The 238936-nt window shown below is 34.6% G+C and overlaps 5 protein-coding genes and 2 long non-coding RNA genes across 18 annotated transcripts; 3 read left to right on the top strand and 4 right to left on the bottom strand.

Moving 5' to 3' along the window:
- Nucleotides 1-19011: 19011 nt before the first annotated feature.
- On the bottom strand, nt 19012-56090 carry LOC111057155 (coiled-coil domain-containing protein 85C). Its single transcript, XM_039428190.1, has 7 exons — nt 55703-56090; nt 51571-51781; nt 33264-33521; nt 25362-25575; nt 24416-24570; nt 23425-23571; nt 19012-20721 (listed from the first exon to the last, which is right to left on the bottom strand). Exons 1-7 carry the CDS (start codon nt 55924-55926, stop codon nt 20677-20679), a joined length of 1254 nt encoding a protein of 417 aa, XP_039284124.1. The 5' UTR covers nt 55927-56090; the 3' UTR covers nt 19012-20676.
- A 16819-nt stretch (nt 56091-72909) lies between these two features.
- Nucleotides 72910-73419, bottom strand: LOC111056289. Its single transcript, XM_022343634.2, has one exon. The coding sequence runs from the start codon at nt 73417-73419 to the stop codon at nt 72910-72912; it is 510 nt and encodes a 169-aa protein (XP_022199326.2).
- A 1713-nt stretch (nt 73420-75132) lies between these two features.
- LOC111056288 lies at nt 75133-82412 on the top strand. The gene is made up of 3 exons (XR_002606431.2): nt 75133-75299; nt 76452-76653; nt 82208-82412. It is a non-coding gene; the product is annotated as an uncharacterized LOC111056288 (long non-coding RNA).
- A 12955-nt stretch (nt 82413-95367) lies between these two features.
- LOC111064262 (peroxisomal membrane protein PMP34) lies at nt 95368-134437 on the top strand. 5 transcript variants are annotated; one of them, XM_039428185.1, is made up of 7 exons: nt 95368-95692; nt 110144-110204; nt 126817-126883; nt 130467-130615; nt 131037-131138; nt 131798-132101; nt 133687-134437. In XM_039428185.1, the coding sequence occupies exons 1-7, from the start codon at nt 95630-95632 to the stop codon at nt 133832-133834; spliced, it is 894 nt and encodes a 297-aa protein (XP_039284119.1). In that variant the 5' UTR covers nt 95368-95629; the 3' UTR covers nt 133835-134437. The 5 variants fall into 5 exon arrangements, with proteins under 5 accessions (XP_039284119.1, XP_039284121.1, XP_039284122.1 ...); XM_039428188.1 differs by having other exon boundaries at nt 95472-95692; nt 126803-126883; XM_039428184.1 differs by lacking the exon at nt 95368-95692 and adding an exon at nt 102155-102196.
- Nucleotides 134438-137418: 2981 nt separating this feature from the next.
- On the bottom strand, nt 137419-173383 carry LOC111064246 (zinc finger protein 235). Of its 5 annotated transcripts, none has more exons than XM_022351947.2 (5): nt 172990-173354; nt 161918-162043; nt 158257-158359; nt 145353-145453; nt 137419-139907 (listed from the first exon to the last, which is right to left on the bottom strand). In XM_022351947.2, exons 2-5 carry the CDS (start codon nt 161957-161959, stop codon nt 139287-139289), a joined length of 867 nt encoding a protein of 288 aa, XP_022207639.2. In that variant the 5' UTR covers nt 161960-162043; nt 172990-173354; the 3' UTR covers nt 137419-139286. The 5 variants fall into 5 exon arrangements, with proteins under 5 accessions (XP_022207639.2, XP_022207637.2, XP_022207638.2 ...); XM_022351945.2 differs by having other exon boundaries at nt 172994-173354; XM_022351946.2 differs by lacking the exon at nt 172990-173354 and adding an exon at nt 170243-170269.
- Nucleotides 173384-180862: 7479 nt separating this feature from the next.
- On the bottom strand, nt 180863-188486 carry LOC111064261. Of its 3 annotated transcripts, none has more exons than XR_005571320.1 (4): nt 188423-188486; nt 184400-184474; nt 182770-182848; nt 180863-181204 (listed from the first exon to the last, which is right to left on the bottom strand). It is a non-coding gene; the product is annotated as an uncharacterized LOC111064261 (long non-coding RNA). The 3 variants fall into 3 exon arrangements; XR_005571321.1 differs by lacking the exon at nt 188423-188486 and adding an exon at nt 188005-188407; XR_005571319.1 differs by lacking the exon at nt 188423-188486 and having other exon boundaries at nt 180867-181204; nt 184400-185529.
- A 9466-nt stretch (nt 188487-197952) lies between these two features.
- LOC111064253 (E3 ubiquitin-protein ligase RNF8-like) lies at nt 197953-229581 on the top strand. 2 transcript variants are annotated; one of them, XM_039428182.1, is made up of 10 exons: nt 197953-198462; nt 204366-204488; nt 206454-206626; nt 207144-207526; nt 208111-208289; nt 211927-212176; nt 212745-212835; nt 222741-222877; nt 224330-224417; nt 225373-229581. In XM_039428182.1, exons 1-9 carry the CDS (start codon nt 198340-198342, stop codon nt 224368-224370), a joined length of 1500 nt encoding a protein of 499 aa, XP_039284116.1. In that variant the 5' UTR covers nt 197953-198339; the 3' UTR covers nt 224371-224417; nt 225373-229581. The 2 variants fall into 2 exon arrangements, with proteins under 2 accessions (XP_039284116.1, XP_039284117.1); XM_039428183.1 differs by having other exon boundaries at nt 197954-198462; nt 225378-229581.
- The last annotated feature ends 9355 nt before the right edge of the window (nt 229582-238936 follow it).

The following is a 238936-nucleotide window of genomic DNA, read 5'->3' as shown; positions in this document are numbered from 1 at the left end:
AGGAAATCAATGGAGTTGAACATGTTATTGCATATGCATCTAGACAACTCAATTCAGCTGAACAAAATTACAGTGTAACAGAGCGAGAGCTATTAGCAGTTGTGTGGGCTGTTAAATATTTTAGATGTTACCTCTATGGTAGATCATTCACTTTATATACTGACCATAGTGCTATCAAGTGGCTTTTATCACTGAAAGATCCATCAAGTAGACTAACCAGATGGACTTTGAAGTTGGCTGAGTACGATTATAAAGTAATTCAGAAGCCTGGTGTTAAACACTCAAATGCAGAGTTATATACAAGAATACAGCTGAGAATCTTCCATTGTTAGAGAGTTAGTGGGGAGGATATTTTTAATATTCTTTCCGAAGAATGGACATTGATATGTCCAAAGCTCCGCCAATTTATGTAGATGCATAACAATATAATTATCTATAGTTATTATATTACAAATTACTTTTTCATATCATATACATTTCAATAATTATTTTCTTAGTCCATATTATGTGAATTCATCTATAATTTTGCTGTATTGTAAGCTATTGTATATAAGTGTATAAGCCAGTATATATTGTAATCTACATAAATAAAGTACTCAATCAATCAATCAATCAATTGTTAGACTTGGAAATCATAAGAGAGAAGCAGAGAGTAGACGAAGAGTGTCAGCGCCTTCGAGAGTATCCTAGTTTCAAATTGAATCCAGAAGGAATCATTCACTTCAAGAAACATGATAAGAAGTTGATTGTTATACCAAGAAGCCTTCGAGAGAAAGTTATTCAACTCCACCATGATCTTCCTTATGCCGGTCATGGGGACATTAAGAAAACAATTGTAAGAATTCAAGAAAAGTTTTATTGGCCTAAAATGAAGAATGACGTAACTAATTTTATAAGAGCGTGTGAAGAATGTAGTAAAAGAACACATTACGGAAAATCGAAAGCACCCTTAGGAGAATTTAAAGAAGTGACCGAGTTTGGATACAGACTGTCATGTGATATTCTAGGTCCACTTCCGTTATCAAAGTCAAGAAACAGATACATCCTGACAGTAATTGATCATTTTACTAGATATGGGGATTTCATCGCCCTACCGGATCAAACTGCTGAGACTATTGCACAAGCACTAATACAGAGAGTGATAACATGAATCGGCGTACCAATGGAATTAATTACTGATCAAGGAACTAATTTTACGTCTGATCTGATGAAATCAATGTGCAAACTTCTAGGAATAAGAAAATTACAAACAACAGCTTATCACCCAATGAGTAATGGTAGAACGGAAAGAGTTCACAGAACTATACCAAAAATGTTGAGTCATTATGTCAACAAAAATCAAGATGACTGGGATGAGTTGCTTTCCCATAGTGAATATGGCATACAATTCGCAAGAGCACGAATCAATTGGATACACACCTTATGAGATGGTATTCGGAAAGAAAATGAGAACACCGCTTGAAGCTGATCTTACATTAACTGAAGATACAGAGATTTATTTGAATTATATAGAAGATCTTAGAAGTCGATTACAAACTATAAAAGAAATGTCAGTTGAGTGCCAAGAGAAGGCAAGGAAAACGCAGAAGAAGCAGTACGACAAAAAGTCTAAAACAAGTGAATATCGTGTAGGACAAAAAGTTTATCTCTATGTACCACAAATTAAAAGAAAGAGAGTGAAGAAATTGTCAAAGCTATGGAGAGGACCGTATCGAATTGTAGAAATTAAATCGAAACTGAATGTAGTATTGAGAGTAAGAGGAAAAAATGTAGTTGTACATGTAAACAGAATAAAACCAGCGTTGTACTATGAGCAAGCTGGAAATGAAGTTCGAGAAGGAAACGATCCAGAAGAAGAAGAGGAAGAAGATGAAGAACAAATAGAAGTCAATCAGGAAAACGAAGAAGAGCAAGACGAAGATGACGACTATAACAATGTATTTGTTAGATTTGTCAGAGTATTGATTAGACAGTTGAGCGAGGCGGTTGTGTTGTTTGTCTCTCTTATCGCTGGCATGATTATAGCGTAGCTTTTACCCAACGGACTACCAAAGGCTTGAGTTTCTAACCTAACTGTGATTGTTACGACAAGTTTTTTTTCACACTAAAATATTAATTTGTGGAATTACAATTACATTGGCATCGTATTTGAACTTTGATTAATATTCTAATAAGGATGAGTGCTTGTGGCAAGTGTGAGCAGCCGGTTGGTCGCTCTGCCGCCGATAAACTGTATTGTAAGGAGTGTAAAACGTATTTTCATAGTGTTTGTCTCAATATCAAACCTCAAGACTTAGATATAATAAAGGGTCCGTCTTGGTCTTGCCCTGACTGTAAACGTGCTTCAAAACTTCAGCAAACTGACTCTACTCCAGTGAAAGGTACTGTGACTCCTGATACCGCTTTGTTAAAAAAACGTTCCGATAGTGTCGTGATGGAGTCATTGGATGAATTAAACAGTGGACAAAAGAAATTGTTTGATAGCATGGATGAACTAAAAAATATTATAAACAAAGGGCAGGATAAGCAGAATGAACTTAGTCAAATTGTGAGCAAACAAAGTGAAATAATCGATCGGCAACAGAAAATTATTGACTCTCTTGAAGGTGAAATTAAATTAATTAAAGCGCGGTTGCGATCCACCGAGGAGCGGCTTGATGAGCAAGAGCAATACTCCAGAAGAAACACGCTGGAAATCCAGGGAATCCCCGAGAAGGATAAAGAGGACGTTCTGGAGACGGTGGCTGAGGTGGGACGGGCCGTGGGCTTCGAGGTGACTCCAGCGATGGTGGATGCCTGTCATCGACTGGAGCCTATTCGCGCTGTGAGGCCTAACGACGGAAAATCGACACCGCCCCCGCCCCCCGCAATCATAGTCAAGTTTGTTAGGCGTCACGACGCCGATGAACTGATGGAACGGAGACGGAAGGCTGGCATCCTTAGGAGGCATCAGATTCAGGGTCTGGAGGGTCCGGCTCCTGTGTACATAAACCGTAGTCTCACTGCTACGAGGAGGAAACTTCTGGGTGCAGCTCGTCAGCTCAAGAAGAGTGGGGCAATCAAGGATGCGTGGATAGACCGAGCTGGGAGGGTTCGAATTCGCAAGGAGGAGAGGGGAGCACAAATTGTTGTTAAAAGTATGGCTGATTTGAACTTTCCCAAGCTCTAGTTATTAGCTACTATGGGATAAGTGGTGATTGATCAATTTTTAATACCGAAGGTTTGCGAGGCCCTAAAAATCAGACTGAACTGTAAGTGATTTATTTTGCTTTCGTTTCTTTCTATTATGAATTATTGTTTGTTTAATCATCATATGTTTTTAATTTTCCAATGAATATACTTTCTATTCTGAATCAATTTCACTATGAATTAAGGCTGAAGGTATAGATCTAATATTGATGTAGATATTGACTACTGATTGATCTTTATTGGTATTTGTTTCTTTTGTTGGAATTTATAATGGATTAGTACCGTGATATAAATAGTTCGAGTTGATAGGCTGCAGTAGTGAGGAAGCTGTGGATATTATTCACTGGGCTATGCAACTTTTGCAATAGAGATAACTCGATGGATTCTGAGCTATCATTTCGTTTCCTCGATCTGTTGATTGCTATCATTGTTGGTGATAGCAAGGTGCTACTGTATCAAGTGATATTCAATCTGTTGATAAGATAGGTACTCAGAGTTCCTTGGGTGGTTGCAGTCGATTGTCGAGTAAATGTTAGGTGAGGCTATAACGAGCATTTTCATTTGAATTGAATTACACTTCTTGTGATTATACACACGAGTAATTTTAAAAATTTTGTTGAGTGATGATTATTGAATTTAAGAGTAGATTTATTAATTGTCGTTAGTGGATTATTTGCATTGTGTAGTGGTTTGAAAAGCTTGAGCTACTTGGTGGTTCTGGGTATGTCTTTTTCTTTTTTATTTTTCTTTCAATTAGATCGTCCCTTACGGGCAAGATGTATTTCTTTATTTTTTGGATGATTGAGTGTGCGTGTGTGAGTATGAATGGTCCATGGAGTTGTTTTTTTTTTGTATGGTTTCTGAATTACAATGGTGTTTTAGGATACGAGATTATTATTTGCATTGAAAATGGGTAATGATTTTAGATTTTATAGCAACATAAATGAAGTGAATAATAGTTTATTAACAGATGTAAATGATTTTATAATTTTTCACCAGAATATTCGAAGTTTACATTGTAATTATGACGTTTTTATGTCCTACTTGAGTTGTTGGAAGTATATGCCGGATATAATTGTATTGTCTGAAGTCTGGTTGCAGTCACCTGAGGAAGCGTCTATGTATTCTTTAGATGGCTATAGCACCTATATAGCCTGTAGCAACTATTCTAGGGCATCTGGAATCTTGGTTTTTGTTAATACAAAAAATGTTAATGTGAAGAGGTTGGATTGCGATATCATGGGGTCAGACACAGTTTTAATTAGGGCTACACTTGGTAACTATTCCTTATCAATACTCTGTTTGTATAGATGGCATGGCTATGACTTTGATTCATTTTTGGATAATCTCAACAATGCTCTAAATTCTCTCCCAGCAGGGGACACAGTTTTGATTGGAGATATAAATATCAATTTGTTGGATAATATTAGTATTAAAACAGATAAATATTTAGAGGTAATGTATAGTTATGGCTTTGAATCTATGGTAAATTTCGAAACAAGAGTTACAAACGAGAGTGCAACTTGTATAGATCATGTCTTTTTGAAGTCATCTGGTACCCATAATGTAAAAAGTGGTGTCTTTGAGACTCATGTCAGCGACCACAGGGCTGTGTCATTATCTATTTCAAGAGTTGCCAGCAAGAATTATGTTAGGACGGGAACCAAGGAAATAATTAATTATGAATATCTTAGAGCTTTATTATTCGATTATGACTGGAGCAGTGTTTTTGCAAGTAACGATGTGGACTTCAAGTTTAAATCATTTATTAACGTACTAAATGTCTCAGTTGATAATGCTAGGACAGTTATAAATTACAAGTATAAAAATCAGAAGTTCAAAAAGCTCAAACCTTGGATGACTGATGGACTATGTGTTGCAATACATGATAGAGACAAATTATACAATAAATTTCGTAGGAACCCACATAATATACAAATTAAAAATCATTTAAAGGTTTACAGTAGTAAAATTAAAAAGTGGATTGAAATAGCTAAGCAAGACTATTATCAAAATATAAATCAGATGCCAGCTAAAAGGCAATGGAAAGTTATAAATGATGTAACAGGTATGTCCTCAGCGAGGAAAAAATCCATAACTTTTATTAAAAGGGATGGCATTGAGTTTAGGGACTTGCCCTCCATTGCTAATATTTTCAATGAATATTTTGTAAATGTACCTAAAGATGTAATTGATGCTATCTGTAATCCCAGTGAAGATGCTACAGCTTTATATTATGATATTTTCAAGAATAACACACCTAGTAAATCCTTCTTCTTTGAGCCCATTCACTACTATGAAGTCTGTTCTTTGATCAATTCCTTAGCTGATCATAAGTCCCCTGGAATAGATAAATTTTCGACACGTCTCATCAAGGAAATATGTGTGCCTATTATTCCAGTTCTAGTCGATATATTTAATTGTAGCATCATGAATGGTAGGTTTCCCTCTGATTTGAAATTTGCAAAGGTTGTACCTATATACAAAAGTGGTGATGAATATGATGTAGGTAACTTTAGACCAGTCTCTCTTCTCTCAGTTTTTTCAAAGATTTTTGAAAAACTGGTAAAGAAACGCCTTATTAGATTTTTCGATAAGACAAAACTTATTCATGAATGTCAGTTTGGATTTCAGGAAGGTTTAAGCACCGAAATGGCATTGAACTGCTTTTTGAAGGGTATTTATACAGGTTTGAATAGTCCAGAAGGCTGCAGGGTCTCAGGCCTTTTCTTGGATATTAGAAAAGCCTTTGACACAGTCTGTCACTCTATATTGCTGGAGAAACTGCGTAGGGCTGGAATTAGAGGAAACATTCTCCAGTGGTTCCATTCTTACCTGAGTGGAAGAAAGCAATGTGTTACAGTGCAAGGAGTAAAAAGTAATACTTTGACTTTGTTGAATTGTGGTGTTCCCCAAGGATCTGTACTGGGCCCGGTTCTATTTCTGGTTTATATTAATGACTTGTTCAACCATAAATTCAAGGGATGTGTTACATCATTTGCTGATGACACAGCCCTGGTTTATGTTGCTAAGGATTCTCATATTTTGTGCAATATGATGCAGAGAGATCTAAATGATCTTAGCTTGTGGTTTGGAATGAACAGGTTGGCTCTGAATTCGAACAAAACTAAGTATATGTGCTTTTCCTTGTCTACCTCGGTTGACCTCCCTACCCCGCTCAGGTATCATGATATGGATTGCTTGATGGGGCAGCGGAATTGTAATTGTGATGTTGTCTGCCGGACTAATTCTATCAAGTACCTAGGGTTAATTTTAGATGATACTCTAACTTGGAGGCTCCATATCAAGAAGCTGAAGCAGGTTCTCTTTCTGATGCTGCGGAAATTCTATCACATAAGGCATCTGTTTCCCGGTAATGTTGTCTCTAATATGTACTATGCATTTGTGCAGTCCAGACTTGAGTATGGTATTTCGTGCTGGGCATCCACTTATATATCTCATTTCTTGCCTTTGATTAGGCTGCAGAAGGCAATTATCCGTGTTATTTGCGGTGAGGGTGGGCGAGTCCACTCATTCCCACTTTTTAAAGCAAGATCCATCCTGCCGTTGAGATATCTGTATGTCTTCAAGGTTCTGGCACTATTTTATAAGAAAAGTGGTAACCATGGACCTGATGTAGGCCTACCCTATTACACTAGGAATGCTGAGAGGGGGTTCATAACATTGCCTCGTTCTCATTGTACTTTGTTTCAGAAGAGCTTCGTTTTTTTGGGCCCGAAATTTTTCAACTGTCTTCCCACTGAAGTCAAAAATGTAGCTAGTATTGCTTCTTTTAAATCTAGATTAAGATTGTGGTTGATGAATCGTTCACCGGGAGAGATTGAGGATCTTTTTGGAATTTTAATCTGAACTTTATTCACTCGTTCTTCTTTTTTTTTTTTTTTTTTTTTTTGTGATACACCATTGGAAGGTGTAAGCTATGATTTAACAAAATCAGCTCCATGTTGTATGAGTGTGTGTGTGTGTGTGTGTGTGTGTGTGTGTGGTTTTAATTATTTATTATATTTACTATTTGGTATCATTCATGTTCATTGTCATTATTATTTTATTCCCATTATTTTCAGTTTATAATATCTCATGTGTGTACGCTAAGCGAATTCCCTATTTTATTTTCAATTGTGAGATATGCTCCTGTTTGCAGACAAAGTTCACTCTTTAGCAAACAGTATTGTATTCTTTGACTGTACACTAAGCATTTTTGTTGAATTCAATATTTGATTATTGTTATTCTGTAATGTACTTGTCATAGAATAAAGATTTATTATTATTATTATTATAATGACGAAGTAAGAGAAGAGGAAGAATATAATGAAAATGAATCAGATAACGATGCAAATTCGAAACACAAGAGAAAAAGGAAAAAACCAAGAAGATATAACGATTATGTAGTGTATTGATTATGTCCATGATTATTGAGATGTAAATATATATTGTATATTAAATGTAAAAGAATGACCCCATACGATAGATTATTTATTTTTTTATTCAATTATAATATTCAGTAGGAAGTTTATATAAGTCGAAGTTTATTTTATTATGGATATTTATTTTGTATTACTTCAAGATGATAACTTTAAATGTTGGTGAGAAAGAATTAAAGCAAGTTTACTTGAGACAGGAACAAAAATAAAGAACTAAAACAAGGTGTGAATGATTAGTATGTTGAGTAAGTATGGAGTGTGAAAGTGATGGCCAGTGAATGTTGATGATTGTGGAAGAATGATTTGTGTGATTGAAACTAATAATAAGAAACTAAACATGTCCATGGAAAAACCAATGAAACTTTGATTCACTAATTTTGTGAATAAAAAACGAAATGCATAATATTCTATTATTGAAGAATTTTCATGTCTTGCTTCAATTCACACCAAAGGAACTATGAAAACTTGTAGTATATTTATACCATATGCTATTAATATAATTATTTTAAAATTAATTTAGGAGATGAAAATAGTTTTGAAAGTAAAATATTATAAGTACCGTATGAAGAAACCTACTGTATTCAATAAAGTCATCAGTATTGACTTTGGATAATCTAATATATTGAAAAATTAGAATAATCTAAGTGTAATAGGAAATTGACAATTTATTACTTTACTTTATTTAGTAATATGTACAATAATTATAAGCTTGATACTGGTCGTAGTTTTGTGTTGTCTCGCAGGAGGGCCTTTTGCGAACGGACAGAGAGGCCAGAGCAACAGAGCCACAGGCACACCACCATCCGAGTTGAAGGAGGCGGTCACCTCGAGAAATAATGCAGGAGACAACATTCGGCAACGACACTGCCTAAGAGTCAACTCAACAGTTTGAAAATCGCTGGGTGTTCAAAAGTGACCAATGTGTGGTGGGGACTATAATGATTAGCAATTTAAAACTTTATGTGGGAGAACTTTATGGTAGCCTAATGTGTTAAGATAGACTCTGCTTTGCTCTGTGCCAATAATTTATTGTTTGTAAAATTAGACTAGATTCATCATTCAAATGTATAACTATGATACTCTCTCTCCTTGAATTTTATGCGATAAATTTTTGAAATGTAATGAATATGAAAATGTATTAACTATATTTAACGATATTGTCAAGATTTAAATTTTATTTGATTTCAACTTAGTTTAAAGATGTGCCAGTAATTGTATATGCCACATCTTTTTCATGCGGAGGGGTGATGTAACAATTCAAACACCCCGCTCTCATAGGATATTAATTATTAGAATAGCGGAGTCATCACTGAGGCCACCAAATTGGACTTTTGAACTGGTGAGTTGAGAGAGTGATGACCGTGTAGAGGCGAATCTAGGGGGAGAACGTTCCGAGACGCGCTAGAGGAAGGTTGTGCGTGAGATAGGAGATGTAGTTTTTAGTAATGTGATTGAAGAGTGATTATGTTTAGAGAATATAGATGTTTGTTATGGGATTTTTTCAATAGAGTGAGATTGTTTTGGTGAATTTGCGTATTTATTTGAATTATCCTATAAAAGTAGCAGGGCCCAGGACCCTAAAAACCTGGTGGTGGCAGCGCTACTGGAGAGCACTGTCATGCTCGCCACAACTGACATGAGTCTCATTCCTGGGAAAACTGCAGGAGCTCCGTAATATTCCTGAGAAGAATGAATTTTGTTAAATTTCTAACACGATTTTCTCAAAAATGACTTGACCGATTTTTCCAAATTCATACCCTGTATAGTTATATATCAGCTCTATTAACTGGCATGAGTCTCCTCCCTGAGAAATTAACAGGGGGTCCACCCTATCCTTGAGAAATTTACTTTTCCTACAGTTACGTTGAAAAGTGGCCATTGCTGCACTGATTACAGAACGCAAAGAATCACTTTTCCGCTCTAGTGCGGGAAAAATTTTTCTGCACTCCAGATTTGCAACATGGCAACGCAAAATACTTAGTAGGTTATATGGAGCAACAGTGCAGCAAAATCAAAATGAAGTTGGTAACAGTGACTGCTGTGGCTGCTATAGTGAGCAGACGTGCAACCAAGCACAACGCGCTAATTATTACTATTAGATATTATAACCAAGGACAACGAGGACTTTAGGATTTTAGGATTAAGGTTTTTATCAATAATAAAATTACACAGAAAAACATTTGATGGATTTCAGGCAATTTTACCCATAATTACCCACTTTTCATATTCAATGGTAACTGTAGGAAAAACTTAATGTGAAATACGTGCGCAAAGTTCCTCTGCTGCACTCAAGAAACCATTCCGCCCTCGCCTACGGCTCGGGCGTAAACGTTTCTTTCGGTGCAGCAAACTGTCACTTTGCGCACTAGTTGCACAAATAACTATTTCCTACAGTTACCTTGAAAAGTGACGATTCCTGCACTGATTACAGAACGCAAAGATTCACTTTTCCGCTCTAGTGCGGGAAAAATCTTTTCTGCACTCCAGATTTGCAACATGGCAACACAAAATAGTTGGTGGGTTAAATGGAGGATTAGTGCACGAAAACAAAAATTAAGTTGGTAACAATGACTGTGGTTAGATTTAGATGAGAATCATTTCAATGGCTACCCTACATTTATGATAAAATCCCAATCTAGAAATTCAAAACAAGAATAATGTTCATCTAAATCATAATTAAATAATCATCATTTACGAATTCTCATCATTTAATAATAAATAATAGTTCTTTTCTATTGATAATAATTATCAATAATAATTATTATTATTTCAACTGCAAGAAATGAGAAAAGTAGCAAATATACATTATAAAATTCGAATTTTGAGGTTAAATGATTACCGTTCGATATTCATATAAATAGAAATAATAAAAAACATAACAATACTACAATAAATATTCACTGTTGTCTATGTTATTTTTATAAATATTTCTCAGTTTACATTGAGCATTTTTCTCGGTAATTTGAGCAAAAGTCTAAATTTCTGAATCGTGTTTCAGTAATTTTTAGCTGGATGAAACAAACTTAGGTACGATTCTTCCCGCTAGGTCGCGCGCTTGTCGGTTCAGCCATCTTGTTGTGTTCAGCCATTTTGCAGCTCGGTTCAGCCAACAAGCTGCTGGCGTGTATGTTGAATGTGAATTTTTTGTTCTATCTGTATTTTTTCTGATTCTTGAATGAATAAAAATGAGAATTTTGGCTGAGAATTTTCAACTTCAATTGGATTATTAATTTTTAAATGAATTAAGATTGTTATTAATAACAGCATCACACACACAAACATTTGATGGATTTCAGCCATCATTTTACCCATAATTATTCATTTTTCATATTCAATGGTAACTGTAGGAAAAGTTTAATGTGAAATACGTGAGCAAAGTTCCTCTGCTGCACTCAAGAAGCCATTCCGCTCTCGCCTACGGCTCGGGCGTAAACGTTTCTTTCGGTGCAGCAAACTGTCACTTTGCGCACTAGTTGCACAAATAACTATTGTAACCTCCTTCACGTGCGTGAGGTAGGTAGGTAGAGCAGTTTATTCAAAAGAACACATGTCTATATTTTATTTGTAGAACAGCTGTTTTGACAACTTTTAAAAAATCCTCAAATTTCATAATTCAAACAAAGGAAAATGTACTCTGAACACAATCACAATAGTATAATCGTAGTTTTAATTATTTAGCCGCCAATCGGCATAATGTTATTCCCTAAATTATCCTCGTTAATGAGGCTTATTATAGATCAATGAGCAAGGAAAGTTGTGTGTGTGTACCACACCAGATTTTTTCGAAAGGACTTCCACTATAAATCACTTCACAGTGACACACTGCAAAACTCCTCATTCATCCAATTTTTATACAAAAAATAAAACACAAACATGATAACAAATATAATTATATATTGAGCTAACAATTTCATATAAAATAACTGTTGATTTTAACATAAATACAATTACAAAAAAGGCAAGAATGATAAAAATGGCAAGAATTAGAGGATAAGAAATAATAATCACTTAATAACAACGAGAAAATACTTCTCAATTTAATGCATTTATATAATATATATTTTTTTAATATTGTTAGAAAAAATATTACTATAGAGTTATTGTTAAAATCATAAAAATAAATTATCATCCATGTTAAAAATTTTCATATTAATACGTACAAGCTAATCAGTCAGAATGAGGAAGTAACACTAGAGTATCAATAGTATTTATTATAATAATTGAACAACTTTTAATTGAAATCGTGTAAAGGCATAGATTTTGATAAAATGCATGATCCAAGACAGCATCATTTTTTTAGTTATGGGATAAAGCCGTTTCAACAGAATTGATTAAGAATTGATCGGATAACAATTTTTTTCCTGAGGACGATGCGCATATTGGCTTCTAAACGCTTGTGCGTGGGAAATGCGAAGGATGATGGCTTTATAGGGTAATGAAGGTTGTGTCGTTGAAATCAATTAAAAATAAACAAAAATGAGTATGTAAATTACGTTTCCTATCCTGAGGGACAGAATAATATCAGTATGATTCAAAAAAAATATTGTCAGATGCATTTGAAGAATGGAAGAGATTATGCTTGCTAATTTTCATTTTTTCAAGACTTTGATTAATCAAGAACCTATAATATAAATTATGCATTAAAAGCAATTTGAATTACGAGAAAACAACAGAAATCTATTCATGAAATGCACTTCATATTAATAAAATAGGGAAGTATTAGTATACAAGAATACATTTTTTTAAAGACTCAAATACTTATTGCTTTGTACAAATATATAATTACAAAAATATTCTTTTTACAAATGCCAAATTTGTACTATTTCATATTCATACTATCTAAGGTAAAACAATATTAGGAAATGAGTAATTATAATATAAAGTATTATTTATTAGTATTGTGTTTTCAGAAATATGTAGATTACTCGTTCACAAGTTATATTTTTAAATCTGTTACTTCTAAACCAATATTGAATCATTAAACGTACTTTTACGTTATAAAATTTGATCTGTAAAAATCATTATTTGTAAATATCTCTATTACCGTAAATAGAATCTCTAAGTTATAATAATTATTGTCATAAAAATATTTTCCTTCTTGCCAATTGATAATTGGGAAACTAGAACTATGATAAACGCTCATAGTTGTAAACATTTCGTATTGAATTCTTGTCCGGTAACCTACAATTTAAAAACTAAGGTACTTATGCAGACAGACATCAAAAGTTACTGTTCGCCGACAGTTTCAAACAAACGTGTACGCTCAAAAATCTCGCCGGAGCCCGAAGAATCCGCTAATAACAGAAAAAACCTACTTCGTCAACACCAATGATGGATAGTGATCTTTTTAAAAAACTTTTTGAGGACTTTGAAACTAGCATGACTGCTAAGTTCGATAAACTCGCACAGGAATTCTCGTTAGTGAAAAGTGTGTTGGACAAAGTGTCTGCAGAAAACGAAAAACTTAGAATCAATTAAACGATCTCACTACCTCTAATAAAATATTGTCAAAACGCGTAGTTGATCTCGAGGATAGGAGCAGAAGGAATAACCTAGTATTCAAGGGACTCAAATATGACATAAAGGCATTGAACTCCGTGTCGGTTGTGAAAAACTTTTGTGTAAACTATCTGGGATCAAGGCCAGATGTGTGGATAAATCGTGCTCATCCTCTCGGGGCATCAAGAGAAGGTGGGCCATTGATAGCGCATTTTCCCGATGATAGTGACGTCGAACACATTCTAAATAATACCAAGAAGCTCCGAGGGACCGGCTTTTATGTGCATAAAGACTTTTCAAAGGAGACAAGAAAAACCAGATCGAGACTTTTTGCGGTAAGGAAGGAGATATTGAAGGTACTTCCTCAAGAGAGAGTTCGAGTTCTTCATGATCGCCTGAGCGTGAGTGGACTATTTTTTGGAATGGATGAGAATGGAAACATTCGGGAACCAGGATGCGGATCAGAAATTGCGGGAGGTGCTGGGAAATCACGCAGAGACGGTACTGCAGGCGACGAGAGAGCAACAGGAGCGAGGCGACGATTCTGCAACGCGTGAGCAACAGTGAGGCGTGGCCGTCAGCCATGATCAGGACATTCACACTATTGAGTTAAGTGTTATGGTCTTCAATGTAGCAGGCTTAAAGGGTAAGCCATATTCCCAATTGTTTAGTTTTTTAATGGGGTTCGATTGTTTTGTTTTGTTGGAAACGCATGTTGAAGAGGGAGACCATATAGTTTATGAAAATTATTTGAAGGATTATGTTTTAAGCTGGGAATTCGCATTAAGAGATGCTCACTTTGGTAGGGCGAAAAAAGGTCAGCTAATCGCAATAAGGAAAATTATGAGAGATTATATATTACAACTAGTATTTTGAACGGTAGACATGTGATCAAATTTGTAAAGCAAGATATTTATGTGGTCCCAGTTTATTTAAGCGGTGGCTTACAAGCGGATTGGGATTTTGATTATTATGCTCTGTATGATTTTTTAAGCTCGTGGAATGATACTAATAATCTTATTGTGATGGGTGATATGAATGGGAGAATTGGTAACTCTCAGAATCTACCTCCAGAGTTGAGTTTAGATAATATCACTGTGAGTCATATCCGTAGTTCCAAAGATAGTGTTATTAATGCAAAAGGTAGAAAGATTATAGATTTCTGCGAAGATTTTAACTTGTTAATATTAAATGGAAGAGTTAGGGGTGATACTGATGGTGATTATACTTTAATAAATGCAAGGGGAGCTTCAGTAATCGATTTATGTTGCGTAGCATTAGATCGTTTAAAAGTAGTTGAGGGATTTAGTGTTTTACCTGCAATGTTTTCAGATCATATGCCTATTGTTTTGAATATGTTTAGTGATAAGTTGGAATTCAATGAAAATTTGCTACCGTTATTACCGAAATTGACATGGGGAAAACTAGATGACAGTGGTTATGCTGAAAGGCTTGCTGGGGAGAGTCGTAAAATAGATTTTCTACCATTATTTGCAGCAAATAATTTATTGACAAAATTGATAGCTGATTCAGCTAGCGGCTCAATATCGCAAAGAGGAAATAAGATTGATGTCAGGAAAAATGCCTGGTTTGATGGAGAATGTGTAAGATACAGAGATCGCGTGTTTGCGCTTCTCAAATTATTTAGAAGAACGAATTCCATGCAAGTGAAGAACGATTACACGTCAAAGCTAAAGGAATATAAGTTGTTATGTAAGAGAAAGAAAGAAGCTATTGGGCCGAAATTAAGGAAAAACTAAAAACAGTAAGGGATTCTAAGAAATTTTGGGAGCTGGCTCGGTTTTTCAGGGAGGGAAAACTTACGCGAAGTGGAAATATTAGTCCAGAACAATGGATACAGCACTTTAGACATTTGTATACACCTGTTAGATGTAGTTCACCGATATCGTGGGTTGAGCCTCTTGTTATCGACGATTCATTAGACAAGCCAATCGAGATAACAGAAATAGATTTAGCTTTGAAAAAAGCTCGAAACAATAAAGCACCAGGTGTTGATAGAATACCGGCTGAGTTTTTTAAAGAAGCGCCAATAGAATTCCGACAGCTATTGTGCATGTTTTTTAACCGTATATTTCGTTTTCTTGATGTACCAGAGTCATTCACAAAGTCTATAATATTTCCATTGTATAAGAAAAATGATCCCAATAATCCTGAGAACTACAGAGCGATTTCATTTACTGATGCAATTTACAAAATATTTGTAAGTGTCTTGTTGACAAGATTGGAGAAGTGGATTTATGGTCGAGAAGTCATAAGTGAGAATCGGACAGGTTTTCGGAAAGGTTACTCCGCAATTGATAACATTTATATTCTTTTCAACGTAATTAAACATTCTCTATCCATGCGTAAAAGATTATACTGTTTCTTCGTCGATTATAAAGCTGCGTTCGATTCAGTGGAGAGACAGGCACTCTTTTATAGACTGGCTGAGATAGGAGTTTCAAATAAATTTGTTAATTTAATAAGAGCACTATATGGGCCGAATACAAAATCATCAATATGGTGCAGGGAGGGGCGTCAAACTGAAGACATAAGTATTGAAAGCTGATTAAGGCAGGGCTGTCTGATGTCTCCACTTTTGTTCTCCGCATTTATTTATGATATTTGCGATATTTTGGGAGGGGGAATCAAGGTAGGAGATATGAAATTGAACGCTCTTCTTTATGCAGATGATCTTGTAATCATTTCCGATAATGTTACTGAAATGCAGAGAATGATCGATAGACTACATACTTATTGTAATCGTTGGAATCTTGTTATTAATATGGAGAAATCAAAGATGTTGGTTTTTAGAAATGGAGGAAAGCTATGTAAAAGGGAGAAGTGGAAGTATGGGGGTGAACCTGTAGAAATTGTGAAGGAGTATAAGTATTTAGGTTTAGTTTTTACATCAACTCTGTCATTAACGGCTCATTTCAGGCAAAAATTAAGTACAGCATAATTTGGAATTCAGAGTGTGTGGAATAAACTGATAGCAAATGACCATGTGACTGTCTCAACAAAATGGCAAGTTTTCAATGCAGTTAGTGGATCAACGGTTACTTATGCAGCACAGGTGTTGGGTTATCAGGAAAGAAACGATCTAGAAATATTCCACAGATTTTTTATTAAGCGTCTTTACTGGTTACCTAGAAATACTCCTAATTATATATTGTATTTGGAGACTGATGTAAAAGAAATGTATCTCCAAACTTTAAGAATGAACAGAGATTATGTTTTGAAAACAATAGCGTTATCAGATAACAGGTTTCCCAAAAAAATTACCATTACGATGGCTCAAAATAAGTTTGGATGGTGCAAGGAGTGGAGAAGGCTGTTTGGTTTGAATGATATTAATTGGGTGGACCCAGAGACTCAGTCTGATGAATGGAAATTGAAAAGTTCGGATGTAATTAATAAGATTGAAGAAAAGTGGACAAAAGATTTATGGAATAGAGCTGAAAATGCACATTATCACTCAATCTATGCTGAACTCAGACTGGAAAATAATCAAATGAATAAAAGTTACATGAATGATAAGAATAAGAGACGGTTCATTAGTAATATATTCAAAACAAGAGGCTCCTTATTGCCATTAAATTTCAGACCGGGTAGAGAGGGGGTTAATATAATTATTAGGGTGGGCCGAAAAAAATAAGTTTTTTTTTCGAAGTTGTAATAGCTCGCAAAAGTGTCTCTTTTGGAAGGGGAACACAATGAAATAAAAAAAATTGAAATCGGTTGACATCTTCCGGTCGCGCATGGGCACTAAAGTTTGTTAAAAATCTAAAAAAACGAAATTTTTCAGAATTTTTTTTTCAACTTGAATTTTATTTTTTTGTGTTGTAATAGGTGAAAAATACTTAAAGTATAGCTTAAAATCATTGTGATTTTTTTTTTCATTTAGGTTAGGCAATATCTACCGGTGGCGCACGGAGCCTAAAATTCGCCAAAATATAGAAAAAATCACATTTTTCACAGAACATAATTTGAGCATTTTCAATCAATGTGGGCTACTTAAAGACAAGTTTGAAGAGCCTGATACAATATGATGGGTGAGTATAGAAAAACGAGCTTGGTACATTGTTTTTTATTCCACAAATTGTAGAATACAAGAAACTTTTGAATGTTATTGGACATTAAAAACTGAAATAGAAAATGAAGCAAAACTAAATTTCAAAACTGTCCAATTCTATGTCAAGAATCAAATTCATATGTTTATAAACTACATTTTTCCTTCAAATGGGACTCTGAAATCTGTTTTGCTTGTGTAATTGGCCATAGACAGAAGATTTGCTCTTATGAAGCCATTTTGGTTGTGAAATTCACAAAGCGTTCTCGAAGCTTCGGTGACAAGTTTAATGCACCATTCTACTGCCTGCGTGTGAACTGGAAACTTTTTAAAAGTAGAGTTCCAGTCAGGGATGGATTTACTGTTGAAGTCAATGTGCGCTTTTAATGCTTTGTCTGTAAAGCCCCTTAACAATGCAGGTGATGGAAGTGTGAGATTGGAGTCAATCCAGTTGATTAATTCAAAGTAGTCTTGTGCACAAAAGTTGATTTTTGGAGGGGTAAATGTTCTTATGGCTTTCCTTCTTTCATCGACCTGCCTTGACTATGGAATTCTCCGGAATCCGGGCTCTCTTATATGTTTCCTGTTATCCTGAGTCATTGCCAATAATATGTGTTCAGGGTGTGCAAAAAAACCGTTTCTCTCGATTACAGGATCAACAATGTCAAGCAGGTCTTTTGGTAAATACCTTGTTGATTTTATGGTTTGGTACACACGTTTTGGACCGTCAGTGAATAGTCTACTTTTTCTATTGCAAAGCACATTGGCATATATGAGCGGTAGCACAAATAGAACGAGTTTTTTTAGTTCAGGTGAGGGGCTTACTTCACTTACATAGAGTCTGAGGGTCCTGTAGGCTTTTGTCAACCACCTAGAATGAGATAAGTGTCCTGGATCTCAAGCAGCCAAATCTTCTTCACAAATATCTGATTCAATTGCACTAGAAACATCAAGTAAATATTGCTGATCCTTACTGAGTACCTACTTGTCTGTCTTTTTCATGGATTTCACAGTCAATGATCTGGAAGGCAACTACTGGGAACTTTTCACAGTTAGATAACTTTTCACCGATTGGCCCTTTAGAGGAAGTAGGCCCCGTTGTTATGCCGTCAAAGTGTTCAAATAAATGACGAAACGGCAACTCATTCAAGTGTATGAGACAAATTTCCCATTGTAGAGGTCTTCTCAAAAATAGCTCTATTCGGCGTATCAAACCAGATTTCAAACCTGTATCGACTGCAGTACCATCGCAGCCAATCACAATCAAGTTTTCAAGAGATATTTCATGTTAAGATAGATAAGAAATAACAGATTTAACGATTTCTTCTGAGCTTCCAGAGTTTGGAGTAACATGACCAATGTAGAGTGAGCTGAGTTCTTGAATAAGGGAGTAGTGCTCTTCTTTTATGACTCTACGATACTGTTTCAAGTGGGCCTGCTCTATCACCAAAGTATCGTCTTTTCTTCCATTTGAAGGAAATATGTAGTTTCTAAACATATGAATTTGATTCTTGACATAAAATTGGACAGTTTTGAAAATTTAGTTTTGCTTCATTTTCTATTTCAGTTTTTATTGTCCAATAACATTCAACAGTTTCTTGTATTCTACAATTTGTGAAATAAAAAACAATGTACCAAGCTCGTTTTTCTATACTCACCCATCATATTGTATCAGGCTCTTCAAACTTGTCTTTAAGTAGCCCACATTGATTGAAAATGCTCAAGTTATGTTCTGTGAAAAATGTGATTTTTTCTATATTTTGGCAAATTTTAGGCTCCGTGCGCCACCGGTAGATATTGCCTAACCTAAATGAATAATACTGCATGTTACTTCATTGGATAAAATGTAAAGTGTTTATTATTCGATGTAATTGTGTATTGAGAACAATGAAATTCTTTTCTATTCTATTCTATTCTATCTGTAAAAATCATTATTTGTAAATATCTTCTGTATACATTACATTACCGTAAATAAAATCTCTAAGTTATAATAATTATTGTCATAAAAATATTTTCCTTCTTGCCAATTGATAATTGGGAAACTAGAACTATGATTAACGCTTATAGTTGTAAACATTTCGTATTGAATTCTTGTCCGGTAACCTACAATTTAAAAACTAAGAGAAATGATTCATAGGTGAAGTGGAATGTGGAAGACATAAAATAATTTATAATAAACTTCTTTTTAGAATATCTAACAAATAAAAAACATATGTTTCTTTGCATTAATAACGAGTGAATTATCTATCGAGGTGGCTCCTATATCACTAAGAACAATACAAACATTTCAGGCATGGCAAGTTTGAAAATCACATAAAATAACGGAAGGGGAAGGGGCGAGGTACAATCAACTACAATAATTTTACTTCTCAACAGCTCACACTACACTTGACCCAGTGATTCGAATTCCACATGAAACTAACACTGATTTATACGATTTAAGCAAGAAGGAAAAACAAGAATTATTTGTTTAAAATAGGAATTCGAAAGTACTTGTAATAGCATGAGTATTTTGGAAATCGTAAGGTGAGTACAGACTTTATGACAGATATGAATTTTACACAAACAGTAACATATATAATATTTAAGTAGTAACAGATATAATATAAGCATAATTTTCTTGTATAAGAGCAAAAAGTATATGCAAAATTACAAAAATGAAGAAGAGTAGAATAAACAGAAGTTTTATTATAATAGGGTGAACTCAACAAGATTTAATCTTCCAGCTTAGATAGAATAAGACCTGACAACTTTTGTTATTGATAACATATCTTTCAGACATTCTGTTTGTACAAAAACGTTGTTTTTTGCCTATTTCAACTTCAACTTATATCAAATATATTCTAAAATCTATCTGTAAATTACTATGAATACTTTCAGCCGTTTGTTGAATCGAGGAACTAGGATGGGATTTGTCGAATGTTTTGGCAACATGAGCAAATTGGTTAGAATGTTCACTTTTCATTATTAGGCTACTTAAACACTCAACAACTATCACGTGAAAGTTTAGACTATACTAACTGTAATGACGGTTAGCTGTCATTGATAAGTAACTTTGTTACTTTGCTAGCTTAATCCGTTGTCAAAATTCTATTTTGAAATAGATGTTAGAAATGTATGTTGATTAGATTTGGGAAATAGATTCTGATAGGATCAAATCACGTTTAAATCGCTTAAAAGTGCATCATATTGCTTCAAATGTCATCTTTAAAAAATTCATTAAGATTAGAAGCAATTTCAAGGAATTGTAACAGCACTTGGTACTTTAATTATTTGATCTAAACAAACAGCTCCATAGATGGATTTAAAAAAATGTATAACTTTTTCACTCTACTTGCATTGATAAACAGATAGTCCGTGTAGTCAGGCCTCGACTGTAATATTGTTGATGAAGTAAACCCTGGTATAATTGGACGATCTTTGGCGACTGAAATAACTATTGATGCAGAAATGAGGATTCAATGGTTTCCACTCTCATCTTCTTGCAGCTGGACCCTCTTCTAACTTTCGCCAAACTACCTGCAAATGATGGACAACATTTACAGAATGAAATGAAGAGTGTATAATGTAAAAAGTGAAATACAGTGAATTTAAATTTAAATTTCAATAGAACGCTCAAAAAATGTAGAATTGCGAAGTCTATACTATACTGAGGGGTACTAAATATACATCTGTGCTTTGTGGACGTTATCATTTATTTTACAAAGGCGACTTTCTAGAAGTATTTTAAGCCTAGATGATGATGATGGGGATGATGATGGGATGAATGATAATACAATGAAGGTAGAGTTATGAATGAATAAAAATTATAGGTTATGTTATCCACTTGAATTGATTTGAGTCCCCTTTTCAGTCCAGAAATTAATAAACTAGAAATTTTGAATTTGATTTGATTAAAAACCGAGTATAATAGAATGATTACATTCAATAAACTCTCAGAAAATATTGAGCTATTAAGAGACATTTTGAACCAAAAATAAAACACAAACTAATTCACTGAAAGCACTGCAGTAAAGGACTGCAGTGGTAAAAGGACTGCAGTAAAAATGCACTATAACTGGGTATACTATATCGATGTTCCACTGTAATTTTTTTCGAGATTAGGTAACCGAATATTTTTTATGTGATACTGAAATTTGCCTTTTTTTACTGAGGTTGATGCAAACTTAGACTAAATGAATCCTTCATTTGAAATGTAATTTTCAAATATGTGAATTCTAGGTCTGCGCTGAAGGCCTTCTCTTTCAACGAAAAAGAATATTATTTATTTTAAGTCATTGAAATAATAATGTAGATACTGTATACAATTATCTCCTATTGGGCAAAGTTTAAAAAATCAATCGTTGGTCTCGAGGGTTATTCAAATGTCGAGTAAGAATAGCTACAAATCTCGAGAAATGCTAACTTTCTCACTTTTGTAGAGAATAAAGGCGAGTGTCCGGTGCCTTTTAAAATAACGGCTAGGGATTTTAGAAGCAACAATCAAAAATAATGTTGCAAGTCGTTACCTGCATTATGTTTCCAGATTGTGTGTGTGCGTGTAAGTGTTTAGGTGTGTGAGTGGAATGATTGTATAGGATGCAAGAGGTATTGCCAGCTGATACAACGGCCTATTGTGTGTGGAGGTGATTCTTTTTAAGACAGCAGAATTCTGTGAATGATGAGGGTGGTTTTATTTCAGTTTTTGAGGCGGAATGTTCATGTGGTGGGGGGTCATATTTAGCCGGACAGCTTGCTTCCCCTACTGGATCCTTCACCGACTCACGGGAGAAGTTATGCGGTTCGGAGTATAGCTTTGATCGTACTTGTCCTAGCGTACTAGTGTACCTAAAACAGTTATACTTGGTATTATTGTAGTTCACCTAAAGTGCGAGATAAATTACTTTTAACATGAAGAGGAGAAACCCATTTCTCCCTCCACAGTTTGTAGCATAGACACAGACGGACATCCTGCGCACAATTGGATGCGCCGTGTCATTTTGCTTCATGTTTTTTTGATGAAAACATCTCTGTAACATACACAAACCAATATACCTGCTGACCAGTACACTACTTGGAACATTGCCAGTGGAGGGGAGTGTTGCCGCGTCGCGTTACAAAGCTCTCTCACTCAGACACAAAAGAAGGAGAATGCTCCTAGGTAGTGGGAGTGATTAGTGGAGGATAGAGCATCGGACCTCTCCGTCTTCGAGAAAGAGCCGTGTTAAAAGTAATTTATCTCGCACTTTAGTAATATTGTTGCCGACTTAAGTTGGGGTATGACTGGGGTAAGCACAATGATTCAACGTCTACGGAAGAATACTTCAAAGAAAGGAATAGATGCTCGTCCATGCAATAGGTTCACACGGGCGTGCACGGCTGTCTCCGGCCGATCAATTTTTCGAACAGAATTGAATGGGATTTTTCGGCTCTATCCGGCCGAACTAACAAGACGAGCTGAGACAACAAAGTGTTCCTAACCTAAAATTGTTTTACAGTCTTGTTTTTTGAAGTTGTTCTGTTTTATAGAGTTGTAACTACGGACAATGAAAAGTTGATAAGTTTGGTTCAAGAGCATGTTCCATTGTGGGATATGCGAGACAAAAGATATCATCGTTGTGTTGTTCAGAGGAATCTGTGAACAAAGATTGCTTGATAATGCATAACTAATTTAGTGGATATTTGTCTTTTCAATTTTCAAAATTTCAAAATAATCATTGTTTATGAAAAATTCTGGTCGTTAGTTCAATAATTGGCAACTAGACTGACGTTAACGGTTCTAATGGACGACCATATTTGGCCGAATTAATGGCCGGCAAATTCGTCCGATCCAACGGCCAAACGGATCGGTTGAATACGGTTCAAGTAGACGGTTACCCTCAGGCTCTCATGAGAGCGTTCACACATTCACAGCCTGCGAGAGTGTGAAAATTCCTATAAGCGTCATAGGTATTCTTCTTCCGTGGTCGTCCAATCATTACGCATAAACGAAGCCTCAACTTTAGTCGGCGACAATATTACTAGGTACACTACAACAATACCAGGTATAACTGATGTTTAAATTACACTAGTTTTGATAGAGAATTTTATATGTTTCCGCTAATTTCAATAGCTGATAACGGAACCCCGAATCAAGGGATTGCTTTTCAATGGCTTCTGCCCAGTCGGACAAAATAGTTATTTGTATAATTATCTAGAGTGAAAAGTGGCATTTTTATTCTTGAAGGAGTGTTGACAACTTACATTGCACATCTCTCTTAGAAGGGCTTTCTCACCGTCGGCCATATCAGGGGCGGTGAGGTCGTTCTCTGAGCCGGGAATACTCCTCTCCAGCTGCTCTCGCACTTCGAGCACCTGCAACGCTTGAACTACTGTCTCCGGGCCCATTTCCTACACAACATTCAAATCTATTTTATTAATAATAAATGTTATAATATCAAGTAGCCTATTACATATTATAAACGATCATCAAAACATCATTAAGAATTTTTCCTTGATCAAGTCAAACAATAAATTGATCCCTAAATCTTGCTCCATAATTTGATTAATTTAACTAATTTAATTGATCCCTAATTTGTTTTATAACTTGAAGGAATGACCTCGTTCTGGGAACATGGTAAATTGTTCCGAGCAGTAAATTGTGACTAACGGTAAAAAAACTCCCATGGAAACCATTTCCAAATGATAAATGTTCCAAAATCCAGTTATCAGCAAATTATTTGTGACCGCGGTGCATTCAGAATGTACTACAATCGAAGAGCTGTCATAAGTCGATAGGATGAACCGTCTGCGCATGCGCTGATAGCTTGTTAGTCTATTTTAGCAAAACCACAGAATACATAATCAACAAAATGTTTTGTTTGATAACCGTCCATTAAATGATTTCTGCTTTATAGAATATTTGAGAGAGATGAAAGTGAAAGAAGTGCACACTTCTCTAGACGGAAAGCAGCATTGTAAAGCATTTGTAAAGCAGCATTGTAAAGCATTTGTAAAGCAGCATTGTAAAGCATTTTTAAGCAGCATTTTTTCATTCACGCAGCTGGTAAACGAAACACAAAACACTCTGGTGGAAATCAACTTCAAAAGTGCGGGCCATATGCTTTAACCAAATATTTTGAAGTGGCGTTCCGTGGGATCAAGTAGTATTGCACGGATTGCACCAGTCACGTGACATGAAACAATTAACCATTTAACCATTTGTTGCCAGAGCGAAGGCAATGAATTTAGTTACCCGTGAATCATTGGCCGAGATGACAGCAGTGGGCGTTCGCTCTGGCCAGGGAGCCTGGATTTGACCCAATTTCTGTTGGAGAGCCCTCTTCTCCTCCTCCAGTTGCTTCACCTTTGATTCAAGCCTTTGAACGTAATCCAGAAGGCTCTGGTCAGCTGAAATTTAAAACAGAGAAAATTTAGAATAATAATAATAATATCACCTGGATTTTTTAGTCAATTTTAACGCCTATGCTTTATACATTATCAATTTATCAATTATGAATGAATTATCAATTAATTTCAATGTTGCCTTATTGATGTTTGCTGTGATTGATATCATCCGATAACAAGTATTGGACAAGAGAAATTTTTCTTGAGAAATTATTTCTTATTGTCAAAAAATATACTTGATTTCAATTGCAACCTCCGGTTTAATTGAGTAACTAAGTAGGGTTTAGTAACTAAACCTCCGGTTTATTAATCTTAAAAAATTAATTAACTCTCACTGTACCCTGAGAATAAAATTATCTATAATATAGGAAAGAATAGGCTTATGCATGTAGGGGATAGGAAATTCACAAATGAGGCATCATCACGTCTGAACTACTGAACTGATTAACTTGAAATTTAGCATATAGATTCTTAATTTACTGAGGATGATTAAATACCTATTTTAAATTCTTCAAGATTTCATAACACCAAGTTATCAGTCGTCAAGTTTTTGATTGGACAATTTCGGAGCACGGGTTACCTGCTAGTATAATATAAATAATAATAACTAATGAATAAATAATAATAAATATATAAATGATAATCAAATACTGTAATTTATAATAAGAATAGAAAACAAAAGAGATAAGGAAAGAGAGGGAAAATAATAAGAAGCAGAAGGTGGATTCTGGAATAACGAAAGATTGAGAAATTATAATTATTGTTGAGCGTCTGCAATTTTGGCAAGAGCCGACCTGTAGTAGCAGTAGGCGATATGAGAGGCGGCGGCCGTGGGTAGAGTTGGGGTGGCAGAGGGGCGGTGGTGGAGGCGGTGGGCGGCAGGGGTGGGGGCGGTGGCTCATCAGCATTGGTGCTCGAACTGCTTCCATCGCCGTCGTCCCGACGCAGCCCCGCTCCGCACGCTCGGCACACACCACTACGCTCCTCATCCAAGTAAAGGCACAATTCCTACACAAAAAGCGTCACAATTAGCTAAACACTTTAAAAGAAGATACAATTCAATTCGAACCTTTCATCCACTCGACCCATTAGGCTATCTTATCACTTTTAATTATTTTTTTTATTCACCAAATATACCAAGAATTATGAATGATTGGAAACAAAAGGGTCAACAGGCTCAGCCCAAAACTAAATTTTCTTCATTATATTATTTGTACTCTTTTACTGTTATCATATTATGTAATAGAAAATTGAGTGTAAGAGAGGACCGAATGCACCCTAACTACATGTACGGGATAGGAAATACACGAATGTCGCATCATCACGTCTGAACTCAGTCGTAATCAGACCTCCGTAGAGTGCAGATCGTAGCGAATAAATTAGTGTAGAGTAGTATTAGTAGTGAAAGTGGAACAAGTTGTGTCAACACCAACAACCAGCAGTCTACTCAGCAGTTTTTCACAGTGAAAACTACTCAACGTTTTTTTCTGAGTGAAAAGTGTGTCACCAAATTTTTCGTTTGAACATTGCTCTCTTTAAAAATCAGGTTCTGTTTCTTTAAAAAACAATTATCAAACTATCAATAAATTATGGTGTTTTGGATCTATCAGCCTTAAGATGATCCATTCGCCAATGAATACGCCAACAAAACTACCACCATCCGCGCAGCTAGAATACGAGGAAGAGGAGGAAAAGGATGAATTGAATATGCCTCCCGAATTGTCACCGAAAAGTAAAAACGATAGCGGAATACGTTTCAAGGTACGTTCTCTTAAAAATATACAAGAGAAATTTCTAAAATGGGGGAGTGAAATTATCATGAAAAAAAAGTATCCAGAGAGGACTATGATTCGTTTTTAAATGTGTGCAATGAACTTAACATAAGTATCGAAAGAATAGACATAACAACGCGGAAATGTTTGGAAAAATTCACACTCTGGAGCAGAGTGTGAATAAACTAGCAAGTGAAGTTGCAAAAAGCCACAACAAGCCGATCTCATTTGCTGAGGCCGTGCAACTGCCAAAGAAGAGGACCGCACCTTCTACATTATCGAGTGCCGCCTCCACTGCTGCAGCCAGGGAGTCTCCGCCCCGGACCAAGAAACTGTCGGCCAAGGAGAATGTGATCATCCTGAAGCCAGCAAAAATAAATGGAACGGAAAAGGAACAAAGCGGAAAAATTCGAGAAACAATAAAGAAGATCATCACCCGTGAACAAAATTTGAACATTAAAAAAGCTGTTGATGTCCGTGGTGGGGGTGTGCTGTTGGTGCTTCACCCAAGGGCCAATAAGGAAAATGTTTTGGGTGATAAGGTCCTGCAATATCCAAACATAAAGGTAAGCGAGCCACAATCCAAATTGCCAAGAATAATTCTGTATCACGTCGCTGCAGAAATAACTGCTGCTGAATTGGCAAACTATGTGTTTGAGAGAAATCTCGAGTCATCGTCATTGAGTAGGGAAAATTTCTTGAAAAACTTTAGGCCGATTTTTAAAATAGGACCGAAAAACAAAAACACCGTGCACTGGGTAGTGGAGTGCACTGGTGAATTAAGAAAAGAATTTATTAACAAATCGCGGATTGGTATTGATTGGAGGGTGTGCCGAGTTGGAGACTATGTTGCCGTCTCTCGTTGCTTCAAGTGCCAAAAAATTGGACATATCAGTAAGCATTGCACTCAAGCACAAAACACCTGTACTCACTGTTCCACTACAGGACATGATGTTAAAGAGTGCCCTAATAGAGACAAAAAGCCCTCATGTTTAAATTGCCGCAATGATAAAAAAGCTTTCGATCACAAAGTAGGTGACAGAGAGTGCGCTTCCTATCAAAAAGCGTTACAACAAATAATTGATAGAAGTGATTATGGAATCTGAAAGAAAAATATTCAATATACTGAGGATAAATAAAAATAATAGTGATAGTAAAATCAAGCAATCAACCCAACACAAAATGATTACTTTAAATTCCATCCTTAACAAAATTGATAGTTTCTACGTAACAACTAATACTGATAAAAGTAAGATAAGTCTGGTTTATAATTTTGGTGAGAGGGTTGATGTTATGATATCTTTTACAAAAATAGGAAATAGGATTAAAACATCCAAAGGACTCTCTCTGCTTAGAAATAAAAAATATTTCTCTCTTGAAGAATGGAATCACCTGAATGTGTTACGAGATTCTAATTGTATAAGAGTTTTGTTTTCTGATAAAAACATTCCTATTTTCATATTAAATGATGGTGAAAATGGGGTACTTATTGATCTTTTGAATAGAATAAATGATTGGAGTAAATTCAATTACCCTTTGATTATAGGAATTGATTATTTTAACAATCTTGGTGAAACTTATTTTGATATTCCTGCCACTGAACTCTTGAGTACTGTCATAGCTGCTAGAGATTTGAAGTTTATTTTTTATTATCGAGGTTATTGTGAAATTAATTTTCTTAATATACCTAAGCTATCTGATAGTCCGGGAGTTGAGTACCCTGTAGGATTTTTTGAAGGTAATAATAAACGTGAAGCATTCATAAACTCTATGATTGAATTACGGACCCTACTTCAAAACACTGATAACGAAAATGCTAAAATATATAGAAATATTCTTCTTAGGATCACGCATAGAAACATGTCAATATCAGGTGATGAACTAATAAGCGTCCTGAATAACAATATGAACATCTATGATAATAATTTGAAAAGATTCCTATTCAAAACAAACTCTAAATACCGAATGGGATATTGCTTAGAGCAGGGTGGAAGTTACGTAGAATTTCAAGAGGATACTTTAAAATTCTCTACTAAAGAACGATATGTTTTAGTCACACGTAATACTACACTTATGCTGAATAGCGAATTAATAAAAACTATAAATAGAATAACTCTTCATGAGTGTAAACTTCCTAAAATAAAGTGGTATGACGGTGTTCCCGGCTGTGGTAAATCTTACTTTATAGTCTCGCATCATGAGCCTGGCAAGGATCTAGTACTCACTCAAACACGGGTAGGTATTAAAGCAATCCGTGAAACTGTCATTGAAAGGTATGGTCGAAAACATTGTAATCGTCTTAAGCTTGATTACAGGACAGTTGGCTCATATATAATAAATCATAATCAGAATAAAACATACGATAGAGTTTTTATTGATGAAGCTCTACTTATGCATGCGGGTTACATCGGTTTTATTGCTAACTTGAGTAAGACCTCAGAAATAATTGTAGTTGGTGACGCAAACCAAATACCCTATATCGAGAGAAGTAATTATGCCACAAGATGGCATAAAATTTCAGAATTCTGCGAACCTTTTACAAAGCAAACGGTAACTCGTAGATGTCCTATCGATGTTTGTTTTATCCTTTCCACTGTCTATGAAAATATTACGACGCTTAATGAAAGAGCTATCTCAATTCTGCCTACTTACAGAAATGGGGAATACCATCTGATACAACCCGACACTTTGATATTAACATTCACCCAAGAGGAAAAACTTATGGTGGGTGATACTATAAGGTAGAGAGAGGATGTTGCACTTCACACAATCCATGAAGCACAAGGGCTAACTCATAAAAATGTTATTCTAATCAGAATTAAGTACAAGGAGAATGAAATTTATAACAGCATGCCCCATGCGATTGTCGCTTTGTCTAGACACACTGAAACTTTCAGGTATTTAACAACCAGTCTAGTAGATGATGCTGTGGACAAACTAATTAAGAAACTTAAATTCATGGATAGTGAGGGGCTTGTTAAATGGAACAAGGAAAAGAGAAGTGGACCTGATGATATAAGTTATGAGTGACACTGAAGAAGTTCTTAATATCTTAGAAACAGAAAATGAAACAGATGTAATCGACGATTATTTGAACTATCACTTTCTCGAGGACAGAAATAAAGATGCTGAGTGTTTCAATATTATGTCTATGAATATACGTAGTTTGAATGCTAATTTCGATCAGTTTATTTGCTGCCTCAATGAATTGAAAACTGATATTCACATTATAATATTAACGGAGACCTGGTTGACTGCAGATATGCCGATATTCAACATTCCTGGATATACGGCAATAAATAAGTACACTAAACAGAATAAATGTGATGGATTATGCATGTACATAAAAGATTGTATAAGATTCAATGAAGTTTCACTCGATATTACTGATGCCAATGTAGTTAGTGCTGACTTAAGAATTGATGATTTTATTGTGAAGGTGATTGGGGTTTATAGATCACCAAGTAATCAAAATATTGATAATTTTCTTAATAGTCTGAGTAATGAAATCAGTAAAATTCCTAATGGAATAAATGTATGTGTGGCGGGAGACATGAATATAAATACACATTCAACTAGTGTTCCTGTTCAAGATTATCTGCATATTTTCAATAGTAATGGCTATAAGTCTTACATAACTGGTGATACCAGAGTAACAACCACAACAAATTCTTGCATTGACCACATTTTTTATAAAAATTCAGGCAACCATTCTATGTCCATTAAAGGAGCTATATTTAGGACAACCATAACTGACCACTACGCGGTTGTACTGAACTTGGTGAAGGTTCCTATCAATAAGGATAATAGAAACATATTGATAAACACATTAACTAGAACCAACTATCATGCACTATTGGAACGCATAAGGAATGGAGATTGGGAAGAAATCTATACCGTGAATGGAAGCATTGACACTATTATGGATAAATTTGTCGATCGTTTGACCAGTCTCATCAATCAATGCAGGAAGGTAAAAGAGATACCTAACAGACTTCGTCCCCTGAAGCCCTGGATATCTGATGCATCATAAGATCAATAATCACGCGGGACAAAATGCATTCTAGACTCAGAAGAGATCCTAATAACAATATCTTAAAGAATGCATATAAAGTTTATCGTAATGGTTTGAATAAGATCATAAATCATGCAAAGGAAGTCTACTATAAAGGGAAACTTGAAAATTGTGATAACAACAGACAGAAGTTGTGGAAGTGCATAAACGAAGTTATAGGTGAGGACAGTATCAATGACAAGAGTACTAAACTTGATGCTCACTCCCTCAACAATTATTTCTCAAATGTGGGTAAAAGCTTTAACTATCAATATCCCTGATAATACTGGTGATCGATTTCCTGCAATACAGATCGACAACATGTTTTTTATGAGACCAACGTGCCCAGTTGAGGTTGAGGCAACTATTAAAAATCTAAAGAACAACTGCAGTCCTGGTATTGATAGTCTAGGTAATATTACGCTGAAGAAAATAGCCAATTTTATATCTCAACCTCTCGCTTTCATTTTTAATAGATGCTTTGAGGAGGGATATTTTCCCGAGCACCTCAAATCAGCCAAAATGAAACATCTATTCAAACAAGGTGACCCGACTAATCCCTGTAATTATAGACCGATTAGTCTTATCAGCAACCTTGCTAAAATAATGGAGAAACTAATAAAGTCAAGAGTTGTTTCTTTCTTGAATCTTAACAAAATAATCAACAAGAACCAATTCGGTTTCCAAAATGGTAAAAGTACATCTGACGCTCTAATAAAATTCGTCAATACTTTATCTGATAAAATAAACTCCAATAAGAAAACTATTGCGGTCTTCCTGGATATACGCAAAGCTTTTGATACAATACCTCATAATACTTTGTTCAATAAACTGGAGTCCTATGGTTTCAGAGGAGTCTCGCTTAAATTGTTCAAAAGCTATCTGAGTAATAGAACCCAGTCCCTAACCATAAATGATCAATCTAGTGTAACTAACTTAACTTCTTATGGTCTTCCTCAAGGTACTGTACTTTCTCCCATCCTTTTCATACTCTATGTAAATGACTTTTTAAATTTAAGACTTCTAAACTCAAATGTGATATCCTTTGCAGATGATACTGCAGCTATTTTTCACGGTAATTCATGGAATGAAGTTCATACCATGGCTGAAAATAATATGATTTAATTAAGAAGTGGTTAGATAAGAATACCTTAAGTTTAAATATTGAAAAAACGAATTACATAACTTTCTCTGCAAATAGAGTAGGGCAGCCCAACGAGAATCAAGATTTGAGACTCCATTCTCAGTGCAATTTAAACTTGGGTAATTGTGATTGTCCCACCATTAAAAAAAGTCAATAATACTAAGTACTTGGGAATCATAATTGATGAAAACCTTAAATGGGATGTTCATATTAAATACATATGTAGAAAAATTAGATATTTATCTTTTAAATTTTACCAATTTAACAAAATTCTTAATAAGAACCACCTGAAAATGATGTATCATGATCTAGTCAAGTCAATTCTGCAGTATGGCATAGTTGTTTGGGGAGGCTGTTTCAACTGTCATATTGCTGAATTATTTGTAGCACAAAAACTGATAATTAAAACTATATTAAGCAAACCCAGGCTCTATCCAACGGATATGGTTTTTAGTGATTTTGAGGTCATGACTATACGTCAATTATACATAAAAACCGTAATTGAGTACTTAATAAAATATAGATCCGATTTTCCTCTCACAATAAACTCTACACTTAATTATTATAATCTAAGGGCCACTGCTAACAAATATGTAACCTATAACACTAATATTGAATGTATAAGGAGGCATTTAATTTACATAGGTACTAAAATAATAAACCTCATTCCAAATCACTTTCTCATGGACAATAAGATCAGCGGAAAAAATTAAACTGGATATAAAAAACTGGAAATACAGTAACTTCTTCTTCCATTTAGATATATGACTCGAGATTTCTGCTCCAGCATTGTTTTTTAATTTTTCCTCTGTTTTCTTCCTTCCCCTCACTTCTCCCTTACCTTTTTCCCTCATTACTTCTCTTCTCTTCTTTGCCTGCCTATTACATGGGAAACCTTAGTTGGCTAGGTATCTTCCTCTCTTTTTTTCTCTTCTCCAACACACCCAACCACAAAGCCCATGGTTTTCTATATTTGTAACATTTTATTGTGTTTTATTTGTTTCATAATTCTTTGTAATTTTGTTTTGTCTTGCTTTGTGTGTTTTTAATTGAATTGAAATTGAACTACTGAACTGATTAGCTTGAAATTTTGCATAAAGATTTTGAATTTACCGAGTATGGACATAGGGTTATTTTCATTGCTATTCTAATTTTATTTAATGATTGAAACAAATTCATTCGATTTGTGATTCAAAGTTTAAGTAACTATAAAAGCCCAAACTAAACAAGGTTTTCTCCAAGTGACTCCGTAGTTTAGTTGGTAGAACGCGCGGTTCATGAATCTGATGTTGCGGGTTCAAGACCTATTAAACTCATTTTTTCTGGAATTTTCAACACTTATTAAGATTATCCATGCAACATTGAACAGAATAATAAATAATTATTCTATTTTTTATGTTTCCTGGACATAAGGAGACACATTTTACAACACCAATTTTTTCCCGGTGCAAAGAACTTGCTAGTCCTTGATAAGTTTATTTTTCATTGTGAGAAATCTTATCACTATGAGTTGGAACATATTATATCCCATTTTTATTTGCTTTCCAACCACGTAAATTACAAATTCTGGTTAATTTGTGATCTGGTCAAATTATTTTATGAACTAAAGATTGGAGAAAAAGTTGTAGGAAGTGAGAAACATAACCGTAATTAGGACCTGATTTGTTATCCACCCTATAGCCTATAGTACCCTATGTTTGTTATTGATAAGAAGTCGGCGATTCACCTTCAATTCGAGATTGTCCTTGATGAGCTCCTGCTGCTTGACGTCGAGCTCCCTGAGCTTGGCCTGGTAGGCGGAGACTTCCTGACGCATGACGCTGGCCGTGTAGCGCCCGAAGCGCTGCCACTCCCTGGCCAGCTTGCGGCCTTTCTGCCGGTCATCGTCCAGGAAGCAGCACAAGTCGCGCAGCTCCTGGTTGTCGTCACTCAGTCGCTCGGCCGTCTCCTTCACAGTGCGCAGTTCTGCCGCTAGGCGACGACCCTACAACAACATAATACCACATAATACAAAAATAAACAGATAAATAAATAAATAGATAAATAATAAAAGCGAAACGGTAATACTTCTCACTTTTCAAAGTAAATAGCAAGGAAATCTGAGCCTAACTCAACCCAACCTACCAAAAATGTATAAAAGAATGCAAACAACTCAGGACTCATACTGTTATCTTTTTGTACTTTTCGTAGACCGTTGCAAAGCACTTCAAATCAAATCGTTTATTGCACAAAAATATACAAGGTGCTAATAGGAACCATATCATAAATCATAGCCATAATACTAGAATAAGAGAACGTTACAATCAAGAAGTACCAAGAATGAATACAGCATTTGGGCAAAGATCACTAGGATATTTAGGGCCTATAATATCTAATAGAAAACCATTAGAAATCAAAGGAGAGGAAAATTTCAATAGCTTCAAAAGAAAAATTAGACATTGGTTATTCAGTATTGGGATACAAAGTAGTGAGGAACTAATAGTAAGTAGGATTTAGATTCAAGTAGTATTCTTTTTAAATAAGGTAATTTATAGGTAGAAAATAGTACCTCGGTTTAGTATCTTTGTACTAGGTGATGCTTAGGGTAATAGATATAAATTTGGATTTTTTGGAATTTTTGTATTATCTGTTGTAGTATAAATTAGTATTAATTTGATGATAACCTCGACACATATATTATATAGTGAGGTATCATTTTGTAAACCTTGAATATTGTTATATTATTGAAAATGTATGAAAAAAATGTAATGTATGAATTTATGAATAAACTCCTCTGGATGTGTCGTCCAACATCCAGAGAAATTATTAAAAAAAAAATTTAAATAACAGAATTGTGCTACACGTCGGCAAAAGAAAACTTGTACGCCGACGTGGAGTCTTAACTTAATATTACTCATTTGTACACATTTTTCAATAATAAACTTTATACACACACATACGATCTACGAAAAGACAATTAAAAGGAAATATTATAATGATCCTTTATCCAACTATGTAAGACTTCAACTTTAGGTTTTTTTAGCCATTCCCGTGAGACTCTATTGTGAATTTCATTTCCTAAAAACGATATACTTCTTCGGAAAAGAGTACTGTTGACTCTTTCAAAATAAGGTTTTGGGTAACCTGTCTGGTTAGCACAGAATCTCTTTGAAAATTTTCAAAATTATTTAGTTGAAACACAGGTTTCTTTAAAGCCTTTAAAATAAACAATTGTCTCAAGCTGCGTTTACACCGGAGTTAATAACACGAGTTATTAACAATGTAGTATATTTCGCACCTAGAGCAGAAAATGAGATTTTTCCAGCTCGAAATCAGTTTTCAAGTCCGAGGCCGTAGGCCGAGGACTAGAAAAGATTGAGAGGTGGAAAAACATTTTTGCCCGTGGTGCGAACAATATTTTTCGCCACACTACAGGTATTGCTGACAAAATAAATGAAGAATACAAAATAAAGAATACTCGTTAAGCTATCGTACCTATCTCTTGATTTTAGTGGTAGAAGATTTGCAGTTAGGATTTCAGATTCTTTTAAAATTTCACTTGGAATACCACAGTCATCTTCAAGCATTTTTGAAAATTCGGAATGCACTAATCAACAATAAATAATTGAATAAAACTGGTTGCGAAGCGAATTAGTTTGATTCGAAACTGGAACTGAAATCATGGCGAATTCAGCTGATGAAAGTGGACACTCGCCCGATCTAGCGGATGATTTATTAACTACTTCCATGAGCGGCTGGAAAGAGACAACTTTCTGGCCTAGACCGGAAAAGAAACCCTTTTCTGACGTCGTCTGCAAACAAGGTCTTTCAGATCTACGTAGGGACTGGAAAACAGCTGCTTTCTGTGGAGTGTGGCGAAAAGTTATTAACTTGAATGAATCGTCAAAAATTTCTCTTGACAAAAGTTAATAACTCATGTTTCTAACAGAAAATTCCTTGTTATTAACAAGATCTTGTTATCAATATAATTGACTTCCATATGATTTCATTTAACGAGACTATTCTTATGATATAACAGCCGGAATAAAAAGCAAAAAATTGTCTTCAAATTTGAATTGAGACGATACTACATTAATGTGCTCTCATAACAATATGTCAGATGTTAAGACAAAGCTATTAGAATGTATACAAGTATCCAAAACCTGGCTTGAAGCGAATAAACTTGTAATTAATGATGATAAGACAGAACTAATATATTTCTCACTGAATAATGAAAATGAAAATCAAGCTGTTAAGTTTCTAGGTCTTTATATTGATAGTAAATTAACATGGAGGGAGCAAGTGAATATGTTGTGCAGAAAACTGTCTAGAGTGACATATCTTATGAGAAAATTGAAATACTGTGTAAGTTCAGATGTACTTTTAACAGCTTATTTTGGTCTATTTCATTCCTTGTTAGCATGTGGAGTTATACTCTGGGGAAATAGTAGCACTGCCACAAAGGTACTCATTCTTCAAAAGAAAGTAATAAGAATTATTGACAATCTTCAGCCAAGAGAATCATGTAGAGACAGTTTTGTAAAATTTCAAATCATGACAGTGCCAACATTATACATCTATAACAATTTAATGCAAGTAAAAAATAATCTCTATAAGTATGACAGTATTGGACACTCATATAACACGAGAAATCGATCAGATCTTGCTATTCCTCAAATTAGATTATCAAAAACTCACAAGAGTCATCTTTATCAGAGACGTCTGATGTTCAATAAGCTTCCTCTATGGGTGCGGAACCTGCCGGAAATAGTATATTTCGCACCTAGAGCAGAAGATGAGATTTTTCCGTCTCGAAATCGGTTTTCAGAAAAGATTGAGAGCCGGAAAAACATTTTTGCCCGTTGTGCGAACGATATTTTTCGCCACACTACAGGTATTGCTGACAAAATAAATAAAGAATACTTGTTATCGTACCTATCTCTTGATTTTAGAGGTAGAAGATTTGCAGTCAAGATTTCAGATTCTTTTTAAATTTCACTTGGAATATCACGGGCGTCGTCATCTTCAAGCATTTTTGAAAATTTGGAATGCCCTAATCAACAATAAATAATTGAATAAAAATGGTTGCGAAGCGAATGCTGAATTAGTTTGATTCGAGACTCGAACTGAAATCATGGCGACTTTGTTGAAGAAAGTGGACACTCGCCCGATCTAGCGGATGACTTATTAACTACGGACTTCCATGTTAGCGGCTAGAAAGAGTACGTTTTCCAGTCTAGGCCGGAAAGAAGCCCTTTTCTGACGTCAGACGAGAGTCGTCTGCAAACAAGGTCTTTCAGATCCACGTAGGGACTGGAAAACAGCTGCTTTCTGTGCAGTGTGGCGAAAAAGCTTTTAAACATGTTTTAAATAGATGGTTAAAGAGCCACCCTTTTTATAATATGAATGAATACCTAGTATCTGATACAAATACAATTCAAAAATAATAATTTCTAATGAATTAGATTGTATTTCATTATAGGTATTATATTATAGTAGTATTATATTATTTATTGTATTATTAAGAATATTTAATTATATGTATACATAGTATATAAAAAAACTGACTGTATTTTGACGTAGCCTATTACAATTAAGTTTGTTTAACGGCAATAAAAATATTCTTATTCTTATTGAAACATGTGTGTGATCATTAAAATAATTATCTTCTTCTGATCTAATGTAAATAAATATTATAATGCGTTTACACCAGAGTTTAAAACAAAAGTTTTCAACATAAGTTAATAACATTTTCTTTTGGCTGCTAGTTTTGTTATCAACATAAGTTAATAACTTTGTCAAAGAATTTTTTGTCGATTCAGTCAAGTTGACAACTTTTTATTAATAACTCATGTTATCAACTCCGGTGTAAACGCAGCTCAACATGATGTTATTAACTTTTGTAATTAACATCAGTTGATAACAAAAGTTAAAAACTTGTGTTATTAACTCCGGTGTAAACGCAGGTTTATAGTTAACAAATTTTGAATTTTCAAACAACGGGGCACTTGGAAAGTCTCTAGGATATTTTATTATGATTTCAATCACTAATTTATGTAAAACGAATAATGGTTTTAGAGTTGAATCAAATGTCTCTTGGTACATATTAGGTATTATATATAAATATCGGGGCACCGAGCTTCTCTCGTTATTTATTTATTGACTTTTGATAAACCGAACACAATTCTTTAAAATGATTGGGGAAGTACTAACAGGCACAGCCCAAAACTGTTTCTTTACCGAATTTTGATTTATCTATCTATCTATATATATAAAAGCGAAATGTCACTCACTCACTGAATGACTCACTCACTCGCAGAACTAAAAATCTACCGGACCAAAAACGTTCAAATTTGGTAGGTATGTTCAGTTGGCCCTTTAGAGGAGCACTAAGAAATCTTTTGGCAATATTTTAACTCTAAGGGTTTGTTTTTAAGGGTTTAAAGTTCGTCTTTTAGCATGTATATTCTTCTCCCAATCTCTTAATTATAATTGAAATTTCCATATCATATGTTACTATAGAACTATAATCTAGATAGAGTACCTCTTCGAAACAGTTGTTAACTGGCAACTAAATTAATAATTTTGTCAGGTTGGCATTAAGTTGAGTTGACTTTGTTAGGTTCAGGGGTGCCCACAAGGGGAGGGCATGGCGCAATTTGCGCCATCAACATTTTTTTGGGGGGGGGGCAAGATTTTTTTATATTAAATTTTCCTTTGCTAATTAAGTTAAATTGTAAAGACATTTTATTCTAATAATTATTTTATTTCGAATGCGTTTCATGATGATATTAATGTCTCTGGAATGGGAATGCAATTATAAAATTTTTATGTCAACATTTTGAATCATGGCTAAAAAATCAAGGTATTAAATAGAGATATCCTAATGTAGTTAATTTTAATTCTTTTTCCCACCTTTACAATGTTATATTTTCCTAAGTGTAACTCAATTTTTCAAACCCAAAATTTCGGACTTTTTTCAAGTTTTCCATTTAATCTCGAGAACCTTTAACTTTTCGAGAAAAAGCATTCCCTAAAATATTAAAGATAATAAAATTTCCAATAAATTGAGTGGTCGCGCAGGACTCTACGATTTTTGATTCCGTAGCTAAGAGTTTTCAAAAAAGGGGTATTTTTTAAGGGGTTTTCAAAACTATGCAAACCTACCAATTCTAGCCTATACAACTAGGATCTTTTTCTAGTCATGATAGAAAATCATGTCCTACAGCCAAAATTCGAATTCTCATTATAATACCTCTTCATGGCCTTCCTAACAAAAAAGAAACATTTCGGCTGAAATCACCTTACGAGGGTTATATTATATGAGAATCTCTCGTTAGATTTCAGTATTTCCTAGTGGGGGGCACACATAGGGATACGTCAAGGATCAAAACTTTAATCACTTATAACTTTTGACTGAATGATCACATCTCCTCGTAATACAGCTCGTTCATATCAGCTCGTCATGGCGGTTGAAAATCATGTATCATATCACTGAAATTTGTTTAAAAAATAGGAAATTCCTCCTATAGTGTATTTCAGCCCATATTTCAATGCATAGAAAAATTACCGATTTCTATATTCAAAACTGTGTGTCTCGGTAACTCAAAATGATACTTGGTCTTGATTTGAAGAAAAGAATCTCCTCTTTCATGTGAGGTGAATGATTTTTGTAAAAATATAATCGTGAAGTAAGATACGTTTGTTTCTAAAAATAAAGAAATTTGCAATATTTTTTTTTCATTTTCACAGTCTCGACAGTTTTTCGATATAAACAGTAATGCAAGATCAATTTAAAGCAACTCAGCTTATAGAGCATGAAATTTCCTCTCATTTAAGACCAATCGCAAGTTTCTATCATGTATTGTACTCATTTTAGAGACTCTTTAGTAACAGTAAAATCGCAAGAAAAATGAGGAAATGGAGATCATTATTCAATTGGCTGTAACTTTTGAACGGTATTGAAAACAGTTAATTATTTCATGGGAGTGAAAAGAGGAGAAAATTCATCACAACCTCGACTACTTTTTGGATTTTTTATCTGAAGTGTTCCACAAGATACGCAACGTTGCATATGCGAGACTGTGAAAATGGGGGAAATATCACAAATTTCTCGCACATGCAAAGTTGCGTATCTTGTGGAACACTTTAGATAAAAATTCCAAAAAGTAGTCCTGCGCGACCACTCAATTCATTGGAAATTTTATTATCCTTAATATTGTATAGAGAATGCTTTTTCTCGAAAAATTCAAGGTTCTCGAGATTAAATGGAAAACTTAAAAAAAGTCCAAGGTTTTGGGGGTGAAGTCGCCCTCTGGCGTTTCAGCAGATTTCAGATTAGAATTCAGCGCCCCAAAATACATATAGAACCATCGAAAAAAAATTCTTTCGGGGCTGTTTCCTGAAAAACGACCATTGACTGGACTATAAGTTGTTATCCTATTATATTAAGCGAGCAATTTCTGTATATCTGTTTATATTTTTATATCTGGCTATCTGGTTATCTTGTTAAATGGTTATTTATGTTCAACGGGTCTCGGGAACAGCTCTTACGATTTTCAAGAAATTCGGAATATAGTAGGTTTATGATATCAAAATTCGATTGCACTAGGTCTCATCCCTGAGAAAACTCCCTGAAGGAAAAACAGATGATGATTTCGTCGTCTGTCGATAACAGAAGATGCGTGTGCCTGTGTGGGAGATCAGCTGTGTAATCAATTAGCTTATCGTATCTCGCGAGAAATCTAGAAATTTTAATTGACTCGATCAAAATACAGTAATCTGATTTGTTGACATGAGATGGTATATGTCATAATATTCAAAGTTAATCATTATTTAACAGTTCTAAGTGATTAGTGAGTGTTATTTTGTCATTCAATTTGGTATGTAAACAATCTAAATTAGAAGTTTCATGTTTTCAAATATTTGGACTAAAAATTTCACTTGAACTCAAGTGTATGAAACATAATCTACTTTTTGGAATATTAAATATTCCAACTATAAATTTTATAGTGCATAAATCAAAATTAGGGGAAGAAACAGTTTTGGGCTGTGCCTATTAGTCCTTCCCCAATCATTTTAAAGAATTGAGTTCTGTTTATCAATGAACAAATAACGAGCAATAACGATATTTGGTATTAATAGATAGAATTTACAAAATGTACTTGTTCAGATGATATCTTTATTCCAAAAACCAAACCATTTGAAGATACATTTTGTTCGACTAGTGTTATTTACTCATGTAAAGTTAAAAAGTAAATACTACCAACAACGCAACATCAGTGACAACCTGTTCCAATTTATTATAAATATCGGGGCACCGAGCTCCGCTCTGGAGTACCTACAAAAGCATATAAAATTATTACGGAAGAGGAAATTATAATAAATATTCATAGCTCATACAGAAAGGTTCTATCTAATCACAGTGGATTGAGATTAATTCCCAGAGGAATGCAAAAAATTTTCTCACAAAAGCATGTTAAATTTTAAACCTGATTAATTTCACGTGAACCAAATCACAGAAGACCATCTCAAACAGATAGCTTATCTGATTGGTTCTACTAGAATTAATCAGGATTAAAATTTAACCGGCTTTTGTACAACTGCCACTAAGTACCTGATTGAATTAGGTACAAAAATTCAACAGCTGAGTCATAATTTTGTCTCACACACATGCACTCGCTCACTCACTTCCATCAGCAACAGACGACGAAATTATCAGCTGTTTTCCCAAGGATGGATAAATTCTTTCAATGTCCTTCAGCGAGTTTCCCCAGGGATGAGACCTAGTGCAATCGAATTTTTATATTATAAAAATCTACTATGTTCTGAATTTCGTGAGAATCGTTAGAGCCGTTTTCGAGATCCGGTGAAAGAGAAACATCTAAACATTTAAACATCTAAACAGAAATTGCTCGTTTAATAGTATAGGATTTAGAATACCTAAACTTGCCGACATTATATATTGTATGAATAAAATCGTTCCAAATTTGTATGAATGTTTGGGTACCAAAATTGCTATGCAATATTCTTTTGCAATAAAGAATTATCAATGATATTATTATTCAACTATTTATAAGTAACCTCAGCATTTAAAAAGCGAAGCCTCCCTTACTTATCTTTTAATATCCTATTGAAATATATTTGTCATGTAGTTTTTCCTGATGTAATGTAGTACTTTCTAGACCTCCCGAACAAGAACGGGTGCACTGCTAGTCTCAAAAATAATATCAAAAAGATACTTCATTTCTATTTTAAAAGAGATAAGACACGATGGTATATATTTTTGCAATATTATGAAAACAGAAAGAATTCCTCACAAGACCAAAGGTAAATAATGTCCTTTGGAAGATTAGATTGTAAGATGTGAATTTTATTGTCATACACTGACTAATGTTGAAAACTGAAGGGTTGGAAATTGGGGTAATTTGGGGGGGGGGCATTACACTTGGATTGGGGGGGCATGCGCCATTGCCCTTGGGGGGGCTGGGCCACCCTGGTTAGGTTGGCACCAAGTTGAAGATTTAAATGCATTTATCGCGGAAAAATTGATTGGGCACTGCTACTTCAATCCTGGGAATATTATATTACTAGCAGTCAGGCTCGCTTCGCTCGCCATATCCGTTTAGCCAGACGTTAAGTCTGGATCCCCGACTGGATCGTCCTAACATATGATAAAAATGCTCAAATGAAAAATGCTGATCTCATTCTTGGACGATCCAGTCGGGGGTCCAGGGGGCGGAGCCCCCTGGCTAGACGGATACGGCGAGCCTGACGGCTAGTCTATATAATATAAAAGCGAAATGGCACTCACTGACTGACTGACTGACTCACTCACTCACTCACTCACTCGCAGAACTAAAAATCTACCGGACCAAAAACGTTCGAATTTGGTAGGTATGTTCAGTTGGCCCTTTAGAGGCGCATTAAGAAATCTTTTGGCGATATTTCAACTCTAAGGGTGGTTTTTAAGGGTTTAAAGTTCGTCTTTTAGCATGTATATTCTTCTTATTCCAAAATCTTAAAATTATAATTGGAATGTCCATACCATATGTTAATATAGAACTATAATCTAGAGAGAGTACCTCTTCGAAACAGTTGTTCTGGTTACTAAATTAAAAATTTTGTCAGGTTGGCATCAAGTTGAGTTGACTTTGTTAGGTTGGCACAAAGTTGAAGATTGAAATGCATTTATCCAGGACCTCCTAAATACCTATTTAGGAGGTCCTGATTTATCTCGAAAAAATTGATTGGGTACTGCTACTTCAATCAGAGCTATTCCTGGGAATATTATATTACTAGCAGTCAGGCTCGCTTCGCTCGCCATATCCGTTTAGCCAGACGTTAAGTCTGGATCCCCGACTGGATCGTCCTAACATATGATAAAAATGCTCAAATGAAAAATGCTGATCTCATTCTTGGACGATCCAGTCGGGGGTCCAGGGGGCGGAGCCCCCTGGCTAGACGGATACGGCGAGCCTGACGGCTAGTCTATATAATATAAAAGCGAAATGGCACTCACTGACTGACTGACTGACTCACTCACTCACTCACTCACTCGCAGAACTAAAAATCTACCGGACCAAAAACGTTCGAATTTGGTAGGTATGTTCAGTTGGCCCTTTAGAGGCGCACTAAGAAATCTTTTGGCGATATTTCAACTCTAAGGGTGGTTTTTAAGGGTTTAAAGTTCGTCTTTTAGCATGTATATTCTTCTTATTCCAAAATCTTAAAATTATAATTGGAATGTCCATACCATATGTTAATATAGAACTATAATCTAGAGAGAGTACCTCTTCGAAACAGTTGTTCTGGTTACTAAATTAAAAATTTTGTCAGGTTGGCATCAAGTTGAGTTGACTTTGTTAGGTTGGCACAAAGTTGAAGATTGAAATGCATTTATCCAGGACCTCCTAAATACCTATTTAGGAGGTCCTGATTTATCTCGAAAAAATTGATTGGGTACTGCTACTTCAATCAGAGCTATTCCTGGGAATATTATATTACTAGCCGTCAGGCTCGCTTCGTTCGCCATATTCGTTTAGCCAGACCTTTAGTCTGGACCCCCGACTGGATCGTCCTAACATATGATAAAAATATGACATAACATTTCAAATTTGTTAGGTGTGTTCAGTTGGCTCTTTAGAGGCGCAATAAGAGCGGATTTGGGAAAAAAATTCCAAAGATACGCCCAAAATCTGCGTTTTTTAGCGTTTTCTCAGCTTTATCGAGAACAAATGAACAGAAAATGTTCAAATTTACTACAGAAGCTCAGCTGGGGTGCAATAATGTTGTGTTAGAAGGAATTTGAAATAACGTCAAAGATACGCCCAAAATTAGCGTTTTCTCAGCTTTTCTGCGTTCCCTCACCTTTTTCAATAATTGATAGAAATATATTTAAAAAAATTCAGTACACAGGTTTAGCTGAGGTGGAAGAATTTTGTTCGCCAAAGATACGCCGATATAGTAACAGGTGTTTTTCGAGATCAAATTGACATGATACGTTCAAATTCGGTACAGAGGTTCCGCTGAGGTCTATATGCAGGGGAGCGAAGCGAGCCCGCTGATATCATTTTTGGACGATCCAGTCGGGGGTCCAGGGGGCGGAGCCCCCTGGCTAGACGGATATGGCGAGCGAAGCGAGCCTGGCGGCTAGTACACTATAAATAGTCCAGAAAGTAGGTTATGTTCCATACACGTGAATTCAGGTTCAATTTTCTGTTCAAACATTTTAAAACAAAAAAATTATAATTTAGATTATATACAAACCAAATTGAATAACAAAATAATACTCACTAATCAAGTGAAATTGTCAAATAATGATCAATTTTAAAAATTATGATATAGGTTTTTTTATTGTCAATACTATAGCTATCTAGTCTGGAGACTAATGAGCTAATTTTTTCTACCCTAGCATACTACTTGAAAATGTTAACAGCGAATATCTCATTAGATATTCTTACTTATATTGATTGTTTAATTAATAGCATGCAGTGATGGAATAAATTCAATTCAATATGTATACTTATGACTGTACTATAGAAGCTAGATTCACTCAATCACTGCTCTGCTCTTTCACTGGACATTAATTGAACAAGCACTACACTAGCTCATACGGTTTCCTCCTTTTGAGCCTCCGCACCAAACCTCCATTGTCTAGCAGCTGGATCGCCTCAACGTTGTCGTGTTGGTGCAGTCGCCCCTCGTGCCTCTCCGCATGCCTCTGGATCTCGGTGGACACCAGGTCAACGTGCAGGTCTCTATGACGATCTCTGTTCCTGACATACCAAGGAGCATCCACAATGTTCCTCAGCACCTTGTTCTGGAACCGTTGTATGACATTGATGTTGCTGTCTTTGGTACACCCCCAAAGTTGTATACCATATGTCCATACTGGCTTTAGTATCTGTTTGTACAGAAGTACTTTGTTTCGGATTTGTAGGTTGGAGTTTTTACCGATCAGCCAATACAGCTTCTTATATTTGATTCCAAGTTCCTCTCTCTTCTTCTTGACATGGGCCTTCCAGTGAAGCTTTGCGTCCAAGGTCATACCTAGATACTTGGCATCATTGGCATATGGTACAACTTGGTTGTTAATTGTTATTGGTATGAGCAGGTCCTTCTTATTGGTGAAGTTGATGTGAATCGACTTTGCTTCATTTAGTTTCATCCTCCACTTTCTAGTCCAATCTTGAATTTTGTTGATGGATCTCTGTAGTTTTTCTGTTGCAATATGAATATTACTGTCTACTGATAATATGGCTGTATCGTCTGCAAATGTTGCTGTAGTATTCTCATCAAGGCTGGGAATATCGCTGGTATAAAGTAGGTAGAGAAATGGTCCTAGAACACTTCCTTGAGGAACTCCTGCTTTTATTTCCTTCAAATCAGAATATGAATTTTCATGCCTGACTCTAAAGTATCTGTCAGTCAGATAGGATTTTAATATATCTGTAAATTGCTTTGGTAGCACTTTTTCCAGTTTGAAAAGAAGACCTTCATGCCACACTTTATCAAAAGCTTGCCCTATATCAAGTAAAGCTGCTGAACAAACTTTTTTCTCTTCTAGGCTCTTCTCTATTACATTCACAATCCTATGCACTTGGTCTATTGTTGAGTGTTTCATTCTGAAGCCAAATTGGTGATTTGGAATTATGTGCTGTCTCTCAATTATTGGTGTTAGCCTACTCAGTAAAATCCTTTCAAACAACTTGGCAAGCACAGGTAGCAATGATATTGGCCTATATGATGATACTTCATGTGGCTCTTTACCTGGCTTGAGTAGCATTTTAACTCTGCTACCATATTCCTGGTACAAATTTGAGTCTGAAAGAGGCATTCAAAATGTGTGTTAATTTTACTATTGCTTTTCTTGGTAGGTGCTTGAGGACTAAGCCAGTTATCATTTCGAATCCAGGGGTCTTTTTGTTATTCAGATTTCTTATTTCTCTTTTCATCTCTTCTACTGTGACACACATTATTTCTTGATTTGGCTGTAAGATGTTCTCCTCTGCTTCTAAAGTGTCTTCTTCAGTTGTGTTGTTTGGTTGAAAAACGTTCACAAGATGATCTGCAAAGGTCTGTGCCTTTTCATCACTACTCCTTGCCCATTGTCTGTTTTGCTTCCTGAGAGGAGGAGATTGATGAATGGGTTTTTTTATTTTTTTAGCTGCCTTCCAGAGTGAGTAGTCTGTACTGCGTTCTGCTGTTAAGTTTATCAAGTAATTATTGATTGATTCATTCTTGATACATTGAATCTCTCTCCTTAGTTCTTGAGTTAGATTGTTTAAAACTCTTTTGTCTTGAGGGGAACGTGATTGCTGCCATCTCCTTCTTGCTCTTCGTTTTTCCACAATCATTTCTCTGATTTCCGCAGGGTAATTATTTCCAGTGGTTCTTCTTCTGAATTGTGGAGTATTACACCATGCTGCCTGTTGGATATCAGTAACAAACTTCTCTAACTCCCGATCAATCTGTTCTTCATTTCTTAATGGCGAGTTCAACTCTATTCTTTCATCCAGCATCTTTTGGAAACCATCCCAATCCGTGTGGCTGTTGACTAGCGCAGGACAAGCATTTTCCTTCTGTAGAATTGAATCACTCAGAGTCAAAATGATGGGTGAATGGTCCGAATTTAGATCGAAACTATCCTCTAAATGCAAATAATTTACCGATATATTCTTTGTCAGAAAAAAATCTATAAGATCTGGGATTCTCCTCGTATCGCTGGGCCAGTAGGTTGGTTTACCAGTTGAAAGAGCTTCGCACCTCATCTCTCTCATTGCTTCATAGAGCTGTCTTCCCTTGTGTGTTGTTAAGCGCGATCCCCAATGCACGTGCTTTGCATTGAAATCTCCACCAAGAATGAATTTGTCTCCTAACATATCAAGCAATGATAAATATTCATATTTTCTGATGGAATATCTGGGAGGACAGTAAATAGCTGCAACAACAAAATGATAATTGACTGCTTTTACTGCTACACCTGTCAATTGTATTCTATCACTTTCGAGTTTCACTTGTTCATGATGTTGTAGATTGTCTCTGATGATGATGGCACTCCCACCCCTTGCGACATTGCTGGGATGTAAAGCATGATAGATCCTATAGCCTTTAAATTTTATAAACGACTGCTTTGTAAAATGAGTCTCAGATATAAGACATATATCTATTTTTTCTATGTTTAGAACTGCTTCCAACTCCTGTTGCCGTTGTAACAATCCATTTGCGTTCCATTCCATTATTTTTAGTGAATGAATCATTTGAATTGCAGTAGTTTACTTTTTTCTAACTTCAGAAATTTAGACTGCAGTGAGGTGATTATTTGTTCTTGTCTATCCAGTTTTGCCAAGATGAGCTGCAAAATATTATTGTTATCTCCTACTTCACTTTTTGGCTCTCCCAATTTTGGTCTATTTTCTTTTGAGACAATCTGGGCGAAAGTTAATTTCTTAACCGCGCTTTCATTGTTTGGATTGTGGGTTTGTGTATTTTCTGTGATTTTTGGTGGAATATTCTTCACTGTGTTCTTCCGTAAATCTGGAATATTTTTTGTTTTATTGGAGTTTATAATCTTTTGCAATTCGATTGCGACAGTGCAGCCTCGATAGCTGGCTGGATGTGCTTCCCCGCAATGAATACATTTTGGTAAAGCATCACTGGGTTTTGTACAGTCTTTTGTTTGATGTTTACCTGCACACTTTACACACCTAGGCTCCTTGTTACAGTATTTTTGTGTGTGACCGTATGCTTGGCATCGTTTGCATTGCGGTATCAGGTTGGCCTTCTTCAGTGCTTCAACTTCCACTTTGCAACCAAGTATATTTTCAAGTTCAAAAACTTTTTTTATATTTTCTTCCGCGCTGAATGAGACTATGAACATATCTAATGGCTCTCTTGTCTTCCACTTTAGCTTATTCACAACTTCTAGAACTTTCAATCCTCGTATTTTCAAATCTTCCAGTATCATGTCCGTACTACAAGAGTGATGAAGTTTTTTAAGCATTATTCTTATTGGTCTCGACTGCTTATCTTCATAGGAATGCCAGTTAAATCCGTCATTAATCAGTTCTCTGGTAACATTCCGATAAGTTTCGGAGTCGACTGCATTTATTTTGAACGTTTCTCTACTCAAGAGTTTTATTCTAAATTTGTCAGCTGGTGACACTTTTTTCAAACTCTTAAGGAGTCCATCTAGATTCTTGATACCATCCACTAAGATTGGGGGTGGTGGCATTTCTTTCTTCTCTCTCTTCTCCACGTCAGTGGTTTTAGAATTCAAGTTCTGTTGAATTCTTTTTGCAGACACATTTTTGACTTCTGGCGATGGAGTACTAAGCTTCCTCTTCTTGGTAGCCCGCTTAGTACGAGTCCTGATCCATTCCGTTTCTTTGGCCAATTCTTCCTCATTTGTTGAGTAGTTCTCGGCTGCTGAGCTGGTAGGCTGTGAGCTGTGAATCTTCTTCTCAATATTCAGAAATCTTGCTTCCAAATCCTGCACTTTTTTTAACAGTTCTAAGTTGCTCCTCTAATTCCTTCCTCTTCTCATCGGTCTCTTTCCAGGCGATGAAAAGTACCTGCTCGGTTGAAGTTTCGAGTTTATTTAATTTGATATATTTATCCGGTGAACACTGGATTTCTGATGTATTTAGCAAGGTGTTGGTGTCCATACTGTCGTTAGTGGCTTCCTGTTCTCCTTGCTCTTCTGTAGGAATACTAGGTGGCTTCACTAAGTTAGACATATTTTGAAAACATACCTTTCAAACAGCCCTCGTATCAACACTCACGCACACGGAAACGCGATCGCGAGCTTTAGAACGGCCGCGAAAAGCAGGTCGCTTTGCTTGCATGAATTCCGCGGTCGACGACCGATATTTGATGCAATATTTTTGTTCCACTTTTGATTGCGAACAAACTGCTGACTCACTACTTCTACACTACACTATTACTACTCCACTATACGTCCGTTCTCTACGAGTTCTAACTTAATACTGATGATATAGGTGAATTATAATTATATACTACTACTCTAGTTTAGGAGGATTATCATGTCATGTCAACAAATCAGATTATGTTGATCAAATCGATTAAATTGTCTAGCTAGATAAAATTTCTCGCTGATTGATTATTATTACACAGCTGGAAATAATTCTGTCTCTCTCCCACACAGGCACACGCATCTTCTGTTAACGAGAGACGACAAAATTATCATCTCTTTTCCAAGGATGAATTATCCTTTTAATGTCGTTCAGCGAGTTTTCCAACGAATGAGACCTAGTGCAATCGAATCTTTATATCATAAACCTACTATGTTCCAAATTTCGTGAAAATCGTTAGAGCCGCTTTCCAGATCCGTAAAACATAAATAACCAGATATAAAAATAGCCAGATATATAAAATACAGAAATTGCTCGCTCAATATAATAGAATTTTTTGTAGTCAGTGTTTGAAGTTCCGCAAAACATTTCATAGTTTTTTGTCAACTATAAGGCGAATCGATACTTTCAAAACATAGTGACCACGTTAGGTGGTCGTGACCACGATCAAACACATAGGTCCACGTTATAATGGCAGTGAAGAAAGATAGGAAAACAGCGTTGCCGATTGTCTGCCTTGCCACTGACTTCTATAGAGGATAGCTGATACTGGTAAATCTGATTTAATATTAACTGTTCAATCTTGTTTAAAATAATCAGTTATATTTTATTCAAGAAAATATATTTTTTAATGATTAATATTTTTTATAATTGAGATGGAACGTATTTCTTGATTGTTAAAAAACGATCTGGCAATATTGCGGAGCTACAAAAAGATAGTTCTATCTGCTTTGTAGAATGATAGACAACTATAGCAGCACCAATGGTAATCAAGTTCTGCCATTCTAAAGTGGACCTCACCATGTCTTGAAGGTTCCGATTTGTCTTATAGTTGACAAAATACTTTGAAGTGCTTCGCAACGGTCTGCGGGAAGTACAAGTTACCGTGCAATTTTTAGAGGATTAGTGGGTATGAAATGATAAAGTAACTTGCCGAGCTGAAAATTAAAACTGCTACCGCATCAATTCTTCTTTCTATCAAAATTGTCAATTGGAAGTAATTTTTTCAAGATTTTATTCATATTTTGTCGAAATCACAAGAATAATAATTATTATAAATAGAAATCTCAGTACCCTTTTAAATTAGGGTTTGTAAATATGCATTATGATTTTTTTTAACATCTTTATTGCCCATAAAAACAAATACAAAATGAAAAACTTACAAAAGAAATATTCTAGATTATAATATTATGCTATTTTACAAATAAATTAAAATTACATGGCACCACCCAGCAAGGGTAAAACCCTGACCGCTGAGTGATTGCCCGAAACATGTTGTGATAAAATAATTTAAAAGGGTACTGAGATTTATATTTCTATTTAAATAATTAAAAGTAGCCCTAGAGAAAAAAAACAATAATAATAATTATTATTAAGGCTGTGCAAAGGCTAAAAATAGATTTCTACTGGTGATATTTTTCAAAGTTTTACGATTTTTATAATATATCATCAATCTATCAAAAAGTTTTCCCAGGAAAAATTTTTTTTCCGATCAATACTTTTTGAGATATGAGCGCCCGAAGTTAAAATTTTTGGGACAGAAAATTTCAAATTCCGTAAGAGATAAATCCATGAGATTTTTAGAGGCTAAATTAATTCTTCATGATATTTTTGATGTAGTAAAATAGAAGTTTTCTGAAAATATAGATTTTTGAGAAAATTATTCAATTTACCAAAAATGACCAAACATAACTCGAATAAAAGTTATTTTTGGTAATTTCTAATAAATTGAATAACTTTCTCAAAAACTGATATTTTCAGAAAATTGCTGTTTTACTAGATCAACAATACCATGAAGAATCTATCCTCTAGATTTCATGGATTTATCTCTTACCGAATTTGAAATGTTCTGTCACAAAAATTTTAACTTTAGGCGCTCATATATCAAAAAAAAAAAGATATTTATCTCGGGCCACTCCCGTGTTTCGGATGGACACGTTAAGCCGTCAGTCCCGGCTGCCTAAAAAGCAGTCGTTAGGTCATGTCAGAGGCCCTGAAATTGATCAGTTGCGACCTGAAAACTCTGACACCAGACCTGAGCCATCCAGGTCACTCTATATTATTATTATTATTATTCTATCTCAAAAAGAATTGATTAAAAAAAATGTTTTCCTGAGAAAACTTTTCCATTTTGATAGCTTGATGATATATACTAATCGAAAATCTTTGAAAAATATCACCAGTAGAAAGTTTATTTTTAGCCTTTGCACAGCCTTAATTGATTTGATTATTAAATTTGAAAATTCTATGAAGTTAGAACCAACGAGCTGAAGGTGATACATACAAAACAGAAAGTAACCGGAGAAAAGTATGTTGGCTAGGCCTGAGGTAAAAATCAGCAACAAATCAAAGCAGCTTCGGTCACTACTAAAACGAATGGATTTTAATAAGAAAGTACAGTTTTACATTTATTTTAAACACCTATCATTATGGAGATATGTGAAAATGTTGTTTGTGTACCTGTTCGGCTAGCCGTTGTGCGTCAGTGTGAGGAGGGCCGTCGGGGGGCTTTCGCACAAACTTGAGCATATCGGTGGCGGGGGGTGGTGGCCCCCCTTGGGTGACAGCTGGTGGCGCGTGGTACTGGGGTGGGGGAGGGGGCTGCTGCTGCTTCAAGTCAGCTATTGGCGCCGACAGTTGCAGCTGTTGTTTGTCGATTGGTTGCTGGTGCCTGCAATTGTATTCAAAATAGCAATTAGATGAATGATAAATCATTGATTTTAAGGGTGAGTTTCACCAAATTAACGTTAACGCTTCGCTTAGTAATCTCCAGCAAACACTAACGAACTTGACTTCAACGAAACATTAAGAAATTTGATTTCACAAACGAAAACTAATGTTACGTTACGAAACGACAGATTAGAGTGGATCAGGGTGGCAGTGAGCCGACATGACACTTGTTCCACGTTGTAAGCATGTAAAACCTAACCTAGAAAATACAACTAGATTCCGAAACCACAAGTATTGTTTACCAAATTGAGAGGAGATTAGCCTACAAATTTTAGTAATTGATAATAATTATAATGCAGTTTTTTTAGTTGTATGATTTATAACATTTAATTTAGGCTGCTGTAGTGTTTTAAAAAATGTTCTATAGATTGTTTTTTTTTTTGTAAATAAGTAAAATTTCATAGGATGTCTTCTAGCCATTCTGTCAATGTTGTGTTGCCTGAAGCTATCAAAAGAAGAAGGGACCCAACATTCATGAACAGTGAAAGAACGCATCTTGTCAATCTTATTGAAAAATAAGTTGATTTTGTCCAAATTATTAAAATTATCAACTCTTTCTCTTATCCATCCAGATCGGCGAACAACATAATCGTCATCACTGTCACTCTCAAATGCCAATTCGTATGCTCTTCTTCTAGCATCATTTGGCCTTTCCATATTGAAACAAATTAATCTAATATAAAATATTCGTAAAAGCCGGGAATAAATAAACATATCCTCAACAAACTACTTTCAACAAGACAGTAAACAGAACGCCGGCATTTTTTTCTTAACAACAGATTACAGATGTTGACTGACCAAATTTGGCCGGTTAACTCTATAACGGCTCTTTAGCTGTAACGGCGTGTGGTGAAACCAGATTTTGTCAGTTAAGGGCTAATTGGAGTTTACGCTTCCTCTAACGACAAGTTTAGTTCCTGGTGAAACCCAGCCCAAGTTACCACTATTGAGTGAGATATTATTTTTTCAACCTATCAACCGCCACAATTTGAAAGTTTGATCTTAGAGTGAAAATCGGATTAATTTTAAAAAATAAAATGAAAGACATAATTTCAAAGATTTATTATAAATAATCTAATTACGAGTATTATATTATATTATTGGTGACCGGATTATTCGAGTTTTACCTTTGAAAATTCAGGAGAGAAGAAGTTATTGGCAGACATGTTGCCCCTTCTCTATTGTAATGAGGTTTATAGTTATTGGATATTTGGGGTAATTTTTATGTATGGTATTGTTGGATATTGTTAGGTTGTGAGATTGAATAACTAATTTGTAAGATTTATAGGATGAGTAATAAGTTGTTAAGTTAACTAATTCATTATGATAATATTTCATAATCCCCCAATATTATCGCTTGGCTTGCGAGAGGTTAAATGATCAAACTCTATAACTCATGAGATAGGAACTATAATTAAAAAAAATAAACCAAACAGATAATAATTTAGAGAACTAAATAATCTACTTAATTAAATTTGAAACTCAAAATAAACTGAAAACTACAATAAAATATTAATGAAAATTTAAAATAACAGTAATAATAAAATAATTGCAGGATTTACCTCAAATAAGATCAATGAATAATAAATAATAGAATAAAATTATAGTACCCTTTAAAATAAATAAAATAATAAAACAAGAATACAAATTGTATTATTTTATTAATTTTAAAGGGATTTTTCAAGTCGATTTGAGAGAGGTTCTTGAAAGTATTGATAGTTCGAGACATTTTAGTTTATTGCACCTACACCTAGACTTTATTGTTTGATATATTCACCTCATCCCTAATTTCATTTTGTCTATTTGTGGTTTGTAATAATTTTAAATAACAGTTCCTTTTGAATTAATTTGAAAAAGGTTTCTGACAGACTCGCTAGTTCGAGATTGTTGAGATCTCTCCATCCATATCTAGACTATATATCTCGAAATATATATGCGTCTACATGATTTTATTCTATTTTATAAATACAAGAAAGTAGCCCCTGAATTCATTAATTTAAAAAAATAATAAATAAATATAATTTTATTGCCGCTCAACATTACAATAGTTATGGACAACGTCAGAAATATATAGTTTAGCAAGCATAGCCAATCTATATTATAACATGAAGGGTTAATGTGTAAAACATATCTTGACTGGTGAAAACACCAGTCAAAATAACATACAAGTAAATTATTACATAGAAGAAATAAACCCAAATACTAGAAAAAATAGTAAAAAATAGTTTATCTTAAAGAATAATATATATTGAAATTCGAAAAATTCTATGACAATATAAGATGGATTTTCAATTAACCAGCTATGTAGCCTTTTTCTAAATAATTGAAATGGAGCTTCTATTCACTCATGTGGAAATTCATTAAGCATTCTCATTCCAACAACATCATAGCTATCCTGCGATTTAGTCAGCCTAGAGAAAGGTATTTCTATATTTCCGTTACCCTTTTTATTATGGGGATGTATATTTCTTCTTAGCTGATTATTAGGCAAGTTATTTTTCGTATATAGAAGACAAGTAAAAATATAAGTTTATTATTGTTGGTATACCTATTTCAGCAAATAACGATTTACAATGAGCCAATCTTTCAGAATTTATGATTATTCGTATAACCTTTATTTCATTATAATTTATTCTCATTAAGTGAACCACTTTGAAGCATCAGACAAACTGTTCTTAGTTTCAGTCTGGAGGATTTCGAATTTAAACATTGAAAAAAGTTGTATCATCCGCATATACAATATCCGATCCTAGCGGCACCCCACTTTTTATCTCATTAATTTGAGATTTTTCCTTTTCTAAGCTAATAATTTGTTTACAGTGACTGAGAAAAGAGGCGAAAATATTATCAAATTTGCTACCAACAATGCCATAATGAACCAGTTTACTGAGAAGCACATCGCGATCCACACAATCGAATCCTTTACTGAGATCACAGAATGTGGCCACAGAGGTAGAGCCGAGCCCGTTTACCTGCTGTAGATATTTCCAGGCCCCGTACTCGTAACCGACTGCACAGAGGCATATATTTTCCAGTCCACTTCTACTTGTCATGAATTTTCCCCGTCGGCGACACTTTTAATTATTAAACAGTGGTACTCTTGAATTGTGAAAATGCATGTCAAATAATCGGCTACATTACACTATCATTATGCCTGTATAGAAAGGCATTCTGTATAAAATTCAAAATAAAGTAGGAAGATGTTTAAGAATGGAAATGTTGTGCTGTCAAATTGAAGCAAACAATTATTTGTGATCCTATTCATGATAAGAATTTTGATACAAAAGTATGGTGTGGTTGGATAGAAATTGGAAGGTTACCGTATTCAAAACAATTTTAAAAAATAATTCACTCACTATTTCGTAAGGGTAACTTACTATATAAATTCGTATGGCAGGAGAGAATCATATTTTTAATAATCGTAAGTGCCGTTAATGAAGCACAAAAAGCATCAATAATTTAAAAATTAGTATCTGCAAAAAGTGCTAATTAAGGAGCTTTGTCATTAAATAATTACATTGAAACTCACATACTAATGAGAATGAATCAATTAAGCATTATTTCTGTTATCATTTTCTACCAATTGTTATCAATGCTCTTGCCAAGCGGTGGACACTTGATATTGGGTTGATACTTCATAATCATAACTAATAATATATTTATAGCTGATATCAATCATGCTTAATAAAATTGGAAAACTCTATTTATTCAACCTAATCATGCGTGATTATAAATAAATAAATGTTTGTTTTGATGCGGATAGCATCAAAACTAGTCTAATATTGACGATACACTGGCTATTGAAAGTTGAGACTGCTATACAATATGAGGATAGGTCTGCTAGTGAGTGGAGCATTGTTACCGTTGGATGTCGGCGGTGGCGGTGAAACGATGACCACCGGTGTCAGTCAGGTGGTGCCGGGCATCCTGGGGTCCTGGAGGCGGCTGCAGACGAGAGAGGGAGGCGGGGTGTGGTGGAGGCGGCGCCTGGTAGCGCGGCACGGGCAGCTTCTTGTGACCTTGGACGGGGGCGGCGGCAGGAGCAACTACTACTGACGATGATTGTTTCTTGATGTTGCTGGACATGTTCAAAACAACTGCGGCGGCGGCGGCGGCGGAGGCGGCAACGGAGTCTATTTGTTGAGGGTGTCTGCCGGACCACTCGGCATCGTCATTCACATCACTGCTGATATTTGATGCAATTTACATCAACTGAGCACACCTGAAATCAACATTTCAACTGCATTTATTTAGCATTGTGCAAATTTCTGCTATCATCAACATATGTCCAAGCGTTTTTCAATTTTTGAATTTCATGGAAATAAAGTGTGGATAATGAGAAGCCATTATTTGGTAGAGTAAATTTAGCTGCATTAATTAAAATTCATTTATTTGCCATAAAATAATACAGATTGATAAAATGAATATTTTAACTTACAAAATGGCACTACCGGCAAAGAAAACTTGTGCGCCGGCAGTGAGTTCGAACAACTAGGTACAGCAAACCATGTCAATAGAAAGAAAAAGAGCTTATTCAAACCACTAGAATGAATAAAATTATGGAAACCAGGTCACATCTCAATACTTAAAAACGATAAGACAAAGTAACAAAATCACAAGCAAATGACAAACTCAAAAAGACAAAGTTTATGAAAAAAAATCTTTTTTTCCAAAATTGCCTGTCAGAGGAGCTTGCAGTTGAAGACAATTTTGTTGTTTACTTACGTATTCAAGGGGCCATCTATATCTAGGTTGATATTTGATCGCAACAACAGAAAGCCTACTATTAATTATGCTTCAATGTTGTTTTTCATCACGAACTGCTTATTATTAAATCACTTTTTTGCTATTAAAAAGAACGACTAGCAGTCAAATTGAAAGTGAAGTAGTTTTGAGTGATAATTGTTTTTAGAATTGATACTATTTCATTGATTTTTTTAGTAGGTATCTGTTTATTTGTGAGGGTATTTTTGATTATTTGAATAATAATTATGGCTTGGATAGGGATATGATGTGTAAAGAGATTTGTTACATAAAAAATGCAAGGGTATTTGACTGCTAGTCGTTCTTTTTTTAATAGCAAAAAAGTGAGCTATAGTTGATTCGATCTTGAGCATCTGCTTCTGTGATGACCTCTTAAATAATGGCCTATCCACTGTGAGGATACATCTTTTTGCTAAGTTTAATGTGCTTGTAACCGCATATTATCATAATTTTTATTTTAGATTCTTACTCCGAAATATTTGCATTTGTGGACTTGTCAACATTCATGCTCGTCTATTTTCAAGTTGCCTAGCCTTTCCCTCTAGTTCCTTATGAAATGTAAAAATCTAGTTTTGGAATAATTTGCAATTAGACACTTTTACTCTGCTTCTCTCATTAACAGTTTGGTACGCGGATTCAGATCCATTGAATTTTCAGCAACAATTGCCATATCATCTACAAAAATTAACACATTAATATTAGATCCAAACTCTACATCCACATATTGCTGTGCTAATTTGTTGTAGTGGTTTGTACTGATCATTATTTGTTGTTTGGCTCTAATGGTTTTGACTGAAAAAAAAAATGTTTTTTGGGTACTTCAAAAGGACTTAATTGCATGTAGTGATGCAGTTGAAAAAGGGCAATAGACGAGGTGGCCAACTGGTTGAAACGTGAATATTTCTTTGATTTTATACTTTGGATATATTTGGCATCCAAAGTCGCCAATCAGATCAAACTAGTTATTAAAAGAGTATCTGGTTAATCTTACCCAGTAAGTTTAAAATTTAATAATAGACTTACACTAATGTAACATGACTTACTATTATTCCATAAATCAACAGTAATTGGTTCAAATGAGTAGGTTTATTACTTTGAAAATAATATTCTGAAAATACTGTATTGAGAATATTAATATTATATCACAGTTTTGGGTTTACAAAGATGTCCGGGAGCGAGTAAGTGAGCGAATCTAGTAGGCCTACATGAAAATGATTCCACAAACCGAAAAACAATTTAATTTAGCTGGTCTAAGAACATGTCTAACAGAGGAGCACTGGGAGGGGGTCCTTGGAAGTAATAACACAGATATGGCTTGCCAGAAATTTATAGACATTTTACAACTCTCTCATAAGTAAAGACCAAAAAATAAAATTAAAATGATCAAACCTTGGATTACGAGAGAGCTATTTACGTTATTTGATTGTGATGATTTGTATCAAATCTGTGGAGAAACATGTTTACTACGTGTCGAATACAAATTTAGAAAGGCCCTAATTTGTAAAAAGTGAGTCAACCAAGATAAAAAAAGAATTGAATGAAAAAGACTAAGAAATTGTCAAAAACCACAGATTTATTGATACTTAGAAAGACCGGTTTCGGTTATTACACAATTGACTATGGTGTATAATGGTGAATAATTACCACAATATCAACTTCTCAACTACACAAAAAAAAGAAGTGCTATTGCGTTATATGCATTGATAATAATTGCTAGGAAACAAAAAAAAAATAAAGTAAACTGAATTGATGAAGAATATTCAAAAATATGATATAACTGGAATAGAAAATGATAATGAGACTATATAAATGAAGATAATAAGGCAAACACAGGTTTAGAATCTGTAAAGCTTGCTGAAGAATTGTGAATATAGATCTATAATGTGCTGTAATGATATTTTTAAACACTTTTTACCAATATTATCATCGAGTTTGAGTAATTTCTAACGATGAATTTATAATTTGGATCGTCTACATCAATAATACTTGAAAAGCAAAGCTCAAATGAATCAACTATACACTAAAGACAACAGTAGGGATTACGCGTAACACCAAGGGATTTTTTCACCCACTTCTGACCGACTTACAGCTTCTAAATCACGTGTGCAGGAAGTTGATGGACTAGTTATAGAATACAAAAATCTCAGATCTACAAGTTTACTACAGCCAAAGTAACAACAGAAAATATAATGGTCTGGGGTTATGCGTAACCCCTTTTGTCTTTCTAGGGTTGGTTATGACAAACAAAAAAGCAACCGTTTTCCAATAAGTGAATTCTTCATGGAAAGTAAAGTTCTCAGCGTCAGACAGTTATATGTATTAGTTTTAGAAATTTATATTAAGAAGAATACAAAATTTACTGATTTAGGTTCCTATAGCTACAACACCAGAATTTTCATCTCGTTCCTAGAATGAACACAGCTTTTGGTCAGAGATCTGTACAATATTTAGGTCCTAGAATTTACAATAAAATCCCGCAGATCGCAAAAGACAAAATAAATAAAATAGATTTAAAAGAACAGTACGAAACTGGTTATACGATACTGAGACATTGACATACTAGACCGAGGAGCTCATTGTAGATATAGGACTAGCAGGAACCCGTGCTTCGCAAGGATCTACTTTCAAACTTGATAATCTGAAAACTTGACGTAATGAAATTTTGAAGAATTGAAAATAGGCCTATTACCATCCTTGGTTAGTTGAGAATCTAGCCTATATGCAAAATTTTAAGTTAATTAGTCCAGTAGTTTAGACGTGATGATGCGTCAAACATAATTTTCCTATCCCGTACGTGTGAGCCAACTCTTTATCTTCTCTATATCTATAAAAGGCTAAGCCCCGACAGACTGAAATCACACCACAGCCCAAACTATTTTCTTCTCTTCTTCTCTATCTCTATATCTATATCTTCTATACTAGTAGTTCTGTGAACAGTAGACCTCACGCAGTATTCTCATCCACAAGTACCTGATTGAAACTATAGGCCTTATGGAAATACAGCAATAGACTTCTCCACACATCTGTGTAATCACTTGTCAGCTGATTTATGATGAATAATTCTATAGTCTGATTTTTTACTCTAAATTAATTATACAATGGAAAAAAATGTTCAAGGGTAACAATATAATGTACAATTCTAACGGCTTATGACTTCAGATTCCCAGCACCGCGATAGTAGACAGAGCAGCAGCACCACAGTGAGTACGGTATTATTAGTAATAGTCAGTCAGTCTATTGTTCAATGTAGTCTGTTGTTTATCATATTTAGGTGTTAACATCTATAATTAGATGTTATGATCGCCTCTGACATGTCTCTTCCCATATATACCAACCACTCGGAAACCTTTCTCTTGAGTACTGCGCGTACCTTTGTATGTTTTACAAGTAAAGAGGAATATTTCTGTAAAGGATTTGTGATAATTATGTAGGATGAATTTGTGACGGAAAAGGTTCTTACGAGTCTGTCTGTTAATATTCTCGATGTATTTGAACTGCGGGTATCATAATTATGAATGTGATGCACAAAGATGTTTCTGAATTCTTAAGAGAGTAGATCAATAATGTTTTTACATAGAGTTGTCTCAAGTTGAATACATTGAATTCATTGAAAAGCGCGTGTGTTGGATATCTACGACCCTTACCAAGAGCTGCTTTGATGATGGAATTCTGGATTACATTGAGTGTAGTGATGTGGATCGGGAATATTCCCAGTGGGAAGGAACTTATGATTTGGCAATATTTCCGAGGCCAAGAAATTTTGGGAATTTATGGGAACTTAAGGGAATTTATAAAATTGTTTTAAAAATGATTGAAATTGATCGATCCCACTCATACTTTACAACAATATAATCAATAAATCATCATTCTATTTGATATTGAACAAGCTCAGCCATATTTTACATTGATAAAATCAATAAATCATCATTCTTTGAGCCTGTTTTTGCTCACTCACTCACTGTCTTTTACTCGTATAGTCCAGTCAATGAAAGATTATAGAGGGAAAATTTTGGAACACAATTTTTGACCCCGTAGCTCTTTTAAGGGTAGTAAGGGGGTAATCATATCAAAAGTCCTCACTCCTATCCCCTGTGCTAAGGTGGTGGGGGTGGTTTGGAAGTGCCATATTTTGTTTTTTGCATATAACTCTAACAATATGCGCCTTTCGGAAATTTTTGTCGAACACAATCATAATAATGAAGTTTATATAATATTCTATTTGTGAAAGCTATTCTATCATGTTTGTGAATGCTCACAAATTATCCTACAAGTTTCATTTCCAACATTTTTCCATATCTCTCATAGTTTTCTAGGTATGAGCTCTCTACGGTATCACATTTTGAAGAAAAACCCTTCCGGCTACGATTTTTTCACCTTTTTGGCCTTATAACTTTTTAACGATTTATTGAAAAAGTCCATGCTCATCATAGGCTTATAGAGCATTATATTCTCTTCAATTTCATCTATGGTCTCATTATTTTACGCATCTCCCAACGATTGTTGCAGCCGTTATAGTGTTGAGTGTGAAATCTTCAGTTTAACAACAATAGATCATTATTGTCAGGGAAGTTGGGAGGGAATGTTTGGAACACAATATTTGACTTCGCAGCTTTGTTTGATCTAGTTAGAAGGTGAACATATCAAAAGTCCTCATCCCTACTCCTTGAGCTCAAGGGATGAGGGTAGTTTAAAAGTTGCATTTTTTCATTTCTGGCTGACACGCATGAAACCGGGAAACAATGCATTTCAGCGACATGGCTGAGTAAAAATGAAGTTAAATAAATTTCCAACAAGTTTTGTACAGTAGATTTTTGTGATATCATCTTTAGTTTTTGAGATATTCACTTTTAAAAGTGTAGAATCTTTGAAAAGACAGTTATTCTTCCAACTTGTTGCACTTCCAGTGCTTATTACTCAACAACAATGCATCGAAAAAATGCAATTTTTCACACAGGGGTTAGGAGTGAGGACTTTTAATATGATTACTCCCTCACTATTCTTAATAGCAGAGCTATGGGGTCAAATATTGTGTTCCAAAATTTTCCTCTATAATATTTCATTGACTGGACTATAGGAGTATTTAAAATACAGTAGTTGTAGAGCATTCAATTATCTTCAATTTGATTTATTATAATAAATGAAATAATTATTTCATCAATTTATGCTTTCCATCAATAATTTTTATAGCAGTTTTAGTGTTGAGTGTGGTAGGAGTGAGGACTTTTTATATGCTTACCCCCTCACTATCCTTAAAATGACTGCGAGGTAAAAAATTGGGTTGTGTTGGTGTTTGAAGAGCAAACGATAATGAAAAATGATTCTAAAAGTCATTTTAAAATAAAAAAAAATTAATAACCCAAGTGGAGTTGTGTTGTTTCTCTAATGAATGGCCTAATATAACGTTGAAAGGTTATATAATATTGTTGCCTATATAATAATGTTGAAAGGTATGAAAAGACATTAGGAAATTAGAGACAATACCACAGAAACTATAATAAAAACCACTTTTTTGTCCTACTGAAAGTAATATTATTTATTTAGACTGATAATAATTGATTATTTAATATTAATATTTTTTCATAAAAGTTCAATCTCATCTGCTTGAGTTGTTGGCCAATCATAAATTTCTGAGTAAAATTCACCAACAATATCTTCTAGTATGTACATTTTCAACCTTCTTAAGATAATTGATTCTTTGAGTATTGATTGAAACACTGCAGTTTTCTGAATAAGCTCTTGTTCTGGTAAATGAGTTCTCTGTTTTTCAAACCAAAAGAATTCTTATTGAGTCCACCAATGAAGCTTTCAGCTTTAACTTGATCTTAATGTTCCTTAGAATTGATACAGCTACAGTTAAGTTGAAATAGCGAATTCGTTCTTGCTTTCCCTTGCGATGCTTCTAGCCGTATTTCCAGTGGACATTCATTTATTGATAAAATAGATGACCCCATGACTTGAAATCTTCCAGTTTTCACTAGTAGAACACTAGTTCTAATTGTAACTTGTCGCGATTACCTGCAGAATGAAGCATGAGCTGTGCATAATGCTTTAGTGTATAAATATCCTATCATCTATTTTTAATTTTCCTCTTAATTACACTGAAGTTACAGTCACAAAAAAGATAGCAATTTCTCCGAATGAGGAAGTAGTGACATTATGCTGTCAAATCTTTCAGCTTCCACAAGGGTAATGAATAGCCTAACGACCACATTATAGTTTGTTATACAACCACACAGCTCTTATACTCTTCTTCTTCACTCGCATTTTTTTTCACAGTTTGTTCCACTTGCATCTTTTTACGATTAAATGGTGCATGATTACCAATGTCAACTCCATAAGAACTCATTCTTACTTCTTAAAAATATGCAGAGAAAGAAGGAGCTGAGTACAGGTATTGGATATTGGCATATGGCTGGACTCTTAAACACAGCTACTGCCAGTTCTGCCAGCCGCAGTCATTTGAGAAACAACACATCTCCAGGAGATGATGTGTTTCTCGAATCAATGAATATTTTAACAGGTGGTATCTCCATATATGAGCTCAGTGGAGTTGAGTTATTTCTAACCCATTAGGTTCGTCTTGCTTTTACGAACAATTCCATATGTCTAAATCAATTTAGATAAGAAATGTAAAACACGTGACTTTCAGAATCTGTTAGATCTCTGAATCTATATCTGACAATCCATCAACCTACTAGAATGGATGCTTGCCTTGACAATGTTGCCTCCAGTCCAAGACTGAATGATAATTTATGGTCAAGTGTGGTGCATTATGAGTTGGTGATCATGAGGCAATCAAGTGTATGGCGATTCCCATCTCCAGGGCAAATAATAGTATAGCAAGTGGGCCTAACCAGTTGTCTGTTTGTACTAAAACAAGATTGATTACAGAGAACAAAGTTAGAATGTTTTGTGATGGACTGAGATATGTGAACTGGCTGATCTCCTTCAGCATGTGGAAGCAGAATCCAACTTCGCAGCATTCTTTGATTGCTTTCTGGGAATGTTCAATCAGTGCTTCCCACTTATTAACTTTAGGAGCAAAAGAAGAAAGACATCACCATGGATAAGTAGCAAACTGATGAATCTTAGGAATATTGTTCTTATTGCTTGTGAGAGATACAGAGTTGATGGCTCCAGGCTTTCAAATTCAATCTATACTGATCTGAGAGATCATTACAGGCTGGAGGCTGAGAGAGCCAAGCTATCATACAATGCTGATCGTATTAGTAGAGCACCAAACAGATGTCTGGCAGCATGGAATGTCATTCGTGATGAGCTGCAGTCTTCTGTGCCAAGGGAAGTTCCGCTCTCTCCAGATGTTCTCAACAACCACTGGATTTGTTCTGTTGAGCAAATAGCAGCAAGGATGACATCACCTGTGATCTTGCCAGCAATAGCAGAATCGCTGACAGCACCATCATTGACACCAGAATCATCATCAACATCAGTGCTGGTGACAGCCTCTTCACCGGCTCCAGCATCTCTGACAACACCATCATCAACTCCAGCATCACTGATGGCACCATCATCATTAACATTGTCGTCGTCGGTGGCATCATTATCATCAACATTGGGACCAGTGACAGCCTCTTTACCGGATCCAGCATTGTTGACAGCACCATCATCAACTCCAGCATCATCATTGGTGACATCCTCATTGACAGCATCATCATCGACATCAGCATCAGTAACAGCCCCTTTGCCAACACCAACATCACCAGTTCAAGGGATGGCTGCATCAGTGGCACTGCCTGTGTGTCATCTTATGCGGGTTCGGCAGCCACCTACAGCTACACTGGTGTGGCACAGTGTCACATGCGAGGATGTCCTGCAGATCAGCATGGGCCTCAAGTGTTCGGCAAGCAAGGACATTTATTGTATGTCAAGTAATTTCTTGAAACGTATTATTAAGTTTATTTTGATCCCTTTGACTCAATGTATAAATGAGTGTCTAGCTCAGAATGTATTCCCAGATGAGTTGAAGTTGGCAAGGGTTGTACCAATTTATAAGAAGGGTTCTCGCCTGGACCCGAACAACTATAGACCAGTCTCAATTTTGCCAGTTCTGTCAAAAATATTTTAGATCATAATAGCTGGCCAATTGTATGAGTTCTGTGAGTTGAATGGTCTATTTGCTGACACTCAGTTTGAGTTCAGGACTGGACGGTCGACAGTGAGCGCTGTTGAATGTATAATTGAACGGATATGTGATAGTTTTGAAGGGGGGAGCCTTGCTGGGCTGACACTATGTGATCTCAGCAAGACTTTTGACACCCTGGATCATGAAATCTTGCTGTCTAAGTTGATTCTCTATGGTGTGGTTGGTGGCCCTTTCCTGCTTCTGCACTCATACTTGGGTGGACGCAGGCAGGCTGTTCAGGCAGGTGGTGGGCTCTCACGGGTTAGAGCCCTGAGTTATGGGGTGCCCCAGGGATCTGTGCTGGGACCCCTTCTGTTTCTGATTATGATCAATGATGTTGCCCTTTCAGATCATAGGATGGTTGTATGCTACGCCAATGACACCTCTATCATGGATGTTGGCAGGAATATGCATGAGGTCCAGGACTTGATGAATGCATCCAGAGGGGCAGCTGCCGACTGGTTTGCTGCTAACCGGTTTGCCTTAAACAGTGAAAAGACACAAACCATTGTCTTCAGCCTTAGGAATGGGATGCAGTATGAGTTCCCTCCTGTAAAGCTCTTGGGCTTCCATCTTGATAGGAAACTTTCTTGGAGGGAGCATATACAGAGTGTCTGCTGCAGGTTGAACAAAGTCCTGTTTCTGCTGAGGAGCCTGAAGAGCTGTGTTCCCGAGGCATATCTCTGTATGAGCTACCATGCGTTCTTCCACAGTGTGATGTCATATGGCATCACACTCTGGGGTGGAGCTGCTGAGGTGGGGACTGTCTTGCTGCTACAAAAAAAGGCTGTGAGAATTCTGTGTGGTGCTGGATACCTAGCCCCTTGTAGGCCACTCTTTGTTAAGCAGCATATTTTGACTGTGGTTGGCCTCTTCATTTTCAGGTCTGTGATTGAGGCAGTTGGGGAGGTGGGTGTCCTGCCTACAAGGGGTGATGTCCATGGGCATTACCTGTAATAAGAATAGGCTCGACCTCCCGTATTGCAGGCTTGGGAGAACGCAGGTTATTTCAGCTTACATGGTGGGAAAGATCATCAACAAGCTACCCATTACAGTGGGGACTGAGGAGAAAGTTGAGGCTGTTCCTTGAGGTTCACCCGTTTTATGCGCTGAATGAGTTTTTCAGTTGTGAAAGTGCTGCTTTGGAGCGGTATTTTACTTGATGCCTGCTCTTGCCTTGAGTGCATGCTTTTTCTTTCATTTTTAATGACTTGTCTATCTGTGACCATCCAATGTGGTTCACATTATGGACAGAAACAAACATAATAATAATAATAACAAATCCACCTTCTGCTAGGATGTTCAAATAATGCTCACCTCTATTGTCTGTATCCAATATATTTATATTTAAATCTCCCACAATCATGTTGGTGGAGTTTTTTGAAAGTGTACTACAGTATTGTTCTAAGTTGTCAAGAAAGGTGTCAATGTCACTATCATGAGTTATGTATAAAGCAAGCAATTTGAATTGTCTACCGTCACACATCCAGTCCAACGTCAGTCTGTAAACATCACCTAATGCAACCTTCTGGGGTTCAACTGACAGCGACTTATTTACAAAAACTATTGTACCATCATTTCTATTCCTTTTCTGATTAGTTGCTTTCAAGTCAAAGCCCTCAAGCGGCGCCATGGTAGTATCATCGCAGTGCATCGTTGTGCCGTCAGCACAACTATATCAAATTTTATATTCATTGCCCCTATGTTAATCAAGAAATCATCGAAATTTTTTGTGTAACTTCTGATATTTTGCTGTAAAATATTTATGTCATTCATTTAAGATGAAAAAACGTTAATCAGTTCAATATTGTATGGAACTTCATTACAATAGACATATTGAAATCTGTCAATATCATCAGTAACCATTAAAGTGAAAAGTTATTATTATGAAAAAAGAGGAAAAAAAGAAGAGAATTATAAAGGGAAAGAACAAAACAATTTGAGGCTCCAAGCCGTGCCTCCCTTAAAAATAAAAAGTTGAGAAAAGTTTTTGCCATATTCTAATAAGAATAATAATTGTAAGAAATGTTTTAGATGAATTACGTTTATTATTTTAGTACGCCAAATGAGCTGTATAGGCTATATATATATATATATATATATATATATATATATATGAACTCTATAGTAAGACGAGCAATCGAACCTCTCATAATATTCTGTTATCTGGTAGCCTATTCTGTTATGAACAATTATTTACATTCACTAGAATGAATAATAATATATCGTAGAATGTATGAATTTACGAATGAATAATATTGAAACCAATTAAAAATTAGTAGAATTGATGGTGATGTTGTGAAATCTCTCCATAATAAGAAAACAAATATATTGTCAAATTTCACTGAAAATTTATTAAAAACTTTAAAACAGAACCATGGTTTCACGTAGTTAACCAACGCATCATCAGCTGTACTGAGGAATGAGGATACAGAAACATTCTTAACCTAATCTTAGAAGTCTAGAGCTCCTAAATAATTGGGTGGCAATAACTAAAGTAATGAAATTAATGAATATTATACATGATATCAAAATATATACACCTTTGTAATTATTTTCTAGGTAAAATTAAATTTACTTTAGAAAAAGGGAATATTATTATTTTTTTTTTTATTTTTTTTTTACCACTCTGTACAGCTGGTCTGTTACTCTGTCTCTGACTTGAGGTATTTGGCTTGACAATCTATAGGCTATTTGAGAAAAAATTTACTTGAAAGGTTATATTTCAAACCTTTAAAAATTACAGCAAAATAAAGTTTAACACAAATTTCACAGATACAGACACAGATAAAAATAAGTTGAATACCAATGTCCTAAAATTCAATATCATATCCAATATCAATATCAATGTCCTATTGAATTTTAGGACATTGGTATTCAACTTATTTTTATCTGTGTCTGTATCTGTGAAATTTGTGTTAAACTTTATTTTGCTGTAATTTTTAAAGGTTTGAAATATAACCTTTCAAGTAAATTTTTTCTCAAATAGCCTATAGATTGTCAAGCCAAATACCTCAAGTCAGAGACAGAGTAACAGACCAGCTGTACAGAGTGGTAAAAAAAAAAAAAAAAAAATAATAATATTCCCTTTTTCTAAAGTAAATTTAATTTTACCTAGAAAATAATTACAAAGGTGTATATATTTTGATATCATGTATAATATTCATTAATTTCATTACTTTAGTTATTGCCACCCAATTATTTAGGAGCTCTAGACTTCTAAGATTAGGTTAAGAATGTTTCTGTATCCTCATTCCTCAGTACAGCTGATGATGCGTTGGTTAACTACGTGAAACCATGGTTCTGTTTTAAAGTTTTTAATAAATTTTCAGTGAAATTTGACAATATCTTTGTTTTCTTATTATGGAGAGATTTCACAACATCACCATCAATTCTACTAATTTTATTAAAGGTGCCTGTCAAGCAGTTCAAGTGAAATTATACCTAAAGCTGAGTGAAAAGTTTGGGATAGCTGAAAGAAACATTTTTTTTAACCAACAGTGTTTAGATAGGGATTTAGTACCTAAGTATGTATCTTTAAAAACAACTAGCAAATCAAAGTCAGCTTCTACAGCAGTGAAAAAAGCAGAGAAAATGTGGATAACTTCAGAGTTGAAACATTGGTACAAGGTTAGGGACAACATTAGTTTTTATCTTTATGAACTTCAATCACAACTAACCAAAAAGCTACATCCTATTGAATGGGACAGTTTGGATTCAAAAGTCAAGGATATTTGTTACAAAAATTTGAGAAAGAAAACTTTACTACAAGAAAAGAAATTATCAAATCTGGAAAGACTTAAAGTTAACAATAGTGAAAGAAGACCATCTAGGGACAATTCCAATAAGTTTCCTTTTTCAAAGAAAGTTGAAAATTTAGCTAGGGTAGATTTTAGTGATGATGAAGTTTCTGTTCTGGGAAGAGGAAAAAAGTTTGCTCTAAAGAAACAACAGAAAAAAGACATTCAACTTCTAGCTGCACATCTTGACAAAAATACTGTCATAAACAAGAATAGGTTATTGTCCAATAAACTTGCTTCAATCCTGGTAAGTAGGAAACCTGAAGATAGGTTAGAACACAAGTACAAAGATAGATTGAACTCCATCATGGCATTGAAATCCATCAATAGTAAAGTAAAAGACAATGATCTAGTTATCACCAAAGCTGATAAAGGAAATACAACTGTTATTCTGGAGAAAAAAGAGTACATAGAAAAGGTTGAAGATTTTTTAAACAAAAACAATTTTGAGCCCACCAGAACCGATCCAACAGTAAAATTCAATTCAACTCTAAAAAGAACTTTGGGGAACACAAAAAGTATATTCAATGACAGAGAAAAGAGATTTTTAACAGAGATGAATCCAAAGATACCAAGGTTATTTGGTTTACCAAAGCTCCACAAAGAAGGAATACCCATCAGGCCAGTGGTTTCTTCCATCAATGCCCCAGCTCACAAGTTATCTTTTAGAATCAATAGTCTGTTCAGAAACTATACTTCCTTCAAACCCAAATACAGTGTGAGAAATTCAACTGAACTAGTGGACAGTTTGCAGAATATCAAAGTTCCAGACAACTGTAAGCTAGTGTCCTTTGATGTATCTAACCTCTTCACAAGTATTCCGGTACAAGAAAGCCTTCAACTAGCTGGGAAAATATTAGATGAGACACAGTTCCAGGATCCAAAGATAAGAGAAGAATTGAAGACTCTATTGAAAGTTTGCACAGAACAAAACTTCTTCAAATTTAACCAGTCAATCTACACACAGAGAGATGGCTTAGCAATGGGATCCCCACTTTCCCCACTACTGGCTGAAATTTTCATGGACAATTTCGAGAGACAGTTCATAGAATCCTCCAAGTTCAAAAACAACATCAAATACTGGTACAGGTATGTGGACGACATACTTTGTTTATGGGAAGGTTCCTATAGGCAATTAGAGACTTTCCACAATGACCTCAACAAAACACATAGTAAAATAAATTTCACAAAAGAGATGGAAGAAAACCGCCAACTCAATTACTTGGACCTCACAATAACCATTCAAGACAACAAACACCACTTCAAGATTTTCAGAAAGCCTACCACTACAGATTCTATCATCCCAATAAACTCCTGCCATCCTTTTCAACATAAATTAGCAGCATTTCATTTCCTACTGGAAAGACTCATTGGAATCCCCATGTCAACAGAAGACTACAAAACTGAACTGGACATCATTCTTCAAATTGCAGTTAACAATGGCTACAACACTCAATTAATATACAAGCTTCTAAACAAAAAGAAGAAAATAGCTGCCATCAGAACAGTATATTCTCAACAATCAACAAAATCATTGGAAGGTTGGATCACTTTACCCTACATAGGGGAGGTTTCACACAGATTAGGGAATGTGATCAAGAAAGAAGGACTGCAAGTATCTTTTAAAACGGCACCTCTACTCAACTCACTGTTGAATTCTTCCAAAGACAACTTCAACGACTGGGAGAAGAGTGGAGTGTATAAGCTGAAATGTAGTGATTGTGACGCCAAATATGTGGGCCAAACAGGTAGATCTTTCCAAACAAGGATTGCAGAACACTTAACTGCTAGGAGGTTAGGTAACAGTAATTCAAAATTTGCAGAACACCTCTTAGACACTGGCCACAACTTCAATCCAGCTAATGATGTAGAGCTCATCCACTTCTGCCAGAAAAGTAAACTACTGGATGTATTAGAGGCCATTGAAATCCACAAATTGGAAAAGGATAACTCAGTCACAAGCCTGAATGAACAAACCGAATTCGTAAATTGTAGCATAAGTAGAATAGTTGAAAACCACCTATAAGTTAGATTTACAATTGCTTAACATTATCCTACAGTTTTTAAATTTGGAGAGCTTTAACTTCAGTTTATCATCCCATTATAGTCAAGAATAATCTTTCACTGATTGGAAGATGATACAATAGTAGTATTTTTGTTCTTTTCAAAAACTAGTTTAGAATAATCATGTTTGAATTTTCCCAATAGTAATTATTAGCCCTGTATAGAGTATAATTATACAGTATTTTGTTCAAGTATAATGAGCACCAACACATTTCAACATCAATCTCATGAGACTTAATTTAGGTTTTGGCTGCAGCCCAACTTTATATTAATTTTCCAATATTTCTGCTCGTTGGAGGTCAGTATGAATAGGCACACATAACCATTAGCCAAAAACTCGATAAAACTTTGAACGATTAGAATAGTCTTGATCAAACAACCTTGTTTTAATGGTATAGGCTACTTCCAATTTTATTCTCAAGTTCCTCATTTTTGTAAGTAATGAGCTATTGTAACCTATATGGCCATTCTGTATATTTTCCATCTTATTTCTCAAGGTTTTCTGGTACATAATATAGTATAACCAATATAGGACTATTGAAGTTTAGGACATTGGTATTCAACTTATTTTTATCTGTGTCTGTATCTGTGAAATTTGTGTTAAACTTTATTTTGCTGTAATTTTTAAAGGTTTGAAATATAACCTTTCAAGCAAATTTTTTCTCAAATAGCCTATAGATTGTCAAGCCAAATACCTCAAGTCAGAGACAGAGTAACAGACCAGCTGTACAGAGTGGTAAAAAAAAAAAAAATAATAATAATAATATTCCCTTTTTCTAAAGTAAATTTAATTTTACCTAGAAAATAATTACAAAGGTGTATATATTTTGATATCATGTATAATATTCATTAATTTCATTACTTTAGTTATTGCCACCCAATTATTTAGGAGCTCTAGACTTCTAAGATTAGGTTAAGAATGTTTCTGTATCCTCATTCCTCAGTACAGCTGATGATGCGTTGGTTAACTACGTGAAACCATGGTTCTGTTTTAAAGTTTTTAATAAATTTTCAGTGAAATTTGACAATATCTTTGTTTTCTTATTACCAAGTAAAAATATTCGTTCAACAATTAAATTCAACTGTTTCCACAAAAAATGAATGAACAGATCAAAAATGTGATAATAGACCAAAGTGAATCAGTCAATCTACCAAATAATTAGTTGATTGATCTTCTCATTCAGCATTAAAAGGAATAATAAAATAAATTAAACCACTTAAAATACAATAGAGGAGATTTCCAGATAAGTATAGAATAGAATAGAATAGAAAAAACGTTTATTGAATAAATAAGCTACCTTAAGTGAACCTCAAAGAGGCTGCTCGACAAGGTACTATTATACACAACATGTAAATTCAAATATAATTATACATATAATTATACATCAGTGAACTTTATTTTTACTTAACAGTTAAATTCACTTATCAGTTTATTACACTGTCAAATTTACTTACAGAGTTTACTTAACTGTTGAAATTATCATTATATTAATTAATTGTTGGCTCAGCTCTCAAAAATCTTAAGTGTTATAATATACAGTCACCCTGAACTTACATACAAAAAATAGAACAGAATGAATTACAACAATACAATACATTATGTTACATCTAAAGTGTAATTATTCAACCAAATCTTCAAATTTCTTTTCAACAGGCGCATATTAACTAACTCAGCACAATTATCGGGTAAATCATTGAAAGTTCTTGGTACAATGTAGATTAAGGTGTTTCTGGCTAAATTATTCTAAGTAAATGGTACAACATACCTCTCATTCCTTAAATCATATCGATTAACCTTCATAACTAAATATTTTTTGCAGAAGTAATTTTCTAAAATCAAAGTAAACAGAAATATACCTTTAATATTCAAAACCTTGCATCTATTCAAAAGGTTCTCATATGAAATATCTCCCTGAGAATTGCTGACCAAACGTAAAATCTTCCTCTGTACCAAAGATATTCTCCTAAGATAAACATTGCTAGCAAAACCCCACCCTTGCAACCCATATCTCATAACAGACTCTCCCAAGGCTATATACATCATCCTCTTCACTTTATTAGGTATTAAATCTTTAATATAATACATTTTGGCCAATACCTGTTTCAGTCTATTACAAACATTTTTTATATGGATATCCCATGTAATAGTATAGCTAGTAGCCATAATAATTTAAATCCATAACATTGGTTATAGAAGGCCAATAATTTTTAATATCCACTAGAAGTGAATGATATAATTGAATATAAAAAAAAATAGAGTCAGTCATATTCCTACATAGAAGGTTTTTAAAAGTCTAGTTACGCTAAAGCAGCAATGAAAGCGTTCAGTTCCGTATCATTATTAATCACTGTGACCCTACCCTTATAAACTGGTCTCACCTTTATATTGCCCGCTTTATCCACCCACACATACTTGAATCCGTGATCCTTTTGCAGCTTCTTTACCTGAGATAATATCTTCCTCCGCATCACAGTCAGCGACAAGTTGATGAAAACAGAGTGTTCCTCACCCTGAACACCAACGGCGCGCGAAGAAAGATTCCTCATTTGTTTTTTCTTGTCGAGGACCATGTGTGCGACATCGCGTCGGACGAACTTGGGTATGATTCCCGGCGAGCGTTGATTTGCTCCCTTGGCAAGGCGGTGACAGCAGTCAATCGCCTCCGGACGCAGCTCGACTCCGACCGCTTTACAGGCAGCCAGCACCAGGTCTCTGGTATTCTCTTCACGCGCAGCAGGAATCCCGTGTATTTCAAGGGTGTTTCTTCGCCCATATTGTTCAAGAGCATCCACCCTTTCATTTAGCATATCCACATTTTTTCAGTTTAGTATTTTCGGATTGCAAGTTCGATATTGTAGCCTGTTGGGTTTTGATTATTTCCTCAAGCCTGACTAAAGTTTCAAAAGTGGAGACAAGCTTCTCCAGAAGCTTTCACTGAAGGGATATTTCTAGCCTTGACTGTCCATCACTGAGATCACTTTAAATCCATCACTGTCCATCACTTTAAATCCGCTATAGTTGTCTTGAAAAGGTCCATAGAAATCGGAACCTGCGCGCCGGAGATGGATGAGGACGCTTTCACAGGTGTCAAGTATATATTTTCATTACGTTGGTTTTTCAACTTGGCCACGAAATGTTTACAAGACCAGGAATTGGCCACTAAAATATCCAATTCGGCTTCACTAATTTTTTTTCCACTAACACATTGTCCGTGAAACAACGATTTACAGCCAGAACACACTAGCTTGTCCTTAGCTTGGCGATTAACTGAGAGTTTACATTCAGCACATACACTCATTTTACTTGATTTAATGGTAACTTGAAAATTAAATAATAGTTCGAAACCAAACAGAAATCAAAAGAAGCACGGCGAGGAACAGGTGAGGACTATCGCATTGGAAGATAAGATAGAAAGCAACTAACCGAACGTCCGCTCACGGCAAGTTCCAATCGACAACTCCATTCCTAATTAACCGATTGACTTGAAATTTTAAACTTAAGGTCCTTATACCATGAGGATCCGACAATAAGAAATTCAATAAAATTCAATTCAAGATGGGGGAAATAGGCGGATAATTACTAAAAAAAACCTGTTTTTCACGTTTTTCTCGAAAACGGCTCTAACGATTTTCTTCAAATTTATACCATTTATAAGCTCTATCAACTGACATGAGTCTCATTTCTGGGAAAATTGCAGGAGCTCCGTAATATTCTTGAGAAAAAGGCAGATAATAATTACTAAAAAACAATGTTTTTCACGATTTTCTCAAAAATGACTTGACCGATTCATTTCAAATTCATACCCTGTACAGTTATTTATCAGATCTATCAACTGGCATAAGCCTTTTTCCTGGGAAACTAATGGGGTCCACCCCATCCTTGAGAAATGGACTTTGTGAACTCCTTCTCGTGCATGAAGTAGGTAGGTAGAGCAGTTTATAAAAAGAACACATAGTCGAGATATTTCATCTGTAGAGCAGCTGTTTTGACGATTAAGAAAAAATCATCGAATTTCACAATTATTTACACAAAGGAAAAAGTACTCTGAAAACAATTATATACACACATATAGCCTACAGTAGTCTGATCATAGTTTCAAATAATTATGTTGCTGCCAATTGTCATTATGTTATTCCCTTAAATTATTCTCGTTTAAGAATGAGGCTTACAGTTCAATGGGCAAGGAAAGCTGTGTGAGTGTACCACACCAGATTTTTGAAAGTAGGTTAGTAGAAAAATTAGGTTAGCACAGAAGAAATTATTAGACACGTTACTTACCAAACTATTAGAAACAATGAATATATCAAATATCAAGGACGAATTCATAAAAATGCAAATACCCATAAATTTAAAGTTATATGAAAATGAAGAATATTTCAAAAGCACTGACAGCTAACCTCTTGACCAAAATTGTGATAGCTTTCTTCTACAAATTTAGAAAGAAATACATGCTAGTCAGTTTCTTTATTAAAATTGTAGATAAATATATAATTTTATTCCAATAAAATCAACATTTACAATATTACTTACCTTGAATTAAAAGTCAAGTTTTTGTTATAATAAACAACATCAATTGCATCTTCAAAAAATAAATAATTTTTGACATAAAAGATGACCCTTATTTTACTCTCTTCGAACAAGATGTTGAAAGTTGAATGTTACAAGTTTACTCATCACACTATAGAAGGTAAGTGAAAACTCTTAGTCCTTATACCTATTACACTATTAATTATATAAATAGTAATCAAGTGGATGATTATATTTTTACAAGAATGAATATTTTGACTGTCTTGTTTGTTCATAGTCAGGGATTATAAAATAGGTGCTTCGGCCTACCTTAGCTACTACCTAGCCTACCATACTTTAAATTATCCTTTTGCTCTATAGGCCTATAAACTATAATATGAAAAAAGCATGCTTATATTATTTCATAATCAAATGTGCTTTTTGTATCTATAGTTTGTGTTGATGTTAACCCATGACTCAGGACTTTAGGATGAACCTTACTTGGATATGATTTTGATAGGATCAATCCAGTTTTTATTGTTGATTATGATGTTTGTGATACTGATATAAAATGTAGCCTTTTCATAAAGAAAGAAAATAAGGAAGGCACTAAGCTGGCTCTTTTTTTGTTTAGTACAGTAGGCTACCTTGGTTCAATGTGGCCTGTGTATTTTATTCTGTACTGCCAAACTGGTAACTTACCCTGAGATATCGATTAAAGCTATTTTTCATTGGTCCCCAGTCTGTATGTGTACAATTTAACAGTCTTTGCAGAGTGAAAATTGACTCTATTACTGGTTCAGACATTTATCATTATGGTACTCAGTCCAGAGGTTTGATTAAAGTAGAACAGCACAGTATTATTCCTTACAAAATTATTTTTGATTTGGAGGAATATGCACCGCAGAGAAATGGTGGGAGATCAGCCAATTACAGTGAAGAATACAGTCATAGGTAGAAGCTCAGTTGCCAATTCCTTAATTAGTCTCAGTCGCCAGAATACTTTCAGACAGGTAACTTTCCATGAGTAGCATGAGCACATAAACAGTCACTAGAAATTAGAGAACACTGGCCGGTTCAGAACGGTAACATCGCGCCTCTGTATTTCCTACCCATCTCTGCTGCGCATGTCCCTCCAAGTCAAAAGTAATTTTGACTATTACTTTAATTAATATTTTATAGTATTATTTTTCTGAATGCATTATATTACGATTGTCTGCAACCTAAAGTATGCATTAATGTTCATGAAAATTAGATAAATAATTTGCTATTATTAGATGATAATAATAATAATTACATCATTTTACTTTCTTTGCTCTTCCTACTATCATAGGTAATGAGAATTTGACCTACCCTACCAGAGGCTGAGCAGAACACAAACTGGCCTTGCCCACCTGTCTGCGAGACTCTTCAACAAGCTGCCAATAGCAGCAAGAGACCTATCGACCAGGTGATTCAAGGGCGCACTGAGGGGATTGCTGGTGTAGAACCCTTTGTATTCCATCAATGAGTTCTTTCTGTTGTACAACAAGCTGGTGAGTTTGTATTTTTTACTTTTTTGTTGATGTGACTAGTTATTATTAGCTTTCTTACTCGTTTTTATTTTTTGACGTGTCCTTGTGGTCTCTATGATCACATTATGAACTTTATAATAGTAAATAGGCTACTAAATCCAATATGAGTGTGAGTTTGAATATTCTAGTAATGATAGTAAAACGGAATTTGCTTCTCTTTAAGGGATGCATATTCAATAAGGTAATGATATCAAGTGTAATTGAAAAATGTTGGGATTCATATTAGAAATTAGTTTTGGTTGGGAGCCTCACATCATAGATTTGTGTAAGAAACTCTACCAAATTGTCTTTATTAAAAGATTTAAACTAAGATTCATTGGTACTTGCATGCTATGGACTTTCTCATTCCTTTATATCTTACGATATATGCCTGTAATGGTGATGATATTGAAATAAATGTTTTATGGGTTCATGGTTTCTTCAATATTAATTTATTGATTTAGTTTATTTGAAAAGTGTAGAATTAGGACTTTTTCAATCAGACTCAGTTGAATTTTGTGTGTGAATATTTATCGTGAGAAATGTATTTTTTATATAATTGAGTCCGGGAAGTAGTCAGTTTTCAATCTTATGCAGGTATTCTCACGGAACTATATTACCGTTAGCGATGGAAAATACAGGAGTATTTGGGAATATTTCAAACTTGCATATCTCTGTTCTCACGGAATTATGATCTGTCTCCACGTGGACCGTCGTCTCGTTGGTGGAAGGGGAACATAATTTGCATGGAAACTGCAGTCCCAATCAAGCCGCGGCCGGAATCACATAAAATCCAGAGGTAGCCTCAGGCCTCGAGGGCCCAGAATTAACGTGTTTTTTTAAATTTGTTAAAATATATCTTTTCTAGCTGTGGATATGTTGAAAAAGTCTATTGATAATTAGGGAAGTGAATGTTTGTTGAAGATTAATATCAGTGAATCATAAAAATAGTGTAGTAACAAGAGTTTCAAATCATAATGGATTAATAGTATTAACAATAATGAGTGCCATTATATTTGTCTTGCTCATGTTTAAATCCCCAAATTGACCGGGTTCCTAATTATTCATTTGGAGTAGAGAAATGAGTAAAGTCCACGCTACCGTCGTAAACAGTTAGGCTTTCAAATCAGAGTTAGCAAAATCTTACAGGCAGTTTTCTTGAGTAATAGAATGTGCAATACGTTGTTACAGATTGTTTGTTGTCAAAATTCTAGTAGTTAGTTCAGTCAATAAAATGTGAAAGCTAGTTAGAGAGCAAAAACTTAGTTATTTATCAAGTCCCATGACTCGCCCTTTAGAATTTAAAGATCTTCTACCTCCCCCCCCCCATCTGGGGAGGTTACATGCCTATGCGGTAATTTTTACCATTCTTCAAAAGTTCTAATATGGCAAAAATGGCAGAGCGGTTGTTTGACAATTTTAAAAACACAGTCATGCAGGGAAAGCTTGAAGACTGAGGATATTGACATACCCTGTAAGGATTGCTTTCATTTCATAATCAATAGCTCTTCTTTATCTGTAGCAGTCTTCCTTTATTTGTTGAAGAGCTACTAATAATGATGTTTAAAGAGTGTTGTTAAGAATAAATCGATTGAGAGGGCTTATTATATTAAATGAAAACTTTCAGTTTTCCATGTAGATGCTGCTATTCCTCTTTTATCTACTCACTTTTGTGTTGTGTATGTTGAATTCTGCATTTTATGAGTATTTGTAGTGTGCATGTGTGAAGATCTTGAATAATAATGTGGACATTATTGCCAACAATGTTTATAATGCGTCGCCCATAGTCTTGTGAGCATTGATTGAAAAATTCGTATTTTAAGAGTTATCAATGCTCGACACAGCGATACCTTCTGCAAGTCGATCAAAGTGAGCTCTCTGTTGATGAGGAGCCTTAGAAATGTTTGTGTTATCGTTGGCCCTACCAATCGGCATTCGACAAAATGCTATTCCCTCACCTGACCGCCTGAGGTTACCATAGTATTCCGCTTCGACTTCTTGCAGATGGCGTAGAAAATGAAGCTAATTAACCAATTACTGTACATGAATCCAGTCAAATGTTGATGACGAAAAAATTATTCACAATATAACACAAGCTAGACTTAAATCTTCCTTAAGCTGCGTTTACACCGGAGTTAATAACACGAGTTTTTAACAAAAAGTTATTAACTTGACTGTATCTAGGTATCTCTAGGACGGTATCTAGTCATCCAGGCTTATTAGAATGCCATTGAACATTCAATTGGTTTATGTCAACCCCCTTGAAACATCTTGGTTTGTCAGCTTTTCCTATTATAAATGGCTCTTCAAATTCATGTTATGTTGGATTTGAAGTTTTTTAACCATCCTGACGATGCTTTAAAATTATCAACACCTAACTGTTGGGCTATTTCTAAAGCTTTTTCACGAATTTATGTGCCAGGATTTGTCCTAGCTCTACAGAACCACTTTTTGGTGTCCGTTATTCCACAAATTTGTCCCTTTCAAGTGTCCGTTAACCGTTATTGAGAGAGTCCGCTATTAAGAGATAATGATGTATATTCCTCTTATGGAGAAATGGCGGGGAATAAAAATTTGTCCGTTATTTGGAGGTGTCCATTAAGAGAGATTTCACTGTATCTCAAAAAGAGTATCAATTTCAGAACAAATTAAGGCTTATTTTGTTTCGAAGTAAATGAATGTACAACATCTTCATCCCTCTTTGTAGAAATGTAATGCTGTATTCTCTAGTTGGCTGAAATTCGACTGCACTGTCTCTGCTCAATAAATATAGTGAGGTCCAAGTTATAATAGTAGTGGAGAAAAATAGGAGAACATCAAAGCCGATTCTCTATCTTGCCACTGCCTTCTATAGAGGATAGCTGATACCGGTATATCAACTGTTCATTCTTGTTAGATGGCTTGTCAGATGAACATTCTTGTTCATTCGTGTTTTATAAATGTATTAATTTTTTACATTATTTTTACACATTGTACTACATATTACTTTCTTAATTTACTCATTCTTCACATTAAATTCTCCTTATATTATTATTATTATTATCCAATAACTGGAGGCCATTAGGCTACAATATCCCAAATCGGTCAATCTGTTAGGGCCCACGTCTGTTTCTTGTGGATCAGTCATCATCATCCAGACAAAAGGTCTGCGTACCAATACCCTATGACATTGTGCTATTAAACACAATCATTATCATCATAGTATTGTAACAACTGTAATTTTTAATATCTAGTATCAATGATTAATCAACACCCCTCACATTTACTGTATTATCTATCCTTAAAAAAGATCTATCCTTATTCACATGAATGTTTTAAATTACAAAAATCTGAATCATTCCTCGGAATCTTCCGAGCATATTGGCAATTCAAAGAACTAGTCTTCTCACACAGACCTCAGGTCCATGTGAAGATCATTCCTGAATGAAAGCACTGTCGGTTCACAATTCTTCCCTCATGAATTCAATCCTGATGAGTTATGAATCTCAATCATGATCAAAACTAGGATTAAGATTTTTTTAGGATCACTTTCTATTGGTTTAATTTCAACTATTTTGTTTGAGTTTTTATTGAAAAAAAAATATTATTCTTATGTATGAGTTCTTGTAAAAGTACGGTACTGACAGCAGATTGTGAATCATATTGTTTTGTTTTTTATGAGGAATAAAGAGCTTTTTGAATTTGTTAAAATAATCATATTTTATTCGACTAAAAAATCTATATTTTAATGATTGAATAATAAATGTTCATAATAGAGATGAAATATTTTTTTAATTAAGTATATTTCTACATCAGTATTAGCTTTGTCGAATGATAGACAATGATAGCAACACCAATGTTAATTAAATGCTGCTGGCATTACAACATGAACCTCACTATAGTCATCAAGTCATTGCTTTTCTTTTCATTCTACCATACACTATAGTTTTTCGAAAAGTAAATTAAAAATTCTAACCTATCGAAAATTCCAGTGTGCACTGGAATTTCGATACCAATTTTTATTATTTTACCATTAGATGTGTACAGACTTACGCTCCAAGAACACGCATTTAACTTTTCGTCTGCTGATGCTTATTATATCATTCTGAATCTTACTGTTTCTGCACAAATACAGATATAACAGGCATCTATATACTTAGAATCAGCTGATTAAAAGTGAAATGTACGTGTTTGTGGCGCGTGAGTCTGTAAGGTGGGTTTTGGTTCGTGAATAAACTGCTGACTTCGACGACGACAGACATTGTTGTCAGATGACATTCATATTTTCTGAATTCCAATTTTGCTAAAACAGCAGATTAAATACCTTTTCTGACTAAATGGACGTATTGCACATCTCTAGCCATCGTTGAATAGATTATCGTTACTCTAACCTAATTTTAGCTATTGTAGATAAATTGTATTGCTGTAATTTTTGTGTACCTTTCTGCTGGTGTCACTTTGAGGGGAAATCTCACTTTGTGGATGAATTATCAATTCGAATATTTTGTACTAAAAATACTTTGTACAGTAATTTCAAGTTGAATGCTAGTTAATCAGAATCATCCGATTCAAAAATGAAAAATTGCTACTGAAAATAATGCTACTCACTGACGATCTGCCACATGTTTGGGTGAGGCCCCTAGAAAGACAACAACTGCGAATGGAAACCTTCCAAAGTGATGTTATTTCTCCGGGGTCTTGCAAATGTGGTCAAATGTCCAGCCGGAATTCTGTTCATCCAGAATTAGATGACCTAACATCAAATTAAGGCAACCATCGAGGGGGGCATTGCACCGCTCTAATGCCATCGGCCATAGAGAATGGTGGCGTGTCGGCGCTGTTAGGGTCATCATTCTGATCACTCCCATCATAACCCTTCAACAGCCTATCACTTGCATTGATTAGAAAAGAAATTCTTCCAGCAAATCAAGTCTCCTTATAAATTATCATCATACGTATTTGAAAAAGGCCGCAAAAATTCCAACTTCTTAATTTAGTCACTTGACTAGGTTGCTTTCTTTCAGCTGTTAATTAGCGAATTTCACAAAATGGGAAAATTAGATCGACATTCACTTGTTTGAACTGTAAAATTTAATATGTAATTCAATAATTTTATAAATCCTTTGTTAACCTTCTTATAGTAATAAATTGATGATATATGACAGCGTAAAATTCCGAACATATGCAGCAAACAGATTTATCCTTATCTCTCACCCATTTTAACGACTTCTTATTTATCAATTGAATTATAATTACATGATTTTATTAATTAATTTAAAAATACTCATCTTGATCAAAATTTTCTAATCACTTACAATTAGCATAATTATGGGGGTTTGATTCATTGAATACATTTGTATTGAGTTGTGAGTATGAGTATCTAATGTGTTGAATGTAGGCTACTTCTAATATGAATCGATGGCTGTAATTGCCAACTCGACAAATCAAGTGAAAAATCAATTGTTAGCAAAACACCCAGCATTCAAATGCTATTAAGACATAATTCATTTTTTATTTGAATTTATTGTTTATTTCATCAATATCATATCTTTTTCAGGTTCTGGAATAAACACCGCTGGAGGCCAAGCTTCAGATAAACGTTTCTGTTCGAAAGATGTAAACATAAACAATTCATGTATATCGAATATAATTATCAGTTGACAATAATTAAAATTCCTTGATATATTATTACCTTTTTTATTGTTATTATTTCAATTTGAATTGTGTTTTTTGCATTGAATTATATCAAAGATTGTAATGTTTTTGAAGATTTATTCTAACTGTCCTTCTCCAATAAATGACCGAACATGGTTTTCAATAATGTGTTACTCATAGTTTGAAATTGTAGTGAGAATCCGCCAACTTCTGCTTCCAAATTGTAGCAATACAATGATTATTCTCATAGAATAGATGCTTTACTGACTTCAGTTAATATTGTATTGAAATTGAATACATAATTAAACACGTGGAGAATTGAAAAAAGTCGAGTGTTTTGAAACTGCCTGCATACAGGAACAATAGTAGCTTCCACTAGACTAGAGCTGTCAAGGGGCCGCGGAATAAGAAATGTCCCGAACTCAAAAAATGAACATTACATTTCCAATCACGCGTTCTTGCCTCAGCTTGTGGAAGCTACCCTTGTCCCTATATACAATTTGATTAGGTATGTTTGATTTTGAAGATGTGCAGAACAAGTTCCAAAATCATACAATTGAATTTAAATTTGTAGTATCAGTGTTATGTAACAGGACTTGTGATGGTATGGTAAAATTCTAATAAATATGTAAACCTGTCACATAATATCATAATTAAATGGAAAATGTTACTGGATTTAGCCTGCAGGTACATTACACGATTTTACCCGTGCGGGAAAATTAAAATGGGCAATAATTTTTAATAAGTGAAGAAGATGACCTTTCACATATATTGTAAACCATATGAAGTGATGGGTCAAGTTTTCTTCCAAAACGACAAAATTTCCCGTCCAGTTTTCCACCTTCCGAATGGAAAAGAGTTTAATTGACTTCATTTCCTATAAATCTGAGAAGCTAATAATTATAATTCTATATAGTAATGGTCGATTTCGATTTTTTCTATCGCTTGGAGTCATCAGTTCAAAAACCCATTAGGTAACGAAAATGTATTTTTCAGGAAACTAGAAAGTTGAGTTATAAAAATTGAAGAATTATAAAAAAGAAAAGGTCCAAGCCTTTTGAAGCATCGTCAAACGAGTCGTTAGGACAGCTCTCTGATTGGCTGATTATCAACTGATTCCCGAACGCCAACCCAATCAGCCAATCGGAGAGTTTCTGCCCTGCCGACTCGTCTGTAAATGTCTGAAAAATCGCTTCGTGTGCCTTGGTCCTAAGAAATTAAATTATGAAGTTAGTACCATATGATTTATTGTTTATTCCTACTCATACTTCAAAACAATTTTCTAGAGGAAATTATGAAGGATCTCAGAGAGTGATATTATGATGTAATATTTTTTCTACGATAAGCACTTTTTAGGTTCTGCAATAAACATTGATATTTGAAGCCAGTTACATATACATCGATTTTTGGACGTACGCTTTTTCATAAATTTTACCACATAAAATGAAACTTGAAATGCACATGATCACATCATACTATGCTTTCCAAGTTATGTTCAATCTATAGCATTTATAAAAATATATATGTGTGTGTAACTACATGTGGTACACTTACAGAGTTGACACTGTGAATAAAATTTTTCAAGGGATGTAAGAGTACTGTAAACTTTTTCTTTCACTCTCGTTCTAGTGCTTTTCATGAAATCTGATTTTACTCACGCAAGTGCCACTTCCTTGAAAAGAAATCCACTTCACGACACAAATTACATTAAGGAGATGTCCTTGCTCAATATTTAACTCGAATTTTTCTTCTAAATTGTATTAGGAGAAGCAGAGAATGTTGATTCGGTACATATGGAAAGTGCAATGTTGAATATTAATGTATTACCGTACATGCATAATGTTGAATTATGGTAAGATGTCTTTTGTGATAGTTAGAAAAAACACCTTTTTTATAAAAAAATTAATAATGGATTCAACATTCCAAGAAGATTTGTTATTGTATTTATGTATTTTAAATAAACAAGTTTAAAAAAAGGGTAGTTTACTATAGAATTATTTTTCAATTAACAAGTCAAGTAGCCATGATAAAATACGTTAATAGAAAATAAATTAATGTAATTTTTTGTCATTGCACTACTTTCACTCCCTATGTTAATGCCTTTTTAGAGCAAGGGAAAATTATCTGTACGATTGAGAAGAACACATCAATTTCACATTCCTTGCCCCCCTACTGAGGCTACTTAAATTGAGAGGGGGAGAATTGCTTTCAATAAGCTTATCAGTTCCTTTGCATAAGCGTTTCTGAAGGAGGGATGAATAAGGTATTTTCTTTCACCACTGTGCCATGTGTTACCATACAAATACAAACTTGCATTTGTAATATTTGAAGAAATGAGAAGAAAGTTACTGGTTTTGGTGGGTGTGATTGATGACAACTGTAGGAGAGGAAAAGTTAGTAAACAATTTATTTTATGTTACGTTCACTGTTGAACAATAATAATTATGCTAATAATTGCACGAACAGACTAACTTTAATTATTATTGAAACTAGAAAAAAACTCGCTATGGCTATACTCATACAAAAACTCGCTATATCAAAATGTGACCTGTTAGCAGTTATAACATTTTTCCTATTCTTTTGAAATCCAAGAATAATGAATCTAGGTTTCAATATGTTCAAAGTTGTCTTAACTGTCCATTGAAGATTGGTAGTTTCAGGTAATTGTGGAAATTCATGCAATTCCCATGACCTGAATGGAATGCTAATTGGTATTTCACTATGTGTTAAACGAGTTTCAGAAAAAGTTGAGTTAGATCCCTTGACAAATGGATTTACTGAAAAAATTATTCTTGTAGCTTTTTGATGAAATTAACGGTTTCTTAGTTGTTCAAAAAATTGGATCCAATTTTTTCCATAAGATCCTTATTCTCTGTTCAATCTTAACAAATAGATTTACTGGAAAAAGTTATCCATGTGAAATTAATGGTTTCTTAGTTATTTAAGAAATTGTATCTACTTTTTCCATAAGATCCTTATTTTCTGTTCAATCTTGACAAATGGGGTGTCAATGGATTCGTAATTAGATTTACTGGAGAAAGTTATTCTTGTAAAATTAATGGTTTCTCAGTTATTCAAGAAATAAAAAAAGCTGGATCTACTTTTCTTATAAGAGTGGGACTGATCCTTATTTTCTGTTCAATTTTAACAAATAGGGTGTCAATGGATTCGTAATTAGATTTACTGGAAAAAGTTATTCTTGTAATTTTTTGTAAAATTAATGGTTTCTTAGTTATTCAAGAAATAAAAAAAGCTGGATCTAGCTTTTTCCAAATAAGTGGGAATGAGGATCTTCATTTAAGATTTATTGTGAGATTAGGAGTATGGCTAGGTTAAGTTAGTTCAGATTACATTGGGTTGGGCAAGGTTAGAACCAAGAATTAGATTTGGGGCAGCCTTGAGCCAGCTTTTCCTCAGTACTCTCACTTTCCCCCTACTGAGCAATACCGGGATCAAAAATAAAGGAATATACTAGATGGGTTTTGTTTTGACTTGGATATTGAGGTGCAGTGAAAGCAGTGCATTTTATCAAAGCAGTGAAAGTTCCAACTAGTGATCTTACTACCGGTTCAACATTGTAGGACAAGGAAATCAGATAGTATTTAGTAGTTGGGTACATAATGTGAACACAAAAACCACAATGACTGTTGTAAAGTGGAATTGAAATAAATACGATGTTTGCAAACTCACTGGCTATTTATCTAACACCATTTAAATAATAAATCAAATACAAAATTGAATTATAAACTGGAGTCGCCTTGACCCAGAGAAGAACAGTAGCCATCTTGAATGTACAATGTACCTACATCTCATCGACACAATGATTGTGTTCATGGGAGGTTGTGGTACATGTACGATTTCGACCAAGGACACGAAAATGCGTTCGGTGGGAGCTTTTGACAGTTCAGGTACCGGTCGCCATCTTGGAACAGAGTGGAGTGGTGCATGCTCACTTGCACCACGTACATGCTCACTTGCACCGCTCGAAAAGTATGTTCCACAAAACCGGTACCGGGATCAACGCTTCTTATTGGTCGAGAGTTAAAGCGTTGGTTGTCTGCTGTTTTGTTAGGTTATGTCTTCACATCCAGAATCTATAGACTAAAAAAGGATGAGGCGTACAAAGTATTTTATTCCATTGATGGAATTAATTACAGGACAGTCGAGAAGTAGGAAATTCATTCATTATTAATTGGCTGGAAAGTTTATTACTTTTTAGCTTCATCGACTATTCTACTAAACTAAGATGTGTTTATGTTATTATCTATTAGTCGGAATACTATAATTATTTTGTTGATTCATTCCTAGGCTAGAATCTATCCAGATAAATGTCTGGATAGTGAACATAAATCAAGAAACTTCAATTACCGTAGGTATTAACATTTTGCTAATATTCCATAAAACGTTTTATTCATTAACACTAATTGCATAGAAAAAGTAGGTAGTCAAATTTTCATTGATGACAGCACGAGCCATCATTAATTATTAAAAAAAAAAATTATAAGGAAAAACATGATTAGCCTAGTGCTTCTATAAGAACTAATCAATACTCCAGCTTTGTTGTGATAAGATAACATAGGTCTGTTGCAACCTACATAAAAGATAATATTGGCTTGGACAAGCTTGTATAATAAATTAAAAATTTCTTTTTCAAATTATAAATTAATTATTATTATTGATTCAATAATATATAATAGCTGAAATGTTCATATTGATAACACCTTTATTATTTTGTCAACACCAATCTGTAAACGATTAATTTCAAAAGTACGCGCCAAAAACGGTGAACCAGAATTCGGTTTTCGTTCGGTGGGAGCAAGTAGTGGTGCACCAGTCACGTGGTTTCTGGTTACTGCTCACTTCGCCGAAGCCGTACATGCACCGCAGCCTCCCATGAACACAATCATAATAACTATCCAATATGACATTATCGATATTAAATATTGGTTGGGGTTCGATACAATCAATACAACACCCCCACACCAAGTTACAAAGTAGTACAGTTGATGTACAATAAAAGTAAATTCAATACAAAATACAAATCAATAAAATTTATCAATAGAAAGAAATTATAAATTCAAACGTTCTGGTGGTTTGATTACTCTCTTAGGTCTAGTCGAATTTATTCCTTGACCTTCACATACTTGCTTTTGATTTTCAATTACATCATCATTTCTTACAATAGGTTCAATTACATCATTGTTTCTTACAATAGGTTCATTCAATAAATCAGTATTTACACAAGTATCCGGTACAATTACAGTTTCATTTCTCATAGTCTCATTCGGTACAATCAAAGATTTATAATCAATACTCTTGTCAACGTTATAGTTAACTACATTTTTTTCTTCAATTTTATCTGTAACATTATCTTGATTGAAATTACAGGCTTTAATCAATTGATCAGCATGTCTACGCCATATTGAACCTTCATTTACAATTTTTACAATGTAGTTTCGGCAACCTACCACTTCTTCAATCTTACATTTTTGCCATACTCGTTTATTTGAATTTCTGTAATCTCGAGCATAAGCTATTTCACCGACATCAAAGTATACCTCCCTACCACTAGGTTTAGAATAGCTAGGCTTACAATCAAGTGTAGATTCTTTCAAACAATTAAATCGATTTCTCACATTCCTACCAAACATTCTGTAAGAAGGAGACTCATTAGTAATCCAATGTGGAGTATTTCTATAAGTGAACAAAAATCTACTTATCAAAGTATCAATGGAACAACCTTTGTTTTTTACATCACTTAATAACTTAGACAAAGAATACTTAAACGTTTTTACAGCATTTTCTGCCGCACCATTGGTTGCAGGATGAAACGGAGCAGATGTTATATGTTTAATCTTATTAGCAGTACAAAATTTTACAAATTCTTGTGAAACAAATTGTCTTCCATTATCACTAACCAACATTTTTGGAATACCAAATTTAGCAAATATTTCTCTCAATTTTCCAATAGTAGCTTCAGAATCAATTCTATTCATTTTATAAACTTCTGGCCATTTAGAAAAACTATCAGTTACAATCAAATATTGCTTATTATTAATTGAACCCAAAAAATCAACATGAATTCTTTCAAATACTTCTTTTGTTTCAGGCCAATTTACTACCTCGCATTTTTGTGGTTTTTGTCTACTAGACATACAAACAACACAACTTTTACAAAATTTTTCAATAGAATCATCCAAATTTGGCCACCAGAAATAACCTCTAGCCAAACTTTTCATTTTCGACATACCCATATGGGTGGAAAGAAGTTCATTTAGCAATTGCAATCTAAATTTTTCAGGCATTACAATTCTGTAACCCCACATAATAGCTCCATTTTCAATGTTCAATTCAGATTTTCTTACAAAATAAGGTTTTAATTCAGGTGAATTACAATTTTCTGACCAACCTAACTGTATACAATGCATACCTTTACTCAGAATTTTGTCGTTTCTAGTAGCAATACAAATCTGGTCGCTATCAATAGGAATACAATCACTTACCAAATTTACATAATCATTGACAAATTTTTCAGTTTCATTATTCAAATCAACATCATTAATAGGTAAACGAGAAAAACAATCAGCAAAATTTTTAGTACCATTTACATATTGAATTTCATAATCATATTCAGACAAATATAGAGCCCATCTCTGTAGACGGTTTGCACCCATCAGCGGTATACCTCTATTCTCACCGAACAATGCTAACAAAGGTCTATGATCAGTTACTAGAATGAATTTTCTACCCAATAAATATTGAGAAAATTTCTGTACAGACCAGTAAATTGCTAATGCTTCTTTGTGTATGACAGAATAATTCTTTTCGGCAGGAGTCAACACTCTAGATACAAAGCATATTGGTTTCTCTTCACCATTGTCAAATACATGGGCTAAAACCCCAGCAATACCTTTACTGCTAGCATCACAAATCAATTTTACAGGTAATTCTGGATTGTAATGAACTAGAACTAAATCTGACGACATTACATTTTTGACTTCAATAAAAGATTGTTCACAATCCTTGGTCCATACAAAATTAACATTCTTTTTCAATAAACTATACAAAGGACTCAAGATTTTTGACAATTGTGGAACAAATTTACCATAGTGGTTACACATACCAATGAAAGAGCGTACCTCTGCTACATCAGAAGGCCTAGGAGCATCCACAATAGAGCTAACCTTACTAGGATCTTTTCTTATTCCTACAGAATCTATGATGTGACCTAAATACGAGATTTCTTTTTCAAAAAACTTGCATTTATCAAAATTCAAACAAAACCCTGCATCTCGCAGCTTAGTAAAAACACATCTTAAATTATGAAAATGCTCTTTGTCATCTTTACCTGTAATAATTACATCATCAAGAAAATTTTTTACACCACTCAACCCTTGTAAAACTCTCTCTAATTCTTTCTGAAATATTGCACAAGCTGGCTTGACACCAAATGGTAAACGATTTGGAACAAATAATCCTTTATGTGTACTCCAAGCAAGCATCATTTTTGTTTCATCACCTAGTTCTAATTGATTGTATGCATTTGAGAAATCCAACTTAGTAAACTTTTCACCACCTTGTAGTGCTTGAAATATTTCGTCAATTCTGGGCATAACATGATTTACATCATCAAGATATTTATTAACAGTAACTTTGTAGTCAGCACATAATCGTATGTCAAAATTAGGTTTAAGAACAGGAACTAGAGGTGTACCCCATTCAGAGTTATCCACCTTGGAAATACAACCTTCACTCTCTAATCTATCTAGTTCTTTTTCAACCTTTTCTTTAAATGAGATTGTTACTTGTCTAGGTTTACAAAATATAGGCTTAACATTTTCTTTCAAATTCAAATTAACTTTCCTCATCTTGTAGTGACCTAACTCTTTCTTTAATAAATCGCCAAATTCATGGATCAAATTATCTTTCTGTTCTTCCAGAGACATATTACAAATTTCAAAACTATTAATCTTGAACAAGGAAATCAAATCTCTACCAAATAATGGCCTAACACCATGTTTCACTACAGTAAGAGTACCTTCTTTTTCAACATCATTGTACCTGATTACACTTTGAAACTTTCCAACAGGAACAATATTGGCACCTACATAAGTTTTCAACTTTACATTAGATGGAAGCAGTTTTATTTTTGAAAACAAAGCATGATAGATATTTTCTGGAATAATAGAAATACCCGAGCCAGTATCTAATTCCATTTCAATAGGAATATTATCAATTACGACCTTCATCATAAGTGGTTTGACATCAGTTATTGAAAATAATTCCACTGTATCACAGTCTGATTGAACAAAATTAGTAGACTTGTTTTCCGACTTGCAAACTTTAGCCAGATGACCAACTTTGCTACATTTCTTACATTTATAAGTTTTATACTTACATTTGACAAAATCATGATTTGTTTCACCACAGGCAAAACATGTTTTTACACTATCACACTTGTTACTAATACAAAGAAATACTTGTTACTCAGATTTCAGTCTGAGAAAGAGCTTTAGAAGCATAGTAGATAGGTTTATTTTCTTGTAGCAAAACACATCCAATGCCATCTTTGCTGGCATCAGTTTGGATTTGTATAGATTTTTGAGGATCAAAGACTTGTAAAACAGGAGCCTGTGTTATTATTCTCTTAAGTTTGTCTACTGTTTGTGTGTGAACATCCAACCAAACAAAAACTGTATCCTTTTTCAGAAGCTGCCTCAAAGGAGCAGTAATTTGAGATAAATCTGGAATGAAAGATCGCAAATAATTGATGAGACCTAGAAATCTTTGTAGTTCAACCTTAGTACTTGGAATGTCATAATCAATAATACCTTTTATTGTATCTTCATCAGGCCTCATAGTCCCATTAGAAAATATGTGACCCAAGTAGTGAACCTCATGAAGCATATACTGGAATTTTTTCAAGTTGAATTTTATATTACATTCTCTAGCCTTATGCAATACTTGAAAAAATATTTTATCAACTGCCTCTTTAGATTCCCCAAAGATCAGAATGTCATCAATGTATATGAATACTCCTTTAATGTCACTAAATATCTCAGACAAATACCTCTGAAGCAATATTTAACCCAAAGGGAAGCCTATTGAATTTGAATGTACCAAACATGGTGGAGAATGTACAATAATTTGCACTCTCTTCATCAAGTGGAATGTGCCAAAATGAATCTTTAAGATCCAAGACACAGAAAAACTTAGCATCTTTTATTTTACTAGAAACCTCCTCTAGTGTGGGAATACCAAAGTGATCTTTAACTATAGCATCATTCAAGTGTTTAGGATCCAAAAAAATTCTAAGATCACCATTTGGCTTTTCAACAGTCACTAGCCTATTCACCCAAGCTGATGGACCAGATGACTTTGATATAATGCCAAGCTTAAGCAATTTGTTAAGTTCTAGTTCTAATTTTTCTTGAATCTTAATTGGAACCCTGTGAGGTGAAATAGATGAGGGTTCACTGCCTGCTTTAAGATAAATTTTGTAAGGTTTGTCTATTTTTCCAATACCTTCAAAAACGTCATTAAATTTACTAATAATGGTTGACTTTGAATAACTTACTGTTGATTCTGCAATCCTTTTGACCAAATTGTACTTAGTACAGCAGTCTCGACTTAAAATTGGAACTGAGAGTTCATTACCAGCAACATAAAATTTTTCTTCTCCTATTTGTCCATTGACTGAAATGTTTAAACAAACTGTAAAGTCCACATCGGTGTGCATGCCATTCCAGCTTTCAAGGCGGGATTCACAAGGTGAAGTTGTTAGAAAGTGACCAAGTTTTTTCTTCAATTCCTTGTAGATTGGATTTGGTAGAATGTTGACATCAGCGCCGGGGTCGAGTTTGAAGTCGATGTCCAATGTATCCTCAACTCTTACAGATTGGAACCATGCCTTAGATTGAATTGATGAAATACTCAGAGAGCCACAGAAGTAGTCAGTGTTTGTATATCATGTGATGTTACTTAATCACATGATAACTGTTTGATAAAATAATAAGTTGTTTACTGAGTTTAGTTTGTTATCTACGTAAATAAAGATGGTTGCTTCAAATGGCTAAGAATTTATTAAGATATTTAAACATGGCGCAGTCAAGGAATTGAACAGAAAAGGAGAATGATAACGACAGGATTGAGTGAGTAATAAGATTGGGTAATTATCGTATTATTATATTTTTTCTTAAAAGACGAACATGGATTTCAACAAGCCAGAACCGTTACTATGCAATGGGGAAAATGTTTCACAAAATTTCGAATTATTCAGGAAAAATATCGTAAATTATTTTATAGCGACTGAGACAAATAAAAAATCCAACCAAATTCAAGTTGCAAGATTTAAAAACTTGTTAGGCAATGAAGCTTTGATTTTATATGAATCGTTACAAGATGTGGATGAGCCAGAAACGGTAGAATCAATATCAAAAATATTAGAGAGCTATTGTTTACCAAAAAAGAATGAGATCATGAATGTATACAATTTTATAGCTTGCAAACAAGAGGAAGGTCAATCATTTAATTCATTCTATGCAACTTTGAAGGGGCTAGTGACAAGATGCGAATTTGGGGAACAAGAGAATAAGTTATTGAAAGCTATGATTGCATTGGGGTTAAGGTCGAAAGAAATGCAACAACGTGTGTTGCGAGACAACGCCTCGTTGGAGGAAATAATTGATTATTGTCGCAGTGTTGAAATTGGTGAAAAATATGAGAAGTCAATAAATGAAGAAAAGTCTCGAAAGGAAGTGCACCCAGTTTCCAGTGTCAGTGTTGTCATCATTTTCTTGTGTGTCAATACAGTGTACTTTGTGTTGTCGATCATTAGGCTTGGTTGTTTTACACATTTTTGCAAAATGATTTTTGCCTTGGCACTTGGCACAAGTCTTATTATAAGCTGGGCAACGTCCACGAGCATGATTATAGCCACATCGATTACAGTTTATCAATGTTTGACCACTATCAGAAGGTTGTTGATAGTTCATTTTCTTGTCATGTACATTACTAGAGTGAATTATTTCGAGGTTAGGTTTAGATAAAATCTGTTCTACTTGCTTGGAAGAGATATCAGCAAGCCTGAAGGTCTGCACCACATCATCCAACTTGGGATTGCCTTCTTTAATCATTTTCGATTTTATTTCATTGTTATTGGAGCCAAAAACTAGCTTATCACGGAGCATCTCGTCGACATTCTCAAATTCACAGTCCTGTATTAATACTTTCACATGAGTGTAAAATGAAGCAAAATCCTCACCGTCTCGTTGTTTTCTTTTACTGAATAGGAATCTAGCATGTAGAATGTTCTTTTTTGGGTTACAATAATTTTTAAATCGATTAAACACATCTTGTAGTTTTTTGTCTTTTTCATCACGAATTGTATTGTAGACGACTAAAGCATCTTCCCCTATCAAGTTCAAAAGTAAGGCAACTTTACGTTCTTCACTTGATCCGTCAAGTCCGGAGGCTAAAAGATAAATTTGAAAGGACTGTTCAAATTTTTTCCAGTTTTCACTTAGGTTGCCATCAAGGCACAACTTAGCTGGGACATTACAAGAAGCCGCCATTGTAGATTGTAGTTGTAAATCCAGTTTACGTATTCACAGCGTAACACAATCAATTCACTAGGAACTCAAAACTAAATACCGACTGCGCCATGTTATGTGTTCACTCAATAAAAAAACATAAGTAATAATTATTAACATGTTTATTTGAATACATTATAAAGTTCAAGAGGATCATACTAGTTTTCTAGACTGCCTAGCGTCTAACCTTGTCTAGCCTGTCTTGCAGTGTAGCCAACTTACTATTACAACTATCAGAATCAATATGATAAATAATAATTTCAACATATAATTATTCTATTATATAACATACATGACTGTCATCTATCATGCTTTTTGATAAATAGTGAGGTCTACGTTATAATGACAGTGTCTGATTAGCAATGGTATTGCTATCCTTGTCTATTATTCAACAAAGCAGATAACGCTATCTCTTTCTCGATTTGCTCTGTTTCCAGATCGTCTTTCAACTATGTAGAATTGATAATTAATCAACAAAATATTCAATCCTAATAATTAAAATTCATTATGAAACAATTGAAAAATATAATTTCTTGTTTAATAAAATTTAATTGATTATTTCAAACAAGAATGAACAGTTGATATATCACACTAATAGACCTGTATCAACCACCATCTATAGAAGGCATTGACTAGACGGTCTGGATTGGCAACGTTGCCCTCCTATCTTTCTCCAATGCCATTATTACTGATTCCTAATGTAGATCTCATTATAGGATTACTTTAGGATGCATGCTTCCCTAAATGATAAAATGTTCATCAAGTCAAAGCTCTGTATTATATAGTAAGGTCCACGTTATAATGACAGTATTTGATCAACTTTGGTTTTGCTATCCTTGTCTATTATTCGACAAAGCCGGTGGTACTATCATTTTCCAGGTCACAACGTTGCCAAGTATGTTTTTGACAGTGTGGAAATATGATTAATTAATGCAGAGAATCGGCATCGCTATAGTGAGGTCCACGTTATAATGGCAGTGGATAAAGATAGAAGAATAGCGATGTCGATTCTCTGTATTAATTAATTATATTTCTACACTGTCAAAAATATAATTGGCATCGTTGTGGACCCAGAAAAGGATATTACCACCGGTTTTGTCAAATGATAGACAAGGATAGCAAAACCAAAGTTGATCGAATACTGTTATTATAACGAGGACCTCACTATATTATTTTTCCTTTATCCACTGCCATTATAACGTGGACCAGTTGCTATAGTGCATAGCAATGCCTTCGATTACGTTCTAAGCCGGTTTAATTTCACAAAGTAGAATTAATTGATCCCCTTTGTTGCCTCTATTAAAGATAAAATGTGTGAAAAAAACTTCTTTCAAATTATGTTAATTTTCATTTTTAAGTAGTCAAATCAATTCATAATAACCTTTGGCTTTAATACTGAATTAATTTTTCCAAATAAATTATTTATCAGTAGTTAAGAGAGGCCTCTTCTACTGGTTAATTTTTGTTTTTAGCTTTGGCAATCATTGATGATTGTGTTCTCAGTCTCAGCTGTTCATTCTCATTTTTATACAGTCATGACGTCTGTTTACTAACCACAAAACCGGTTCATTCATCAATTGAAATTGAATAGATCATGATTAGGTAAAAATTGAAGGACAATGCTCTAAAATGCTAATAACTACCATTGATTAGTTAACTTAGTGAATTTAGCTTGAATTTACGGCAGTAATTCATAGACATCAATTTTTAATTTACAGCAATAATTCATAGACATGTCTCAATCAAAGGAGTTGTTTTCGTACAACACACTTGTCCACGCTATAGCAGGATCAGTAGTAAGTACCCGTATTTAAAACAAATTGTAAATTCGAATATTTTTGTCAGTTTTTCCTTTTTATCAAACTGGTGTGCTTAAGAAATATATTCAAACATTAAAAGCAATTTTAGCTGTAGAATAGCCTCCTAAATGTGCTTATGAATAATAGTTTTGGAATCTGAACAGTTCAAAATCAAAGCTTATCTGTACTCCCATTTAGTGCAGTATATCATTATATGGGCTTTTGTTAGAAATTACGTGCATTCTACAGTCATCAGGGTCTCAATGCATCCACAGGATCTTACTTGTTTTGATCCTACTGAAAGCCTTTTCAGTCGTGGTCTTCATGTTGGTCTATTCAGTAATTCAGTATATTCATTCCATGACCGGAACAATCTCAAACTGGTCCACAAGTCTACTGGTCTCATCATCTCTTAGTGAGTGAAGAGGGTAGTTGATGAGTTTCTTAAGTACCAGACCACAAAACTTTCCATACTCCAGAACAAGAACACAAATCGGCAGTCTGTTAAAAAATTTGGCGTCCGTAAGGGGTAGCATTCATGTGCTTTTGATAGTCTGGAGTAGAGCAGGTCAATGTTGCCCCGTCTCCTGGCATTGTGTTGGTGCAGCTGGCCCCTCCCCTGGTAGGCATGAACCTCACTCCTTAGGAGCCGTAGAGAGCTATACATGTACAGACTATAAACACAGTTTTTAGCCAGTTTATCTTTGCTTCCCTGGTTGGTATTAGGAATGCCAATCTGTCAGTGAATTTGAGGGGGTTGCAGAGTACCTACTCACTTCGAAATGCTCTCGACGTCAATGTTCCTCGATGTAGGCTAAGTACCCTTAGGGAACGTTTATGTCGGAGCTGTGATAAACGATCCTAGCAACGATGAGAGAAGCGATGCTAGTAGGGAGTAGCGCTCAGCTTCTATCGACTGTTCATGCCGACAGTCGTGCTTAAAGCTTGATTCGTGAGTTCATGTATTGAAAAACCAATTTGTGTATGCTATAATGAGTGATTCTTATGAAGATTTTATTTTTACAGTAAAGCATTACTTACTAGGTTGTAGATGTAGAGGACGTGAATATTATGCACATCCTATCAATGTGGAGAGGAATGTATTTGGGGAGTATCATCATTTGTATAAAGATTTAAGACAGCATCCAAAATTTTTTTTAACTATATGAGAATGGAAATAGAAACTTTCGACTACATTTTGACGAGAGTTTCCAATAATCTCCAAAAGGATTGGAATAATTATCACATAAGTCCTATCATGGCAGAGGAGCGATTAATGCTAACATTAAGGTAAGTAGGTTTATAAAAAAAAGTTATATTCTTTGATAAAATAGAAGCAATTGAATTTATTCTTGAAATGCATACATCAAGGTCTATATTATGTTTCATTATTATCATTGACAATAAGATAGAATTTTGTAATTGAATAAGAAATAGTTTAATAAAGTAAAGAAAATGTCACTTGCTTACGAAACTCCACATATAAATCAACCCAAATCATGAAAAAATATTGGTCCATGTTTGTACTTTGTATTCTACAACTCGATACTAGCTTCGAAAATGAAGCGAGCCATTATCGATGGTCAGGTCCCAAGATCGATTTTCATCGCAGCTCAGACATAAACAGGCCTATTAGAAAGCACGTTGGTATTATCTACGCGTTGCTAGAATCGCAGCTTTTATCTTTTCCGACAGCAATAGAAAATAAAACTGTTGCCAATGTCTCTACTGCTCTTATCCCTACACCTGATCATTCAAAAGATAAAAATGAAACCTGGGCTACTGTAGTTGAAAAATCAAATAAGCATAAAAAAAGTAATGATTCTTCACACATCCAATTACAATCTTTGGTTAATTCCAAATCGCAGGTGAGTGATAAGAAGAGGTTTAAGCATAATAGCGTTATTCATGGTTCCATGAAAGCTAAAGATGGTTTTCCTGTACCTTCAAAAGCTGCTACAAAAATGTTCTGGTTGTTTTTATCTGGGTGTGACTCGTCAGTTAGTACAGACAATGTAGTGTCCTATCTAAAAGGTCTCAAAGATTCAACTGTTTATGTTTGTGAACGAATCAATTCCAAATATAGCACTTATAGCTCTTTTAAGGTTGGTATACCTCTTGAACTGGCCGATGAACTGATGCATCCCAATCTATGGCCACAAGGATGTGTTGTAGGTAAATATAGAGCACCAAGAAACAAAACTGTGCCAGAAAACCGTTTTTTACAACCAAGTCAAGAACGGCAATTACTGACTTGAATTTAAAATCAGTTTCTGAAAAAACTGTGCAAGCTGTTGGGAAATGTTTGTGTATATTTAGTGTGAATGTACAATCGCTCCGTAATAAAATACATGAACTGGAGATTATTTTAAGTGAAACACCAGCTAATGTAATTTGTGTTAACGAGCATTGGCTCCTAGAGGATGAGATTTCTTTGTATGTTCCTGAAGATTTTGTATTAGCTAGTTGCTACTGTAGACAATCACCGTATGGAGGCTCTGCAATATACGTGGCTAAAAGTATGCTGTTTGAACAGCTAGATGTTGAAAGGTACTGCATTGAAGCTGCTTTTGAAGTTTCAGCTATTAAGATGTCTAAATCTAAGGTGATAATATTATGCATATACCGTCCTCCTAGTTCTAATTTTAACCAGTTCATTTTAAATCTTGAAAAAATTTTATCTGATTTGACAAACGGACCTAAACATTTTAAACATAGTTATTACAGGAGACCTAAATGTAGATATCTTAAAAGAAAATGCTAGTGCTGGTATTGAATTGTTAAATCTACTAAGATCATTTGATATCTACTGTGTTCATAAATGTCCTACCAGATTCAATTCTTGTCTTGACATTGTAGCATCAAATATTTCAGCCAACAGTGTGGAGTTAAAGTTTCTAGAACAGGACATGATCTCTGATCATGCAGGTATCTGGTCTACTTTCTATTTGGATCCTACATCAGAGGTTGAAAATGATGACGCATGTAGTAGAACATACATTAAGAAGCGTTTTATTACTCAAGATAATCTAAACTATTTCAGACAGTTATTGACTACCGCAGACTGGTCTGATATTTATACCAAAGATGTAAATAGTGTTGTTAGGAACTTATTATATATTTTTACAAAGTATTTCAATGTAAGCTGTCCATACATAATTGTTAGAAATATAAATGGTAAGAAGAAAGCATCTGTGATAAACTGGTTTACTCCTGAACTTGATAGTATGCGTAAACTACTTCTTGTGATATATAACAAATGGAAGAGCACTAATAACCTTGAGTATAAAATTATGTTCAAGAATTTAAAGATAAAATACAAGAAAGAGATTTCTAGGGCAAAACTTGTAGCTAATGGTAAATTTATAGCTGAGGCTAAAAATCAATGCAAGGCAGCCTGGCAAATTGTCAAAAATGAAGGTAATCTGGTAAATTCAACAAAACAGGTCATTCCAATCTCTCCTGAGCAGTTTAATATTTTTTTTGTTAATGTGTCATGTGCTACTGGTAATATTCAAACAAATAGTAATAGTACAAATGATGTAGACTTCTCTGATCTTTTAAATAATAGTATCAATAGTAATCTGAATAACCAAAATTTTAAATTTAAGAAGGTTGATGAAACAATCATTAGTCTTATTATAAATAGAATGAGTCACTCAAAATCTGAGGATGTGTATTGTATGTCAAATTATTTGTTGAAAAATGTAGTTGATGTTTTTATATCTGAACTGACTTATATTGTAAATTATATACTGAGTGAAGGAGTTTTTCCTGATTTTCTAAAAGTTACCAAAGTTACACCTGTTTATAAGAAGGGGGATCCTAATGAACCCCAGAACTATAGACCAATTGCAATTGTACCTATACTAAGTAAAATCATTGAGACATGTATTGTAATTCAACTTAATGAATATTTTGTTAACAACCAGCTGTTCTATCCTTCTCAGTATGGCTTTAGACCGAATCATAGTACTATTGATGCAATTGAAAAACTTGTTGAATATGTTTTGAATGGTTTTGAACTCAAGCAACCAGTTGGATCTTTACTATTGGACTTAAGCAAGGCATTCGACTGTGTCTCTCACTCTATACTCTGCAAAAAACTTGAAAAGTATGGTATTAAAGATAAGGAGCTCATGCTGATCAAGAGTTATTTGAAAAATAGAAAAAAAATGGTTAGCTTGAATAGTGCAAACTCAAATTTCCTTGATGTAACCATGGGGGTTCCTCAAGGATCAGTCCTTGGCCCTTTTCTGTTTCTGGTCTTTGTAAATGATTTTAGTACAAATGTTTCTGTCTTTTCAATATTATATGCAGATGATACCACTCTGGTACATAAGGACGTTGATATAAAAACTGTTCAGGATACGCTTGGAAGGGCTATGGATGAGTCTAAGGTATGGTTCAATGCCAACTTACTTAAGGTAAATGAGAGCAAAACAGAACAAATAATATTTTCTCTCAACAATGTAAGTACTGGTAACCTGAATCTGAATGATGATGTTTTCAAGCCTGTAAAGTTCCTAGGAATGTACTTAGATAGTAAACTCAGCTGGGAGTATCACCTAGTGAATTTATGTAAAAAGCTTTCTAGAGTAACATTTCTCTTACGAAGACTGAAATATTGTGTAAACCTTGATGTAATTAAAATGATTTACTTTGGTCTCTTCCATTCACACTTGATTTATGGAGTAAAACTGTGGGGCAACTCATCTTCTTCAAAAAAAGCATTTATATGGCAAAAGAAAGCACTTGGAGTTATATTTGGTATGAAATACAATGAATCTTGTAGAGGAATTTTTGTAGAACACAAAATTATGACCTTGCCTTGTCTGTATATATATTATAATTTAATCTCAGTAAAGAAAAATCTGTCTGATTTTGATAAAAATATTTCTATACATTCACATTATACTAGACATAGGGACGATATAACTAGACCTACAGTTAGATTGACTAAAACTCTAAAAAGTCATAAGTACCTACAAATTCGCATGTTTAATTTACTACCAGATAATGTTAAGAAGTTACCATTGAAAACGTTTTGTATTTCTGTTGATAAATGGCTCAAGTCTGAAGCTTTCTATTCTGTCAATGAGTACCTGGAATATTTCAATGTATATGTGTAATTTTGTTCGTTTCTATAGTCCAACTCGTGTTATTTTACTACACTATTTCAATGTGTATTTGTAAATTTGTTCATTTTATAGTCCAACTTGTGATATTTTACTTATTATTGACGAAGCCTATTGCTTACATTTTTGTAATGTTGTTTTATGGCCAATAAAATTCTTGATATCACTAATTGCAGCTCCGACATAAACGTACCCTTAGGCTCAAAACTGTTATCCGAATATCGCTATTAAAATGTTTAATATGCTACCTCCATCTGTGCGTCATTAGAGTGACAGTGAGTTTAAGAGGAGACTCAAGTCCTGGCTGTGTGCCAGACCATACTACTCCTTGAGTGAATTTTTTCTGGAGTCTATAGTTGGCATTTAGCGGCCATCACCGTGTTTAGCCATCCATGCCATTATTTTTTTTATTTATTTATTTATTTTCATTTTATTTATTTATTGTATAAAATACTATAATCATAATACAATTATGACATTGGAGGAAAAACTAGGCTAAGCCTGTACTATTTCTCTCCAAAAATTTTGATAAAATGTTAATGTTGTCCAAAATATAAGGTTGTATAGTCACACACTGCTTCGTCACTTGATTTTCGGTCCAGAAATGATGATTTAAAATTTTGAATTTTGAAGGTTGATTTTATACTCTAAATGAATCACAATTATGTTTTATTTTTTGATGTGACAGTGTTGTCAAAAACTTTTGTGTAAAATTGTATATTGACGTGATGACCTACCCAGCTCATCTGGCTGGTTAATGGTCCTACAAATGAAGATTGAAGATATACACTGTCAGTATTTTCTATGTTCTATTTGGATGTCAGATGTCCTTCCAGAACTCCTTCATGGAATAATATTTTTTCCTGAATAAATTGGTTTTTAAGGATCTCCTGAAGCTCACAGTATATATTTACACACACACACACTGAATACATTTCTGCTTCATCCATTACCCACACTTGTGGGATCGATGGCATCAAAAAATCAAAACACATTCAACAAAAACTGTAACAGTTCAGATGTCAGTGATCCAGTGCTCGCGCTCTCAGTAACAATTCAAGCTATCACCCATAAATTCATTTACACTGTAATATGCCTTGTCACACAGTAGCTTCCGGACGGTTCTCCCGGCGGCCTCATCCAATTGCTTCACACTATTAGGCAGCTTGTTGTAGGATTTCAGGGCTGAAATCCTGTAACTGGCTTGTGATCGGTGGAGGCGTCTCCTGGGGATATCCAACAGCTCACTGCGCCTGGTGTTGTGGCGGTGGATGTCACTACGGGCAGCTAGAGTATGCTCTATCTTCTTGACATACACCAAGCACAGGAGGATGTAATGGCTGAAGACAGTCAGTACACCAAGGCGAGTAAAGATGGGCTTACAATGGGCAAGATGGTTGCTGTCTGTTATAATTCTTAAAGCTCTCTTTTGTAGCCTCAGGACAACAGCAGCCCCTGCCGAATGACCACACAGGAGCAATCCATAAGTGATGTGGCAATGGAAGAGAGCGTGGTACATCATTAACAGATACCTCTCCATCACAAGGTCCCTCATCTTGAGCAGCAGAAAGCAAACAGCGGGAGAGTCAGCTGGTTACCTGCTGTAAATGACTGTTCCAGCTAAGTTTGCAATCCAAGACAAAACCCAGCAGCTTTACTGGATTCTGAGGGTCATGCAGTTCTCGTGGCAAGCTGCAGATGATCCTTTGGGTCTTGTCCTCATTCAGCTGGAATCGATTAGCCAGGAACCAAGAAGTGGCAGATAGAAGATGTTCGATCAAAGACGCATCTCTTCTACGTATTCAATGAATACGGTACGCATATCTCTGTACCTCCGTATTTCCAAGGAAAGCTTGTTGTACACCCTGCTTGCAACGTTTCTAACACTACAAAAGTAATTCAGTATATTCAGTCCATGACCGGTAGTCGCCAGACAGACTTTGTGAAAGTATAAAACAATTAATACACAAATAACTACTAGAGATGGCTGCACTTAGGTCGTTTCATGTGGCTCTGTAGATGGACTGCAATCCTAAATCATGAAACAATCTCAAACTGGTCCACAAGTTCACCGGTTTCATCATCTCTCAGTGAGTACAGAGGGTAGCTGATGAGTTTCTCACATACCAGCCTACAAGGCTTCCCATACTCCAGCTCGCAGAGCAACAATCAAATTTCTGATCTGTGCCAGTCTTTGTGTGTACCAGGATTTGCCATTTAATGATGATGTCATTATTGATTGTCATTGAGTGTGTCCAGAGCAGGATGCCATATTGGATGTGGGTGTTGAACTTTGAATGATGCAACATAAAAAGGTGGCTGAAAAAACACTGAAAAAAAAACTGAATAAAAACACTGATAAAAAAACGCTGAATGATGGAAAATAAAAAGGTGCTGAATGCTAAGCTGATTTTTAATGAGATTATAATACTCTTTATAGCTTCTTGGATGCCCCCTGTAGGTTGGGATTTGGGGGAGCTTTGACTCGAACATCGTACTCAAGAATTTGTTGAAAACCAAAATACACCCACAGTATCCCTGATAGTCATAGGAGGCAACTAAAAGGGACCCCCTTTCCAAAGCCCTTCTTCCAAAACCCTTCTTCTCCTTCTTAATATGCTTAGGAACTTTCCATTTCTAGAATGGCACTTTTTCCATTGACCTCTGTGTAATTCTTTATTTCTTTTTTCTATTTGTTGGCCTTCCTTGGCCATATTCTTATTTCTTCTTAGGCCAACCCAAGGTGTTATGTGGACCGTGCTGATGGGTGGTACTTTTATATGGTGTCTAACGGTGCCTGCAGGATACCAGGCGCCCTCCTGTAGTATTTAGTCTTGCCTTGCTTTATAAGGCATTGAGACAAAAGGCAAACCTCAAAAAGAGTTTGAAGTTTCCAATCTTCAAATCAACAATTCAGTTCTTAGTTGGAATCTAATATTATTATTCTGTGGGAAGAATTTATTAAGCGGGCTCCAGACATGTGTCATTTGGCAGACACTGAGCAGCGACTTGCCAAATCGCGAGTAGTGTGAATGGATGTTTGTCTATTCGGTAAGCAGCAAACATTCGTGCTCGTTGTTTTAGCCAGCTCCAGACATGCGACATTCGGCGAACACCAAGCATACTCGCCCAATCACGAGTGTGGATGGATGTTTGGTATTTGACAAGCAGTGAACATTCGTGCTCGTTGTTTTCCCGGTCAGGGTCGAACATCAAAGTGGACAAATATTTGGCAAAAGGCACATGAAATGCACATACCATATTATTTTAATATAGAACTATAATCTAGTGATACTACCTCTTCGAAACAGATAGTTGAAATTATTAGTAACTAAATTAATAGCCAGTTCAATTTTGTCAGGTTGGCATCAATTTGAGGAAGGTATCCAAACAAGATTTGAGTTCTGTCAATTTATTATGTTAGTACCAAGTTGAAGATCTTATCTATATAATATAGACTATATTATGATAAAGGAAAAAACTGACTTTATACATGAACAGGAAAGGGAAATTATTATTGACGCATCACGCCTAAACTACTGGACTGAAATTAACTTGAAATTTTGCATACAATTAACCAAGGATTAAACGTTTTAAAAATGTTTACAAATATTTATTTATCATCAATTGAAGTTGAAATTCTAGGGCTTTTCATGTCATATACAGTTATTAACCGGGGTACATGGGCTTGGTTTGGTTATAAAAGCAGGATAAGCAAGAAGAGCATCTTCAATATTGAGATCCATGTTTTATTCATTTATTTATACATTGATACATACAATATCATTTTCAATTATGAATGATTGGGAAAAGAACAACAGGCTTAAAGCCCAAAACTGTTCCTTTCCCAAATATAGATAGAAATTGTCCAAAAATAGGTTATGTTTATACTTCATGATTTTTATCTCTTTTCTGTATAGGGCTACTTGTAATATAAATATTGTGGGCTTTCTGAAAATATTAAATCTTGGTTTGTTGTCCTGTTTTGATATGGAGAGGTCCAGAAAGTTTAGGGCATTGTTGGTTTCATATTCTGCAGTAAAATGTATGTTTTTGTGTATTTTGTTCAATTCTGAGAGGAGTTGATCACATTGTCTGGCATTTCCTTTCTAGAGCAGTATTATGTCATCAACATATCTTTTCCAATAAATGATTTTTTCTGCATGTTTATTTTTGAATATTTTTGTTTCTTCCATGTGTTGCAGGAAAATTTCAGCTAGTATACAGGAGATTGGGCTTCCCATTGGAAGGCCCTCTTTTTGACTGAAGTATTTTTGATCATGAGTGAAGTAATTTTGTGATGTTATGATTTTTAATATTTCTATTAGCTCTCTGGTGTGTTCTGGTGGATTGTTCTTGTTGTTCAGGATTTTTTCAATAATAGCTATGGTTTCTTTTACTGGGATGTTGGTGTAGAGGTTCTTGATATCAAATGATGCTAGAGTGGAATTATATGGAATGTGAATGTCTTTAATTTTATTTACAAGGTCCAAGCTGTTTTTTAAATATGCAGGATGCTGGTCTGCTGGTATCAGTTTCCTTAGTTGTGAATCTATTTGTTTAGCTAATTTGTATGCTGGAGCTTTTTTGTAGTCTATGATAGGTCTTACTGGTGTGTTCTCTTTGTGGAGTTTGGGAAGTGCTTGGAGAGTAGGTGCAGAAGGGTGAATTTCTTTTAAATATCTTTTTCATTTTCTTTGAGAATGTGTTTTGTTCTGTTTATAGCTAGTTTAATTTCATTCTGATATCTTGTTGTTGGGTCTTTCTGGATTTGCTTTATATTATTTTCCAGGATAAATTCATCTATTTTTTTTTTGTTCAGATCATCATCGTGGATTATAACCATGCTGTTTCCTTTGTCAGCTTTTGTGAATGTTAAATTGTGAGTTTTTGCCTTTTCTTTTATGGAGAGTAAAGTTTTTTCCTCTGTTAATGTGGGGTAGTGATGATTATGGTTGGGCTTTTTTATGATTTTTAGTTCTTCATGTCTCACTTTATCCTGCTCATCTGAGGTCATTTTTTGGATGTTAGTTTCTACATCTATTGCTTCATTCAGTTTTGATTTTTGATTTTGTTTTTTCATGTTATATTTTAGCCCCTTATTCAATAATTTCATCTCATTGTTGTCAAATGATATTTGTGTCAGGTTTACTGTTCTAGGATGGAATTTTTGTGTTGTGGTGAACAATTTTTCTTTTGGGGTTAGGTTTGCAATTTTTCTATCATGATTTTCCTGAATTTTCTTCAATTTGTGTTCTACCCATGAGTTTGTATGGTTAATAGTTTCTAATACAATGTGCTCTTTGTATTTGTGGGCTATTTCCAGGTGTAACCTATACAGTTTGAGGTTAAGATCATCTTTCTGTTTGTGTTGCTGTTTTATTGATTCTTTTATAAATAGTATTTGAGACTTTGTTTTGGTTATTTGAGCAGCTTTTTCTTTTGATTTTATGTTGATCCTAGCATAAGTTGGTGTGATATTCAGACATTTCTTATTGAATTTTATGTGTAAGGCCAAAGTCCTAACCTTCAAAGTAAGTTTCCTGAAGTTTTGGAAGTCTGCTGGTCCTGCAGTGTTGAAATTGAAGTTGCTCTCCATGACGAATCACCATATAATAACTTTGTTGAAGTTCTGACACTGTGTTACTAGTAAATATTTGAAAAAAACACTTACTTTTGATTGGAGTCTTGAGGAATGCATTTCACTCCTGAAGAGGAGCTTCATCAGCCTGACACCAGGACCACTTGCTCCTGTGCGTTGAATGTGAGAAGTGGATCAAATGTAATTCCAAGAATTTTTGGGTTAGGCACAGTTGGTACACTAAGGACATTGATCTCAATTGGTAGCATGGTGCTTACTTCTCTAGTTCAAGTTGTGAACAGTGTCACAGATGATATTTCTCGTGCAAGAGACAGACTGTGTGATTTGAACCATTCTTCCAGGGTTCCCAGGTAAGTGTTAATGTTGTCACACATGATGTCCAGGTTGTTGCCAGTTGCAAGAATGGTGCAGTCATTGGCATATGATCTTAGAGTAATACCATTTGGTGGTGATGGAATCCTGCTCATGATAAGGTTGAATAATGTGGGTGACAAGACAACCCCCTCGGGAACACCTTGCTTCACCCTCCTGTATCCAGAACTGCAATCACAGAACTCAACAAAAGTCTGACAGCCAGATAGTTCATCAACCATCCTTTGATGTATGATGGCGCAGATGTTTCATGGATGTAGTTGAGCAGGTGCATGTGAGAAACCGTGTTGAAAGCTTTGGACAGGTCCAGTGCAACAACAATGGTTCTCAAACATGGGCGCTCCTCATTGAGTCCACAGCTGATTTGCTCTGGAAGTTGGTGAAGAGCAGCTTCTACCCTACAGAATCCGTGTTGGTATTCGGCCAGATGGACGTGGTCAGAGAGAGGTGTAAGAGTAATCTGTTCCAGCAACTTCACCACAGGTGACAGCAGTGATATGGGTCGGTATGACTTGGTATTGTCAGCAGACTTCCCTGGCTTCAGGATGGGTATTATCCGACCAACCCTCCAGACATCAGGTGTTTGAAGGGTTTTGATGGACAAGTTGGAGAGTTCTGTAAGGAAATCCACTGCATGAGAGTCAAGGTGTTTGAGCATTATGTCTGATATACCATCGGGACCTAAAGCTTTTGATGGCCTTGATCTTTCAATTGCTGCATGTGTCATATCTGAAGTGATGGTCCAGTCAGTTGATGAAGTGTCTCCATTCAAAGATTTCCTGGTTAGGTGCAACATCCGTGTTTTGGTTTTGCGGAGCTCTCTGTTTACATTTTGAGGATGTTATGTAAACTGCTTATTGAACTGTTTGGCACAGTGTCTGGAATCAGTAGAGGGGGTGTTGGCGAATGAAATCACATTGTTTGGTTTGCTACAAGGAGGGTTGGTCAGACCCTTCACTGTTGGCCAGAGATTTTTGGGGCCCTGGCCAAATGTTGTGCTACTAAGGTGTACTTCCCACTTCCTCTTTCTATGATCATCCACCAGTCTATGGATTTGCTGATTTAAGGATGGTATAACCGGATTCAGAGGATCTCTCTGTCTCTTCTGGTCACATTCCTCAGCTAGTTTCACAGCCTCTGCAGAATAGGAAGGCACAATTTTAGGTATGCGACCTACCGGTATGTACTTTAATTGGGTCTCCAGGAGCACTCTGCAGAATGTTTGTTCTCCCTCATAGATGTTATGGGGGAGGTTCAACTTCTCCAGTTCGTTCCCAACATGCGTTGTAAAGTCAGTCCAGTGTGCTTTGGAGAAATTTATGTATGTTCTTTTCTCTGTTGGTACCTTTGCTATGCTCCGATTGAGGGTAATTGTAATTGGGAGATGGTCTGATGATAGGGCAATCTCAACCCTCCAGTCGGCACAAGGGAGAAGGGATGCACTTGCAATTGTGATGTCTAGAGATGATTGAGTGGCACGTGCTATCCTAGTTGGAACTTTAATTATCTATTTCCTCGGCAAGTGTGTCACTGCATTCACCCACCACTTTGGAGTGCCAGAGATCGTTATGGGCATTGAAGTGACCCATAATTACTGTGTCCTCCTGCTGGAGGAGATGGCATATTGATGACTGGTACCCCAATTCACAGCTGCTGGTTTGTGGTATATAGATGTTAATTAAGCAGATGCTTGTCCTGTTGCATGCTGTGTGGAGCGGATATGCTCTGGTACATGACTGAGTCATGTATGATGAAGGCTAATCCTCCGCCTGTGCCTATACCTCGATCCTTCCTCAGGGTGGTGTAACCAGATGTAGGTGTTGTAGTATATTGTCCTGGTACATGTAGGAGATGATCTCATCAAGTTTCCTTGACAGTCCATTACAGTTGAACTGGAGGATCTTCAGTGCCAGCATCTCATCACCCAGGATGGTGCTCAGTGAAAGCGTTGATCCCATTGGAGTGCTAGGTGGGGTGCAGCATTGTGATATGTGTGCTGGTGACCAGTCGCGGTGCATGGATAATCCAGAGCATCGTCGAAGGTGGGTCCAGCCATGGCATCTGTTGCACAGCACCGATGTGGTGTTTCTCCTTATTTGTTGGCTACAGACTGAACAGAACCAAGCCTGGGGTCCGGGGTTGGGCTCGATTCCGGTTCTAATAAGCAGTGTCTGGAGCAGTGATGCCGGGATGCACCGCTCCATGATCCAAAAAAATGGGTTCTGAGTGGTCTATAGGGTTCCTGTGGTTGAAGTGGTTTGGAGGCCCTTGGTTGCTGGAGTCCAGCGAGTGGTCCCGGGGTGTAGACCCGTCCTCTGTGGGGACCACTAGACAATTTGAAATCTCACAGTGTCCGCCTTGCGGTTGGGGGAAACGTAGGAATACCCACACATTTGAAATATCGTAAGGAATGACACCCTTGAGGATTTTGTCTGTGCATGACAGTAGCTGAGGTTGTCCCTATCATATCCCCCAAGAGGCCATTGCTCTCCAGGTGCTCACTCATCTGTCTCATCATATCAGATAGATGAGATAAATCCTGTTCTCACAAATAATAATAAATTTCATTCTATGTTACTTTGGCATGTCTACAGAGGGACAGTAAAAACATTCAATATGATACATCAAATTCAAACTCAATACTCTCAGGTTTTAATAGCAAAAGGGTCTCTGCTTACAGACATATTTATGAGCTACAACATTGCTTTCTGGTCGTTTGGAACTTAAGCTGAAACTGAGAGTCGATGTATTTCTTATAAAAAGAAGGATTTTATCAATTTCAGAAAAAGTTAATTTCAGTTAATAACAGGTTCGACTCTCTCCAGCAGTTCATAAGCTTCAACTTAATATGTGTGTTGTGAATCCATTCAATTTTCCACTATTAATTTGAACTTCAAATTAATACACATTTGAAGTCGAAAAACTCACTTTCAACAGTGATGACGTTTCTACCTGTTGTTGGTCATCTTCAGACTGAGGGTCAACTGCCCTCCATATCATTAATAGCCTTGAACTAAATATATCTTTCTTGATATGGGATCTAGAAATATAGAAAGCTAGAAATCTTGAATTTGGCATTCTGAATTTACTCAAATACCCTAGTTAGTTATTTAATACTCTAGCAACTGCTAGCTACATGGAATACTATTGATTATTATTGAATAACTTCTTGTTATTAGAAAAGTGTTTGTTATAAAGTTTTCCTACCCAAGTTATGACGCGCATTTGTATTTTTATATACTATACATTTTAAGATTTGAAAAAATTCTATATTGAAATAATATTAATGTCAAAATTTTCAAACATGTAGTATTAAAAATGTGTTTCTTTTTGCAGGGCAGTGTTGTGGGAATGGCTACATTCTTTCCTCTGGACACAGTCAGATCAAGGCTTCAATGTAAGCTTTCTTATTCAGATTTAAACTGCAGGCTATAGGCCCGCCGCAAAGTAGACCCACGCTAATCCATGAAAAGTAACCCACGCCGAGAGATGTTAACCATTGTTAGGTTTCTCCAGACATTTGTGTAATGATAATAATACATGCAATGAATAATCCACTTGTCAGCTGATTGATTAAGAATAATTCTATAGCAATGGTTTACAAAACATCCCACGGCTTGGATGCTTTTCGTGGATTAGCGGTGGTCTACTTTGCGGCGGGCCATAGATTGCTTTAATTAGATCAATGATTAACGTTTTTCACTGAATTCTACAAAATTTCATGATTACAGATGTTATTGATACCACTATGATGTTCCATGATAAAAGTACGGTTTTAAAAGGGTTGCTAACCTTAATGAAGGTATTTAAAGCAGCTCTTCAGCATTTATGGCTTAAGTCTGTATTCCCATTCCCGAGGCAATCCCATCTACTGCTCCAAATTTATAAATATTGATTGTTCAGTAGATCATCGAAGAAAATATCACTTGGCGTTATCTCTCAATTAAAAAAAAAATAAAATGGCATTACTTTTGGGAACAAAAAGCAGACTGTATAAATCTGTTGATGATACAGTAGAGCACCGATTATCCGGAAGTCTGCTGGGTGTAGTGATGTAAAATACCCGGGAATTTAAGATAAAGGAAATATTCCCCGGGAATTTAAGGGAAATATTCCCAAAAATCATAAATTCCCGGGAACTTAAGGAAATTTATGATTCCTATCACAAAAAATGACCGAAACAGACGTTTTTTGTTACACAAGGTCTCAATTACTTGTTATACAACACATTTATGTAAGAAATATAAGGATGAATAACTTATAAATTGTAGTAAGTTCAAAGAAAACAGTAATTTGAAGTTCATAGACTGAAAGGGGAAATGAGCACTCAATAAATCATTCAATTGCACCACTATTATCATGCTACTTTCATGTCTTACAAGTTGAATAAGATTTTTTTACTCACTAATAAATGCCTGTAGATCAGGTAAACAAATTCAACAAAGTATTGAGTGTAATTGAATCAGTCATTTGAGAAACACCTCTTATACATTATCTAAATTGAGTTAGACATATGGAATTGTTCGTAAAAGCAAGACGAACCTAATGGGTTAGAAATAACTCAACTCCACTGAGCTCATATGGAGATACCACCTGTTGAAATATTAGTTGAATTAGTTGAAAAAAGTCAACAAAGTATTGAGTGTAATTCAACTTTCATTGCATGATTTTATTAAATTTATCCGCACAAGAATAATTGACCCCCTAAATAAATATTAGAGTAGAATATAAATCCAAAAAATCTGGAGTGGCGCACTCACACAACTTTCCTTGCCGTTATGAAAATTGATCACCTGACACTAGTGTAAACGCGCATCTCAAGTCAAAGATCTGAGCCAGCTGGTGACAGGTCAATAACGCTGGATACACTCGAGATCTGCTATCTCTTCATAGTGAATGATTTAATAGAATCAACAGTTGCCAACAGTTTGCAATTGAATAATTACATTTTCTCAAATTTCAAGCTTATTTTCAATTTTAGGTGAAAATGTTACTGGACATTAATTGAAGAGATGTCCATGCTCAATCGTTTCCACTAGATTTCTTTTGTTTAAATTATATCTGATCCCTGATAATTGGAAATCTAAAATCAAACTTTGCATAGTTGGGGCGGAGCTCCTAAAATTTCTACAGATATGGGACTTGTGGCAGTTCATATAGCTTATCAATGACTATTTTAGGTATAAATTTGATCAAAATCGTTGGAGTCATTTTCGAGAAATTCGCGAAAAACCCTGTTTTTGACAACATTTTCGCCATTTTAGTCGTAATCTTGAATCGCATTTGATCGAAATTGTTCGTGTCGGATCCTTATAGTGTAAGGACCTTAAGTTCCAAATTTCAAGTCATTCCGTTAATTGGGAGATGAGATATCGTGTACACAGATGCACTTACATTCATAGACACACACACACACACACACACACACACACACACACACCACACACACACACACACACACGTGTGGAAAGCAATACTTTCCTTGCCCTATTACCTCAGGGCAAAATTAAAATTAGAAAAATAAAATACAGCAAAATAGGCTGAACTTAAACAAGGAGCATACTCAAGTTTAATTCAATATTAAAAAGGAAATAATTCCACAGCTCACAACCTTTCAATAGTCATTGAGGCTCACTTAACTTGTATAAGATACTAGTCCAGGCAACGAATGCTCAAAAAGATATAGAGGGAAAAGTTTTGAACCCAATTTTCGACCTCGCAGCCCTTTTAAGGATAGTGAGGAGGTAAGCATATAAAAAGTCCACACTCAACACTAAAATTGCTATACAAATATATGGAAAGCATAAAATGATGAAATAATACATTAAATTGAAGAGAATTGAATGCTTTACAACTCACTGTCTTTTAAATACTCCTATAGTCCAGTCAATGTAAGATTATAGGGGGAAAATTTTAGAACACAATTTTTGACCCCTTAGCTCTTCTTCTAAGGATAGTAATGGAGTAATCATATTAAAAGTCCTCACTCCTACACCCTGTGTAAAAAAATTATTACATTTTTGCGATGCAATTGTTGTTGAGTAATGAGCCCAAAGTGCAAAAAAATTGAAGAATAACTGTCGTTTCAAAGATTTTACATTTTGAAAAGTGAATATCTCAAAAACTAAAAAAGATCACAAAACTCTACTGTACAAAACTTGTAGGAAATTTATCCAGCTTCATTTTTACTCAGTTAGCCATGTCGCTGGAATGTATTGTTACCCAGTTACATGCGTGTCAGCCATAAATGGAAAAATGCAACTTTTAAACTACCCTCATCCCTTAAGCTCAAGGAGTAGGGATGAGGACTTTTGATATGTTCACCTTCTAACTAGTTCAAACAAAGCTGCGATGTCAAATATTGTGTTCCAAACATTCCCTCCCAATTTCCCCTGACAATATTGATCTATTGTTGTTAAACTGAAGATTTCACACTCAACACTATAACGGCCGCAACAATCATTGGGAGATGCGTAAAATAATGAGACCATAGATGAAATTGAAGAGAATATAATGCTCTATGAGCCTATGATTAGCACGGATTTTTTCAATGAATCATTAAAAAGTTATAAGGCCAAAAAGGTGAAAAAATTGTAGCCGGAAGGGTTTTTCTTCAAAATGTGATACCGTAGAGAGCTCATACCTAGAAAACTATGAGAGATATGGAAAAATGTTGGAATGAAACTTGTAGATAATTTGTGAGCATTCACAAACATGATAGAATAGCTTTCACAAATAGAATATTATATAAACTTCATTATTATGATTGTGTTCGACAAAAATTTCCGAAAGGCGCATATTGTTAGAGTATATTAAAAAAACAAAATACGGTATGGCACTTCCAAACCACCCCCACCACCTAAGCACAGGGTTGTTATGTTTACCTCCTTACTACCCTTGAAAGAGATACGGGGTCAAAAATTGTGTTCCAAAATTTCCCTCTATAATCTTCCATTGACTGGACTGTACGAGTATTTAAAAGACAGTGAGTGAGTGAGCAAGAACAGGCTCAAAGAATGATGATTTATTGATTATGTTAATGTAAAATATGAGTGGGATTGATCAATTTCAATCATTTTTGAAACAATTTTATAAATTCCCTTAATTTCCCATAAATTCCCTTAAATTCCCAAAATTTCTTGGTCTCGGAAATATTCCTGGAAATATTGCCAAATCATAAGTTCCTTCCCACTGGGAATATTCCCGATCCACATCACTAGCTGGATGGTATAAAAAATTGAAATCCTGTAAAAACCTAATCTATTATGTATTTCAAGTGACTAATTGGTCCTTTAACTAGAATGCGAATGAAAGATATTATCAAGTAAAATTACATACTACCACAGATTTAACTGTTTAGTTAGTCTATAGTTACATTTGGTAACACCTAATATTATTGCTGATGCTGTATTCCATTGTTATGCTCGATCATAGTACTTTTAGTCAGTCTACTGCCAAACTTCACCAAGAGCACTTTCTCTCATTCGCTATATATTTTACAATAACAATATTTTTCAAACACATAATTATTATGCGTTTGAAAATAAAGTTTTTCTTTTTAAAAAGGTGTTTGGTTACCCCAGAATTGTAACCGGCGCCCGAACTACCCTCCTTACGTTTTTTCGAGGTTGTTCATTTAACAACAAGTTTTTTTCGATTCACGATCTTTAATTTCGACTTCGTTAAAAATCCGGAAAACCAGTGAGTGAGGTGAACCCTTCAAAACAAATTCTCTGCGTACCACACCTGCAACCTTCGAAGTTCAACCTGGCAGACAACGAAGACTCCTTCCACAAATTTGAGCCGGAAGTAAAACTACCATCAACACTGTAAGAACAGAAGCGAACATTTTCTTCACTCCATCTTCTACACTCATTCGACCATCAAAATTAGACCCTGTGATCATGTCAACCAAATCCATCCCGAAATATTTGCTGGACTATATTCCGAAATTCGATGGAACTTCCAATAAAATTCCAAAATTTATCAAATCTCTCCAAGACATTATCAATCTCTATTGTAACGATAAAATTGAACAATCACAACGTGAAGAAAATCATTGGCTGTTATTTACTGCCGCCCTCCACAGTTTGGAAGGTGCTGCAGATGATGTTGTACAAAATTGCGAGTGTTCCAACTTAGCTGAACTTATTGAACTTTTAACGAAAAGCTTCTCTGATAAACGTACGGTCCCTGACCTAATAGCCGAAATTGCTGTAATGAAATCATTCCAATACGAACACCCCCTCGACTTCCTACAAAGACTCAGTGAAAAACGCACCAGAGTGGTGACCCGCTATAAGCTTGATGGTGTAACCAGGGATCTCCTGAAAAATCTTCTCGAACAACTTGATACAACTCTTGTCCGCACGCTCATTCACGGTGTTCATCCAACACTCGGAGCTCATCTTCAGGTATACAAACTCAAGAACTTGGACGACGCCCGCGATACCCTGCGCAGTGATTGTAGCATTGTTTTGAAACAATTAAAATGTGCAGAGCCCGTAAGTGACAAAAGTGCACTGAGTGAAAAGCAAATCAATTCTCAGTTCCAATCGCGGAATTTCTTTCAACCGCAACCAGTGTTCAATCAATTTTGACAATTCTCTCCTCAGAATTTCCACCAGCAACACTTCAATCAGAATCGGTTCCAGCAACCCTTCACTACTCAGAATCGGTTCCAACAACCTCATCGAATCCATTTTCAACATTCTAATTTCCAACAAAATGTAGTTCCCTCTACCTCTACTTTTCAGCAGTCGCAATTTCAAAATTTCCAACCAAAATCTTTCAATAACAATTCTCGTAACTTTTCAAACGGAGCACGAAACATTCAACAGTCTCACAACTGGGACTCGCAGAATACTGTCTCCATGCGTACTGCTTCTATTAATAGAAATGCTAACAATTCGGCAAGAAACAATCCTTTCCAGGATCTTCACTATCTCAATGAATCAAATGATGATATCAATCAAGTAAATGCATCGACTCGTATTCAATTGTTGCAATCGCAACTAAACAATCTAGCATCAGCTGTGAATGAAATGGCAGATCATTTTTTAGGGTGTGGCCCCAATCCGGCGTAAATCCCCCCAAACAGCTTGAATTGAATTGAATTGCGGTATTCAACCCAACCCAGCCGAACTGCAGGCCATAAAGGATTTTAAAATGCCTAAAACCGAAAAACAAATCAAACAATTCTTAGGGTCAACAGGCTACTATAGGAAAATGATACAGAACTATGCAAAAATCGCTAAACCTCTGACTCAGGCATTGAAAAAGGATGTATAGATCGATATTAATAATACAAAATATGTAAATGCATTTGAAAAATTGAAATAGTATATTTCGCACCTAGGGCCGAAAATGAGACTTTTCTGCCTCGAAATCAGCTTTCAAGTCCGAGGTCGTAGGCCGAGGACTAGAAAAGATTGAGAGCCGGAAAACATTTTTGCCCATGGTGAGAATGTTATTTTTCGCCACACAGAAAAAAAACAATATAAATATGAAAATAATTGTTTATTAGGCACTTCTGAAAGCAAAACAGGAAGGTCATAGCTCTAGCAAATCTGAGGTAATCTGAATATCAGAAAATTGTCCAAGTATTTTTATTTTTTATTCTGATTTGTATAAATAACCTAAAAGATTATGTTCAATTATGTAAGAGGTTGAGTTTATACTTTTTATTCTTCAAAGTGACAATAAGATGATATTATTATAAATGTTTTGATTCTTGAATAATAAACACAAATAGGTAATGAAAAATTTTTTGATCAGCTGTTTTAGCACACTTGAAATTTGACAATCTGAATGTCAACGTCAACAATGCTTGTTGTCGTTGACTTTGGAAGTTTAGGTTAGAAGTTCTATCCTACTCTGAAAATCGAATTTGAATAGTTTATAATATATATCTTATCTGTATTTCATTCATCCAAATAGAATGATAGTATCTTATTGCAGAATACTTATTCAATTCTAGAAGCATAAACTGATTCCGTTTCATAAACCATTTCGTAAACACGTTCACATCAAATCAGAATCAGCTGACTTCAAGGTTATTTTACAGCCCTATAGTGAGGTCCACATTATAATGGCAGTGTACGATTGACAATACGCAGTGGCTACAGTTACGGTAACCGTAACTCCAGTTGGTGTTCCGGTAAAGTTATGAATTCGTTTGTCACAGCACTCATTACTGGAGCTCAGCTTGTCTAAATACAGCATTTTAATGCCTATATATATATATATATATATATATATATATATATATATATATATATATATATATAATATATATATATATATATACTCATTACAATGCTGTATTTAGACAAGGTAAGCTTAGTGCCTATATATGCGGATGTATGGTGTAGCATAATCTGAATAGAGCATAATTATATTAGAGCAGCTGTAAATTAAACACCAACTGAAAATGAATGTATCACTTCTGAAGTTGTTCCCTAATCTATCTTTCTGGTTTCCCCTTCACCCCCGCCAACCCCCCAAAAAAAATCGGTAGTTTAGGTAATAAATAGCTTAGGTATACAGTATAATGATTTGTTTAAAGGCTCTTCGCATAGCTTTTTCCTTAAACTTACTTTTTTTTCTTTCTTTTACCTCTAAAATTTTCTTTCTTTTACACTACCATATTTTTTGAAATCCTGGAAGGATGTAATAGTATATTTCGCACCTAGGGTCGAAAATGTACGTTTTCCGGCCCAAGATCGCGGTTTTCAAGTTCGAGATGAAGTCGAGAACTTGAAGCATTCGAGAGCCGGAAAAACATTTTTGCCCGTGTTGCGAACGCTATTTTTCGCCACACCAAAAAAAAAACTTCCCAATATATAAGAAATTGAAAAATAAATAAAATTCAAACAGCCTATTTTGATAGTTTGAATCTTGGTTATGACAACTTTCACTGTCAATTAATTTCAATATTAATAATTAATAATTTACAATAGTGACAATATTTTTATACTATTAATATTTCGAATAATTGTTTGAATTTTTATAGCTCACGCTTTGCGCCTGGTGCAATATCTCATGGATAGATGGTTGAATAGAATTTTCATTACTATTTTGAAATAATGTGATTAAAAAATTAATATAATTGCATATTTCACAGTTTTGTCTCAAAATATATCTAAAAAATTGATTGAAATTTAAATTACGGTAACTAATATAAAAAATAGCTAATAAAAGTCGAAATTCATCGACAAAAAAAAATGACATTGACCGAGGTTCGAACCTAGATCATGTTTGTAATTCACTTGAGTTCTGATGTATTACGCCTTTATGCTCTCGGCCATTGGGTATTGTTGATTGTAGAGGCCTGTAAGTCAGGTAACGTATGTAGGCTACTATAATATAGTGTATAGCGGCAAACTTAAAGCCGGTTTGCCGGCATTTTCACAACAAAATATTGCTCTGAAAATAGTTAAATCATAGAGAAAACATTCGAAGATTCAATCTTGAGTGGGCCTAATGTTTTCTCTATATGGTTTGATATTGGAGAAAAATTATCTAAAAGTTTTAATAATGAATTACGGAAAAATTACCAGGAATTTTTCAGTCAAGGCTGAGTTTCACCAGTAGGCTTACCTTAAACTTCAGATCTCTGCTGTATTTTCCTATTATATTGTTGATTGTATTGCATTAAGAAGTGGAATTTGATAATAAAAAAGAAAATTATTACTCTACCTCACTTTTAAATATTGATACAATATTATTGTACTTTGATTTCAAATTCGATTCTTCACTTTTAAATACTTGCGATTCGTACCGGTACCTTTCTGACAATGGACAATGCAGCCAACATTATATTGTTGAGGCTATGGAGATATCATCGTATTCTATTGTTTGATATCAAAAACACAATAATAAATATTAAATTATGAAACAGTAATTCATAAAATATATTATAGACATGATACCGCGATTCACAATACATAATTATATAGATTATTACAGTCCTTATGAGATTATCTCTATGATTTTTGTGAGATCGGACACGATCAGCTGTTATTCAAGGTCATTTTACAGCCCTAGGGCCGTAAAGTTTTACCGGCCTGGTCGGAAAACAATCACTTTCGGCCTCCATATGACGCACGTAAACCAGCTCATTACATCCAAGTGTGGCGAAAACATCATGATTGAAACATTGAAACGATAGGTTACTTAGAAATCATAACCATGTGACCAAAAACCACCAACACCACAATGCACATGTAAATAGCGGTAGCCGCGCATGCGCAAATGTTTACCGGAACTCGATTCGAGCTACGGTTACCGTAACTGTAGCCTCAGCGTTGACAATATTGTTGCTGTCCTTTTCTATCATACAACAAAAAAGATAGCACTATCTCTCTCTCGCTTTGCAATGTTGTCTATTGATACAATGTTGTCTATCTATTGTTGTCAATGTTGTCCAGAATATTTTATATTCACTTTTGACAGTGACTGTACAAAACTGAACAAACCATATTCTCAGCCGCCATATTTTTTCTTCATTCTATCAAAGTACTTGAGTACCGTACACAAGTTGTATAATTGATTTAAAATGTATTTTTGAAACAATGAAATAATTTTTAAACATTACCTCATGAGAAACACAAATTAAACTACCTGAAATGACATTTTAAAAGGTTGATAACTAACCATCCTAGACTTCATCTATGCTTAAGTTAGCCTATCCGTATAGGTTAGACCTACTCGTACCGGTATAAATAATATTGAAAAGTTATTTCAGAATTAATCCATTGAAATTACTTATTTTTAAATAGGATTACTATTTTTCTATTATTTTTAAAGGAAATTGGAATAGAATATCTACCAAATAACTAAATTTCTGTTGTTTTGAAATTCAGACTGTTGTATCACAGCTTTTTAAATTAGCCGCTATTTCAGGTTTGTATAAAAATAAAAATGTGATCTCAGTCATGAAAGCAAATTTTTGAATCAAATTATGAAAAAATGTATTTTCTTGATCAATTTGACATTAAATTGATTATTTTATCAAGGAAATGATACTTATTATTAGATTAAATTTAATGGGATGAATTGAGTAACAGCTGTGTACAGTCAGTGGCAAAATGGCAACGTTTTTCTCCCATCTTTCTTCACTGCCATTATAACGTGGACCTCACTATAGGGCCGTAAAACTTTTACCGGCCTGGTCAGAAAACAATCATTTTCGGCCTCCATATGACGCACGAAAACCAGCTCATTACATCCAAGTGGGGCGAAAACAATGTTACAGAACAGTCCAATATTACAACTCCCTGATTTCTCTAAACAGTTCATTGTCACGACTGACGCGAGCAATATTATGCTATAGGAGGGGTATTATCCCAAGTTATTGAAGGAAAAGATCTACCAGTAACGTATGCTTCGCGAACTTTGAATAAACATGAGATCAATCTCTCCACTATAGAAAAAGAGTTATTGGCTATTGTCTGGTGTTGTAAATATTTCAGACCTTATTTATACGGACGGAAGTTTCTCATTCAAACTGATCACAAACCTCTCCAGTGGCTTCATAGCATCAAAGAACCGAACTCGAAACTCATTAAATGAAACTATTATTAGACGAATATGATTTTGATATTATTTACATAAATGGGAAGACCAATTACGTAGCGGACGCTCTGTCTTGTCCTAATAATGTTAACATGATGGAAAATGCTTTTCTAGGTTTTGAAGGTGGCTTTCGCGGGTTTGCAAATATTGCTACAGACCCCCATGAAACTGGTCTAGAAGATGGCTTTCACGGTTTTGATAATAGTGCTCACGACCCTGATCATGAATTTGATGACATTAACGTGGAAGAATTGCTGCGATTCAATACTCGTACGGAAGCTCCCTCCATAGACCTTAGCTCCCTTGATGAAATTCTCCAACAAATGGATAACCCTGCCGTAGGAACTGATAATGATGACATAGGTATTGATAATAGAAATGACGACGTTGTAAATAATGATGCTAATGAAAAAATTGTGCATGATACTGATTATGAAAATGTTGTAAATAATAATAATGATGAGAATGGTAATGAACGTGAAGATGATAATAACAGTTTCGCCACGATATACTCTCCAGAGAGTTCAAACGAGCAAGTAACTATTGCTGACGACGATAAGATTCTGAATGTAGAACATAACCAATTAGTACTTGAACGAGGTGACCAAACCCCTCGCTTGATTAAGATATTTTATAAAAATAGATTGATTATTTATTTTAGGAATGCTAATGATTATGATGACATGAAGGACAAATGTATAGAGTATTTGAAACCGAATACAATGTATGGAGTTTTTTGCTCGCGTGCCGGAGCCCTATACGATGAGTATGAACGGATTTTTAACAATATTTCAAGAATTTCTAGAGACTTTTGATTCGATCATACTTAAACGGTATAAAAGAATGAACTTAGATGTGACACAAAATGATGAACAAAAACAGGTAATCTCTAATTATCATGAGGGTAAAACATTCCACCGCGGTATCAATGAATCGTATAATCAAATACGACGTAAATATTACTGGCCATCAATGCTACAGGACGTAACTGGTTACATTAATAAATGTGCTGTTTGCTTAAAGGTTAAATATGACAGGAGACCCGTTCGAGTTGACTATAAAATCACACCCACACCTGAAACACCGTTCGAAAAAATACAGATTGATTGCTTCCAATATGACAAAATAAAGTTTTTAACGATGACTGACTGTTTTTCCAAACGGCTAACGGTTCATCCAATAAAAAGTTTGAACCAAATATCCAAGAATGCTTAAACGACTATTTCTCTGCTTTCCCCATACCCAAAATTGTACAAATGGACAACGGACGTGAATTTGACAATGCAGGCCTACGTGATTTCCTGAGACTTTATGGCATTGAACCATATTACGTTACTCCCGGACACCCAGACTCGCAAGGTTTGGTAGAACGGACTCATTCTACACTTATTGAAATTCTGAATGCCATTCAACTTGAAAATAAAACCAAAACCACTGAAACTAATATGAAATTAGCGGTAATTGCCTTCAATAATACTCTAAACTCTACCTTGAAAATGTCTCCTATGGAAATAACATATTATGGAATAATAACCCTTTTGTAAACGGAATAACAGAGAGATTAGTAACTGAACAACTGTCCCAACAGTATCTTGAACGAGTCAACCCAGTGCATAAAATGATTAAGAATAAAATTGAAGTAGAAAAACAAAAACCTACTGAGAAATTGAATGTTAATCGTGAGAAGAATGTTGAAATTGAAAACGAGCAATACATAAAATCGACATTTAATAAGAAAACAAAACCGAAATTCATCAAAGGTAAGAAAAAGGATTTATTTGTTACAGGACGTGATGGTACTGTCCCTAATTCTCCTGTTGCTGGCCCCAGCAACGTCTTATAAGATGGTAGATTTGAGCAGAACATCTGGTATTGCTCCAATCAAGATACAGAATTCTCATATCATTAATGAAACTTTTACCTATGTTCATAATATTAATACTAGTTATTTACGTTTAGAATTAAGTAATATCGAAACATTTGTTGATTTTCTCGCTAAAAGGAATAATATTGATAAGAGTCGCTTAAGTATGATGAAATTGAATTTGAAATACACTAAGAATAAATTGAATGAGATTCAATCAGTTAATTATAGGCAGAAAAAAGGTCTTTTTAATGGTTTAGGATCCGCGATTTCGTGGATCACTGGGAACATGGATGCTGATGATACATAAGGAAAGATATGACAAAATTTTTCTGACAGTCCAATCTAATGAATATCATCATAGTAACAATGTAGACAAGCAATTTGCTGTAAATCAGAAATTAATTAATGAATTCTATAATGAGATGGAAGTAATCAGAGCGAATAATCTAAAAATCAGCAATTACTTTAATTCTTTGTTCAATGAATCCAACCGAATGGAAATGAATCAGAAATCCTCTTTGTTATTCAACTTGCTCCTAGAGAGCGAGTCTAACTAGTCTTACTAGTCTAGTCTAACTAGTCTCGAATTTTGTAAATTGAAAATACTCCATTCTTCTATTATTTCTCATGATTATATTTTTCTCCTACAAAAAAAAACTCAAATGTCAGTTGTATTTCAAATAAAATTAGTGTGTTATGGAAACTAAGCAAGGTACATTGTGGAATATTTAAAGACTATTTTTCATATTTTGTGGACGTACTGACATATATTGTCAACTGTTTATGAAACGTTTTTTCTATTGTCTTATCCTGTCATTGTGAAAGTAGCCTAACGAAATTTTAACAACTATTGCGCATCCTTCTTTTGTTCTTCGAAATGACAAATTATTTTCTGGAAATTGTGAACTCATTTATGATGATTATTATTGTAGTGCAGTAAGCGAACTTAATGATATATGTATTGAGCAATCACTAAATGATAGGAATCTAGACGGATGTTGTAAGGTAGTTTTGAAAGACGGAGATTCTTTCATAAAATATGTAGAAATAGTTGATAGTTTCATATTATTTAATTTTAGTAAATGTATGGTTCTGAATACTGATGTGAACAAGAATATTCTTAAAAAGAAAACGCAATTGTTGAAAATCAATAGCTCAGAAACACTGATTGGTTACTACAAACCAAATATATTTTGGGAAAACGAAATTGTACTTCCAACTGAATTTGTAGAAAATAAACGACTAGGTATCCAACTTCAACTTTGATAAAGTACATACTGCTAATATAAATTTTCAAAAACTTGATGTTCTAGATGAGTTACCTCTGACCGATAATCGAAACCTATGTATTATTCTATTGCTTATTTCTACTGTCATTTTATTGATTGTTATAATATTTCTCAAACGGCTGTCTATCTGGCACAAACTTTGTAACTTAATCAGTTGTAAATCTGAAGTTGAAAATGATACTGTGCAGCGTGAACCAGAACAAATATGCCCCAGACTACCATGTACTTAGTTTATAATACTTTAAATATAATATATATATTTCTTTATTTGAAGCTGAGGGCAGCTTCACTCTTAGGGGGAAGGAGTTACATCTGGTAACACCTAATATTATTGCTGACGCTGTATTCCATTGTAATGCTCGATCATAGTACTTTTAGTCAGTCTACTGCCAAACTTCACCGAGAGCACTTCTCTCTTATTCGCTATATATTTTATAATTATGTGTTTGAAGATAAAGTTTTTCTTTTTAAAAAGGTGTTTGGTTACCCCAGAACTATAACTTATGATGCTATTAAATAGCCTACTATAGGCCAGAATTCAAATTTGAATTACGTCTACACTTTACACAGGGTAAAATCTATTATCGGGAATCGGTGCTCCACTGTATTCATTCATTTTTGGTAAGCGTGATTATGAGGAGGTGAATGATTTATTTACTCTTGTATTGAACATGATGTTCCAAAAAACTAGCTTGTTTGTTCTGGCTATACAGTTGAGACATCATAACATATGTGGTTGGAATTGATTTCAGCCAACATAATAGTTGTCCAAAAAGAATTGTTAGAATTTATTGTTGATACAGGTGAGAAAGATAGTAAACGAGAGTGAGAAATATTCAAACTCTCAGGTGTAAAGATGGAAATGGGAAACGTTCATTCTGATATATTTGGTTTGTGATAAATATCAAGGGAGCTCGTTAATTTGCTGAATATTAGTGCTTAGTTTCATCGAATTCAATAGTTATCAAAACAACTATTTGTCTATAAATTTTGGGTTTCCCGTTCATAACACTTTATTTTTCCATTCGAAAAACAGCATCAATAAAGAAGGAAAATAGGGGGATGTGCAGTGTAGAACAAAAATAAAAAATACTTTTCACTCATATTAATTTTTCAGTTTGATGAAAATTCAATAGTTGATAGCTGAGAGGTACATATTAGAATAAATGCTATTGTTCCATCAGTAACTCTCACATTAGTATTTAGTTATTCATTTCTTCATTCAATTGAAGCTGCTAGTCGTATACGCATTTAAAAACTATGTACCGATCGTCTCATCATTCGCTAGCTTCTTCTGCTCGATATGCATTATTTTTTAGGAAATAAAAACAATTTATTATGTTTCTACATAGCTGTAAATTTTCTTTGGAAATTAAATTCAGGATAATGCTTGGCAACCGTGCGTACTTTGCAAATAGCAAACTGCTTAAGTCAAAACTCCTCACTAGAAACACAAAAATGAAGATCTACAGAACGCTCATAAGACCAGTTGTCACATATGGATGTGAAGCATGGACAATCCTGCAAGAAGCCTGCAAAGCGTTACTGGTGTTTGCGAGAAAGCTGGTTAGGAGGATCTACGGTCCAGTACATGAAAATGGTGCATGGCGAATAAGAAAGAATGCCGAAATAGAAGCCATCCTGCAAGGTAGAAATATTCTCCGGTTCGTCAAAGCAAGAAGAATAGGGTGGCTTGGACATGTTGAAAGAATGCGAAAAGAGATGCTATATAAGAAACTGGAAGCTGTAAGAAAAAGAGGGAGGCCGAGGGTTCGATGGATGCAGGATGTGGAGAGAGACTTGAGAGTTGAGAGCGATGGGAGTGAGAGGTGGTGAGGCAAAAGGCAGCAGACAGAGACGCTTGGAGGCAGATTGTGGAGGAGGCCAAAGCCCACATCGGGCTGTAGCGCCAGGATAAGTAAGTATAGCTGGAAATCGTTGAGGCAAATTACAGACGGTTCTCGATACTATTAGAAAGTATTATTCTTTCAGTATGCTGCTCCGTATTACCTATTGTATTACTAGTACATAGTCCAATCAATTTATTGAATAAGTAGATTGACTAGCTTGTAAGTAGATTGACAACTTGATAAGTAGATTGAAAACTTGACTAGCCAAAACTTGATAATATTATGTATTATAATATTATGTCTTCCTAGTAGACAAAATATGAAACAAAACTAGGAAGTTTTCATTCCATCCTCATAATACCTTACAAATTTGTTTGAATTGACTCCCATATGAGTCAACTTTACTATACTATTCTACTTTGATGTGAATATTAACTTTTCTAGTTGAACGTTCAGTTTGAGAATGCCACTGAATAACACTAAGTGCAGTCAAGTTATGAATATTGAGCTTCCAGTGGTAACAGATTGTGTGAGATTGCGAGTTTCTCAAATTCATAAAATAACAACAGGCCGGTGTATAAAATTTCATCCCCGGTTTTTTTTATTGCAAAAAATATTTTAAGGTCAATTGGTTGATTAGATCTTGAATATTTTGATAAAATTTAGAAGTTTAATAGTCAGTAGGGCGGTTGCATGGCATAATACATGGCTGAAAATGTATTTATCTATTGCAATAAGTACAATCACTTGCGGAAAGGAACAACAGGCTCAAGCCCAAAACTGTTCCTATTCCAATTTAAACAACACACAGTACAAAAATATAGGTTTATGAGAGTCAAATTTTTAAAATGAAGAATACACACCACAAAACCAAGAAAATAAACAAATGCTTAATTTGGAAATAGTATTAATATTAATATAGAAGAGAGAAATAAGAAATGTAGCTATTTGTTGCCAATATTTGAGCTGCACGCAGCTGATTATCATAGGGTGGAACTGGTGGCGATGCAACTTTTCACATTGAATGTATTTTTGTCAAATGAGCATGCCATGTATCTCCTGAATTACTTGATATAATAGTTTTACTACTTACATCAATGTGTCGATTTCATATGCAGCAGCTACAGACCTACCGATGAAGGAGCCGCTCCATTCATACAATTTCACAATTTGTGAAATCATCCTCCATTCCCTTCAATTTAAATCTTCAGAAAGATCTCACTATATTTTTCGGTTCTTCACACTACCTAACTTTGAAAGTTAGAAAAATAAATTTAATTATTTTCGAACAACTTTCTCGACTCATTATTTCATAACACGTTATTTGAAATTCAGTTTTCATAGTTTCTCATGTTTTCCGCGCCTTTTTGAATTTGTTCATTAATTCCGAATACATAGTAATTCAATGTAGTTTTTTGTTTACAGTGGATGAGAAAAGAGAATCAAAAAATACACTGGCAGTTATGATGGAACTTGTCCAAGAAGAAGGATTGTAAGTTTTGTATATAGATTGTATAAAGATTGTAAGGATTGTATATTATTTATAGGTGAATTGGAGTAAGAAGCATCTCAATCATTGTAAAAATTACAGCACTTGATAAAAAAAAGTTATTCAGAATTCACTTGAAAAGCTTAAATCACATTTAATGATCGAGTTTGTAATAATGTACTGGAAATAGAATCAATGGATATACTAGGATTTAATTAGTTGTGCAGTCTTCCAAAGAAGCTTAACCAAGGGAATGTTATATTTGATTTTCTTCAACAAGTAAATTTCTCTTATTGAACATTATGAATCGATAAAAAATCCTGACCAGCCAAAAGGATAACTTAGCTTAGAAGATAACCAGGATTGATTCAGCTTAGAAGATTAAATTATAATTAAATCAAGTATTTTTTACTTTCCTTGTAGTCCAGTCGAGGAAAGGTTATAGAGGGAAAAGTTGGGAAGACGATTTTCGAACCCACAGTTCTGTTAAGGGTAGGAAGGAGGTAAACATATCAAAAGTCCCCACCCTTACCCCCTGTGCTAAGGGGGTGGGGGTGGTTTGAAGGTACCATTTTTTGGTTTATCGCATAAAACTCAAAAACTATGTATCTTAAGGACTTGACTGTCATATAACAAATTAAAGCTTACATAATTTCCTACAATATACATTCCTCAACTTTCTCTATATCTTCTCTAGTTTTTGAGATATCCGCTCTTGAACGTGTGACATTTTTGAAAAAAACACGTTTGCACCAATTTTTTCATATTTTTGCTCATAACTTTTTAAAAATCGATGGAAAAAAATCCATGCTCATTATGAGCATTAAATTTTCTCTAATTTGATGTATAATTTCACACTTTTAAGAATTTCCCTACACCTTTTGCAGCAGCTTTAGTGTTCACAGTGTGAAATCTTCATTTTTGCAACAATAGACCAATTGACAACGGAATTTGGAGGGAATGTTTTAAACAAAATTTTTGATGTTGCATCTTTGTTGAGACTAGTTAGGAGGAGAACATATCAAAAATCCCCATTCCTAATTCATGTGCTAAGGGGATGAGGGTGGTTTAAAAGTTGCATTTCTCAGCGTTTTGCTTCCAAGTTCATATCTTGAGAACAATGCGCTCAACAGACATAACTAACCATTCAAAAATAAAGCTTGATAATTTTCTACACTTTTTGATCAGTGGAATCTTGTGATATTCCCAACAGTTACCGAGATATTCGATCTTGAAGATGTGTAATTGTTAAAATTAACAGGTTTTTATCCAATGTTTTGCTCTTTCAGGGCTTATAACTCTCCAACCATTCAACATAAAAACATATGATTATCGTACATTTGAAGAGAATTAAATTCTCTTTGAAATGATGTATTACTTCACTATTCCAAGTTTTCCTTTCATAGTTATAGCAGATTTAATGTAAGTGGTGAAATTTTCATGCTGCAACAATATTGATCGTTTGACAATGACATTTGAAGGGGGTGTCTGTGACACAATTTTTGACTTTGCAGCTTAATTTGGACCAGTTAGTATGTAAACATACCAAAAGTGCGCATCTTTATCCCCTCTGTTGAAGGTGTGGAACCGCTGAGTTGACAATTGTTGCAGCAATGAAAATTTCATCCCCTACATTGTAGCTGCTATAACAATGAAAGGAAAACTTGGAATAGTAAAATAATACATAATTTCAAAGAGAATTCAATGTTCTACAAACCTACGATAAGCATTAGTTTTTATGATGCTTTGTTAGAGAGTTATACGCCCTGCAAGAGCAAAAAATTGGATAAAAACCTGTTATTTTAACAATTACACACCTTAAAGAGCGAATATCTCGGGAACTGTTGGGAATATCACAAAAATCCACTGAACAAAAAGTGTAGGGAATTCAAGCTTCATTTTCAATTTGTCAGTTATGTCGGTTGAACGCATTGTTCTCAAGATATGAGCGTGGAAGTAAAACGCTGAAAAATGCAACTTTTAAACCACCCTCATCTCCTTAGCACATGAGTTAGGAATAGGGACTTCTGATATGTTCTCCTCCTAACTAGTCTCAACAAAGATACAATGCCAAAATTTTGTTTAAAACATTCCCTCCAAATACCTTTGTCAATTGGTCTATTGTTGCAAAAATGAAGATTTCATTTCAAGATACAATGCCAAAATTTTGTTTAAAACATTCCCTCCAAATACCTTTGTCAATTGGTCTATTGTTGCAAAAATGAAGATTTCATACTCAACACTAAAGCTGCTGCAAAAGGTGTAGGGAAATTCGTAAAAGTATGAAATTATACATCAAATTAGAGAAAATTTAATGCTCTATAAGCTCATAATCAGCATGGATTTTTCCGATCGATTTTAGAAAAGTTATAAGAGCAAAAATAGGAGAAAATTGGTGGCAAATGTGTTTTTTTCAAAAATGTCAAACGTTCAAGAGCGGATATCTCGAAAACTAGAGAAGATATAGAGAAAGTTGAGGAATGTATATTGTAGGAAATTATGTAAGCTTTAATTTGTTATATGACAGTCAAGTCCTTGGGGTACATAGTTTTTGAGTTTTATGCTATAAACCAAAAATTGGTACCTTTAAAACACCCCCACCCCCTTAGCACAGTGGGTAGGGGTGGGGACTTTTGATATGTTTACCTCTTTACTACCCTTAACAGAACTGTGGGTTCAAAAATTGTCTTCCAAACATGTCTCTCTATACCTTTTTTTGAGCATTCATTGCCTGGACTATTGAACCTATAACCATAGGTAAGGAAAGTATTGCTTTCGGAAAAAAATTAAGGTATCCAAATTTCTATACGTTTCAAGGTCTCCTGAGTCCAAAAAAGTGGTTTATGGGTATTGGTCTGTATGTGGGAGTGTGTGTATGAGTTGAGTGTATGTGCGTCTGTGTACACGATATCTCATCTCCCAATTAACGGAATGACTTGAAATTTGGAAGTCAAGGTCCTTACACTATAAGGATCCGACACGAACAATTTACACCAAATGCAATTCAAGATGGCGGCTAAAATGGCGAAAATGTTGTCAAAAACCGGGTTTTTCGCGTTTTTCTCTAAAATGGCTCTAACGAGCCATTGATCAAATTTAAACCTAAAATAGTAATTGATAAGCTCTATCAACTGCCACAAGTCCCATATCTGTAAAAATTTTAGGACCTCCGCCCCATCTATGCAAAGTTTGATTTTAGATTTCCAATTATCAGGTCTCAGATATAATTTAAACGAAAAATTTCGAGTGGAAAAGATTGAGCATGAAAATCTCTACAATAATTAATTTCTAGTAACATTTTCACCTGAAATTGAAAATAAGCTTGACATTTGAGAAAATGTGATTATTCAATTGCAAACGGTTGGCAACTGTTGATTCTATTAAATCATTCACTATGAAGAGATAGCAGATCTCGTGTTAACATTTATTCATAGTTATTATATTAGCTACATAATGTGAGTTTTTAGTTGGAAGGCTTACGTTAATTGACTTTTTGGAGAATTGCTTTTTTCAAATTGCATCTATTTATTGAGCATTCTTTATACTTTTGAGCATTTTTGTAATACAAGTTTTTTGTTTGTTTCAGTTCTACACTTTATAGAGGTATAGTTCCAGTCTTACAAAGTCTCTGTGTCTCGAATTTTGTATATTTTTACACATTCCATGGACTGAAGTCGATTAACGGAGAAAAATCTCGATCAGCAGGCAAAGATCTCATATTGGCGTCGATAGCTGGTTAGTATTGAAGTATCATTGTCATTCCTACAATTGATTATTTTTTATTCAATGTGTGTTTTATTGCTCTTTTTTCACTCGGTAAGAAATTGAAATGATAATGATGAAAAAAATACTTTATCGATAACATGAATAATTTATTAATCTTCCAGTCAATAATAATTTAGTCCTCAATCATAAGAGTATCATGTTCGATTCATTCGGACTGGAAAAAGTCTTAGTGTAGAAAAATATGTTCACAGGTCTCATAAAAAACGTCAACCACTGAGAATAATACCTAATGCTAAAATAACTGCTTTATGACTTACACTTACATCTTTTAGCTGTATTACAAATTTATAGTAATTTATTAATAAAATATCTAATTTGTTTGAAAAACCTTGAAATTCTACTTTTCAGAAGGTATAAATGATGTTTTCAGGTATTGTCAATGTTCTCACAACAACACCTTTATGGGTAGCCAACACTCGTTTAAAAATGTCTGGTTTAAAAAGTAAATCAACTTCATACAATGGAATATTGGGTGAGTTCAACGGGACCATTGATCTACATAGAATTTAGGATTTTTGTTTGCAAGAAATTCATGTTCATCATTCTGAATGCATGATCTCTCAATTTTCAAATACTTACAATACTAAAATAATATAGAGAACTTCAGCTGATACACTCACAAATCTTTCCAACTTGGATTTAGGATTTTCCGATGAATTAAAAAATAGTACTAAGTTGGTAACTAAAGATAAAAACGTCTCTTCTACATAAAAATAAGATTAATTAACAGAAAGGAATCATTTTTCATTCATAATTATTTCAGATTGTTTTCTTATGAAATATAATGTATAATATCAGTCACACTAATTTAACTAAAGACCTTTAAGGTGAAATAAAAACGTTATTGTCAATATCGCTTCTATTAAAAAAATAAAATAAAATTTTTACTATGCTTAATATGGAGAAATTGCACATCTCTGTTCATGGTTTAAATAGACATTTAAGTTATCTCAGCTCAAAACTAATTAATATTGTAACTTCCAGGAGGCAGAATTCTCCTTGCTAGGTAGTGCCTTGTGATTTGCTTTTGACATGCTTTTGCAATGTTATTTTTTATGATTGCTATTTGAAGATCATGATGATGATGATGATTTGTTAGGATGATGTATAGTGCTACTATTTCTTTCTCAGATGGTTTAATAAAAATCAGCCGCAGCGAAGGAATAGGAGCGCTATGGAACGGCACTCTACCGTCGTTGATTCTAGTGATCAACCCGGCTCTGCAGATGGCCACCTACGAGGCGCTCAAGAGGCGCTTCAAGGGCGTCCAACTGTCGGCTCTCAACTACTTTGTGATGGCCGCCATTTCTAAAGCCGTCGCCACTGTCCTCACCTATCCGCTGCAGCTCATTCAAACCAAACTCAGACATGGTCATAACTACAAACAGCTGCATAGGGATGCTGGCACTTTGGATTTGATTCTTTACATCCTCAGGTAATTAGATTGCTTATCTAATGATTCGTATTATGCTAAGACTAGATTTTATTGAACTCAACTTATCAGAACAGTAATAATACTCAAAATCATCATATTTACTCATATTTATCAGTAAAAATAAAAGTTGAATAAACATGGGTGAACACATTGAACTCTCAATACATCCATACAGAAAAAATAGCATAAGAAGATGTTCTATGGGGGTTTATGTTTCAAATTTCAATGTTAACTGAAGTTGATAAACCTAGTAGCTAGTAAAGGAACACTAACCTATGTTACTACTTATAGGCTTTGGTTGTTTTAGTATTTTGTTTGATTCAATGTAAACATTTATTACTGGTCCTCAACCTTTAAAAGCACAGTCCTATGAGAATCACCCGTTAGATGCACTTCATTTCAGTATTTCCTTATAGAGAGGCGCGCATGAGAACATCCCAAGGATCAAAATTTTCAACACTCATAACTTTTGACACAATTTCAGATCTCATTGTACTCATTCTTCTCGGCTCAAAATCATACATCATAAGTCAAATTCAGTACAAAAATGGAAATTTATTGTTGAGTGCACTCAAACCCATATTCCCATACACAAAAAATTGGCCAATTTCTATATTCAAAGCTCTGATTTAGAATTATTTTCTGCCTTGAATCACTGGTTTTATCATTAGCAAGCCCATTCAGTTGATTTCTCTGTCCATTCAGAACTAATGCGATTTGCCTTGAATGTTCACGTTTACCTTGTAAGTTCAAATGAAGTCCATGTGTGCTGTGGTGATTACGTTTGAATACACTTGATCAACTCTATAGTCGGATGTTTCCTATATGATCAGTTGTAAAAATAGTAATATTTAGTAATAAAATAAGAAGTAAAATGAAATGCAAATAGTAGCCTTTTTCGAAACAAACACTATACTTAATGTATAGTAATATTACAAATAAAATTAAATGAAAATAGCCTAGTAGCCTTTTTCGAAAAAAAACACTTTTTAGTTATTTGAACTATATTAGTTCTTCGAACTGAAGATCATCTTTTATTAAAGATATTAGATGATCAAATTTTATTAATTTTTAAATTATTAAAATGATTTATTTTGAAATAATTTTGAGAGGTCGATTGTAAAGAAGTAGTGTTTTTCAAAAAGGGTACTATTTTTATTTCATTTTATCACTTAAAGTAACCCTTGTTATTTATAATAATTCAAAATTATTAGAGTTGGCCTATGTAAGATTTCCCTTTTCCTTTATATTATCCTTAAAATACAAAATTTAAAAAACCTTACAATCGCGTAAAGTTGTAAAACGTCGTCGCGCAATTTATGAATATAATTTTCCTGCCAAATCTCATGGAAATCTATTAATGCGTTACATACAATGCAGACAGATCGGTCAATTAATTTTTATAATAATATCTGTAAGATTATCGCTGTTGATTCACACTATAGAATTCTCCTCTTTTACATGTGAGGAAAATAATATAAAGCAACTAAAATAATGTGTATCTATTGAAAAAAATCTCCAATGGATTTCGAATCTAGTTTTATTCAGTAAAGTACTTTATTAAATCGGATTCTTTGGTTTGCAGGATCTACGGGCCAATGGGACTCTACAGAGGGATGGAAGCAAAAATCCTTCAAACAGTAATGACAGCCGCTCTCATGTTCTCGGCATATGAAAAAATTACAGGACTTGTGTTCAAAATGCTTCTTAATAACACCAAGATAGCTCACTGATAAACTGAGATCTTAGAATAATGTCAATTATATAATGTGTTTTAGTTAACTTCCTAGTGTGAGGTATTAGGATTCATGGATCAGACAGATACTAAGCATTACCATTAATTTGTAGACACTATCTTGTATTAGATATATAGTAATTATCTTATTTGTAAATAACATCATAGTACCCTTTTTGATAACTTTTTAATATGAAATGACAAATTAATAAACACAAATAATTAAAAACCAGTTGTTTTTCAATTAAAAAGTTATCAAAAAGGATACTATGGTGTTATTTTACAAATAAGAAATTAAGTAGCCCTTAATATATACTTTTTAAGAAAATAATAATTATCATTATATTTTTTAATGGTAATCATCATAATATTGAAACCATGGACGTTGACATTTCAATCATTGTCAATACAGTATTTAATTTTATCTTCATCACGGTTCGTTGGCTTTAATTTAGCGTTAATACTAGTATGTTATGTATTTTAAGGCGGATAGGCTTTAATAGTTTTTTTATGAGGTATTTCATCACTATTTTGTCTTCTACTGTTAAAATGGAATATTTTTAAAGAACCTATATAAATCGTGTAAAGAATTTCTATTGTATAAAATCTGTACATTTTATTCTCCTTAACTATGGTAATAGGGCAAGCAATAAAAGCAATATTGCTTTCCGAAAAAAACTAAGGTAGGCCTACCCCAATTTCTAAACGTCTATACGTTTCAAGGTCCCCTGAGTCCAAAAAAGTTGTTTTGGGTATTGGTCTGTGTGTGTATGTGTGTGTGCGCGCGTGTGTGTGTATATGTGCGTCTGTGTACACAATATCTCGTCTCCCAATCAACGGAATGACTTGAAATTTGGAACTCAAGGTCCTTACAATATAAGGATCCGACACGAACAATTTCGATATAATGCAATTCAAATGGCAGATAAAATGATGAAAATGTTGTCAAAAACAGGGTTTTTCGCGATTTTCTCGAAAACGGGTCCAACTATTTTGATCAAATTTATACCTGAAATAGTCATTGATGAGATCTATCAACTGCCACAAGTCCCATATCTGTAAAAATTCCAGGAGCTCCGCCCCATCTATACAAAATTTGATTTTAGATTCCCAATAATCAGGCTTTATATAAAATTTAAACAAAAAATTCCAAGTGGAAAAGATTGAGCATGAAAATCTTACAATTAATGTTCAGTAACATTTTCTCCTAAAATTTAAAAAAGCTCGAAATTCGAGAAAATGGTATTATTTCAATTGCAAACTGTTGATTCTATTAAATAATTCACTATGAAGAGATAGCAGACTTCGTGTGTCTCCAGCGTTATTGTCATATCACCAGCTGGCTTGGATCTTTGAATAGTAGACTTGAAATGCGCGTGAACAACACTAGCGTCAGGTGATAAATTTTCATAACGGCAAGGAAAGTTGTGTGAGTGCGCCACACCAGATTTTTTGATTTGAATCCACAATCATTCGTCTCACCATTAGATTAGAAAAGAGATTCTCTCTTGTAGAACCACGCGGTAAAACACAAGGTCTTGTCTTACTTGGAGGTTCTGAATTTATAAGAGTTGGGCGAACGCTTTAACACCTTTTTTGAGTACAAGCTGGAGAAGATATATTTTTCACAAAATGTGTTTCTCTTATAAACGCTAATTATGCTACTGTTCCACTTACTGCATTTATTTATACAGTATTAATGGTGCAGAAGTATATAATTTATCCTTAAACTATGACACCAGACCTGAGCCAGCCAGGTCACTAGATATTATTATTATCCTTATCTATGCTGACCTAGGCTATGCGCACCTATGGCTGACCTAGTGCCCTGGCCAACAATACCCAGCCTGCTTAGTGCCGACTGTTCGATCAGCCAGGTGACAATTCACACAGAACAAACGTCGGTCAGGGACAATGCACACCAGACGAAAGGGGCAGTGGCATTTTTATTCTATTCACGTTGATTTTTATTACATTCAACAGGTGTTTTGTCCGTTCTCCTTTAAAACTTGTGGCGAGAAATTGACGTGCCCAATCTTGTAGGCCACAAAGTGACTTGACTCTGTGTGCATTGGACAATATATTGAAATATGAGTGGCGTGGAAGTGACAAAAGATCCCGCCACTCGTCCGTTCTGAGTGAATTGGGCTTGTCGTCTTCGTTGCGACTGCGGCACGAACGACGTCTGCTACAGTCAAAATAACAACTATTTGAAACAAGGAAAACACAATTAGGTTCGATTTTTGAATGAAAATAAAAAATAATAACTATTTTACTAATCGGAGTTCCCAGTCATACCGCAGTCCCAGCAAGAAAAACGCGCTTCTCTCATTATTGATAAAAGCACAGCAGTCTTCTGAAATTATCTGACAAGAATAATTAATTATATTTTAGATGTAAAGTCTCGTATCACTGGCTGGGACACCAGTAATTATGTATGCAGTATCAACTTACAGCTCATATTACAATGAAACAACAGGAAAGAGGAAGAACACTCACTCGCACAATGTTTGTGTCCCAGCGATTGCCAGGATGGAGAACCACGTGAGGCACCAGCCGAACATTAAAACCAGTTGTTAGGCCAACAAAATCTGGTGCTCCGCTGGGCTGGGGGTCTGATGTAATAACAGCCTTAGGTTATATTGCACCCATACATCACTGGTGTCCTAGTGTTAGAGTTGAAATTTATTTCAAAGACCAACAATATGTCAGAAGTTGACAGTTAAATTTTGATTTATTGTATAGTTGACACTTTTCATACCGCTCAATACGTAAAAACTCAAAAACGTACGATTTTACAGGAAATGAAAAATTAGTTTGATTTTTTTTTTGTTAAATAACAAATCACCTTAGTAGTTAAGTTTAAAATAATCAGTCAATTGATTTACAAACCATACAGATCCAAATAATCATCTTCTGAAAGAAATTAATGAAATTCTTTGAACTTGACCCCTCTACATTCACAAATTCAACTACTTTGAGTTGTACGTTTTTATTACTTCATAGTCTAGTGGATAGAGTGCTTCCGTAGCAGCATAGAGATCCCGGGCTCAAACCCTCTCACAACCAAAGGTTTTTTTTACCAGATCACTCCCGTGTTATCGGATGGGCACGTAAAACTGTCGGTCCCGGCGTAAGTATGACAGTCGTAAGGCCCATTGACGACTTAAATTATATATTCAGGTGAGGGGTGAGGGGGACCTTCCCGCAAGGGACTCCCCAACAACAAAAGCCATACGAATTCACTTTTACTATTGCTTCATAATTCCTCTGATTTCACTTGTTGATAATGAGATACCAGCGCAGATTATTTATGGTGAATCACAATCACACGATTATTTGCCAATCTTACATTCAATCGATGTAAAGAAATGCCATTTTAATGGATATGGTAGGCTTTTATTGTATTTGGTCGGTAAATTGATGTAAATTTTCAGCAGCTTAATTCAATCTACTCTCTTGCAATAATTGACCAGTTAAGATGTCCAGATCAATTTATAGAATAGAATGAATTTTTATTTGATGAAGTTTAGACAGTAATGTCTACTACAGTAAGAATAGTAGAATAATCAGTAACAATAATTGATCAGTAAGAATTAAAATTTATTGGAGAACTTTCATCTTATCTTTCAGCATAATTTTTCAGTTTGGGATGGTTCCAGAAGCAATGAAATCAGTTTGTTGATTGAAAACATTTTTATCATAAAACGTTTTTGATTGAAAGCAATAATGCTTCGAAAAGTTCTTATTTTGCTATAGTAGCGATCACAATTATTTTAAACACAGACATATTAAGTGCAATACTATATCAAATACCAGAGAAATATTGTTTCAAACAGTGAACATTTAATGTAAAAACTGTTTTCTTTTTCAAATAACTCATATATAAATATTTAAAATGGTTACAATCTACAATTGACCACCATTATATAACCAAATCCTAACAGAAGTCTCCAAGAAAATGGTACAATACTAGAAATTTCAGTATGATGTAAAACTGTATTGATATCAATCAATCAGGAAACTTGAGAACACGAAAGAAGGAGCATAGGCTTTTGGTTTGTGTTTGGAAGCAAGTTGAGACATCTAATGTTGCGTTTCACATACAAAAGAATTTTTATATTGTATACTATATCAAATACCAAAGAAATACTGTTTCAAACAGTGAACATTTAATGTAAAAACTGTTTTCTTTTTCAAATTACTTATATATAAATATTTCTATAGAAAATTATTTCAATTAACACAGACATATCAAGTACAATACTATATCAAATACCAGAGAAATACTGTTTGGATATGCAATTTGGATAAAGCATTTATTTAAATATTGATAAATTGGTACACAGGTATCTAGTCAACTTTTCTCTGACCAAGTTTTTATAATAGTATAATCCTCATTAGGCTCTTTTTACCATATTCTATAATATTCAAGTACACTACTCATGACTGTACTATACATCTGCATTTCACCCAGGGATTTGCAATAATTGTTTTGTAGAAATATAGTTTTATATGCTCAAATTGTTCATCTGCCTTAAATACAACTATCACAAAGAGTTAAACAAAGTGAAATAAATTTCATAGAATTTGAATTAGATGTTTTTTTAATGAATGAGTAAAACTAAACAAAGACTTGATAATAATAGTGAATATTTCCCGATATCCCTACCCTATAAATACTGATCTCAAAAGCACCATAATTCTATAATTTCTATAATTATAAATAATATAATAAATACATTTTCCAAGTAAAATTATCTAAGTATATTTGGTGTGAGTATAGTGAGTGACTAGAAACTAAGACTTTTTTGTTACAGACTGTAGAGTGGTTATGGTAAAGATTCTCTATTGTTTGAGAACACAAAAATGATTTATCTAATTGTGCATTGAAAATGATTTATCTCTTGTGCATTCTATATGCATACAAAAAATAATAAATAAATAGATATCAGAAAACAGCCAAATCTATTGGACATTGAAATACTCGTACCTAATACTTTCCATTTTTCAAACAAGTTCAAAAGAAAAATCTCCATGAAGTAGAGAAACCAATATACACTGGTGAGGCTTTTCTGTGGTATGAGTTTATGCAAATATACTCGTACATTATATAAATATTTATGCATATGGCGTGAGGGAAAACAAAAAGTACATTACTATTATACAACATTGAGAAATTAAGATGAAAAAATGAATGTTCAAAATAAATCGTTGCCAGTGAAATAGCTGTGTCAGAATCTAAGTCATTGAGTCATCATTTAAGAATGATGTTAATGGACGAATGAATTGTCAGAAAAACTAATGGTTCAGACTGTTTACTGGTAATAGGCTCGATTATTATACTATCTAATTATAGGCTCGATTATTTATTCGACAACTAGCGCACTCGCCGACTCGTCGGCTTGTAGCTTGTGAACTAGCCAAGTGTAATTGACCCTTAAAGCCTTCTATTTTGCGTGAATACGCTTAAAATGCCTACGCAAATTACTAGAAACAGAGAATTTTTCGTTACAGACTGTACAGTGGTACGGCTTGTCTTTAGTATGAGTGCGCATATGCTTGGTCAAATCACCAGACATGATGAAGCGTTTTGTACAAACTGTACACTGGTGATGCTTTTCATTGGTGTGGATACGCATATGGTTAATCATATCATAATAACATCGGAACCTTTTGGTACACATTGTACACTGATGAGACTTATTGGTATGAATGAGCATGTGTCTCTTCAAATGACCGGTAACAGAGAACTTTTTTGTGCAGACTGTACACTCATAAGGCTTTTCTTTGGTATGTGAACGCATATGAACATTCAAATCACCAGTATGTGGAAAACGTTTAGTACAGACAGTACACTGGTGACGCTTCTCTGCCTTCTCTTTAGTGTGAGTGAGCATATGTCTTTTCAAACGACACGAATATAAGAATCTTTTGGAACATACTCTACACTGATGACGTTTGTCAACACCAGTTTTGTGTGCAACACTGTCTTCCTCCCCTTCTATCATTTCAACATCATTTTCTTCTCCTTCAGATGAAATACTTTCACTAGCAGCTGATGACGGCTCCTGAAAGTAAAAAGTCCAACATCAAAAATTGTACCACAAACTACAAATCTAATTCAATTCACTCATTAAAAATCATTCGGTAGCAGATAAAATCATGTAATTTTGACAGTGAATGTTTTAATGTATTGTTCATGATATAAAATACTAAATTCCCCAAAACATCAATTTTGTAAAAAATTGTTTTTTCAACCAAATTTTTTATGGAGTCACCAAATTTGCAGAAAAATTTATGAATACCTTATTGAAATTTTCTAAATCTCTTCTAATCATTGAGAAAATAAGGCAACTTGAAAAAATGGTACTTGAGAGATGATCTGTACCAAATTTCAAGGGCCAATTTAGCCATTTGATCCGTCGGGAATCAGACTCTACCACAAAAGAGAATACAGGTATATTGAGTATATAAACACCAGACTATATATAAGCACGATGGAATGCAGTCTCCCGATGTTGCCAGTTCTACATGTCCGAAAAGAGTGAGAGCACCCACTAACTCATCATTCTCTCTTTTTCTTTTAGCCAGTTTTGACAAGAATAGGTCCTTCCCCCAAGGGGAAGTATTGATAAATGCAGAGCTCATTCAAAAAAAGTTCCTTCCTTTCTTCATATCAAAGTTTGAACTACCCCAGATAGAGAGAAATAGGGAAGAACCAGGGAATAATTATGGTCTTTCATAAAAGAACTCACCCCCAATGAAAACTCTATTCACATTTACAGGCTTCCGTAACTAATTGATTGTTGTAGGTTTAGGGACTGGCCTGAAAATGTTCCTAGCCCTGCTGAAATGTTTTGAGAGCTAGACACTTAAACTGTATAGATCCACTTTCAACAGTCAGCATTCCTTATGATTTACATCAATGTTTCACCTTTAACTAATGCTGACAGTGTCTCATTGTAAAGCAGCTTGGTTGTGTGTCAGCGTACCTTGTGAATAACATCAAAGCTCGTCACGTTCAACTAATGCTGACATTTTAGAGTGAATCTCAATATAGAGCAGATTGGTTGAGTGTCAGCATACCTTGTGAATGATATCAATGCTGTTTCCGTTCAATTAATGCTGACAGTTTAAGATGAATGCCACCATAGAGTAGCTCGGTTGTGTCAACATACTTCTGAATAGCATCAATGCTGTTTCCTTTTCAACTAATGCTGACAGTTTAAAGTGAATCTCACTACAGAGCAGTAGCAATTATCGGTAGTAAGACAATTTGGACGAATGTTGCTTCTACAGGAAGTAAGAGAGAAATTCATTGTTTATTCTCTAAAACCAATCGAGTACAATCACAAGAATGTTTGTTTGAAAATGAATAACAGAGAGAGGGTGAGATAGAGTGATTGGGTGTAGAGTGTGTGGTGGAGAAAAAGATAGAATGAGGATCGGAGGGATAGAGACACAGTCATAGAGAGCGCACAAGGGATGGTGATTGATTGAGTACTTTATTTATGTAGATTACAATATATACTGGCTTATACACTTATATACAATAGCTTACAATACAGCAAAATTATAAATGAATTTACATAATATAGACTAAGAAAATAATTATTGAACTGTATATGATATGAAAAAAGCAATTTGTAATAGCTATAGATAATTATATTGTTATGCATCTACATAAATTGGCGGAACTTTGGACATATCAATGTCCATTCTTCGGAAAGAATATTAAAAATATCCTTCCCACTAACTCTCTACCAAAGATTGATTGATTGAGTACTTTATGTAGATTACAATATATACTGGCTTATACACTCATTTACAATACAGCAAAATTATAGATGAATTTACAAAATATAAACTAAGAAAATAATTATTAAGCTGTATATGATATGAAAAAGAGCAATTTGTAATAACTATAGATAAAATAGATATTGTTATGCATCTACATAAATTGGCAGAGCTTTGGACATATCAATGTCCATTCTTCAGAAAGAATATTCGAAGTATCCTTCCCACTAACTCTCTACCAAAACGTTAATTTCATTAATTCAACTAAGGATTTATTTAAATATGAAAATATTGTTAAAGTTTTAAATAATATGAAGATTTAAGAGAAAAAAAGAGAAAATAAATAAAGTAAAATAATTATATAAGTAAGATCAAATCATTGATTATTAAAATGGAGTAGGCTGAAAGTAGGTCAGGGTAATCAACTTTCAGTAATATACAGCAGTATGCAGTGGATAATTAAAATAACATGAGTTTATATAATTCATATATATATACAATTTATTCTATAACAGGTTTATAGGTTTGTATTTGTGGGATGGGTGAGGGATGTTGTCATGTGATCGTTCTAGGGCTGGACAGTTTCAGTCATTTGTTTCAAAAGATATTTTCTTGAAGTCAGGATGAAGCTCGCTCGGCTCTCGATGGACCTGATAGTAACGGGAAGTGCATTCCATGCTCGACAGGCACTAACTAGAAAGGATTTTGTGAAAATAGTAGTTTGATGATTGGGTATCCTAAAAGTACTTTCTCCGGTTCTAGTATGTGAAGCATCTATCCTCCTACCTTCAGAGACAAATTTGAAATCATCTTTAAAATAGTTCGGATTACCGTATTTCAAGATATCTCTAACAAGCTTGACTATTCGAAAAAGCCTTTGATTGGGAAGCTTTAATGTTGAACTAGCAATGTGGGCTGGGGTAATATGATCATGGCGTTGGAGAGAGTAGACGAAACGTAGACAATAATTTTGGCAACGCTGTAGTTTATCATTCAGAGTGACTTGCATATCGTTGAGAACAAAACTACAATACATTAAATGTGGGACGATGAGAGATCGAACCAATAATAATTTAATGTTTCTAGGGAGGATATCGTGCATTTTCTTCAATGTGTGCATGGCTGAGAATACCTTTTTACAAGTTTTGTTCACTTGTTCTGACCAGTCAAGAGTATTATTCATAATAATGCCTAAATTTTTGACTGAGCTACAGTAAGGAATGTCATTACCATCTACACTTATTTTGTGAATCGATTCAAGGTCAATATTGTTTATAAGACAAGAATATCCAATTATAATGGGTTGTGTTTTGATGGGATTAAGCTTAAGGCCATTTTTCTTTGTCCATTCAACTATAGAATTGATATCCTGATTCAATATTCTAACTGTTTCATTAATTTTTGTTATGAGACAGCTTGAATAGATTTGAAGGTTGTCTGCATAAGTATGGAAACTGGGGAATTTGATAATGGATGAAAGGTCATTAGCATACAAAGTGAAGAGGAGAGGGCCTAAAATTGAACCTTGTGGTACTCCACGCATAACGTTTTTCCAAGTTGACTTTTTATCACCGACAGATACACATTATTTCCTACCTAACAGATAGGATTTGAACCAAACTAACGAAGTTGTGACTGAAACCAAGAATAGTCAACTTATTCAAAAGGACTGTATGATCAAACCGTATCGAATGCTTTAGAAAAATCAAATAGGGTGAGGATGGTGCATTTTCTTTGGTCCATAGCTAACCTTATATCATCAGTGACACGAAGCAGAGCTGTTTCAGTTGAATGGAATTTCCTAAAGCCTGATTGAAAGTTATGGAGCTTGCTATCGTTGTCTAGAAAATTTTACAACTTGAGCATGAATGAGTCTTTCTAGCACATTGGATAATGCAGGTAGAATACTGATTGGTCTAAAATCCTCAACTTTATTGAGTGATGGAACTTTATTTAGAGGGCGAACCAGAGCAAACTTCCAGTTTTCAGGGAAATTGCCGTCTTCAAGTTGTTGTTTCTTAGCACTACAGCCCTGGGTGGGCCTTGGCTTCCTCCGTCACTCGCCTCCACTCGTTCCGGTCATTCGCCATCCTTCTCCATCCACAAATCCCCATTCTATTCAGATCTCCTTCGACATCCTGCAGCCACCTTCTCCTGGGTCTCCCTCTTCTTCTTACTTGGAAAATTTCACCCTCAAGCAGTTGTCTCTGGAGTCTGTTCTGCTCCATTCTCCAGACGTGTCCCAGCCAGCTGATTCTTCCTGATTTGATGAAACAAACTATGTCCTGGTTTTGGAGGATATTGTTTATCTCTCTGTTGCTTCTTATTCTCCATGTTTCATCTTGCCGAACTGGTCCAAAAATTCTTCGGATGATTTTCGTTTCAAAGACTCTAAGTGCGGATATATCAGCTACAGTGAATGTCCATGCTTCGCTGCCATATGTAACTACTGGCCTGATTACTGTTTTATAGAGTTTTATTTTAGTGTCACGCCTTATCAGCATGGACTTAATTATTTTAACATTTGCAAAATATGCTCCATTACCACTGATTATTCGTTTATTTCTTCAGACATTTTATTTTCTACATTCAGCTCTGTGCCTAGGTAAACGAAACTGCTCACATTTTCAAACAAGAACTGTCCTATCCTAACTGGTTCGTTTCTTCTTCTTTGGGCCTGCGCACTTGACATTAGCATATACTTGGTCTTAGATTCGTTCACCTTAAGTCCTAGTGGCTTTCCTTCCTGCTCTATCTTTAAAAACGTCTCGCCTTCTTCAAGTAACTTGTTGAAAATGTATGTAATGGTTGGTAAAACAGCAAATAACATCTTCTTGATAAATTTAATAGGAATTTTGTCTACACCCATAGCATTACTATGAATACGTTGAATTGCTTTGAAAGTGTCTTCTTCTAAGATTGGATGGAAATGAAATTTATCAGTAATTGGTATATCTAAGTTTGTAACCTGCTCTTCAAGATCATTGATATGATTAGCAATGACAACTTCGTCGCGTTGGTTGGAGTGTAAAACGAAATGGTCATTTATATTGTTCAATGCTAAGTCAATTTAGGGATTCGATTTCTGTTTGTCATGAACGAATTCAAGTACCCAATCTTTGAGTTCCATAATTCCTGTTTAAATCTATTTCTAAGGCTCTTATACTCTAATAAACTGTCCAAGTCATATGTCTTTTTAAATTTTCTATGTGCTTTGTGCCTTTGTCTCTACGTCCCATCATCTTAAGTATGTCTTCAGTCATCCACGGTACTCGTCGTTTTCTATTTATCCTCCTTGTCACATGAGGTGCATGTTTGTCATACAAAGTCAAAGTCCAATTCCCGAAAGTCTTGACCATGTCATCAACTGAGGGTAACGCTTCAATTTGATGCCATGGATTCAAAGTCCTGCCTCCTACGCCTACCTCAACATAACTTAAAATATATTGCATTTAAAAGAAAACACATGATTACGTTTAGGAATTGAATTGACAAACAGAGAGTCTCAGGTCCTGCTCCATACAACTTTCTCATTCATTCAGTAGATTAATAATAATATATGAAAATATACCTGCATATTATATGATAGCAGTTTATAACTCATCCATGAATTCTTATCGCCGAAATGAGAAAGTGTTTACACAAATATGTTGTAAACTGAAACTATTATGAACTCTTTTTCAAATATCATGTAATTTTTCAAGTATCTCACTCACATAATCATCATTTGAGCTCTGTTCCCGGTAAACAGTTCTGGAGATTCTATCGAGCGATTCTATTTGATAGAGTTTGACATAAGCGTCGAGTAAAGTTATATCTGAAACAAAAACAAACTTTCTCTTTACTTTGGAAATAAACAAACGAGATATAATAATACCTAATATTACGATTTACAAACAGCTTAGTATCTAGAGAGCACGAAGTAAGAAAAAAATAATGACATTCATAATAGCATTTTCATTTAGCTGTAAACTACACAATACATTCAAATAAGGTCAGGCCCTGGGCAGACTGGGCATTTGCGAAGGCGCAAATAGAAGAGATAATAAAAATAAATTGGAGAAACAAATTACTCACTTGAAATATCTGACACAAATTTCCAAAAATATATAGAACAGAACAAGTAAACATAATACAGGCTACCGGAAATGTAAAATAAGAATATTAAGAAACATAATAATAAGTTAGTATCAAGCATTGTACTATTCATTTAATCTCGAATAGCCTAGAAGATGCAGTTGTGTGTACTGTAAATGAATTGGGACTACATATTGTGGAGTACAAATAGCCCCACGTTACGAGCCAAATTGTGTGAAGCTCTTCTTGGGGGAGTTACTATCGCCTTCAAGGTTAGGTCGACACACGTATAACGAATCTTGTACTGAGTCACCAGTATTGAGGTTAGAAATTTGAAAATGCGTGCGTGGACGCTAAGTGAACACCAGACTGATTAAGTCACTACAAGATCCGATACAATCGTCTGAATCGCGGGAGGCATAAACACTCGCTCACCCTTGATTCTTCTTATGACTGATTGTATATGATAAAACTTTCAGAGGTAGTGTAGCAGTCGCTAAACACTGAATACAGATATCTTAAAACTATTACCTGTGATGAAACAGCAAATAAAATCATACAGGTCGAGCAAAAATCCCGATGTAGATAATCCACGGGACTGCGTCTCTAATAAGTTCCGAAGGATTAAGATAGGGTACTAAAAGGACCAGAGATCGTTCGGAATATGCTTCGAGAACAGAGTCTTGTTGGGCTTTATGCTCTATTGTAGGAAATTATATTATCTCCAGCTGCATCTGCCATACAGTCGAAAAATTCGCTCCCAAGCCGAAGTTGGTAACAGATAAAAGCTGATATATGAGCAGGTAAGGACAGAGAATAGGTAATCTCGATCTGACCCCACACACTACATCCACTTAGATCTGTTCCAATATCCAGGTTGAATCAATCATTTCAATGATTGTACTTGATCGGTTCTTGATAATATAGAACGTGTCAGACACAATAATTGACAGGCTTAAGAAATAATCGAACTCAGAAGACGAATTGACAAAGTGGATATATAGTATAATAAAATATATAATTTGACAGTGCAGATTTAAAGCTTGGATTACAGATTGAAAATAGTTTAACATCAACAAAATAACTAGAAATTTGCTTGTGCTCGCATGATACCATGCATGATCCAACAGAATTTTATAATTGATAAATTTAACAGTTTTAAAAAAATAATGAAAACAAATCATAAAAGATTTTTAGAATTACTCAAGGTCGTGGTTCTGGCAGCGGAGGATAGTTAATCAACTACAAGTTCTTAAAAAATTCTATTAGAAATTCTACTATCCAGATAAAATCTAGGATCTTAATGGTTATAAGCGCTTGTCGGCGTGGCCATTACTTTAACGAAGAAAATTTTATATTTTTCTGCACTGTATTTTCTTTTTCGATGCGAAGATTGGGGCCCCAAAATATAAAACTCACGTGAATCCTCTTGGCGGTCGTGGTTCCTTTAGATCAAATTTTGTATGATCGGTGGATGTTCCAGGCTTCGGTCTTAGCACGTGTGGAATTTTAATTAAATATTTCCTTCACCAATTAAATTAGGGAATAATTAAATTAGAATTTCTAGAATAATCAATTGATGAATAAATTTACAAAATAATAGATAAATTAGCCTAAGATATTGGCTCACAGATAAAAAATACAAAAATCGAACAAAATTTCACTAATAGGTCTTTGCTAACTTTTTAACAAGGTCTTAACAGTGAGGATTTTAAAAGGGAAGTGTCTTGCCTTCTTCTAAGCCTTTGGCTAGAACCCTTTTCTGAGAATCTCTGTGTAATTAATTTGCATGAAAATTTGCCATTGGTAGAATGATTATGACGTAGGCATGACGTCAGTGGCAAGCAGTAAAATATAATTCCTTTGATTACAATAATAACTTGATTTGTATATTTTTTTAAAATTGCTTAATTCTCTAGATACAGTTCCCCTATACAGTGTATATGATAAGGCAAGTTTGCTGGCTGATAACAGATTAATATATTATGATGCTTTCAAACGATCATCCCTTTTGGTGCCATTTCTATGACATATGATTGGCTTAGACTTGCCAAAGAGATTCATTCACCATGTGACTCAGTTGAATCAATAATTTATAATTAAATATTTCTATACAATTCTTATTATATTCAAAATTTTTATAATTAATTTTTGCTGCTCTTATCAGTGATACAATATTCATGCTATGACCTAGTTCGTTACAAACAACATTCGACATTATAATGTAATTTCGTGAGTAATAAATAATTTCAACAATAATACATACATTTTATTTTTCTATTTGAAATTCTTTATCCTTTTTCAATAGTTCTTAATTTTAGAAATAATATTATAGCTTGCATGAAAACCTGGCATGACATTTATAATATATAGTCAGTCAGCTGTGTCTGAGCTGCTACAAAACATCTGATCAATTGTAAACAAAAGTGTAACCTCCAAAAAAGTTCAATGAGCAATTCATAAATGGTTTGTGCTTAATTTGCAAAATAATTATAATTTTATTAAATAATTCTTTGAAAAAATGCGTAGTACAAAACGGTACTCTTATCTTATACTCAGCTGTTGATAAGGAAGCCTTATCGCTCGGGTGCTAACTGTTCGTTTGGTAAACCTTTTATTTTATAAGGGTAATTATAATTTTTCTAGTAAATTCCCTCCTTTCATGAGATTTACTAAAAAAAAATTCATCACAATATTGAGTTATACCAAGGACAAAGCTATGACAATGCTGCAAATAGGTCTGCAGCTTGTACAGGATTGCAAGCCACAAATCCACAATTCAACAACACTGCCCTTTTGCTGAGTGCTGAGTGTGTACCATGCGCATGCATTGTCTTCTCACTCAACTTGGTTGGATCTTCAGCTGCAGAGTGCTACAGTGATGTTGTACTTTTTTGGATTCCTCCACAACTGGTCACCTTTTTTATTCATAGCCTGGATTGAGCATTTTATGAGCATCATTGGAAAATACTCCATTGGTAAAATCTCTCTATGAAATTATATGGTCAGCAAGAGCCGATGCAGAGTAAGCTTTGGCTGAACAAAGGCTAAAAATGACTCTCTACTGGTGATATTTTTCAAAGTTTTCCGATTTGTATATTATCAAGCTATCAAAATAAAAAAGTTCTATCAGGAAAAAGATTTTTCCGATCATTACTTTTTAAGATATGGGCGCATAAAGTTTAAATTTTTGGGACAGATCATTTCAAATTCGGTAAGAGATAAATTCATGAAACTCTAAAGATAAATTCAAATCAAATCAAATTGGTTTTTATTATACATGATTTCAGGGTACAAATATTCATATCATACAACAACGTTACATCTTCTGCAACCAAACAATCATAAATAAAACTTACAGTTGAACTAAAAAATTAATTATTATAACTAAATCTAATTGCTATTATATCGTAGCTACAGAAAATACAACAATATATTTTAAAGAACTTCATGAAAACTCTCCACAAAGGCAAAGCCTGTGTGTGGAAGAGGGTCTTGGCGATGATTGGCTAACGTCGGACTGTCCCCATACTTGCATCTATCACATTCTTGGGTAAACCAGGTATTAATATCAGAGAAAATTTGAAGTTTCAAGGATTTTAAGTATGAAAGATGTAAACATTTAGTGTTAAATTTGGACTATCATTACACGACATTTGCTTTATTTATACAATAAATGAATTATCAATTCTATATTTGTCCTCCCAATCTCCTTTAACCAGTCATCAACATTTTTTTTTTAAATATATTTGGATTTACCTTCGGTATTACATAGATTTTCAGGTAGATTTCTATACAGAGTGTGTGCTATATAATAAGTATTTGTAGTGGAATGAGTTTTGACTAGCCTTGGAACTTGGATTCCTATTGCTTCTGACGAACGAGTTCGATAGCTGTGCTCAATTTTCTTAAACATATCTTTATGATTTTTGTACATGTATAACAATATATTTCTTACATAAATTTGCCTTATACTTAAAACATGGAATTCTTCAAAAATTTCATCAGTAGGAGTGCGTATACGTTTTCTTAATGCTGTTTTAATAATAGATTTGTGTAACTTCCAAGGGTTTTAGTAATGTTTTATAGTCACCCCCATAAGCTAAAATTCCCACTTCGATAAGTGACTGGACATAAGAAAAATAAATATTTCGTAGCTCTTTTAGTGATAGAATTTTGTTTAATTGGTAAAAAATGTAAATAGCTTTGCGAATTTTACTTTTCAAGAATGCAATATGAGCCGACCAATTAGTCCAGGCGCTGGCTTACATAGAGCATACATGAGAGAGACAGAGAATTTGACTTCGGATTATTGTTAGGGGGTCTTTAGTGTATATGAAACTTGATGTCGTCACGTCCCAGGGTGGTCGACAGATTGGGGGGGAGGGGGGTAAGTTGTGAAAAACGCGCGCTTATAAAATCGCCTGTCCTGCAGATACTATTCATAGTACAGCTTTGACTTTTTTCTCAATATTATGTACTTATAACTGGCTTTCAATGTGGTCCTCTACATTTTTGCGATAAACCGCATAGTTTTTCCGCAAAAAAATAAAATATCTCGAAAAATGTATTTTTTTATTATGGACTTTTTGTTATTTCTTGAATATTCAAGTCGTTAGCCGACTTAGAGGAAAAGGTTCCCAATAAACGTTGTAGTCCGTTTCTTCCTGAATTCAATGATATATATAGTTTGGGGGTTACGATCATAGATGCGGTGGTGGGAGGGGGATAAGTAGCACTGTTACGCTGCGGCACGGTTCTCCCCCATGATTAATGCGCATAGTGGCCTGTCTATCGCATCGCTCCTACTATTCTATGCATTCAAATTATGTATTTCAGGAACGCTATTCTATGTATTTTCGGTCGCTGAACACGATTTTTCAACTCTCAAGCCTCAATAATTGATAATTCTCATCATAATATACAAATTATGGTCAAATTACAAACTTCATCTCATTCTGCAAGGAAACTAAGAAATGACTGTTTGAAATACACGAAATTTGTGTTTCAAGAAATATATTAATATAGAAAATGATAATATTTATATGTGTTTATGTTTTATTGTTTTTATTTTAAATTAGTTTATTGTGCCCCTCCTGGGGAGTACAACACCTTGTCGTTGGTGGAGGGGCTTGCGTGCTCCAATAACCCTGAGAGCTATGCCGGCGGTAGTGTAACTACCAGTAGGGCCACCCAAGCCGGACAGGTTGAAGGATAGGAGCCAGACGAAGAAGTACTCCAAACCCGGCTGTTGGGCTAATCCCCCACATGCTGGTTAAGCACGGATTCAGAGCAATAAGGGAAGCCTCGGAACATTTGGACAGGAATTTCGGAATAATTATAGGACAAGCAAATTTTCTCGATTTTGGACACGGAATGTTGATGATAAATACAGAGAGAAGATAAAGTTGGCCAGAAAGAATAAGCTGGAGTGATGGGGCCTTTTGCTGGAGAGCAGGTTAAGAACAGCAACGGAGATAGACTGCTGGAGTTTGGAGTGGACAATGGATTGCTGATTGGAAATACATGGTTCAAGCATAAATTGGTACACCAAATCACATTTGAGGCAGAAGGGAGAGAAGCAAAGAGCATAATAGATTATTTTATGTACAGTACAGAAATGAGAAGAAGAGTGACTGATGTCAAAGTAATAAGAGGTGCTGAACTGGATACAGATCATAGGCTGGTGGTGATGGACATGAGATTGAATATACCTGTGAAGGAACGGGCAAAAAGGTATACTAGATTGAATGTGCAGAGATTGAAAGACCAACAGACTCAAGAAATATACAGGCAAAGGATTGCTGAGGAATTCAGGGCATTACCAGAGGACACTAGAGAGCCAGATGCCTTATGGCAAGAAATAAAGAAAGGAGTACTGAAGGCTGCAGAGCTAGCATGCGGAAAGAAAGTAATCAACTCAAAACTGAAAAGAACAAGGTGGTGGAATGAACAGGTGAAGGAGTTGGTGAAAAGAAAGAAACTTGCATGGAGAGCATATCTAGCTAGTAGAAGCCAAGAGGATAGGGTAAACTATGTCCAGTGTCGGCGGCAGGTGAAGGAAGCGGTACGAGAAGCAAAAGCCCAATCTTGGGAAGAGTTTGGGCATGATTTGGAGGAAAAATATAAAAATGATAGTAAGGTGTTCTGGAGAATTGTGAAGGGTTTAAGAGGGAGAAGAGTAAAGGATGTGAGAAGCATTCGGAATGCGGAAGGAGTGTTGGTGTGTGACCAGAGGGAGGTTTTGGAGACCTGGCGACAACACTATGCTGATAAGTTTGATGGGGAGGAAGTAGAAGAACCTGAGAGAGACTTACTGCACGTTGAAGTGGATGAGCAGCATAGTGAGGAAGTGTGTGGCGAGATAACAGTTGAAGAGGTGAAAGCAGCAATTAAAAGTATGAGAAGGGGTAAGGCTGCTGGGATTGATGATATTGTACCGGAATTTATTATATTTGGTGGAGAAGCAATGAATGAAGCTCTTACAAAACTGTTCGGTCTCATTTGGGAGTGTGGTAGAATACCGACAGAATGGGAGAGAAATATCATTATACCCATACACAAGAAAGGAAGCCAGTATGAATGTGGGAACTACCGACCTATCTGTTTGAGTGGTACAGTGTATAAACTATACACTAGGATTCTAGAACGAAGGCTGAGAATGGTTCTAGAACATCAGATAGAGGAGGAGCAGGCTGCCTTTAGGCCGAACAGGCAGACTCATGATCAGATCTTTTCCTTGAGAATGATCATTGAAAAGTGTTTGGAAAGAGGAAGAGATTTGTTTCTTGCATTCCTGGATCTGAAGGCCGCTTTTGATTCTGTACCCAGAAAAGAAATATGGAATGCACTTCAGGCAAAACAAGTCCCAAATAAATTAATCAGAGGCATCAAATCAGTGTACAGCAGGCCGAAAGGGATTGTTAGACTCAATGGGGAATTGTGCAACCACTTCAGCATGACAAAAGGAATTAAGCAGGGGGACAGTTTAAGCCCACTGCTCTTCATCAACTATATGGACGAGGTGCACAAAATTTGTAAGAGAAGAACTCAAAGAGCGATAGTGGGTTATTGGAGATTGAGGCCAATCATGGCTCAGGCCCTACTCTATGCAGATGATATTGTATTAGTAGAGGATACAGAAGAAAAACTCCAGAATGCAATAATGGAATGGAAAGAGGAGCTGGAGAGAAAAGGTATGCAACTAAATGTGGAAAAGAGCAAGGTCATGCATGTTGGAAGAACAGATGAACAGATATTGGAAATCCAGTGTAATGATAGGAGAATGGACCAGGTCAGTGAGTATGAGTACCTTGGAGTCATTATAGATAGAAATGGACGAATAGACCAGGAGGTGCTCAATAGAGTCAAGAAGGCAAACCAAGTGTACTACTCGATATGCAATACAATTGTGGGTAAGAGAGAGGTTAGTAGACGCGCAAAGCTGCAAATATTTAAAACTGTGTTCTTGCCCACAATGCTGTATGGAGCGGAAAGCTGGACCACTTTGGATAAGCACATGAGCAGGGTCACAGCAGCGGAAATGCGATACCTCAGGAGAATAGTGGGTAAAAATAGGAGGGACCGTATAAGAAATGAAACTGTGAGGCAGGACTTGGAAGTAAGGCCGGTGAGCGGGATTCTGGAAGAGAGACAGTTGAAGTGGCTGGGGCATGCAAGTAGGGCGGACGAAACAAAGAAGATAAGACAGTTCCTTGAAGCCAAACCGGAGGGAAAAAGACCAAGAGGCAGACCACGACTGGCATACCAGGAGTATATGGTGAGGTTGGGGGAGGTGCGAGGAAGTAGCTGGCGGGAGATGCGGAGAATGATGGGGGATAGACTGGTGTGGAGAAGATGGACCGAGGCCCAAAACCACCCGACGCTGAGAGGCAGAAGGGTTCGCTAAAGAAGAAGAAGAAGTTTATTGTGATGCGCTGTTGATGCGAAATTATTAATTACACACTGGCCACGCTTACTTGATATAGTGGTCAGTTAATTTCCAAGAAATGTTTATGGAATTTCTTAGTTCTTTATGGTGAAAATGGAATCCATCATCCATTCATTATCATAATAATTATGTTTAATATGAAAATGTTAAACTTTCGTGAATCTTCAGTTTGTCGTGAACTTTCGAGAAAGTATATCCAATATAATAATAGATATATGTCAAATCAAAATGAAATGAAAATTTAAATATTCATTCAAATTATTTCTAACTGTATTATTATAATGGTAGTTCACTAACTTTTGATTGATCCATCCATCATGGTTTTTCCGTTCAGACTGTTTTGAAATGGTAACAAGTTATTCAGTATCAAAATTTGGGAATAGAATAGTTTTGGGCCATGCCTGTTAATCTTTCCCAAACATATTTATATGATTTATAATTTAATCCACAAATGAATGAATGGATGTATACCTGCACGTAGCTAACGTATGGATTATTCCTTTATAGATTCTTGCATGTTACATTAATAAATCTCTGCCACAGATTTAAAAATCAAGTCTCGATGGTTTGGAGAGCATATTATTGGAGTGATTCTTTTACTCTTCTGCTTCTAGTATGTTCACTACCTTTATTTGAATTTAGACTATAGACATGAAAAACTATGTCCACCTGTATCACTCCATCTTCATTGAGAATTTTCATAACTCTTCTCATCACAAAGTTCCCATAATCTTGCAGCGTATTGAAAGTTTTGAAAAGTGAAGTAGGAGTTGAATTCAGGAGAGCCATGTCATCATTATGCGAATTTGTCAACGCTATTTAAGGATCTAGTCAAATCCACAACTAGTTTCACTAATTATTTCATGGGCCAAGTGAGATTAAGCGTTTTTTAAATATCCATCAGATGTTGACAGAGATTGCGGTTATTGTAGAAATGCATGCTGTACTAAAACTTCAATGCTGAATTATCTTCAAACAGCTACCTAGTAAAAATTCAGAGATCAGATCTTTTTGTTCTAGAATGATCTAAGACTAGGATTTTTTGTTTGATTGCATCGTGGAGAATGACAGAACTCTGTTTCTTTTTATAGGTGAGAATATACTTTTACAATTTGCCACAACTATGTTCAGATAAAAATCGTTGAAGACCGAATAACTATTTCTTTATACATTCAAAAGAGAATCACTGACTGTCTAAAGTTGATGTTTCCTTATTGGAAATTATTTTCTACTTCTGTGGGTATTTTTTTTCTAGATTTAACACAGACTCCATAACATGGTTTGTGTGATTGAATGAAAAAAGTATGGGTATTTTCTCGTACAGTTTCTATGTACAATACCAGAGTCCTTCCTTTTGAGCACGAATACAATTCAAGATAATTTAAACTATGTTACAATAATCAGTCATAAATTTCAAGTAGTCATTGATTTTGCATTGTGATTCTAAAAAAACTCCACAAATAGCTCCTGACTTCTTTCAAATATACTTTGACAATTTCTCATATTTGAACCGTTCATGAGTCCTTCTTTGTAGTTGTTTCATTGAATTGATTGCTTGCTCTCACACCTTAATTAGACTGATCTCCCCTCAATAGATTTCCAACAGTATTCTCTCTAAATATTTCAGATTCAACAAAGATAACTCCCATTCCACTTCCATTCAAGTATCACCCCAAGACTCAGCCAGATGAAATGTATCTATTCTTAGATATAAGTTACAGAAATCAGTTGATAAAGCTGCTTTTCCACCAAAGTTATTAACATAATGTTGATAACTTAATCTTTATTAGATTGAACGGAACTTGACAAAACTCATGTTCATCATGTGTATGATAAATTATGTTCAATCAAATAGAATCTATAAAGATTAAGTTATTAACATCTCTTTAATAAATTTGGTGAAAACGAAACATATCACATGGGAGTAATTGGCATTATATCTCTATTTAAAAAAGTACAATATATTTTGTCCAATAGCTTTTTCCACTGAAACCTTAAGGTCAACATTTAAATTCCAAGAATAGAAAACCAGAAGATCCATTAGAGCATTAATGCTATTATATGAAATTCTAAATAATAATATATTCATGCCAGATTTAATCAATTTGTTAAATTTTCATTTTCCATGCAAAAGACCAAGACTTAATATGCTATTTCAAATACCGTTTGTCAGAACCGCTCACCATTTCAATTCCTACCTAAATGGAACAATAGACGAATAGACTAAACCCATTCCTTGATCCCTTCTATGACCGCTACAATACATTCAAGAGATCTTGTGAAAGATTATGCTGCTCAATTGATGAATAAATTATTATTTTTGAGCTCTACTAACTCTCTTTCTTCAAATGTTTCTTCTTTCTATATGTATCTTTCATCCTATACCCCTTTACTAACTTTCTGGAATCTAACCCAAAAATCGTTCTCTTCTGATTTTATTAGTAATATACTGAATCGTGATTTTATGAAGTGCGATATTATTTTTTTCTTTTTTGTATTTAAATTGTAATGTTATACTATCATCTATGTCATAAGGCTCGTACTGGAGTTTGTCTGTGAGCCTTTCCATGTTTTCCATAAATTAATAAGATATTCGTGCTTCAATTGTAAATTTATATTGAGAAAATATTTACTCCTGTTACACGGTGCTCTATATGGGGTAGCCTATATTATTTGTTAAACTTACTCCATTACTTGACTTTCGCAATTCCAAAGTGATCATTGAACTAAATCGAATAATTATTCTCTCTTTATGATATATTAGTTTTTTATGGACTGAGAAACACAAATAGGATTCCTAACAAGAAACAATATGGTTTATCATTACAATGTGATCATAAATAATGATAAAGAGATGAAGTTTGTAATTTGACCATAATTTGTATATTATGATGAGAATTATCAATTATTGAGGCTTGAGAGTTGAAAAATCGTGTTCAGCGACCGAAAATACATAGAATAGCGTTCCTGAAATACATAATTTGAATGCATAGAATAGTAGGAGCGATGCGATAGACAGGCCACTATGCGCATTAATCATGGGGGAGAACCGTGCCGCAGCGTAACAGTGCTACTTATCCCCCTCCCACCACCGCATCTATGATCGTAACCCCCAAACTATATATATCATTGAATTCAGGAAGAAACGGACTACAACGTTTATTGGGAACCTTTTCCTCTAAGTCGGCTAACGACTTAAATAGATTAAAAACAGTAGGGGACCCAAAGTACTTTCTTGGACCACACCATACTCTATTACATTTGGTTTACTATCTACTCCTAATATTTGAACAATTTGTTTTCTATCAGAAAGATAACTTTTGAACCATTGATATGAAATATCACGAATTCCAATAAAATCAAGTTTTTTCAGCAGTTTTTGTCGGTCAACGGTATCGAAGGCCTTTGCCAAATCGAGAAATATTACTAAACTTTCCAGATTAACACTTGAAGCCTGATCAATCTCTTGCGTCAGGCTGAAAAGAGCATCAAAATATTTTTGTTTTTCCTGAAACCTAACTGTTTGTTAGTTAGAATATTGTTGGTTTCAATGTAATCATTCAATTGATGTTTAACTATTTTTTCCAAAACTTTAGAAAAAACACTTAACAAAGAAATCGGTCTATAGTTACTCTTTTCAGACTTATCTCCATTTTTGAACAGTGGAAAATTTTTGGCTATCTTAAAAGTATCTGGAAAGATGCCTTGTGAGATACTCAAGTTGTATATGTACTTTAGAGGCTTTACGAATAATTTTATATGTTGTTTAAAAATTTTAGTAGATATACCATCATGACCCGGTGCAGACATTCAGACTCTCAGTTCTAAAACAGTGCGCAAAATATCATTATCTTCTTCACTATAATTATTCTTTATGGTATAGTTGATTGAATATAACAAAAATTTTCTAAAAATATAAATTGTTGAGGTTATTATTAAATTTATTAAAAATTACCAAAAATAACTTTTAGTTGAATTATTTTTTATCATTTCCAGTAAATTGAAAAACTTTCTCAAAAATCGAACACCATCCAGAAATTCCAGAACAAGGTATTGAAGAATGCTGTCAATGCTCCATACTTCGTCAGAAACTCAGACTTCCACAGGGACCTGCAGTTGGAAGTCAGCCATTATCATGCAGATCGATGTCATGATCACAATATCTGCCAGAATCCATGAAGAGATTATACATTCAAACTCTACTACAGTGAGGAGACTGAAAAGGAAGACGCCTACAGATCTCGTATAAATCTGATATCTCTTAGCAGAGTCAAAATGTGAAAGTGTAACTTAAAAGTGATATTGAAAGTAACAATGCATGGGCATTGCTCAATTGGAGCAGTGAAGGAATGATAAACCCTTTAGTGTGAAGCTTACTATTAATTTAAGCTAGAATTGAACTGTTAATTAACCAAAGTGTTAGATTGCATTAAATAAATTTCATCAAAAAAATTTATATTAAATAGTATTCTTTAATAAGTGAAATTCTGTTAATATTTTATTTTCGACAGGAAACAGAGAGTACTGCGCTTTGATGAAGACATTGTGAAATTCCTATTTTACGTATAAACAAAAAAAATCTAAAAACTCACGTTTGTTCAATGTTTGTTCTTTCTCTTCCTCTACACCTTTGCCTTTGTTTGATACGGTTTCATCCACTTGTTTAGCCAATGGAGAACCAAGGATGGATGACTCCTGAAAAACAGCGAATTTATTTATCTAATTATTTATTTAATTCAACATAAGTGAAAAATTACTTAATGATATTGGAAGAGCAAAAACAGGCGTACATTTTCATATTCCTCGCCCAAGTAATAATTTAGATTATGAGTTCGAAATAAGGTCGTCACTTTTTACTTAGACGAAATAAAGTCAAGTCACTTTTCACAATGTTTACTCCACATCACAATTTTTTGTCTAAAAATATCTTTACTTGAAATTTAGGATTTGGAAAGATTTAATAAACGATAAAATGGATTCATACATTTTACTCCATTTGAAACAACAATCATATACAAGAATTTGGTTGCTCTAGCATTAAGTAATTCATTATAACTATTTCATAATTTCATTCAAGCATAAATAAAATTTTAGCGACAAGGCATAATTATTCTACGGGCAAGCTGAAAATTTCAAACTTTTTAAGGACTAGAATTCAAAATAAGCTTTCGTTTTCAATTATTTTTGCAACTTGCAATTATTCTACAGCTTTTCCAAGAATGTGAATGGAGTAAAATATTATTAGTAAGTATATTACACTAGAAATAATCGTATTTGATTTTACGTTATTAAATACAGATAGTTCATCTCGAAATGGTTATACAATCAGATTCAACAGGCTGAACTTATAATTATAATAATCAATATAATTATAAAATGAAAATTCAACTCTAATCTCGTGCACAAAACAGAAAACTAGTGATGTAAAATTCCCGGGAATTCAAGATCGAGGAAATATTCCCAGGGAATTTAAGGGTAATTTCCCAAAAATCATAAATTCCCGGGAATTTATGGGAACTTAAGGAAATTTATGATTTCTTTCATAAAAATGACCGAAAAAGACGTTTTTTGTAATACATGGTCTCAATCACCTGTTATACAACAGATTCATGTAAGAAATATAAGGATGAATAACTTATAAATTGTAGTAAGTTCAAAGAAAACAGTAATTTGAAGCTCAAAGACTGAAAGGAGAAATGAACACTCAATAAATCATTCAATTGCACCACTATTATTATGCTACTTTCATGTCTTACAGGTTGAATAAGATTTTTTTTACTTACTAATGAATGCCTGTAAATAAGGTAAACAAAGTCAACAAAGTATTGAGTGTAATTTAACTTTTATTGCATGATTTTATTCAATTTCTCCGCACAAAAATAATTGACCCCCTAAATAAAGATTAGAGTAGAATATTAATCCAAAAATTAGAAATTATAAAATACAGCAAAATAGGCTAAACTAAAACAAGGAGCATACTCTAGTTTAATTCAATATTAAAAATAAAATAATTCCACAGCTCACAACCTTTCAAGAGTCATTGAGGCTCACTCAACTTGTAATGAGATTAAGGCTCACTAGTCCAGGCAACGAATGCTCAAAAAGATGAAGAGGGAAAAGTTCGGAGCCCAATTTTTGACCTCGCAGTCCTTTTAAGGATAGTGAGGGGGTAAGCATATAAAAAGTCCACACTCAACACTAAAACTGCTATAAAAATTGATGGAAAGCATAAAATGATGGAATAATACATTAAATTGAAGAGAATTGAATGCTCTACAACTCACTGTCTTTTGAAAACTCCTATAGGCTAGTCCAGTCAATGAAAGATTATAGAGGGAAAATTTTGGAACACAATTTTTGACCCCGTAGCTCTTCTTTTAAGGATAGTAAGGGAGTAATCATATTAAAAGTCCTCACTCCTACCCTGTGTCAAAAATTAAATTTTTTCGATGCATTCTTGTTGAGTAATGAGCCCTGAAAGTGCAAAAAGTTGGAAGAGTAACTGTCTTTTCAAAGATTTTACACTTTTAAAAGTGAATATCTCAAAAACTAAAGAAGATATCACAAAACTGTACTGTACAAAACTTGTAGGAAATTTACCTAGCTTCATTATTACTCAGTTAGCCATGTCGCTGAAATGCATTTTTTCCCAGTTACATGCGTGTCAGCCAGAATTGAAAAAATGCAACTTTTAAACTGTACATGCGTGAACTCAAGGAGTAGGGATGAGGACTTCTAATATGTTCACCTTCTAACTAGTTCAAACAAAGTTGCGAAGAAATATTGTGTTTCAAATATTCCCTCCCAATTTCCCTGACAATTGATCTATTGTTGTTAAACTGAAGATTCACACTCAACACTATAACGGCTGCAACAATCGTTGGGAGATGCGTAAAATAATGAGACCATAGATGAAATTGAAGAGAATATAATGCTCTATGAGCCCATGATTAGCACGGATTTTTTCAATGAATCGTTAAAAAATTATAAGGCCAAAAATATGAAAAAATCGGAGCCGGAAGGGTTTTTCTTCAAAATGTGATTCCTTGGAAAGCTCATAACTAGAAACTATGAGAGATATGGAAAAATGTTGGAAATGAAACTTGTAGAATAATTTTTGAGCTTTAATATTATGATTGTGTTCGACAAAAATTTCCGAAAGGCGCATATTGTTCGATATATATGCAAAAAACATAATAAGGCACTTTCAAACCATCCCCACCACCTTAGCACAGGGGGTAGGAGTGAGGACTTTTGATATGTTCACCCCCTTACTACCCTTAAAAGAGCTACAGGGTCAAAAATTGTGTTCCAAAATTTCTCCTCTATAATCTTACATTGACTGGACTATACGAGTAAAAAGACAGTGAGTGAGAAAGCAAAATCAGGCTCAAAGAATGATGATTTATTGATTATATCAATGTAAAATGTGGCTGAGCTTGATCAATATCGAATAGAATGATGATTTATTGATTACATTGATGTAAAATATGAGTGGGATTGATCAATTTCAATTATTTTTAGAACAATTTTATAAATTCCCATAAATTCCCAAAATTTCTTTGCAAAATATTCCCGGAAATATTGCCAAATCATAAGTTCCTTCCCACTGGGAATATTCCCGATCCACATCACTACAGAAAACACAATTTAACATTTTACATTTTCTATTTCAAACTTTGACTTACTTGAAAATGAAAGGTTAATATAATTCATCCATCATTACAATGCATAAAACATTACAACAAAATTCAGGAAAGAATATATCATCTATTGAAAGTGAATCGCTATGTTTTACTCAGATAATATTTAAGAAACAAATTAAATACAAATTAACGAATAATAATGACAATTTTATTAGGTGCAAATAATCACTAGTACCTTTTTTTGTAAGTTTGATAATTGGATGAACAAAAGGGTAGGCCTACTAGTGATTCTATATAATAAAACTATCGAGTAGCGCTATAGAAGCAATAGTGAATTAATAATGACAATATCAAGATGATTTGCAATTCTCGAGCTGCAATTTCAAGATGATTTTAGGATACAAAGAAAAAACTAGTTTATTATCAACAGTAGTTATGTATTTACACAGTAGTTGATACTACTGAATATCTCCAAAATACAATTGATTAGACACGATAAGTTTCAGTCTATAGTATTTAAAATACTGGAAGAAAGAAAAAATAATTGATGAACTTGGTGAAAATGTCTATTGAAACTCAGATTTTTATCAATAAAAATTGACCATACCTGCTCTTCAGCCAGAATCTCTTTCTTCATACACCAGTGCATGCTATAGTCTATATCTATTTCCTCCTTGATGTCAACGTTTTCTGGCCACTCATTCAAGCCATGCTCAGTTGGCTCAGATTTCACCTTAAATAAAGCAGTATACCGGTTGATGAAGCATGGAGAGATTAAATTAATTCTTTTTATGAAGTTGAAGAAATTCATTACCTATTCCCATAAGGCTACAAAAAATTAGAGTTTTTCTAAAGTTCAGCATCATAGAAAGAAATTCAACCCTTTATTCAAGGTAGTGAAGGATTCCTATTCAAATTACATTTGATAATCAACTATAATTATATCGTTCAATGCTGATGCAACACAGTATTGTTATTACTACCTAGCTATTAGTTAATAAGTTTAGTCGCTGTTTCAAGTCAGTCTGTTGCCAGAGCTCGTAGACCGTACATCGCCAGTAACTCTTGATTAGATTTATTAGTATGTTGAAATATATTATTCATTTTAAAAAGCGGGTTGTTTATTCCAGTTTATTAACTAATGAATATGAGTAGTCCAGGCAATGAATGTTCATAAAAAGGTAAAGAGGGAAAAGTTTGGAACACAATTTTTGACCCCGCAGCTCTGTTTATGATGGTAAGGGGGTAAACATATCAAAAGTCCAAACTCCTAACCCCCTGAGCTAAGGGGGTGGGGGTGGTTTGAAAGTACCATATTTTGTTTTTTGCGTATATCTCGAACAATATTTGTCTTTCGGAAATTTTTGTCGAATACAAAATTAAAGCTTACACATTAGCCTACAAGTTTAATCTGTAACATTTTTTCATCTCTCATCAGGGCCGGATCTACCATTTTTTCTAGGGGGGGCAAGCTTTACTTTTGGCGCCCCCCTCATGATCGACCATCACCGACCGATTTACAAAAATGAGAGGGATTATCACTATATTAGTCGTATACAAGGTTGAAATAAAACTTAGGTTGAATTAGAAGGCAGTTTTAATGATAATATAAGTCTTCTCATTGTTCATTTACATACATAATTGAAAACAATGGTGGAAAAATCAAAGCCCCAACTTTAAGACTTGTTGATGTGCGAATATTTGGAAAATATGAATATTGCTATTAATACTGGGGATTAATTTTCAACGCATTTCAATAGGATAATAAGTAGGTAATCATAATGAAAAAAAATCTAATCAAAGAATATTCACAAAATGCATAATTTGCGATAAACAGAATATACAAGGAATGATAGATATGGAGTTCTTGATCATTACAGTACAGTAGCAAAAATCACTCATCACAAAAATCTTTAGTACTAGTCAATTACTTGAATAAAAAAGTACAGAAGTAAAATTGTTAAAGAATCGTCTGATAAATAACTCAAGTGAAAATTATACGTATAACTTTTTGTGTCATAAGTTTCTCTTGTGCTTCCTAAAACACCTTCATGTGTTTTGAGTTCACCTTCACACCAAACATATTCATGATTCAGGTAAATTTAGAAAAACGAAAACGTTATGCAGTAAAATGATGAGTAAGTTAATCGAGAAAATATATGGTTACAAGAAAAAAAATAGATCCACAAGATAATTTGATTAAGTTCCTAAATGATTCTAATTTTTTGGGCTTTTTTGCTGAGAATGTGTTTATTATTTCATCAAAAGAAAGCAAAGAAGCCGTTTCATGTTCAATATATTTATGATGCTTAAATTTGTTAGTCTTTGCTGGGTCATGGTATTCCTTAAATAGGTCTTAATGAGTTTCAATTTACTGAAACTTCTCTCTCCAGATGCCACAGAAACTGGAAGTGTTACAAATGTTTTTAGAGCTACACATATGTTCCGATAACCCTCTTCCAATCTTACACAATATTCTGAGCAAAGATACTGCTGTTGCATCTTACAGTTCATCTTCTACAGTTACGGCATAAATCTAGGAACTCATTTGGAAGTTCTTTTTCGTTCAAATCGTTTGCATAGGTTGCAGCAAATTCTTTAGCCTTCCTTTTCAAAGTTTCAACGTCTAGTGCTTTAATTTGAGCCCCACAGAGAAAACTGAACTTGTCAGCAAGCATTTTTAATGCATCATACCTGTTCGTCAGCTCAGTAATAATTCTGTCACAAATTTGAAAAAGTGATCTTCTGAAAATCTCTTCTCCCGTGAAATTTGTACCTTCCATCATCATGTGCGTCTTCTGCCATTTTCTTTTCCTTTTGTTTTCTTGTACTCTGCTGCTATGTCCATGTTGCAAGATAAAAACTTTGCCTCATAAATTGAATCTGAACTAGTCACCTTCCTAGTTGATGATAATAAAGTTAGACCTTGTATGTTTCTTGCAGCATTGTCTACTGTTGTCTCCTCTCATTGCGAAAATTTACTCACTCTATCAATTTTTTTAAGGACTGAATACCAGAAGCATGTCATCACAACAAATTCTAAGGTTTTCATGTTTTAATTAGAGATTTAGCAACAGCTCTTGTTTCTGGGGATGAAAATTCATGGGTGGCTAATTCTTCAAGAGCAGAGAGCACTTTGTCCATATGTTAATATATAACTTCCACAGATTCAATTCTTGCCGACCATCTTGTTTTAATCTCTGATTTTAATGAAAGAGGAACATGCTGTTTTAAAACTTCCCACCTTGATGTTAACCAATGAAAGTAGTTGTGAAGGCTATTTACAATTCCAAAATATATATGTGCTCCAACACATGCCTCTGCTGAATCGAGCCCAACTAAATTTAATGAGTGGGCTGAGCATGGAACAAAGTAGGCTAGTTCATACAGCGGAAGTATACTGCGGCTATAAAAATACTTCTTATTTTGTTCTGTTGATTTTTGCTTTTGCCAAAATATTTGAGTGAAATAAATTTAGAATGTGCACAGAGCTATATCACGCTATTGGAACATTGAATTAGCAATGTCAGATATAAACACCTAAAGCAGTTATTATTTTTGTATTGTTGTAACCTATATATTTTTATAAGGAAATGCTGACAATAATTTGACACCCCTTCAACTCGGCGCCCCCCCCCCTGTATCCGGCCCTGTCTCTCATAGTTTAGTAGGTATGAGCTCTCGATGGTGTTACATTTTGAAGAAAAAGCCATCCGGCTCAGATTTTTCATCTTTTTGGTCTAATAACTTTTTAACGATTGATTGAAAAAGTTTATGCTAATCATAAGCTCATAGAGCATCATATTCTCTTCAATTTCATGTATTATTTCATTATTTTACGCATCAACCTACGATTTTTGCAGCCGTTAGAGTGTTGAGTGTAATATATTCAGTTTAACAACAATAGATCAATTGACAGGGGAATTTGGAGGGAATGTTTGGACCACAATATTTGACTTCGCAGCTTTGTTTGGATTACTTAGAAGGTAAACATTTTGAGGTGAGGGTGGTTTAAAAGTTGCGTTTTTTCATATCTGGCTTACACGCATGTATCTTGGAAACAATGCATTTCAACGACATGGCTGACTGAGCAAAAATGAAGCTAGATAAATTTCCTAAAAGTTTTGTTGAGTAGAGATTTGTGATATCTCTTTTAGTTTTCGAGAATTTCACTTTTAAAAGTGTAAAATCTTTGAAAAGACAGTTTTTCTTCCAACTTTTTCAACTTTCAGGGCTTATTACTCAACGAACAACAATGCATAAAAAATGAGTACTGAAGTTTGGGATGAAGAGCATTTGATTCTCTTCAATTTGATGTTTTATTTCACCATTTTATGCTTTTCATCAATTGTTATAGCAGCTTTAGTGTTGAGTGTGTAATTCTAAATACATCAACAATAGATCATTTAACAATGTAATTTGGACACAATATTTGGTACCGTACACAATTTTTGACTCAGTAGCTTCATTAAGAGTAGTTAAGAGCTGAACATATTGGAAAGCCTCATTCCTAGCCCCTGTGCTAAAGGTGGAGTACCGACAAGTTTACACTTGTTGCTGTATTGAGAATTTCACACTCAACACTAGTGTTCTATCTATCGCACGAGCACACGTTTGTTATTAAAATAGAGAAAAGTCAATATCACGTAACAAACAAATAAACAATCTTTCTGTCAATGATAGATGACTGTTCAATGAATTTAAATTTATAACTCTAAAATCCTGATCAATATGAGATGAATATATTATTATTATATGTATGTCCCATATGACCAGATGACAACCACTGAATTAGTTTTTTTTAGAAGTAGTTTTTTGACTTCTTCTGAAATTGATTCATATATGAAGATATCAGAACTAGTTCTTGCTTCAATTTTTTGTAGATCTGTGACGAGATGCCCTTCATAGGGGCTGTGCCCTCTATGTTCGAATTGGCCTTGACTTCAATGTTATTGTTGTAACCTCTTTTTGTTGTGAACTTGACCTTGAAGTGGTTGCCATTCCAGTTCCTAAATTTCGTGTTATTATTGTGTATTTGTATCACTCACTTAGTGGGAATTTTGTGCATTTTTGTGAACTTTTTGAACGACTATTGATATTTTTAACCAAGCATTATGAATCTGAAATTCTGATTGCTGGTGATTTCAAAACTGATTTTATAAGAGATGATCCAAAAACTCGAACTGTTATTAAAATGTTATGAGCTGTATATCACCTGCACTGAGCCTACAAGAGGGAGAGCTTGCCTTGACAACGTTGCAGTTAGCTTTCAGTCTGAAATTTGCAGCACAAATGTGATAAGAGTTTCATGGGGGTGACCACTCTGCTTTGAGGACTGCTTGCATCCTCCCGACAGCGGCTGAGGCACGTGTCGCAACCTCTTCTACCTGGCATGCTGACTACATTTTTCGAACGAGACCTGTGCATGAATCGGCCCTTGAAAATTTCAGAGGTGTCTTGTCTAGTACATCCTGGAATGATATTTTCCTCTCCTTAGGTGGTATTAAGTGTTGTTTGCAGATTTTTTCAATATTTTCGTGACAGATTCGTTTTTTCCTGAAATTGTCAGGCCTCACCGCCCCCAGGCAATGAAGAGAAGACCTGGACACCTGGATGGCCACAGGGACTGGTATACTGATGATCTGGCCAGACTTAAGGGACTCATGCTTGCCCTCAAGAACCGATGTGAGGATGGTGATGCTGACAGCTCTGCTAGATATATAAATTTTAAACAATTCTACAAGAGGAGGATCGAGCTGACTAATAGGTTGGCAACTGAGCGACGGATTGATGATGCACCTAACCAATGCAAAGCTGCCTGGGATGTGATAAATTCATGCCACGGAAAAAGATTGACTTTGCAAGCCCGGATGATTTCAGTGGCTTCCTTGTGAGTTCGGTTCAGGACATAGTGGATTCCCTGCCCGATGCTGCCATTGATCCAATTGTTCTGTTGGAAGGAAGAATCCAGCCGGGACAGGAGCATCTCTCCTTCTTTCGCCCCACCACACCAGCTGCCATGAGGAAGATCATACGCTCTTTCAAACCCTCTAAAAGTCCAGATGTGTTTGGCATGTCTGTGAGCATGCTTTGAGAGGTCGTTGATGCCATTGCAGTTCCTCTCTCTGCATCTGTCAATGAGTGCTTGAGATCTGGAAATTTTACTGATTTCTTGAAAATATCAAGAACTGTCCCAGTCTTCAAGAATGGTGATCGTGAGAACCTTCGTAGCTTCAGGCCAATCTCCATAACTCCTATCTTTGGCAAGGTGATTGAGGCAGTGATAAAGCCTCAGCAGGAGGCTTTTTTCGAGGAGAATGGCCTGTTCTCCAACATGCAGTTTGGTTTCCGAGTTGGGAGATCAACAGTGGGTGCAGTCGACCATGTGGCTGAGCAGATTGATGCTGCCTTCGAGGATGGTGAGTCTCTTGCTCTGGCTCTGTGTGATCTGAGCTGAGCTTTCAACTGTGTGGACCATCGCATTCTACTTATTTTTCGTGATAGAGAAATTCTGATTGCAGATTCGTTCTCAGCGACCCCAAGTTTAGCCTGAAGGCTCAGAATGTCAACAATGTTTTTAAATAATTAAAAATCGTCATGAAAAGTCATTAATATGATAGTACACCACGTTTCTGGAAACTTTTTACTGGTGACTGGAGTTATTATTGCTTATAGGTAAAACAAAAATCAAAATAATCGTGAGAAAGAAAACTACTGGTGAACGCGAATAAGACCGCCACTCCATTGTTCTATTGTCTCGGCTGCTTGGCTGAGACTGGCTGGAGGGATCAAATAACCGACTGGATTGATCTTTCGTCTGTCCGCTACGCGGAACTATGCCGACCATTGCTGAGTGGAAGATGTTACTGCGGCCGCTCGCATTCCCACCAACACTGCTATTATTTGCTGTCTCAGCGCCTAGTCCGAGTCAGACAAGCATCCAGCCTGCACTGCGGAGCTAGGTTAAGAGACGCGGCCCTTTCCGGCTCATACATTTCTGGAAGGACTCAGCTTGTCTCCCTCAGTGGTGCAAACTCCCAGACCCTTCCGGTGGCTTTTGATGTTCCTCAGGGATCGGTGCTGGGGCCTACACTGTTCCTTGTCATGGTAAACGACCTCGACGACAATGATTCTTCTCTGATGTTTGCGGATGATGCATTGCTGCTGTCATCGGATGCTGAGCTTGAGCGGGGTTTGGAGGCGTCTGCAGAGCATCTTCGATCTGCCACTTCTTGGTGCCTGGCTAATCGATTCCAGCTGAATGAGGACAAGACCCAAAGGATCATCTGTAGCTTGTCACGAGAACTGCGTGACCCTCAGGATCAAGTAAAGCTGCTGGGTTTTGACTTGGATTGCAGACTTAGCTGGAACAGTCATTTACAGCAGGTAACCAGCCGAATTTCTCGCATTTGCTTCCTGCTGCTCAAGATGAGGGGCCTGGAGACGGAGAGGTTAATGATCTGTTAATGATGTATCACGCTCTCTTCCATTGCCACATCACTTTTATGGATTGCTCCTGTGGGGTCATTCGGCAGGGGCTGCTGATGTCCTGAGGCTACAAAAGAGGGCTTCAAGAATTATAACAGGCAGCGACCATCTTACCCACTGTAAGCCAATCTTTGCTCGCCGTGGTGTACTAACTGTCTTCAGCCATTACATCCTCCTGTGCTCGGTGTATGTCAAGAAGATACAGCATACTTTAGCTGCCCGTAGTGACATCCACCGCTACAACACCAGGTGCAGTCAGCTGTTGGATATCACCAGGAGACGCCTCCACCGATCACAGGCCAGTTTTCCTGGATAGGATTTCAACCCTGAAATTCTACAACAAGCTGCCTAATAGTGTGAAGCAATTGGATGAGGCCGCCTTTAGGAGAACCGTCCGAAAGCTACTGTGTGCCAAGGCATATTACAGTGTAAATGAATTTATGGGTGATAATTTGAATTTTTACTGAGAGCACGAACACTGGATCACTGCCATCTGAATTGTTACAGTTTTTGTTAAATGTATTTTGTACGTGTTTTAATTTTTTGACGCCATCGATCCTACAAGTGTGGGTAATGGATGAATCAGAAGGTATTAGGCATTAGTCAACAATAGATTTTTTGTTACTGTTGATAATAGTCTGTATCTGTACAAGCTAGATCAGCCAATCAGGTAGTGTTGGATCAAGTCTTAAGTTTTATTTTTTATGACGCAATCTATCCAGCAAGTGCTGGTCATGGATGGAGACCTCTGAATTACTGGATACATCCACAGTATTTGTGAAAAACGTAGTTGACAGAGTCTCTTTTCACAACTATAGAATTTATGAATGCAAGTTACATTTGATATCCGTAAAAATTAAAAAAGCTCAAGTACAGTCCTAACATTCATGGAATTTTGATAGCTCTATCAAAGCCTACAATTATAATCAATACCCTCACCACTATGCACTTACGACTGTCTGAGACAGGGTGTTTTCTCAGACATACTTGAGGGATTGTTTTAATTTTCAAAAAATCCTATGAACTGTCAAACTAAAGACCCATAGGGCCTACCTATCTATAGGCCTAATACCAGCCTTTGAAAAGATCTGCAAGTCAGTGATGACCCAGCCTTTTTGCACATTTTGAGGAGAATCGGCTTTTCACAAAACAATAATTTAATAAGTTTATTGATGTAATAATATTCATATTAACAGTTCATTCTCGTTCAAGTGCTAGAAAAGGTCAGTTCATGGTTTGGAGCAAACAGACTATGCATGAATCAAACCAAAACTTAAAGCCTGTTATAAAATTTTGCAATTTATTTCAAATGTTATATAATGACAAAATCTATTCAGTAAGGAACAACACAGCTGGTATCATATCATAAATTGAATTATAAATCCATCAATGCAAATATAAATAGCATATTGATAGGCCTATCGTATTAGGATTACTTACTTACCAATAAATCCATCAGTGCAAATGTGAATTTTGTTATAACGTTGTAATAAAATTTTAAAATGATTTAGGTTTTTGATAATGCTACCTAGTTAATTTTCTTGGGTGATTACTAACCAGCTAACCATCGCTATAATATTATCAGGTTAAAGATTACAATTAGATACCTTATACCTTATTCTTCATCCATTACCCACAATTGTAGGATCGATGGCGTCATGTCATGAATCAAAAAAATATAACAAAAAACACTAAAATGATCAAGATGGCAGTGATCAAGTTCAGATCGAAAAATAATAAATTTATATCATAAAAGGCCATGCTCTTCAACATAATGGCACTTCAGCCTGATAATATTTTAGACAGGTCATCATTCACATATTCCTGGACATCGTAATAAGCCCTGGTTCTCAGAAAACCGGTCACAACTCTCTCGAACACGCTGAGGTCCAACTGCTTCACCCCTGCAGGCAGCCTGTTCAAGTAGCACAGTGCTGAACTCCTATAGCATAGCCGCGATCTCTGAAGGCGCACCCTGGGAACGTCAAACAGCTCTAGATGCCTGGTGTTGTGGTGATGTACATCAGTCCGAGTCAACAAATTTTGTTGATTCTTCTTCACGTACATGAGGCAGAGAAGGAGGAAGTGGCTGATTACAGTTAGAATACCCAGCCTAGCAAAAATGGGCTTGCAATGAGCAAGATGTTCGCTTCCAGTAATGATCCAGGCGGCCCGTTTTTGCAGCTTCAGAATGTCCACAACCTTGGCTGAGTGACCCCACATGAGTAGACCGTAGGAGATATGGCAGTAGAAAAGAGCATGATACACCATGACCAGATATGCCTCCGTCACATGTCCCCTCAGCTTGAGCAAAAGGAAACAGATTCGGGACAGTCTCTTGGTCACCTGCTGGATGTGGCTGGCCCAGCTGAGCTTTGAATCCAGCATAAAAGCCCAGCAGCTTCACAGGCTCCTGATCATGAGGCAGATTACGCGACAAACTGCAGACAATGTTTTGTGTCTTGCTCTCATTTAGCTGGAAACGGTTTACCAGGAACCATGAGGTTGAAGACCGCAGATGCTCCGCTGACCTCTCCAACACCTGCTGAAGGTCAATGCCAGACAACAGCAATGATGCATCATCAGCAAACAGGAGAGTTGCACCATTGTCATCCAGGTTGTTGATTATCACGATGAACTGGATTGGCCCCAGAATTGAACCCTGAGGTACCCCAAACCTGACAGGGAGTGGACTTGAAACAGCTCCACCGAATGACACCACCTGCGTCCTCCCAGTCAGGTATGACTCCAAGATGTCAAGAGCAGAGTCCATAACCCCATAATAGCGAAGCTTCTCGATTAGTATGTGATGGTCCACACAATCAAATGCTCTGCTCAAATCACACAATGTGAGTGCCAGGGACTCACCATCCTCAAGCACTGATCCAATTTTCTCAACCACTCGATTCACTGCACCAACAGTGAAAAACTCCCCCTACGAAAACCAAACTGCATACTTAAGAAAAGGTTGTTTCTCTCAAAAAAACTCCTCAATTTGGGGTTTTATGACCACTTCAACCACCTTTCCAAGGATTGGAGTCATAGATATTGGCCTGAAGCTGTTTAGGCTCTGGTTTTAGGAAGTCAGGAAAAATGGCAGATCTCAGACAGTCATTAACTATTGTAGCAAGGGGGTCCGCAATAACATCCACCACCTCTCTAAGCATGAATACAGACATGCCATACACATCAGGGCTTCGGGATGGCTTGAATGAACGAATAATCTTCTTCAGGGCAGGCGGAGTGATGAGGCGGAAGAGACACAGACGAGCATTCACTGGTGGAACTCGTGCAGCTAGCAGCTCAACTGGATCACCAGAAACTGTGGGCAGATTATTCACGATGCTGTCAATCGACTCAACAAAAAAGTTGTTGAATGCATCAGGGCTCGCGAAATTAAGCTGTCTCCTTGGCAAGGACCGATGTGAGTTTATCACATCACATGCCACCTTACAGCGATTCGGTGCATTTTCAATCTTTGCAGCAGTTGCCAGCTTCTTAGCCTTCTCGATGTGCTTTTTATAAATGGATTTGGCACGTCGGTATCTCTCCCTGTCATCATCGTTGCCATGTTCACACCTATCCTTCAGAGCAAGCATAAGTCCATTCAGCCTAGCAAGATCATCAGTACGGTATACCATTCTTGATGACTTCTCATTCGTCCCTGCTTCTGTTGCAGCTGCTGAGAGCGATATGGTTTTTGTTTCTCAGGAAAAAAGAGGTTGAATCTTTTATAAAAATGATTGAAGAAAGTCCCAAATAATCCAGAGTCACCAGGGTTCTAGAGCACTACATCCCAGGGGGTTCTGGCCATATCGTTTTTAAAAAGGATTAATGTATTTTCATGTACAGGCCTTGATCTGGAAATAAAGTTTTCATGCCAAGTAGGTGTTTTATCACTCACCATGGATCTATACAATATCAATATTTTAAAACTTTCAAGCTGATTACCAATCTTAAATTACAAATTACTATTACATTGCATTCAAGTCACAATAGACCCAAACTGTACGCCCCACCCCCAGGGTGTTATGAAATTTTGAAATTAATTTCAAATGTTATTTAATGACAAAATCTATTCAGTACGGAACAACACGGCTGGTACCATAGAAAAAATTGAATTATAAATCAATCAATGCAAATATAGCCTAAATAGCATTTTGATAGGCCTATCGTATTAGGATTACTTACTTACCAATAAATCCATCAGTGCAAATGTAAATTTTTTTATAACGTGGTAATAAATTTCAAAATGATACAGGTTTTTGATTAGGCTACCTAGTTAATTTTCTTGGGTGATTACTAACCAGCTAACCATCGCTATAATATTATCAGGTTAAAGATTATAATTAGATCTATACAATATAAATATTTTACTTTGAAGTTTCAAGCAGTTTACCAATTTTAAATTACAAATTACTATTACATTGCATTCAATCTCTCAAGTCACAATAGGCCTTTTAACTGAATGATGTTGAATTGAAACTTGAAAATAATATATTATTAAAACTACTACGATTCGGGAGACAACCACTCGGACGACAGAGCGCTCGGTCGACGTTGTAAACAAACCATTTACGACATTACGACTCTGTCGACGTTGTAAACAAACCATATAGCTAATCCATGACGTAGGCAGCTCTCAGCGCTCCAGGTGGAATAATTTGCTTTCAAAATATGTAGTTCTATGAATCCCTTGTTCGAAGCTTCGTTCTTCAAAAAAGGCGCGCAAATAACCATGGATTTTAAAGTGAGAATAAGATTATGAGTTTTAGAAATTTGTTTCAGATGCATAATAATTTTATTTTTCGGAAAAGATGTGAAATGATATGAATCTATGGATATAGTTTATACTTGTCCTCTCAATTATAATTTCTCTGAACGTTGGACAACACATCCATAGGAGTTTATTCATGGAATAAATTTCCACACTTCTATAGAAAATCAAGTGACACAAGTTTTGTGAGAAAATAGAAAATTATCAAGTACCAAGATCATGAGCAGGAAAATATAAATTCAGCATAACTTAATACATTTTTATTTTATTTTCAGGAATAAGTCAATGATATATAAAATTAAAATCAGAATAATAGATATTTATTTTTTCTTCCAAAAATAAGTAAAAATGTAGTATGAAAAAACAATCAGATAGATTCTGTATATTTTCTTGAGTAATATTCCAATACCAAGGCGTAAAATTACAATCATCAACATTTGTAAGAAACAAATTTATGAAGTCTCATAATAGAAACGACAGAACAAAAATTATATGCAATAATATAAAAATTCAAAGAAGGAAATACGGTAGTAGTTTGTTTTCAGATGTTCATCATTTTTTATCAAATCAATAAGTCAATGCAGTATGTAAAATTACAATCATCAAAATTTGTAAGAAACATGTAGTGAGACTCTCATAATAAAAACAAAAATTGTATCCAATAATGATAAAAAGAATTAAAAAAAAGAAATAGTTTGCTTTCAGAAGTTCAGCATGTCATCATTTTACTTCTAATGAATTCATGCGAAGTAGTGTAAAATTACAATCATCAAAATTTGAAAGAAACATTCAGTAGAAGTTTCATTATAAAAATGAATAAAAACAACAAAACAAAAATACAGTAATAATAATATTTAGAAAATTCAAAAAATGAATAGTTTATTTTCAGGTGTGTGGTGTGTATCATGTCACAGTCCCAAAATATTTCCTTAATATATTTTCAAAATATTTCCCAAACGTTTATTAACTTGGATAAACAACATTATTATAATCCAATTGCAATGTCAGATAGAGAATTCATTCTTTCATTATTCAACCTGCAAACTTGAGTCAAGTGATCATAATGCACAATGGAACTGAAGCCACAAGTGAAATAGAAAATGTAGTTGGACATATACAGTATACGAGCTTTGATTCAGTAAATGTACATGGATATTTTCTTCATGGTATTTTTGAATAGAGAATTTTTCTCAAAAAATATTAATTTTTGAAAAAGTTATTCGTTTAAAAAACTCAATTTTAGTATTTTTATTTATATATAATATTATTGATTACCTACTTATTCCATTATCTCACAAAAGTAATAATCAGAAAAAAGTTTTAGGCCTACCGTACTGTTTTTGCACAATCTTAAAAAAAATATACCCCACTTCATCATAATACAATGTGACACGGGTTAATAAATAATATTTAATGATATATAAATAGTATTTAAATCAATAAAAATTATTATTGATATATAGACTAGTAGTATCAATAAAAAACTTTTATGGAGAAACAACCAAAATAAATTCCTGTTGCCATAGGCCTATCTATAATAAAAAACAATCAAAGCAAAAGATTCACGTTTTCAATTATTTTACTGACCTGGGCAATAGTAGTTTTAGTGAAACCCTTCATACTCCAATATCGCTATATACATCATCTACTTCTGATCAAAGAAATAATGAGACTATAAAATATTATTCATTGACCGAGCGAAGTGAGGTCCAAGATTCAAGTTGACGGTTTTGCATTTCTCTTGATGTGTGTTCCGCATTTACAGTGAAACACTGTATTTACAGCCTGGTTGCACAAAATCCGGTTAAATTTTAACCGTGATTAATTTCACGAGAGCCAATCAGAGAAGACCTTTTTGATAAGATGGCTTCTCTGATTGGTTCTTGTGGAATTAATGACGATTAAAACTTAACCGGCTTTCTAGTTTTTCGAAAATTTAATTTTAACGTGGACTATGCCCCATTTTGGAAAGCAAATGTTCTAACTCCAGCTGTTTAAAGTATAGAACTTGACTAAATCCAGAGCTCGGAAAACGGTCCTTAATGCCCTTACGCATTAAAAGCCAATTTGCAAAAATAGACGAAATACAGCTGACTCAATTTGTGTTTTCTTCAGGATAATATTATGAGAGTAGGAGGATTTTTCTCCATACTCCAATATTACTTGCTTTCTTTGTAAGGGCTACTCGTATTTATACAGGGTGATTCTTAATTATGGTAAAATAATTTAATACGTGATAGTAGAGGTAAAAATAAGAAAAAAAGTTCCTATAAACATATATACATAAACGCTTCATTAGACAGCTATACAGGATGAAAGATTTCGCCCGGAATTCAGTTCCTCTGGTGAAATACACCGATGCTGAATTGTTTGGCGACCAGTTCTTGGAAAACTTATGCTGGATTCGTATGGGAAAATATCTGAAAATTGAATAAAACTAGTCTGGATGCTGTTGTGTGAGTAGTTTTTGAGAAAGAAGTTGAAATATGCAAAAAATCTAAGTAGAAAAACACAGACTTCTATACGTTTGATGCCTAATAACTTTCTTTAATGACCAGTAAACAAATAATTTTTCGCAATAAAAATTGTAGAGAATTTAATTCTGAGAAGAATCATGTAAGCTGTGTGAACTAAATTTGAATAAAATGTATTATTATGTAGTACGTTTGTAATGTTAGAAAAAATAATGAAAAATGTCACACTAAATATTATCAAATTAACTTGAGAGAGAATTGATTTTGTAATTCAAACTTGTCGATCTTGTACCGCCAAAACAAAATTTTAAACTTGCCGCCTTTTAATGTCAATAAATCAGGTTGAATAAATGAACTCGATTGAATTGTAACAATAGTTTATTTAATTTTTTATAAAGTTTTGACATTGTACAAATTAAATAACCAGATTATAACTTAAAATTTAACTTTTATTTGATTGATACATTGAATTATATAACTCAGATTTCAGTAGCATTGAGATTTAGTTGCTCTAGGTAGAGGAAGTTCATAAAATATCCTGTTTGATCTGTACCTTTTTCACCTGAGATTTCCACGAGATAGAACAAAAAATTTGGTTGCTCCACATTTATTGGTAAAATTTTAATTAATAGCTTATTATTTCATTTATTTGTTCAATTAAACATAAAGTAGAAAATTTGTTTATTAATGTAACTTTTGAAAGTATCAATTTAAATTTTTAAGGTGATTAAAATTAAAAGTGGAATCTTGGGTAAATTCACGTGAGTAGAAATTTTAATTAATCTCATCTATTTGAGAAGATCAGTAAAATTTGTCTATTATTTTAAAAATTAGGTCTTGTTAAAAAGAAAAACATAATTCAGAGAATAGGTTTGGTAGTAATAAGTTTCTATTTTATTGTTTAACATTCCTTTATTTTGTAAACTTGAAAAGTTTTCAATAAAAGTAATCAGATGCAATGTATTTTATTTATTGCCATCGCATTATCAACTTAATGAAAATGGTAAATTTGTTAGTTTAGGATCCAGAGTAGAATGATGAATATTTTTATTAGACAAGAGGCAAAATCCTTCTTGGAAAATAAAAGTATCAAATGATTCTATCTCTGAAGTGGGGTTTCGGTGCTACAATCAAAGTAGACACACGAAACGCTCCACGTTACACCACAAAAATTTGCTGTTTTATGAGGAGAGAACTAATAACTCATAGGTTGTAGCTGATTTGAATAACAGCTGTTCCAAAACAGCTGATTTATTTTGTTTTAAATAAGAGAATATTCAAAAGAAATTATCAGCTAAAAGTTATTTCAAGAAATATTTTAGCTCACTGTTGAACAAAACAACAAACTGTAAGTTATGCCTACTGTAACCGCGCTGTGTTTTTTGTCAGTGCAGTTTAATGTCAATCAATCTATTATTTGGAGGATACTGAAAGAGCAACAATTACATCCATACCACCTCCAGAAAGTTCATACTCTATTGCCACGAGACTGTATTCCCCGTGCTGGTATTTGCCGATGGTTTTTAGAAACACTTGTTAACCCAAACTTTTTAACAACCGTTTTATTCACCGACAAGGCACACTTTACAAGAACAGCTATCGTTAACGTCCACAACCAACATATTATTTGGGCAGATGAGAATCTTCATGCCATCAATCCTAATCGTCCACATCAGTTTTCAGTAAACAATTGGGCAGGAATCATAGGAGATCATCTACTTCTGTTCGAGCTTCCTTCCCAGCCCCAGGCTTAATGACATAATCTAGGTACTTAAACTTTTTGAGAGAGGAGCTATTCATCTTATTTGAAGATGTACCTCTTCAGTTGCGCCAAAACATTTGGTTTATGCATGATGGAGCTCCAGCACACTTCAGTGTTGCTGTTCGTGAACACCTGAATCACAGCTTTCCAAATCAATGGATAGGCCGAGGTGGGCCAGTACCATGGCCAGCTAGGTCACTAGAATTAAATCCTTTGGATTTTTATCTTTGGGGACACTTGAAAACCTTGGTATACAATACTCCGATTGATACCATTGAAAAACTCAGATTAAGGATTTTGAACGGAATAGAAATGATAAAAGCAGACTCCTGGAATATTTGAAGGGGTCCAACAATAGATGAGAAGATGTCTGAACATATGCATTCAGAACAACAGAGGTCACTTTGAACATCATCTTTAGTTTTTTGGTATAAGTTAAATGTCATTTAGATATGTTAAATTCATATAAGAATCAAACTTTTCATAAAAAACCGAATATTTTATTTGCTATCAGCTACAACCTATGAGTTATTAGCTCTCTCCTCATAAAACAGTAAATTTTTGTGGTGTAATGTACTACATAATAATACATTTTATACAACTTTTATTCAAATTTAGTTTACACAGCTTACATGATTCTTCTCAGAATTAAATCGGTGTATTTCACCAGAGGAACTGAATTCCGGGCAAAATCTTTCACTCTGTATAGCTCGCTAATGAAGCGTTTATGGATATATGTTTATAAGAACTTTTTTCTTATTTTTACCTCTACTATCACGTATTAAATTATTCTACCATAATTAAGAATCACCCTGTATAGAAAAATATCGAATATAATCCAGCTGACAGTTGATTTGTTTTTTAATAGAATAACTAGTGACCCCTGGGTTATAGAACTCGCGCATGACCTGTTGTATTGATCTCTGAAATCCGCAATTTTTAATTATACCCTGAGTTAATGAGAATTATTATGGAAACAATTAAATATCTCTTTTACAAGTAGTATGATATATTAGGTTCCATGGGGATCCTATTCCAATTGAAAAAAAAACTACTTTCTGTTGCTTCAAAACTATACTCCGCCATCTTGGATCCAACTTCATTTTTAATACAACTTCTTTTTTCAAATAGGAACGTGGTCATATGATACATGATTTCGATACAGAATTAAAAAAGAAAATTAATGACGAAACCTGCACATATATCTCAAAACGTTTCAATGATCTCAACATTAAAGATAATACTAATAATTATACAAAAATGAAATAGATGAGTACCTACATTGAATAATCAAGTGTTAGTAAACACTAATAGTAGCTTCTACTCACAATTTTAACACTGAACAAAAAACTCTGGTTGCCTGTAAAGTCAGTATACGGGCAAAAGTGTTGCGTGACAATGACTTTGAGTGGTAGTATAATTTTAAAGAATCCATCATCTTGTTTATCACCTTTCAAAATTATTATTTATCATTACTTAGTTGATTAGCTAAATGTTTTTTTATGCCTGAATTACAGCGTAAACAGATATTCAGCAAATATTATTAGGACACTGCTCGTTTTTCCCTGAAATAACATAACCTAAAACATACAAATCAAATTTGCCGCTTAAATAGCAAATAACGTTGCCAGCCTGGGAAGTAGTGGCGCAGTCGCAGGAAACTTGCGGCGCCTGCGCAGGTTGACTGCTCCGTTTCACTCCCTCTCCAGGTTAATGCCTTCGGGATGCTGCTGCGTTGCTCGCCACTGCTCCTATTTGTGCTCTTCCCAGACGACCGTGAACCAAAACGAACGCTCTCATTGTGAGCGCATAACGCAGTTTCTTGAAGTGTCACCCGGTAAACCAATTTATAAGATGTTGTCACGTCAAAACAATTGTCATAGAAAATTTGTCAATGTCATAGCAACTGCTATCACAATTAGTATTATCAATTACGCGTATGTTACAGTCAATAGACAGGCAGACAGACGTTAACGTGAATATAGAACTTATAAATGAAATAATTATGTTGAGTATTATTCAGCTGAAATCATGTGTCGGCGCATAAAGGACAGTCAGTGTGATACCTGCCAAATAGCATCAGCTTTTTTAAATGAATTGAAAAATTACATGAAAAGCATCTAATTAATTCCAGCTGACTAAATGATAGAAAATCTAAACAAATTTTTCTTCTTAAGCACTTTCAATGTTATTTGTATATCCTGAAAAAGGACAATGGAGTTAGGCCCGCCGCAAAGTAGACCCAAGAAAAGCAACCAACGCTGTGGAATGTTTTTTAACCATTGCTATAAAATTATTCATAATCAATCAGCTGACAAGTGGATTATTCATTGCATGTATTACACAGATGTCTAGAGAAGCCTAGCAATGGTTTACAAAACATCCCATGGGTTGCTTTTCGTGGATTAGCGTGGGTCTACTTTGCGGCGGGCCTTAGTGAACTCTGCTGTCCAACGAACTTGACCTGTAAAAAGGTTCAAAGAATACGTGTTCAACATTTGAAGCTGATTGATCAATTCTCTCTTAAGTTATTGTAGAACATACAAACAGATGGACAACGACTTTGGCCTTCAGTAAGTCAAAGATGAGAACTCGCTAACGCCCGTTCAATAAATCATTGCAATTGTTTATTTATTTTATTGCTCAGTGAAACCTGGGCCCTGTTTCATAAAACTTATGTCACGTAATACAGGAGAATCACCATTCCAATTACATGCTCAATATAGCTGATAAAATCAGCTGTTCCTAAATTACAGGACTTTCAAGTTTTTATGAAACAGGGGCCTGATTGTATTTCTCAACTTTCAACATTTATTATTTGATGTTGAGCATGCATTGTAAAATGTCTTATTGCAACAAAAAAAATTCTGTCTCATCATAGAAATATGAGAGATACAAAAAGAGAGATTCAGAGTATAATTAACTTTTAAACTTTCTTTAAGAAAACTCAGAACACATTTTGAAAATTCAAATTCTCAATATATTTTTTTAACTTTCAAATGTATTTTCATTTCTGTCAAGGTATTGTTTACAAAAATCAGAATATATTACTTTTGTAAATTATAAATTCACAGATGAGGTGCTAGAATGGAATAGGATAATAATAATCAATAACAAATTCGAATAAATTCAAATTGATTTTATTTATCAAAGATATAATATTATTTGCTACAACTGTATTTGCTTACATAGTAATACCTGTCTTACAGACAGTAGTTTCATAAACTTGAATACTTGACTAAGATGAAATACTAGCTTAGAATGCATTTCAGTTCTCTCAAACGCGATTCTTATTGTCCTGTTAGTGTCATCCCACACTCATCCACCATTACTCTCCATAGCATGGTAACAAAACACCATATCAATTTTATTCACTGTCCTCAGTAACCTGATCTGAAAAAATAAATTGATATCAGTACCAGAAATTTAATATAACTTTCTTTTATCTTGGCAGCCATCAACATTTGTGATATTAATTGCATCAAAATTGTATTCCAAGAGCAGTATATCACGACTTATACAAGATGCTAACATTTATTATCATTGAATGCAAAGTGGATGCCGGTTCAGTGGTGAATGCCAAGAATGGCTTCTCCAAAACTTGAAAGTAGACTATAAAACTTCAATACTAGGGATATCATGACAAATAATGCTCTACGTTTAATCTACAAACATCATATAATCACTGATGATGATATCTGTTGCTATGCTATACTTGTTAAATTGAATAACATTTTGTCCGAATGCTCTTTGTGGGTGGAGTTAACTTCATTGTATATAAGAGTACTAAATTTTATTATATTAAAGCTGCAAATCTTATTATATTAAAGTTGCAAAAGACAAAAAATTACGAAAAATTCTCAGCCAATACGGCTGATTGTATCTGAGAACACACTGGAGGCTATGGGAAAACCTCCAAATCACGAAAATTTTACCCCAATTGATTTGTCTTCAATTTGATGTATAATTTCACACTTATAAGCATTTCCCTATAACTGTTGCAGCAGCATTAGTGTTGATTGTAAAATCTCCATTTTTTCAACAATAGACCAATTGACAAAGGAATTTGGAGGGAATGTTTTAGACACAATTTTTGACTTAGCAGCTTTGTTAATACTAGTTACGAGAAGAACATATCAAAAGGCCCCATTCCTAACTCATGTGCTATGTGCTAAGGGGATGAGGGTGGTTTAAAAGTTGCATTTTTAGCGTTTTGCTCCCACGCTCATATCTTGAAAACAATGTGTTCAACTGACATAACTAACCATTCAAAAATGAAGCTTAATAAATTCTCTACACTTTTTGTTTGCTGGAATTTTGTGATATTCCAAACAGTTACCAAGATATTCTCTCTTGAAGGTGTGTAATTGTTGAAATAACAGGTTTTTATCCAATGTTTTGCTCTCTCAGGGCTTATAAATCTCGAACAATGCATCATAAAAACTTATGCTTATCGAAGGTTCGTAGAGCATTGAATTCTCTTTGAAATAATGCATTATTTCACTATTCCAAGTTTTCCTTTCATTTTATAGCAGCTTCAATGTAGGGGGTGAAATTTTCATTGCTGCAACAATTGATCGTTTGAAAATCACATTTGAAGGGGGGTGTCTGTGAAACAATTTTTGACTTTGCAGCTTAATTTGGACCAGTTAGTAGGTGAACATACTAAAAGTGTGCATCTTTATCCCCTCTGTTGAAGGTGTGGAACCGCTGAGTTGACACTTGTTGCAGCAATGAAAATTTCACTTTTATATGTTTACCTCCTTAAATACCCTAAACAGAACTGCGGGGTAAGAAATTGTCTTGCAAACATTCCCCTCTATACCCTTTTTTGAGCATTGATTGCCTGGACTATTATATTAGTTTTAGTATGCTGCTTAATAGGATTAATAGTTAATAGTGACAGTTGATAATAATAGTAAGAAAAGCATAATAATGTCTCCTCAAATATTACTTACAATTGATATGATGGGCAAATGCACCCCTCACACACCACAAATATCCAATAAGAAGATAGTCACATCATACAAGGTAGACCTGAAAAACATTTTAATTCAGGTTTCCGAAAATTCAATACTCTTGTGAAAAATCATAACTTATTACTCTTGAAAGTTTTAAATTTTTGGAGAGATGAATTTAGAAGATTTCCTTCTCTCTTTGAAATTCAATGGATGGGACAGGAATAATTTTATCGGTCCGCCAGTTATATTGGACTGGAATTGCAGTAAACTGAAAAATTAGGCGAACCAAAACTTATGATTTCTTGATCATCCTCAATGGACAAGGTGAAACACTGAGCAAATGAATGTAACCTATGATTGGTATAGAGAAACAAGTACTATCTGGAAATATTTCTCAGATCTTATACTATGTTATTTTATCATAGATTGGATTATTTCAAACAGTTGAGGCTGTAAAGGATAGAATCCAGTATTAGAATTAAAACAACAAATCTGTGCGGTGTGGGGGGGGGCATGACCCTCTTGTTCCAGAAAAAAATTAGTTTGTTACTCATAAACATAAGGAGTTAATAGAGTTAAAACACGAGGAGAAAAATTAATGTTCTTGCAGTTTACTGAAAAATGGTAGGAATCATGTTCTTTAGCTCACTCATGGATTTCCAGAATCAACTAAAATCTCAGTAATCACATTTTTATAAATGAATCGCTAACCGCAGAAAGGGAACATGTCCAACTGATAGCATTGTAATGGCGACGTTTTGAATAAATCGTTTAGGCCTACTGCCGGTTTAGGTTTTATCAAGTGTTTTGTCTCTCCTGTAAAATTATGAAAACTGGACATGGTGCCTTTCTGCGGGTAGCGATTCAGATAGGTTCACAAATATTATTTAATGGATTGAATTTTATATTAAAAAAATTATATTCAAATTATGAATGATTCATTATATTCATTATAAAATGATAATGTACTAATTATTGTATGAATCAATGAACTTTTTAGAAACATTAATTTCTTTTGATAGAGTAGTGTTGAAAATATAAAATTTTCTGAACTCACGAGGGGCCATGCCTCTATGCCCCCCCTGGAGCCGCCACTGCCTCTAGGCACACATTTATACAGCTAGTTGATTAACATTTCGTTCTTATTAGTTTTTGTATGCTGCTTGATAGGCCATTAAGGCTAGGGACACATGAGCGCACAAAGTACATCCATTGCAACTTACTTTTTGACGTCCGTTGTAGAAATACATAGAAGTGAATTGGTGACAACACACGAGGTACGTGCGTACCAAGTATCGGAAGTCGTAACGGATGGTGATTTTTGAACTGTGTAGAAATGCTACAATGCACGTCGAGACATGCAAAAGTTATTAATTCGTCTGGTTCAATTGCGTAAAGCCAACTGACGTTGACGCACCACACTCAACGCTCGTGTGGTGTCATTGGCGACGGCCGCAAAAAGTAAGTTGCAACGGACGCACTATGTGCGCTCGTGTGGCCCTAGCCTAATAGTTAATAGTAATTGTTACTAATTACTATTGATAACTATAACTAACTCACAGTTAATAGTAACAGTTGATAATAATTGTAAGAAGAGCATAATAAAGTACCCTCAAATATTACTTACGTTTGATATGATTGGCAAATGCTTTCCTCATAACCAGAAATATTGAATAAGATAGTCACATCATACAAGGTGAACCTGAAAAAAAAAAAACATTTTAATTTGCAGCTCACAAACTGTGATCACAAACTATATAATTATGTAACTGATATAAGCCTATTATTTATTACTTCTTAAAGTCCAACTTTGTATATGGATGTTAAAATTTTCATGTTTTTAATGTATATGACTATTGTCAATGCTAACTGTTGTTTAGCCTGTGACAAATAATAAAATTGATTGAATTGTATCACAGCAAACATTTTGAATAAAAATTTTGTAGGCTATCTCCACCACAATCGGAAAATTGATTTTAGTAGTTTGAAAATAAAGAACAGTAATAAATCCCTGCATTGATGATGCAAAGAAATATTTTTATCAGCAAAATTTCTAAAATCCATTAGCTATAATATGAACAGTAGGATTCCTGAAGGTGGGCTAGGCCTACAATAGTTGACAAACAAAAATCTAAAAAAGTGAGGTTCTCGTTGTAATTGCAGTGTTTGATTAGCAATGGCGTTGCTATCCTTGGTTATCATTCGAAAAAGCAGATAGCACTACGGCCGCTATTCCATTCTAGCTCCGCAATGTTGCCAGATGGTTTTTCAACAATGTGGAAGTATACGGTAATTAATAAACTAAATATTTAATCTCAATCATAAAAATTTATAAATTACCGTATTGAAATAATCATTGAAAACTATATTTTCTTGAGAATAAAATATAATTTATTATTTGAAACAAGAATGAACAGTTGATATACCAGTATTAGGCTAACTATCGACTATAGAAGTCAGTTGCAAGACTAAGAATCGGCAACGCTGTTCCGCTATCTTTCTGTACAATTATATCATAAATTTAGTTATTTTACAGAATAGTAACTTACAAATTTCTATCCTAACCTAAGCTGTAAATAACTAATAGTGAGTAGGTTTTTGATTTAGTATTCAAATTTTCCAAATAAGTGCAGTGTTGAGTTTTTATAAATGCATCTCTTGAGTTTTTAATTTATTGTGATGTACTCTGTGATTCATTTAGAGTATAAATTCAACCTTCAAAATATTGCTGGACTGAAAATCAAGTGCCGAAGCAGTGAGTGAAAACATCTCTAATAGACACTGTACAGTACAATATTATTTTCCAACGAAAGATTCTAATCTTCGCATTTGCCAAAAACACTGTGCAACATACTGAAGATTACACGACGAAGAGTTCAGGTTCTTGTGAACAAAATTAAATTCAACCTGACCCTGACTGATGGCAGAGGATTACATGGTAACCACAGAAGACTTCCTGATGAAACAAAGGACTTGATAAAAGCTCACATTCTTCTTTTCCTCGTCAGGAGAATCACTATTCAAGGAATAAGAGTACAAAGGATTGCTTGAGTCCTGACCTGAGTGTCAGAAAAATGTGGGAGCTCTTCCGTATGAAATATCCAGACATTCCTGCAAAAATTCACATATACCGTGATGTTTTCAATAATGAGTTTAATCTCAGATTTGGACTACCTAGATCAGACACATGTAGTTATTGTGATCGACTTCATATTCAACTTATTGGAGCTGAAAATGAAAATGACCGTAAACGAATTGAATCTGAAAGCAAAATACATCATATGCGGGCTGATGCCGCCTATAGAGCTCTTGCTAAAGACAAAGAAGATGCCAAGCTCAATTCAGAAAATAATGTTGTTTTGTGTATTGATCTTCAGCAGGTTTTATTCTGCCCAAATCTTACGCACTCTAATGTCTTTTATCAGCGACAACTCTCTTGTTATAATTTAGCTGTGCATGACCTGGGAAAAAACAAAGCATATATGTTTTTCTGGAATGAGACCTCTGGTAAACGAGGTGCTGCAGAAATAACTTCATGTATCCTCAATATATTGAGATTAATTTTAAAAAATTGAAATCAGGTCAGGTTAGAAACCTCAAGTTGTGGTCTGACAGATGTGTAGGCCAAAATAACAACTGGCGACACATTGCTGTAAGCAACACCTAATTCTTAATGAGTATTTTACTTCGGTTGAGCAGAAGTTCATGACAACAGGGCACAGTTTTCTTCCCTGTGATAGGGATTTCTACATTCCTCATCAATGGGTAGAAGTCATTGCAAATGCAAAGCCACCACCAAATCCATTTACTGTGTGTGAAATGAAAACAAACGACTTTAAAAACATTGACATTGTGGTGAACTCACTTGAGAAGTCTAAATTCAGTATCACTAATCATGTGTGGTATCAGATGACTAAGGATGATCCCGTGACGTTGAGAGGAAGAGCATCACACAATATTCTTCAGGAGTGGAATACGCACTCCTGGCAAAGAAGATGAATGGAAGAGGATGCAGAAGACGCGCCCCGTACAAGTTTGTGATTTTCCGTCTTTGTATGTTGAAACATTGCCAATTAAATCAGCAAAAAAAAGGATCTCATGGATATGTGTCAGTATATCCCTCAGAGGTATGCTCGGTTTTATGAGAACATAAAGGTTGAACAAGAGTGATGTATAAAGTATGTATAAATGTATAATCACATACATGATTTTTAAATTGTAAGATTCACTTTTTCAACTTTTTAATAAGACTTCATGATTTTCTAAATTGTAAGATTCACTTTTTCAACTTTTTGATAATATGGTAATAGTGTTTAATTTTAGTGTCAAATAATCATTATTGACTGTGATTCATTATTCATTTCTTTATTCTCATTATTGGTAATGTAGCCTAATGTTTCAAATGAATAAACGATTTTTGTCTGGCCACGCAGTACTGTATGAACGGTGTGTGTGTGTTGAGAGGTGAACTGCTCTGAACTATACTATGAAGTAGACTACATACAGTTTGATTATTTCTGAATTTCTGAGTGAAAGTGCCAACCACTCATTATTTTTATGATCTTGTGTAATAATGAGTTGCGTAATATAGTCCGTTGTTATCAGTGAAAAGTTTTTTGTGTCTTAAGTGTCATTTTCACCAATCATCCACTTAGGTTTAATCAATACTGAAATATAAAAAATAACCTCACAACTCATAAACTGGGTAAAGCCAGCTTATATAATATGTAAATGATACAAGTTCCAAGCGCCATCAAAAGACAGGTGAAAACAGAACAACGTCGCAAACGCCATCAAGAGGAAAGTAATAACAGAACAATGTTGCAAACGCCGTCGTTTGCAACGTTTTTATGTCAAAAAGTTGATTAAAAATTGCAATATCTCAATCAAATAACAAATAAGCAGAATTTTAACTTAGTCATAACATAATTTAGTAAAGAAATATAGTTTACAATTCGAAAAAGTAGTTTTTAAGTTCAATTTCAGAATAAAAATAGTTTTTTGTGTCTCCTGAGAAATTTCATTTTTGGCGTTTGCAACGTTATTCGGCGGAGCGCTTCAATTAGTTCAATTTCAATATAGAATAGAATAGAAACAAGTAGAAAAATGTAGAGATACAAAGCTGGTAAGAATGTTATAGGCAGCGCTAGTATCAATCTTCAAACCGTCACGGATGGTTATGCTATATAAATTGATGACGTTCACCCGAGGCAAAACGTTGATGATGCTCACCCGAGGCAAACGTACGTGTGTACACCGTTTTATGCTATATAAATTGATGACGTTCTACGTCGACCGAATGCCTAGTGATGACGTCCAATGACAATTCAAATACAATGTCGTCCGAGTGGGTACCCACTCTGTGCAACCGACCCTTTACAGAGCTGGATGGCTACCTGGTGGCTGTTGTTTCTCCATCTATTTCTATTCAATACCATTTCCTATCTTCTTCCTTGTCTCTCAGTTCAATGGCTACTACTTCCTCGAAACCGCTAAGCTCTAGCCGGTGTGCTCCCCCTGTTATCTCAGTTATTATTGAAGATATAGACTCAATTTTTTTTTAAATGAAAGAGGAAGACAAAATAAAGCGCGCTAGCATATTTTTATACGATTCAATTTTAATATTAGAAATAGCTGTTTCAAAACTAACCTTATTCTGACGAAAGGACTATTCTACATTACAATGATTTGTATCAACTATTATTAAAGATATCGGGAGATAAAGATAAAGATAAAGATAAAGATATAGGGAGTTGGCAGAGCAGTCTGCCGTGACTGGTCGAGTTTCGTAACGCTCTGTAAATATTTCGATTTTCGAGTGGTTTTTCTCATAATTTAAAGAAATTTAACGGTGCATTCTGTAGTACTAAAGCTTCTTGTTGTTTTGAGTTGATTAGAATCGCGAATTTCCCGTTCGGTTGTGTGTAATTTTGTGTTTTTTAACGATAAAGGGTTGGATTGTGAGCAGTGTAAACGTTTCAGTATTGTCTTCAATCTCAAACTCTTATCGAAATTGAAGATAAGGTTCACTTGGATTTTCGGCAACTTATAAGCTGTGAGTAATTCAATTCTTAGCTCAGCTATAGCAATCTCCCTTCACTGACTTGCCTTACCCATCCCCTTCCTTCTCACTATCAGGAGCTTCCGATCGTCCTGCCTTGACTGCTCTCTCGGCTATCACTCTTCCCGTCGATCCCCCTCCTTCTTCAATAATTCTAATAGCCACAACGATAATAATTGCGATAAAATACAATACGAAAGTGCATATCTCTTCCCGCGCTTTATTGACGCCTGTGACGATCAGCTGTTTTTAGGTGATCCTTGCTTACTGACGTATCCTAGCAACGGTCTGCAGTGCGGCCTCAGCGCCCGATTTCAAAATAATCTAAAATGAACAAGCCTATGGTGACGCGCAGCAGACGTGAAAGATTGATAAATGGAGGAAACTTAGAACTCAGTAATTTGAAGGACGAACTTTGTAATGAGGTAGTAATTGAATTTGCGATAAATATAAGAAGAACACTTGCAATTATTGCCGATTTATGCACAAACGATTCAATCGCTGACTTGATTCCAAATATTGTTGAAGTATTAAACAAACTGGATAAGTCTATTTCAGACAATAATGATCTGAGAATAACACTGACGGATATCTCAGATGAAAATAAAGCATTGTCTAGGCTTCTGGACGAGGAAAGAAATAAAAGGAAGGTAAATTTTGAGGACTCTCTGTTGTATGAGGATAAGACTGAGGAAGAGATTAGACTGTTGAAATCGCGTATTGAGATTCTAGAGATGGATAAAAAACGACTAAAAGAAGATCTACTGAATAAAACTGCGAAAATTGATATAATCCAAACCGAAAACGATAATTTACAGGAGAGAGGAAATATTAATTTTAGAAAGAATGATCCCGGAAATGAAATATTACTATCTCATGATGGCGTCAATCACTCGATTGATAAAGTAGAATCTACTGCTACGAAGCAATTGATTGAACTGCACAATAGAAGCTTGGAATATTACAAAGATTACAATAGTAAGATTCAAAAAGAAATTACTGATTTGCAGAGCTGTTTGGAGGGATGTATAAGAGAAATAAAAGAGGCAGATCGACTCAACATTTCGCTTCAGGAGACAATTGAAGAGTTGAAAAGGGAAGTAACTTTTCTCCGAAGCCCCCCTTCTAAAGCTATAAAAGGATGTCCACCGACAGAGGACTGCGATGGAAATATCAACATATGGGCTGATAGTCACGGCAGGGGAATCAGAGAGCTTCTACAACGCTTGCTACCTTCCTATAAGTGCACGGCCTACATTTCTTCTGGGGCCCGTTTCAAAAACTTTCAAATACTTTTCTTAGTGCAGATCATAGTCATCAGTCGAAAAATGATTGGAATATCATAATAGGAGGAACAAATAGTGTAGATAAATATTTTAGTGATAGAGATATTGAAGAATATGCAGATCATCTTGTGAGAACTGTAAGAGCAAATTGTGATAAGAATATCATAGTAACCACGGTGCCTTACAGATATGACTTGCAAGCTGACTCAAATGAGAACAAAATGATTTCTAAATTGAATCGTGTGATTTGTAGTCTACCTTACATGTTCAATGTAAACATCATCAATATATGGATGTTTGAAAGAAATAAGCACACGCGACATGGACTTCATATGAATAGAAAGGGAAAGGTCGAACTAAGCAAATTAATTTACAATCAAATCAAGCAGCAGGCAATCAGCGATCAGGTACAGCCGTGTAATCATAGGGAAAAAAGTCAATGTTTGAGTAGTAATGCTGATGTCACTTCAGATTATGATAATGAAGAGGAAGCCTATTTGAATTATGAAACTGATAAAGATGTATCTCTTGATTTAAACTTGTAAACATTGACAAAAATGATAATTTGGCTAATTTTTCAACTAATGTAAGGAATCACTCTAATGTTTCAATTTATCATGCAAGTAGTATTAAACCTCTAGATAGCGTGAGATATCAGGATTCTGATGTGAATCTACTCTCCTGGAATGTTCAGGGACTAGGTAATAAAATTGATTACCTGGAAACTATTTTGCATGAGAATAATACTGAAATTGTATTGTTGAGCGAGCATTGGCTGAAAAAGGATGATATAATCTATGTAAGTGTTGATAGATTCAAGTTAGGTTCATATTTTGTTAGAAACAATAGAATTCATGGAGGGGCTGCTATCTTTTTGAGAAATGAGCTTGAATTCAGGGAAATAGAGAAAATAAGGGATTTGTCAGTGGAAATGATATGTGAAGCATGCGCTATTAGAATACCGGAATTGAATATTATTGTTGTATCTGTTTATAGGCCATATAGTGTTTCAACGAGCAATTTTAGAAAATTCCTAGAGGTGCTTAATGAAATTTTGAGTTATTTGTTTAATTTTAATTGTAATGTTATTTTGGGAGCTGATTTTAATGTCGATTTCAATGTTGAATCAGAGAACAGAGATGAACTATGTACCTTGTTGGCTAGTTTTAATATGTCTATTACAACTAAGGAAATAACCAGACCAAACATTAATAATATTAATTCACAAGGATCGTGTATAGACAACATTGCCACTGATTTACATTTCAGCCGATGGGAGAGTAAAGTATTACATACAATTTTTTCAGATCATTATGCCTTGAGTCTAAAAGTTAAAATTGAAAAAAAGTCTTGTATCGATAAAAAGAAAAAAACAATACTACTAAGACAAATTAGTGCAGATAGGACAAACCTATTCCTGGCATATCTAGAATCCTTAAACTGGATTTCAGTCTATGAGCTTGATGATATTAGTCATAAAATACAAAAATTTCAAAGCTTGTTTATGGGGGCGGTTAATATGGCTTATCCGCTAGTTAAAAGGAAGATATATCAGAGTAGAGATTATAATAAATGGTATACACCTGAACTGCAAATGTTAAAAATAAAGTGTGAACAATTATTCTATTTGTATAAAGACTGCCTTAGTGACACAATAAAAGAGGAGTATAATAATAGTAAAAAGCAATATAAATTAGCAATAAAAAAAGCCAAACTTGAATTAACAGTAAATTTATTTCAGATAGTAAAAACAAAACTAAAGCGGCTTGGGAAATAGTTAACAGACATGTTTGTAGGAATAGTAAATCTTCCAAAATTGAATGTGATATGCCAATCAATGACAAAAATAGATTTTTTATAGATAGAGTGGACAAGCAGATAGGAACCATTCCCAAGAGCAATTTTGATTCCAGCTATTATGTCAAGAAAATACCACAACCAGTTACGAAGTTCAGCTTCAGTCATGTTAAAGTTGAAGAGGTATTTGCTGCTATTAATGGAATAGGTAACAGTAACTGCTTAGATGTATATGGCTTAAACTCTTTTATTGTGAAATTAGCTGCTAATAGGGTCTCTGAAGTATTGACACACTTATTCAATAAATGTATAGACTTTGGCATATTCCCTGACGGCCTAAAAAAAGTTAAAATGATGCCTACTCATAAGAAAGGTGACAAGTCGAAAATAGAAAATTACAGACCCATTTACATAGTGCAGATATTTTCCAAGATATTTGAAAAGCTCCTCCACAAGCAACTAGCTGAATACTTCGAAAATAGCAAATTACTATCAAAAAATCAGTACAGATTCAGAAAAAACTTGAGTACATGCGACAATGTGTTGGATCTAGTACATGATATTATAAGTAGTTTGGAACAAAAGAGAAAAGTTAATCTAAGATCCTTTGATCTGTCACGTGCATTTGACACAGTAGAGCATGGAAAATTATGTGATAAGCTATCTTACTATGGTCTTGACAGGGCAGCAGTAAATCTCATTGACTCCTATCTCAGCAACAGGCTACAATATGTAATTGAAAATGGGGAACTCTCAAGTGGTGAGATGATAAATTTCGGGGTCCCACAGGGATCTATACTGGGACCACTTCTATTTATAATCTATATAAATGACTTGCCTAATTTTATCAATGAATGTTGTAATGATAGTCACCCATACCTTTTTGCAGATGATTTAGGACTAAGAGTTAGTGGTCTTAATGAAGCTTCAATCAACACTACAACTGAGAATTGCACAACAGCAATTGAAGATTGGTGTGCTTCTAACGCTCTATGTCTTAACAAGCTTAAAACAAAGGACCTGCAATTCACTTTCAGCAGAAAATCAGAAAAACTCAGTTCCTTCAAATTTCTAGGATTAACACTTGACACCAATCTTAATTGGAAAGATCATGTTCTTGATGTATGTAGTAAGCTTGCAAAGGGAATTTTCATGTTACGTAGGTTAAGAAATATTGTAAGACATGAGGTGATGATAAATGTATATTATGCTCATATTTATAGTCATTTGGCATACGGTATTCAATTGTGGGGAAATAGCTCTATGTCACCGACACTCTTCAAGCTTCAGAAGAAAGCAATAAGAATAATTTGTCATGCGCCACCACTGGCAACTTGTAAGCCCCTTTTCTTGAACTTAAAAATGTTGACTCTTCCCTCTCTATATATATTTACATGCTTGTTATATATGAGGAAGCATGTGCACAAATATACTCTGAATGCCGAGACTCACGATTACAATACAAGAAGTAGGCTAAATATAAGGATTGACTCTCACTATTTGACTACTGCTCAGAAAAATTGGCGTTACATGACTATTAAGCTGTTTAATAAATTACCATTTGAGGTTAGAATTATGGATAAAAATCATTTTAAGTCTTTTATAAAGAGAATATTGATTGAAAAGTGTTTTTACTCTATTGAAGATTATTTGAATTCTGATTTTACAATGAGTAGAGAGAGTTAGAGTGTCTTTAAGTTTGCTACTGTTACATGTTTCTTGTATCATTTGTATAATTTTAACCTTATTCTTCTGTAATTTTTTAGCTACTGTTCTGACGTTGTTATAACATTGTTAAGTGTTTTCAACAATAAAGATTTTGACTTTGACTTTGACTTTATCATGGGACTCAATTTTTTTAATGAAAGAAGCAGAAAAAATACGTGTCGGTAACTGAATAACAATTCTAATCAATGAAATTTAATGTTATTAATATTAACAGCAAATTTTGAATTTTGTCCAACCTATAATCCTAATCATGTTTTTACTAGCACCATAGAGTCACAGAATATACAGAATGGAAACTTGTAATCAATCGCCTATCTAACCAATGCTTTTTACATGACGCCAATACTAAACACGTCACGTGAGCTTGGGAAGTTCCAATCCTGGTCTTCTGATTGGATCGTAGCAGTGAACCAGATCAATTAATCCGGATCATTAAAGTGATCCGAACCTACTATCAATACTATTACAATGCGGCGCTTCCTAACAAGATGGCGGATTTTAGCGTCAGGGTACTAGCCAAGTTTCCGTACTGTATGTATACTATGATAGAGTTGTAGAGTTATAGAGTTGCTGCTCTATTCTCTAAAGGTCACAAATTTGAAGCATGCTAAATAGAGTTGTCATCGGTTTTTGAAATTGCTCGATAAGAAAGATTCCGATTTCAACTTGTTTATATATTTTATAATAAATGTTGTTGGTAATAAATTGAATCAGTGTTTTCTTCATTTCTGTGCAATATTTTATGTTGACTACTCTGTATAGGCGATAGTTCAAATATATATATAACAAGTTCATTCAATTAAAATTTATCATTGTCATAAGAAAATGTGATCAGAAGTAAAGGTTTCTACATTGTTCACCACTTCTTCAACTCCTAGTTCTTAACATTAAAGTTCTTTCCATACTCCAAGAGTCTCTACTTTTGAAAAATCTCTTTATCTTAACTCTTGAATCCTATCTCAATGTTCAATTATTCTATTCAATCATCTCAATTACTATAAATGTAAATGACTTGAACCTGACATAAATTGACCAGAACCTTTTTTTTCAATATTTAAATTAGTATTTTAGGATAAAATTTGTATTACCGACACCTATTTTTTCTTCCTCTTCAATTTAAAAAAAAAATTGATTGATATCTTCAAAAATAGTTGAGATACAATAATTGTGCAATTCAATATTGTGAGATACAATTGTTAGTCACATAAACAAAAAATTACCAATTTCTGTTCTGTTTCAGGGTCGGCTTTAGAAACTTAATGGTTATTTAATGAAAAACTTCCCAGAATAATATCTAATTTCTATTTAATTCATCGATTAATCAATTATATTGTATTCCAATGTCCATGCTTGCCTGCAGTTACCTCTTCAATCACTTTCGAAGAAGTTGAATTGATGCGAACATTCATTCGAGCAATCAATTATTTTGAAATCTTTAATTCGGCCATATATGAGTCAGCTGTATGCTTTTGGCTTCATCAAAGACCTTAAAGATGCAGATATCTCTTTAAGGTCTTTGGGCTTCATAATTCACATTTCACAGTTCATTCTTCATTGTTAACATAACCTCATTCTTCATTGTTGAGTCTAACTTCTGAAATTCAAACTGTTTTTTCTTAAGTTCTAATTACTTTTTCAAAATAAAATTCATAGAAGCAACACCTATTTTCCTTCTTCTTTCATAAAAAAAATTGAGTTGATACCTTCAAAAATAGTTGAGATAATAATATATTTAGAATCGTCCTTTCTTCAAAATAAGGTTAGTTTTGAAACGGCTATTTCTAATATTAAAATCTAACTAAATTGTATAAAAATAGGCTAGCACGCTTTGTTTTGTCTTCCTCTTTCATTTAAAAAAAATTTGAGTTGATATCTTCAATAATAACTGAGATAACAGGGGGAGCACACTGGCTAGAGCTTAGCCGAGGCATTCAAAATAGCTAAAGGAATAAGACGTTCAGAATATTAATCTGAGTTGAATGGTTAGAAAATAAGGAAAATGCAAGTTAATTTATTTTAAAAATATCAAGTGCACAAAAAGGTTAAAACAAATAATTTTTTAGGCCTCAAAAACTTTCTAACCCTAAAAATGTCCAACCCAAAACTTTTATCACTCCAATTAAACATTGTGTGGTGCAAGGGGGCACAGCCCAACCCCAAATTAAAAAAAATCAACCAAAAATGATATATACCAGAAAAACATTTTCAGGGGTGCAGTGGGCAAAGTCCCCTGCTGAGCGCAAAGTGTGAGTTATAAATACTAGGCACAGGAATAATCTTAGAACTGAATTTCAACAAATTGCAAGATCTCAAAAAAGGTGGTTTCACACAGGTACAAAATTATATATAGTAATTGTTAAGCTGCATACACATACTCGTGCTTCCAACCCGCACCGAGCACGCTCCTCCCTCTTACCGCCCACGTACCACCATCGCACAGCAATCGCTCTGCCTCCGCTCTCTACTCGCACCGATCATGAACATTACAGAAGATGGTAGATCTTCTCGCGTTCCCCAGTCGAACCATTGTTGCTCCCCGGTCGATCATCAATCGCTCTGCTGGAGTGACGTTCAGTCTTGGAGCGGAACGAAAGTCTGTATGCACCTTTAGAGATCTTTCAGGTATAATTTTCAGAAACACAGTAAAAAATATTTTCAAGGAAGAATGTTTATGTAAAGTTGTTGATTTTTCAAATCAACATCCTAGATTATATAAAAAGGTAAATTTGTTCATTACTCTAAGCATCATACTATATAACCTTTTTCTATTCTCTGAAGCTTATTAATTTTGTAACTTTTAAATTATTTATAACTTAAAATTCTTGTAACTTTGAAAGTTCAGCATGTAAAATAAAGATACCAGCATCTTTCCATCCTCCAATTGAGTTTCGTCAACAAAGGTGGTCAAGTCATATACATTCCAGTACTTGGATGATGGTCCCTAAACATATTTTTAAGTAATGGGAATCCATTACTACTGCATTATGCCTCCTTTATTGACAAATCTAAGTATTTATCTATCTTCTATCCATCTTTAAGACGAGATGGTGTCTGTCTTTCTGTCTGTTTGTATGTGAGCTCATCACGCTTCAAATACTTGACTTATTAAGCTGTAATTCTTCACAAAGATGATCGTTCTGAAAATCCTTTAAGGATAAGCCATATCTACCTTCAAAGTTCATATGCTTTTTTTTATGAAGGAAGTTTCCATTATTTGGTTTTCAACAAATCAGAAGTTATAATCATTACAAAATGTATTTTGTCTGGAATCGCAGTAGGATGTGTCCTCAACTACAACTGTCGCCTGCTGCAAGGGAGTCTCTAATTTTTGTACAGGCCCGACAATCGAGACCAGCGACATTCGAGACCAGCGACGGTAGAGGACTCCTGAAAAAGAGGCCTCAAATGTCGCCTGCGTTAAACGGTGTACACACGTACGTTTGCCTCGGGTGAGCATACGTGTATGGGCTTGCATTCGCACGTCTGGGTCTGGACACTGTTTGCTGAGGCATGTGGGCGAACCGGAACCCTGTCGGTATTTTGGCGTGCTCAAAGGCGCCTCGGGCGAGCATTGAATGTACTGCAGCAATTCTGTATTTGATCCAATTTATGGCTAATTTCGTTAAAGAAGACTGTCAATTTTGTAGGACAGTGTTAAGTGCTTTGATTAGGTCATCAAAACTTCTGGAATTATTGTAGAATTTTTTTTTGAGATTCAGAATAGATATTGGAAACCAACAAATGATTCGCCTCATGCCAAGAATCTCAAAAATAGGGTCAATCGTCTTGTAAAGTTATTGCTTCCCTCATGATGGTATCATTTGTTTGGATACCGGTAACTAGTTGAATTAGATTCAGTATATTAACAAAATAATGTTTTGACATCCTAATAAAGTTTGAATTGACAATATCATATCTTATGTCATGTAGCAATTTATTTCCTTACTTCAACCTACAATCGTTCAACCCACCAACATCGTTTGTTAAGTTTTATTTTCGATTTTATTATACAAATCATTGAAATAAATGATACAGCTGCATTTCGTAATAATATTATCTTCAATGATGGAATGACGCCATTGTTGTCATGATGTGGAAAATTTACATCCACCATGTCTTCGTGTTGTCTGCAAATCAGATAGCTTTTTGTATGCCGAGGCATACGTGGAACGCGTCTACAAGGACGTACAGTGAATGTCGAGGCATGTGTACACAAGGACGTACAGTGAATGCCGAGGCATGTGTACATACGATTGTTCGCGCGAATATGTATGGACGTGTGTACAAGGCGTTAGACGACAGTTGAAGACTGACCATTTTTTTGGTGAGTGGCGGCTTTCAGGGCAGACGGAACTCCGGCGACCTATTTCGAGCTTGGAAACCTGCCCTTTTTCTGTTCTGTTGGTAGACCGTTCTGTTGACTGTTGAAAGTTGAAAAAACAAGAGAACAAGTTGAAGTTAGATTAGAAGTTACATTGTTACATTTACATTACAATTACAGGCAGTGAGTGAGTTTCAGTTTGTGATTGTTTTTTTTAAATGTTTTACTTGCACCTTTTAATAATTTACATCCGCTATTCAAATTAATGGTTTTAACAAAACTTGAGGATAATTGTAGTTTATCATACGTTGACTGGTTTATTGTTTTTGGACGAATCGTAGTTTGGTTGGGAGAATCAATAGGTTGATTCAAGTATGGAGGCTACAAAAAGAAAACATGAGGATGAAACTAAATCTGGTGATGCTGCAACTGCATCATTGTGGTTTTTTAATCCTATTGCTCTGAAAAATCAATCAATAGATTTAAACAAAAACAAGGTAAGTTTTATAATTACGGTACTTGATTACATTATTCAGCTGATCTTTGCAAAGACAATTTGCATCAATTATGTAGGCCTAGGATACTGAAATATTGTCAATATGTACAATATTAGAATTATTAATATAGGTACCACTTTCTCAATATCTCTTATAAATAATAATTTTAATGATGTACGTATTATCATCGATAGTAAATCAAATCAGACATGTTAAGAACAAAAATTTGTTTGCCTTATGTTGCTTAACAGTGGAAGAGTAAATTAGGGAGATTAGGATTTTGTTTTTAAAAGTTAATATTTTGTTCTATATAGCCTACAGTGTGCAGTTATAAATGTAGGGCTATAATAGTGCTACATTTAATATTTTTAATATCAATAATAATTACGTTAAATAAGGAACTCGCCATTTTATGTAATATAGAGACTGCCATTATTTATCAAGTGTCTTCATCATTATAATGAGTTGGTCAAATATTAGTGTGCATAATTTCAATCAATTTCATATAAGCCTATATTTAAATTGATTACAACTCTGCATCGAGTGTGTTGACAAATTATACATGTCATATTCAGTCATCATATGAGCTTAAATGAAAAGATGAAAATTTTATACAATTTGACAACACGATTAAGTTATTTTGTTTAAGTCGCCACTGGTTTTATTCAGAGATCAAAGTTACTTATATGTAATAAAGATAGATAATTAGTTGTTATATTATTAACATAGACCTAGCACAGTTACATTAAACCAGCCACCACGAATGAAATGTCATGCCCTAGGTAGAATGGCAACCTTGCTAAGTAGCCTAGTCTGTTGACTGTATATCCCGAGTTCTAAGTACAAGAAAAGTCAAGAGAAATTAATAGTATAAGTTGCATTGCAAATGCATCATTCTATATGCACTTGATAATCCATTAACACAGTTAATTAATTCTGTTAATTCTATAGTCTGATTTTTTTCTATGTTCAGTAGTAGGTAATGCAGTATAGTAATACTGTATTGCATTAAAGTGAGTTATAGAGAAAATTATTTTCTTTTATAATTACAGTAGACCATTATAATTTCTAATATCGCGGCAACCAACTTTGATTAGGTTTAGAAATTACTTAAATAACTAAATGAATTTAACTAATGAAATGATCATTAAATGTTATTAGAAAAAATTGAAACTAAATTTACTTATTGAATTGAATTTGTTAATTTTTCCTCTCCCAATCATTTTTATGATACTTATTGTATCAATGAATGAATAAATATTTACTCAAGGTGGGCCGTCCACTGGACCCGTTTTTGTCCAAACTAGCATCGGCCGAAAACTACCGAACTCGTCCGAACAATCCCCCAATAAAGAAAGGAATAGATGCTTGTCCATTGCAACAGGCTCATACGGCCGTGCATGGCCGTCTCCAGCCGATCTATTTTCCGATTCGAATAGAAAGGGATTTTCCGGCTATATTCGGTCAAACTAACTAGTCGAGCTGAGACAAGTGTTCCTAACCTAAAATTGTTCCACAATCCTGTTTATTTTTGTTCTTTGAAATTGTTTTGTGTCATTGTAGTATAACAACATATGTTTTGAATTTGTTATTACTGTTACTAAGTCTCCAAACAAACTAATTCCAATTCGAAACCTGTATAGTTCAAGTTATTAAAAACCTTTCTTAAGGTATTAAATACTTATGTCGTGTTTACTCTCATTCCTATTACAATTTTAATAACTTGATATTGTAAAATGAATACGATACTGAAGCCAGACAAGTTTAGTGTGGATCCAAACTTATCAACTGCAAGCAAGGAATGGACACATTGGCACAAAACTTTTCAGAACTTCATTACCAGTATCGCACCACAATCATCAGACTCTGAAAAGCTCAAAACACTTATCAACTTCATCACTCCAGATATTTATGAGTACATGAGCGAAAGTGGTACGTATAATGATGCTATATCTACTTTAAGGAGAATCTATGTAAAACCTGTAAATGAAATATTTTTAAGACATAAACTATCTGCACGTCAACAACAGCCTGATGAGACTATTGATCAATATCTTCATGCCTTAAAACTATTAAGTAAGGACTGTGAGTTTAAAGCTGTGACAGCTGAAAGAAATAGGGATGATTATATTCGTGACACATTTATTGCTGGTATGAAGTCTCCTACAATTCGCCAGCGTTTACTAGAGAATGTTGCATTAACACTAGAAGAGGCATATAGTCAAGCCAGATCCCTGGAACTTGCATATGCACAATCATTAGCTTTCCAATCTTCATCCCAATTAAATGCAACTTCTTCCCAAAATACTCAAGCAAGCAATCAGAATACTGATTCAGAAAACTGTTTATTAACTGCTGCTAATGAAAAATGCTATTTTTGTGGTTATCTGAGACATCCTCGGGTCAGCTGCCCAGCTAAAAATACAATTTGTCATAATTGTGGAAAACAGGGGCACTTTGCTAAGGTCTGCAGGTCGAGTAAATTACAAACCAAACAATCAAAAAAATGGAAAGATATTATGAACTCTATTGACCTAGCAGCTTCGCCCGGAGGATTGACAAAGAGTACAGTACAAGCCCTGGTTAATGGAAAATCTGTCTCTGCTTTGATAGATACAGGGAGTTCTCTGAGTTTTATAAACAATTCTACTGCTCTTAACCTAGGTCTTCCTATAAGACCAGGTAGGGGTACTGTATCAATGGCGACTACATCAATCACATCCAATATAACAGGACAATGCTTAGTAGATCTTGTCATTCTTGATCACTGTTACAAACAAGCAAATCTTTCGGTCTTACCAGAGCTTTGTGCGGATATAATTGTTGGACATGATATTTTGAAAAACCATGAAAGTATTAAAGTAGTTTTTGGTGGAAAAAAGCCGCAGTTAACCGTATGCAGCGTGGCAGCCTCAACTGTAGAGCCGGTGTCATTGTTTTCTAATTTAAAACCGGAATGTAAACCAATTGCAATCAAATATCATCGACACAGTACGGATGATTTGAAGTTTATTGAAAATGAAGTAAGTAAAATTCTTAAAGACGATGTTATAGAGCCCAGCATTTCTCTATGGAGAGCTCAAGCGTTAGTGGTTACAAATGAAAATCATAGAAAAAGAATGGTCATTGATTACTCCAAAACTATAAATCGTTTTACATTACTGGATGCTTACCCACTACCAAGAATCGATGATATTGTAAACAAAGTTGCAAATTATGAGTTTTTCAGTACTATCGACTTGAAAAGTGCAAACCACCAAATTACGATAAGGAAAGAAGAAAAGCACTACACAGCATTTGAGGCATGTGGTCAACTCTACCAGTTTAAACGCATTCCGTTTGGGGTCACTAATGGAGTGGCAGTGTTCCAACGTGTAATTGACCAAGTTATACGGTCTGAACAGCTACAAGACACTTATGCTTACCTTGATGATGTTACAATCTGTGGCAAAACACAGGAGCAACACGATATAAACTTGAAAAAGTTTATCAACGCTGCAAACAAATACAACCTAACTATCAATAATGAGAAGTCTTCATTTTCACTGAAATCGATCAACTTGCTGGGCTATCATATATCTAACAAAACTATCAAGCCTGACCCCAGCCGATTGGAACCACTGAAAAATTTACCTCCGCCTAGAGACACTGCATCGCTGAGGAGGACCCTTGGTATGTTTACCAGATTATGCCACTAAGGTGATTCCTCTTGCCCTTACTGCATTTCCCTTGTCTAAAGCAGGGTTACAATCGTTTGAAACTATAAAAAGTGAAATAATTGGATCTGTAGTAAGCTGCATTGACCCTGAAGCACAATTCATTGTGGAAACTGATGCATCTGAGAGCACCATTGCTGCTACTTTGACTCAATCAAACCGTCCAGTTGCATTCTTCTCAAGGATACTTTCACCAGCAGAACAAAGACATTCAAGTGTTGAGAAAGAAGCACAAGCCATTGTAGAAGCACTGCGAAAATGGCGTCACTACTTGGTTGGCAAACATTTCAAGCTATTTACTGATCAGAGGTCGGTAGCTTTTATGTTTGATAACAACCGTCATGGTAAAGTGAAAAATGAAAAGATAATGAGGTGGAAACTGGAACTGTCTTGTTTTCATTACGATATTGTATATAGACCTGGCAAAGATAATATGGCTGCTGATGCTCTGTCTAGAGTATGTTCTTCAATCCAAAATCAGGAAAATCTATTAGTTGATTTACATGAGTTTCTATGCCACCCAGGCATAACACGGTTGTACCACTGGGTTCGGAGTAAAAACTTACCCTACTCAATTGATGAAATCAGACGTATAACAAACTCCTGCAAAGTGTGTGCTGCTGTCAAGCCCAAATTCTTCAAACACAAAGGGACTCTGATTAAAGCCACTTCTGCATTTGAACGGCTAAATATCGATTTCAAAGGCCCTCTGCCTTCATCAAGTCGAAATCGTTATTTATTGGTAATAGTAGATGAGTTTTCACGGTTCCCTTTTGCTTTCCCATGTCCAGACATGTCATCATCTACAGTTAAATCAAAACTGAAAACCCTGTTTTCTACGTTTGGGGTTCCTAGTTACGTACATTCAGACAGAGGAACATCATTTATGAGCCAAGACTTGAAAAATTACCTAAACTCGCATGGAATTGCAACTAGTAGAACCACTGCTTACAACCCAGCAGGTAATGGACAGGTTGAAAGATATAATGGTATTCTATGGAAAACGATTGAGCTAGCATTAAAATCACTTAATTTAGAAATAAATCAATGGGAGTCAGTTTTAGAAGATGCTCTCAGCTCAACAAGAACATTACTTTGCACAGCCACAAATCAAACTCCTCATGAGCGTATGTTCTTACACCCACGTAGATCTGGAAACAATGGTGTTTCAGCTCCTTCTTGGCTTCTCAATTCCGGCCCTGTCTATTTAAAAAAATTCAATCGAACATCTAAATATGAGCCACTTGTTGAAGAGGTTCAACTTCTACATGGAAATGCTGAGTATGCACATGTAAAGCTACCTGATGGAAGAGAAACCACAGTATCAACACGTCATCTTGCTCCAGTTGGAGAGTAAGAAAACAGAGATCACGAAAAACAAACTGATTCTGAAAATGATGAAAATTCTCAATTACCAACTTCCGAACCTGAACTTGAATACTTCCATAATCCTCAAGCAACCCAAAACCAAGAAAACGAAACTAGTACTACTGCCAAGAGCTTACAACCTAGACAACAGACTACTGGACAAGAAAATCAAAATACATATCCAAGAAGAAGTTTTAGAAATAGAAGACCTCCTAATTATTTGAATGACTACGTTCATTAACTCTTTGGGGGGAAGAATGTAGTATAACAACATATGTTTTGAATTTGTTATTACTGTTACTAAGTCTCCAAACAAACTCATTCCAATTCGAAACCTGTATAGTTCAAGTTATTAAAACCCTTTCTTAAGGTATTAAATACTTATGTCGTGTTTACTCTCATTCCTATTACAGTCATAAAGATGTTTTACAAGCATTGTTCTATTTTAATGACGGCTGAAATTCAACAAATCATTATACTCCATACGCCTAATTGTGCCATAGCGTTCATCCTCAAATAACCCTCCAAAGACATCAAACATTATTATTTGAAGTTTTTAAGTTATAATACGTCTACTTTTGTTGATATTTAGTCAATAAATAAATATTTAATGATTTTTGTATGATTATATGAATAAATATATGTGAATTTAAATAGTTATTTTAATGTGCTAGGTATATTATGAATTAATCTATTTTTTCTAACAACAAAAAAATTAAGAGAAAAGAAACTGAAGTGGCTTCCAAGCAAGTGTAGCTTTCTTCTATAAACTGCGCTTGGTAGTAAATCTTAATTTTCATTGGTATGTATATTTTACAGTTCCTGATTGGAAGAGCCAAAGAGGTTGATTTCCAAATTACCACCCAGAGGGTTTCCCGAGAACACTGTCTCATTCAGAATGTCGGCACTAAAAACGCACCAAAGTGGGAGTTAGTGGATAAGGTGAGGCTTGGTCTCCGTTTCATTGCCACAAATACCTCCGACGACGTGTTGCAAAACTCATAGGTTGCCTACAGAGACAAGTGTGACCGTTTTTCAATGTTTCTATTTGAATTATTGATTATTATACAAACCTTTTTCCTTGAAGCTCACAACTAATTTGGTCGCATGCTTAATATTCTTATTGAATATTAAGGAATGAATCTAATTGTCTGGTACCTATAGTATTTGTTAGAGAGGTTGAGGAGATTAAATAAAAAACCTACAAGGGTTCAGGAGATGCCTTTCAGTGTACGCGTAACAAAACAAGTATGTTTTTCATGTCACAAGCTGTCTCAACGATTATTCCGCGAATCTCATATCAATGAATTGAACATTAAAGTAGGTCTAGAAGCAACCTCTCTGCTCAGGGCAACCGTAGCAATAACATGAAGAGGTTAATTTAAAGGTTTAGGCAGAATTTTTTAGCACTCGAATGCTATGCAGAATGTTCATAAATGCGTCTATTGTAATATAATCTTGAGGGTTTTATTTTAAAAGAGATCCTTTGGATGTTCTGCCTTACCGAAATACCCCGCAATATTACTCTCTATGAGCACTCATAGCCTAGGTTATATTGGGTTGAAGTTCACTAGGAATTTACACTTTCATCTCTGATCTTACATTTTATAAAGTTCAATAATAAAAATATTTTTATTATAAAGTTCAATATATTATATTTTTATAAAGTTCAATCAATAAAAATTTTTTTAAATACGAATTCACATTGAAAAAAGATAAATTTCAATGATTATTTTAAAAGCAAAAATTTCTCAATTGAAGAGACTTGAGATATTGTAAAAATATCCACTTTATTTTAATAAAAAAAATTATTGCACATTAGAATGTTTTCGAACATGATGTGGGAGCACACACGAAAGCATGCTCCCTGTAGAATAATATTATTTTTTATTAAAATAAAGTGTTTTTTTTTGACAATATCTCAAGTCTCTTCAATTATGGAAAAGTTTCACAAGACACATCAATATTTTATCTACAAACTTAACCAAAATTTCACATTAGACTATAAATTTTTCCATGTCAACTAAACGTAAACTAATCATAAAAGTCACCAGATGATCATTAAATATCAGTAGACGATTTCACAGCAGGATCGTATCCTTGTGCATGAAATTAAATTTATACAGAAAAAACATGCATGTGACCAATTTGTTGGCAATCTCGTGAGCCCATCATTCCCTCTTCCCCTACACCATCACTACATTCATATTTTATTGATAATCTATTTTAACTATAGAATTTATTTATTTATTTATTGAAAACAAGAATATGTGGAAGCAACAGATCAATGATCCATTTTGCTTCCATTACATTAATCGTTTGAAAAACAAAGAAAATTTGAAGTACAACTAAACAAATTAATATTGGAAATAAGAAATTAAATGTAGAAACATTTATGATGATGATACCAGAATTTAATGTTCCATTGTAAAAGTATTTACATTATACTGTATTTACAGTATTATTATTATTGAAACATCAAGTTTTTAATAACAATTTATAATGCTAACAGAAAAAAATATGATCAAAACAAGTTATTAATTGAAATGAAGCAACGTGAAAGGTAGTGCTTTGATGTTTACAAAGGAAGAAAATCATTCTGGTATGATTGTTATTTGTAATCTTCTTCTTGTAATAAAAGGAATTAATCTGCTTGCTTCTAGAAAAACATAGCCTAGAGGATTCTTGTAACATTTTGGTTACTACTTGGGATGAATAATCCTCTTTCAGCTTAGACGAAATGATACTCTAGTGTCATTTATAAATGGCACGTCAAGAAGTTCCTTAATGCTGCACAATGATTAGTTGCACTTGTAAAGATATTTGTATATGTTTAATAAATTAGCATTTATTAATAGTTTTGAGACAATGAGGAGGTTATTTGTAACACTCATTTATTATTTGCAGAATAGCTCACTGGGAACATTTTTGAATGGTAGGAAAGTTCCAGCCCATCATGCAACGCCACTCAAAGATGGCGACGTCATCTTCCTATCCGATCCTGATGTTTATCCCATTCGATTTGTCATGAACAACAGTAAACCTACAAAGGTCTCCAAATCAGAATATTCATCATTTCCGTAAGTTTATTCAAGTCCAGAATAATCTTTCTACATTATTGATTATAGAATTCAATTGAATCAATGTCTCGTGTCAAACATTTATTGCAACCTTGGGTAACCTAAATTTATCGACTCAAGAAAAATATTATAAAACTAGAATTTAATCGAATTAGGCCTACTATTTTATGGTCCAGCAACAGCGAAATTGATATTTTACCCATTCAGAGTGGTATCATTACCAGTAATTGGGTAGTTGAGTAATTGAGTTGTGTTTTTGCCTAAAATTTGTTTTACAATATTTTTTCTCATTACTACATCTTTGAGGTCTACAATATTTATACTGATCTTAAAAAAAAGCTTAAACTGTGAATCAATCCCTTTTTTACAAATTGAAGAGTCGACATTGCCATTTGTGATTCTTATTAATTGTTTGTAATTTACAGTTATTGGTTTCAATATTAGTTGAGCTATTCAGGCTGTTTGAAATTGTAAATAAGCTGTAAAATGATGAATGATTTTTAATTTTATTTTTCAGTATCGCAAACAAGGCTTTCAAGCAAGATTTTGAAGTTGATAAAAAAAATGAAAATAATGTAATAGAGATAGACTTAACAGATCTTGATCAAAGTGATGGTCAATTACGCACTAAACCATCAATAGGATTATTTGAAGATACAAGTGCAAAAAGTTGTGATAATATTATCAATAATACTTTAGCAAAAACAAAACTGACGACGAATAATATTGCCGGCAAAGAGAATAGTTCAAACGAAGAGCACAAACTGAAACTAGGAATATTGAACCAGAAACTTCAAGATCAGGAGAAAGAAATTGAAAGACTGAAATCCCAATTGGAGAACAAAGATGGAGAAATGGAAAGAATCTCAAAAGACATGGAGATATTAAAGTTCTTTGAAGGTAAACTAAATCATTGATGAACTTTTCAATTTGAATGAATCATTTCAATTTTATTAATGAGGGTTATTTGGTTATTTCTTCTATTATTTTGATAGTTATAGCCTAACGACTGTAAAATTGTATTTTACGATTTAGTTATTACATATTATTTCTTTATAATTAATTCTACTGCTTGATAAGAACAGGCGTTTAATTCTCTGTATGCCAGGTTGGAATACATTATTTATAGTTTTCCATTCCTGTCATGATAATTTTTGCAAAGCTAATGATACCGGTAACTCTATATTGAAATAATTTCTTATTATGAATAAATTATTTTTTGAAGCTATTGATAATTCTTACTTCATAGACTTACAAATAACGCCGATCTGAAAATCGGATAAATTATCATAGCTTATGCTATGATAAGGTATTACTTATTCATCGTGATTATATCTTGGAGTAACACATATTTTATCTTATCATATGTATGATGTGGTCAAAATCCTACAACTTTATTTTTGTTCGACAGAATCTAATACATATTTTATCTTATGATATGTATGATGTGGTCAAAATCCTACAACTTTATTTTTGTTCGACAGAATCTAACAACGAATTGATAAAAAGCCTTAATGCTGATTTGTCTGCAAAAGAGAGAGAGCTCGAAAATTATCAGCAATCAAATAGTGAAGAAGCTGTTCTGTTGAAGACTTGTAGGACATTTGTTGATCTCATTGAAGCCGAGCTTCAATGTTCCATTTGCAATGAAGTTATTGTTACGGTTTGTATTACAACTTGAATGCTTCTTTCCTAATTGATATTGGGTGAATTGATTTAGTATGAATTTCACTTTTCAGCCTTGGCGAGGCTGATATTTAGCTAGGTATCCTTGAGTACATATAAATAAGTAGTATGTGATATGAGTGTAGAAGCTGTCACAAGCAATTTACTAAAACAACTAAATTCTAGTTTTCGTTATAAAAATTGAATAATCTATTTAACCCTAGAAAGACAACACAAAACAAGCAACGCTTAAAGACAACTTGGGGCTACGCATAACCCCAACTTTGAAATACAGTCGAACCTCTGTATAACGAAGTCGATTATCCCTCGCTGCAGAGAGGTATTCGTTATTGAGAGGTTCTGTCAAGAAAACTGCCACGATCCTATGGATCTTATAATATCGTATCACGGCGGTAAATAAATGATGGTACATAGAGCATATCATCGCGAACGTAGGTAGGGGTACCTATTAGGCCAATATTATTATGGAAATTTGAAAATTCATTCTGTTTGAAAAAACATGGTTTTTGAATATTTATAGTTTAACATGGTTTTTAATATTAAACTCACCAATTTATTTTCAGAAAGCTTGATTTGTACTATTAGTGGAGTTTAATCAAAGTACATACTCTGTAGCAATATTTTTCAACTCTTTATACTATTAGATGGAACGCAAAATACGGTTATTTTGTCAATAACTTCACTATAAATATCAACTTTCCTATTTTTTAATGTTTCATATTTGAAAAAGTGAGTAACTTTCGGTTCAATTTTGCATTTGAATAAAAATTCATGTTCGAGAAACGACTCACATCTATTCCAACAGTCAGGCGTCTGGTACACTATTTTTCAGTTTTAATCCTTGCCTGATAATTTTGAAAGCCTCTAGAACTTCTTGATCTAACGGATTCTTCTCCTCAGGTTCGTCACAGCTATCATCATCATAGCCAGCTCAAAGAATTGAAATGTGTGACAAAAACAAGGATGGGGAAGTCCAGTCGTTCACCTGCCTGGTCTACAATAATGACAAGTTCTTGGAATTCAATATCCAGTAACTTGCATTCAATTTCCGACATGTGTTTCACCCTCTATTAACTGTCTACCACCCTATCTTCTTCCTACCTGAATTGCCATTATTTTTAGTCTATTGACCTTTCTGCTGAAACTAAACAATTCCTTGAAATAACCGTCTGCTTCCAAAACACACTACACTTTGTATGTTGAAGTCAAGAGAAAACTTTGTTGTTGAGAGGTCTGAAATTTGTTACATAGAGGTAAAAAAGCAGCAAAAACTCTAAAATGTCATGGGACCAGGTAAAAATTCGTTGTGTAGAGGATTTCGTTAAGTGGAGGTTCGTTATAGAGAGGTTCGACTGTATCTCAAAATTACTACTAGATTCATTTTTTACACTGTTTTCATGTTGAACCTTTCAAGTATCATCTTTTGATATCTCTTACGTCATTTTTAAAATTTCATTAACGAGATAACTATAAATAATATCAAATAACCTAATGGGCCACCAAATTTGACACTTTTTGCAGTAGCTCAAAAATACCCATAATTTTCTATTTGATTCTGATGATTTGTATCCGATCTGTGAAAAATATGTTTATAACGTGTCAATGAACTATAAATATCAATTTAGAAAGGTCACTATTTGAAAAAAGTGAGTCAACCAATATAAAAAAGAAGTTATTTCACGTTATATCCATTGATAATAATTGCTAAAAAGCATGAAGAATGTAAAGTAAAATGGGTGAAATGATGGAGAATCTTCAAAAAATGATGATACTGTATAACTAGAATAGAAAATGATAATAACACTATATAAATGTAGATAATAAGGCAAACATAGGTTTAGAATCTGTAGAGGTTGCTGAAGAATCTAATTGTGAATATAGATAATTAATGTGCTTTTATGATATTTTTAAACATCCTTTACTAATATTATCATCGATTTTAAGCATATTTCCAACTATGAATTTATAATTTGGATCGTGGACATCAATAATATTTGGAAATAAGCAAAGTTTTCGAGCGGAGCTCAAATGAATCAACTATACACTGAAGACAACAGGGGTTACGCTTAACCCAAAGGAATTTTTTCACCTACTTCTGATTGGCTTTTAGCTCCTGAATCACGTGTGCAGGAAGTTGATGGACTAGTTAGAGAATACAAAAATCCCAGATCTACAAGTTTACTGCAGCCAAGGTAACAACACAAAATATAATGGTCTGGGGTTACGCGTAACCCCTGCTGTCTGTCTAGGGTTAAATGAAAGAAAGTGATATTAGTGTTATTGACAATAGTCAATCAATGAAATTTATTACTAAAACTAGATTTTTAAGTGAATATAAATATAAATAAAAATATTTTCTTTCTATTCGAAATTAATATAATTTGAAATTTATTTGCTTGAAAGTCAACAATACATGCTGTGTCCCGAAAGTAATGTGAATGAATTTTTTTCGACATGACTGAAGATTGCAGAGTGCTGCAGATGTGGGAGAATAGTGTTGGAAGGTCTTGGAAACAAAGCTGACTGCGAGCCATTTGTCTCAACCCTGCCGGAGAGTTGTTACAGGCATTTCGGTGAGAGACGTTTATGTGACGCGTCAGAGTTCAAAATGCAGAACTCCCTCAAGCAACACAGTGTGACGAGGACTTAGACTTTTAGAAAATGAAAATGCTATCACTGGAGATGAGTCTTGGATATTAAATAAAAAGACTATGAAATTTTTAAAAACCACAGATTTATTGATAGTTAGAAAGTTATTTTTAGTTATCAATAAATCTGTTGTTTTTGACAATTTCATCGTCTTTTTATTTAATATGAATAATTACCACAATATCAACTTCTCAACTACACAAAAAGTGAGTCTTGGATGTTCGAGTGCAACCCATTTTTATTGTTAAACGACATTTCCTAAAAAGTATGGATCCTTCTTTGCACATTGTATTGCTCGAGAAAGTGCTGTAGCGACTTCATTTTGACGCGTCACAAAGAATTCTTTAACATTACTCTCGGGACAGTCTTTGTATATAACAGATGACGAGGACCCATGAAGTATATAACCATATAAAGATTTTTCACTGTATAAACTCAGGGGTTGTTTAACACAAACATATTGTTCACGAAAATATTGAGTGATTGAATCAATGTTAGGGTGTGATCACATTGAATGCGTATTTTTGTGCAAGTGTAAGCTTGGTTATGCATGACCAAGTGTACAGATGAGAAACAAAATCTGGAATGAGCAATAGGAAAATCCACACTGAACGTGTGCACTTGCTGGTTGCGTTCAGTGTGAGCAGCTACCTACATGCAAGTCACAATTTGTTTCAATGGCACTTTTCAAATTTTGTTTACGGCTCATGCATGATCCAACTTGCACTTATACGCATTCAATGTGATCACACCCTAAGCATTTTGTAAGTGGATGTAATAAATTATCATTACAATCTAGTTGTTCACATTTTGTTGATACATCATTTTAATTTCACGGCAGAATTGTATTGTATTATTTCAAACGATAATGATTGATGGAATCTACGTTACAACTGTTGAAAAAAATCGAAGGAATCTGCGCGATTTAATGTTTACCAGATATATTGAAATACCTGATGTTACAGGCGTCAATAAGCATTCCTTGCTTCCACGTGTTCTGCAATGCGTGCATCACTTTATGGTTTAAACAGAAGAAAGAGTGCGCCGTATGTAGAACGCCGTCGCATATGAGAGTGCCATGCAAAATACTCGACTCGTTCATTGAGAAATTGATGGATATGGTTCCCGATCAAGAGTATAAGCAGAAGAGGCAGCAGATCTGCGAAGAACGAAGAATTCAAGAGCGGGATTCAAGAGCTGCCCCTGCTCCTGTTGGTATGTTATCTGCTAAATTTGAAAAACGTCAACGAGTCGTTTGATCTTTCTGAAACTTTTATTGATGAAATATAGCGTCTGAAATAAAAACTAAGAAAGCTTGGGTCTGTCCCCTCCTCCTCACATACTAATGTTTTAATCTTTTTTCTTGCTTCGACTTGAACCATAGCCAAGCACCTCTAATACAAGTGTATTAATACAATTAATACAAGTGTATTACAGGTGGCTATGCTTGAACTGATGTAGTACAAGTAGTAGAAGGTAATTACTTTTTTATAAAATTTAAAAATATTTCCATATTTGTGGAAATGAATATTTGATGAACCTAGTCAAGGCCACCTCTAATACAAGGCCCCGGCCTACGATATTGCAACGTCGCAGCGTAGGCCTAGAATCTAATACATGATTGGTGAAAAAGATCATCTGGTATTTTTTTAGGCCGGGGCCTTGTATTAGGTGGCTGTGACCTAGTCCAAGATTAAAAGATTCAAGTATTGCATCAAATCATTATTTTAAAATGCAGTATTTTTTTAATGTATTTATGTAGAATTGAATTGTACTATTGTAGGGCCACCGACACCACAAGCCTATCGAGCCGTTGAGCCTCGCATCGTACCTGAGCATCTGCAAGACCATTACCACGCTGCTCGTCACATGTTGTAAGAGTCTTCATTATTACTATTTTGTTCGCTTGTTAGTTTACATTTTCTCCCTTGTGACTCTTGAAGAGAAGTAAATTGTCAGAAAATTATATCTCATCCCCGAAATTCACAAGCTGACGTATAGCCAAACTGTAAAGTATAAACACGACCTAAAAGATGAAGAAACCTTAAGGGTTTGAAAGGTGTAAGGATAAGGGGGTTAGGTTTTTGCTTTTAAATGGTAAAATGATTGTATTTTTCAAATTCTTTGATAATTGTAAAGCAAAAACAGAAATAATTAATTGAATAATTGTAAAGCATAAAGCCTTCCGCTGATGGCACAACGTGTATGTCGAACGTGTGTATTCACACATTTGCAAATACTTGTCCTGTCGTTAGTGGCCGGCCTTATACGCACGCACACGAGTGCAAACTTAATGCTATTGCTGGCTCTCATGTGCAGTCTTTAGGAGCATACCACATAAATGCCGGTTGCACAAAATCCGGTTAAATTTCAATTGTGATTAATTTCAAGAGCACCAGAGGGACTAAGACATTAATTAGTCTATAATATCTTCGTCTTTTTGTGAATGTATTCTCATGATATTTAATATATGATGACATTTTATTCATTAACATAAAACCCATATACATGGGTATATGTTTGTTTTTTTATACTGAGATGTTCTATGGTACTGTGAAAAATATTCATGTTCATTTATGGAGTTATATTTATGTGTGTCTTATAACTCTATCTCTTGTTACATGATAACCTCAAATCTATGAAGAGACCAAACACAGAAGTCCCATTTTTTGAAAAATATCTGCTGGATTCAAGTGGCTTTAGTTATTTCATTGCCCTCCTCACAGCTCTATTTTGCAATCATAAAACTTGCTAATTATGAAGACTGGAGCTTCCCCAGTAATGAGGACATGGTACACTGCAGTTGTCAGTTTATCATTTCACATACAGTGCTCAAACTTCACATTTAGCTAACTGCAAATACATTTGAAGGAATCTAGTTAATGAGCGTCCTATAAATCGGGCAAAAGTTCGAGGACCTTTCAATTAGTAACGATACAAATTACTATTTCTCAGAAAACGGCTGAATTTATTCTCATGAAACTTTCAAGATATGGAGTTGGCAACCTTACGATGACAACTAAGTAGTTTTGTCCAATCATATTGTAAATAAAACCGTATTTTTACTCATTCAACGATGGCAAGTCTGCTGAAGACCGTGGAACGCACAGTGGACTAATAACACCGACGTGCAAATAAAACTTTTCAGAAAACGTTTTATTCAATAATTAGTAAAAAAAACTTTGAAAAATAGCCCCAAACAACACTTATCCCTTCTTCTATACTAATTTGTGAGTATCCTTGGCATAAACGTATTTTTAGGTTGATCTCTCAAAGCCACTTATGCGCATGATTCTTGTCTTCTTAATTGATCGACAATGTTTCTGTTTTACATGGGAAAAATAACCGGAATTGCTATGTTGTGATCTTGCTTTTTGTCGTTGGAAAATAATATGGGCGTGCAATGACTCATTGTTAGTTCAGTGCAATTTAATTCAACGATCTATCTTGTTCTGTTCGTTTGTAGTGAATGTTTTCGTGAGTGCTGTTTTGTTCATATTTCGTTTTTTTTGTGATGGCGAGTTCAAATGAACAACATGCGGCTGTGGAATTCTGTTTTTTTACTTGTGAAAAATGCCGCTGAAACTGCATTAATGTTGTAGACTGCCTACAAAGATGACGCTATGAGAAAACCCCAAGTGTACAGCTGTTAGTTTATTTGATTAAAAAATGTCAACTTTTCAATTGATAACAAATCTCCTTCTGGACGTTCTTCAACTGCCCGAATCGTCGAAAGAAAATATTAGCAAAATTCAAGGCACAGACCGTCGACAGACAACTGATTAGAAGTCTTACGAAGATTGCGCAACAGTAGTAGACAAAAAGACCCGATTTGTGGCAGAAAAGCGATTGGATGCTCCATCACGACAACGCATCTGCACACACAGTCGTGCACACACTATTCGACCATTTTTGGCTAAACATAACATGGTACTACTGTCCCATGCACCTTCCTCACCTGTTTTAGCTTCGTGCAACTTTTTTGTCCCCATGTATGAAAGAAGGCATGAAAGTGCCATTGAAACACGTTGTGACTTGCATGTAGCTGCTCACACCGAACGCAATTAGCAAATGCACGCGTTCAGTGTGAGTGCTCCTATTGCCCTTTCCAGATTTTGTTTCTTATCTGCATGCTTGGTCATAATATATAACTGAGCACTTTCACATTATACTCATTCAATGTGATCACACAATTCAAATTCAAAACCAGAGTTAGGCCTACACCAGTTTCTGTTGTGTTGCTATCACTAGTTTCATTCCTAAAATAAAAAAAAAAGTACGATTTCATCAGTTGGTCCTATTTCTCCCCAATCTCTTCTTCTGGCTTTACAGCTAGATGTAAGCTTTAGCCTCTCGCACTAGAGCCCTCCACACATCACGAACACATGCCTTTCGTCTCCATGCCATTATCCCCATCTTCCGGAAATCATCCTCCACTTCATCGCTCCATCTCTTTGTGTGGTCTCCCGTTTCGTCTTCTGCCCTCCATCTTGGCCTTATAAATTGCTTTTGACATTCGATGTTCTGCCATTCTCTCAACAGAATGGCTGACCAGCCCTGGGCAACCTTTGTGATTTAATGAAACGGACCACATCCTCAACTCCAAGAATTTCATTTGTTCGATTGTTTGATCTTCTTCACACTCCATTGTTGTTGACGCCTGATAATTTTTCTTTCAAAAATCGTCAACTGCGGTGACATTTCATGTCTCTAAGCTATAATTGATTATGGGTCGGATCAAAGTTTTGTATGTTTTCAGTTTGGTTGCCCTAGATAGACACCGAGAGGTAAAATCAATTCAATATTGTTATAATAGGCACGATTACCTGCTATTAAGCCTAGTTTACACATCGCCGATTGGCGAGACATTGTTTTTGGATAATTGTCATCACGTGGTTGCGGATTATCGGAAGCCAGGCCAGTTGAACCAGAAGATGTTTATATGCGGCCAACTATTAGCAGGGCAGTTGACAGCTAAACATGGCCGAATGCTCGTTGTCTGTTTTGTTTCATCATGACTTGAAACTGATGTTTAATCAGCTATACCAGGAACATTCATGGATTTGGCAATGGTAGCAATTGCCAAAATTTCAAAATTAAATCTAGCAGAAAACAAAAATGTAAATTAAATTTAAATCTGGAATTTAATCAAGCAATATTTAAATCATCACTCCACTTAGGAGCCATTTTGTTATGAATTTGTTGAATACGAAGATTTAATGATAAAATAGAAAAGAGTGCCAAATCAGAACATAACTTCACATAACCTATGTTTTGACTGAACTGGCAAAAACAAGACCAGGCCAGTAGCCTACACCGTTCACACGGCGCCAATTGTCGCGACAACTGAGATTCCGAATGGTTGGGAGGCTCGCTAAGCCCAATCGAATGTCCTCAGTCTACTCCCGGAGACAGTTGAATTTTAGGGCAATTGTCAAGGCAATTGGCCGGACGTGTTCAAATCAAGACAGTTATTTTTATGCCAGTTGTCTTCTAACAATTGTCTTGCCAATAATTATTATAACTATTAATAGCAATTGTCTTGCCAATTATTGGTAAATGATGTGTGTAAACTAGGCATTACTCTGCTTTATTCCATCACTCAATCTATTAGCATTATTTATATCAGCACCAAGGTATGCAAAATGCTGTGTACTTTTAAAAGATCCCCAACCATAAAATCATTCACCATTCTTCGTGCAGCTTTTCTTGAAATTCCCTTCCTCTTACCTGCTGTCAGAAGCTCCTCAAATATTCCTTTTAGCTCTCTCTCGTTTCTGGAAATGAGCACAACATCATTGGCATATGCACAGATTTGTTGTGATTTGTAGACAATTCAGCCTGTGTTGGGCTGAATTCACACTTTCCAAAACTTTCTTAATTACAATATTGAACAGAGTCGCCGACAGAGCAACCCCTTGTCACGCCCCTCTTGACAGCCTAAAGTGAGCTCCATTTCTACCCTCCAAAAGTACCGTGACTCCAGCTTCATTCAATTGATGCATTTATCACAAAAACAGCATAAATATGTCAAAAAAATTCAGAAGGAAAAAACAAAATTTCTTCTATTGTGTGAAAGGTATAGCAATAAATATTTCCCTCTTACATCCTACATCCAACATTTTTCCTCCTACATCCTCCTACATTAATTCAACATGATGTTTTCATTAATATAATGAACTGTTGCCTATTAAAAAATATATATCAATTCGACTTATGATATTTTGTAGGAATTTTTCAGATTTAAAGACATAATGTTACCCACAACAACCATTTTTATTGAAATAAGAGTTTTGTGGAAATTTTTCATGACAAAAAACTATGTTACCCTGGAAATCAATATTTTGATTGAAAAATGGATACATTTTTGAACTTCAAGCAATAAAAATAATACATAAGGCTTTACAAAATTTTACATAAATCTACCATAAGAAACTTGAATGAAGCATTGAAAAAATATTAATTATTATTAGCGTATGGCTTCCATGATCATTTTCAATATCACAACCACTGCTGTTATCATAATTGTAGATTTCAGCTACTGGATTATTTCCCTCTACCCTGCCTATGTTCCCTTCAGCCTGAAGAGACTCATAATATACTCGATTTGATGCATTAGACAGTGCATTACAAAGTGAAATGAGGTCCTCGAGTTCATTTGGATTAACTCTCAATAGTTTATTATAACTTATTCATTGTGAGCTCAGTTGGGAGAGCTTGCCTATTGCGAACAATAGATTCAAGCCATGGGCCATTGTATTTGTTCCTGATTAGTAAAGAATCAATTGACTTGTTTATTTTATGTTCTTAAATCACGAAGTTTTATAGCTGGTCTTGGAGTTTTTGAAAAGAATCTTGCTGTTGCATTTTTCATATCAAAAAACATCTCTTGATCTTCCTTGACTACTTTGAAGGGTGATGGGGAACTTCTACACGATGCTATAAGCTTGTCCCATTCATCTTTGTGTTTCAATAGTTACTATATTCTTTAGTTTTCCTATAAGAGAGAAGTCTTGGTCATTGAGTGGTCCACAACTGAAAATATGTACTTTATGGAATCAAATATGCCAAGAACATGAACAAGACAATAAAGGAAATGTAACATCACATAATTTTTGTTTTACCTCGAGCATCCATCACTTATTAGAATAAGATTAAGCGATGTTATATCATTGTTCACTATTGCTACAGTTTCATCATACACATACATAGAAACACTATCATCACACAGATTGTGAATTCCAAATGCATAGTACCATAATTGCCAACAAAAGAATACTGCATTTCGAATATGTGGCAGAGGCGAATTTTGCATGAAGTCAAATGATAAAACTAATGCCTTTTCTTGTTGACCTTTCAGTTTAGCATTGCGTTTCAGAATATGAAACGCTTCAGGTTTATGTAAATGTAATTTTTTTGGACCTCTAAATTAAGTTTTTGTTCAGGAGTCTCACATGACAATATTATTCTTTGTGCAGTCACATCACAAAAACTGCTAGTTTCTGTTTTGGGGAGCCCAAATCTTATATTAAATTTAGATTTGAATATGCTCCAATAGACCTTGTATGAAATGTGAATATTTCTCAATAAACATATCATGCATGTAATGAAATGTCAGTGTCTCTGGTAGATAATAACGTGAAGGGCTTTTCCTGGTAGAATAATGTGACTGCCTGGGTTTGAAAGACCTTATAGATGCACCACTAGATTCTCAACATCAGCTGGGATTTTTCTTGCACTATTTCCATGTTTTTCCCTTTCGTCCATAGTACACACTAAATAAGAACCGAGTTTTGACTGAATCCCTCTCAGTCTTGCAGCTGTAATGCCAGGAAGACTTGAAAATGCACTTTTACAAACATAACAAAAACATCCTTCAAGTTCAAGTTGTTAGTATCTTTCACTCTCACTTTGAACTGAAATGCTGCAGTATGTTGATATTGAGCAGACATCACGTTATCGTCTGAATCAGAGGACTCATTTTGGGTTTGCATTACTTTTCTGGATCTTCTTTGTTTTATTTCATTCATGGTGATAAGTTCAGCTAAATGACTATCATGTAGGTTTTTATATGGTATATTGTAGAATGTTTGAAAAATCGTCTCTCTTCAATTCTCATCTATTATTTGGAAGTATTTATAACTTTTGCATCTGAAACAAGGATGAAAGAAAATTGTAAACCCAAAATTAATGGAAAGAATAGTATATATTACATAACAAGGGTGGTAAGATGGTAAACACATTACCAAACGTGTTATTTACACTATATTTTGTCAATAAGCCTACAAGTAGCCTATGACAAAGACTCATAGTGTGTACCGGTATTTTACAAATTATTTTGTTTGATTAAACATTAATTTGTATTGCACTATTAATTTATTCATTCATTCAGTTTAGCCACCACTCCACATGTATTGTATAGCAATGTGTAAAACGTCTTTCTGTCAGTTGTGCTAATCATGAATGCTCTTTAAACGGCATGTTAGCATATCCATATTTAGGTTAGATTAGGCCAGCAGAAGTTACTGTGAGTAACTATTCAACAGACCTAACCCAAACCAAGTTCATTCAACTTCCAGAAAAACTCTATCCAGATACATTATCTACAATCATTGAGTGAAACTAATATTATTCTAATTTATAATTCTAATTTTTACAAGAAAGCACTGAATGGGAGAGAAAAACTAAGGGTAATCCTTGTACTATTTCTCTCCCAAATTTAGATAATATTTTAAAAGTCCAAAATGAGGTTATGATTCCACTTTTCTGAAATTTAGTCCTTTTTCACTCACGATTCACAGTAACTAAGAATTTTGAATCTTGACATTTGAGAAACTGGATAGAAAACAAAAATATTACACTCAAATCACTAATAATTGAAAAATTTTCACGTAATTTTATAATTTACTATAAGGATTATATGGATCTGCTAACATACAGTTTAAAGAGCATTTATGATTAGCTCAACAGACAGAAAAATATTTTACACACTGCTATTGAAATTAATTAAGAGGTGGAGTGGTGGCTAAACTGAATGAATGAATAAATTAATAGTGTCATATAAATTCATGTATGGACAACTTGATGGGCCATATGAATAAAGTTGAGCATTTGCTCATACTTCTAAAATATGGAGCATTTGCTTCATTTTCTATGAATAAACGTGAGCAAAACCTTTTGCTCATGCTTATCAAAAAAATAGTTTGAGCATTTGCTCAAAAGTAAAAGCTTTTGCACAAAATTGTATGAATAAACTAGAGCATTTGCTCAACTTTTGGAGCAAATGCTTCAAAAAAGGTGAGTCTAGTCTAGAGCAGCTTATCACCTTTTGCTCATAGTAAAATGGCTCAACTAATTAATTCGTATGAGGAAGAGGAAACTATACCAGATAAGATCACAACCAATAGTTGAGAACTATAAAACTCTTTTTAGATTCAACCATGATATATATCACCATTATCCCTACAAAAGAATAAATACAAAAGATAGCTACCTGTTATAAAGATAGCCATCAGGAAATAGGAAATAGTGTAGACGATTATAAGAAGGCTACTGATATTATAAGAATATGCTGAAAATTATTATAGAGATGCTATGTTTTCACGCTATTATTTCAAAACTCTAAACTCAACTAACCTAAAACTCTATTCATAAATAGAAAATAGAGCAGACGATGCAAACACAAGCGGTGCACCCTACTTGAAATATTTAGCGCTTCCGTGAGCTATAAAAACAAAGTAAGGCTACAAAAGCGAATCAGCTGATGAAAAATCTTTAAAATACGTGAGCATTTTCTCCAGAGCTCAGAAGCATAAGGTAAGAGTATAAGGTAAAGCTTATTCTTATAAAAATGAGCAAATGCTTTTGCTTCTACCTTTTGCTCATGAGCAAAACCTTATATGCTCCATGCTCTTGCTCATGAGCATTTGCTCTGGTTTTTTTCATATGGGCCAATGTAGCTGCATCATTATTACATTCTTCTCCAACTGATAGACAATGATCAAAATAGGACATCTTTCTTTAAACCAGTAGTATACTTTACAAAACAAACAAACAAAATAATATATTACTGAATTAGGCTAACACCTGTGTACTAACCTCTTTCACACAATTGATGATCAAAATAAGAAGCGGCGGCGGTGTGGCAGGGACTCTATGCTAAAACACTTAACAAAATAATGTAGCCTAGCACCACACAGTCTTAAACGTTGGATTCTGCAATGATAATACACAGACGGGCGGACACGTGTGTCTTGTGACTCTTGGCTGCACAATGATGGCACTACTCAAGTGTCTGCACCATATATACACTGCCCAGGCCTTGGAAGTCGATTTTGCATTGTTTACTTTTTAATAATTTTTTCAACTTTTATTTCATTTTTTTACCTTGAGGTTGGGTTAGGTGGTTAGGTTAGGCTAGGTTGATCTTGTGTGTGGTCTTGGGGTTTTTGAGACAGGATAACCTTGGGGTGTCCTTGACCTTGTGTATGATCTTGGCCTGGGTAGGGTTAGGTTAATCAGGTTGACCTTCTGTGTGAACTTGAGGTTAGTGGGAATTCTGGGATAGAATTTGCCATAACTGGCAAAATTATACTACTATTTGTCTCTGCGCTATGATAATTCAACCGTTCAATTATTACCTCTTGATCAGCTGTTTTCCTGTTAAGGAGTTATCGAGAATGCTCTGTTCACCTTTTAGTTACCGCGGCCTCCTCACCCAGCATTGCACCAGTCTTGTCTTTGCATCCAATCAGACGTGGGCGAAAACCTTTTCTAAGCCATGATGTTTCTTTTTAAAAATTTCTCACTTCATTTTGTTGATTCAGTAATTTGATGGACTCCAACTTCTTTTTCCATTTACATATCCTACTTTATTTTCTCCTCAACCGATCATACAATATTTCTGTTTCTGCCTGGTTGGTCTTTGCAGCAGTTGCTTTCTAGCCTGATCTTGGCCTCAATCGCATCCAAACACTCCCGGTCAAACAATTCATTTTTCACCCTTCTTTTCTCCCCTATGATTTGCTCAGCCGTTCTCACAATGATTTCTCTCACACATCTGCATCTCTCCTCAAACTGTTCCTCCCCGTTACTTTGACTTTGCATCTCTCTCAAATCCTGCTCGATTGACCTTCTGTATCTGTCACCTACATCAGGGTCACTGAGCATTCTCAGCTCCTAGCTCTTTCTTCTTTGAGGACTTCTATTCTGTGCGTATGATATCTTTCTTTAACAACTGCCTAGACAAGAAAATGAGCATAATTGCAGTTCTGGCCTCTGCAGGCTCTAACATCAATAACTGATGAGGCTTGCCGTGAAGAAACAATCACATGATCAATTTGGTTCATCATATTAGTTCTTGACACTCTCCATGTACCCTTATCCATAGTTTTATGATCAAAGGCTGTTCTTCTGAGGAGATCATGTGGTGCTACCATTTCATTTTCATTGGTATCATCATGAAGTGAGTGTTGCCCAGCTATGCCTCCCAAAAAGTCCTCTTTTCCTACCTTTGCATTGAAGTCACCTAGTATCAGGATCATGTCATATCGTGACACTCCATCAATTGCCTTGAAGAGCTCATTGTGAATTTTTTTACAAATTCATACAGTTAATTCACGAATAAATACTAAGCTTGTCTTGTGCTGTTTTGTGCATAGTTTGAGGAAGTTTTGGGCAATAGCCTGTTTTTTCTTTTCCGATCATTGTATTGTTTGTGCTAACCTAATAAATAAAAATAAACAGATAGTTGTAATTAGCGTTCATTTGTTTTGTTTAGAATGGATATAATGGTGGGAGGCCAGTTGGAAAGGCAAATGATTCAAATTCCACAACTGCATCAGCTGACGATCGACCTGACAGCGCAGGATGCAGCGGGGGCGGGGGCGGGGCCAGCCGCTCGTCGTCCCGTGCCAGGTCAGTTCTATTGGTTCATAACCAATGCTATGCTATGCTACCTCCCATTTATAATTGCTTGATAATTTTGTACAATTGAATGACTAAAATCGTAAGCAAAATGCAATATTATGAATCGCAAAAGGCTCAACTGCATGAGCAAAATTTTAACAACTATTGCAATGAAAAATGTTCTTTTTTTATTTTGTGAATTATTAAAATTTATCTTATTCTACTTGATCTTCAGATTCTAAAACAGATTGAAATTTTCTTCTAGCATTAAAAATGTGATTTAGAAATGAGGTTTTATTTGTTTTCTTGTTTCAAAATTCTTCATGCAATAATAATTCTTAATTATTAACTCAACTTTTTAATAAATAACTCAATATTTCTAAGTTCTCAGTGAAAATTGAATGTGATGTTTAAATTTTGTTTATTTTTCAATCTTCCTTAATTTAAAATTCATAGTTTGTATATTTTTTAAACTCATATTTATTGAAGTAAAGAAACATATCATATCTTTTGGAACTTTTGATATCAAATTTTGGGAAACGGCTGAGCCTGATTACTATTAAAGAGATTGATATCATTTCCAAGTCTGTACCTCAAGGAGCCCGTTTTTCTAATTGTTGGGTTTGACTGAAAAATGTGTTCTTCCGCTGCAAAATGTACTTTTCTTTTTTCCCGATGACGCTTCAGTCGTGGACTTCAACCATATGCCATTTTGAAGCTTTGGAAAAATTCTACAACAATGCCTGAATAATATAAGTGCAGGCCTATTTCTACTGAAAAATGTGTTTTTGTAGAAACATTCACACGATAAAAATAGTAGAGGAAGGATTTCCGAATATTTTCGTGCAATAAACAGTGTTAAACCTACTCTAGAACATGGTACGCCATAGGGGGGGGGGGGGCTTAGGTCAATTTCCACACAGAAAACACTAAACATTTAGAGGACATATTATAAGAACTTTTTTGTAACTAATTATTGTATGTAATTGTAATTTATCCAATAATTTTCAATATGTTATTGATGTAGTATTTTTAGTTTTTTGGGAAATAAACATTTATTTATTTATTTAATATCTTGAATAGTTATCAAAAGAAAACCCTGAAAATTTTGTCGGTCATCTTGTTTTCGAGGTGTTTACCTGTGATTTCTACTTATCAACATTGTGTTCCTCATTATACTGGTCCAAACGAAGAAACTGAAACATCTTCCACGATTGTTACCCAAAATTGACCATTGAATTTGATTTGTGCTAGCTATAAAGTACATGAGGCCAGCAACTAAGTTAAAGGTTTGCCGGACATTTGTGACTGTTGAGTCGAAAACCGTAAGTGTTGAAGAAGACGCAACTATATTACATTCAGACTGCGTAAACTAAGAAAAGCCAAGTTTGATTAGGTCATTGGTCTATTTCTTTGTTAGTCTGTTGAATATTTCAAAATAACTCAACATTTCAATTACAGTTCGTCGTCCGAGATCTCGCAGAGGTCACAGAAATACTTAGATTTCAAATTGGAACTGAAAGCAACTTATTTAAAGTGTATGAATGATGTAAGTATTTACAATAATATATATATATATATATTTATAAATCTTTATATAATTGCTCATCCATCCCCAGCTTAATAGATTAATTTTAAACAGTCAGCATTGGTTGGAAGGGAATCATTGATGTTATTCATGAGGAATGCTGACAGTTCAAATATTAAATGTCGCTACATTTATAAAGTTTTTCAAATACATTAAAGTATTGAGTGTCTTGATTCTTTTTTTAACCGACTACTATTATACTGAAAATAAACGGAAAGTATGAAAACTTCACTATTTTGTAGATTATTATTTCAAATCATTTGAAATAAAGTATACCAGCAACATTCTATTTGTCATGAAAGTTGCGATATATGCTTACTAATGGCTCATTGCTCATCCTGTTTATGCATACTGCTAGTTTGAATGCCGAAAATTGGGCGTTTACTTTCGTGAAAGTTTAAACGGCGTTTAGTGGCTAAAGATGGAATAAGTATACGGATTCACGGTTTAAACCAGTGATGGACTAGATGCAGTTTTAACCGAGCATCTGCATACGGCCCTTGGTATTGCTAATAATTTGGCTTTTTAAATTTTTAATAGTTTATGTAGATGAAGAATAGATTGAAATCAGATACTGTGAATATTGATTTATAGGTTAGAAACTTATAACTGATTTCAGTTTAGCAATCACATTTTCGACACTGCTCATGGGTAATCCGGCATTGTAAAAACCATTGCATTAAGTGAACTTTTAGGGGCGGTTACTGAGCTCGGATTTAGCTGAGTTCTAGACTTTAAACAGCTGGAGTCAGAAAATTGGCTTTCCGAAACGGGGCATTTAAGACCCTTATTATAGAACTATTGTATAAACCACTTGAAAAAATATGTTATGGCAGCTACCTGTTTTTAGTAGCTTTGACATTTTTAAAGACTTATTTCTCTAAGTTGTATTATCCTTATATTTTTTCTTTTTTAGCACAGCTCTTCACTAGGCCTGTCTTGAGCAATAATGAGCATACGAATGAAACGAGTGTCTCTTACTATTTGATGATTCTTCAAAGAAAATAAACATTCATTAATCAATACAAAAAGTGGGTTATCTGGCATCAATTGGTTTGTTATTCAAGTGTCATTTTTATTTCTGAATACTAGTAAATAAATCGATAAATATATTTTCCTTTTTTTGTGAATCCGTCAAAATTTTTATGTAAAATTTGTTTCATATAACAATTTTCTTACTCTTTTGTGCACAAATTTACTCTTGTAGTATAGTTTAATGAATAATCTAGTTTTCAATCCACATTTCTTTGTCTTCAAACTAATTTATTCGCTAATATTCTGTTGTATCATCCAAATAAATTATTGTAGCTATTAAGAAGTATAGATCAAAGAATTTTCAGTTTGTATCAATAAACTAAATTAATAAGTCTTAGGCTAGTTTCACACACATACGGTTCCGTTCGGTTTGGTTCGTTTTCTGTTCGTTGCCGAAAACAAATGAGACTTTACACATACAAGGTGTACAAGGTGTCACATGGTTCTTATTCTTATTAAGTTTGTATTTTCCTCTCAAACACAGCTGTGTTTAGACTTTTACAATTTATTCATGCTGGTGTTCAAATAGTAAGATGTGATTTCTTGGACTACAAAATTTTCCAGTTAATTCAAAATTGTGAACTTTTTAAATAGTTTATTTTTGATTATGTTAATCAAGGACGTTCAGAATGATGATTTTTCTTAGTTTGAAAATTTCCTGTTTTATTTTAGACTGTAAATCTTTGAAAACGTGACACATGATACGTAACCTTCATCTCTTCTCTCCATTCATGAAATCATGTAATTTGCCTTGGAAGAAGAAAAAAAAATAAATATGCTTCCTAAGTTTTAATTTTTTCTTATATATTTTCTAGGATATTCGCACAGCACTAATACTAAAGTTTCAACCACAGCACTTATTGCACTGAAGATCAGTCGATCCATTTATCATCTGGAAAACTATTCATTGAAATAAAAATGGTTCAGTGAAATGAATTGATCATTATGTTTTTGACATGGAAGATTTTGAAACAGATAATCTCACTATCAGGTTAAAATAAAAACCAGAAATCAAGCCTGTGTGAAAGACTTTATTTTTGTTTGATGTTTCCTAGCAACGAATTCGAATATGATGAAACCTATTCGTGTCGAGGGGGAGTTCGGTGCTGAATTCGAGTTTGAGTTCTGAGGGGGAGTTTGATGCTGTGAGGTTTCTATTCGGTACCGAATACAAACCAAATTACCGTTTCACACTTATCGATCAGAAAGCTAACCGAACCGAACAGAACCGTATGTGTGTGAAACAAGTCCAATGAAACCTATTTGTTTTGAGGGGTGTTCGGTGCTGTGCGGTTTTGGAAATTTTACAGAATTCAAAACTAATTGCCGTTTCACACTTGTCAGAATCAACGGGACCGAACAGAAAGCAAACCGGACCAAACAGAAGCGTATGTGTGTGAAAATAACCCAATGAATTGTAGTTTTCTTATTTTAAATTATTAAGAAACTATGTTGGATAATTTTGTACAATTGTTAAGGTTATCTAAAATTCCATTGATTCTCTTATGAAGAATAATTCTGAATCTTGACCATTCAAGATTGTATGAAAGATTCCTGATTCCCATTCTATGGGAATGATATTTAGTGAGAGTATTGATTTTTCAAAAATCTAAAACTTAAAATACCCAATTCCAAAAGGATGTTATGAGCGATTTAAAGTATATTATTTTATTAATTCATTATGAATCTTTTATCCCTTATTAGATGTCGTAATTTGGAAAAAAATAGCTTTGATTTATCATTTTCCTATTTGAGCTAATATTTGTTTTATGTAATCCTCATGCATTGGTGTTTGTGCTGAGCCAGACACGTAAAAAAATGGCAATTCAGTGTAATTTGCCTGGCTGTTCCGTGGGTTTGAGAGATGAAAATATGTTCATTTGAATTTTGCATTGAAAAAACTTTGTCTGACACCTTATTTTTTAGTCCTTATTTCTTCAGTCTGTTGATAGATGGATATGGATAAGGCCTGATATGTAAATTATCACTTTAATTAAAAAAATACTTCAAATTAAAAATGTGATTATAGTTTGGAGTGGTGTTTTATCTAAAATAGTAAGACGACCAACTATTTTGCATGTGACTCCAATAGAGCTACTTGATGATATTTCAGTGCTTAAGCGTCTTTACAAGTTATGAAAGAAATTTCAACAAAACATTGTCATCTCTAGAGAATTACTTCGATATTTAAAGTTTTCAAGTGATCTTTTTTATAGTAAGTAAGTCTACATTAATTATTATTAAGAATCGGATTTAATAATAACCTCTGCACACCAATAGCACAAATTGCTTAAGCTGCGTTTACACCGGAGTTAATAACACGAGTTATTAACAAAAAGTTATTAACTTGAGTGAATCGTCAAAAATTTCTCTTGACAAAAGTTATTAACTCATGTTTCTAACAGAAAATTCCTTGTTATTAACAAGATCTTGTAATCAATATAATTGACTTCTATATAATTTCATTTAACGAGACTATTCATATGATATAATAGCCGGAATAAAAAGCAAAAAATCTGGTGTGGTGCACCCACACAACTTTCCTTGCCGTTATGAAAATTGATCAACTGACGCTAGTGTTCACGCGCAAGTATACTATTCAAAGATCTAAGCCAACTGGTGACAGGACAATAACGCTGGAGACACACGATGTGAGCTATTTCTTCATAGTGAATGATTCAATAGAATCAACAGTTGCCAATATTTTGCAATTTAATAATCGCATTTTCTCGAATTTCAAGCTTATTTTCAATTTTAAGTGAAATTGTTACTGAACATTAATTGCAGAGATTTTCATGCTCAATCTTTTCCACATGAAATTTTTTGTTTCAATTTTATATGAAGGCTGATAATTGATAATCTAAAATCAAACTTTGCATAGATGAGGTGGAGCTCCTGAAATTTTTACAGATAAAGGACTTGGTGCAGTTGATAAAGCTTATCAATGACTATTTCAGGTATGAATTTGATCAAAATCGTTGGAGCCGTTTTCGAGAAAATCGCGAAAAACCCTGTTTTTGACAACATTTTAGCCGCCATCTTGGATTGCATTTGATCGAAATTGTTCGTGTCGGATCCTTATAGTGTAAGGACCTTACGTTCCAAATTTCAAGTCATTACGTTAACTGGGAGATGAGATATCGTGTACACAGACGCACATACACACACACACACACACACACACACATAGCCTACAGACCAATACCCAAAAACCACTTTTTCGGACTCAGGGGACCTTGAAACGTATGAAAATATAGAAATTGGGGTACCTTAATTTTTTCGGAAAGCAATACTTTCCTTACCTATGGTAATTGGGCAAGGAAAGTAAAAATTGTCTTCAAATTTGAATTGAAACATGTGTATGATCATTAGAATAATGATCTTCATCTGATGTAAATAAATATTATAATGCGTTCACTCCAGAGTTAAAAAAAAAGTTTTCAACATAAGTTAATAACATTCTCTTTTGGCTGCTAGTTTTTTGTCACCAACAAAAGTTGATAACTTTGTCACGTCTTTTGTCTGCAGCTGTAGTTATTAGGGAACAGCTGTATTCGTAGGGTAGGGATGCTGGGCAAGGGGGTTGCGGGGAAGATAGTAAACTGTTATTAACAAAAGTTACTCTCGATGGATAACATAAATCTTGTTAATAACAAGGAATTTTCTGTTGAAAACACGAGTTATCAACTTTTTTCAAGAGAATTTCTTGTCGATTCACTCAAGTTGACAACTTTCTATTAATAACTCATGTTATCAACTCCGGTGTAAACGCAACTCAACATGATTAATAAAATTTTTGTAATTAACATCAGTTGATAACAAAAATGTTAAAAACTTGTGTTATTAACTCCGGTTTAAACGCAGCTTAAAACTGTTTTTTTGGTACCTATTCTGAATTTTTTGCTCAACCTTTCTGCAGTTGGGTGTTGTATATATTTATGAATAAAAGTGTAAATATTCAATCGTATTACATTTTTACCAGACAGTTTATAAAAATATGTTTACTTTATTTTAGTTTTTATTCTGTAGATTGTCTGCAGAGTAAATCTTTTTTGAATAAAATGGTTGTCACTGACTCATTATACTACCATAATATTTCACATTTCCATTCACATCCGAACAACTGCATATTGTGCTCTCATTCCTATCAAACACAAAGAAGCTTTTAAATTGTCCTTGTCGAGTTTAGTGAAGTTAGAAATGAGTTAGTTTTTATAGAATAGGCACCATTGTGACTGGCTACGGGACGAGCATTGCAGCTGACCTTTACTTTTCCGGGCTTAGGTTGAGCTCAGCTGTTTTTATTTACACTGTTCATAAAACGGTATCTTTCCAACCTGTAGTGAGTAGGCTGAATGTTTAACAATGGCAGTGAAGAAATATAGTGAACAGCGTTGCTGATTCTCTGTCTTGCAATTGCCTTCTATCACTACCTCCGTAGTGCTTCGTTTACGGAGGTAGTGCTTCTATAGAGGATAGTTGATACCCGTTTAGTGTCTTCTTCTTCTTCTGTCCTTCGTCATTGACCAGCTTCCTGGATGGACGGCGTCTCTCTGTATTCAGATCTAAGTTAGTTGCCGTTGATTATTAAAATATTTAGAACACATAACTTGACACAAACATTGATGTTTTTAAAGATAAACAACAGATCGAGATGGTCGGTCGGATTCTCTATCACTCAGTTCAAATAAAATAGAAGATTTGTCGGTCTCAAAGTATTCAGCCACAGAGTAGAATGGCACCCCACGCAGCCAGGCTCCAATCCTTGCACCAAAACTTCTGTCATCCAGATCCAATCTTCAAAAGGGTACATCAATTTTAGCTTTTCCTCTTGTATTATAAGAATGGTTATCAGCTCTTCTTGTCATTGAGTGATAATGACTTTTTATGTATAACTAGTAGTTCTGTGAACAGTAGACCTCGCGCTCTGTAAGTTACATTGACCTGTTGCTTTGTTTTCTCAAAAATTAGTAAATAATTTATCAATTTAAAATGTCTAGAAAAAATCCTAAATAAACATAGAGCTTTCTGACCTATCGTACCGTGACTTGTCCCGGAATGTGAGGGTGAGCGCTGTTATCAGGTCTGGCTGCAACTGTCTACAACGTTGATGGAAAGATACATTTTCAAGATGTTCGATGTTTTTGAACGGGTAGGTAGTATTATATAGTCAACTGTCTTCTAACGTTGATTGAAAGACACATTTTCAAGATGTGCGATATTTTTGAACGGGTAGTATTATAGTCCACTAGACAGCTGATTAAATTTATGATGAATAATTCTATAGTCTGATTTTTAATCCAATATTGGCGTATGAAGGAGTCTCCTTTTCCCTTTTATATTATCCTTTAAATGCAAAATTTCCAAAAATCTTGTATATACGTCGACGCGCAATTTAAAAAGGAACATACATGCAAAATTTCATGAAAATCTATTACCGCGTTTCGCCGTAAATGCGCAACATATAAACATTTAAAGAAATGCCAAACCGTCGACTTGAATCTTAGGCCTCACTTCGCTCGGTCAATTATGCACTCTAGACAGAGGCGAGGCGTCCGGTCATGTCTGGATTCGCCGATGACTGGACAGAAATTGATATGTAATGTGTATATTATTAAATTGAAAATATTTAGAATGAATACAAAAAAAAGGTGAAGAAACCAGAGGAGAAAGTTTTTTTAGTGAGCGCGCCAAGTTTGAAGAAAGTAGATTACTACATCAATTCCATCCGTTCAATGTGATTCTCAAAAATATGTGATTCCAGTAATGCTATTTAGCATTGGTTACCACCACTCTTCTGCATCATGACTCTCCCTCTCCCCGTAAATGATGGTGGAAGACATCACTATTTTCTGCGATTCCACTGTTCCGCGACAGTGTTGCAAACCGTACGATAATTATTTTGTTTGTAATTTATTATTGATATTTATTATTATCATTATTATTTCTATGTTTGGTTTTGAAGCATCTAAATTTGAAAATCTACTTTGTGAAATTAATTAAGAACTGACAGTTTAGTGAAGTGAACAACAACAAGACAGCCTATTTCGGACTATGTGTAACCTTATCTAGATTTGGGAGAGGAATGGCACATAAGGTTAACCTACCTTATTTTTTCTCTCCCTGTAATTTTTGATGATGTACTTGTATGAATCAATAAAGAATTTAATTTCAATTAATTTCAATTATTGAGGGCCAGTTTCCGAGCTTGATATTTAGACAAGTTCTAGACTTTTCAACTCTATATAGGATTTTGAATAGTAAGCTTATCTCATACTAGATGTTACCTTGCTCGATAAATAATCGTCCAAAATGAAACATTATCTTTTAAGTAGGGGAGGGGGTGCAGCTTTCATTCAAACTTTCAACTGAATTGTTCCTGTAGATGACTGAGCCAAAAAGTCACGCCTTGCCACTGAATAAAATTGTGAAAATTTCATTTTGAGTACCGTAGTTTCTTCATTCTAATATTCCTTGGTAGCTCACTAGAAGATTTATAAATGCTATTCTAGCTCACAGGCTCATAAGTTTGGCGACCATTGATATAGAAGAAAGTGAGCTGTATTCTACTCAGTCTTTGCTGAGTTAAGCTAGAGTTAAGTACAAAAGGTGTTACAGACATAACCTATAAGTTATGAATCAATGCTTTAGTTATTCAAAGTTTAAAAAGCTATCAAGGCTTCTAATGGGTATAACATTTGATGAATTTAATGAACTGGTAAATAGTGTAAGATATTCAAAGTACTGTTTAGTAGTCCAGGCGCTGGCTTACATTGAGCATACATGAGAGAGGCAGAGAATTTGACTTCGAATTATTGTTAGGGGGTCTTTAGTGTAAATGAAACTCGATGTTGTCACGTCCCAGGGTGGTCGACAACTTGGTGGGGAGGGGGGTAAGTTTTAAAAAACGCGCGCTTATAAAATCGCCTGTCCTGCAGTTACTATTCATAGTAGAGCTTTTAATTTTTCCTCAATATTATGTACACCTAACTGACTTTCAATGTGGTCCTCTACATTTTTGCGATGAACCGCACAGTTTGTCCATAAAAAATAATATATCTCGAAAAATGTATTTTTTTAATTATGAACTTTTTATTATTTCTTGAATATTCAAGTAATTAGCTGACTTAGAGGAAAAGGCTCCCAATAAACGTTGTAGGCCGTTTCTTCCTGAATCCAATGATATATATAGTTTGGGGGTTACGATCATAGATGCGGCGTTGGGAGGGGGATAAGTAGCACTGTTACGCTGCGGCGCGGTCCTCCCCCATGATTAATGCGCTTAATGGCCTGTCTATCGCATCACTCCTACTAGTCTATGCATTCAAATTATGTATTTCAGGAACGCTATCTTATGTATTTTCGGTCGCTGAACACGATTTTTCAACTCTCAATAATTGATAATTCTCATCATAATATACTAATTATGGTCAAAATTACAAACTTTATCCCATTATCATTATTTATGATTACATTGTAATGATAAACCATCTTGTTAGGAATCCTATATGTGTTCCTCATTCGATAAAAAACTGATATTCCATTAACAGAGAATAATTGTTCGATTTAGTTCAATGATCACTTTGGAATTGCGAAAGTCAAGTAATGGAGTAAGTTAAACAAATAATATAGGCTATCCCATATAGAGCACCGTGTAACAGGAGTAAAATATTTTCTTAATATAAATTTACAGTTGAAGCAAAAATAATGCCAATTTCTCCCATGTGTTATGACTAAATATTTGATTACAAAGGAAATACAACTCTAAAGCTGTGTTTACACCAAAGTTATTAATGAGATGTTAATATAACTTAATCTTTATAGATTCTATTAGATTGAACATAACTTATCATACACATGATGGACATATGTGTTTGCCAAGTTCCGTTCAATCTAATAGAATCTATAAAGATTAAGTTATTTATATTTTGTTAATAACTTTGGTGTAAACGCAGCTTTATCAACTGATTTCTGTAACTTATATCTACGAATAGATACTTTTCATCTGGCTGATCGAGTTTGACTGATTGTCTTGGGGTGGTACTTGAATGAAAGTTGAATGGGAGATATCTTTGTTGAATTTGAAATATTTGGAGAGAATACTGTTGGAAATCTATTGAGGGGAGATCAGTATAATTAAGGTGTGAGAGCAAGCAATCAATTCAATGAAACAACAACAAGGACTCATGGAGTTTTTTTAGAATCACAATGCAAAATCAATGACCACTTGAAATTTATGACTGATTATTGTAACATAGTTTAAATTATCTTAAATTGTATTCATGCTCATAAGGAAGGACTCTGGTATTGCACATAGAAACTGTACGAGAAAAGATCCCATACTTTTTTCATTCAATCACACAAACTATGTTATGGAGTCTGTGTTATGTCTAGAAAATATGAAAAAAAAAATACCCATAGAAGTAGAAAATAATTCCCAATAAGGAAACATTAACTCTATACAGTCAATACATTGACTCTCTGTCAAATGAAACCTTGAAAATTTAATAAATGTGACAACCGATCATGCTTTGGAGCATATCCTCATGCGATCATCCAAAACTGAGTGATTGGAATAGCTAGTTCTTCAAAGGCTTCCCTAAAATGGCTGCTACTATATAAATAAATCTTCCATCAAAGATATTATGTTCAAGTATGTTGACATCGTTATGGATATCACTGGAGATTGTGAAGAAAGTCATCGAATGAAGTAAAACAAGAATAATGATAGATGAGAATGATTTCCAGAAGCGTAACCTTCTCAAGAGAACATAACATTTTTCTTCAAGACTCTGATGGACAACAGAATCTGCATAATGATATCAATGGTCTGGAAGCAAGTGAAGAAGTGTGTGATTCTGTTTTGAACGTATAGAAAGAAATAGTTATTCGGTCTCCAACGATTTTTATCTGAACAAAGTTGTGGCAAATTGTAAAAGTGTATTCTCACCTATAAAAAGAAACAGACTTCTTTCATTCTCCACGATGCAATCAAACAAAAATCCTAGTCTTAGTTGATTCTAGAACAAAAAGATCTGATCTCTGTTTTTTTTACTAGGTAGCTGTTTAAAGATAATTCAGCATTGAAGTTTTAGTGCAGCATGCATTTCTACACTAACCGCAATCTCTGTCAACATCTGATGGATATTTGAAAAAAACTCTTAATCTCACTTGGCCCATGAAATTGTAAGTGAAACTAGTTGTGGATTTGACTAAATCCCTAAATATCGTTGACAAATTTGCATAATGATGACATGGCTCTCCTGAATTCTAACTCCTACTTCACTTTTCAAAACTTCAATACGCTGCAAGATTATGGAAACTTTGTGATGAGAAGAGTTATGAAAATTCTCAATAAAGATGGAGTGATACAGGTGGACATAGCTTTTCATGACTATGGTCTAAAATCAAACAAAGATAGTAAACATATTAGAAGCAGCAGAGTAAAAGAATCACTCCAATAATATGCTCTCCAAACCATCGAGACTTGATTTCTAAATCTGTGGCAGAGATTTATTAATGTGACATGCAAGAATCTATAAAGGAATAATCCATACGTTAGCTACGTGCAGGAATACATACATTCATTCATTCATTCATTTGTGGATAAAATTACAAATCATATAAATATGTTTGGTAAAGAATAAAAGGCATGGCCCAAAACTATTCGAATCCCAAATTTTGATTCTGAATAACTTGTCACCATTTCAAAACAGTCTAAACGGGAATACCATAATGAATGAATGAATCAAAAGTTAATGAAATATCAATATGATAATACTGTTAGAAATAATATGAATGAATATTTAAATTTTCATTTCATTTTGATTTGACACATATCTATTATTATATTGGATGTAATTTCTTAAAAGTTCACGACAAACTGAAGATTCACAAAAGATTAACATTTTCATACTAAACATAATCATTATGATAATGAATGAATGATGAATTCAATTTCCACCATGAAGAACTAAGTACCTAATTCCACAAATATTTTTTGGAAATTAACTGACCACTATATCAAGTAAGTGTGGCCAGTGTGCAATTAATAATATAATTTAGCCTGCAGCGCATCACAATAAATTAATTTGAGATAAAAAATTGCATGGTTGCCTGTAAAGTCGGTAGTAGCGCCTGGACTATTAGATAATGACACTGACAGTAAGGAGGTTAGGCATGACAATCAAAATTCAAACAATGTAAATACAAACAATTCAAGATTCTCTATATTATCTGAAATATATGATTTACTAGATATTGTGATTGATGGTTATGGTAATTTTCATTATGGTTGTAGCTGTGAATGTCCAGTTATGACGATAACTGATGTTAATGAGCTATGGGAAGCATTGTTTGATCTAGTCGAACGTAAGTGTATGAAAAAGTAATAAACATCAAGCTTCAAAGTTATAAGATACTAGCTAAAAGTAACAGGGAGGCGGCGGCGGGGGGCGGCAGGGATGGGCTTGTTTGGAAGGAGGATCTTGCAAGTGATATGTCTGCATATTTGCTTTTTTAAAATAAGTACTTGAACTAAAATGGTGGTATTCATTCTAGTGGGAGGTCTAGGCGCGGGGGTTATAAAATGGAGTCTTCAAAGTGTGGGGGATTGCTTGGAAGTTACGCCCATAAATTTTTTTTTCAAATAAATACTTGAACTAAAATGGCGGTTTTCATAATGGTGGGAGAACCGGTCCAGGCAGGGGATTATAAATGGAGTTTTCCTGCGCGAAGCGCGGGGGGATTTGGGCGGGTTTGAAGCCCCCTTGGGGGGGCTTAAGCTCCGCCCCCTTATTTAAATACTGCTCTGTGATTGGTGCTTTAAATCTGCAATTGCCTACTACTCACTACAAAGAGATAGCAGACCTTGTGTGTTTCTAGCGTTATTGTCCTATCACCAGCTGGCTTGGATCTTTGAATAGTAGATTTGGGATGCGCGAGAACACTAGCGTCAGGTGATAAATTTTCATAACGGCAAGGAAAGTTGTGTGAGTGCGCCACACCAGATTTTTTACTTTCCTTGCCCTATTACCATAGGTAAGGAGAGTATTGCTTTCCAAAAAAAAAATTAAGGTACCCCAATTTCTAAATTTCTATACGTTTCAAGGTCCCTGTTAAGTTTGCAATCAATTATAAGAACACTTGTTTTCATTAGTACACTCTTTAATAAATTTCATCAATTCAAATCATTAAAGATAATCAATTTCACATTACACATTGTTATTAAAGTCCACCATCTTAACTGACAGGCTGGCGCTCAAATCAGAGGTGCACCAACCCAACAACTATAAGGATCCGACACGAACAATTTCGATCAAATGCAATTCAAGATGGCGGCTAAAATGGCGAAAATGTTGTCAAAAACAGGGTTTTTCTCGGAAACGGCCCCAACGATTTTTATCAAATTCATACCTAAAATAGTCATCGATAAGCTTTATCAACTGCCACAAGTCCCATATCTGTAAAAATTTCAGGAGCTCCGCCCCATCAATGCAGATAGATTCCCAATTATCAGGCTTCAGATACAATTGAAACAAAAAAATCAAGTGGAGTAGATTGAGCATGGAAATCTCTACAATTAATGTTCAGTAACATTTTCACCTAAAATTGAAAATAAGCTTTAAATTCGAGAAAATGTGATTATTCAATTGCAAATTATTGTTGATTCTATTAAATCATTCACTATGAAGAGATAGCAGATCTCATGTGTGTCTCCAGCGTTATTGCCCTGTCACCAGCTGGCTCAAATCTTTGAATAGTGGACTTGAGATGCGCGGGAACACTAGCGTCAGGTGATCAATTTTCATAACGGCAAGGAAAGTAGTGTGAGTGCGCCACACCAGATTTTTGGGTATTGGTCTGTACGAGTGTATGTGCGTCTGTGTACACGATATCTCATCTCCCAATCAACGGAATAACTTGAAATTTAGAACTTAAGGTACTTACACTATAAGGATCCGACACGAACAATTTCGATCAAATGTAATGCAAGATGGCAGCTAAAATGGCGAAAATGTTGTCAAAAACAGGGTTTTTCGCGATTTTCTCAAAAACGGCTCCAACGATTTTGATCAAATTTATACCTAATATAGTCATTGATAAGCTCTATCAACTGCCACAAGTCCCATATCTGTAAACATTTCAGGAGCTCCGGCCCATCTATGCAAAGTTCGCTTTTAGATTCCCAATTATCAGGCTTCAGATACAATTTAAACAAAAAAAATCAAGTGGAAAAGATTGGGCATGAATTCATCTAGAATTAATGTACAGTAACATTTTCACCTTAAATTTAAAAATAAGCTCGGAATTCGAGAAAATGTGATTATTCAATTGCAAACTGTTGGCAACCGTTGATTCTATTACTATTAAATCATTCACTATGAAGAGATAGCAGACCTCGTGTGTCTCCAGTGTTATTGTCCTGTCACCAGCTGGCTTAGAATTTGGAGTAGTAGACTTGAGATGCGCGTGACCACTAGCGTCAGGTGATCAATTTTCATAACGGCAAGGAAAGTTGTGAGTGCGCCACACCAGATTTTTTCTATAGCAATCGATTAAAACCGAGGAAATTTTTTGATGGAAAGTTTTGTAAAAGCATTGCTAGCAATGGCGCGCCGCAAACTGCACCCAGCCGAGAATTTTCGAATTGATTTCCACGCGTGGATCGGTTTGTGATTTGTTCACAGTTTTCATGGAACGTGGGTCACTCGTTCGTTGTACTGCGCAAGCGCCGTCAAGCGCTCGAAATGTTTCGACATTGATGAACATAATCATCAATTAAAAAATAACTATGGGTCGGATAAAAATGATTTAGACACCAATAGTAAGAAGACATTTTTCCCGTTATTTTGATATAACATTCTCACTCATTACGACATCCCTTAATTGTAAGGGAAGTGATATTAATTTATAAGAGCATCATATTTTGGCATTTCTTTATTTTCTCAATTTTTTGGCAACACAATTTTTTCGTAATTTCTTCGGTTGGTGGTTAGAGAGATGGAGGGCCAGTCAATATAAGTTGAGACAATTCACTTCCAGTAACAACAAGGAAAATAATGTATTGTACATTACGTCAATCATTTAGAAAATAAATCATGAAATTCATATAACAACTGAACAACGTGATCTTTTCTCTACTTAATATAGGTATAAATCTAATTAATAAAAACAATATAAAAATCTTTTAGTTTACTTTATTTTTAAAAACTTTAAGATAGTTCAACCTATATTAAATGTATAAATCTGAATAATAAAAACAATATAAAAATATTCTTCAAGATTTTTATATTGTTTTTATCAATTTGAACTATTGAAATATCTTAAAGTTTTTAAAAAATAAAGGGTACTACAAGATTTTTATATTGTTTTTATTAATTTGTTAAAAAGTAGCCCATGTGAGATAAGTGTTTTTATAGGTATAAATCTTCTATAAATTCTAC

Source organism: Nilaparvata lugens, chromosome 5 (assembly GCF_014356525.2).
Source record: "Nilaparvata lugens isolate BPH chromosome 5, ASM1435652v1, whole genome shotgun sequence".
Lineage (NCBI taxonomy): Eukaryota > Metazoa > Arthropoda > Insecta > Hemiptera > Delphacidae > Nilaparvata > Nilaparvata lugens.
This window is presented reverse-complemented; position numbering and strand designations above follow the sequence as displayed.

What these genes read in the sequence shown, in the direction of transcription:
- LOC111057155 (XM_039428190.1), bottom strand. Translation starts at nt 55,926, where the DNA reads ATGTCCAGCAACATCAAGAAACAATCATCGTCAGTAGTAGTTGCTCCT. An exon ending in ATCGCCTACTGCTACTACAG is followed by an intron (nt 24,571 to 25,361) that starts GTCGGCTCTTGC and finishes TTTAAATTTCAG; the next exon opens with CTGACCAGAGCCTTCTGGAT. An exon ending in TCTCGGCCAATGATTCACGG is followed by an intron (nt 23,572 to 24,415) that starts GTAACTAAATTC and finishes AATGTTGTGTAG; the next exon opens with GAAATGGGCCCGGAGACAGT.
- LOC111056289 (XM_022343634.2), bottom strand. Translation starts at nt 73,419, where the DNA reads ATGCTAAATGAAAGGGTGGATGCTCTTGAACAATATGGGCGAAGAAAC.
- LOC111064262 (XM_039428185.1), top strand. Translation starts at nt 95,630, where the DNA reads ATGTCTCAATCAAAGGAGTTGTTTTCGTACAACACACTTGTCCACGCT. An exon ending in CATATTGGCGTCGATAGCTG is followed by an intron (nt 130,616 to 131,036) that starts GTTAGTATTGAA and finishes TGATGTTTTCAG; the next exon opens with GTATTGTCAATGTTCTCACA. An exon ending in TTGATTCTTTACATCCTCAG is followed by an intron (nt 132,102 to 133,686) that starts GTAATTAGATTG and finishes TTTGGTTTGCAG; the next exon opens with GATCTACGGGCCAATGGGAC.
- LOC111064246 (XM_022351945.2), bottom strand. An exon ending in AGATTCTGGCTGAAGAGCAG is followed by an intron (nt 158,360 to 161,917) that starts GTATGGTCAATT and finishes GCTGTTTTTCAG; the next exon opens with GAGTCATCCATCCTTGGTTC. An exon ending in AGAGCTCAAATGATGATTAT is followed by an intron (nt 139,908 to 145,352) that starts GTGAGTGAGATA and finishes TTTTACTTTCAG; the next exon opens with GAGCCGTCATCAGCTGCTAG.
- LOC111064253 (XM_039428182.1), top strand. Translation starts at nt 198,340, where the DNA reads ATGGAGGCTACAAAAAGAAAACATGAGGATGAAACTAAATCTGGTGAT. An exon ending in TCAGAATATTCATCATTTCC is followed by an intron (nt 206,627 to 207,143) that starts GTAAGTTTATTC and finishes TTTATTTTTCAG; the next exon opens with TATCGCAAACAAGGCTTTCA. An exon ending in CGCTCGTCGTCCCGTGCCAG is followed by an intron (nt 222,878 to 224,329) that starts GTCAGTTCTATT and finishes TTTCAATTACAG; the next exon opens with TTCGTCGTCCGAGATCTCGC.